At 44.3% G+C, this 273,677-nt stretch overlaps 4 protein-coding genes across 4 annotated transcripts; 3 read left to right on the forward strand and 1 right to left on the reverse strand.

Annotated features, from left to right (window-relative positions):
• Positions 1–6,785: 6,785 nt before the first annotated feature.
• SEC61A1 (SEC61 translocon subunit alpha 1) lies at positions 6,786–15,253 on the forward strand. Its single transcript, XM_010225288.2, has 12 exons — positions 6,786–6,879; positions 7,986–8,053; positions 8,679–8,744; positions 8,841–8,919; positions 9,265–9,396; positions 10,031–10,140; positions 10,327–10,480; positions 10,746–10,906; positions 11,549–11,746; positions 12,137–12,328; positions 13,372–13,448; positions 14,446–15,253. The coding sequence occupies exons 1-12, from the start codon at positions 6,873–6,875 to the stop codon at positions 14,630–14,632; spliced, it is 1,431 nt and encodes a 476-aa protein (XP_010223590.1). The 5' UTR covers positions 6,786–6,872; the 3' UTR covers positions 14,633–15,253.
• A 14,083-nt stretch (positions 15,254–29,336) lies between these two features.
• On the reverse strand, positions 29,337–44,720 carry RUVBL1 (RuvB like AAA ATPase 1). The gene is made up of 11 exons (XM_088534654.1): positions 44,575–44,720; positions 44,273–44,359; positions 43,524–43,656; positions 39,421–39,572; positions 38,012–38,101; positions 37,031–37,180; positions 36,058–36,121; positions 34,731–34,929; positions 33,302–33,404; positions 30,114–30,205; positions 29,337–29,920 (listed from the first exon to the last, which is right to left on the reverse strand). The coding sequence occupies exons 1-11, from the start codon at positions 44,713–44,715 to the stop codon at positions 29,761–29,763; spliced, it is 1,371 nt and encodes a 456-aa protein (XP_088390780.1). The 5' UTR covers positions 44,716–44,720; the 3' UTR covers positions 29,337–29,760.
• A 4,857-nt stretch (positions 44,721–49,577) lies between these two features.
• Positions 49,578–160,504, forward strand: EEFSEC (eukaryotic elongation factor, selenocysteine-tRNA specific). Its single transcript, XM_088534629.1, has 7 exons — positions 49,578–49,857; positions 74,437–74,644; positions 78,076–78,172; positions 80,452–80,616; positions 105,583–106,221; positions 118,460–118,616; positions 159,770–160,504. The coding sequence occupies exons 1-7, from the start codon at positions 49,578–49,580 to the stop codon at positions 159,952–159,954; spliced, it is 1,731 nt and encodes a 576-aa protein (XP_088390755.1). The 3' UTR covers positions 159,955–160,504.
• Positions 160,505–173,627: 13,123 nt separating this feature from the next.
• LOC148592484 (uncharacterized) lies at positions 173,628–229,667 on the forward strand. The gene is made up of 5 exons (XM_088534621.1): positions 173,628–173,702; positions 217,331–217,409; positions 227,797–228,185; positions 229,295–229,378; positions 229,611–229,667. Exons 1-5 carry the CDS (start codon positions 173,628–173,630, stop codon positions 229,665–229,667), a joined length of 684 nt encoding a protein of 227 aa, XP_088390747.1.
• Positions 229,668–273,677: the final 44,010 nt, after the last annotated feature.

Raw genomic sequence — 273,677 nt, forward strand, 5'->3', positions numbered from 1 at the left:
AACTTGATGATAATTTGTCATATGTGACCCCCTCATTACACGTCTTAGCAAATAAAAGGTTTATAACAGAGCTTTTTCTGAAGTAATAGCAATGGTATTATTGCAAAACTATATGTTATGCTTTGTGTCTACACAAAATGTTGAGGCTTCACTTGAAGATAAGGGATAAAATGCTCATCCCACTTAAGTTTTGCTATTGTTCTTTGACAAGATCGGGGTTTGGCCATTGGTTCTCCGTGTTACAAGAAGTGCAGATTATAAAGAAGGTCTGACTGATCAGAGACAGAAATCAGAACTGCAGTTATTGAAAAAAGCAATACTGTAATACTGTGAGCTAAGAGCACAGATGATTACAGTTACAGTATTAGAAGTATTAGAGATACCTTATTAAGTATCGCCATAAATGCACAGAATAAAGTGATGTTCCAGGAGCGCCTGGATGAACAAATTGGAGGAGGGTTGTGAGTCATTGCAGGAGTTCAGGATTCAAAACATTTCATACAAAGTTGTACAAAGACATGCAGTTAACCTCTCACATCCCGATAATAACGCTGGAAATTCTTTTGTGTGTTACAGTATTAGACTTGTGCCTGATAGGGAAGCTAGACCTGGTTCTTTTGATGTATCTAGGGCCACTCTATTTAAACAGTGGTTTAGACAGTGGTTTAGATATCTCATGTTAGATACCTAAATTGGACTTTTTTTTTGTAAATACTACAGTTCTGAGACACTCTATGATCCTAGGATAGGATTAAATTTTGCATTCCTTACCCATCTCCACTTAGGAAAGAAGATGGATTTTATCTCCTAAAACATGCAGGTTTCATCTTTTAGAATGTATTTCTTGAACTGAAAATCAGCAGGGCTAGAGGGAATTTGCATTTTTAAACATTCCTTTTACTAAGGAACCGGTGGGGTTGTTTGGCTAGAAAAAGAATAATTCATTTCCCTGCTTCAATTAAAAAGGCTATTAGCTGCTTCACACAGCATCTCTCATCACCATGTAATACTCCATAAAATAGAGCACAAGTTTATGTAAGAAAACATAATTCACTGATTCTTCAACTAGAAATGTGGCTCTCAACATCTGTTCACCAAAGAGAACTCCTGTCTGCCTTTTGGCACATTGCTTCGGGTTTCACAGGCAAGCTGGGGGAGAAACTCCAGAGTAAAGACTCCAAAGGAAGTTCTAGCTCTCTTGAAATCAATGGAGTTTCACTATTAGCCTTAGAAGAGCTGGGAACTAATCGTTTTTTTTTTTAGAATGTCTTTGTTTTAGACATGGTGCTTGGTTAGGGGTGCTGGGAGGTCGCTCTTAAGTCCACTGTCACCTGCTGTGCAGACTATGAGGCTGAACTGCTTTCCACAGCCTGCAGCTCCCCACCCGTGCGAGAACACGCAGCCCATGTGCAGCTGAACTGGCACGACACCTGACAAGCAACTGCCAAGCAGGCTGACAGACAGCCACGGGGGCAGCAGCGAGAGGAAGATAAAGCGTGTCAACCTTGTGGTTACTCTCGGGAACATTTTGTCAGAGCGTTTTAGGTATAGCTGCTGTATCTAAGCCAGATATGCTAATCTTTTTGGGGAACCTCACTGAAGTTAAGGGATCTCTTATGGTATATCTGTACTACATAGAGATAATTGCAGTTATTTCCTAAGGTATGGCAGGCCTGAGCACTGTGTGTGTCACTGAGGTCTGCCAGCAAAAAGGTCCTTGCAGGACTGCAGAGTGTATCTATACTATGCTTAGCATGAGGAGGTCAGATCCCCAGTGGTCCCTCAGAATTGGTGCAATATAACCAGCAAATAATGGCAATCATTAAACTTGGCCAGTGTGTGCATATTTAATTCAAGTTGTGGCATCGTAAGTAAAGCTGTTCTTCCACCTTGTGGCTAAATAAACTACTGCTGGCAGAGTTTGTGCATTTAAAATCAAGCCCTGCATACAAATAACTGATGCTAACAGACACACTGCATAGAGCACTGATACTGTCACTGAACCTGCCTTCAGACCAGTGCCACAAGTGTTGCCTAAATGCACTTGTGCGGTGAACACTCCTGTGCACACGTGTGTGTGAGTGTACAAATGAATAGAGTCACGTTGCCCTCTAGTGGCACAGAGCTTTGGAGACCTGCTGTAACAACTACTAAAGTCTCCTTTAGCTTCCAGCATTCAGGGCAACGCGAGAGCTTGGTCACACTGGAAAAAAAAATGTGGAAATAGAGTTTGAGCATGTCACAGAGCAGGAAAAACTGACTTCTCCAAATGGCAATTGTGGCCCATTTCTGTGAGCAATGTCACTAACTGAAAGGAGCCACTTAGAGACAGCGGGAAATTAATTTATGCTTTATTCTCCCCCATTTCCACTCTCCCCCCTTATTTCCCACTTCTGGCTATCGAAGCAATCACACAGTCTTTGTCATTTGCATTATGGTACTATGCAGCACAACTGGGTTCAGCACCCACAGTCAGTCAACCCACAGTGAGGCCCAGCTTCAAAACCAGAAATTAAATGTCAATTCTGTGCTAATGCAATAGAGGTAATTGACATACATAATTTTGTAGTAAATGCAGATCTGCACTGTGTGAAACCACGGAACATGCTGGCTAACATACTTCAGAGCCAGTAAGTGAATATTAATGTTTTTAATGGTCCTAAATTACACTCCGTTTCCAAAGCAGGATTAGCTTGGTTATATAAGAGGGACCTTCCAAATCATTGGTTCAAGGAAGAATAGGGAGGCATGAAAAGAACAGGCTGTTTAAAATCTGTGTCTGCTTCTCCAGTGTTGCTGTCCTCTAAAAAGTGGTTTATTAACTATGTGCCATCCTCCTCCTCATTATCATTCCATTTCCAGCAGCTGGCACCATTCTAAACTGAGTGTCCTCGCAATAGTAGGTGCTCCCCAAACGGCATAAAACCAGCCCTTATGCACCACATTCTTTTTCTGTCACTCGTTTTGTAATTATGATCAGCAGCCAAAATGTTCCCAGGATAAACTGTCAAAGTCACTAAGGAACATCAGGCAGAAACTTGACCTAGAGTGTCCCACTGCAATCACTCCCCAATAACTTTATCGACTGTTTCTTTTGTTCATCTGTTGAGTAGAATGACAGATGATTATAAAAAGGAGCTGACCCTGACCCCTCTGTCCATATTTTTTGTTTCCAGGTCAGATGACAAAAAGGAAGATTTTCACTTTTCAATGCTAAGAAAACAAGTTTGGACCAGTGTTTTTGATACTTGGAATTGAACTTCAATTCCAGATTTCAGCTCTATGACTCTACTCTTATTTCCCTTAAATACGAAGTTTTTCAGATCCAAAATGTACAACACACAGAGGTATGCAGAAATACTGAGTTCAGATATAAAGATAAATGTGGACTTTTGATGAGTTCTGGGAACAAGTTGGCAGATGTAAAGCCAGCGATTCAGCTTCCAGGTCTAATTAGACGGATTCCACATCTAATTATAAGGTCCATTTTCTTAAAATAGCCAACCAAAGTACCTTATTGTCTACAATTATTCTCAAAACCAAGAAGAAGCCAAGAAATCTGGCAGAGGGCCCATGCAAAGATTAACGGTCTATTTTTTCGCCAATTCTTCAATGACAGATAAGGGCTACTAGCAGGAACGACAGGTGGGTCTTTTACCCAATGAAGCCAATTTTTCTGAGTAGGTACCACTGTGGAGGAGAAATGACTGAGACCCCAGAATACCCAGACTATCTCCTCCTCAAAAGAGCAGTTAAACAGAGGCACTGGATTGACAAGCTTCCCCTCAGAATCTTTCAGAAAAACTCCACACCTTGATTCAAAGGCAACACCTTTGAGAACAGGCTAGACTTCATCTCCTAGCTTCAGCCCTCTAAAAAAAAGTATTGAATCCAAAGTGGTCACCTTAGTTTCCTCTGTAGGCAACAGAGACAGGTATCTCTGGAGGATGATTCACCTAATCCTAAAGCAGATGGGTAGGATGGATGGAGTGTATCTTTCTCCAGAGATGCTCATCTCTACACACACTGTCCACAGAGAGTCTAGAAAGCTGCCCAGACACTTCACTTCTAGTTAGCTAGAAGCAGATGAGATGAATCCTTTCTAGCATCATGGTGATATGCCATAGGGATGTTATCAGTGTCACGTGACAGTTTGATTTATTTTAATAAATGCAGCAAAATTTTGGCACTTTTTTTGCATGCTACCAACAATCTCCTGGATCTCGGCTGTTGCTTCCTAGCCTAGTCTTCCTCTAGACCACTGCTAATTCTTCCTTCTCTACCAGTAGGAAGTTATTAATTCAACTCTGCTTTGCACCACATCTTAAATCATGAAATGTCAGTTAGAAATCTGTTCCCTTCTCACTAATTGGAAACTGACGGGTTAAAACCAAATTACCTAACTTGGATATTTCTAAATAAGCTGCCATGGATGAGAACCAACGAAAGCAATCTCAGAGTCATTGGCAGATGTCTTCAATAACTCTGGAGAAAATGCATGGTTTCAGAAATCTGGAGAAGAGCAAATACAATGTTTGCAAAATAAAAAAAAATAAAGGAGAGAATCAGAGAAAAGAATATAATGACTTGAGCTAGTCATTTTAAAGTTAATCTCAGAAAAGAGGGCAAAAAATAATCAAACAAACCATATATAAATACCTAGAGGATATCAAGGAGATTTGCGGCAGCCACTGTGGATTTTGTGGGTTCATGTGAAAACAACCTAAGTTCTTCGCTGACAGTATTACAAGTTGGGTGAATATGTATGAAATTGTAGCTATCCATTATCTTATATACAAAAAGGCTTTTAATATTATCTCATAAGTAGAAAAAGCTTGCTTTTATCAAGTGATTATAAAAGAAATACAAAAATGATAGGAAACTGTACTTACAGAGTGATGACTTGTGATCCATGGCCAATCTGGAAGGAATATTGAGGTGTCATTTGAATCACTTCTGGATCAAGCACTAATTTCTATTTTTACTAAGAATTTGGGTAATGGAAGCGCAAGTGTGCTTATTCACTTTGTAAATGACAAGCAGCTAGAAGGACCTGCAAATATCAAGGAAAAAAAAATTAACACTCTTATCAGAAAAATCCAAAAAAAATGATTAATTTTGAAAAAAATGCAAAGTTTTTCTACATCTAGGCAGGACTAGGAAAATGCACAAATATTATGAGAAGATGAAGTCATCCGGCAGTCCCACAGAAAAGGACCAGAATTTTACCGAACACTGAAACATTAGTGCACATTGTCATATTGCTGAACAAAAAAATAGAAAAAGTGGTGGTAACATATCCTGACATGTACAACCAGAACACATTTTAAGCAATTTTTATGATCTAGAAGGTTTTCCTGACATATGGTTGGATTATTCTTTCCCATTTTGAACACCATACTGCACGAAAGATTCAAACCAATTTAAATCAAAATGAGAGTGAATAAAACATTGCGTTACTTATAGAGAAGAAAGTCAAGGGAACTTGGAGTGATAGTTTCATGCATGTAAGTGACAGCAAAGAAAAAGAGAATAAATTACTCTCCATGCCCACTATGGCTAGAACAAAAATAACCTAAGTGCAAAAAAAAAAAAAAAAAAGGTTTAGAAATGAGGAATTGTGCTCTAATGAAACGTATAGCAAAGAGTTGGAATAGGTGGCTCAAAGTAGTTGTCAATTCCATCACTTAAAGTTTTTATAAGTTGGTTAGACAAACATCTGCTAGAGACAGATGGAAGGGCTGAATGCTGTCCAGAATGATGTACCCTAAAGCCCTGTTTTTTTAAGGTCCTACTGTAGGGTGAGTTTTACATCAAAATGCCATCACACAGTCTCCTGTTGGAACAACCGTTTCTACAGAATTAGATGATTTTTAACAGATAATGGTATTGTAACAAGTCACAGAAGAAAACCTCTTATGCTGGCGTCTGAGCTGTTTTAACACCTCTATTTGTCTTTCTCCCTCCCGTTTACCCTAGTTTCCAGAGCAGTGATAAGACCCTCCGTAAATGCCAGGAAAGGAACACAGGACATTATATTACTACCAGAAAGGGACACCTTGAGCGACAGTGACACTGGGCCACACACCTGTTGGTGTTGTTGTGTAATACGGTGATACGTTGACCCATCAAGACTGGACACATAGCCCAACGCTTCATTTTTTTATCATTGTTTCGTATTTTTGGAGAATCCCAGCCAGATTTGCTGTGTTCGGACCCAGCACCGGGCACGAAGTCTCAAGTTTTAGCCACACGGGAGAACCGGCGGTCATTTTGTGCATGTGCGCATACTACCCCTCCATGGGGAGCCTCTCAATGCTGAGAAAGGCCTATAAATTATACCATAAAGCGATAAAAAGCAGATAATGAAGGATAAGCGTGTTCATGTGTCGGACTCTCCCGGCCCTGCCTCACGACTCCTGCTCGTGCCAGCCCACGCGCCTCAACGCGGCCGCCACCTCCGCGCGCACAGCCCTGCCCGCCCCACGCCCCCCTGAAATGGCGGCCACGGCACCGCACACTACAACTCCCAGCAGGCCCCGCGGCGCCGCTGCCCGCAGCCCTCTCATTGGCTGCATCCCCACTGGGGGAGCCAATAAGAACAGGGAGCCCGCCGCGCGCCGCGATGCTCCCTGGGGAGCGTAGTTCGCCCGGGCGGCAGCGCGGGGCACGACGGGAGTCGTAGGCGCCTCGGCGGCGCAGCGCGGCGGTTGCCGGGGGACGGCGGCGGCTGCGCGTGCGCAGTGGCGGCGGCGGCGCGGGCGGCGCGTGGCAGGAAGCGGAAGGGCAGGGGGCCGGCCGGGCTCTATCCCTGACGTGTCTCTCGGAGGCCGCCGCCGCCTCTCGCTCTTTGCACCCGCCGGGCGGCCGCCATGGGCAGTGAGTGTCGGCACGGGACGGGATGGCACGGGACGGGTGGGATGAGGGATCCTCGCTCCTCTGTCCCGCCGCCCGGGCGCTTCCTGCTGCTCTGAGGGGCGAAAGGCCGTTCCTGCGGCCGGGACGAACCCCGCGGTGTGAGCCGAGCAGCCGGGTCCGGAGCAGCGCCGTTAGCGGGGCGCGCTGCCCCAGCTCGAGCGCCGAGAGCCCGCTTGGAAAGCGCCTTAATCCCCGTATATGTTATAGAGGAGCAGGGGAGACGCGCGGCTTGGGTAGAGTTAAAACCCCAGCTTCGTGTGACTCTTCAGCTCGCTGACTGTTTGAAATCAAATGAGCAGTTTCGTTGATGATGTTTAAAAGTGCAACAAAACTGACTCTTAAGTTTATCCCCCAACTCGAAGAAGAAGAAAGCAACCACTGCTTTCGGTTCCCTTGCGCTGCTCTGGGCTTTTTCATTCAAATCAGTCTAAAGTGCCTGTCCGCAGTGTGAGATCTGTGGTGAGAGGTTTGGCATTAACCCTGCTCCAAATCAGGCCTTCCTGTGCCTGTTCACAGGAAAATATGTTAGTCTGTAAAGAGAACTTTCCCCCTTTTTTTTGATTTTTTTTTTTAATAAGTCTGAGGCAACCTTGGTCCTTCTAACATAAGAGTAAATCCTTTTCACTGGGAGATTGTTGTATGAGAAGTTCTGTACAGTGACTTGAATTATTGCTCGTGAAGAGTACGTGGGGGTTCCCCAGCTGTGCAGCCCTAATGTCAGCTTGGGATAAAATACCAGCAGTGTTGGGAATTGTATTTCTCAAATTTCAGACTAGAGAGGAAACTACTCTGAAGTAAGAGTTCATAGATGTTGATAAACTCCTGCAAATCAGTGGCAGGATTCTTGTGCTGTTAACTGAATCAGAGAAAGGAGAGAGGTATTAAGTTTTTAGCTGCACTTAGTCCATATCACACATACTAAGGGTGTGATAGGAATTTTTAAAAATGCTTTGTTCATAATGGAGACTTTTAGCACTTTAAGTGTCCAGATCCTATTTTCTTTGACATTTGCCATATGTGCTTTGTATCTGTATATTCACTGTGTGTTTTAACCAATTTTCTTTCAGTTAAATTTCTTGAAGTAATCAAGCCCTTCTGTGTTATTTTGCCTGAGATCCAAAAGCCAGAACGAAAGGTATGTTAATGATATTTTCTTCATAGGTCTGGATTTATGTAATATAAAGTCTTTACAGCTTAGCTTGCTTTTTGTGGGGAGCAGTAGGAGGATACTTGTCAGTATAGATATGTTTTTTTATGGAGTGTTTGTGTGTATGCCTTGTAACATTAATATGTTTGTAAAAGGGTATCTTTGCTAATAAAGATGCTCTTGTGTGGGAATAGTTATGCCTAAGCAGGGAGTTATTGAAAGCAGTAAATATTGGAGTGTGAACTTCAGTAGTTTAAAATAGCAACTTGAACATCTCTGCATCATAAGTTCCAATCCAACATTATGTGTTCAGATAAACTTTGCCTCTTTCTTCCTACCAGAACTGTTTCCTGTAAAAATACAAGGTTTATTTCTGTGAAGTGCTAGAATTACTTTTCACTTGCATCAACTTGTTTATTTGGGTTAAAGATTCAGTAAAACTTGCAACTTTCCCTCAGCTTTATGTAGTGTGAAAGGCATGAAAAGTTAGTTATTTTCTTCAGTATGTCTTACACTCCATTCAAGAGAGAAACAAATGAGCTTAACCTACTCTAAAAGTTGGCCACCTATTTTTATCTTAACAGTTTTATTTATTTTTTTGTTTTCCTCTTAGATTCAGTTTAAAGAAAAAGTATTATGGACAGCTATCACACTCTTCATCTTTTTAGTATGCTGCCAGGTATGTTACTTCCCCTTGTTCTTAAACTAAAACGTTGAAAGGATGTTACAAAGTCTATGCTTTAATTTAATCCCATTTCTCTGTTTGAAAATTCAGATCCCCCTGTTTGGCATAATGTCATCAGACTCAGCAGATCCTTTCTACTGGATGAGAGTGATTCTGGCTTCAAATAGAGGTATGGTTGATAGTGTGAAACGAAATGTTTTGGGCTTGCTTTCACATTGCGTTCTATTTTGAAGAATCTGAAATGGGGAGCAAAGAGAAGAAGTCATTTTATGTATTACATAATTATATTAAAAAAAGTGTGCATTTAAAAAAGCATGACTTACATGGACAAACTGAGTTTGTGTCTGGATGTGTATCATTATTGTCAAGGGTAAGCAAAATACAATTCCTTATTAACTGTATAGTTGTTGTCATTGTGGTGTGTGTGATATATATAACTTTATATGTATGTAATTAGCCTTTCTGTTTTATACACTCCATTTCTTTCTTTCGTGGTGCTTGCTGTATCTGACAGGTACATTGATGGAACTGGGTATTTCTCCTATTGTCACTTCTGGGCTCATCATGCAGCTCCTGGCAGGCGCCAAGATAATTGAAGTTGGTGACACTCCAAAGGACAGAGCTCTGTTTAATGGAGCACAGAAATGTAAGTAACAGCTGATGTTGGAGACTGAGATGATGTTTTAGAGTATCTAACCCTAACCCCAGCAATCATAAACTTACGCTACAATAAGTCTTTAATAGGATGTACAGGTTTCTGTCATGCTGCCGTCACATGTTCATGGTGTGTTAGAAAGTTCTTTGTTTAAGCAGTCTTTTACTGACTGCTTTTAGCTCATTAGCTGTTAAGACTTAGATTGGTTTATAAAGGAAATATCCATGCAACTGATATTGCTGTTGTAATCTTACCAGATAAGCTAAGTAATATACAGACTATGGAGACTCAACCTTTGTTGGTCAGTCTTAACCCAAAAGGGTTAATCTTAATTTTAAGTTTGTTGTTGTTGTTCTTGCCTTGCAGTTACCTAGAAAGGTTCTTTTTCAATAATAAGAGATGTGTGAGCTCACTTGATAAATGGCTTTTAGATAAACTTGAGTCTCCTCCAGATATTTTTTTGCTGCACTGCAGCACTTACTGATTTGTTTACCGAGGGGGAAAAGGAGCCAAAGCACTTGCTTCTGAGTCTATTTCTAAATGCATAACTGCTTATATATTTCTTGATTTGCCCGCTAGCATAAACCTGCAGAAGAGATGCATAGTTTTTCTTTTTTCCCTACAGTATTTGGAATGATCATCACCATTGGTCAATCTATAGTCTATGTAATGACTGGAATGTATGGAGACCCATCCGAGATGGGTGCTGGTATCTGCTTACTTATCACAATTCAGGTAATTTCTAGTGCCATGTTCTTAGCCTTGCTCTGAGGGGGTCAAAAAAGCAGCAGACTCTTTCCTGCCTCACATATAAAGAAATCAGTGTGTCTACTTCCTCATTTGTAGTCTTTCTTGTCTTCTAATACAAGCTTTGTAACAAATCAAAAAGTGATGCAAGTAATGCTATGTTCCTCTCTGTAGCTTTTTGTTGCTGGATTGATAGTCCTGCTCTTGGATGAGCTCCTGCAGAAAGGATATGGTCTTGGTTCTGGCATCTCTCTCTTTATTGCCACCAACATTTGTGAGACTATTGTATGGAAGGCCTTCAGCCCCACCACTGTGAACACAGGACGAGGTAACGTGGCGCCCTCCGTTCCTTTGATTTCCATTAGGATTTAGTTGTTTTATTGCCTAATGCTTGATAAACCAAGTAGCTGCATATTCATTTAAGAAAATAACTTAGCATGTTTATTTAAATTTACTGGCATCTTACCTGTACAATTGCCATGCAGTGAATGGGATTCCACATGCTGTGTTTCAGCAGTATGCCTAAGGGGACAAAGCCCCGGAGCTCAGAGACATCCTCACACACCTAACCTCATTTTCCTTTTCCTTCCAAGGCATGGAATTTGAGGGAGCCATCATTGCTCTGTTCCACCTTCTGGCTACGCGTACAGACAAAGTCAGAGCTCTTCGTGAGGCCTTTTACCGCCAGAACCTGCCCAACCTCATGAACTTGATTGCCACCATCTTTGTCTTTGCTATCGTAATTTATTTCCAGGTCAGTTGGAATCAACAGAGTTGTAAAATTGTTTGTGATGGAAATAAATACATATTCTGCTTAATTCTACAGGAATTATATTTTTATCTTGTAGTGCTTTCAGAAGACTCAGTTTGGGGCCTGCAATACTAGATGTTCATTTAACATTAGCTCTTCCTAATCAGTTACTACACTTCCTGTAACCATTCAAACTTGAGACCTCATTTGGTCTGAGAAGAGATGAATGTGTTTAATAGTACCTTACCCAAAACGCTATTGCTTTTTACTGGATAAGACTTTAAATTCTTTAAGCCTGAGTCTCTTAAGTGTTTGCTTTAGCAAACTGCTGAAAAATATCAAGTGAGTTTTGGTTGGTTTTAATGTTTCCTTTTTTCGGGACATTGTGCTAAATCTTTTTGCACTTTCAGATTTCTTCTAATGGCCTTTAAAATGTATGAATTCAGACAATCCTGCAGGTTTCCTGGGCCTTAACAGAAATGTTTGCATGGACAGTTCCTCTAGGTAGCATTTATGATACTTGCTGGAAATCATTGCAGACTTTTTCCTGTGGTTAAGGCTTTGCACTTCCACTTGTTGGCCTGTGGTATGTGGTCAGCTCATTAAGATACAATGATGTGGTTTTTCTTTGGAATTTTATTTCAGGGCTTCAGAGTGGATCTTCCTATCAAATCTGCTCGCTACCGTGGCCAGTACAACACCTACCCTATCAAGCTGTTCTACACTTCCAACATTCCCATTATTCTTCAGTCTGCGCTTGTGTCCAATTTGTATGTCATCTCCCAGATGCTTTCTGCTCGCTTCAGTGGCAACCTGCTGGTTAGCCTGCTGGGCACCTGGTCTGTGAGTATTCCCTCATGTCTTGCAAACGGCTTTAATAGTCACATTAAAATGCTTAACGGGTTGTTTCTGTAAACGTTAAAACATTTCTACAGATGATCTTGTACAGCAAAACTCCTAGATTAGTAACTCATTTAAATGGGTGATTGGGAGACTTGTGAAGAGTTTAAATGCCCTGTCTCCATTTTTTCCTGGGCTCTTCTACCTTGTTGACTTGGATATTTTTGCTTTTCTGTGCTGCATTTCATTTCCATGTTGGAAGCTGCTGAAATTTGGATCTGTGGGCTGCTCTAGTGATACACGTAGTCTATACAAAGGATGCATAAACCCAGGCTTAGCTTAATGGCTAGGAAATAGTGAGCCGATTGGTGACCACTTGCTTCCTTCTCCTAGGACATATCATCCGGAGGCCCAGCTCGTGCTTATCCCGTTGGTGGACTTTGTTATTATCTGTCACCTCCAGAGTCCTTTTCTTCAGTGTTGGAAGATCCTGTCCATGCAGTTGTTTATATTGTGTTCATGTTGGGATCCTGTGCTTTCTTCTCCAAGACATGGATTGAAGTCTCTGGCTCCTCTGCCAAGGATGTAAGTTTAAAATTAATAAATAAAGCAGGAGGAGGTGGGAGGGAAATGCATAAGAAACAAAATCGTAAAAAAATACAGGCTTTCTTCTGAAATGTCAACTGTGCTGGTAATCTTGTCAGTTATATTTATAAATTTATCATCTGTATAAAAAGAGACTTAGCTCTTTCTGATCTAGAACCTTTTAAAATAACATTTTTTTGGTGAGGGGAGTGATGAAGGGTATGACTGACTTCCTTATTCTTTTTTCATAAGCAACAAGAACAAGGCCGCACCTCCCCCCCCCCCCCCCCCCCCAAAAAAAAAAAACATACATACATACATATATATATATATATAAAAAATTACTTTTCACTGGCATGAGGAAGCTTCTGACATTGCTGCATGGTATCTGATCAAAGTGAGAGAAGACAAGATACCATGAAAGGTGGAAATGTTTTTAGTGCCAGGTTATGGTTGCATTGTGTTGAAAAGCAAGTACCATGCAAGATAAGGAGATCCTCAAGAGATGAGGGGAAGGTTAACTAGACCTTAATTCTTTCTTGAGAGAGCAGACCATTAGTATACCTGTGCTTAGCCACTCAGCAACAGTCTGTGTATATATTTTGTTTGTTTGTTTTGTGTTGTGTGGTTTCATGTTTGGCAGCTGCAGGGAATGGTTTTAGTCCACTCTTTAACAAACATGTAATAGTTGTCTCACAGTTACTGTATTCAGCTAGCTGAATAGTTTTGCTAGCAGGTACTAAACTCCAACCGGTGGAGGGTAGGTCACAATCAGGAATTGGCTTCATATGTATAAGTCTACCAATTTCCAGATTTTCCTTTTCGTAGTAGGACAAGAATTCTGCAAAGGCTTTGCACAGTTGATAATGTGGAGAAGTGCCTATGACTGCAATCCATGCAATGTAAATTTTTGGATAAAATCAAATTATTAGTATATAAAACAGAATTCTTTTTACTGAAGTCTCTTGTTTCACATACCACTTGGTTTTATGGCCTTGGCAAATGAACTAAACTTGCTTGCTCTATTTCTTCATTCAACACAGGTTGCCAAACAGCTAAAAGAACAGCAAATGGTAATGAGAGGCCATAGAGAAACCTCCATGGTACATGAACTGAACAGGTGAGCTCATTTCACAGGCTGTACAAAATGTTAGGGGAAAAAGAGCAAAATGTGCCCTGATCTTCCACTTTGTAGATGCTGAGCAGAGGTATTGTCTCAGTTGCTGTATTATGTGGATGAGATTTAGTGTACTGTCTCTTGCTAATAGCTGGATTTACCCAGCACAGCCTGTTATTGCCTTACAATTGTGCATTGAGCTATAGGGCTTTTATCCCTCTTGTTTTTGTACTTTTTATTTTCTGTAGATATTTTTGCAGTTAACTTCTTCAAACTGATGCACAAGGACTTTAATTTTTTTATACGTTGATATGTCTTAGGTCTTACACATTGGACTTCTGCATTTTTTTGTTTGCTTGTTTTAGGGAAAAAAAGACTTGTTAAATCTACTAGATGTAGAGATAGCCAGGGGCTCGTTTCAAGTTTTATGATTGCAGGGTAGGACTCATGTGCTCTTTGTATTACCAAAGAATCATCACAACTTTAGTTTTTAGCTATCTGTGAATGACTTGGAGCTAGTAACCATGCCGTTTATCTTTGTGCTCAGATGCATGGGAAACTTAAACATCTTTTCTATAGCTTAGCAATTTTTCTCTCCAGTCAGGCTGACTTTTTCTTTCCTTACCTGGTATATCAGCATTATTACTTGTGCCTTATCTTGGATTGCTGGACCTGGAAGAAAAGAGGATATTCTGCCCCTGACTGTCTTTAGTTCAGCTAAAAATTTCAGTCTTTTTTTCAGCCAGCTGGTTACCTTATCTCTATGGTTCTCTTCCTGTTTTCAAGAGGGTAGGCTTCCTATGAAGAACCTTCTCTAAATTAAGTACTTCCTTTCACCTAGTTGTAAAATGTACTGCTATTATGTCGTAGAACCATGTGCTACTTTACGTGGTTCCTGTATACTGTAACCACCACAAGTGTACTAATGTTACCAATATGCTTCCAATATCCTGAGCAAGGTCTAAAGGTGCCTTTTTTATCCTCACTATGTGTTTTACAGGTATATCCCTACAGCTGCTGCATTTGGTGGTCTCTGTATCGGCGCCCTCTCTGTCTTGGCCGATTTCCTCGGCGCGATTGGGTCTGGAACTGGAATCTTGCTTGCCGTCACTATCATTTATCAGTACTTTGAAATTTTTGTAAAGGAACAGAGTGAAGTTGGAAGTATGGGAGCCCTTCTTTTCTAAACGTGGCTTCTCATGGACCCAGGAAGAGGGGAGGAACATTCTTGAAATAAGTCAGGTGAAAAGCAGTAAACTTGAGTATGTCATTCTATAGGAACATGTATTTTAATAATGTTTTCAAAGCGCATTCCCTTATGTTCAAACTTTTCTAGCATACTCTTTGCATTTTATAAATTGCTGGGGAAAAATGTGCAAAAAAATTTTTTTAAGAAAATTGTTTTTTAATTATGTGTTAGGAAAATCAGCTTTCTGAATTGGATTTAGTTCAGTCAGTCTTCAATTTTTGTTTCATCCCCTTTCAAAACAAGTATACCCAAAGCCTTCACAGGTTTTACAAACAGTTATGGGGGGACTGTGTGTTTGGAAGGGATTTTTGGAATTTAACTTGTGTTTGCAACTCCTTTGCAGTAGTGGTGAGAAAAAAAACTCTCCCTCTAATGCTCGTGTTCATAGTTATGGTTGTAAGCACAATGTTCAGTACATTCGGTTTTGCTTTGTTCCAGTATGGCAGATTTGGGAGGCAGTTGTTTCTTTTTACTAAATTATATCTCTAATTCCAAATGTCTTGTCTTTTACTAAGCTAGGCCTTGTCAGATGTTGAATATGGGCTTGAGACTGTTGTCAGTTGTCTTTAAAAGTCAGAATATGTTCTTTCCACCACCTCTCCTCCAGAAGCAGAAAACTCAGGTCAATCTGGACTCTGCTGGAGTCTGTGCCTAGGAGTTGCAACTCTGAACCTTGGTAATACAGGCAGCTTTGTAAAAAGAAATAAACTTCTAACTACAATTTTTATTGCCATTAGCCATAGCACTTCTAGTTCTGATGTTAGCTGACAGGAACGGATGTTAGAGCTGTTTAGAGGCAAATCTTGTGCCCTTTGCTGAAGTTAGGTTTCTCTCATCAGTCCTAAATTCTGGACATTATCAGCAAGTCATATCTGGTGATAACGTCCAGAATTTAGTACTGATGGTCTAGTGATATGACTAGTCAGATATGATAGTGGTATCTAGTCATATCTAGTCATATCAATTGATCTTGGAAACAGCTGCCACAGAGGAGTGTATTTACTTGTCTTTTTCCTCTAGAATTCTAGCTATGAGACCCTTTTCAGGTAACTCCTGTTAATGCTCGTGTAGACGGCTTTACTGTCCTATAGTCTCATTGACTCGAACAGTAGGTATAAAAACACTTTGCCAAAAGTCAGTGGGGCTCCTTTTTGCAGGGTCATGGCATCAGATTGTACAAGTTAAAGTAAAAGGCTTTAATGGACCAGAAAAATCCTTAATTTTCCATTTTAATTTAGATTGTCAATATTGATCAGGTGCCTAGGACCAAACGCAAATATTTGTGTATGAGTTTTGTAAATACACTTTTCCTCAATCAGTATTGGACAACGTGGAAACCAGAATGAGAAGTGATAACAGGGGAATGTTTCTCTATGCTGCATCTACGCGACTTCCTGAGCATTTTTGCATGCTGTGCTGACTCTGTTATAAATTATTATTTCTGCTTGGAGTGATGGGACTTTCTGGTACGTTCCCCAAGAAGCACAGACGACATCCAGAAGACCTTGTTAATGCACTGAGCTCAAATACCAAATGCATGAGAAGTTAACAAATCCTGTATAACATACACCTATCAAAAGGAGACTCCTGGGGGATTATCGGAATTGGGGAAGGAGCACAAGTGCCAGGAGAAGATATTAATGAAATGCTCGCTAAAAAGTACCCACTCTTACTTCACACTACTTTCTGTAATCTTCCTTTTGTCTTTTATAAAGTAGCATGTCACAGCACAATTTTTGATGTGAAATTGGGGCAGTTCAAAAGTGACTTCAAAGGGAAGGAGAAGGAGCGTGGTCTGTTTTGTTCATTTGTTTTTGGGTGGGAAGGGAGGATTTTTTTTTTTTTTCCAGGAAGACCAATACAAATCTCTTCAAAATGAAGAGGACTTCACTTCTGGGCATGCAGTTCTGGCGGGGCTGGAGCTGTCCTTGTGTTTTTGGTCATATCAGTTTGAACGAGTTGCAGCTTAGACTGTGGGTGCTTGAGTGTCTGCGCTCTGAGCAGCACTTGTTTTTTGCATCTGTATTTTTGCTGTCTAGTGCTGGGATCTTTGTCTATTATCGAGCAGCTCCGTCCTCAAAGCAGGACCAGCTGATCAGGAGAGATGTTCACAGGGGATGTTCACAAAAAGAAATAATGCCTAAACAATCTGCTTTATAATGAAATAAAGTACATATTTGGAGCTAATGCTTGGCTTTCAATTCTTTGAATATTTTTACTATTTTTACAACTGTAGAACATCGATACCTGGCTAAAGGACTATGAAGGTTGATCCCTCTTGAAACAGCTCTTTTGAGACAGTCAGTATAAAATACAGAAATGAACTTCATCCAAAGTCTTTTCTTAACAGTTAATTGACACCTTCAACTAGTCTGCACTTACCTAGTGCATTTGTAATCCAGGAGAGCAGCAATTCAAAAGATGCTGAAGAAGTGCAAGTAAATAGTTGGGGAGTAAGGTAATGAAATGTCAGTTTGACAAACTTTTGCTTTTTTTTTTTTTTTTTTGAACATTAATACCTCTTGATAGTAAACAGAGCCATGTAACTTGGCTGATGATATCGCAACCCCTGATGCCTTCTAAGTTTTGAAGCTAAGATGGAGCAAGAAAAAAATCTAGATATTAAAAAAAAAAAAAAAAAAAAACTGAAACTATGGCTACTCCTTATCAGAAATAGAGCCTAGACCTTTGTTAATGAGTAAGAGCAGTGGTCGTTGCTCCAGGGATATTTCCTAATTGTAGCCTGAGCAGTTGTCCACAGGACAGCTACTTCAAAGAGCAGCACCCTGCTCCTACAAGGCCAAGTTTGAGGTCCTCTTGCTGCTAGCGCTATTTAAAGTGAAATTCTCAACAGAGGCAGATTTCTTTTTCTCCTGCACTCTGCCTTTCTTTGAAAGCTGGTTTGCAGGTCACTGCTTTCACTGAATACCTGGGAAAGGTGAAGAGCTTCATTTGAATTTTTTAATTCAGCAGCACATATGGCATTGGCTTTATTTTGCTGCAGCCATCTACAGAAAAGCATCAGTCAGAACTATTCATGTGATTTTTAACCTTAAATTTGCTTTTCTAATGGTGCATGGAGGGGTGCCTCTGTTTTCCTGGGTAGAGTGCACATGCCTTAAGTTTCCTTTTTTCCTTTCCTCTCCAGCTCTGCCTTTTCAGAATTATAATTTGGAATTATTTGGATTCTTTTGCAGTGGGTGTCTCACTTCTCACTGCCACTTAAAAATCCTGTATTTTCTTGAGGTCCTAGGAAGAAGCGAAGTGCTATCTCTGTGTCCCTACCCTTTGAGAGGAAAGCCTCAGTCAGGCTGTTAGCCCAGCTCCTCAACACCTGGGTGCTGCTGGTTCTTGTTTTCTTTCAGCATTTTCCTTTGGGCTGCAGCGGTACCGCCCGCTGCTTTACTCAGAGCCATCGCTAACCAGGGCTAACCAAGGCTTTACTCGGAGCGATCTCCCCTGTGCCTTCCCTTGAACAGGGCTGGGCTAACCCCAGCCCTGGCCCGAGACGATGACCTGTGCAGCAGACTTGCCCCTGGCCTGCAAGAAGGGAGGCAGCAGGGTACCCTGTCGGTGTTTTTCCACGGGGTTCCCTCCTGCAGCCAGCACTCGAGGTGCTGCTCTTGTGTCCCGGCTTCAGGAGCTGCCTCCGCTTTGCCTCTGCCCTCCGCTGCCTCCCGCGGGCTCTTGGCTCAGCCCCGGCACCGCTGCCGCTGTTCCCTGCTCCAGCCGCAGGCTCCCGTGGAGCTGTCGGCTTCTCTGCGGCCGCCGTGTGTCCCTGCAAGCACAGGCGGGTACCTTGTCCCAGATGGAGAAGGGGGTCCCGTAAAGAGCAGACGAGGGCGGGTGGCCTTTCTGACGCGCTCTCTCTTGGCACGCGGCTCTGCTGGGCCGCCAGCCCCGCTGCCCCATCGGCCGCCCGCAAAGGTGGCGTCCGGCCCGCGGCGCCATTGGCAGCCGCCCCGCGCCCGTGTGTCCAGCGAGGCCGGCCCGCGCGGGGCCCAGGCGTCCTGCGGCCCCCGAGCGGCCGCCCGCGCGGTGGCGGTGTGACCCTGCCTGGCTCCCGGCTGCCGCCGCGGCCTCCGCCGGCGTCAGGACGGAAAGTTGGAGTCGGGCCTCGCGGCTGCGGCAGCCTGGGGACGCGCAGGGCGACGGCCGTTCGAGCTGCTCGCGGGGCCGCCAGGGCTTCGAGGGGGCCGCGCTGCCGTGTGGTTGTAGCCCGGGTTGACACGGCCTAGGGGACACCAAAAAAAGCACAGAAAGAGGCATTTAGAAACAATCAATATCCTAAGCTAGGGGCCTAGGTGGGCAGCAAGGCTTTAAGCCGCTCTATTGTAACATGAGACTGGATGGAGCTGCTAAAATAGAAACTATTTGTGGGCCAGGGCCTCACCATCCTCTGGATATTGCTAACATGGTGGTAGCCAAACTGGCAGCACTCGGCAGAAAGCGAATGTCCTGGTGCCTGGCACCCCCTTTGGCAGCGGCACAAGAGGCGCCGGAGCCCGACGTGGTGTTTGTCGTCACGGAGCGGCTGCCGCGGTCGGTGGGGGATGCCTCCTCACTGATGCTTCTTGCTGAGGATGGAGACCGTGAATCTTCCAGCAATACCCGTTCTCAAGAGCTTAAAATGAAAGAGATAGATAAAAACAGAAGCAATACAATTATTTTTTTAAAGAAGTTGTTTTGAGCATTTTTGTATTGCTTTGGGTGAACCCGTGGCATGTGTATTACCTCAGGTTCCCCATACCTCGCTCTGGTGTGAAACTTTACAGGAGAAAAAAGGCAATTCCACACACTCAGCAGCAGGAAGAACGAGCAGAGCATTTGGTGTGATTAAAATCATGATGCTGCCATGAACTTTGTTATCACTTAAATGACTTTATTTTTGGCAACAGGAGCACAAGGAATTGTTGCTGTTGCTGAATTCCAGCAGGCTGCAGAGCTCTGTTTAACGTGCCTAGAGCAAAGCTCTCCCTAGCTGCACCTACAGTCATTGAGACCGTCATTTGGGATATCAAGCTCAGCTGTGGGCAGTGAGCTGAGGGACTGGGTTGGAAGAAGCAGTTTCAAGGTGGGGATTGTGGGAAGGAGCAAGAGAGGAGCTGGGGGCAGAAGGGAGATGTGTCCTTGTGAGGCTGTGGTGTCTTGGTGTCATGGATCTGTGCCTAAATTTGGGCACATCCAAGTACTGAGCACCAGGAGTTTGCTGAGTGTGGACAACAAACCGTGAGTGCCTTGTGCTAAGGTGGGATTTGATGAAGGTGGTGGGGGGACAGCTGTGTTCCAGGCTGAGAACAAGCACCTCTGCTGTAGGAGCTGTTATCCTGCATTGACCTTGTGCTCCTTTCCCCTGTACAAAGTTTCCTTCATTCCCTGTGGATGATAGGGAATGTTGTCTGTTAAAGATGCTCAGAAAATGAGTTTATTTCTTTGAAGGTTTTGAGGATGGTGCTTGGACTGGTGATCTTTGATTAAGAGGGGCATTTTTCACCTTATCCTCTCTTGCTGTGTGTAACCCTTGATGGGAGGGGATTTACAGAGGGGACTAGAGGCAAAGCACCCGAGGAAGGTCCTCCCTTCCTGCCTATGGCGCTCACCCGGGAGACTGATCTGTTCCTGTGTTCATGGGATCTCCAAATTGGTGTCCTCCATAAACCCCTTCCCAAAAAATGTACCACTCTTATCCAGAAGAACGCTGCGCTGTCGCGTTACCCCACGGAGCTGTTGTTGTGGCAATGAAGCGCGGTCTGACAGGGCAGCTTCCTCTCTCTTGTAACTCCTCTGTGAATCCTGCCAAGTGCCTCCCTGAGCAGGAGGAAGACCCGGAGGGCTCAGGAGCAGGATGAACGCCCGGGAGGTGGGCACGGAGATTGGAGATGGGCTGTCCCCATGGGGATGGGAGCTCTGTGCTCGTGTAGGCATCTGCGGAAGCATCAGGACCCGACCCTCCTGGCAGGGAGCGGAGCTTTGCAGGCCCATCTATGACCCAGGAGATGAGCTTCGTGCAGCTCCTACTCATTCTTTCAGCACCACCAAGAGGAGGTGACCTCATGTAAAACTGTTTCCCTCTGTTTCTGTCGTGCGTGGGTCTGAAACATGCTTGGAGCCTCCTGGGTGCACATTTCTTCTTTCGCTCTCTTGCATGGAGAAGAACGTTCCGCTCATTTTTGTTTTTAGCCTGTGTAGGATGTTCTGCTCTGATTCTGGGTGAGGGAGCGTGGCTGATACTTCTAAAGGGAGATGGTAACATTTCTGAATACTCCTGGCAAGATCCTGCCTTCTGGATTGAGCAAAGTAAATTCATCCTCTGAAAAATCTATCCAGAAGGACAGGACCCTTTAGGAAAATATAGTTATCAGTCTCTCTAATCTTAGGTGCCTATCACCTGTATCCAAGTTAGTACAATACAGATGTCCAGGCGTGCTGGAGTCATTCAATAAAGCTGCTGCTATAGTTCTTTACATTAATACTGAGCTTGGGCACATCACTCCTGCAGTCTGGAAAACTACATGTGGCTCTTGGCCTTGGAGAGCTTTGGGGGTGGTAAGAGAAGGGATGAAGTGACCTGGGTCCCGATGGTGCCAGCGCCAGCGAAACGCTCAGGATGTGCAGGGGCCTTTGCTCAGGTGTGGGGGATCCTCGACGGCCTCTGTGGCAGTGCTCGTCTTCGTGGGTCCCGTCGCTACCTACAGGCATGTGAGGCGGTTGCAGCCGCTGTTGCTGTAATAAAGATCCCTTGACCAGGAGGGTCTTGACCTGCCTCCGTCTGCCCCTCGAGAGGGGGAGTTGGTGGCTCCAGCGATGCCGCAAAGTCGTTTCGATGCCTCAGGGCGGCGCCACAAACTGCCTTCCTGGGGGCCAACGCAGCACGAGGGTGGCGCGTGAGGACTTGGAAAGCGGGGGCTGCAGGGGGCTCATGTCAGTTGGACTTGCAAAGTAAATCCTAACTAGAAATAAAACCTCTCTCTGCAGTTTTGGTAGGTTTGCTCCAGTACTCTTTACTATGGTGTTTTTATTTTTATTTACTTATTTATTCTTTTGGTTTTGTTTTGCCTTGTTACTGGCACCTAATTCCTCGGGAACAGCTTGTCAGGGAAGGCTGTTGCACCCTCTCAGCGGGTGCTTTTCTCGCTTCCCCGTCCCCTTCCCTCCTCTGCTCTCCCATGTGATGCGCTCCTCTTCCGTACACTCCTGCAGGCTCCCCGCGTTTTCCCCGGAGCATGTCCAGGACACAGGGGTTATTCCCCTTCCCTGGCTATGCTTTCCATTGCCTTTGGTCAGCCTGTTCCCATTTTCCCTTTATCTCCCCCGTTCTCTACATGTCTCCTCCTTCCACACGCTCCCTCTTTTCCCTCTGTGCAACCACGGAAAACTCTCCCATAGAGCCGCGAGGGCTCTGCACTGCTGGAAGCACCGTGGATTGCTTGGGGTCAGAGCTGCTCGAGGCTTGGAGCTGTCCAAGCCCTGGCGTCCCTCATCCTGGGAGGGAACCTGATGATCCCCCTTCCTCCTCATGCTGTTGAAGCCCAACCTTGCTGCCCCGGGAAGATTCTCTGCTCTTTCTTCCTCTCAGCCCTGCCGTGATGCTCCGCTCTGCTCGCCAGCTGCATCCCGCCCCGGGGACGACAGCGGAAGAGGAGCAGCTGAGGCACTACTAGGCTGGACCACTGCAAACTATTCTTTATCAAAAACAAGCCTGCAAGGAGCGCCGTAACTCTTTTGACCCTCCCTTCTTCCCCCTCCCTCTTTTTTTTTTTTTTTAACCTGTAGCAATATTTCCAGTATTTAATTGATTTTTTTTTCTTTTTAATATCTCTCTCTTTCCAGACTTCGTACTCCAGCCCCGCCGCCCGCACTGGCTGCGGGGCGAGGGGAGCGGGTCTGAGTGACAGGTTAATAACCTGCTCCGAGCCCGGTGGCAGGTGTCCCAGCGCCCCTATTGAATGCCACCAGCCAAAAAAAAAAAAAAGAGGAAAAAAAATAGAGAATTTATCAACCATCTTCCTTCAACAATGATTTATTATTGCCATAATTTGCCTTGGTACAATTTGCTGCCGAGCGTGTCTCTGCGCCCGGCTGACCGCAGCGTGATGGCTCCAGGTTCCTGTTTTATTTAGTTTGAGCCCGAGATGCTTTGGCTACCCCGGCCCCCTCGCCGCCTCCCTCCCGCCCGCGTCTCGCCCCGTTCGGTTTTGTTTGCGGCGGGCGCGCGTCGCGCGCAACCCCGGGCCCGCTGACAGTGCTTGTAAAAACCGGGAGTCGATCTCGCCGTGGCTTTTCACCATTAATCAAGCTGCCTGGAATTGGAAAGTAGCACTGACAGGCTTTTATCTTGGCCGGGAGGAGGCTGGCAGATGTATTTTATGGTGGATGAGCCTTCACGGCTCCTCTCCGGCGGGGGCTCGCGGTGCAAGGTGGCGCCGGGGGGAGGCGAAGCCGGGAGCGGCCTCCAGATAAATAGATCCGTCAGTCAGGCGCTGCGGAGGTCTCCCGGCGGCCAGCCGTTGTAGGTGACAGAGAAGGCAATCAAAGACAAAACAAATCAAAAGGTACATCTTATCAGCAGCAGGCCAGCTGGACGCGCGCGGCACGCGGGGGCCCCGCCGAGGGCAGGAGAAATTAATCGTGCTGTCGAGGCCGGAGAAATTGTCGCCGCGCGAGGTCCAAGTTCAGGCGAGCGGCGGTGGCCGGTGCTGGAGGAGCGCGCGGGAGGGGACGCGCGCGGAAGCGAGCGCCGCGGCCCGGCTCCCGCTCCCCCCGGCCGCCGCGGGCTCCTGACAAGTGCATTCATCGTGCGATGATAGCTCGGCACCTATGATTGGTACCTTTAATAATATAGCCCTCGCTCAGCTGTCACGCTGAAAGCACAATTTTTCCTCCCGCTCTCCGCGATGCAAAGATACATCCGTAATGAGAAGGGTGACAGAAAGTGGGCGCAGGAGGAGCTGGGCAAAGTTTGCCAGAACATTAATCAAAAAGTGAAGCTGGAGGTGACGCTGCCGCCGGCCGCGCGCCCGGCCGTGTGGAGCAGGTGGAGGCTGCTCCCGCCTCGGGAGGTCGCCATGGAAGCGGCCTCGGGCCCACGCGGATGGCGCAGGGAAGCAGCCCCGTGCGGGCAGGAGGGTTTCTCTCAGCCCTGCTGCGTGTGGAGCGGCTGCACCGGGGGAAGAGACCTCGTCTGGCCTCCACATAAGAGACCTTGTTTCACTGTGTGGAGAAAGTACGAGCTGCCCTGAGGCCCCCGAGTTTCCTCTCGCTTATGTCCTGCTCGGGGTGATGGAATTGCCACCTTCAGAGTCACCTGGACGTGTCTCCTTCCCTCTCCCTCAGTGCTGGGCAGGATCCACCCTCCTTCCCAAGGAAGGGGCTGTGCTTTCCAGTGCTGGATCCCCAGCATGAGCCCACCGCGCTCTTTGGCCCCTCCAGCCTGGGAGCTGTTAGTGCATTAGCGTTAATGCCCCTCGCTCCCAGGCCGCGGCCCTTGGTGCCCCTTGGTGGCCGGCTGCCCTCGGAGCGGCCGTGTGGCCCCGTGTCCCCTGGGCTGGCGCTCGGGAAGCCCAGGTGCAGCTTGCTGCACATGAGGAGACGCCGACAGCCCCGCGCTGGGGCCGGGGAGCCGCGGGAGGCACAGGGAGCTCGTGTCTATGGTATTTAAGGGACAAGCCTACTTTAATTTAAGGGATCAGCAACCATGTCCTCGAGCGCAGCGCTCTCCTGTGGTTTTCAGCCGCGTTCCCAGCTCAGCCGAAGCCCTTGGGCTCAAATTCTTCGGCATTAGCGTTTGGCAGCCTGCTGCCTTATTCTGCGGATTCCTTCTCTAGTACCTACAACTGTTTTGCTAATGTGCATCTGTTTTTATTTTTACCCTAATAAAAATGGGGATTACGAGTAGATGTGGATCAGGCAGGCTTGCCTGTGGAAGCCGGGGAGTCGCTCCGCGGCTCAGCGTCCAAGTCCCGCGGGCCCTCGAGGAAGCAGGGAGGGCCAGACCGTATCTCTGTGAGCAGTATTGTGTTCTCCTTGCTTTCCAAAAATTGACTGGTGATTCCTTCATGCCTCCTTCGTGAAAGCAGATATCGTTTGCGGGCAGGATTCGGTGGGCGTGCACGAGCCATGGGCCTGGGATAGATGTTGGCAAGAACAACATCTCCCAACGTTTCCCTTGCAAGTACCGAAAAGGTGAACCCTGAGCAGGCGAACTGTAAATCCAAGTGACCCCAAAGCCTGGAGCTGTAAGAACAAATGCCCAGGCCTGTTCTGAAAGTGAAACAACCAGCGCCTAATTTTTACTGAGATTTTCGCTCCTTTAAGACGTTTAGTTGCTCAGGAAAATGTTAACCTAACACCTACATTCCTAAGTTCTCTCTAGTCTTATTAACTTCAGCATGGGAGAACCGATCTTCACACACCCAAGGCTTGTTTTGTTTGTTTGTTTAATAGAGGCAAGGAATGTTTCTAACTCTAAAATGCCTGTGATCATAAGGGCCTGGAGCAATTGGTGCTTGAAAGTTGTCGTCTAAGGAAGCAGCCTCTGTCTTTGCTACCCAGACTTTCAAGGGACTGAACTCGTGCATCTGGGCTCAGCAAGGCCGGCTCTGAGTGCCGTGGTGAGGTTGTAACACTCGGTTTTGCCCAACAGCTTCACTCAGAAATGGACAAAGTCCATCCTCGCGTCTGCCCAGATCCATGGTAACCTCCTCGCAATCGGGACAGGTTTTGTAACAGTGTGGCTGAACCGAGGCCCAGGTCATACCATAAATCTCTCAAGTCGTAAAACAAAGCGGATTTCCAAGTGCTTTCTTGCACTGTGGTTAATCTCCTGCAAACTTAAAGTATTGCACAGACTGCGTGTAGTCTGACCAGAGAGGTGCAGAGAGGTTGTCACCCAGGCAAGACGTATGTAAGCATGACATGAGGGTGTGTTTGCATCGTATTTATGGCTATGGCAGAGCACAGATATGTTGCAGGGTTTTGATTGCTTTTGCAGATGGGATCAAATTGTCTCTTAATCACATTAAAGAAATCAGATTATGAACTGGCTGCTGTAGCACCATTCCACTAAGATGATTATGAGCGATTTGGTCCTGTCTGCAAACACCTTAATGAAATGGGGAAACTACTCAACACAGCTGAATTTGCACTGTGGAAATGGCTCAGTCTGTCGCCTCCTGCTGTAGTCGCTTCCCAACATTAACCCCGTGGCTCTGGTGACTTCTCAAAGCGCTGAAGACCATCGCACAGCCCCGGCGCTGCTGCGGGCTGCGCTGGGCTCATCCTCCTCACGCCGCGGCAACAAGCAGAGCCCTTGAGCCCTCCCGTGTGTCCTGGATGTGGCTGGGGCTGTGGGACAAGTAAATGCCACCACCCTCCTCTCCTGGCTCTGGGGGCAGGAGCTGAAGGGCACGCGGGGTGTTCGCTGCCCTGGCTGCATTTGCAGCCTCCTCACTGGGCATCCCTGATCCTCCCGCTTTGGCTCCATCCATTGGAGAGGGGCAGCGAGACGGGAGTCTCATAAAGGCTGAGTGCCTTCTAGATCCCTCTAAGCGGGTAAAGGCACCGTAGTTTTGGACTTTAATATGCAAAAGAAGTCAACTTTCGGGCTGCTTTCCCAGTGGCGAACACGCAGTGCCGCTGGCACAGGGGGCACGTCCTCTGGATTGATGTGTCCCCTCGGAGCGGGATCCGAGCCTGGCACCGCTCACTCCCTGAAAGGGACGCGCAGCTTCTCCAGCTTAGAATATTCAACTGGTTCCTCTAACCCCCACCCACCCCAGGTTTAATATGAGAACTATTTTTCACGTTGAAACCGAAATAGTACAAAATATGGGCTTGCTGTAATTGTTGTTAGATTATGTGTCACCCTGATAAGATGTAACAAATATTTTCCTACACAGCTGGGCCCGTTTGCCTGGGTGTAATGGATGGAGAAACTTCTCATAGTGTGCAGGCAATCGGTCGTAAAAACTTCGCTTAGAAGATTAATGCAATAAGTGCAACCTTTGTGGAAAATAGGAAGAAAAGAATTAAAATAATGGCTTGTTTTTCCACATTTAATATTAATACCCAACCTCCTCTGGTGGGACTGCTCTTTGCTGCACCTGCCTTCCCACCTCCAAGAACAGTTTTGTGTCAATTAAGTCTTGCTATTTTTTAAAGATCCTTCATCAATGTGTACGGTGCAGTTATTCTTTCAGGAGAACTATTTCTATCAGTAATATGAAAGACTATTTTCATGGGCAAAGCTTTGACACCAATAAGTCTGTTGGATGTCACTTAATAGGCCAGATAAACATTGGCTCGCCACTTAGCGTAGAAGGATTCTCCTTTTATATCACAGCTTTATGTCTTTTGGGGACACTTTATGGCTCTTGCGGAGATGTCACCCTAGGGAGAGCGTTGTGGTGCGCGTCGTGGAAGCGGTGCCGTCTCTTTGGTGCTGCTGCAGTGTTAAAAGTTCTCAGGTGCTGAACCGAAGGTGAGGCCCGTGCTCCGAGGAGCTGATTTGCACCAGGTCCTTGTGTAACAGAACTGAGGGTCATTCAGGAGCCCGTTAAAGGGTGTTAATAACCCTGCGCAGGAGTGTTTTGCAGACCCAAGTCTACAGTTGCCCATCCAAAGGATTGTTGCCCCTTTCAGGGGGTGGCTTGGTACCAGCTGCTTCTCTGCCACAGGGCTGCAGGCCATGGGCCTCTCTGATTAATTTTCCCAGCTTTGGGAAGAATACCAAAATAGATTCATTTCTGCTGCTGGTTTTTTTTTCCCCTTTCCTTTCTTTCTCCCTACATGTGTATTTTCAGATCTTGTTTTGTTGCAAAAGAACACTTTTGCACCTGCAGTCAGTGTGCGGTGACAGGTACCATCAGTCATGCCGTGAGAGCAGGCTCAGGCTGACGCTGCTCCTTTCCTCCCTAGGTCCTTCCCTGCTATCGGGGGTCTGGCAGGCTGCGCAACTTGAGTTTTACAGAGCAGCCCTAACTTTAGTGCTCGTAGAAAATGATGCTTCTTCCCAATCTTACAGCTTGGTTTTTGTTTGTTTGTTTATACCGAGCATTTTGTAAGGAAATAGGTGTTTTGCCAGAGGAGAAGGGGAGTTTCTGCCCGCTCCTGCCTACCTTAGGCAGTGGGAACGGTGGCCCTGAGACTTCAGGAGGGCAGGAGGCAGCAGCCTTGGGGCATCGCGCTGGTGTCCTGCTCTGCGGGAGCACCAGGCAGATTTATCAGCAAAGGGCCCGTGCCAGCAACTCATGGGGGCTTGGAACAGCTCTGACGTTCAGAGTTATTTAGGGCTTATTCAGACTTCTTTCTAAATTCATCAGTTGGATGTTTCAGAAAACTGAAGGAAAATGGTACTTATATTCTTACATAGCTACATTAATCACTGCCAAGGACTTCCAAGCTGCAACAAGAAAAAATAAAGTTAACTTCTGACCATGCAGGTTAATTTGGTGAGTCTCCTTCCATTGTGCCACAGCACTGAAACAGAACATGCCAAACCTTGCAGAAGGAAAAATATGCTTTAGAAACAGCCTGGAAATTGCTGTGATGATGTAAATACCATCTCTAATAATTGGAGGCAACAGGAGAACTCTTTTTAGGTTTGAAAGCAGGTTTGTGCTTCTGTGGCCAGAAATATTGAAAGGTACCTCACCCCCACCCTCCCTAAATTATTTATTAATTATCTCTGCTGTGACTGTTTCATTGCAGATGTAGGGAAAGGTTTGTTTAAAGCACAGAAGCCAATTAGAGTTGCGTGACAGGTACTGAAATCTCCCTTGGAGAATGGGACAGGGTTTTTACATCACTGAAATGGTGGCAAGTGACCAAAGCCCTGGATTCCCAACCCAAACCATGCTGCTCCCCCCAGCTCTGCGCCTTCCCCGCTGGTCAGGCAACATTTTTTGGAAATGAAAAATCATTAAGGTTTTTACAAACAGCCCAAGGAAAACAAGCCGGGACCACCGGGGGAGAGGACACAGGTCCTGAGGAGCGGGAGTGTTTTCCCAAGGAGCTGATGCCCGAGCCCAGGTGCCTCCAAACACGGTTTAACAAGGGAGTTCTGTTACATTCGATACAGGGCAAGTCACAGAAATGAAACATATATAAACACGCACGGGAGGACTCTGCTTGTTCCTGTGTTCCTCACCACCAGCAACTCCTGAATGAAAAACTGCTAGGAAAGGGCGAGAGGAAAAACAAAGGAATTTCTGTGCTTTAGGAAGGGGACGGGGAACGGCTGGTGCCTGGTCCAGGGCAGGCGCAAGCACCGATGACTGGTTCAGCGAAGGACTTGGAGGGCGCTCAGCAGCCTCGTGGGGATGTGTTAAAAAGTTTCTCATTGATGAATGTGGATTTGAAGTGCTGAAAATACTGTTAATTCTCACCCTTGTTTGGTAACTGCTGAAAAGGCAGGAACAACTGGGCTCCTCGGGTAATTTTTTCCTTACCTCCCTATCCTGCCTTTTGCATTAAGCTCATTTAATTAAGTGTATAAAGGTGGCCCCGATCACTAAAAGGGCCAATACAGAACAGAGGCTTGGTCCTTATTAATTTTTTTTTTATTATTGTACTTTACTCACTTATGTGATTACATAAATCTGTTTTTCAAAGTTAGAAGGAAAAAAACACAGGCAAGCTTTAGGTACTCTTGAAATATTTTATTATAAAGTACTTCAGACAAACTTTTATTCAAAAAAAAAATCTTAACTATATAGGGAAACTATTTCAAAACAAAATTCATAATGAAAATAAACTGTTTTTAAGCATCAACTTCAGTTAGAGCACTTCTGTAATGAAATCTAAAGGCAAACAGCACTCATGGGTCCAGAGCTATCCATTTCGTACATACTCAGAAAAGGGAGAGCAAGGTGTTACAGACATCGTGGAGCATCCTATGGTCAACAAACATACAGGAACACCTGATAGCTAACTCTGTCCTGACAAAGCAGTCCCACATTTAAATATTTTCGGTCCCAAAAGAGACAAACCATGAACATTTCTCACTGAGCTAGTAAGTCTGCCTTGGGGTGCAAGCCCCTTCAAAGCATCTAACCTACGAAAAGCTTTTCACTTCATGTACTTCTGCTGTTGATCGGCCAAGATCTTTGCTGAGGATTTGGCATCGTAGAAAAGTTCATTTATTTCTTCGATGTGCTCCTTCTCGATGCTGTCCTTGCCGTTGATCTTGGCCAGCAGGTTGGCCGGGGTGAGCAGCTGCACGGCGTACCTGGAGGGAGCAAGCCGGGCTCAGCGGGCTTTATCCGGAATTATCGGGAATTTATCGGGAATTATCCCTATTCTTTAATACTGTTCTAACAGATCACTTGTTACTACAGGAGACACTTCCAAGCAGGAATTAACCTCCTGTGCTTCTAGACCCAGTCATACCTGCCATGAAAATCCAACGGGGCTGAACTTACCTCAAGGTTGTTTTTGTACCAATTTCTCCCAGGTGGTTTAGGGCTTCTTCGCTAATATTAATTCCTTCTGTCTGAGCACGAAGCTTAATGATCTGTTGGGATAAATGATTAAATGAATGTGCAGAAACCAGGTAACAGCCCAAATAATGAGGATAGTATACTTGCTTTATTGTCTGGAAACCCCATCAGCTTAGAGATGAGATATGGTATAAAATGAGAAGAGACGGAGTTATCTTCATGTTGTTTACCACCAAACTAAAGTAGATTCATAGAATGGTAAGTCTTTGAATAGATAATACATAATGTTGACAAGCTGATCGTTATACGAGGTGGGTGAAATAGCAGCCTGGACTGCTCTCCCCTCCCGGTGCCTCCGCACGACTGGCTAAGTGCATCTCCTAACGAGGAGCCGAGCGTGGAAACGGGAAGGAGGAACGGGAGGAGGGCGCGGGCGGCGGGAGCCCCGCGGGCAGGGATGCAGCAGGCTCCCCGTCGGGCATCCCCTCTGCAAGCCCTGCAAACAGCTCTCCTCAGCAGCTCCCAACTCGCTTTTTATTCAGCTGACAAATCAGACGGTAAAATAAATCAAAAAGTTACTTTCTAAGATTCACCTACCCCTGCAAGAAGAAAAAAATCACTAGGAAGAATCTAATCTTTCAAGAACAGTCTCAGGCTTGCACCGGTCTGAAGATCTTTACAAAGTTGGAGCAAGATATCACCAAGGAGCTCGAGCACACAGAGCTATAACAAAAGTGGCACAAGTCTCTCGGTGGTGCGTATTACCAGCTGAGTGATAAGGGGCAGACTGGATAATGATGTTGTGTTGTAGTGCTGAGATAACTCTGCAACTGCAAGCCTCATATAATACAGGTATTTTTCACTTTGGCAGCTTTGTAAACAAGATATCAAGAAGCACTCGTTTAAATTAAAGCCATAAAAATGCGCTAACGTAGGCAGGGTAGGGAGCAGAGTAGAAGTGAGGGGTATGAAATGGCAGAAAGTTGTGCTAAGATATTAATACCGAATATGGTAAAAGCGATTTCAAATTGTAATTTAAATTTGAAGATCTTTTTCTATCTTCTGTATCAACCAAACATCACTTTCCCTTCATTTGGATGCTGCTACTTTGTGCTCGCTTCCTGCTATAAATAAGGCACCTTGAACACTCCTTATTTGAAGAGCTTTAAATAATAATATTTTTTTATCTAGCAGCTTCATAGAACCTTGCAGAAGGACCAGAGCCCAAGGCATTAACCCAGCAGATACACATATAAACAAGCTGCATCTATCAGGTGAACACACTGGGAACAGAAGTCCCAGCTATAACCTCTACTATTGAACAGCAGGCACATATGCAAAAAAGTTTAACTATAGCAATATAGTTGATTCCAGTCCATGTGAAAGTGATTTTTCTCCCCATTCTGGCTGCACTAAGTCCACTGTGGGTCCTGCACTCTCAGACCAGTGCTGCACGATGCAATTTCTACATTATCAGCACAGAGAAGTGTTTTGACCGGGTTGCAAACAGGCTTTCAGCAGGTACACGGGCAGTTCCTGTGCTGAAAATCAAACTGGGACATCCAGGGCTAGATCTCACACAGAAACAGCACTGGTGAGAGCTTCCAGCACGAAAAAGAAATCTGTGCCAAAGTGCAAGAATGTCTATACATTTATTTTTCTTCCTTTCCCCCCATAGCTGTATGTAGTTACAATTCAAGTGCAATAGCTCAGCTCTCCTCCCCTCCCCAGGGAAAAAGTCATTTGAAAGCCTTAATTTAAGGGAAGACTATGGAAACATGATTTATGGGACAAAACGTCTGCAATATTTTAGCTTTAAAAAAAGCTACTGCAAACAAATCCTTCCCTCACTGGCGAAGAACGGTGGAGATCACAACATTTACCCAGCTCATTTGAAAATGAACAGTTTGCAAACGAGCTCTTTAACGATCTGGCACAGTAACACAGCACACTAGCTAAGTATTATATGTGTATATATATGCGTGTGTGTACTATATAAACTTAACAAAGTAAATCAGAGTACATATTCTCACTACTCTAACTGCTCAAAATAAAAACACATTTTGGGGAAGTCCAGACAACAACCTTCAAAATCTCCGGTGACACTTTAAAGTTGGTTTTGTACACAGACAAAACATCATCATCTTATTAAATCCCTTGGCTGCTTCCACTGTAATCTCTCCCAAAGTAGTTTTAAAGTGTCCTTTTAGGTACAGAAAATCACCCAGAGCATGGCTCACGGGAGGAGGATGCGAAAAGCTCCTCAAACCCTGTGAAATGAAGCTTTGCCACTCCGTGGATATTCGATAAACGCCTCGGCTTCACCTTGGCACTTATCCAGCAGCAGGAGACTATTATCTTGTGACAAGGCTCTCCTCCATTGACACTATCTCTTAAATAATACAAAGAATTGACATGATAAACCGTGATGGCTCCTGCATTGTGTCACTTCCCAGCATTGAGACGCTAATGAGGGGGATCTTTGACTCGATGCGTAACGGCGCCCGAGCGTTATGATCGATACACGATACGCTGGGATGCCCCACAGGAAAAGTTTCCGGCACTCACAAGTGTATCTCTGCAGCATTCTCTGTGCTTACATTGCCAAACTTGACTAGGAACATGCAAAACGTTTACCTCGTGCTTTCAGCAGACAGACTACCTAGTAAAAGCTACAGTGCAGAACAGGGGCGGCAAAAAATGCAGCACAGACATCAATTTGTATTCTATAGTCCCTCCTGTCTCTTAGGTGGAGAAACAACCCAAGGTCTGCAATCGAAGATCCTGAATTGCAACACTTTCTTGCAGCAACTGGAAGAGCAACCTGCAGACTCCCTGGGAGGGGTATCAGTTTAAGAGAGAAGGTGGGCTAAGAATTCACAGTTGCATGCAAGTGAAAGGCCGTTTTCAGCTCCAGACAAGTTTACCAAACAAATCATGAGGTGGGTGGAAGTCAGACACTAAAACAAACTGCATTTGCAATTTTAAATTGTTCTTTTGAATAGCCACTAAACCACCATACATTTAGGAATTGCTGAGCTTCCGTGCACGCACCATGCTGAGCATGCAGAGTCAAACAGCTCTGCAGTAACGGCTCACCCAGAGAGGCACCAGCTATCCCTGGAGACCCCAGGGGGGTTTAGGAGCTTGTTTCTAAACGTGGTGCCTACCTGCTTCATTTCCTGGGGGGTATACAGCATGGTTCGGATAATCATCACTCTGTCCAGCAAGTCCAGGGGTATTCCGTGAGGAGATATTATATCCTCTGTGCCTCTAAAGGAGAAACCAAACAGAAAGAAATCAGATCCTATTCTGAGTTCAGTGCTTTCATTTGATTAAAATCAATAACTAACACACCTGCTCTTTTACAATTCTTGGGTCTTCTCTGGGAAAAGAATCAATAAATGCCCTGCAATGCTCTCGTGCTCTGCTCTCCAGGAGATGGTGCTCTGTCCCCCAGAGAGATTCCTTCTCTTAACAGGTCACACAACTAACTGTACTGGACACGCAACTAAGCCTTTCCTAAGCCTTTTAAGAGCCATCAGCAGGCAGGTCAGAGCATCTCCAACCACTTGATTTAGTAGTACATAGTTAAGCACTTCTTTGCTTTTGAAGGACTTACTTAACTTACCAACATTAGATAGAACTACTGTACAAATATAATCCTTTCATAAATCACAGGTTTCTCATGACACAATGAGCAGTGAATCCATGCTGACAGTTCTCTTGACTCTCCTTTTATAATAAGGCCATTTCATGAATTGGCCAAGACAGCACCACCATGTCTACTTTAAATGTCTTTAAAGGGCTTATCACCCTGACTTTGAAGCAATGAAAACAGAGAAGGATTACTATCAGGTGAGTCAGTAGGAGAAAAACAAATTGCTGGTTACACAGCTGAGTTAAACCAATTTAAAGAGGAGCAATGGTTGCTAATGACAGCTTGTTTAGATGGAATGAGGTCTAGACCACAAATTAGTAGTAGAAGTTAAGTACAAGCTTGAAAGAGGTGAGAATTTTTACTGAAAATGCATGGTTTGGGTGCAAAACGCCAAGTGGGGGTATGAACTGAAGTAGAGAAGAAACAGTAGAGAAGGAAAGAATGATGAGTGAGAAGAGGCTAAATTTTGATGGGCTTTAACAGTGAGAACAAGAAGTTGAAGCTGATTCTGAGGCAACAAAGATTGGAGATAGTGAGAGGATCCAGAAGCAGCAGAAAACTGATATTAGAAGTCTGTAGCAGTTTTGCATGTTCCCTGTGTTCAGACAGGTGTTGAAGGTATCCAGCGAGAAAGGTAATGGTAACAGAACACCCACGAAATAGATGGTTTGGAGGCCGTTAGAAGAAGAGGGATTTTGCCAGAGCAAACAGGAGACAGCTCCATTCTGCTCTAACTCAGCCCCATGAGCATTATATGCTGCTCTCATTACAAAGCTCAGATGTAGCCTTCAAGTACCAACACTACCCGTGCAGGAGAGTACCACGGATGTCAGCATTGAAGACAAAAAGCTGTCAAAGATCCTAACTTCTTCTGCTGATACACCTAGCTAAGGCTTAGCAACAATGCAAACTGGAAAATTCACTTGCAGACATCTTACCTGATAACACAGTTTCCTCGATTGGAAGCAAAGATGACAATGGGGGAAATGGAAGATTCCAGGGCTCGGTGCAGGTATGTGAAACATTCAATATCCAACATGTGAACTTCATCTACAAAGAGCACACCTGGGACCAGCTCTGCGATGCCTTGATCAATGTATTTATTTACCACCTTATTGATCTCTCCTCGAAGTTTGTCTGTCAGAATCAAAATAAGGTATGTCAGCTGTTGTGCTTGTGAACAATATCTTTAGATGTGCATGAAATATTTAAAGACAAAATGCCCCCTTAAATTTTCTTACGTGTCGTTATCTTACTGCCCTTGAAGGCAAATCTCTGTGACATTAAAATCCAATGGCCATTGGAAGTTGACCTCACCCCTATGGTTTCACTCCTGTATTGGAGCACTTAAGTAGGATCATTTGTTCACTCATGTTACCCATGGAATAATAGTGGTGGTAGGAAAGTCAGTCAAACACCAGTTTAACAAAGTTTCCAAGTATGACTGAAAAGAAGATGACTAAAAAGATAAAGTGCTACTGTATTTCAGCAAAATGGTTGTAGTTATGCAAAAAAAAATATACAGCCTTGTAAAATTTCTGTGAACATAGGGATCTCAAAGCCATGAAAGATGCTGTAAGTCTGACTTTAGAATAGCCCAAGTGACCTCTGGAACAAAAGAAATACTTCACAGCACCATTCAACTTAAGTATTGAAATAGACTTTGATCTGAATTTAATTAGTCACTTATTGAAACACCTTTTCTTTCACAACAAAAGAGAGAATAGATCTTTCTGTAGATCTTTTTTCTTCAATGATCTATAGGAGAGCAGAGCAGCTGTGTACAGCTTTAAGTTGATAGGCAGCTGGCATGGAGAAGTCAATGCAAAACCAAACCAATATTGGAGTCTCTAGGAGCCGTTTTTGTACTCCACAGAGATACTGCCTGGTTGCTTCATGTAAGAATGCAAAGGATGTGTTTTTATTTTGTTGTTGCTCAATTTGGCTCTCTGTAGGAAACGTGAACTGTGCACATTGTGACAGCAGTATTTTGAGAAGAGGGTGGCACTAGCATTCTCACCTCTTTCTCCTTGTGTGCAGTACATGAAGTATCACTACATGCGTAAAAATATTATGGTGTTACTGCCCCTAGCTGCTGCAATTCCAGAAGCTAAATCACTGCTCTATGAAATTTGAAAATTTATTAATAAATGTTATGAAGACATTCATCATTAGAGATGCTGCATGAATGACACCATTTTAATGCCCTTCTAATTGGCAAGCATATAGGTTATTTTGGAAAAGAAATATGATTAGGATTCATACCAGTAATTTCAGTTTTCTTAGGCTTCATCAGTTGTCCCATCATAGAAAGGATGTCTTGTCCTCCCTAGGAAAAGAAAGTTACAGATCAGCTATGAAGTCTCACAGTGAAGACACCATCTGAACAAGCATGTTATAATCTATATATATATATATATATATATATATATATATATATCAAAAAGCTGGTAGTTTGTTTCAGCCAAGGTTGATAACTTATCCAGGGTCCAGTCACTTTACTTACCTCTTCACCCTTCTTTAGGCTTCTTCACTTGCAGGACATAAGAGACCAAAATGAGATATCTTCTTAAAGATCCATCTATTTGTGTGCCAGAGAGGCTCACAAGAACTAACAGGGTCAGGCAAGAGAGGCTTGGGATTGCCTCCTTGTACAGTAACTGTTAATCTGCCAACACAGGCACATTTATCCTTGATTTTATCATGTGATTTTGTTTGAAAAAGGATGTTTATTTTGGAATGTAGTAGGTTAAGGGGTTGGGATATCACTGAATTTTGTTTATAACAGAAGTGGAGTTTCCTCAATACTGGGTTTATGTTAAGGTACTGCAAGCAGTAATTCTATTTTCCATTTCTTCCTGCAGTAAGTGCAGAGCTCTACTGAAAAAAAGGTCACAAGGGAGTTTCATGAGAAATTTTGAAATGCTTATGAAGGATGCAGGGACATGAACAGAACCTACAGCAAAGTCAAAAGTTAACAACCATTTATCAACACTCTTGCAGGGTTGATTTCCCTTCCATGGCCTCTCTAATACGTATGGAAAGGCCACTGCTGTAGTCAACTGCAACAGGTCCTTCACACAAACAGCAAGGGACACAGACTAGCTTTCAAGGCAAGATCTACTGCTTTTCCTACAGTAATCTCTTTGTAATGATTTAGGATCTCCTCATTCTAACTCTCCATTTCATCTCTGTCAAAGAGCTCTTCTGTAAAGACTTAATCTGCGGAGTCAGATACCTGAGGTCGAGCATTGGCCACATCCAAGTCATGCAGGGTGACATCCTGAATAATTTCCTTTTTCTTGTGCACGTCACCTTTTGGCAAGGGAACATATTCTTCAGCTTCAAGGTCAAATTCCGTCGCATACGTGTCACATCTGCCTTGCCTCTGAGGAAGAGCAAGGAAGAAACCCAGGTATAGAATTAGATGCAACGCAAAAACCTCAAAAGATACAAATTTGATAAAGGAACTTGGTTCACAATTCTATTGTCAGTTCAGATTCCCCATTTCTTGCTTAGCAACAGGCATATCCTGTCTACTGATCAAAGCTCAAAAAAACAGCTGTTGAAAAATGTCTGATATTTTCAGTAGTAAGAATATTCCACTCTCTTCTCCCCTTTTAACTGTATGCAATTCTTGCTAAAGGACAAATCCAGCAGATTAACTAGAGATTGGAAGGACTGTTCAAGACTTCTTTGTAGGTGGGTGATTTATTATATGATACAAAATATTATGCTCATCCATTAAACAGCAAGTGTCGCTGTACACTACATTTTAAATCAGATATGAAAAGAATGCTAACTAATGCAGTATTCCTTTCTACATGTATATATCTTGTGGAGAAAATACCAGAAAGATAAAAGAAAGATTAAATATACTGCACATGTCAGCCTGAAAATGACTAAAGTTGCTTGGGCTTTTTTCCCCCTCTTCCCCTAAAGATGTCTTGATCTTACAGTAAGAAAACTCATCCAGGCAGCATCAGTGATAGCTTCCTTGCCAGATGACCTTAATTGTGAACAAGATGACCACGTTCTTTTGGTGCAAGAGATATTTTTCTCTTCAGATAAGGAAAACATTGTGCTTTTAAAAAACTTCCATGCAACGATGCCATGTCAACTAAGGTTAACAAATCAGAGGGCCTTCAGGCAAAAGGAGAGAAAAATCTGCAAGAATACATCAACCTGTGTGGAACTGCAGAATTATTTTTGGTTTTACCTTGACAGCTCCACTGTTTGCTTCGATGTAAATAACATCACCTGTTTCCACTCGCTCCTTCTGCAAGCTTTCAAATATGCTTGGGTCCAGCTGGAAGCAAGTAAAATTAACCATTAATCAGAACTGCTCCATATTATTATGGTAATTGAGGAAAAGAAATTTAGTCTAAAGGTCCCTTCCATCAGACAAAATTAAAATTACCCCCCATAAAAAATCTAGGATTTTATAAAGCTCAAACACTTGGAGTAGCAATAGAGTAAGACTTATTGTAAAACATGAAAGAAGATGCAGAAAACTGTTTTTCTTACAGAAAATATATGCTATATGAAAGAGATGATGGAAGTGCAAAAAAACCAAAAACAACAACAACAAAAAAGACACTAGTCACTATCATAAAGCTTGCCTTCATATAATGTGGCAATGCATTCATACATAAGATGTAGCATTTCTGTTGCTTTCCAGTAAGTTTTAATTAAAAAAGAATATTGGGCTCTTGCTTCTAGAGCAGATCACGCTACTTGAAGAGTGTGAATCCTCAGTGGAGTTGTGCAAGGCAGAGCAACACAACGTGGAATACACAAGATACTTTTGTTTTCTCTTAAGTGTTTGTTCATTTTTACCCTGCATTTTTGAGTGTTCAGAGTGATCATATGCAAGTTGATACTTAACAGACAGCTCTCAGTTCTCTCATGCTCGTTTCAGTGAGAGGGAAATTAAACAACACGGAGAGAGAGTTGTACAAGAAAACAACAGTAAAGCAGGTCTGAGCTGGCAATGCACCAGCTCAGTTTCTAGTTTTCCATCACGTATTCAGTAAAGCGTATCTGCCCACACAGAAAGGGATGTGACAGAAAGAATATTTTATAACAAAGTGGACAAGTTTTACTGAAACTATCCTCAAAAATACAGTGCAGTATCAGAAAAGTACATCTAAATGAGCTTTCTTATACAATTGCTATAATGAGCAGGAAGTTATAGCTGCAGTCAGCACAAACACATCAGAGCCTGGTCACAGCTTGGCTTCTCAACGCAGCCCCTTTGTTCCGTGGTGTTAGCAACGCTGCAAACTGCTCGGGAGCCCTTCCTGCCTGCCGACTGCCCCGACTCGCTGCAGACACACCAGGGTGTGCTTGTGAACAAACAGAGAGAGAAAAGGGACTCCCACCTGAACTACAGGCACCCACAGTGCAACGAGGAGGAGATGAGACCAACATTTAAATATTCTAGACACAGTGAACAACCACACGTGCCCAGAAGCACGATAGTGTCTAGTAAAAGAAAGAAGCTCCCGGCATCCGCTCTCTAAAGAGATTGAGTATCAAGAGCTTAAAATGGAGATACAAGCTGCTAAAACAAACAAAAACAGACATGCAGATCTGCAATGCTGAAGGAACACTTTGCATACTGACCTTCAACTGCTTTGTTCCCTTTGCAGTTTTGAGTCCTATAATTACGTGGCTGATGGTTTTGCCATATCCCCCCATAGGATTTTCAGTCTCACATGGAGTTAGTTCTGTGACTTCTCCTTCATAAACCTCCTTGGTCTCTTTAATCCTCAGTCCTGCAAAGAATTGTTTAGGATAACAGTTTTAATATACAAATCTTTGCCCATAATACATGTAATTATTCTCACTTAGAAGTCCTCTTCATTAATGCCATCAGAATGTAACATATTACTAAGTTTTAATACATTTGGTGGTATTTCTTCATGTTTCTTAAAGCGGAAACATAAATGATGGTTCTATTCTAGGTGAGATTATTCAAATCACGTTATAAGAACAAAAGTTCTCATGTGCTGACCTGCAAAGTAATTTATTTAGCTATAAGAATTTCTTTTTCTGATATTTCTTATTAGTTCTTGAAACAAATGTCAATATCTCTACTTTTCTCCATCCTCAAAAAAGTTTCCCTGATTTGTTTCTCCAAAAGAGGGGATTTGCTTGACTTGTTTAGCTACATTAGAAACAGAAAAGCAGTTCATCCAAATCCTAAAACTAAAGATCAGTAACAGGGAATCTAATGCAGTTTACCTACCCTCAGAAAAGCCTGGAGAAATGATTGGGGGGGGGGCAGAAAGGACAGAAAGAAAAAGTAATTTCACAAAAACTTAAATTTTTGTCAGCTAAGCTAAATATAACATAAATTGATTAGTAAGTACTGTATTAGAACTTCTTTAGAAAAAACTACCATTTATTTAAAATATTTTTTCTAGTTAATAGCAAAAGATGGACTAAATAAAGTTTAAAATCTGCTACAGTCCAAATATAAAACTATTTCAAAATAGCTGACAGTGACCTTCTTACTTTGGAGCTTTTGAGATGGTTGAGAAATCTAAGTATTTAAGTATTTTCTCGTCTAGTTCAAACTCTTATAATAAACTAATTAGGTTATTTTAAATTGATAACTAATACAGAGCTGAAAAGAGTTTTATGGCTAGAGTGTTCCAAAGGAAAGCCACTGTCATCACTACCACTACAGTTATGCAGAGGGTCCAACTACAAGAAAGTTCAAAGAATCCACATCTGAAGAGCCTCTATAAAGTCAGTATTTTATGAGACACACATGCCATACCAAAAATAATGAATGAGCTGTAACAAGATATAAGGAAGTCATCCTGCACAGTCTGAGGTTATTAGGACTTTATAAAACTTTCCTTGTTTCATAACTTGTCATTTTGCTTTGAAATAGATCAGACACTTCACCAGTAATCTTGAGCTGCTGATAGCCAAATGTAAAGGACTGACAAAACCAAGTCTGTCTCCCTCTACTGGACCCAAATTAAGGACAGGATTTGAAATGTGAGAAATAGGTTAATTGTGAATAATGTGACAGTTTCTCGGTAAGGAAGGTTTCCTTTTTCTATCCGGCATTTAATGAAAAACTGTTATATAAATTAGTTATGGTGAATTTTAAAATATTTTCCATGTATGCCAAAATATCCGGAAAAAAAAAAATCTCTGAATTACAAAATTGACCTAGACTAATGCTGCATCACACAGGCAACATCACGCATCTTCAGCAAGTGCTAAGAACTGGACCTTCACAGGTTTGTGTCCCCCCTGCCCCACTGTCCTTGCATTTGGAAGGTATTTTGCAAGACCCTTCTAAAGTGTACCTACCTTCCAGTTTCATTCATCTGAAAAGAATCCAGGTGACATAGCCTGATTCTGCTCCACAATGTAAACCAAAGTTGAGAGGGAGAGCTTAGGAATTGGCTTCAGAAGCCCAACTCTGATCTGAACTGATGCACTCACGTAGATGTGTCCATAAAAGTTAATTACAGATGAACAGGATTTGAACACAGGTAATCAATGCTGATTTTTTTCAGATAAATCTGCAGGTATCAGCTATGAATTTCATTTCCAAAGAGCTCTGTAACTAACAAAAACCTTTCTTCCTTACAAACCAGAAGCATGAGTCTGAGGAGGAGATTGTGGGATATTTCATGGTTTGGCTCAGCAGCACTGTATGGAGTTAAATAGTGCTCGTTTGATTTACTGGCAGATACAGTTTGGAGATACAGGGAACAGATATGGTATTTAAGCGGCTATTCCAGTAGTTATTTTTTACTGCAACTGAGCTCTAACATTAGCTACTGTCAACATCTTGCCAGCTGCTAATAAGCTCTATGCAGTATTAATCACTCTCTATTTTTAACCTGTATGACAACTCCATATTTTCATTTCCTGCTCTTTTTATGTTTCTTACATATCACAAACTCTCTATTACACCCAAACAGTGCCTGGCAGTTATGTCCAGTCTACTATCAAAAGACTCCCAACAATAATAAATCTGATAAAACATTTCTTAAACTGGCAATGAAAATCTATATGAAAGAAGACAAATACCTTGTCTGGAGATTTACTGTTATCAAGGTCAAGAATTTTAGTAAACTCTGAGTAACCCCTGTTTTCTTACACAGCAATGGGTCCAAACCTGCCAAAATTTGTTGCTTTCAAGAAAAAAAGTTTTACACGAGACATTGATGTTATCACCCCAATCATATTTGTAACCCGAGGTGGATATACCACCCGAAAGCAAAATGCATGATATGAGCAATACATGAGGAATGCACAGCTTGCTGAAAAGGAGTAATACAGAAAGATATATAAACTAACTCAGTACATTAGGTACTGATTGATATGTTAATTGGAATTTCTCTTGAACCCAGTCACAGCTGATGTTGCAATGTGCACACAGAATTTTTCAGAAAATTCTGTAAAATTCAGAACCCCTTTCCCCCTTTAAATTATTTATTTGTCAGGCAATGAAACTGAAACATAAATGATAAATTTTAAAAATGACTGGAAGTGTTTCATTACCAAAAAAGTGCTTATTAGTCTTAAAATATTTTGGAGTTTCTGTTTTTTAATAAAGGTTGTGTTATGAAAATGTGACAGAGAATTCAGCAGAAAGGAATGCAAAGTTCCATCTGTCACTAACACCAGTATTTATTTAGAAGTTCCTCTCTACTGACATTCAGGGAATGCAGGGAACTAACAATGTAGCTGGCTGTTAACTAGGAGAGGGTTAAAACACTGCTCTCTCCAGAAATGACAACACAGATGGCATAAGTTTCATCTGTTGGTTCAAGTTTCAAAATCTCTGACAGGGAACTTCATCACATCAAGGAAATATTGCAGACTATTCAGTCTTTAGCTTCCCTCCCCCAGGCCCTGCCAGATTCAGGGTAACTAGAAGACCAGAGACTACTGAAATTTACTTTCTTTACTTTCTTGTACCACTGAGAGATTTCTTTATCATCCTGCCACCAAAAACTTAGGTGAAGTTTAAGGGGGGCAGGGGCATAATACAGAAGCCAAGAAAATTAGCTGTTAATATGTTCAGTACTAAAATCAATTAGGTTATCTTTAGGCAATTCTCGTAAAACAAGGTCCACTTCTAACTGCATTTATCAGCTGTCAGCAGCAATCATAAACAAGATTTTAGATACTCAGTGAGCTTGTGTTGCAAATTTAACCAACTTGCACAAAGTTTGTAAAAGCCTTGCATCTTCCTCCTAGAACTGAGGAAGATATTAAGTTATTTATTTTGCTGGCACCAAACTCTGTCTGCGCTCCTGTGAATAGTAAGTCAGGTTGGACACTGCCATTTGGAAGTCCTTGCTTAGTACTATGATACTACTAAAAACATTTCTGTTAACACACACACAAACTAAATAGCTTTTCTTTTAGCTTTTTTGAGATCCCCAGGCAAAACCAAGAAATGAACCTGGAAGATGAGAGCAGTCTGGAGAAGAACGAACCGAAATAATTGTGGGACACAAGGATGAAATTATGTTTTATATGCAGAAGAAGTTGCAAATTCCACTACGTGTGGAAGAGATTCACCCAATTAGGATGAGCACTGAAAAGAAGAGCAAACAGTGATGTAACCCCTCTTAGACCACTTATAAGCTCTTCTTTTTTAGATTACTGGACAAAACACAAACTCGAACCATACAAATACTTAATTCTCCTTTTTATTTTTTTTCCTCTTCTCTAAAACTTACCAATTGCCCTCCGAAAGTTTTCCATCAGGACTTCTGTTTTCTTGATCTCCGTGGAATACACCTCACTTCCAACCATAGGACAAAAAGGAACTTTACTGCCCAGTTCCTGAGCAATAGCTAAAGCCAAAGCAGTCTTAAAAAGAAAGAGAGAAAAAAAAATGTACGCACTGAATCTCTCCATGAGAAAAAGGAATTCTTTCTCCATGTCAACTTTGTGCATCACACCCTATTTCATTCTAATCATTACTTGAGCACTAAGCCTGTTTTGTCTGACATACCCACTTCTCCGACTTCCCCGCCCCAAGCAAATTCAACACATGCAAAGTACTTTTTACCACAGATTTATAAAACTCTTTAAGAAAACAACACCAGGCATTTGAATTTGGCATCTGGTGCAAAAGACAGTAAGCCTTAAAAAAAAAAAAAAGGATAAAACTTTTAAGGATTTTAATGCTAAAATAATTTCTAAGACTTTTCCACAGATTTGACATTAAACGTGTGCTTGGTAATCTGTGCAAGATTATTTCATACTAAAGATGCCTGGAGACACCACTGGTACTGTTGATGACAGGGCAAAAATCTGAGTATCAGACAAGAAACAATACAATTATCAAAAAGAAAAACCATCTCCAGAGAGTTTTCATCTCAAGAGGAAATCTCATGCAACTATTACCATATTATGATTTTGAGAACAAATTGAATTAAAGCAATTCAGGGATGCTTCACCCCACATCAAAGGAGAACATCACCTTGCCGGTTCCCGGAGGTCCTGCCAGCAGCACAGCTCTGCCAGCCATTTTCTTGCTTTTGATCAGCTCCACTATAATCCCGCATGCCTATAAATGAAGCAAACTTTGTAACTGCGAGGAAACGCAGCGTTAGGAAGAAACGCTACGTTTTACGGCAATGTTATTTAAAGCGCTCGGACACACGAGGCCTTACGACCCGGAATGAAGCGGCCGCCCCCCGCGGCTGCCGCTCGCCGTCCCCACAGCAGCGGCGGCGGGACGGAGGGGCCGCGGCGGCCGGGCCCGCAGGCCGCGCCGCTCACCTCACGCGCGTTCTCCTGGCCCACGAGGCCGGCGCTGGCGGGCTTGGCCGTGCCGCCCTCGTCGAGCCCCAGGCCCTTGACATGGCTGTGCGCGGCGATGCGCTGCGTCTTGGACGTGCTCTTCACCTCCTCGATCTTCATGGCGCCGCCGCGCACGCAGCCCGCGCGTTACCGGGGCTCCCGGCGCGCGCCGCGGCCCGCCCGCCCCGCCGCCCCCATTGGCCCCCGCCCCGCCGCCGCCGCTGCTCATTGGCCGCGCCGCCTGCCTGTCACCTCGGGAGGGCGCTTTTCTTTTAGGGTCCGGCCAGCTGCTTCCGCGTGCGCCGCTTCGCGAGGGCTCGGCCGGGCGCGGCAGCCCGGAGGAGCCGGGCCGGGGGGTGGCGCCTGGCGGGGACATTCGGCGGGGACACTCGGGGACACTCGGGGACACTCGGCTCCTCCTGGCGGGGACACTCCGCTCCTCGCCCCTGGCGGCTCCTCGCTCTCCGCTGCTGCAGCTTGGGCTGGAGCTGGTGCGTGTCTCTGCCCTGGGAGGCTCCGTGGGGTAGCGAGCCCTCCCTCGCACAGCAGCTGCCCGTGCCCCTCCCCGAGCTGTTACCCCAGAAAATGAAAAATAATACTTTTTTTTTTTCGTTTTTTCCTCCCCCAAGGCATTTCTGCGCGCTGCCCTGGTTTTAGCTCGGCTTTGATGCCGCATTTGTGCCGTGTGGGGCAGTATGGGGTGGGAGAGGCTCCTGTGGCCGCGGGTCGTGGCCTCGTGCACCCTTCAGGTACCTCCGTTCTGTCCAGGGGCTTCCTGGAGTTGTCATTCGGCAAAAAAAATCTTTGCTGGTTGCTTTATTTTTCTGGTAATTTGTTTTGTTGGTTTACATCTACATAATCTAGTTTAAACCATAATCAAAATATAATTGCACACCTGTAGTTCAACACATTTGTAAGGGTGTTCTGTATGACTCTTGAGCTAAGAATTCTTGAACCTAACAAATACAAGCTATTCTTTAAATAGTTAGTATTTATATACTATTAAGCTCCTTACATCCTTTTGGGGCATTTTAGTCACAAAATACAAATGCCTGATAGCCTAAACTGCAGATTTTTTTTTTGTATAAGAGAAAAATGAACAGCTTTAATTTCTCTAGTGCATTGAACAGCTGCGAGTATTGAGGATGAGTTTGGTCAGAGTTGAAGTTTTTGCTAGTCCTAGAAAAAATAGCAAGTTCTCCAAGCTTTCTGCTGTATGTAGCACTCCTTTTGAAAAGGAAGGGCCGGCAGTGGGTGAGCTAAGTAGTTACTGGTTAAGTTAGACTGAAATCTGCCCACTGTTATTATCTTGTTTGAAGCTGTAGCTGGGCCTGTTTCTGAGACCAAGATGTTTCACCGTTGATTTGATGATATTGACTTGTTTCTCTGTAATGGAATTCTGAGTATAGAAGTGTAGAGGGCAGGGATAGAGAATTGCTTAATGTTCATTGTGGCTTAGAGGAGAAAAGGAATATTCCATATATGTAAAAGTAAGAATAAGACTCTATTCTGCATAAGAATCTTGAACTTCAGAAATACTAATGCAGTTTGCAGGATATTTGATCAGTCATGTGCCCCTTAACACGAAACAAAACTGGAGAACAGAGTGTTAAGTGTTTGTTTGCTGCAATATGATGTCCCCAAAATAGAACCGGGCTAGAGCCAACACTCAGGCTGCTAGTGACCATCTCTATATTAAAACCTAGTGCCACAATGGAGGCCCAATTTTAGTAGTGCCTGCAGGGACTGCTAGGAAAATACTTGGAGTTTATATTTGCAGTAAAAAGTGATATCTCAGTACAAAAAAAAAACAATAAATAATTGTTTGTTTGGCAGAAGTGAGGCTGGTATCTCGCTTTTATGTGCTCAAATTGGTACTGCTTATAGAAGTTTTTCTGTCATCCATAAACTATGAATGGTTTGACACATCTTATTGTATTGCTTATTTACACATTGCATATGTCCTCTGAGCACCATACAGAAAATGCCACTAAGTGGTGGAAAGGAGCTTAAAAAATCCCTCACTTTTAGGTGAGGGAAAATAAACAAGAATCCTTTAGACCACACAGAATTAATTGTTTATTTCTCAGAAAGAGCAGGGGACAAGTGGAACTACTGGAAAGCTTAGAACTGAACTTAAATAGCTTAAATGATCCATTATAATTGATGTCTGATGTGCAGTTACGATATATCACCTTGAGAAATAGTGAACCTATTGTGCCTTTTTTGATCTTGAATAGCTAACACACTTATTAGAGAGGTGGAGGGTAAGATAATTTTGTTGCAAGACATGAGTCATCTTTCTCCTTTGACCATGCCAGCAAATGGAACATAAGTAGGTTGAGAGACCGTTCTGTCCATCTCATGTTATAGATGCTTTGAGCATAATTTAATATTTCACTAGCCAGTTAACCAGAAAAATAATACCTGTCGCTAACAGTCTGAACTATTATTCCCTGGGTTTAATCAACTCATTTTACCAACGTTTCTCTTGCCCCCCTGTTTGAGGTCTCCTATTTGGCACAGACGTCATGCGATACCCGATGTGGGAGCTGGAGACTTGAGAGCTGTTTTCCTAGACTAAATGTTTGAGGTTACAGGACATGGCCTAGTTTCACATAAGCTTTCAAATTTCAGAGGGACATGCTGAATCCTGAAACTGTCAAATAGTGTATTATTTTTAGAGTGAGAGAGAGTATGTGTGTGTGAGTGTGTGAATGACCTTTACATTTTTACCCTATCCCCAAAGTCTGACTTCCTGCCCTTTCTCCCATGAGTCCTTAAAAACGTTAGCAATTAAAATGAACTCTTTTAAGGAAGAAATTCAGTATAGGAGAGAAGAATTGGAAAGGGGAATGGTATACTGAAGAGAAAATAAGGAAAGCTGTTAACTGCTATGAATTTGTTGATTTGTGGAAGATGTAGAAAAATGTGGAGGAGTTGGGAGTCTTTCATTTTTGCCAGGCTGCCTCTGTACCAGTAATACCAAGATCTGCGTGTGATTTCCTTCCCAGCCCCACAAAAGAAGCTGGAAGCTTTATTTACTTTTCATCAAAACAGTAGCTTTTTTTTTTTTTCTGATGAATCTTAACAAACCAGATTTGTAGAGTAAAACTCTAAGCTTACAGAATGAAACTGTCTAAACATGTTAAGTGCTCGTATCTTCTTGCAGCTGGTGTTATGTGTATTCATTTTTAGATGCCACATAGACCCCCATCTTGCAAAGAGCTCTGCCCTTTGGATGATACTTCTCAATGAGATTGAGAAACTGTAAATTCTTTGAAGTATGTTTAGAGTGGCATCAACAAAACCCTGGTCTCTGTAGCAAACTTACATTTTTCCATTAAAATCTAAGTTGTTTTAAAATGATTTCCTTCCACATAAGGGTAATTTCTTTATGTAGAGACTTACAAGTCTCTTTTGATTCTCAAGGAATTAAAATAAGAAGAAACCCGCATGATGGGCCGGTCACTTTTAAGAGTATAAGGCTGTTAAAGAAACACGCCTGATCTTGTGTGAGCAGTGGAATTGCCTGTAGCGCCCGTGGATCTGTCTTCCTTCCTTTCATATCCTTGACAAATGGGGTCTTGCCTTTACCTGGTTGCCAGTTTTCACAAGGGATGTAGAAACTTGTCGTGAAGACCGCCGTCCTTCGTCAGGGCTTGTTTGAAGATGTCCAGTATTTTGGGTGTGCTGGGAGGACTGGTGCATAAGCCTCTTGCTAAGGAATTGGTCCAAAATATTACCCTTTCGACCTTTGTGTTAGATGAGTCCAAAGCAATCTAATAATAATGTTAAAAAACTAGACAGTATGTTCTTTATATGAATGCAATGTAATATGATATAGTGGTATCCATGTGGATTATAACTGTGTAGGGCCTTTTCTTATGGGAATAAATGTATACTTTCCTTTAACTTTCCAAGTATGTATTGATATAACAGATTGAGACATTCAGGGCTGTGTTCATGAGCTCTGAAGCCTGATGATTTAACAGGAAACTACTCAAAGCCTGGGAACTTGGTTTGAAAAGTGACTTTATGCTTCATTCGGCTCCCAAGACAGGGCTCCCATCGAGCTGAACTGCCCTGCTAAAGCAGCCGACCAACCAGGCTGGCCCAACCCATTGGCAGTAGCCTTGGGAGTTCATTTCTTTCCTTTGGGGAGTTACTTGTCTCATAAAAGTACCACAAAGAGCTTGGAATATCTGCTGCTGTGGGTGATTTTTTCCCCCGCTTCTTATTTCTGCTCCTGAATCCTTGTCCGTGGCACGCTACCTTCTTGGTGCCTGCTGAGGAGGAATCGCTCGTATCCAGTTTTACAACCCTCTGAATTCTTTCACGTTGAAAGTTGTTGTATGAGGCAACTTTTTGTAACAAAGCCTGAGTTCTGGAGTCAAAGCCCAAGTTAAATATGTGGTACTGAGAATAACCTTAGGTGAGTCATTTTACATTCTAGACTCATATATATTTTTGTAATTGTTTATTGAGATGTGAATGATAAATACCATCAGCAATGTATGCTACGGAGCGTAGAAAGAAAACAACAGCGCCCCTCTTAAAGGAAATAAAGTGTAGGCACCATTAGTCTACATGAGACAGGGTTACGGTTGGACTCGGTGATTCTGAAGGTCTTTTCCAACCATACTGATTCCATGCGGATGGTTCTATGATGTACAGGAGGCCGTAACGCGCTCCCAGTGCCATTCGCTCGGCCTGTGCGTGGTCGCTGTGGAATCCCTTCCTCGAGGCGATTCGAGGTGGCTCTGGAGCGGCTGCCGGAGGGGCCAGCACCGGCGCGGGGCTCTGTGCTGTGGCGGGCGGAGGCCCCGTGCGCCCGCCGGGCTCGGGCGACGGCGGCTCCGGCCCCTCAGGGGCCGCCCGGGCTCCGCGCCGCTTTCCGGGCGGTTCGCGGAACGGCGGCGCGGGGCCCGCGTTGCGGCAGGGGCGCTGTTGGGCGCGCACCGGGCGGGAGCCGCGCCGCCATGGCCGCCGCTCCGCCGCGCCGCCTCAACGTGAACGTGGGCGTCCTGGGCCACATCGACAGCGGGAAGACGGCGCTGGCGCGGGCGCTCAGCACCACGGGCTCCACCGCCGCCTTCGACCGCGCGCCGCAGAGCCGCGCGCGGGGCATCACGCTCGACCTGGGCTTCTCGTGCCTGCGCACGGCGCTGCCGCCGCAGCTGGGCCCGGGCCCCGGCGAGCTGCAGTTCACGCTCGTGGACTGCCCCGGGCACGCCTCGCTCATCCGCACCATCATCGGCGGTAAGGGCCGGGCCCCCGCGGGCCGCGCTCGCGCGGGGGGGCCCGTCCCGCCGCCCGGGGCAGCGGCCGCTGTGTCCCCAGGGGTGGCGGGGGGCCCTGGGGGCTGCCCGGGCACCGAGCCCCTGTCCCGGGGACGCGGGCGCCGGGCCGCCCGCGCCAGCGTCGCCTCCCGCCCCGCACGTGGGCGCCCGCGCGGCCTCGTGCTCCCGCCAGGCCGGTGCCCTCTGGGCCCAGCACGGCCACAAACAGCCAAGGGGCTGCTGGCGCCTGGCCGGGCTTCTCCGTGGCACTCCCAAAATCCAATTTATTTCTCAGGGGCGTGAATCCTCAGCTGCCTTTGAACAGCCCTGGTGTGGTAAAGGTGCCTGTAGCGATTACCGTGTGCGCTACCTGCATTTGCTTTTTGTTTGCGTTCTGCATACAATAATGAGCACTTACTGCTAGATTTCTGCTGCAGTAAAGTGCTCTCCGCAGTGTTAATGTGCGCTCGGCTGCTCTACAGCTACAAGGGAGGAGTGGCAGTGTGCTGAGTTTTGGAAAGATGTCATCTCTTTTAGTCTTTCCTTACACCTTTCAGTCACTTCTCATGCTTGAAGTAATTACAAGCACCTGATGATCTTCTAAAGAGCAAAGTTTATTTTGGCAAAGAGTAACTCTTCTCGATGTACTCACAGTGACTTGTCATTAGAGGCTCTCTTCTCTGAGAGGCAATGAATCTGAGCAGGGGAAACTTTCTTGTGAAGGGACTTGGGAAAACTTGGAAAAACTTTTTTTTTTTTTTTGTTAACATTTAGAGGTTACTTGGAAGCTCGTTTAATGCAGAGGCTTATTTGCTTACTGTCTGTTACTTCTGTGAGAAAGTTTAGAGCAGTTGGTCCCAGGTGTCCACACGGAATGAGTAACAGGTAGGCAAATGTCATTATTGAGAGGCCCGAGAGAAGGCAAAGTTGTGCGAAGTGGCATTGATGGCGGGATGGATTTCTTCCCAAAAGGAATGATCCTGTACAGGTAGCAATTCACATATTAGCATTTTGGACTTATTTAATCTCAATTACACCAAGTTATATATTTTAGTAAAAATGTTTGATTAGCCTCATCTAACAGGAGTTCTTCTTATATTAACATTGTGCTGCATTGTCATTACAGTTCTATTTTGTGATATAAAGAAATATCAGCGGTCTGCTTGCCAGTGTATACTTAAATTTCAATAGTGGGGTCTCTTTATTTTTTTACCAGCGGGTTTCAAAAGTGAGATCTTGATGTTCAAATCTGATCTCTGCTGCTGGGGCTGGTCAGAGCTGTTAGGATTTTAATGTGGTTCTGTGGAGTCAAACCGGAGTGCAGCATGTCCTGCGTAACAGGATGCGGCCTGCAGTGTTTAAGGGTCTGTCAACTCGAATTCTAACTTCTAGTCAGTTCAATGCTGTCAACTCTTCTAGTTTTTCAGAAAAGGAAAGCCAGGCCTTCCAGATTACGATGCTTTTAAATATCTGATTGTTTTTATCTTCTTCCTATTCGTGATTTCCTGATGTTTACCATGTCAGGTTTTTTCTTTACTATCAGGAGACTAATACTTTATTTATATGTGTATATACACACACACTTATTTTTTGTTGGAATCTGATTTTTCTGTCATTACACATTTTCCTGTAACTAAGGCTTTTGGGTACGATCTGAGTGTGAAGTACTGTATTTTTGCACGCTTACCCTCTGTTCTTCGGAAATTGAGCCCTGGGAGATCTGCAGAGGCAGGTTAACCTCCAGAAAAGCTCGAGACAGGAGGGCTGCAGGGCAGGGAGCAGGATGTGAAGGAATCCAGGCGGGGTGGGAGTGGAAGGCCTGGGGTAGCCCTCCCCTGTGCTGCCCTCATCCACGTGCCCTCGCTGTGCAAGTCGGAGCTGTGCAAACGGGCATTGCGTGCGCGTGTGTAACGCTCTGTTTTCCCTCTCTTGACGGCTGCCTGAGCTGGGTGGCTGTCCCTCGAGTGTCCCCTCCTTTCAGGACGGGTGTCTGCCATGGCCGGGAAGCACCAACTCCAATCTCGAGGCTCCCACCAGACAACCAGCCTGGGGGCTCCCCCAGGAGCTCCTCGCCAGCTCTGCATGGGGAGCCAGTAGCCTCTTCTCTTCCTGGGCCTTCTCTGCCAGGGGGCCTTTTCTTGGTGGTCTCCAAGTTGTCCCCTAGCAGCAGAACCGCCTTCTCCAACCTGGGCCTCCGGACGGTTGCAGGGGTGAATTCCTTTCCTGTAACAGGGCTGATGCAGCTGTTTCCAGATTAGCTGTAACTATTTACCATTCTTTAACATACTTCTGTGTCTAGGTAATTCTTAAAGGGATTTTTTTTTCATGGTTGAATCTAGTATTCTTGCATTTTTGTTGTATTGCCCAATATAGTGCTTGACCTTGGTAAATGCTTTTCACAGCCCTTTACAAGCTTCTGTGGAGACAACACCTTAGGTCTAAACGAATGCGGAGTTTTTGAGCAGTAACCAAATGGAATGGAAAATGGAAGTCATATTTCATTCTGTGTGGCTGCATTTTTCTTATAAAGCTTGTCCTTGAAAACAAAATATATCATGTGTTAAATCAAGAGACTTTTTTTTTTTTTTTTTTACCTGCATGCTAGGAATTGGAAATGTTGCAGACAGTTCCACCCAAGATGCTTTCCTAAACTCCCATCTGGAAGGTGATAGTCAAGGTTGGAATGGAGCAAGTGACAAGCAATTGACTTACCTTGCGGTTCTTGCTTGAATTTAAACAATAATTTGTTTATTTTCCAGTCACTGATTTTTATTTATTTATTGTGCCTGATACTGCATGAAGGTGTTAAGTTAGGGATAGATGCTGTATGACTTTCTGTGCTATATATTTTACTTGTTTGTACTGTTCTTGTGAACAGCAAGTCCAGAACTTGAATAATATATGTGTATATATATTAGTAATTTCAAGAGTTTTCCCAGGCTGTAGCAGGTTGGTTATCATGTAAAAACACTGTATTAATGGCATTTTGTAGCCTGTTTGCTAAATGGAGAAAACAAAACCTCGAATAACTGAATTTTGATGCTGGATTCTTTACCTTGTCACACACAACAAGAGGCCCCTATATTACGTTGTTTTTCTGCGCATACGAATTGCTTGCAAGATGCAATGTAGCTCTTTGTGATTGCTGCACTGGTTTAGAGTTTTGTCAAAATTCCCCACCAAGCTGAGGTAGCCCTGCCTCGGAGCTGTGGCTTTTCTTAAGCTCCTGGGTTTGGGCAGTCTCGGGTCTATGAAGTTCAGCAAAGCTGCTGCTAGTTACTTTTATCAGAGTAAAACAAGACTTGCCTTTTTTTTCTTGTTTTCCTCACCTTTGTCACAGCCCCGTGCGTCCAGGAGGGTCCTGAACGGCTCTCAAATGAGTTCAGCAGCAGGGGATGCCTGCAGAGAGGTTACGTGAGTTAATCCTCCCGCAGAAATTCAATCCCCGGATTGCGTTTTTAAGACCACTTTGCGTAGCAAAGTAGTTTAAGCGGGAGCAGATTTTCCCCTGGCTGCTGCTTAATTTCATGCCCTGGCAAGGGTCAGCGCGCTAATGCCGCCGAACACGGCGCCCGCGCCAGCGCGCGGGGAGGCCGCCGCTGCGCTCGCTTTACGTGAGCTCCACTCACATGCCCTTTATCTGTTTGAGTTCAAGATGGGCTCTCAAAAACTTCTCAGAGGAAAGAGGAGAGAAAAAAAAAAGAAAAAAAAAAACACTTTTTTTTTTTCGTCTCCTGAAGTTCAAAGGACAGAGTGGCCTTATAAGGCTTTAATTGGAAAGCAACTGTCTGACCCCGGTTGTCTAAACCTATGGAGGGAATTCTGACTAACTTGTAGTTTTGTAATCCTCCTGCCTGTCTGAACCCTTGACCTTTTTGCTTTATGACTAGAGCTTCATTGTCACTGTTTGTCCCTGCAGTTCCTTTCAAAGAAAACTGCCTTGCAAGTGTCTGTTTCCACTTTGCTGCTGTGTTCTGTTAAGGAAGGGCATTAATTCATACCTGATACATCGAAGAGGCCAAGACTTTTGAACTTGCACAAGAGCTTGGGGAGGGGGAAATAAGCATAGCAAAAGCATGTCTTGCTGATGCAAATGAGTACAATGAAAACAATCCTGGGAGATCAAGGCAAGCGTGGGCTTGCTACCAGCATTCAAATTCACTCAGATACAGATTATTTGTAAGATTAACTTAAAAGTACCTAGTTTTGCTGAGTTTCTTGTAAGCTGCTAAGAAGATTTGTTAACTCAGGGTTAGTCTTGCACTGTCTTCTGAAAAAATATACTTGCATCAGTATGAAGTTTGCTCGATGACAACTTCGTGAAGGTATGACTGCCCCCCTGTTCCATCCCAGGACAATTAGAGTTTTTCTAGGCCTTTCTTCATAAAAGGCTTCATTTTTTTATCCCGTTATTGATTCCTACCACTTTGTAGGACAGGAGAGAGAGTCTCTAGGGGTTTGGGTCCTATTCATAGGCTCTTGTCAGTGAGAGGGCCAGACTGGAGGAATTTCACTGAAGTCTATTAGAGGAAAAAGGAACACTGGTTCAGCTTGGGAATCAGTTGTGCTTCTGCAGGATGAAAGTTCTTGGAGCAAGTGGCCGTTAGTGGGTGGGTTTTAGAAGGGGAGTAGGGAAATGAATGGGTGATAGCAGTTTTAGCAGGTATCTTCTTCCTACTTGAAGAAGTGGATAATGTTTCTTTTAATGTATGTAGTAAAACAAACTAAAGTCACATTGAATTAGTCAGAATATATAGAGGTGGTGCGAGTTCATCTATGTGCCTCCTTCAGCACTTTTAATCCTTTATTGCTGAGTGAGGTGTCACCGTTAATGCGGTTGTGCACGAGTGGGCTGGCGGTGTGGTGCTGTGTCCGTGTCCAGCGGCTGAAGAGGAGTATCTGTTTTGCAGAACCGCTTCCAAATGCCCCTTTCCAAAGGGCGGCTGCCTTGGAGCTGCCCAGCCGTGCTGGAGCGTGCTCGGCTGGTCAGTGGCCGCGTTCGCGGGGCAGCGGCTGCGGTGTGAACGCGTAGGTGAAGCGTGCGGACACCTCCTGCTGCCCACTGAGCCTGTCCGAGGGAAGCCCCATCCTCGGTAGATGCCATCCTGGTCACAGCGTAGTGACTGCAGAGCTCTGAGGGCTCCAGCTGCCAGCTTGAAGGGAGAATAACTTAGCAATGAACCTGCTTTTGATGGGAATGTATTAAACCGCAACTCCCGTGTCGGGTACTCTGTATCCTTGAGCCGTTATTTAGCGCCTGATATTATGGAAATAGTCTTGGGCCAGGAGTTCGGGATTCCCAACTAGCATTAGTATGTGTGCTTGCTTAAACCCTATTAAATTTGTGTTTATTGTTCCTGTAAACTGCTGACGTTGCCATGTATTAAAAATGCAAATAAATAAAGCTTATTTCTGTAAATCACCTTTCTCTTGGAAACAAAACAGCGTCTTTTTCTTAAATCACCTTAAGGAGTCTGACAACTGAAAGGAGTGTTTTTATTGATGTTTTATTTTATTTTATTTTTTTTGACAAAAGGACTGTATATAAAGAAGAGGCAGATGAGGAAAAAAAATATTGCAGCTTAAAAACTCCTTCCCCCTGGCCCGGGGCGGCCAGCGGAGCTCGGTGTCCGGGCTGCGCGGGGCACAAGAGGGCAGTGTTTGCTTACGGTGCCGGGCCTTAGCGGTAAGTCTGCGGGGTGGCAGGTCAGCCTGGATGGAGGGACCTTCCTGTGCACCCTAACACAGCTCGGTAGCAGGTTTGGAGCTGAACTGGGCCTGCCTTTCCCCTTCCTCAAGAAAACTCACTTTGTGCTTTCAAGAAGTTTCATTTTGTCTTCAGTCTTCTGTATTTTAAGCAATGAAAAAGTACAGTCTGTTTGTATGTGCATTGCATGACAGGGGGGCAAGTAATGCAGATGAGACCAAACAACTGATTTTCACCCAGGTCACCTGTGAGGGGGAAGATTCTGCATCCCCATAGTCAGGGTCTTTTTTTTTTTTTTTTTTTTTTTTTTTTTTTTGTCTTACATTTATGGAAGGATCATCTAGTTTGACCTGTAAAGCACTTGGAGAAGCAAGAACGATGATATTCTGTGTGCACGTCGTTATTTCCCTTTCCTCCCATCATGTAACAACTAATTAACTAAGTAACCCCAAGGTCCTTGTCCCGAGTCCTTCCTGAGCCGGTCCTGTGCTGTATAAGGCTGCTGGAGCAAGACTGGAGTAGAATGAAGCTTCTTTTCAGGTGTGTTTTACAGGTGTGGGATGCTTTAAAATAGCCTTTTTTCATGCAGAGTTTTTTTTTTTTTTTTTTAATCTCTGTATCATAACTTCCATGGTGGAACACTGAGTTTTCCTCTTCAGGCATTACACTTATTACTCTTCCTCTCTGCAGGTATTAACACCTTTGACAGTGGTATCGTAGTGAGACTGGTCTACTTGGCCGTTATGATCTAGTTTGTATCCGCTTCTGGTTCCTTTCACTTGAAGCTGATTTCTTCATTAGAATGTTCAACAGGTTCCTAAGCTAAGCATTGATCTGTAAGTAGTATTGGATGGCAAATCTAGAAGAGTCTGGAGACTAGAGAGTCTAGAGAAGTGGAAAAAATCGAAAGGAGCAAGAAAGCCATTAGCTCTTGATCTCCACATTATACTGAATAATAGGTATGACTGAATAACCAGAAGTAGGAAAGATTCATCCAGAAACATACTGTGATTTGTAATTTACTTCTCCATCTAAAATAGATTGTAAACCAGGGTGGCTTTATTGAACAGCTTCCTTGTTTAAATGTTAAATTGTCCCTTGTAATACATTTCTATAAAAAAAAATCTCCGGTGCTTTTACATGGTTGTATGCATACTTGCGCTTATATACAGCAAGATTGTGCTAATTCACATTTCATTATTTGACACAAACTTGACAGCTTCTCAGGAAAACATAATAACCATAGGCAGGAGCGGTGCTGAGTAAGTCTGTTGTTTGATCATTCTTCCTATTGATTTAAAAACAGAATTTCTTTGTTCCATCCTACTGTGTACTTGCATTCATTAAGTAACTACATGGCCTTTCATTTCAGTTTTGCTTCATGTTTCTTCTTGCTTGAAATTATTTTGCAAGCTGTTTGGGAGAGTGGTCAAGTTCTAGTAATCCATTTTTAGATGTTTAGATGTTAAAATATAGGCTAATGTAGCAAAGTCATCTTATACCTTCATAAAAATGTAGTACAACTAGGAGATGTTAAGGAGATGGAGTGTGTTTTTTAATTAAAATTACCCTGATCAAAATAAATTCAAAGCACATTTTTCAATCTAATATTTTTACTTATAATGGATGTGTTTGCTTGCTAAATAGTTCAGATTAGTGATTCACACCCATCCACTAATCAACGAACTTCTAACGAGGTGTTTGTTCTGCAGCTTGATGTAGAAGCTGCCTTCGATTCGGAGATGCCACATGGAAGCTGGATGGCGCGTTGCTTGGAATAGGAGCCACTTTTGTGGGAACGACTAGTTTAACCCAATGTGGCCATGAACGGTTTCCTGAATAGGTCTGTTTTGTTTGTTCTGGAAGAAATTCTGTGTGTTCTTGGAAGGCTGCTACAAAACACTTGTTTTCTTCCTTAAGATTAAAAAAAAAAAAAAAAAGGCAGATGGAAAAACCAAGGGTAGAATTCCCAAAACGCTGCATGACGCAGATTCCAGCTAAGACAGCGAACCAACCCTCTGAGTTTCCGATGTTAAAACCCGCAGGTTTGATTGTGGCAACTAGTTGTTTTGTGTCCTGGAACTGTAAGGTTGGCTGGCAAGCTGGAGAGCAAGGACAGATGTTCCTTGGTGGTAATTTCCAGCTGGATTCATGCATGCGTTTTATTCTGTGGGTCACAGCTCACAAGGGAGCCAAACCGAGTGAGAATTCCAGCAAAGAAAGACTCGAACAGCTCGTACGATGGCTCTGATTGCAGAGATACCGGCTGTTCTGTGAGAAAATATTCTCAATGCTATCTCTAAAATTCAGATTAAATAGCCATTCTGAAGTGCTTCCTTTAAACTGTTTGCTTCCATAAGCATTGCAAGCTAAGTAAATACCAATAATTCTTATTTCCCATCTCCTTATCAGTTATTCCACTGAAATGTTCTTGCATAGCCTATCTAATCTCTTGAAGTGAACATGAAATGGTTAGTGTTGGCTCCCAATTTGAATTACGATCTCTTTTTCAAGCCTAAGCTGATTAATTCTACATTAGATTGTAATTATCAGCATTACCAGCAGCAGCGGTGGTTGCTACCAGACAAATATGTATGTTGAGTATGACAGCAGAATGCGGATAGTGGAAGAAAAGGAAATAGAATAAAGAGTTTAAATAAAAATGAATTATATTCAGTGGCAGGTTAGAGGGGGTAAAGGATGGCATGGAGACTGGAAGAAAAAAAATCCAAGTTTGGATTTGGGGATTTTAGCAGAAGGTGAAACGGGCGCCTCCAGAGAAGATGCTGTAAAGAGACAGTTTGTTGGGCTTACTGTTTCGTGTGTTTAAAATATGTATAGTTTTTCTTCAGTTTGTTCTTCTGCAGAAGAATCATGAGTGAGGATGGTTTTCTCCAATGCTGATTTTTTTTTTTTTGCAATGCCAAGAAAAGTCGATTTAATCCAATCCCTTGCAGCACTTTCTTGTCTTCTCTGCCAAAGCTTTCCTTTATGTCTTATTTGGGCCCAGTGTATGATTGACGTGTAATAGTTGGTGCTCTCAGATATCAGGCACTATTTTTAAATGCAGAGCTCTGCCTAGGTTTGTTGTGCAAAGTTGCACCTGTCTTTTATTTCCATTAAATGTTTGTAGAGCAGGTGGCCTATTTTAATTGAGATGATTCCTGCATATGTAAAATTTGAAATGTCCTTTGAGAACTTGTTGGATAAGGAAAGCTGTAGAAATGTTTGAGAGCTGTTGATAGAGCTATCCAATTATATTAACCAGAGTAGGCAAAGGGAAATGTCTTTTGTCCCAGTCACTTATTCATGCTTAAATCTACTTTTGTTAAATTAAACACTTTCCTTCCAGCATTATTGCTTTGGAGAAGGAACTTTTCTGAAGTATGTGAAAGCTGCATTTCAGAGAAAGAAACAAAATTATTGTATTTCTCTTTTTTTGGGATCAAGAAGAGGGGGAGGGAAAATGGATTCCTTGTGTTTGAGTGCGCTGTTGGAGAGAAGACAAAGCTCAGTCTTTCTTGCTGACTAATGTCATCATCGAGGCATTTTTTTTCTCCCACAGAGCAATTTTGTCTCCATTGAGACCCCCACAGCCATTGGCAAGACCAGGGCCTGAGATTAGATCTCATGCTTGGGTGAAATTCTAATGGCTGTAATTGTTTCCCCTTCTCAAGTCTGTGGTGCCTTCATCAAAGAGGGGTGCGGAAATGATCCATTTATGTTGTGAGAAGGGAGGTCGTGATTACCTGAACCTGGGGTTGACTTTGGGGGGATTCGCTGTCGTGTTCTGGCAGGGCTTCTCCACGCTGACATTCCACTACGTGAAGGGATTGAAAGCATCCAAGAGTCCAACGTAGTGCAGTTGTGAAACAGTGTCGCGCAGGGGCTCGGATCTCCCTCGGCGTCCGACGGGCCGGGAGCCCGCGGGGAGGGTTGGATTTTGTTAGCTCGGACACTTCAGCGTTCACTGAAACCTCCCGCAGCTCCAGGGATTGCAGTGCAGCAGCACATGTGCAGGCAACGAGTGTGTGAGAGTGCGGGTATGGAAACACCACACGGTTCTGAGGAGGAGCTCGCCTCAGCCCGCAGAGTTAGTAGCAATTGCAGGTTCTCAGCGCTTAAAGTTGGAGGCTTGAATGATGCTGAATTTCTGCCTCTGACCACATAGCACTTAGTGTTACAACTGCTCTGGAAACTGCTTTTCCGGAGTTGTGTGTTTAAGTGATCCTGGTATAGGTTGCATTGAAATACTTAGTCTGTGTCCTAGTGACGTAGGGAAGCAGTTGGGTTATGCATGGCAACATGGAGCTGTTCTGCTGAGCGGTGGGAAAAGTCAGAGAAGTAGTTTGGCTTACTTGGCTTCATCATGCAGCTCCAAGTGGAGGGGACTATGGAAATGTACTGTCCTATTCAAAATTCCTTAATTTATTTACAAACTAATTTTTGGAGTTTAAATCATAATAATTTATGAAATCCTTAAAGGCATCTGAAGACTTGACTGAGAAGCATTTTAGTAGAGGTAAGGGAAAATTTCAAACCTGCTATATAAATTTAAGGGTCTAGATTGCAGTTAAACTAAAAAAAAAGCTCAAAATATCAAGGTGTTTTTAAAAGACCTTAGCATCAGCATTGTTTTTTTTTTATTATTTTTTTATTGACTTGTCCCTTTGTGGCTCAATGAGATAATGAGTATTCAATTAAGAGTATTCAAAAATAAAACAAAATTTTCCAAGTGTTAACACCTACATCACCAGGTTTGGTCATATAAAATGAAAATTTTGGCCTGCGTCTGACAATATTACAATTTTGAATTAGTGATCGAAAATGACTTATCTCCTTTTCTCCTGCCTATGCAAAAAACGTCTTAAAAGTGTGTTAAATGCTCGAGGTTTAATACCTCTTTCTAGTTCTGTTAGTTCCCAGTTACCAAGAGCTGAACTTCAACCACCTTTGCACGATGTGTCACCAGGGCTTTATCCTTGCTTGGCCATTTCAGCATTTCATTAAGAAGTGAGTAATACTCTCTGATTATGCGTTAGAGTTGCTGTTGCTTTCTTCAATTGGCCCGTATAAGTTTTAGACATTCTTGGAGTACTTCTAACCCTGGTTTGTACCAACTCTTGCTTAGAAATTTCTTCTTGGTCACTTGAATTATGTCACGAGGGTTAAATTAGAGTGTGCAGGGACTTTCCCTGAATTTCTTAACACTGCAATTGATGTATAGTCCAAGCTACATTGTGATCCCTGAGGATCCATTGATGCTTTTTCAGTTTTTATTCTAACAAATGGTGTTTTGAGATATTTTGGTTATGTTGGCTGTGTACCCAGTGCAAGTGTAAATTTACAGGTGCGGAATGTTTCGAAATGGAAGCTTTACTGCTTTGTGTTCGGTATTATTTTGTTCCTCTTGGATTCTCATGCTGTTTGCATGTTTTTTCCATTGAATAACTCGAGCAGTGCCAGCATTCCTGAGAGCCAAGCACATGAGCAGAGAAGTGCATCTTCTGAGCGAACTCTGTTTTCTGTAGGCTTTCTTCTCAGTTCCCCGGGATGTTGTCAGCCTTGACTTGAGCTTCCCAGTTTAAATTTGGGAGAGAAGTGCTCCTCGGTCACCAGACGTTTCCTCCTGAGGAGCTTCACGTACACAGTTTGCCACTACTCCTTGGTGAATGCCCTGGGCCAGCCCTTCTCTTGCTCAGCGTTCATTCGTGCTGGAGAAGAGGTGAGGGAACTTGCTCTGAACTATCCGGGACATTTCTGAGGATCAGAACACGCTCTCTTTTGTTTGGACTCTTCTATGAGATTCTCATGTGCTAACTGTAGCATCTTAGGAGATTCTTCAAGACACCTATTGGAAAATCTTCTTTAACTATGAGCTTTGTTTAGAGAGAAAAGGATTTCTTTATTTTGATGGTTTTCATATGTTCGCTTCACACAGTCAATGCATTTCTGGGTGTATAAAACCTTAAACAACAAATAAACTGTCCACCTCTAAGATCCAAATGTTTTAATTATTTTAGCAAGCAGATGATCTAAACTTAGGCTCTATAGTTGGTTGCAAAACTCTATTCATACTAGTAACTTATTTTTTTTTTCCTTCTGATAATGTAGTAAATCATTCAAGGTATTTATTTAAAAAAAAAATCTTAAGTACCTTTTTATGATGTTTATTCTGCTCCTGAACTAAACCTTTAGAAAAAAAACTCATCTTCAGATAAAAAGTTAATGATACTTTAACTTTTTCAGTTACAGAAGGCAATTTCTCCTTTCCCTCCTATTAGTGCTGTTTAAAATTTAAGCACTTTGACTGTCCTTTATCTCTATGTGGTTATACATCATTAAATTTCAGCCCCTCTTAATACAGTATAAATTCCAGTCTTGGCAAGTATTGTATTTAGTTTTATTTAGTAATTAAATTCTGCATTGATTTCCTCGTTTACAATGAGCATCACCTTTTTTACTACAGTGCAGCTTTTATTAATTACATGAGTGCTGCGTTACTGCGGAACACAAATGCCATGCAACCTGCAATGCCTGGGCTGCTTTGTAGCTTAGGCAATTTAGATAGCGCAGCCAGCGTAATATAGTTTGTTTTGTCCTGAAGTCCCGGGATGTGAGATTTACATGACTGTTGACCCCTTGGGACTGCTCTGAAATGAGGTGTATATCTTGGGCGGCAATACTAGTCAGCAAAAATTTAAATAAAAATAAATACCCTGTCAAAAGCTCTTCTGTTGGTCTGGCAGAAAGTATGAAATAGTACCATATGCTTGATAATGGTTTCCTTGGAGAAGATTCTCTGGCACGATGTGATTTAACTTAGTGGAATGACAGGCTATAAAGAATGCTTGTTATTTTCATGATTTGATCCTAAATTGTTAAGTAGGGCCTGATGCCTTCCATGGATGTAAGGCCGGAGAATTGAGTCTGAAATTAATCTCTCTTACAGACCTTGGGTGGTGAATCAAATCTATCCTTTTAAACAAATAGAGTTTTAGCATTTTAAATGTTGAAAACCTTGTTAAATTGGACTGAGAATAAACTGATATGTCTACTTCGAGTTTAGTTTCAAGTGATTGGTTTGCAGTGGTTATAAAATTTTTGAGGTGGTTCAGAATTAATTCTTAAAACAGCAGTTACTTGGCAGCATTAACTCTTCAAATGCTAATTTCTTAGCTGGAAATTTGCAGCTTGTAAGTGAACAAAACACATAATATTTAGGGTTGCAGCAGGGCCACTGACTGCCTGCTGGAATGGCTAGGGAAATTTGGGCTCTCCAGAACATCTCGTGAAGGATACGGGTCATGTTGTATGTGGAGATGGCTGGGGAGCTGCATAGCATCCCAGGTTGCAAACCTGTGTGCCGTTGAACAAAACTTCCAGTTTTCATGTGAATAGAGTTGTATATTGAAGCATAGGGCACAGTAATATACCTGTTCTTTTAATTTTTGTATTTAAATAGTTTTAAAAAGCGGGCGAGCTGCAACAGGATTATCCACCCCTTGGTCTTGTGCATCAGATTTGCTTCAAAATTTGGGTTAATGATACTCCAAAGCATAGAAGAGTTTGGAATATAATTTTAAGAACCTGAAGTAATCTTTTTTTTTTCTTTTTCATTCTATTTTTTTTCTAATCTAATTTCCTGCTAGATATTGGTGATTGCTTAGTCCATCTTCTAGCCCGAATGGCTCAACAGAGAGGCCAAAGCTGGACTAAACGTGAGGGAGTTGATCCTACGCACGAGAAGCAAACTGAGCCAGGCCCATCCCGTTCACTGGTACTTGCGGTGGGTCTCTTGGTGCCTCAGTTCCGCCCTCCGTTTGATCCTTAACCTTGGTGGGACTCGTCCTCCCCAGACTGAGGCCTGCGGGACGCGCTCGTCTCCATGGCGGCCGCGCGGGCTCCGGGCCGGCCTGTTGCGCCGCTCGCTCCACAGCGCCTGCCTCCCGCGGGAGCTGTCCCGGCGCCCGGGCACGGCCGCCCTTCCCTCCCGGAGTTATTCCGGGACCCCTTGTCCTCTGTACAGTATCGGCCTCCCCGCCGGGCTCCGTGGCCGTTGCGGGAATGCGTGTCTAACGCGTTCCACTTGGCCCCTCCGCACCCTTCATAATGTTAGGTTTAATTGGCTGTTTTTAAACTTTCATGTACAATTTGGTTGTACACGGTAAATTACCACCCTCTCTGCATTTTCCTAAAGCAAGAAACAAGAGTCCAGGTTCTGTGCTTTCCCTCGCTGGCCTTGGCTCTTGCCCTGGAGGTCTTTTGGTGCGTAGCATTTCTGTCGGAGGACAGACGTTTCCTAGTAGTATTCTTCTTGACTCCCAAAGATTGTATTGCTTCAGCCTTACGTTGTATTTTTGTGCTTCCTTTTGCATTGGAAATTCTACCTTATTTTTTTTTTCTTCAAAGAAGTGTCTCCAAATTAAGACCTGTTGTCTAACCCTACTTCATGTGCCCAGGTAACCAGTGCATCCTCCAAGTGATTTTGTCCCAGGATAGATAATTCATCATATAACTCAGATTTGTTTTTCCTTGAGCAAGAGTGCTTTTATGTGCACTACCAAAGCGTTAGAACTTCTGGCAGAGAGGGAATGAGAGTTTTGATGATTCCACTGACTTGATTTGCACATAAATACTTGGCGCAACAGAGCAGAAGCTCTTTTTTGACAAAAAGGGGTAGTTGTATGGGGGGATAGGGAGCAAGTTGGCAGTGTTATATACGAAACAAATTTTGGAGTTCAAGGGGTTCAAAACAGTGATGAGTCTCTTGTTCATATTTGGTTTGACCAAAGTAAAACAAAGCCTGCCTTTATCCTCCACCGCAGGCTTATGAGCTCATGTTTCGCCTTTTCCTTTCCCCTCCTTTTCTGACATGGATTCCTGCTTTTTTTTTTCCTTTGCTAAACAGACAGTAAACTCCACACAACATTTTTAATCTCAACAAGACGTCCAGTGGCTGATGATGCAAAAGGCTGCATCAGCCCCGCAGGGAGGATGGTCTTTGGGCACAGCCGGAGCTCTCCAGGTGCGACGTTCTTGGCCAGGGACCCACGTTGTGCAGCGGCTGAGCCTCCACTCTGTGCTAATAACTTATTACACTAATAAAACTGAATTTCTCCTTTTGTTTTTTTAATTTTCACTGTTTTTCTACTGGGTGTTAGTGTTGCTGCTTGCATGCCTGCATGAGCAGAAGTGGGCTCACTGTCTTCGACTTCAGTGAGCTCCCGAGTGTGAGTTTGAGCTAATTCACCAAGGTGTGTTCCTTGCAATAAGCCATCAGAAATAGTTCCCTGTTAGCTATTAAAAGTTGTCCTTATATACAGTGCATGTTAGGGAGTTTTAAAAGAGTTGAAACCTGTATTAATCATGGCTTATGAGTAGCCATCCATAGCTATTCTAAATTTTGAGGTAATGTTTATGAAACATAACACAACCATTTCCAAGCTTTTTAATATTCTACGGCAATATTTAAAGAGAATGCCTGCTTTCTTTGTGTTGTTTGTTTGTTTTGAGTGAGGTGAATGGAATTCAGGAACTCTTCGTTCCCTGGAGGAGCAGGCACTCTTTTCAATTTGGGATTTAAAGGCTTTCATTGGGTCAGCTGAGCCTCTTGAATCCATATAAAAATCTGCTTCAGTCATATAGTTTGGGCTTACAGTGTCTTTTATTGTGCAAATAAACTATCAGAAATTGATTTCTAAGATGCCTGTGTTTATAGACGGGCCCGTTTGTCCCGTTGGACCGTTGCCGCGTAGCCCTTCGGCGCGTGAACCCTGCAGAGCCCCGCGACGGGCTCCCGCCACCAGGTACTGCTGCCAGGCCCCGGTTTAATAACGGGAAGGCGGCTAATTTGTTGATTTCTACCTGAACGCGTCATTAAACATTACAAGAGGGGAAATTAGGGCAAGGGGCTGCTGTCTTTTTTTTTTTTTTTTCGTTCTTTCTTTTTGTAAATCTTATTTTTGATGCAAAGGCAGTTCTGTCGCCAGCCAGTCCAGCGTGCGTAGACTCTCCCCCCGCCATAAAACAATGAGCACATTCAGGCACAACTCGTGTTTTCAGTTATTAAAAAACGGAGCCGTCTGTCTCTGCCTGTGACTTTAATCTTTAAGCCTTTATTCCCCGTGCCCCCACCCCCTCTTTCTTTCCCCAACCTTTTGTTTGTGAAGTGCAGGGCTACAGGATATGTGGGCCTGGAGTTTCTGAATGTGTTGTACATTCCCCTGGCAATTACAGATGTTTATAACCCTGACTGATGTTATTTCAGTAGTGAGGAGGGTGGAAAAAAATTAAAGAATGCTTTTTTTCTTTGCCTCTAGCCATCTTTTTTCTCTTTCTCTCCCCTGCCAATTTAACATTAAAATCTTAATTTTTGTTGTTCTCTCCCCCCCAATATGTTTAATGCAATATTGTAAAAAGTGTCCACTACTGGATTTTGGTACAAAACTTGGTACTTAGCCCCTTGGTGTGGAGGCTAAGAGCTCTGGGGCTCTTTGCTCCAAAGGCAGAGAAGGAAGCTTAGGAGTTTTCAGGCTTTAAGAGTAGAATCAAATTGATTAATTTACAATTGTAAGTGGAAAAGAGCTTTTTGGATGTCAGAAATCGTAAGCTGATGAATTAGTGATTTACTTTTCTGATTAGTGGCTTTGCAGCATTCTTGTTCTGTAGGAGCTGAAATTAGTTTTCCGCTGGGTTTGCCTGAGCTCCCTGCAGCTGCAGGTGGCCTGGGAGGTTCCTGTCCCTGGGCTGTGACGTTCGTGTCCCTGAATCCCCAGAGAGGGGGAGAGAAGGGATCTGGCAGCGCATCTCCGAGCGGGATGTTGGATTTGCAGGTTTTGTTGGGATTTCTGTGCTTCCTGAGCTGCAAAGGGTAGTTGCCCTAAAGCACCGATGGGTTTAAGGAGAGAACAGTTTAAGGAAATCATGGATTTGGGGAATCTTAGAGCAGGACGCCTAAGCTGCAGCCTGCATCCCTCTACTTGTTCTCCCGGTTTCCCTGCCCACAAATTGAGTCGTGTTTCTACCTGCACGCTCAGGGCTCCGTCTCCGCGTCCCGCTGACCGTGGTTCTTGTTTCAGGCCTGCGGCACAAAAGCTACTGCAGGTTGTTCATAAATAAGTAATTCTCAGAAGCACCCAGAGGGAGGCAATAGCTGCTCTGTAGGAACACCTCAAGCCTTCTGGGGAAAGCGCTTGGCCTTCGCACGTAGTAAATTCCCTTTATCCTGAGATAATCAAGAACTTAGTTGTATATTGCTTGTGTAACAATCTCTGAGATGCAATATTTCCTTCTGCTTTAAAACATGGGCTCTGTGATGGAATCCTGTGCATGATAATGTAACTTCAGTGTAGGGTCATCTTGTAAAAAAAAAAAATAGCTTGAAAAGATGGAGAGACTGAAATATTAGTGGAGTGCTTCATGTACAGAAAGCACAGATATTATGCAGATATCTTTTTATCGTTGTTATTATTTTTTCCTTTGGAGTGCAGTACTGAACCTATATATAACAGTGTCTATAAATGCATTTAAAAATAGGAACATTTTGCCTAGGAAAGCCTCCATTATACTTGTGCCAATCTTGAAAAATATATTAAAAAAACTAAGAACATAGTTCATTACCTGAAGCGGTTTGAAGGGAAATAATGTTCACCAGGGATCTCTTTGGTGTTTCTGTGCTGTTCTCTTCTCCCTCTGAAACAAAGTTGGAAACTATATCAAAAGTTTGTTATTTCACCTTGTTTTGGAAACCTTCTTTTATAATCTCGGCAAGTCTAGGCTGAAAGAACAGGACACCGACATTGCAAATCTCCCCACTGGAGACCATGGAATTATAGGGGTTATTTTCTTGTGGTGTTTGGGAGCCCAGATATTTGACCTGACCTTTTCTTGTTGAGATGTGGTGGTATCTGGAAGCAGACTGTGAGACTGAGCTAGGCACGTGTAGCAAGAAGTTACTCCATGGTAAAAAGAAACAACCCACATTTTTTTTCTGTTCTCCTGTGCTTTGTTTTGCTTTCAAGTATATGAAAAAATGAACTTTTTCTTAGGATATGCCATGGATTGCTGCCAAGGGTGATGAGCTATATATAATGACATTCAGTCTAAATGTTAGGTAACTGTTATGCTAGTTTTGTGCAGTATTCTAAATATTTGACTTTCCAGCTTTATTGATATCTGCATTTGCAGATATTCACATATATGTGAGTGACACCGAAAAGTTAATGTTTGCTAACTAATGCACAATTTATGCACTTCTGACTTAAAGCCAAGGAAAAAAATAATGTAACTGAAATACCACGATGTTGAGTAATTCAGCGAAGCTGATTTTTTTTTTCTGTGGCAGTCTTTTATTTATTTATTTTAACCCCTTCTGCAGTTAGTGCGCTTGGCCTTAAACTAAGCCGAGGTCCTCCCTGGGGTGCTGCTCAGTCTGTCTTGCTGCCAGGTCTGCAATTTCGCCCTGTTAACAGGTAGTATTGCAGAACAAGGACTGCCACGTCTGAAAAAAGGACGATGCCTTTTTCCCAGGTGGCTCCTGCTCCCATTTCCCACAGGCTGAATATGGGATAACCCTTCATTTTATGGGGGAATCACTTTGTTTCCTAGTTGCAGTTACAGCATTTCCATTTGTGGCATTTTTTTTGTTTGTTTTCACCAAATGCTTGAAATAATTTGAGCAACAGGAATGGAAATGCTAGCTAAAACTAGTGATTCTTCCATTTTTTGTATTCTCTTTGGAAATGGTCAAAGGAAATACTTCGAGGAGGGTCAAAACAAGAAATCCTTGGCTAGTGAAGCCTTCCTTGCTTTACATTTCCTCCTGATGTCACTTACCTAGGATAAAAGCAGTAATAGTTTATGAGAAATAAGAACTTTATAAGAACTTCAGCCAACAGGACACAGCTTTAGGAATTTTAGCTGTGTAAATACCAAATCCATGTTGTTGTTTGTTGGAAATGAAGGGATATCTGGGAGCACGGAGCTTTGGAGCATTGTGCTACTTCCCTTTAATTGTGTAACTCCGCTCTCGTGAGCACGAGTTCTGTTTAACCTTCTCTTGCCTCAACTTCATGTGCTCCTGCCACTGTATGCCGTTCATGTGGATTTTGTTATTATTATTATTTGTAAGAGTAGTTGTATGTAAAGGACTTACTGTACGTGTCCCTGTTTCCTATTTTTGAAGCTACTTTTGGCTTTCAGAGCCCTTTTTCAGGGCTCTGTGCGGGGCAGCATCCCTGATGGCTCTGGAGGTTGTGTGGAGCTCCTTCAGCAGCAGGAACTTAGCTCACCCCTGTGAAATTCTGTGAACTTATGGAATAAAATTCAGAATAGGGACTAGGTGTTTTTTCCCTGAGTGTAGGTGGAGCAGTTTTTTGAGTTCTTTAGAAGCCATTTCTTACCAAAACTGTATTAAACTGCATAAAACCGCATTAACTACATTAAAACTGGGTTTCTTTGATTTCTCTTAGGTACTTTTGTCAAAACAATATCAATCCCATATGAGACTCGCTCTAATCATTATAGGCTTTTTCCTTTGAAGAACACAGCTCTGTACTTCAACCATGAGCGAGGAAGATCCTTGGATAAGCTGCCATGGAGAAGGACAGAAGCTCCCATGGCCTTCACCCTCCTGGGGACAGCGTAGGGCACTGCTGCGTCTGCAGGACCCTGGCGTGTGTGAAGAGCGTTTGCAGTTGAGGTCTTTTGCAAAAGAATCTTGTTCATTCCTTATTACCAGTTATTTCTTGCCGTGAGTTTCTGCTTGCGGTTGTGTCAAACTCGGAATTAAAAACAGGCAAACAAAAATCCTCTGTAAATGACAGGTTATTTGGAGTATCAGACGGGGACTTTGGAGAAGCTGGCCTTTGTGGATATCCTGCCGGCTCTTTGTAGCCATCAGCTCAGGAGAGACCTTGGTGCCTGGTTTTCATTTAACGGGAATTTGTGCAACCAGCAATTTCTTTATTGTTCAAAGATCAAATATAATGCATATAATTGTCAGTTTTAACATGCATTTGCAGAGAAGTCTTGTGGCTTGCCAGTTTGACCTTTGCTATCGCAAATATCCCCGACTGGAGGGAGTTTGAAGTTGTGCAGTTTCCTATTTGTGCTTCCAGCTGCTGAGCGCCTGGTGGAGCGGCGTGCCTGGAGGCAGTGGTGGGACACTCGAACGCCACGGAGTTCCTGATCCTTTCAAAGTGTTTCCTAGTGAAAGTTACGGTATCAATTTCGAGCCATCATTTGCATTGCTTTACAGAGGGTTTCTTCATGTGAAATTCATGTGCCCCGGTTGTGCGCACGTCTCTCTCCCCATCACACCTCCTTTTTCTGTTTAACTTTTGGAAGGTTTCATATCCTGCAGAACGTCTTCCTTATTCATCACCATGCCACCCCAAGGCACCGAGCAAAACCCTGTGCAGTTTGGAGCATCTCCCGAGGTGTCCCAGGATGTGAAAGCACAGAATAATTTAGTTCTTTTTGAATAAAGATCCCTAACAAGAAAGGGGGTCTGGGAAGGGGCAAGTTTCATACTCGCTGCATGCAATAGACAATATTTCCTGAAACAGGAGATACTAACCTCAAAGAGTTTAAAATAAAACATTGATTTTATTATTCTTTTAAAAAGGGGACTAGCGGAGGCAAAAATAGTAGAATAGTCGGTCTTTTTATCCAAAGTGCAGATGAAATTGATTAAACCTTAAAAACTCGCCTCAGTCCACCCGGTTTATTAATTGAAGAATTTCCTCTTGCCCAGAATGGGAAGTGCACATTAAAACAGAGCCTTGCCCCTGAGTAGCAGTGATACTTGAGAACGGTACATTTTCTACAATCCTATTTTCTCTCCTGAGCTAGAGGAAATCCTAACATGGTAAAAAGCATATATTCTTTTTTTTTTCTTAAAAAAAGAAAAGTATGTTTAAGGAAGTCTTCTTTCATTTCCTTGTGAGGCATGAAATCAAATTATAGCCCATGGCCAACAATTATTTTATTTTTACATTTCAAATTCCATTTTCTGCTTCCTTTCAGTGTCTGTGAACAGGAGTTGTACTGTTTGTGCAAAGTCAGCTAAAAAGATTACCACAAACAGAAGAGGACACAGTAGCTTAAAGAAGCAGCGAGTCAAATTTGAGGCTTATGCTCAGGGCTGGCGGGGCAGGAAAACCTCCCACCGATGCACGCTGAGACTTGACCCCCTTTTCCTCTCCCCTCTGCTAGTGCAGCTCTTACTGTGTTTAGGGCCAAGGCAGCTTGGATTGATAAGGCTGTTGTGTCAGAAATTGTCCCATCCCCAATCCGATGCTTGCAAAAATAATGGTCGTTGTAAATGCTCAAGCCTTTTTCTACAGCTCTTGAAGACAAAACCATACAGGTTCTGCCTGCTGGTTGAAAATGCCTTTTGGTTGTGCTTTTCAGCCACACTGAAACTGCAAGTCAGTTTTGGAACTAACATGAAAGGCTGAAATTATTATTTTTTTCTAATATTGCCTTTGTAAGCTTACGGTTAAATGTGGGCGTTTGGATGTGTAGTTTGCAACAGGTTGCACCAGTGAAGGAGTCTTGAGTCCCTGCGACAGCCTCCACAATGAGAGCTGAAGGAGCTGGGCCTTTTAAGAAGTGATGTTCGGTTCCAAAAATAAACACAGCAAGTATTGTGCTTTATGCACTTTTCAAAGTACAGTCTGTACATTAGGTATTTGCATGGCATTTCTGAGAAAACTCATGAAAAATTGTTTTTTTTTACTACTTCATACTTTTCTCAAGGATGAGAGGATAACAAGTGAATTGTAGAGTTTGGTCTTCAGTTTCTGCCTTTACTTCAATGAACAAAATCAGTTGTGCTTTATTTGTAGGAGCTGCTGGGAAATCAAAGCTGGATGTGTTACGTCCTCACGGATTTATTTCTCGTGCTATGCAGGGAATGGATGTCTGCAGCCTTGCTGGGGATGTCGTCCGGAGCTGCAGCTTGGCCTTGCTGTTTTAGTCAAAGACTGAAGATTACAATACACTGAAGTAACAGAAATGCAGAGAGAATTAATACTCGCTCTTTTTTTCATCAATCGCTGGGCATCTATTTCTTTATTTTTCCCTGAGGTTTCGCTTCTTATCTTGCAGTATAATTCCCCTCTTTTCCTCCTCCCTTGTGTTTTCTGATGACAGCTGCTTGGTTCCATTTGCTTTGACAGGGCCACGTCCTGTGTGGGAAGAAGGGTGCTCCGGGAGTTGGTCTCGTCCTCAGGCTAAGTGAGGAATCCCACTTGAGGAGGACTCTTCATCTCTCTGAACTTTCCTGAACTCTTCCTTTATAGGTGAAACCGTAAATGAAAGGTCACTGCCCTGCGATTTCTGTAGGGGAATCCTTTGGGTACCCGAGTTCCTCACGGGCTCTGCAGTGCCTTTCCTGCCCGCCGTGCTTCCGTGCACGCGGGTCTGCGCCTGTCTCTGCTTCAGTCGGATTCATTTCAAGCCCCTCCTGCCCCTTCGAGGCCATGAGGGGCACTCTCATCGCCGCCCCATCGTGTCCCTTATCCGTGTAGGGCAAAATCCTCTCCTTTTTCTGACGGAAACCATTGTGGTCCCTATTTGTTCTCTCGCCACAAGAGCCCCATGGCAGATATTCTCTGATATTCTATTATCGTCATTTTGTTTTAGCCTTGTCATTGTTTTTGATGCCCCTGCTTAGTAAGGCAATTGTTTTTTATGCCCAAATATGTGAGACCGCATGCCCAATAATATGCATGCCCTTGTATAATTCATCCCTGCTCTTCATTTATTAAATGTTAAACTTACATCTAGAACTGCACTGGCTCCTTGTCTGCATCCTGTTTTCTTCTGGAGTATCCCAGTATGCTTTTTCAAGTGTTTTTGGAGTTTTTCCATGGACTGGATTTTTTTTTTTCTTGTATTGTCAGTAGATTCCTAACAAATGGAGCAGTTGCCAGCACTTGCTTTGTGGCAAATGTATCCAAACTCATAGACTCTGTGACATTGAATCATGCTGTGACATTGTTCTTTCACTGGACATTTGACTTATCATATTGTATTATTAATCATGTTAATTAGTATTAATAATCATATTCATTTTATCATATTAATTAGTATTAATAATCATATTTAACTGCCTGCTTTGGTTTTAGTTATTAATTTCCATTCATTTTAATGGCACCAGTTGTGTAGTAAGTTGCTATGTGACATAGTTTAATACAAAACATGAGCTCTTTACATTGTATTACATTAAAAATGTACTGCATGTACTCACAAAAATGCACATAATGATTGCTTAAAGTGTTTTTTCCCACTTGAGAGACCTTCCAGTTATTTATTCCTCTTGCCTCCAGTTTCTTTGCACTGCACTTTAGTATATAACCAAAGACCAAAGTCTTCTGCGCAGCTCAATGGTGTTTAAGTTAAGCAAGTTCTAAATTCAAACTTTTTTGTCAACAGTAAAAATAAAAGATACATCCGAAGGAGATAATGTCTGTCTGCAGTTTGTCTTGGAGAATTATATTTTTTAAAGGATTGGGGAAAAAGAAGCCGCAGGAACTTCACAAATGTCGTAATTATTCAGCTGGCTCTTTGCAGGCTTTAGCGTTCATTGTTGCCAGATGAAAGCTTTAGTAGGCTGAAAATGGTCGTTTGTAACCATAACTTTTTTCTTGTTGTAGTTTCCACCCACACATTCACCCATGCACCAGCCTCAGAACGATTTCCTATCCTGAGTTCATGGGAATTGGGGACAAGGGTGGCTATTTCCATGTGACAGCTATTGTGAAGGCACAGGAAAAAAAAAAGAAAGTGGGGTTGGAGAGGGCAGAGAACAGTTACATTAATTTCATGTGGTTGTGATCAAAAGCTGTAGGCAAATACTAATAGTACTTAAATTTGGAGATCTGCTAATTTTGCATCATTATTTCAGTATTTTCCTAGCTTTTAAGATGTGTTTTTAGATGCAAAACTTGTCGGTGTTCAGTTTTAGATTTTTGTTTTACTTTTTTATATATAAGATTTTTATATTACAATCTGCAATTTATTTTTTGGTGTGTTACTCAAAACATGTGTTTGGAAATGGCTCTTAGCTGTGTGACAGATTAACATCTGGCTGGTGATCCCGAATGGGCTCATATCTTAGCAGGAACGAGACAGGAAAGGTCTGGACGTGACTGGTGAAATGCCCAGCGTTCCTTGTAAGCTTCTTTGAAAACTAATGTATTTAAAACCCTGAGATTCATACCGCTTCACTGAGGTAGTTAAGGTTTTATGACCTTAAGTACTCTAAAGGAACTTAAAAATCTGTAAGTATAATGAGTAACTTTAGCCTAAAAATTAAGAACTTTTTATGAAGAACAGAGATTGGAATCTGTTGTATTTTTGGTTATGATACAAGGTGTGTGTTCTGATTATGTGGTGAACTTGTTTTTACTCATATCAAATTTTGGATTCTAAAGGAAGAAATGGTAGGAACTCTGTTTTTCCTTAAGCATATTAAGCTTATTCCTTAGGCTTCTTATAAGAAGCCTAGCTTATCTTTTGAGTTCAGACAAATGTCACATATTTGTGTGTTGCTGCAAAGGTCATTTCTCTCTTTTGTTCTTTTTTTACAAAAAAAAGACAGCAATATCATCTCTAATGCTAATATGGTGGAAAGTATAAGCAAACAAGCATATGCTGCTTTTTTTTTGTATGATCTGATAGCCATATAGTATGGCTTAAATTTCTTGAGTCTATGTGTGTGTATGGTTTTCTTGTTGTTCTCATTTTTTGTTGTTTTACAGAAGCTACTTGAAAAAAAGAAGAAAAATGATGCTTCATCTTTTCCTGCTGCTACAGTGCTGACTGTGAATTCTCCTCCAGGTGCCCAGATTATCGATTTGATGATGCTCGTAATAGACGTGACCAAGGGGATGCAGACGCAGTCAGCAGAGTGCCTGGTAATTGGGCAGATTGCCTGCCAGAAGATGGTGGTAGTTCTGAACAAAATAGATCTCCTTCCAGAGGGCAAGAGGCAAAGTGCCATTGAGAAGATGACTAAGAAAATGCAGAAGACACTGGAAAATACCAAGTAAGTGAACAGCAAAGTTCTTTACTTCACCTGCCCTTCTCTTTGAATTGCCTCTAAACACACCTAATCCTGTCTTTGTTAGAGGAAATACATAGAGAATCCTTGTAGAGGTGATGAGGAAAGAGTAGAAACATTACCCAAAACTCAAAACTCAAAATCAGTTCAGTCCTGATAAATATTATGTGTAGAGAAATGTTTTTCTTACAACAAAGCTTTTCAGTTTAAAGAGGTCCTTTTAGTTCAGATTTTATAAAACAAATCCAGAGTATTTGTGTGAAGCAGAACTTGTTCTTTAGTTTATGGGCTTATAACTTCTGTTTGTGATCTGGAAGTCTTTTAACTTCAGAGAAAGGAAAATTTTAGAGGATCCTCTTAACTGAGGATGAGAAGTGGTCCTTCTAATTAGGGAAAGAGCAGAATGATGGAACTTTTATAGAACATAATGTGGAGAATAGAGCTGGGTTCGTGGCCATCGGTACTGCTCAGATAAATTATTGGACGTAAATGACGGAAGTGGACTGTGAAAGTGTCTATTAGAAGGTGGAAAGGTACTTTATCTGCACAGTATGTGTTTAATGGTACAAAAATTGAAGCACAGGTTGCTTTTCCCAAGGTTGTAATGGGGCACTATGACTTACTCCTAGGGATCTAATAGTTCAGTCACATTTTGAAGTGTGAGGAACAGCACTGAGCATCGCAGAGATAATGTCATCTGCTCCAAAATGAAAGCTTGGTTGGATATGGCAATTCCTGCTTAGCTTATTTGTAATGATAGAGCAATGTCCCCTTTCAACTAAATCACTGCTGCAGTCCTGACAGTGGAGATCCTGCTGTTTGATCAGCTGCTGTGTTGTTCTTTGGTCCATTCATTTTCATCAGCACTGTAGTGGTTTTTTTTAGTCTATTTCTAAATTTGCAATCTATACCAAGAAGCCGAGAGCTTTTAATAGTTGAGTGTATTCATATACTACTAAAATTCTGGTTTTATTTTTCTTGAATGGCAGTAATTACTGCTGCAGATGGTTAGTCTTCATTTAGTCCCCAGTCATATTACATAACTGAAAAAAAGACCTTTCTAGTTGCATACATTCATAAAGGTGACACTAATTTTTGGAAGGAATCTGGTATTCAGAAGTACTCCTTATATGCACTGTCTGAATTAAATCTCTTTACACCCTGGGATACAGGTGGGTCTTAAAGAATATCTTGAAAGTTAACAGTTGTGGAAGCTGAAGGCCAAGTGACCTCTTGGACCCTTAGCATCACAGCAGTGATTCCACCTGGAGAGAAATGGTCCGTTGTAATGTTTTAATTAACCTTGGGTCTTCAGATGCCCTTCTGTTGAACGTGTCTACGTGTTGTTCCCACAGCACACGCTCCCTCCTTGCACGTGGCTCTACCTTATGGTGCTTTGGAAGCGCCGTGGCCCTGGGCTGCCTGTAAAGGGCCACCAGCCCCCAGGCATCCCAGGCCTGAGTTGTTTCTGACACCCTCTTTCCCACTCCCCTTTGAGTCTCCAAATGCATGCTTTAAATTTTTTGCATTTCTAAACTATGTTTATTAGCAGGGCTTGTGTTGAGCAATTTGACTGCTGCCTCTGGTCTAGAGCATTTAGCAATGATGTTTTCCCAGGACTTGTTACTTAATGATTATTGGTCCTTCACACACACACACACACACACGCACGCATGTGTGGGCAATTCCATAACAGGAAACAAATCTGAAGTCTACTGCAACTGTGGAATAGGTGTCACCATTTATGGTAGTGAAATTATTGCAGCATTGTCAGGCAATTCTGTGGAAGGTGAAAAAATAGAGGAGACTAACTGTCATATATTTGAATAGCTTGACACTTGCAAATTTGACCTCATCATGGCTTGCTCATTCCATAGATTGATACGGGAGTAAAAGCAAACTGTCCCTGTGAATGGAATTTCTGTTTTGTCATGATTTGTTGCTCATGCCAGCTTTTATCTTCGTCCAGCAGAGTCTAAACTCTGCTGACAATAAATCAGTGTGATGCAGTAAGACAGTTCTAGCAGAGCTGCATCACGTTTGGAAGTGCTTCCCACCTCCAAAGCAGTATGTGATTGCTCCAGTTTGTTCTGCCGTACGGCAACAGGAGGGAGGCTCCTGGGTCGGCATAAGCTTATATTTATTACAATATGTTGGACAAAAGTGTGTTTGAAAATAAATTTCCAAAAGTTTTATGATGCATCACCTGGAATACTTGGTGCAGGCTTTTATGGTCAGTGGCAGGATTGTTGGTGCATAGTTTTATTCCCCTTTGTCCCTAGATGCCTCCGGGCTATGGCAGTTAGAGAGAAAATACCTTATATTTTGCATTCCTGTTTCGTTATTAAATGAGCTTCCTCTACAGAATTTAGCAGCTTTGCTTTATCGAGGCACTATCCTTTTCCTCCAGTCTTTTCCCTTTTTGAGATTAAAATCTGAGTTGGCAAAGACAGTGGGGACTCAAACAGATGACAGCAATCCTGACTTTGGTCTGGTTCTGCTGTGTACAGATCAAGCATCTGTGATGGCCAATTACTTTATTTATTGTAGAATGATTACTATTCCATTGCTTTAAATTATTTATATATGAATATTTATAAATAATACATTAATCCTGGCTTCTGCAAAAATGAAGCCTTGAATTGACTTAAAATCCAACCTCTTTCAAAACTGTTGTCAAAGCAAGTTGTCGCATGAGACAAAAAACAGTTTGCATTTTAGCAAGCAAATGTTATAAGTCAACCGCTTTAAAAATGCTGCTAAATATTTAAGACTTAATAAAATTTATTGCAAGAGAAGAGCTAAACCGAGATCAGCTTTGGAAGAACTGTTCTTCTCTGAAGCTGCATACTGCAAAGATCATCTTTTATCTTGTCAACACTGTAATATTTTTGATCCTTATAACTTAGTTTCATAACTGTGGATTTCCAGAGTTAGATTTGACTGTTGTCTGCACACATGTTACAGACTGTCTTGCAGTCCCAGGTAGATACCTTGTGCCATCCTGCATCTCTATTTTGGAGCTTAGGACTCTACAGCCAGACCGATGATGATGAGTGAAAACAGAAAGCAGTGTTAGGGTCAGGTAAATGCCTTGAATGCAAAGCTGCTGCAATAAGATGGAATAACTGGCTCCTGCTTCTGAAATAAACCAAAATCTTACTTTTAGCTGCCTGTGGAAATGAATTGGAGGCTAATGCAAAGCTAAACAGTGTTGAAGATTTTGTAGTAAAGTCAAGAAGCACAAATGCTTGTCATTGCTGAAGAAAAGGTCAGCTATTCACTCTGGTGCGAAGCGGATAAATAGGAATTAAAGGCAGTTTCTTTATGTTTATTGTCAGATGAGTCTGGAACTACTTTGCATTTGCCCAGGAGGAAATTTGTGGTCTAATGGTGGGAGTCTTTCTCTCTTTCAGGTTCTGTGGGTGTCCTATTGTTGCTGTTGCAGCAAAGCCTGGTGGACCGGAAGCCCCAGAGTCTGAGACTCCAATAGGTGTTTCTGAATTAATTGAGGTACCTGTTGAAGAACGTCATAATGCCATAAAATATGCTCAAACTTGTGAAGTCATCGAGTACACCGTGTTGTTATCTAATGCTGAGGAATTCCTGCATTAATGTTTGAGTCTTAAGGGACCTAAGTCCTTAGGGGGTCCCTTTTAATTGAATGGAAGTTGAGGCTGAGTGCCCCCAAAAGGCACTTTTTCAACTGCTTCGTTTCAGTGTCTTTAAACAGCTGCATCTCAAGAAACAGCTGTCACAGATGTAGTGAAATGTGATTACTGAGTATAGTGAATAAACATAGTCTTAAAATTCTGCTAAATTATGGCAAGTGTTCTTTTTTTAAGTACCCCCAGCACTTAAGAAAACTAAAGTTAGCAAGTCAAGCACTCAAGTTCCGCATCTGAGTTTGTCTCCTTCGTGTGCTCAAGTGCATGAGTCTGCTCTGGGTAAATCTGGCCTCATCCCTTGCATAGGATGGATAGGGCTCAGCTAATGAGCAGGTAGTCACTGTTTTTTTTTCTATTCTCATTATTCACTGTGTGGCCTTATGGCTCCATTCAAATACTGCTCTGCATTCAGAATGATTAATTTCCTCGTGGACTTTTCTTTGGCACTCATCGTGGTCTTGAGCACTTGGCAAACAGTTAACTTATTTCTAAAACACCAGTGCAAAGCGTAGAGGTGACTTTTATCCTGCATTTAGATTGGAAAGCTGAGGCACAAAGGTGTTATGTCCAATGTGTTCACTAATTTTCGATGCCAAATTTAAGGAAACAAAACCCTTCAGGACATGCTAATATACAGTCCTTAATGTGTTCAGATTACAGAACCTGCCAATTCTGATCACAATTGAGAGTGCTTAGCACTTCTGTTCCTCAGGTTCTGCAGTTTCTGTTTGGACAGCCTCAGGAATACAGGCAGTGATGGCCTGTGGCAAGTTTCATTTTTAGGAGAGTAACGTGTCATAGGAGCTCTGGCCCAGGCAAATGCAGAATTCATTGTTCAGGGCAGCACCATGTGCCTTCCCCATGAAACCACCTTCCTCTTGCACTGCTTGGCCTTGCTACGGCCTCCCGTCGGCTGCTTGCAGTCAGTGGAAAGCAGTCCTAAACCAGCAGCATTATTCTTTATCAAGGTCCAATCTGGTTGTTACAAGGTTTAAAATACCTGTAAATTGGCAGAATTAGGGTATAGCGCAAATTATAAAGTCTAGAGATGCCTGGACTGGAGCAGGAGCAGCCTGGCTTTTGCAGAGACACAAATTCTCCATGGCTTCCAAGCACTGAATTTCATACTGGCCTTGCAGGCACTTGTGGCCTGAGCTGGGGCACCCAGATGTGATCTGGTCTCTGCAGCCTCAGAGAGGTGGAGACAAGTGGGGCTTCAGTTTTGCTGTTGTCTAGGTCCGGGTAGATTTACTTTGCCTAAAAGCTTTCAAGGAAATGCCCATATTGCAGCTGTTTGTCAGCTCTGAGACTTAATATTAGAGGAGCTGGCAAGAGCGTCAGCGTTTTATCCTCTCTGTCCTTGGTAAGACACTCTCACTCTCCATCGTTCTACCAGTGCAACTTGGGCTTCACCTGCTGTTCCTGACCTTAAAATCATATACTAAAGGCAGTGCCAGGTATATATGCTGATGTGATAACAGGGATAGGGAATCAAAGATGATCTGAGACCAGAGATGAACCAGTTCCTCTTGATCATTGTTGGGTACGTGACTGAATTTCTGTCTATGATGGTATATTTCAAGAAACAAAAGGTTTGTCAAGAAAATGCAAATCTTAAACGTGGATTTTTTTTTTCTAGAAAATACTTCGTATATAGCTATTTCTCTTAGTGGCTTGATCCTCCAAAAAAGTTAACATAAGTGTGAAGCAAAATTTGGCTGTATGTAAGTTCCTTCTCACAAAATCAGAGAAGCTGAAGTAGCAAAATACACTGTAAAAATCCACTTTTTGGAAGAGGGTAAAAAAAAGAAGCAGAGGGGAGGGGTACAGGAGTTTTTGCTTTGCTGCAGTGTTTATTTGAGTTTGGCAGGAACTTTATCGCCAATGCAGTTTTGCTAATCAAGCTGAATGTGCAGCAGCAAATCTTTCTGCAGCAGAAGATGGAACCGCTCCCGCTGTTAAGCGTGCGGTTAATGTGACATTGGGGTGTTCTGAGCTCCGGGGGGATGTCTGAAATCAGTAAAACAGGGAGCTTGTTGAATCAATCATCCACTTGCCTTCCTCCTGCTTTATGGCTGTCATGACTTTTCACCCAGGCATGGTGCTGCTTTTGTCTTTTTTCAGGTCCTCAAGTCTCAGGCTTACCTGCCATCGAGAGACCCCTCGGGACACTTCCTTATGGCTGTCGACCACTGCTTCTCTATCAAGGGTCAAGGCACGGTGATGACAGGGACTATTCTCTCTGGCTCTGTTAGCCTTGGTGACAATGTGGAGATTCCTGCCCTGAAGGTGAGTCTCTCATTTTTGCTTCCTCCCCCAGTTTTCCTGATAGAAAGAGACACTCAACAAAGAGGAGAGTGTTCTCTACCGCTCTGAATATATTCAGTTATTTTGAATGTCTTCATTTTTCTGTTATCTGCTATAAACCAAGCTTGTAACAGAAACACTGAGATTTTTAGAGGCAGCTGATAAAGTTTTGTGCCCAATTCCAGCTGAAGGAAGCTGGTTTAGGTTAGTATGTTACATCTTCAGCTTCAAGACAGCAACCTGGACGTGTTTCCAAGATGGGACATGCCCGTGGACTGAACAAGGTTTGAGTGAGGTTACTTGCATTTTAGGTGTTGTACTGCAGTGAGGATTGCAAAAGCCCCTGGCTCCGTAGCCTTCCTGGGGTGATTGGAAGCTAAGGCAATGCCAGAGGAGGGCAGGAGGTGCTTGGTGCACGTTCCCTTTGGGTGCTGGGTGTTCAGTTGATGTCTGTGGGTTCCGAGAGCGCTGCTGGGATGCAGCGTGTCGCTTGCTGCGCTCTGCTGCTTTAGAGAGCATGGAGAAAGTCGAGAGGCCTTGCAATGGCCTTTCAACTGCTACTGTTTTATTTCCTTAGAATATATTCTTTCTTGAAAGACATCAAGGTACCTTCTATTTGAAACAAGCACAGTCTATTTCACAGGTGCTGATTTTAGGCTGCTCTGACTTTCCCTTCTGTTATTTAGCGTGAATGAGCCCAGACTTGAGTTTGTGGCTGGATGGGACCTTTCCAGGCTGTTACTATCCTTAAATCTCGTTGTTATAAGGATCTTATTTATTCCACTGAGTGGGCATGCTGCTTCCTTATCTTTGCTTGTACTTCATGGGCAAGTGAAGAACTGAGTGAGGCCCTGATCTTACCTGGAGCATTTTGCTATTAACAGACAATTTTAGGTCAGCCTCACACTTTTCTGGGCTAGTTGGCACTCTGATATTTATCATAATTACCTTTGGCTAAAAATAAATTGCATGGCCCACACCACATGGTGTCTGTTTGCGCCGCCCTGCTCAGCACATGCAGCCTGTTCTGGGAGCCCTGCCTTTCCTTTCTGCAGAGACTGGAATTAGTTGGGGCTGCAGCAGCCTCTCCTGCTTTGCCCTTGCCAGACTCCCATCCCTTTCCCTTTGTTTCCTGCTTGCAGTCTGGGATCTGGCAGCACGAGGGCTCCACGGAAAGAAGTGATTAGGAGTGCAGGGCAGTGAGTGATGCCTGCTGACCAAGGGGCCTTGCACAGCCAAGGCAGCTCCTTTCCCCTTGCTGGTCAAATTTCCTGTTGCTCTGGGCTCCTGGCGTTGGGGGAGAGACAGCAGGGCAGTTATTTCTTTCAGAGGAGGAATGAGTAACCAGGCTGCGTGGAAGTGACTGATTAGCTCTTCATGTAACGTCCAAGAATGTTTTAGAGAAATACAGCTAGGAACTGCAATCCGTTCCTTGAGGATCTGTATGATGGCAGAAAATGACAAGAACGTGAATAACTTGGCTATTGCAAGAGAGCATTCAAGAGCATGGTAGGAAAGACTTAAAGAGCTATATAAAATATATGTTTCCACCTCCCTGACCTCCAGGGAGCAGGGAGGTAAAAGGTGAGCAGCAGATGAGCAGAGCACTGATGAAGAGGAGCCAGATCCCTCGGCATTAATGGCACTAGCCACTTCCCCCAAAGTTTCAGTTTATTTTCAGTAAGTATTAATGGATTAGTGTTTCTGCTGTTTCTGCCGGCACATCTGAGTGGTGCAGGAGTGGGTGAAGATCCTGGCTTTGTTTTACGCCACGAGCAGCTTGTGAGTGTTCCTGTCGCACGGGCAGGGGAGGCAGCAGCCGGTGGAAGGATTCGCACCGCGCGGCGCCGCGGTCACCCCTGCCAGCGTCACCCGGAGCGGGCACCGGGGAAAGGTCAGGCCTTTCTCAGGCCTACACGGTAATGGAGGAAGCACATTTCACAACACGCTGCGGTTTATGACTCCCTCTGACCTTTCTTTGCCCTGACCCTATGGTAACTGAGATTGACAGCTGGTGCCCACTGGGCATTTAGGGACATTACAAACCAGCTGCTTTTTAAATTTGAGGAACTCTCTCGCCAAATGAAGTGGCATCACTTTCCAGTTGTGCTAATGGGCTGCGACGTCTTTGACCGCTTGAACCTGCACAAAGGAGGGACACAGCAATTAAAAATAAACAGTGACATTCTCAAACGCCCGTGCTTGCTCTGATTGAGCCTGAGAGCACCAGCAGAGCGTGGATTCCTTTATGCTGTTGCCTATGTAAATTGCCATCTGGGGTTGATTATCCATACAGCAAAAAGAAAAATTATATATATGTTTGGCAAAAAGCTCTGACACAGCAAACAGTTCACTATCCAATTGAGTTAGTACCATTTGTTCACTAGCACTTGAAATCCACCTTGAAGAGCGTGAACCTAGGATTTCTGCAGCGAAAACACAGCGTTGGCAGAATTCTGATTGTCCCTTGGGATTACTCTACTGGTCTTTCGTCTCCGCAGTGCTACAGTTTACAACTATAACAACATATGTGACATCTTTACTTTTGCTTTATAAAAGTTTCCGGAGCTGAATAGATGGGATTTATTTTATTTTATTTCTTGCATTAGAGATTTGTTTTATTTTCATGATGGATTTGGCTCCCAATTGTTTCAAAATGTTTATCTAAGTATATTTTAGTGTAATTTAAGTGGGCATGATTTTTGAAAATTCTAGTGTCCAGTTATGCCTTTTTATAACATTATTTATTTAAAAATGTATTTTTTTTCTGTAGGGCAAAGTATTTCTACCTTCTGTATACAGATGAGAAGAATGACCGTAGCTTGTAAGCAGCAGCTGTTTAGGAGGCCTAAGCAGAACAGGCAAAAAACAAGGCTTGACTTTTTGTTATTAGCAGTGCTTGCCTCCATACAAACAAAACACAGAGTGAAAGCTAATGCCAGCTGTGGTGGAATGTGCAGTCTTCATCACTTCTGCCCAGTTATTGATTACAGCCTTAAACTGCACCATTGCAGTCACATTAGAAATACTGCCAGATTGTGTAAAATGGATATATTAATGTTCCTGTTCAGTGTGTTTGGAATGGGGCAAAATTTCCCAAGTTAGTTCAGAAGAATCACTTCCTTCAGAGTTGTGCAAGTTCATGGATATAGTAAGGAGGCAGCAGTGAGCAGAGCAAATGGATGTAGAATCGGCGTGACAGGATGAAGCCGATTCCTAGGGAGGTTTACTTGGGAGCAAAGTAATTGTGTCTTGATCTATCACAGGTAAGTGGCCTTATCTGTGCTGCCGTGGGTATATAGTAGCCACAGAGCATGAATGTGGCAGCCAGGTACATCGCCCGCTGTTTTTGTAGTGATTTGCCATTTGCTTTATTGGAGTTTATGTATGTCCTGTTTTATGTAATTATTGAAGAATGTTACAGCAAGCTGAGGCAAACTGAATGGCTGGTGGATGTTAATATCTCCCTTGGAGCCTATGGAAGAGTAGAGCATGATGCCATTTGGTAGTGCGTTTTATCAGACGCCCACGAGTGCTTTGAAGGTTGACTAGCCATGGTAGTGACACACCGTTACGTTGTGTTTGCCTGCGGGGCATCTCTTTTATTCCCCCTCACCGTGTGCTGGATTCGAATAATGTATCTCCTGTAATACAGCACAAACAAAGAACGAGCACCTACATCCTCTCCCGGATAACCAGTGGGAGCAGCCCCTTTGGGTGTATTTTTATCTCCTTGGGGTGGTTGTGGTTGAGCTGTTACCATTGAAGGGGAAGCAGAATGTTAATAGCAAGAGTGTCCTATCCCTGTGGCTTGTAGTGGACGATTGCTGCTATTAATACTGAGTTTTCACTCTCAAAAGTTTGTTTATGAAGTGCTGCTCATAGTCATCAGGGTGTTTCAGTAATTTGATCTACTTTTAAGAGGTCACCAGAGACATCAGGTATGAAAAATATGTGAAACCTGCCTCTGTTCTGTTGAAATCTCCTAGGAGTGTCTGTTTTAACCCCTAGTGGATTCTGACTTATCCAAGACCTATTTCCTTCCAATTATATTGACTTTCTGAACCTGTGAGAAGTACCATTTTGTAAGCATGATACTTTGAGAAGCTTTATGGAATCATGTACCTTGAGCATGTGATAAGAGACCTTTTATAAGCTGCTTTTTTGGTTAGATAACCTTGGTCTGGTTTCTGGCAGATGCTTTGTAGCTTTTCTTGCTTTATACCACAAAATAAACCTCCAGTGACTGATAGAATAAACCAAATAATATTTACAAGAGTATTCCCTTCAAACCACTGTAGCAATCTGAATTGCAAAATGCATTTGCCTCTGCCCACATGACATCCCAAGACCTCTAATTAGTGAGCTTTAGTATATAAATGCAGCAAGAACTAGTTGCAAGGTATTTGAAGGTATTTTTAAGATCATGTATGTAGACTTGTACTGTTTATGTCTTGTCAGTGAAAATATCCCTGTGTGTAAATCTCAGAAAACATGTTGGATCAAAACGCACTGGATTATACCATGAAGACAATACATTTGCATGCAAAATGTAATGGTGAAATCTCTTAAATACATTTTTACTACTTTTGTTTTTAGTTTGCTGGCCCCACTAGTGTACCTCCTCTGAGGTTCAGGGTATCTTGACTGCCTTTTGCACTGCAAGTAGGTAGAGCAGCTGCTAAATTATTTGGAGTGTATTTGAGTGCTGTTTCTGTATGTTTTTTCCACTTTTTTTTCCCCTTATTCAATAGTGGTAGAAATACCCTTTAAATTGCTAGCTATATCTGCTGGGGAGGAAGCCCAGCCCACCTCGAGCGTGACTTGCTTGTGAAATCTGTTGTGCAGCCCTTCCTTGAAGCATGGTAGAAAAAAAAGGTATGGTCACAGAATATAACTTTCTTGCTGTGATAAGTCATGTCAAATAACTTCACTGGAAGTTAAGAATCACTTAAAATAGTTGTTTTGTCACACTAATCTTTTGTGAAGGCTGCTCTCCTATATAATTCCTGTGATGGTTAAAAATGTTGCAATTTTCACTTCCATTTTCCTTGGAATCTTGATAATAACTTATTGTATGAGTATGTACCTGTTCTAATACATATTTCAACCAACTTTTCACTGTAGCACCCTGAAGAAGAGCAGTTCAGAAAATCTGGGGCGGGGGGACTGAATTAAGGAAATGTACCTGATAAAGTTGGTTCCTGGTAAGAATGGAGTTCATAGTACATATTAAAATCTGTGGGTAATGAAATATAAGAATCTTAAGTCCTAAGTCAATAAATTAAGCGTATATAAATAATGTTGTACATGCAGTTTAATTCAGTACCAGTATTGAATTGTTTCTTTAACTGTCTGCCACTTCTAAAGCATGGGTTTGTTTTTTTGGAGATTTTTCTACTTTCCTAGAAAACATCAGTGTGAATCCTACTGGTTTTGCATCAGCTGTGGCGTTTACTTAAAAGTAAAACATAGCGGATTTGGCTCATGCTGGGAAGTTCTGCTTTCAACATTTAGGATACCATCAGTTATTTTGGAAGCATTATACTCCTCAGCAGAGTTCTTTGTGGTTAAGTACAGGATTAAAGACCTGATCCGGGGCCTGTGGAATGAAATTTAGATCTGGCAATAAAAACTTCTCAAATCTTTTTGGCTTGGTCTCATAAGAGAATAGGAGTAGCAGATGCTGAGCTCTTATAAAGATCAGTTCTTTCATTTTTATGTATATTTATGTAGCTTTTTACTGTTGTTTTTAATTTCTTTTTTTGTTCACTCTTTCAAAAATTAAGACACTAAAGGATTGCAATCTATGTTTAAGCTTGTAAGAAATGTTTCAAGTTAATTTTGGACTTAAAGGTTCAGGAAGAGATGTGCATGTTGTAATTCTTTCACTACCAACTGCAGAAGTGCCGTAGTTCTGTTCATATTGGTAGCAGTATTTATTGAGCAGTGTGCAGGTGCAGTAAAAACAGGGAGCGAGATTGGGGCTTTGTGTTAAGGTTTATTTTATTGAGGACCAGGGCTAAGATATAATAGAAAGGAAGCTGAACACATAGCATGAATTTATGAATATTTTTTTTCTACTTGGTCAAAGTAGAAGGGAAGAAAGCTGGGGGAGACCAGCCAGTGTGAGCGGTGCTAATCCAAACCATGCAGGGTATTTTTGGAGCTTGTGTGTCTAATGTGATCTCTGTAGGCAGAGAAGTGTCCTGGTCAGTGCTGGCAAATTAACTCTTCAAATACTAAAATTCAGTTGCAGTTTTTCATAGATGTTTCATAGGTTTTTCACCATAGATGTACACCAGGTGTACAGCTAGCTTCCTGCTAGCTTGGATGGAGCCTTTTAATGGTATAGAAAAATCACCCAAGAAGTATGCAGGCTGCTGTTGTGGATCTGGAAAGGAAAGACTTGTGCATCGGTGCTTCTCTCCACTTAGGGTGTCTTCAAATTACTTTTTTTTGGATCTAGGACACATGTTGCCAGAAACTGTACTGTTCTCCGAGACACAGTTCATTTTGCACAGTTATTCCATGGTACTGTGGTTTGTTCCAGGTTGCCTGAAACTAGCTGGTTGCACGAGACGTTTTTAAAGGACATTTTTTTGTGCTGCTGCCACACAGGTAATTTTGCCATCAGAGTTTGCTGCAGAGAATTGTTACTGCATTTAGCTCTTGAAGAACTGGAACCCTGTTTAGTGGGGTTCAAAATAATCATCTCAACTTCATTATCTGAGGAAATGAAATCACATTGTACAAGATGAACCTGATGTTTCCTTTTGATACAGTGTCGGATTTTTATTTTTCTTAGATAAATCAAATTTATCACTTCCGTCCAGATTTCAGTAGATATTTGTCTCATGAGAACTCTTCAAAAAGCTGAAGAAAAGCTGTACAGGAATACAAGGCAGGAAAGAAATGGAGCAGAAGGGTGGCCGTACGGGCAGGGTTCGGCTTGGGGGCTGCGGTGTCGCTGGTGCCCTCCACGCTGCCATGACCGTCCTGCCCCGCTGGCTCCAGCGCTGTCCGAGATGCTCCGTGTGCCTCTTTGGGCGTTCTCGAGCAGATGGCATTGCTGGATTTGCCAGAGAGGTTCAGTATCCAAATACTAAAAATTGCTGCAGTTGCAGGAATGGAAATATGTCCTTGCAGGTCATGCTGGTGAGCGAGACAGCCTCAGTACTAAAAGATGCTTAAGGGTAAACAGATATGCAGGTTTCGTCCGAGAAAAACAAAAACTAAATCTAAGTATCCCAGTTCAGCAGCTTATCTTTATTGCTTAAGCTTCCCTCACTTGTCCTTTGTTTCGCTCTGCCCATCTCGCTCCATCTCCAGCTCATTTTCCAGTCTTGACACCTGTTTATTTTTTGAGCTGACTGATCTTTCCTACTTTCACTGTAGTTTGAAGGGACTTTTTCTTCCCTCCTATGTCTCAGCACTTGTTGTTGACATCTTAAGTAACAAGTCAGTTGTGCAGCGACACATTCCTGTGCACCTTGGCTTAAAAGCTTGGGTGCCTGAAACTGGAAGCAATCAAGAAGAAACCTTGAAACAGCTTTTTCGAGCTCATTTCCATCAGCCATAGCTAGCAGGTCTGACAAGACAAAGAGTTGAAGAGGAAAAAACATGATAAACATTGATTATTGCTGTCCTCTACAGAACCTTTCCTGACCATGGGTAAGCAGCCTTCAGTGCCACCTCTACAGGATACATAAACTACTGATTTCATGGGGTTAAATCAGCCCTGGGCTTTTTGTTAAACAGAGTCCTGGATCCACCTAATGTGGGTACGTTGATCAGTGTACTGCAACCAGTGCCCAGGGAAAGAAAGATCTGAGGGTGACGTGAGCTGTGGTTACCCCAAAGCGCACGTGATTCTGGGCCTTGTCAGGCAGTGTCTTTTCTGCAATTACTCTCCAGTGGTCAAGTGTTGTTTTCTTGGGTATGGTGACCCTGGCATCCAAGATTAGCTTGAAGCTAAGTTAATGGATATTGCTATAGTAATCACAAACTTCCATCCGAATGCCTTTTGTTTAGATTTTACAGTAACTTTTTGAAGCAAAGGGTGGCTGTTTTGTGTTTGCGAAAGTTGTTTGCTTAAGCATTACTGCTGCCAGGTCTTTAACTTTTTTTATTTCTTTTAATTTATCAGGTAGAATTGTTCTTGATACCATTCAATTGAAAACAGACCCACATGCATGTACACATACAGTCTGAGCAGGAACCTTGTTGGAACGCTTGAATAGTAATTGGAAAGGTAACCTCCTGAATGGTAAACACAGCTTTCCCATTGCATTCCTGCTGGGAATGTAACTTTAGTATGCGTAGACTTAGTTAGGGCAATGAGTAACTATCATGTTTTAAATATTTCAGTTCAAATGCTGGAGGCTTTGGCAAAATTTCAGCAACTAGAATGAAGGAAGGGAATGTCACTCCATTCTTCCTTGGTCATCCATGTGCAGTTCGATTCCTGTTTGATCGGAAGCAGAGCAGTGCTGTGCTGGCCAAGCCGTGCTCTGTGGATCACAAACATCTCGGATTTGGGCACTGGCAAAAAAAAAGGAGAATCTGAATATTGAAAACCCTAATTCACCTTACTCAACCAGGATTGTTGAGGATAAGCTTCTAGATGTGACCAGAGGAAGGAATAGCATGGGCTAGTGAGTGGTGCCAAGCAATCTAAAATTAGTCTGTCACCAGAATGCCATCCCAGGGAATATTGTTTAAAACACCACGGGAAGTCCTCTGGATTTCATGCTTTGTACTGGGTGTTTGATACACTTGCCCACCCGCATTTTCAAACCTCTTAAATTTAATTATACTGTTATTATGAAAACTACAGAGAATTGGCCTTATTATTTAAATATTTTTTGTTCCAGCTCATCACCTGAGTCTGTTGTCAGCTGCCTGTGACAATAACACGTATTGCTAACACATGTTGCCCAAAATATATGTGAGATGCATCCCTTCACCGGGGTGTTACTGAAATGCTCTATTATAATGAGTGCACTTCTATGATTGGGAAAAAATCCTAGAGAGAGGCAATGTTTACAGAATCTGCTGGAATAATCTAATTATGTAAGCTGCCCAGACAGTGTTGTGATGAGCCTGATATAATTGCATAGATGCAGATTTTCATTTGCAGCTGACTGAAAAGAAAACTGCAAACTCTCAGGGTCTTCATGGTTATAAAAATTAGCTTGAAAGCATATGCCATCAAACACAGTTGGCTTTTTTCTTTTTCCTCTAATGAATAAATAATGCAGAATAAATGTTTCACACTTCAAAAACTGTAGTTTAAAGGTCAAATAAGAATTTCTGTAACTAATGCTACTTTAAATATGTGCTTGAATTGACTTAAAACTGAGACCTTCGTGCAAGCTGGTTTGGGAGCTGGCCCATCTTCTGTCTGATGTGCAATACCTAGTGGATAGGACAGGCAGGGAGCCTTTAGCCTAGGGGGTCCATCATCTTTTGCCTTCTCCCCTGCCATGGGAGACTGTTCTCCTGTGTGGTAACACAGGAGCAGGCCCCCAACTTGCTGTGGCTTTTCACAGTGCTAAACATGGGCCTGAGATGCTACGTAGGGCTGTGGTCGAATGGGATTTATTAAATAAATGATCTGAACTATGAATATTTCTTGGGCAATCAGTTCCCTAAAAAGTGGCAAGAAGATGGAAGTGTCAAATTAGTGGAAATTATGGTATGTCTTTTCCCTTCTTGCAGCAAGTGCCAACAGCTTACAAATATATCTTACAACTCTTGATCTCTTGATTAATCATTCTTAACAACAGTGCTTTTTTTTTTTTTTTTAAAAAAGGGCAAATTTCTTTCAAGTTGCTTCTTCTACTTTTGTGGCTGCTTGGTTTTGCTCTTCACCACCATACCATCTGTTTGGATTTTGTAACTCTGATTTCTAAACTGGTGCTTAGGAAGGGCTCCATCGAATGCAGCTCCACCTGCGCTGGTGATTTTGAAGAAGATAGTTATGTGCGTTTATACCTTTGGACCTACCCAGATGCACCAAGAATGTTCTGTCACGGACTTGGTTCTTTTTTCCAAATGCCTGATGTATCTGTGGCCATTTTTGGTGAGATCAGAATGTTTCCCCATTTTAAGAGGTGCTCTGGAAAACTTAAATTCCATAGAAGTGGAAAAAAATCTTTGAAAGCAACTATAAGCTTACAGTTGGGAGTACTAGAAGATGTTTAAAAGTAATACAAGGAATAAAAACATATATTTAGGGAGGATAGTTGTTAATTTAGCTGGTTTCATTCCTATAAAATCTTTAAAACACCCAGAGGATGAAGGCTCTTTATATGATGCGTTATCAGAAAAACTGAGGATATTTCCATCATTGTGGAATTCCATTGCTTCTTGTATAATTTTCTTTTTCAGAGAAATGATATTGTGAGGAAACTAAACAGCATGTAAAAAATTAACTTTGTAGTAAAAACACATAAATAAGAGACACATAAATGAGAAGATGTGGTTCTATTTTGTTTCTTGATTTTTAGCAAGCTTCCTGTTTGAGTGTAGATTTTAAAAAGCAAGAACGGGATCTGTTTTTTCTGCAGTCTTTTTTGATGATGTGAGTTGAAGATGACTTTAACTCTTGTCTGGTCAAGGTGGAATGAAGTTAAACCATTTCGTATTGGTGAGATATCTTGAAAATTCATATATGGGAACAGAGATATTAAAAAATCATTTTCACATCAAACTTAAATGGGAAAATAAAAAGAAAGGTAACATTTAGGCAGAGTTTTGTGATTATGGTGTGATTCACAAGAGAGATTTAGGCAGTTTAGCTTATACATTGCAAACAGTTGTAAAAACATGCCATTAGGCATCACAATGTCTAGTGGGCAGCGTATAATGTTGCTTTTGAATCCATAGTGTTAGGTGTCTGGTACAGTGAGTTCAAATTCACAGATCAAATATTGCATTATTGATTTTTGTTTTATTTGCATTGTTCTCTCTGGACAGGATTTCTTTTCTGCAGTGAAGTTTTAATCCTTTAATTTATTCAGTGTCATTGAGCTGCAGTTTCTTAAACTGGTGCATTTTACTAATGTCAGATTTAGACAGACTTGAACGGAGAGCCCACAGAGATGTGATAAAATTTTTATAACTATGTAGTGACTTAAAATGTGCATGTGTGCTTTCTTGCTATTTTTCTATATACGGAAAATCACATTTAAAGGAGCTTGTATTTATGTTTAAATGTCATTATATTATGTTTAATGTAAAAGTGTCCCTCCATCTCAAATCAGATGGTGATGACTTTTTCTTAAGTGAACCTTTGCATAAACATACTTTTGAATCTCTTGGGTTTATATCTCTATCAGAATGTAAAAATTGATCGTGTATTTTCTTAATGTTCCATGTCACGATAGCATTTCTTGGGAACCTTTGTTCAGAATCTGAATTAATCTGTTTTAGTCTCAATTTTTAAAAAGCAGTGGCAGTTGTAATAGATTCCTTGGCTTCACTGTGAGCTGTGAATGGTGCTGTAAACATTTAATAGTTTTAAAAGCAACTTCTGTGATACTGCAGTATGTGTGGTGTGTTTCTGTACAGCTGCACAGATGAACTTTCTTCACAGCTTTGTGGGAAAGGCTGAGCTTTAGGCTCCGATTCAGGCTCTGTCCAGTCGCTTTGAGGCTTCATTTGGTGCTCGGCCTCTCCTCCAGCCAGTCTGCAGAGGAAGATTCACGAACCTCCCGTGCAGCCCAAGCCCGTGGAGCTGCCCTCTCCTCAGAGCTGCTTCCTTGCTGCTTCAGGATCTCTTTTCCCTGACAAAATTGTTAGGTTCACACTTGAAGTATTTAGTTACTCCTTTTGAGTTACTCCTGCACTTATAAAAGTGTAGAAGGCTTTAGGAAAACAAAATAAAACAAAAAGTGTTTTCCAAAAGCCTTGAATGTGCTCAGCTTCATCAATTATTTTTAATATTAAAAGTCAGCAGATGGAGCCAAAGACTTGTAGAAAAATTACTTGTGCTTGAGTGTATATTAAACCACAAAACCCACACAGTTTAAGTAATAGGCCTTCCACGGAAATTTATAATAGCAGGGCTATGGAAGCCTGGGGCTAGCCCTCATTCTAGCGTCCCTATTTCATTCTCCCTGTGCTCACCCCTTCATGCACTGGCTGTCTAACAAGACTAAAAGAGCAAAGTTGGAGTTGGAACCTGATTTTCTTTGCAGATTTGTATCTTTGTGAGATTTTTCTGAAGCCTTGATCACCACTTTATCAGAAAAATGATATTATGTTCTGTCAATATTTTCATTTCTCCTATAAGTGCAGTAATTGGAGTCCTCTATTGACAGTTAGATTGGAATTCATTACAACCTCAGTTCTGTTACTGCCTGGTTGGTGTAAGGTACTGAGTTTTCTCTTTTTCCTCTGAAACAACTAAAATTGGCCTTTGCCTCACACATGTTGGACTTCGTGCTGTAACAGGCTGTCCTGTACTTTTACTGAATATTACCATCCTTTCAGGCTCTGAAAAATAAAGGGGTGAAATGTTTTCCAAACAGTGCATAATCTATCCTACATTAACAATTAAAAAAAAAAAAGACAATAAATACAAAAGACAATAAATCCTTTTGCAGCAAGGAGGGAAAAATACTTGTCAGAATTATAAAATGTATTATTTAAAGTGAGTGCAAGTATTGATGATTTGGACAGAGCAGAGACTATTCCAGTGCATGCTCTTTTGTCTTTCAGTAAAGATGGAAAATGAAAATTTATGTGCCTAATGGCAGCTGTTTTAATTACAACTGCTAAATTTCATTTTTAAAACTATTGCTCTTAAAAATCTAATTCTGTGAAAATCTGTGATGTACACATTTATCCCTGGAATATATATTGGCTTATAAGTATGTTTAGGTAATGCAGACTGTGGTTTTGTTCAGTTTAATTTTGATGATGCTTGAAGTTAAGTGTCTCGACTTCGGAGCAAGCCTCCCCTTGCAGCGCCTTTGCAAGTGCTGCCTGCTGGCCTAGTTAAACGCTTTCCTTATTTGTTTCTTTATCTGGACTCATCTATGCAGAAATTATCATTTCCGACACTCATCCTGTTCAGAAACAGCGATAAAACTTCAACCAGTTGTACCAGCTTGCTGACTTGCTTTCCTCTAATCAGCATTGACTGGAGTAGCAAGAATTTCTAACTTTACCTTAGTTGTACCATAAAACATAGGACTGCAGTGTGCTCCCCGAACTATATCTTACTCTCGTCTCCTAAAAATGCAAGTAACAGCATCTTGAAATCTCACTGTGATGGGTATCTCCTATATGTGTATGCACTGCAAAAGAATAGTAGTGCATTTGAGAACAGAGACTGTGTAAACTTGTGACATAGGGAGCCACTTTTTTCTCTGAATTTAAAAGCAACTTCTGGATGTGCTGTCCAGTCTAGCATTGATTTCCACAGAGATAAGCACAGATATCCTCTGTGTAATACTGCTCTGAAAGATTAGAGCAAATGCTGTTTTGGTTTTTGAGAGAATGTTTGGGCTAATGAAGAACAGTTGGTAGATATGGTGGCCACTGAAGTAGTGGCTACGCAGAGAAGACACTATGAGAAACTGCAGTAACTAGGGGGTATATTCAAAGTTGCAAACCTCTCCTTGTGAGTTTTTGCTTTTATCACACTTAAAAATGCTCTTCTGATGTTATATATCTATTCTAGCCTTAGCAATGTTGATTTTTTTAATGTTTTTTCTCAGGATGTCTGCCTCCATAGTGTGTGGCTTTTTTGTCCTCGGGCAATTCTTAATCATTTTAAATTGAAAAGGTACATACAATTGCAACATGTTTAATAATATATCAAGAGGGACAGAGGTGAGGCAGTTTTGCACTATTAAAGAAATTTCCAGTCCAATCTAGTATTTTAGAGAATGGTGACTATGAGACTTAATAGTTACAGTGGAAAAACCTGCAAATGAGGAAATCTGATCATGAAGTAACACTGCAAAAGATCTATTTTGAAATTACTTTTTTAAAAAATGAAGAATTTAGTGAATAAAGAAAAGATTTTGCACTGGTGGATAGACTGGATTTGTGTTACTTTTAGACTGGATCCACTCAACTTGGTATTTCTTGTGGTCTGTACATTATGGATTAAGCAAAGAGTTTGGCCCTGCAGACTGAGGAGTGACAACAGCAGCCCTAAAGGTTTGGACTGGGTAGGGCGAAAGTGTCAAATCTCCATTGGCCGTTTCAGTGAAGGCCTTGGCATGGGTGATAGGACAGGGGATAGACATGAAACCTTATAGGATAGGAGATAAAAGATTCTGCAAAGAAAGAAATCTAGATAGGAGCAGAAAAGTTACGCGTAGGTAGAAAAGGGAGAGAAATAGAGGTGGTTTTTGTTATGTCATGGTGCTGTGTAAGCCGCTAGAAGATTGTGCTCTGACATGTGAGATGGCAGTGTGACATCTCTTGTCACACTGTGACAGGGCTCATGTTCACCCTTTCATAGGGTTCACGTTGTTCTCCTTGCCGTTTCCAAGCTTCCGTGCTTGGCAATACGTTGCCAAGTATTTTTGCAAGGTGTCTCCAGTGGCACCTTCTGTGTTACTCATACAATTTGCTACCTTGGGAAACATATTTTTAGCTTGCTTCATGGTCCACTTGTATTTTCCTCTTATAGGAACCATAATCGATTAAAATATTTATAAATTGGTAGCTATTTTCCTCCTCTTCCTCCTGTTTCCTTATTGTAGGTATGTAAATTCGCAGAGCAGATTTTCCCTCGCCTTTCTGGTGAGTATTTCTAACATGTTGTAAATCATCAAACAAAACAATAAATAAATAAAAAGAAAAAAACAAAACAAACAAAAAAGCGAATTTTGCTCATAGTTTATGCTGCATATTCTGGTATTATCAAATTATCTGGGAGGATCCTGTTGTGCATCCACCATGCTTCACTAGAACATCTCTGCAGAATGCGTTTGATCACGGAATTGCACTGTGTTTGGCATGGCCCACATTTCTGTTCCAGGTGTTTGTGATACCTGATACTGGAAAAGGAGGATACCTGTTGTTAACTCAGAAATTAATTTGCATAAGTACTTACAAATCCTGAAATGCATTGATGGAAGTTGGTTTGGATCTTGGTGAAAGTTTGAAAATGACGTTAGTAGGCATGCCACTAAATGTAGGAGCAGGGGAAGGTGGAGAAATATTTATTCATCTGATGACAGCTGAGAATTTTAGGCGAATAAAAATATGTAAAAAGATAAAATAGTTTGGAATTCTTTCATTTGAATACAGCTCCTGGCTGTCACTGGCAGAATACACCTGGTATGCTTTGCAGCCCTTGTCAGGAATTACTTCTTTTACAATCAAACCTTGCTCTTTTTTTTTTCTTTTTCTTTTTTTCTTTTTTTTTCTTTCAAATTGGACAGCTCTTCCATAGCAAGTTAACAAATCCTTGAGAGTCAAAGAAGTCACAACTCTGCTTCTCTTGCAAGCGCCTGTTGTACCAGAGGTGGGAGACCCTTTTCATGAGTTAATCAAAAAGACCTATGCAAACAAGCAGGAGGATTTTCTTCCTCGCTCAGTCACTACAGTTACAGAGCCTGACATTGTTAGGTGAACCCTCGTGCTCTCCCAGGCTACTGCATGTTCCTGTGTGCCAGAGCTCTTAATAAAAGCGTGGGGCACCGCGTGCACAAATTCAGAGCAGCTGTCACAGCTGGCTGTGGTGAGGTTTGGTCAAGACCCTTTGAACTTTTTATTTCACACTAATCCCATTTAGTGTGATCAATATATGGACCTCCAGCTCCTCGGTCTGTTAATTAGGTGTCAAGTGTTGGGTTGGCTGGTGTCAGACTGTAAAATCCAAACACAGAAGAGGCTATCAGTAGGGAAGTGAAGTGTTTATTGTCTGCTGTATAGGAGCCATTGGTTCTGCAAAAACTCCCTTCCTATCCTGAGAGGTCCTTAGGGATCTCTAGTGCCTTTTGTTTCTCAGTAATGTAAACATATAGTTAACTAAGTGTTTTACCAAAAATGTGGTGGCTGGGGACTGCAGAAGCCTGCGTAAGATTGAATTCTGCTAATAATTTGATGCTGGGATACCCCTTCTACCTTTCCAAGCCCCCATTAATAGAAGTGCTTATCAATCGGATACTTACTCGCAATGGGTTAAGATGAGAACGATTTCTTGTTTTTCTTAGATATGTCTAAAATAAAGCTTCTCGTAAGACTTTACCTGTGTTTATTTTAACTTGTGCTTTGTAACACTTTGGGAATAGACAGGATGGCCAAGACCTTCATTTCCTTCATCTTAAAGAATCTGGGGAGATTTTTGAACTCCCCCATCTTCAGTTCATCATCATCCAGGGAAGAGTAAATATGTAGAATAATATTTCAGCTTTCATACATTTTGGGTTCCTTTATTTGAGTCCTCCAGTGACAGAAACTACTGGGGAGTTCTGAGTAGTTTGTTTCATCTCCTTTGAAGAAAAACTTAAATTTATAATCCCAGATCAGACCTTTCCTATAACTCATGCAACTCATCCTGTTAACTGTTTTAATATATGGCACCACTATTTCATTAAACAACATCCAGGAATAATTAGTTCAGCAACGATGCCTCGGAACAAAAGCCCTTGATTTCGTTTAGCTTTATAAGTTGGTCTCTTTTGATCTGCAAGAGCACATCTGGGGCCTTTAAGAAAGCAGAAAGAAAAATATTAAATGTTTAGTAAGGCCGTTGGTGGAGGTTTTCAAAGCACAGTAACCCTTTGGTACCAGGACGTAGCTCAGAGGTAAAAAAAAAAAAAAAAAAAAAAAAAAGTGTGACTTTCTTATTTCAGAAGATATCGTATGGCAGCTCTCTATGGTAACTGCTGTTTTTGCTAGCAGATGACCATTATATTCTAACTTTGTTATTTCCAACTTCATAAGTTGCAGTTTCTTCATTCTTTACCCCTTTTTCCCACTTCTTTTTGCCCCTCACCTTTCTTCACTCAGTTGCACGTGAGTAAATGTATCAAAATCATCATTATTGACCTGACTCTCCTCTATCAAGCATCTGCGCATTGGAATTGTTTTTGCTCTATCGAATTTTGCAGTATGCTGCTTTGGACCTTTAATAGCATAGCATTATTTGCCAAGGTGGTAGGGATAAATCCATTTGTTCTTTCTTTAGACTCAACTGCTGAGATCTTGAAAATATTATACAATGCACAGGATATCAATTCACTTGTCTAATCCTAAAAACTGTTGCTGACTTGGATTAGACATTGATCTCCAGTCCAATTGTGTAAATTTTAACATTTAAATCCTACTTCAAGGAGAAGTTATGAGATTTGGTATAGAAGTTGTTCTTAATTTCATAAAATAAAAAGGATTATTGCAGAAGATACTCAAGTCTGAATAGTTATTTGTGCCTTTTCCTTCTCTCGCGGCGGGGGTGGCCTTTGTTTTGATTATAATTAGAACAAAGAATGCGGTGGGAGTAGTGACCGTGTCATAGGATTTGTACTGATGGACATAGTTGTTTGCTTCTTTGCTGCTGCATTGCACTACAGTGCTGTTGTATTTACAGTCCAAGTATCTTCTAGAATATATAGGTATGCAAATCATCACAATTACTATTAACATTTGCCACAATTAATGAATCCTACCTGATGTCTCAATAGTTATTAGTCACTTTTGTTTCATTGGCTGTGTATCATGGCCTTTATTAATTAGCTTTTTTCAGAGAAAGGACATGAGAATTTTGTTCATGGAAAAGAAGAATTCTTACTTTTTTACCTTGGCCTGTCAAAACAGAAGTGAACAGACCTGCGAATATTATTTTTCATTACAGATTTTATTTTTAGATGCAGCTTTCTGTTCACTTTGTGTTTGTTTTCCTTAGTGAGCCTTTAACTCCAAGGTTATGACCTAAGACTGACCTCCTCTTTCCACTCTCAATTGCTTTTGACCTACTCCATTAAGTAAAAAGAAATAACCTAACAGAAGGGTAACCAGATCACTGCTGCCACACCAAGGAAACAGGCAGGCTTTGGGATGCTCTTCTTTAATCTCTCTATCCACAGAGCCTTCATTTTAATTTGCAAAATTGAACCCAGATCGAGAGCAGTAAAGCCTGAATACGGTAAATATTCATGCCTCAGTGATCTAGAGTGGCTCCATTACATTTCAGAGATTGGGAGAATTACCTTTTGGATTATGTATATTCATGGGCTGATTTTTATTTGAGATATAATATTACTCACGTTGGGCTACATGTCACACGTTCTACCAAAACCAGCCTTCTCACAAAGCTCCAAATGTTCCTTACATGTAAAAGTTTTACTTCTTTAGCCTATAGTTTTCCCCTTTTATGCTTTTCAAAGACTGGTAGTAAACAAAATTCTTTTAAAGAAGAAGGGAAAAATCCCAGTAGAAATTTTTCTATAAAACCTTTCCACCCTCTGTTTACTGTGATATATTTTTTTGCATGTGACTTTGAAGTCTTCAGATAAAAGTATTATTTTTGTTCTAAACCAATCTTTTTTTTTAAAAAAAGGCAATTCATTCTGTTGGAAGAGCAACACTCTAGGGAGCTTTTCTTAACCTATCTTTACATTGATTTTGATTTCCTTTTGTAAATTTTCTTTGAAAAATATTTTTGAAAATCTGCAGTAAGTTCAATTCGTTTGTAAATGGTAAACTTATTCCATATCATAGTTATACTATGGGCCCGAGGCCGTCTGCCAAGTTACTTGCTACTAATGGCCAGTAACATTGGCATTAAACGTGTGTCTTATTTTTTGTAGAAAGGGATGGTACAAACGTTGCCACTTGTAGCTAAGGTCACTTAACACCTTAGGACATCTTGTTGAGTTTTATAAAACTCGGAGCAGAGTCCTTCAGGGATGGAAGGTACCTGCACAGAGGTCTCTGCCTTCCTTCCTTCCCCACTGGCCTTGAGGGTTAACGCCATCCCGGATCTCCAGGGTCGTGTAGATTGCAGAGCTTTAGCAAATAGTGAAATATCCACAGCAGAATACAGTAGAGATTTGATGATATACAATAAATAATTAATGCAGGACAGTTCAATTAGGAAAATAAAAGTAATATATTATTCACTGAAATGTGTTCAGCCTGTGCCTGGAATGGAGCAGGTTCTGTTGAAAATGTTTGTGAAGTTACATATTTAAAGGGCACGGGAGAATAAATATGCAGAAAAAGTCACGTAACATTATGTGCAAAATTTTAGTACCTGCTATTTTTTAATTTGTGAATGTATGTGAATCTGGCATATATATAATTAAAATTATGGCATTAAAGCAGAGCAGTATGAGAGTAAAATCACTGACCTGCTTTTTTATTTACTGAATGCACAGCCATTTTAGTGACTGTGAGAGGAATTAATTAAGGGGATTTTAGTAACTCCTTTTATACTGTTTTATTCCAGTGTAGGCTATTCAGTTTGTGGAATATTTGATCAGGAAGGAAGAGTAACTTAAAAATCTGATAGCATGTGTGTGGGATTAGATCAGCACCACAAGGGCCATATAGTGATGCCCTCACAAACTGTAGTTTAAGAGTGAGCTGAAGAATTATCTGAAAAGAAAAACCTAAAAGATTTGAAATATTTCCTCCAGATGCTATATTGCTTTCCTATCTGGACAGAAAGTGAGGCCATGGTCAAACAATAGATGTTAGAAATATTCCAGAGTGTTTTCTGGCTGTTTGAGGCTTCTCCCCCTTGTAGTTGGTCCAAACTACCATCTTGCCATGGACAATCGAAACAGATGGCTGGACACATTTGAGTACAGAGACAAGCTTTGCCCCAGGTAGTTGCTGTTTAATGACGTACTATTGGCAACTCCTGTTTTGTCTTGGCTTTATGCTTTTCTGAAATCACTGACTGAACATCTGTGGAACTCCCAATTTCATTGCGATATGACGTGAACCCCAAAGGTTCAGAGAATCATCATAGAATCATAGAATGCTTAAGGTTGGAAGGGACAAAAAATAGAAATATATATATTCCATATCTTTTTCAAATAAGGACGTGTTTTGTGGATGGAGTAGGGTAAGGAACTTAGCTCAGGATCTGAATGCTGGCTGCTTCTATATTTGCTTTCACTGCCTGTGTGTCCCTTGGCACTCTGGATCAGGAAGGGTTTGGTGTCTTTGCTAGAAGGCCACGCTTGCTTACAGGACTCAATCTTGCTTGTAAACGACTATTCCTCATTTATAAAAGAGAACTTGGCATGCTTTGGTTTTAGAGGACTTCTGAAACAATTTGATTAAATGTAAGAACTGTTTGATGCTTCAGTTTGAGCTTTACTTAATTTCAGTATATGAACTTACACAAAGGACGACTGAAAAATAAGAATTGCCATATTCTTTTGGGCAAATGGTTATATTTCTGACAATGTAGTTTGATATCCCAAGACCACCAGGAAGTAGTAGAAATTGGAAAATGAGATGTCTTATGCTTTATTTGGAATTGTAACAGCACAGTGGGGAGGAAGCCTATCCTTTTCAAAGGCAACAAATAACGGGTGCCCTTTGAAACAGCTTGAGCCTTGGTTTGCTCCTGCAGTTCAGCTGCAGGCAGGCAGTCGTACGGGTTGGTGTTAAGGTGCTGTTAGATGTATATGGTTAGTCTGTGCCTTGCAGACTTCTTTTCCGATTTGCATGCTGATTCAGCCAAGCTTGTTCTTGCATTTTTAAACCTCAGGAAGCCATCCTTTCTTCATTTAATAATTACTCTTCCTGTTCAGATGCAAGTATAACGATGAAGCACTTGAAACATGAGGTGCTTTTTCTTTTTTTCCCCAGCACATATAATACTTTCATAAATACTGCATTTATAATCCATTTTCCCCAATAGATTATTAATAATTATTTATTCTAACTTGCAGTTTCTCATCAGCATTACAGGAAAAGTATGTGGCTATATCTCTTGTATCAGCAAGATGTACTCGCAGCACTGGGAGGCAGCAGGATGGCTAGGTTCTTATCTGAAGAAGCTATGAGCAATGGCACATGGCTGATAACTTAATGGAAGTTGGATAAATAAAGGAAAAGAAGCTCTGACATATCAGGGGAAAAAGTCATTAGTGGACAATTTCTGTATCCTGTTTTCTATTAGTCTGTACCAAATTGCTTTGAAAATCTTAGTGGGCTTTTCCTTTGGTCTTCAAATAACAGGTTCTCTTCTTATATTGATTTGTTTATCTCAAGGGCTGAACTGTTTGGGTGCTTTTAATTTCTGTTTTGCATTTTTTTTTAATCTGCATTTGAACACATGTGCATCTCCCAGTCATCTTCCTTCTCACCCCTTTTTTACAGACCTTTACATAATGCTTTAGGAACACTAATGTGATTATCCAAATTAAAAATAAAATAAAGCAAATCCCATTGTAAATGATGTAAGATTTCAGCACATGGCTCTGGATTTGTATGATGAGATATAGTCCATTTGCCTGTGCCATAGTTAGAAAGCAAAATGTGAGCGACTCTCTAAACCTAATTTGTAGCGAGCTTTATAATGCGATCCAAGCTTGCTGTTTACCTATGTTGTTTGCATGCAATGAAGTGTTTTTATTATTAGTTTATCCATATTGATTTTTCTGCCCTCGTTGACCTCTCGGAGCAGAGCTTGTGGTGGGTTAGTAATACACTGTGCAGCACATGGATGCTTTTCCAGTTGACTCCAACACTGCAGTGGGCTTGGGCATTAGGACTCCATTTTCTAGGAGGGAATTTGTGAGGATCCTCGACTTTCTGTGGACTTTTGTTAGAGACTAATCGGGGGCTAGCAACAATATGCACTGAGGTGGATACAAAATCCTCCTTTAGGGCAGTGCAGAGCAGAGCCTGTCCCAGGTGCAGGTGCTCGGAGCTGCCCTGGGCTGGTCACAACCGGTTCCAGCTGGTTCTGACCAGTTCCAGCTGCCCCTGCCCAAATTGTAGGTGGTCAGAAGAGCACGTGGCTCCTCTGCTCAGGTACATGGAGAAGGGATCGTGGCTGCTGCAAAGGGGAGGTGTGAGGGTATGTAAGATGCAGGAGGAGCCCTGTGAGAAGGTACAGCTTGGGGCATGAAAATGGGGCACAGGAGACACCTCTAAAGGGCGGTGGCCATGGTGGGACCCGTGCTGGGGCAGGGACACCCTGGAGGACACTGTGGTCCCCAGGGCTCCATGGTGGAGCAGCCCCAGAGCAGGAGGGTGCCGGGTGCCAGCCCTGTCCTGTCCCCATGCAGCCTCCCCTGGGGACGTGGGGACCAGGGCTCTGGGAGCAAAGCCCTGCCTGGGGGCCAGAGGGAGGCGCTTCCCTACCGACTGCTTTGGTTTCCTTTTCTTCGTTCCTTAATATCCAATAACAAAAGTTCATTAATTGACAATAAAATCAAATTCCAGGCACAATTACAGCAAGTGCCTGTCATGGACAGTGACATTTTAGAATTTTACCTTCCTCTCTAAGTAGTTTAACGCTGAGGAATGTGGAAGAAGGCAGTCAATATTTTGATACAAGCCCGCTCTGTATGGCATTTTTCAATGCTGCAAATCTACTTTCAAGTGAATGTGTAAAAGAATGTTAGAAATTGGCAAAGGTTTTCCTGTAATATTTTAATTTAACTACCTAGGTGAGTTTTTTAAAAGGGATTTTACAAATTACAAACCTGAATGTTCATATATTCAAATAAAGGAGGAAAAAACCCCCTGCCTTCTGTCTCTGTTCAGGGTAGAAAACTGTGCAGACTTTCTATGCAGTTTTCAGTTCCATTTTTATGTTGGGGAATGGCAGGGCTGGAAGATTGCTTAGCTCTTGCAAACTCATTCCTTCTGCTCATGGTTGTAGAAAATGGAGATACTGTGCCAATATTATTGCATATGGAATCATAGAGAGCTTCCCAGGATGGTCTGCACCGGTAATTTCAAATGATGCTTCCAAATCCTGTAGTGCTTGTTCTCTGAAACGCGTTTTTATTTTCTAGGAGATTAGATGTTGCATCACCAATTGCAGACTGTGATTGAATCAGAGGTATTGGTTATAGTGAAGGAAAAGGAGGGATTTGATTCAAGTTTTTGTAGTTTGGACCTTCTAGGATACAAGCATGCAGTGAGCAGAAGAATAGTGATGAACTGCTAAATTGTGTTTTTCCAAGTCATTTAGAACAGGTAGTCCTGTTTAGGAGGTCTCACTAAAAGGATAACATAAATATTTGAGTTCAAAACAATTGGAAACTCAAGTCCTAGTAACTGTCTAAAAGCCTCTTATGTCTGTTCTGACATAGTCAAGATCACGTTGAGCGATTTAGGTCAAGTCTTTTTAGTAAGGGATTTTTTCCTACATAAACACAGCTCCTGATCTCCTTTCTCATAATATGCTGAAAATTGTTTGAAAGTACCCAGGCATTGCTGTGGTACTTGATTTGAAAAGGGCTACTACAATAATAATAAAAAAGGGTGTATCTTTTGGGTTTGATTAGCAGCCAGTGACCCAGAGAACACAAATAATGTTCGTAGCAGTGAAGCTCTCGGCCATTGTAATTTGTGTAATTATGATTTCAAGAAAGAATGAATAATTTTTGCTGTTTCCCAGGAGCTGTGTGTCTGCTAATTTTTTTTTTCTTGTTTTCTTTTGGTTGTAAAGGACAAACATTCTGTATATTGAATATACAGTTACAGATGAGTAAGATCCTGGAAGTGTGAATGTGAGAATAGCACAGTAGCAGCTGGCATTAACTTTTTGATAGCTGTGGAACTGGTAGTAAGCCAATGAAGGGAGCAGAAAGGAAAAGAAAATGGTACAGATAGTGAGATTTTTTTAATTTTTTTTTTTCCCTGTCCATCCATGTTCATGGTATAATTCATTGTATAGTCATAAAAACTTACCAAGGAAATGATCTCTGGAACAGAGATTCCCATGGAGAGTTTGGTTTTGGTTCTGAATTTTGAGGTTTCAGTCCTTCTGTAATAAATGCTTGGTGTAACTTTTTTGTAGTAATGAGTCTTTTCCAAGAACTTTAATATGTATTTAGGAGAGGATTATTTTATTCTTGGCAAAAACTATCATTTCCCTATTAAAAGCTTAGCATCTAATGTAGAGAGTTCAGTCAAAGAGTGAACAGCTTATTTGATTTGAAAAGCTTGTTTGATTCTTCTCTTCTGCTTGAGAACTTTTTGAAATATAACAGCATAGCTATTAATACCAACCTTTTTCTGTTTCCATTTTCAAAGCATCTAGGAAGAGTTAAATGTTATGTTTAAAGGGGGGATGCTGCCCTGTGTTTCCTAAAATCATCATAGGATGTGAACTCGTTTTAGTGGCAGTGATACTAGCCTTATATTTAATGAACATGTAAATCCTTGCAGGAAAACTTTGAGGATGTTTTCTTCTTTGTAATATGCAGAATTTTGTAGGTTATTTCCACTTAGATGTTCCTATTACTCTTTCTGCAGTAGTAGTTTACAAGGTTTGCTAGGGTTCAGTGCTATATGGTAGAAATCAATAAACTAAATTTTTCAGTTCTGGACTTTTTACAGTTAAATTGAACCAAATCAAAGAAGTGAATGACAAAGTTGCATAGAAAGGGTAGGAGAATAGTTATGCGTTTCTGTAGATTGATTTTGTACTATTTAATATATGATGGTACCAGTGCTTAAGAAGAATACATCAGATAGGATATTCTTTGGTGCAGGTGTAGCTGTTGGTTTGCAGATTGCAGCACAGGTGATGCACATGTCAAAGTAATTGTGGCCATGGTAATCATGAACAGAGAGATAACTAGGTAAAGGGTTCAAACCTGCGCTAATTTTAAGTGATAGGAGCGTATTCTCAGGCTGTTAGCTTTCAACTCCTCTAGAAAAGGCCAGCTTCCTTGTAAGAGAGCAGGATGTTTAGTGTATCTTGGTGCTTGTAATTCATGTGCAATTAATTTTGTTTCGTTTTCTGTCTTGCTCTTTTGTCCACAGGTAACAAAAAAAGTCAAGTCTATGCAGATGTTCCATACGCCGGTGACTTACGCTATGCAGGGTGACAGAGTAGGTGTCTGTGTGACCCAGTTTGATCCCAAACTGTTAGAGCGAGGTCTGATTTGCACCCCAGAATCACTTCACACTATCCACGCTGCCATCATTTCCCTGAAGAAAATCCAGTATTTTCGAGGACCGCTTCAGACAAAGGCAAAGTTTCACATCACAGTCGGTCATGAAACAGTCATGGGAAGAGTGATGTTTTTCGGTCCAGCCCCTGCTGATTTCAATGAAGAAATTCAGGAAAATGTTTTTAATTTTGAAAAAGATTATCTTTATCAAGAGGAATACTTGTCTAAGGACTCGAAGACTTCGGAGGAGAACAAAGAAAATGACCAGGCCGAAGTCCAGCTGCCCAGGCAACAGTGGGCCCTGCTGGAGTTTGAAAAGCCGGTCACTTGTCCTAAACTCTGCCTCGTGATCGGCTCCAAGCTGGATACGGATATTCACGCAAATACCTGCAGATTGGCATTCCATGGGGTTCTGCTCCAAGGAATGGAAGACAAGAACTATGCGGAGACGTCCCTTCCGAGGCTGAAAGTGTACAAACTGAAGCACAAAGAAGGGCAAGTGGAAAGGGTAAGCTGTATTTTAGTGTTACTCACAGAAATGATTGTCCTGTTATAATGTGTATGTTGTGCTACAGCATTTTCACCATGTTATGTCCTAGAATACTTGTATGTGTTTGCAAAGTCAGGAATCATTATTTAAGAGTCTATTCAGCTCAGTAGTGTTAAGTAATTTGCTGTTGTTCTAATTAGTCCTTTTGGTATCTAGCCACTCTTTGTCACCTGCAGAGTAGTTTGGTTACTTTGGTAAGTGGCTCATGTCTTCCTAGTCCCCAAAACCTCCAGCTTCCTACTGAGTTGTGTAGCACTGTTACTCCGCAGTATGTTGGAAATCGAAAATGTAAAGGCTGTAAAATAAATGGAAGGCAATACCAGGTTAAATAACATAAAGAATGCTGTTGGTTTATATTTACCTTATTAAGTATTTGTTATTTATATCTGTGTTTTCACATTTGATTAAATAAAAGCCTTCATTTTTAAAACTTAAAAGCAGAAAGGAGAATTTCCTACAAGATGCCTTGGAGAGATTAAGTCATGTAACATGGTGAACTTGGGTGCTCGGTTAGCGTATGTTATTTCCATGTTGCACAGGTGATAATCTGGTATAGTGTAAGTGCTTTCCATGTGTCATCGTGGTGGGGAAAATAGAAGAGTTAGTGTCTGAAGTGAAACTTAATTGGGATATCCAGTGGTGGTATATTGTATAATGAATGGTAAAACTGGAATGCTTGGAAATGTGAAGTATTTAAATAAGTTGGTTACCCCTAAATGAAAGGAGATAGTGTAAACTTTTAACTAATGTGTACTTGATGTGTTGGGGTGATATATAAATCCCTTTTAGTTAATTTTTGAGTAAACAGTTACTAATCTCTCTTTTTTTTTTTTCCTTAAAAACCTGCTCGTCTGAACAAGACCTTTAGCTTCTTTCTTCTTATTTGAAATCCGTGGGGCTGTGTTGAATACTGCATAATAGCTGTCCTTCACTATAGAAAACAAAACACTCATCAAAACAGCCTGTCAGGTTTGCAATTTATAATGCAGGCTCATTGAAAGCCTTTCTGTTGGTTTGTTTCACTAATATGGAACAGTAAAAAAACAAATAAACCAAGTTCTCTGCCAGGGCATGATTGTGAATTAGCAAGGTTCTTTTCTAAGCTTCTCGCTGTTATTAATTAATCACACAATTAATGTTTTCCCCTTCTCTCTCAGAGGCTACTCAGAGGTTTTAGTTTTTGCTTTCTTCAAAGCAGTTTCTCCTTTACGTTTCCATTACTGACTTTGGAGGCTGTCCTTTTCAAAGGAAGTAAAATTTTGTGGTGTTTTTGGATGCCAATGCTGGCACTGAAAAGTAAAGTAGTTAGAGGAGAATATTTGTAGTCTTCCAAAAATGTTGCCTTTATTAAGCTGGGTTATATGGGACACACAAAATCAGTAGTCACTTCTCAGAATCTTGGTAGGTGTGTTGGTAGAGGTGGTGTTTCCTCCGAGAGAGCTGCTCGGATGGGGGTGTTGAACTAGAACAAGAGATAGAAGGTGTTCTGTCCTTTCTCCTTCTGTCCTTATTATGACTATATAAATTCTGCTGATTTTTCATCTCGTTAAATTATGTTCTCCATGTTGATATGTTTTCTTCTTCTATGGTGCTGTGTGAACTCTTGAAGCACTTGTGTTCTTTACCAAGACTGTTCCTCATTGATGGTCCATGCTGCTATATCCAGAGGGACCTGTGAGCCAGCTCTCTGTGTGTTTTGTGGTTGTTGAGAAGATGGAGAACAAAACTGTGTGTGAAGCACTGAAACCTATACTGGCTTTTTGTTGTGCTTAACTGATAGGGACTGGTCTTGGATTGTTTCTTTATTTTTGCTCGCAGTGCCTGGTACTTCCCTATAGGACTTGAAAACTTGCAGAATGCTAACTGTATGAATGGGATTTGTTTGACTGGGTTAACTGGCTTTGTAGTTGGCCTTGAGTTTACTTCCACTTATTCTGTTATTGATTTTATTCTGTAAATGATTAATGCTAAACTATTCAAATATTACTTTCCTTTCTGGAAAATAACCAATGAATATGTATTATTTGAGAGATGCAACCTATTTGGCTGATATATTTTGTAAACTGTTTTGATACATTCCCATGCTTTTTCAAATATGGAACTGTGGAAGTTATTTTATCTTCTTTTTTTAGCTTTCATACAGCAGCCACTCAATAAAGGCCTTGATCTCTATAACTGGCTCTGTAAACAAGTGGCTGACACCAAGGCATCACTCTAGCTGCAGGAGTAGGTTAATTCTCACATCCTGCTCCTCGTGGAACTGTAGGTCACACAAGTCACACACAGTGAGGATTTTCCCTGGCATCCAGAAGGGACCTTACAGTGAGTGTTGCTGTAGCAGCAGCTCACAGGGAGTTGGAGGGGCATGTGGGGACTTGGGAGTTGGTGGGAAGAGGATGGTGTCAGTTACAAAACCTCTGCTGGGGAAGTACTTTCAGCACTTACTGAGGTAGCTGCTAAATCCTTGCTTTTGCAGCAGGAACAATGGGTGGTACAATGACTTTTTTTAGTACATAAAGTCACTAGCTAATAGAAAATCTGAATCAGATGGTCCCACCCTGCTGCTGATGGATGGCTGGAGATTAGGAACACTGAATTTAGGGTGTCTATTCTTGGCACTGACACAGGAAAATTTCATTCTGTCTGAGCAAGGAAGCTCCCCCCTCCTCATCTCCCCTGGGAGGCATAAAAAATAATAATTAAAAAATGTGTTACCTTCATAAGAAGTGACCTTTCCCTCCAGAGAGTCCTGCTGGGGAAATGAGCTTCATTCGGAGCTTCCTGCGAGGGCTGGGAGAGAGGGTGGCAGGGGCCGGTACCGCGTCAGCACTGGGTGCCACAGACACTCGTGGCTGGACTGCAGCGCAGTGTAGTCGTAGCCGTTGGTAAACTATTGCCCTTGATCTGCTGTGGGCTCTGCCAACCCCCCTGCCTGTTGCTAAAATTACAATAAATTCCCTGCAGTTTAGCTAGCAGTTTGCCCAGGAGAAGTCAGGCATTTATAGGTTGGCTTTGTGTTGCTATTCAGATTAATTTCAGAGACCTGATGAAATAAAAGGAATCGTAAATTCATTAAGTTTCAGCATCACAGTACTTCGCTTTTGTGCCCCCTCTGGGGTTGTGCCCTCATCCCCCTGCCTGCTGCATTTTAAGGGTTTTTTTTCTTTTTTGTTTTCTTTTTTTTAATAAAAGCGTTTTTTTTCTTGAAAGATTTTTTGGTTCTCTAGGGGCAAGTGTAACATTTTTTGCTTAAAACACGGATTTGATTTCTATATGAAAGAAGTAAAAATAGTATGTAAAATGGCAGATGATCTTGAATTCATATATTTTACTGAAAATTAATGCATTAACTTACAGTCTCTCATCTGTTCATGGCAGGTGTTCTACAAAAATCCATGTACCCCTCAGCATCTTTTCTGCTGCACGCTGTTTCCTTTGCTATCTTGCCTCTTCAGTGCTGTGAGAGGTCAGAGCACTGAAGGAGAATTAAATGGTTCTGTTATTTACGGGGATTTTCAGATTTACCTGTCTGCAATATTTCACTTAGCCTTTTTGCCATCATTGTTTATTTGCTAACTTTCTTTTGTTTTTGTTTGTTTCTTGTTTTAGTTTTTACTACTGTAATATCTGATAGATTTGCTTTAAAAACAGATTTGGAGTCTGCCTTTTGGTTAAGCTGGTCACTTTTCGACTGTGCAGAAAACTTGCTTTGCTGGAGGACGGAGGTTTCTTTTGACCTGCTTGCGTGTTGGAATTGCATCTTGGTTATGAGAAAGTTGCATGATTCAAAGTGGAATTAGAACTTGAGGTGCCTTATTTAATACCTGAATGTGTGGATGCTTCTGCTTTGCTTTAAAGCAGTTTTGTTTGGGTGTTAGGGTAAATCTGTAGGAGTTAGTTTTGATGAAAATCAAATATGCTTCTCTCTGAAGTAAGAGGGCCCCTGCAAATGTTTGTCTGCTTAACATGATGTTAAAATGAAGTAGTATACTAGTCCAGCTTGCTCGTGCAGAGGAGACTTTGGAAATGGGAGAAGTGCAGTGGAAGGAGGTTTCTGTCATCTTTCCTGCATAATTGTATCGAAGGAAGGACTGTGGCCATCTGGATAGCTTTTTCTTTTGCAAATCCTTCTTGGCTACCTAGAAAGTGTGAACAAGAACTGGGCTGGCAACAAGTGGCTTGTAGCAATAAAAAGGTAAAAGCAGTGCTGAAATTGCTCTTGTGGAAGAGAATGATGTGGTAATAGGAACTAGTGGGAACAGAGATGCTGCGGAGCCTGGCGAGCGGAGGATCACGAATGAAGAGCTTTGGTGCTCCTCTCACTAGCGTTCTTGGCCTTGAGAATGCAGGCTTGCTAATTTGCAGCACATCAGCATCCTCCGGAGTCGCATACATGAAAATTGTGAGGGTAAGCAACAACTATTGTCCTGAGTCACCTTGGGCTTCTGAAGATAGCCCCCTCCAAGCCAGTTCTTCTAGTTTTGGTGGGGAAAAAAGACTTGCATTAACCATAGCACCACCTCTGGGATATCTCCCTGTCAGAAGTTCACCTCTGAACAGCACTGCAGCCTAATTTCCATCTGACTTGCAAAGCAGCTAATCAGTTCCTGGGATAAATTTTATTTTTTTTCTGGACCTGCAGCTTGAGTGCAGCGAGTATCAACTGCAGGGTGACCTGCAGCAACCTATTATGCTTTCCTGCATGACTCAGATATTCTGCTGGTTTTGAAAATGTTTGCACAAGCAGGATTTATCTTGGGATAGTTGTCACAGGGCTCTATTGTGGAGGATGCTCATAAATCAGTCACTCGGTGGTAGAAACAAAAGGAGAAGGAAAACTCCTGCCCTGTTTGCACAGCACAGGCTGCACCTTTGGCGCTTTCCAGCTCGTTTGGTGAAAATACGTGCATACCTCAGCTGCAATTGGTTCACATTTGTATGAAGTATGATAGAATATTTTCTATGAGAATGGACTTGTCTTTCCTAAAGATGCTGGATAATCACTACTTTCTCTGTATCCTTCTGACATCAAAATGGGAATTAATTCCCTGGGTATGGCTCCAGATTTTCCATATATTTCTGATTTGCCTTGCTTTTAGGCATTGCCTGTTTGGTGGAAACCAACCTGCACTTGTTTCCTCAGCAGTTTCCATGCGTCATGGCATGTCCCAGTTTTTCTTACATCTACTCCAGGTCTGAGTAGTGGCTTCCCCAGGGGACTGAGCGTGGCGAGCCCTTTTGTACCTACAGCTCAGTCTAGAGAAGAGAAATACCTCTTGCTGCTTGTTTTACTTGCCAGAACGTTGGAGTGATAGAGTGTCTCCAGGGAGAAAAGCATGGTTGCAGAAGTGAACTGTGAAAGTAGAGGGAATTATCAAGACTATCAGAGAAGCAGAGCATTTCTTCTGAAGCCTTGAATGGAAGACAAGAAGTCACTATCATCATCTTGGTTTTCCTTCTGTTCAGTAGGATAACTCTTTCACCATTCTTAACAGATCTTTTTCCTCTTCCTGAAGAGGGAATGAGATGAAGTGGAGATGACTACTAGTAAGTGGCTCTGAGAAGCTTATGAGAAAAAAAATATTTAAATTTGATTACCATCTATTACCTGGACTGTTCTTTAGAGATTTGGCTTTTTTCAGAGGTCATTATATTTCCTCCCATTTTTTATGGCATTTTATGGATGAAAATAGCAACATTTATGAAGTTTTGAGTTTGTGGTAGCTCAGCCTCATGTTTAACAGGACAGGCTGCTAAAGTAAGTTATGAAGGAGGAAAAATGCTCTCTCCCATGAATGACAAGAATATCCAATGTGGTCCACGTAAGGCAGAGACCAGGCTTCAGGGGGAGAGCTCTTTGCTTTAAGAGGCCATTGGTTAATATGAGAGTACCTGAGTATGCCTGTCTGGGAAGACTGCTGAATAGAGAATCATTAATGAATAGTTAGGGCACTGTGACAACATTTACAGACATCTTTTCACTAGCACCCAAATGTGCTTCAAGGAGTTGTGTCCATGTAGTGCATAAGTGTTCGTGGCAGTAACGCTCTTTACATTTTTTTTTGCCTATCTTGGGGTTGAAGGAGCGGTGTTCTGAGGAGTAAGAGAAGCACATTGTATGGACATCTGCTTAGGTTGTTAGAAATCACAATGTTTTGCTGGTTTATGAGGCTGTTGCCTAGTCTGTTGTTTTCCTGCAGCTGCACTGCAGCTCCCGAGCAGGGCACGTGCACGTGGAGCACCGTGCCAGCCAGCAGCGACCCTTTCTGCAGCGAAATGCAGGTGACTGCTCTCATGTGCAGGACAACGTGGGCACGGAGAGAGGGAGTCCGAGCCCAGGCTGTACAGCAAGAGCTGATGGGGTGCTGCTGCCTGCAGGGACCTGGGCTGGCTGCAAAACCTTCCGTGCTCCCGTCGGGAGAACTGGGGGATGTCGCTCCAGCTCCTCTAAACACGCAGACGCCACAATTAATATTTTTCCTGCTTTGAAGTCTGAACATGAGTTTGTTTGGTTCTGCTTGGCTGCTGATGGTATGCTAAATACAGTAATAATGCAAAGATGAAGGCAATCAGGTGAACAGAAGTGCACAGCACATTCACTAGTTAAAATGCATTGTAAAATAGAAGTATAAAAGATGCATTTATTGGCTCTTGTTCTACTCTTGAGTAAAAAGTTTTGTGAAATTTAGTGAGGAAAGGGAGGGCTGTTATGCTCATTAAGAAGAAATTCTATTTCTGTTAAGCAATACTGAGAAGAGGGTGGTGATATTTACTGACTGTCACAGAATAAGGATTAACAGTTTAATAAATTTGTCGTAAAAGCATACTAGCTAAGTCACGGAATCTGCCTGCTTATATGAAAAGATTGGTATTTTGTTCACTCACCAACAAAAGAGCAACTTGTTCCACATGACTGCGTAGCAGAGTTTTGCAAGGTTTGAGTAACACCTATGGTTATTATTTATATTATTAAATTTAAAATGTAGACATGCTTTTGGGTCTTACAAGTGTATGGACAGCTGGTCTTGATTTTTCTGAGGTTGTGTAGGAGTCACCTGTGGGGGAATCGGTTTGTCAGCAAGGCAACCAATACACCATTCTATTTATTGGATACAAAAATAAATTAAGAATGTTACTTAGATTGCAAAATCAAGCACTTGAAAGTTAGGAAATGCCAGATTTACAGTTGCCTATGCAACATTAATTCTTTTCCCCTGTGCCTCTATCCTGGGCAGTTAATAAGGCAGGATTCCTGTGAAATTTTTTTGGATGTGGTCATGTAAAGACTGTATCACGGGGCGTATCAAAGAGGGGCAGAATTAAGGTTGTATGGACATCTGGTATTTCTTAACTTCTTAAGTGCCCAGTTTTGCAACTTAAATAACTTAGGAAATTACATTTATATAAAACTTAGGCATTTTTAAAGTAGAAGGGTAAAGTAAAACTCAAACCACATATATTACTGGACTGTAACCATCCCTTGACTATGCACCTTCACTAGGATTGGAGCTGCACGTACCCAGCAGTGTAGCACAGACCTGAGTTGCTTGCCATTGCCAACTGTTTGAACCAAACGTCAGGAAGAAAAACTTACACTAGGGAGAAGATGGTCCTTGGGGTTTACGATGCAGGCAGGAAACCTTAACTGTTCTTCTTGGCTGCTTTCTTCCAAGTGCAAGATGGGCAGTGGATCCGTGTGCTGGAGTTGGACAGCGTTGAGGCTTGGGATGTACGTGGTGGTTTTGTATATCCATGTGCTGTACTTGGAGGGGAACGTGAGTCTGCTCTCTCCTCTCCCTTTGCATTAGTTCAGCCTGTCCTGGGACTCTCCCCGCTGCCTGGTTAACTTCCAGGGAGAATTTTGCTCTTGATGCCTTTCTGCCCTCCCAAAGTCATTTTGGAGCAGTTTCCTTTAGAAACATAAATCACTATCAGTTGTGGACTTCGTGCTGTATGCTAGCTTTATGCAAGTCCAAAATGAACTTATTGCATCACATTAGTATTTTCTTTTGGATATTTAGGTTCTCAGAACCTGTGATTGCCATAGTTAAAATACTTGAAAATAGTTGATGCGAGTGTCTCGAGTGTTCTTCAGTGACTGAGAGCACCACAATCGATGTGGATTCTCACCGTAACAGACTGCACGTGTTGTCAAGATCACAAACCCAGCTGATGGTGAAAACCTGTCAGTTCCATTCTCCTTCACCCTCGTGGGGCTCTGTTTATGGTCTTTTTTTTCCCAATATATAAGCCCACATTTTTAAAAAGGAAAATAGGAATTTGCCGCATGCAAAATATTCCCACTTCTGACACAGAAATGAAATGTGTTCTGAAACTGTTTTCTTGAAATAAATGATCTGTCATTGACTGTGAGATGAAGATGCCTCAAGTGGACCTTTTGTAAAGTACAAAAAAGCAGTGAAAATATTTTGTATCTTTAGTGCTACCCTTAGGATCCTTTTTTTCCTCCCCCGCTGTTGGACTCTGCATTAGCTCCAATGGGCTATTTTTTATGCTTGTCCAGAATATTGCCAAGAATATTGCCAATGTTTTTATCATTTATTTTAATTCTAATTGTTTTATTTCAATTTTCAACCACCATTATTTTGTTTTAAATTGGAAAAGACTAATGTCTGTTTTCTTCTAATATTTGCAATTCAGTATCTTTACCTTGTGTTGTAACTTTCCCGTGTCTTTTTTTGGTACCGTTCTGCTTCCTGTTTTGTGCTTTTCTGTTTGGTGCTCCTTGTTTGCTCTACAGATGGGTTAAGATGTGGAGGGGTTTGCCCTCAAAATGTTTGATTGTTTGAGAGCCTGTTCAGATGACAATAACTTCTAAGGTGGCTTAAAAATAAGAGTGATTTAACAGGCCAGACAATCAAGTTTGCTATTCCTGCTCAAAATGATTTTTTTTTTTCTTTTCTTGAAATTGAATGCCGGTGCCTGCACTATTAACTGCAGTTTGGCAAACATAATACTGTAGCATAGGTGCTGTTAAATGGGGAGTGTGGTCTGGTACACGAGCGTCTTGGTATTAGCAGCAGTGTTATGTGCCTGAGATGCACATGCATCACCTATGGCAATAAACTGTGTTTGCTTTTTTCCTGCAAGCACAAAAGCCAAGTGGGAAGGGATATTTCATAAACCCAGTGCTATTGTGTCCTCTGGTCTAAGCCATAAAACAAGAGTAGCAGAGAAGTTCCCTTTGAACTTGAAATCCCTTTCTAAGCTGCTGATCTAACCTCAGTGAGAGAGGGGGACGACACCAGCCAGAAAAATTCCTCTTCTGGATATTTCCCTCCCACTCTGCGCGCCCCTTCCCCCCATTAAAAAAAAGGAAAAAAAAATCCTTAAGTGAGTTTGATGCTGCACCTCTGCCCATAAATTTAGAAAAATATTATCGTAATGTAGGTCAGTGAACTGAAACGCCACCGTACACCATGGGGGATTAAAGTCAGGGAGGCAGCCCTCTCCCACTCCCACTAGGTCATATGACAATATAAACAAGAAATGCAAGGAGCCTTCAGCTTTTTCTTGCCTTAATCCTTTGTTTATGCAGCACTTAAACTGACTTTTGGGGTCGTCTCTGTCTGGCATTAAAGCCCTAAAGCTTTTTGAAGTTTCCCTGAAGTTAATAAAATTAGTCTGCCCTCATTGCTAGGCCCCTTGCTGTTGCTTCAGAACAGGCTACATCTCCCTTACTGTCTTAGCGGCATTTGGCTTTTTAAGTTAATAATATTTTATAACAAAAAAGGAGTATATGAGAGAGAAACAGAAAGATCTCCCAAAAGGCCATTCAGTTAAAAGGCAAAGTGATTGCCCTTGTAGATGTTCTGAGAACTCAAAGGGCATTAACTTAAAATCCAGTGATGAGGTAAATTGATGGTGAAGTAATTGGAACTGTTGAATCTCAATTGGAGAGAACAGTCCACATTTCTGTCTCTATGAAGAAAAACCTAAAAGTTAAACTTGTTCATTTATAAAACTCTTCTAGTTGAGAAGATGAGGACTCCTTCATATGAAGTACCTGTGAGTTCTACCCCCTTCACTCATTCATTTTACTGTAAGGAGTCATCAGTTCTCACTGTTCTTGTTGCAGCTGCTCTTCTCTCATTATTTAGGTGCCCGTGGTGTTACGCTGGGGGGTGTTTGTGTGTGTGCAGTATTTACTGGAGGGGCCTGAGACTCCAGGGCATGAAGGTTTGGTTTCCAACGGCCACTCAACTTGCAGATTTCCCATTATCTTAGAGCTGTTAAAGCAATATTTATTTTTCCCCATATAACCCTTTGAAATACAAAAGGAATAATGTTGCTGTGTTGGATTGAACAGAATATTTAGAATCAGCTAGAGGAGGACTTTTCTTACATGTTGACCAGCCCAATGAAAGGATTGATGCAGATGACTTCCTTGTCCCACAATATTTGCAATTGCAGTGTTAGACATAGTGTACAAGTGCAAGGGCCTAAAAAGAGCATTTTATTTTGAGGAGTGTGGATGTTTTGTTTTAAAGCATTAAGTGAATCTGACACACTTACTATCATACACACGTATTTCATTTTTTCCTGGTTGGTGTTCTCAGAAGTACATGGTGTGTGCAACACTTGTTCACAGAAATCATTCTGGATTTCTTTGAACAGTGTTGTCAGGGAGAATAAAGTGAACCCTGCTAATATAAGTGTTCACCCTACAATTCAGGTTTTTAATTAAGTTAAGAGAGAGCTTTGAAGGTCCTCTGTGTGTGTATTGTGGTTTATGGTCTTCCTGTCCCATTTGGGGGGTTAACTAAGGTAAAAGCAGGTATGTGGAGAAGTCCTACTGAAGTGTAAGAGACCATTTGCATTTCAGTTATTTGCAATGAGAAGCAAATAGCAAGCAGTGGAGAAGAGGGATGTTTTAGGAATAATGACTTATAGGTGCAGGTCATTTTTATTAGAGCAGTTGATACAGTTGGAAAAATGACAGTTTTGGGGACCAAGTGCTTTCCCAAGTTGGAGTGAACAGCTTCTGCTGAACTTGTGCAGCATCCCCAAAGAAAGGCTTATGCAACTGAAAGCTTTATTGTCTTCCAACTGTAGCAGTTGCTATGATAAAAATATTAGTTTTACATTTAAGCTGGGGGTTGGCAAGGGTGGTACTGCTGTTAATAGTTCACAAACTGTATTTTAGTTCCTGCATGTGTGTGTGTGGTTGGGGGTGCTGGTGCTGCATGATCCTCTTGAGGATAGTTATAGCTGAGCAAGCGAACCCTGTTTCAGACAAGTGCAAGATGTAACTTACGATACTAGATTTAGCGTTAGGCTATGGACTGAGTCTTTTGGCATTGAAATACAGGCATACCTATAAAACAAAATAAAGAAAAAAAAAGGAATTTGAGTCTGTGTGTAAAACAATTACTGTTTGTGGAAGAGGGTTCAGGAGAGTAGCTGTCAATACACCTGCAACATGTAGAGTCATCCTTTAAATTGAAAAAAAAGGAGTATTCAAAATCTGTTGTAGTTCTTGAGCATTATTCATTTTTTTTTGCTCTTTAAAGCTCTTGAGTTAATTAAAAATTGTTCCTAAGATACGAGGAAGAGAATAGCTCAGCGAAGGGCTCAGACCTGGGTCGTCCCCTCCCGCTGGGGGACAAACCTTGAAATTAAAGTCGGATACAGTGGTCGTAGGCTTTCGGTTTAACAAATCAGTGTGTGCGCAAAGGTGACTGATTTAAAAGGTTGTATTTGGAAAAGGAGGAATTCCATCGCCTCTTTGAAAGTGTAGCTACTGGAACACAGTTCTGGAGTTGAGAGACAAGGAATACTTATATAGATGATAATGCACTTGCTGATGGAATGACTAGTGGAATAAACACCGTGTATGGTGGTATGTAAGTGCTGTTCACAGAAAGATTTCAAAGCAAGTAAGAGATTTTAATTAACCATTCATTACATCACATTTGAGGCGCATTTTTTTTTCTCATGTTGCAAAAAGGAAGGTAAAAGCAGAAATAAATTCCTTTAGCCTACTCCAGCTAAGAATACAAATTTTATTTAAGCCTGAGCTGTTCTAATCTAATCTAATGCTCTTTGTTCAGTAGCAGGTAAATGGTTTTCAAAGATACGGTGGTGAAAGTCACCAAACTATAGTGCATCTACTAGGTGTAATTTTTCATGTCACTTTAAGCTGTAGACTCATGAAGTCGTATTTCTTTTGCAGGTGATGGATGATTACAGTGTGATTGGTCGTTCATTGTTTAAAAAGGAAACAAACATCCAAATTTTTGTGGGTTTAAAGGTCAAACTATCGACAGGAGAAGACGGAGTAATAGAAGGTGGTTTTGGACAAAGCGGCAAATTTAAAATCCGAATTCCAGGTAGGTGCTCATAACTTCACTGAACAGACATGAATCTGTCAAGCACAGAGGATCTTTCCATGCTGCAAGGCTATCTGAATATATCCAGTAGGTTCCTAAAGGCCGTGGCATCAGTGCACACTTGTGTGGACACTGAATATTTGGTGGATCAAGCTGCCTTTAATTAAATGATGGTGGTTGTGGCTTAATGAGATCGAGTGGCCTGAAGCCATGTCTGCCTGCAGGCAAATGTAGATCTGAAAATGATTTCTGCTTAAGTATCGATAGCAGGAACAGTGCTGTGTTCAGGAAAGGCTTGTGGAAATCTGTGTGGTTTTTCAACAGAGCAGTTGAAGTAAAGCAAACCTGTTTTTACCTATAGCTACTTATTAAATACAGCATTCTGTTTGTAAGTTTCTTAGGTTTACTGTTCTGCATGTTACTACCTTAATTGCCTTGCAGAAACTGCAAATGAATGAGCTTTTAGGGATCTCAAGGGGTTTTTATGACTCGTGTCTTCTGGTTTTGTCATTTTATGAAGCACTGTATTTTGATCCTTGTTGAATTGCTGCAAGAATTTCTGCCTTAGCTTAAAGCATGGGGAATGGTGGGTGCCAGAGTTTATAAGAGGTGTCATTGGTGTTGGTTTTTCCTTTACTGTTGAGGCTGACACGTTATTCTGCACCTCTGAACAGTGATAATAAGTGCTGCATTTACTTCAGATTGTCGGGTAGTATTTCAACAATGCTAGTAGCATAGTACTAGTAGGACTTTGCATTTCTCTAGTGTTTTCAGCCCAGTTAGTCGTTAGTCTTCCACTCTATCTGGGCAGCTGAGCAAAACTATACTTCTGTTGTACAAGAGGAGGAAAGGAAACACGATGCTTCGTGACAGCCAGCAAGCACGTGCCATTGATCTGCAGGGAAACCTGGAGTTTCCTGACTGCTGGCCAAAGATGGACAATTTGCTATTTGACTTCAGACTTCTGGATGCAAGTGTATTAAACTTGGCCCCTAGCAGATAGGCTTTTGAGCTGTCAAATGAGAATTTCTGGCTAAGTAAAAAGCTCCTGTTTTCTCTCCTAGCTGTAGTAATTCCAGTTTTGTCATCAAATTGCAGACTTTGCAAGTAGGGCTGAAAGCCTATGACCAAGCACAATAAATACTTAAACTGCACTGGGTGTTTTTCATTTTTTTTCTCATGTGGAAAAGCTTTTTTTATTTCATTTTTGTATTGTGAAAAAGCTTTTAAACGTTTGCTGAGATGCGTAGATTCCAATAGGTGGTGAAATAGTGTGTGAATGGGCTGCACCGCTGGAAAGAGTTCAGGCTGAAAATGAAGATGACGCCTTTAAAAATGTGATGTTTCTGGTAATTTTTGTTCCACGGTGGTGGTAGACCGCTGGGAAGATACTGGATTGAGCAAACTCTTCACTTTGTGGGTGAGAGAGAAGCCTAATGAGGAGGAGTCTTTGTCCTTGTTGTCCATGTAAGAAGGAGCCAGGCCCGTGAACCAGCAGCTGTGTAAGGAAATAGCACACAAATTTAGAAAATGGCTTTTCAGTTTTCAAGCTGAGTTATCGTAGAAAGAAATGGATGCATTTTACCAAGCTGTTCCCTATCTAATCTTATGTTTTCCTAATGTTCCTGATGAAACAGAGGGCCCTTTATAGTGTCTGCTCTTCCAAGGAGAAGAATGTGTGTGCAAAATATTGAAATTTAGTATTTCTATAAAGTCAGCAGAATAATGTAACTTCAGTTTTCTTTAGCCTGGATCAAATTTGGGTGCTTTAGCTCTCTGGAAAGAAGCAGCAGTAAGTTAAATGGTTCATTCAATTTCGAGCAAAATGTGGTTAGGAGGGAAAACTCATGCGATTTGGAAGGGTCTAAATAACTGTTTCTTTAAGAGTTACAAGGATTTGTGTGTAGGGGGAGGGCTGTTGCTGTGATGCTGTTTAAGTCAACTGCAGTTCACATTCCTTTGTTAGGTCAGTGTTGCTTTTTTAATGCGTCTGCATCCTGTTTGTGGGTTTTCCTCTTTTTATATATTGAATTTAACTGATCAGATTCTTTTTTTCCCTTCCCCTCTATTCTTCAGCTTGGTTTCACTCATTTCTGTTTTACAGATTTCTTTTTTGCCAAAATCTTTCCCATATATATATATTTACACTTTATTTTTCAGTGATTCCTTCACAAATATATCAGGGAATGGGAGGGAAGGGAAGGAAATGTCCAAATTGAAACTGCCTTAACTGCCTCAGCCTGGCAGTCAGTCAGTCTTGTCTTATTTAAAACCAGTGTTAACCTCTGGACTTGAGTAGCTGTTGGGGTAGTTAACCTTACGATAGCTGAAGGCTGCTTTTACTGTTTTCAGATGGTCCTTTGTAAAAATCAGGTAGATGTGTTGGAGACACTTACCTTGACCTGTAAGGGTGACACGTCGCGCGGTGCAGCCCGTGCCAGGGTGGTTCTGGTACCAGAACCCTGTGCCCGTGGGACATGCTGGGGTCTCCCTGCGCTCCCTCTGTCGCTGGGAAATGGCCCCTTTGGCTGTAGACCTCCTTTCAAGGACCTTGTGTGTGTTATGTTTTCTGTGGGCTGAAACTTGGCAGACCTTGGAACCCGGAATGATGGAACACAGGATCTGCTGCTTTTTCTGGCACTGCTTGTGTGTAACTAATTAAGATACTCCTCTCTGTTCTGCGAAATGGGGGTAATTATTATCTGTTCTGGAAAAAAAAAAGTCATGAAACCTCTGATTAATCTTATTTTGCAATTGGAACATTGATATGTCTTGAAAAGGTACAATTACCTTCTTTTAAAAGAGTTCAAACAAACAAGAAAAGTGTCTAGAACACAGCATGCAATTAGAAGTTCCTCAGCCTCAGAAAGATGTCAGCACTTTGGAAGAAATTCAAGGAAGAGCAACAAGAATGCTGAAGAGGCTGAAGGGATTGATTTATGAGGGAAAGAAGATGAAAAGAAATGCATGAAACTTGGCTAAATGATGTCTGAGTGGGAGATACAATTATCTGAGAGTACTTGAAGAGCCTAATGGAGCAAAATCCCTTCGGGTGGTCTAAGGAGGTAGAACCAAGGCTAATAGCATGATGCAAAACCCAGGGTAGCTTGATGAGATGTTACCAAGCAGAGATTTGCAGAGGAAGATGCTCAAGTTGTGTTTTGAGAGTACTCGTAGGGAGCTCACTCCATGTGTTTGGTAGTGTCTGTTTGAGGATAAAAGAAAAAAATTCCCAAGGATAATCGTAGTTAGAAAAACAGTGTATGTAACGTTCAGGTAAACCTCTATTTCCTGAGTGATGAGAAGGAATTTTTGATGCTGTTCACAGTGCCATCTATTTTTTTTTTTTTAAGTGTGTGTGGTGGTGTGGTGCACATTAGCTGGCAAATCCCCTATTCTGTAGGGCTGGTTGTGGGGCTATTTGTGCTTTAACAGAGGAAAAAGTTTAAAGATGTATTGCTTTACAAAATGGTTTAGTTTTCCGATTGGTTTTATCAAATACATAAAAAGGAGGCATAAGCAGAGCCCTTGTGAATTTACAGCTTAAACAGAATTTAACAGAAAGTTTAAAAATCGCTGCCTTGCAAGTTTGCGCTGTGTTCTGCAGGTCTGGGGAATGAGTGGAGAGGATCATCCACCGTTCAGTCCCGGACAAGTTGGAGAAGACCGAAACACTGCTGAAGTGTCCTACTCTTTAAAAAGCTAACGATGACTGTGCTGGAAGATGGCTATTTCACTTTGTAGCACTTAGGATTCTCATGCAGGTTGATAAGAAATTCAGGGAAAAGTTCAGTGAATCATTTAAATAAGTTATTGATAATTGCTGATTTTGTAAATTGCTTGTCTGATACTTTACCCTGTCAAACTTGGTTTGGTTTGCAGAATCATAGTCTGATTTGGTGAGTCTCATGACATTGCTTAACCCGTTGGCTCTAGATATTCCAGTTGCACTAGTTCTTGTGTGTTGTTCGTCTTGTGTTTAATTATTGTAAGATACAGCAGCTTTTAAAATCTAATTGGGACATATGTAGTATCTCGGGCACGGTTCACTTTCCTTTCAGACTTTGCTACTAATCTAGGTGTTAGTGAAGTGTTCATCCTTTCTGTTGCACTGTGGTGTGTTTGACTGCAATTTTTTTCTACTCTTTTTGAGTTCAGTACAGTAAAAAGTGCTATACATGAGATGTGCTAAAAAGCTACATTATTTCCTAACGCGAAAGAAGTGGTGCATATCTACCAATTCATAACAGTTCAGCACGTTTCTGAATTGAGCAAATTTGAATGTAATAAAATGCACGCTCGTTGCAGGCAGAGATACAAGTGAGAAAATTGGACTGCGAGCTCTCTTACTTGGGGATTGTTCATAGCCGTTCACGATAATGGTAGTCTTAAGTTTCTTACAACAGGTGAAGACAAACGTGTTGGTGACCATTTCTATTGTGCCAGTTTTGCAGTGCTCCGTGTGTAAGTGTGATTGCTTATGTGAGAGCAGGGCTGTGTTCACCGCTTGCATCTCTTGAAGTGCTGACCGTGCCATGGAAGTCTCCTCTCGACTCCCAGTGTTGTTCCTAGTTCTTTTTAGTGCAGGGGTCCCAGGGCCTGGGAGATGTTGCAGTGCTGCTCTCAGATGATGTAAAGTAGAACTGAATTAACCAATGTGCTTTTGTTCTCGAGACACGCTCAGCTTTACGTGCAATTAAGGATGGAAGTATTAACTATCGTTTTTTTCCTCCGCTTTTTCTTAATGTGTTGTGGAGATGCTGTGTCTTCGGGGTGGTATTTCTGTATCTCAAGATCTGTATCTTGAAGATACCTTCAGATGCAGGTGAACTTTAAATAGTCAAAAGGAAACAGCATGTTTCAAACTGATTTGGGGGGCAGTCTTCACTGCCATCAGCAGCAATAGGACAGTCTCAACTTCTTTGGTTGTACTGAGAATAATTAAACATTTTGTCGCTAAGCAGCATTTTTTTTTCTGTGGGAGATCCTGTCATTTGCAGTTGTTTGTGTTGTGCTAAAATAAGAAGCTTTTTTAGGCTGAATTTAGGCACATTTAAAGTCCATGTTTGCCCTGTCTGTCTTTTCTCTTAATATAAGAAAATAAAATGTTGGCTGAAAGGGTCTGGTAGGTTGCCATCCCTGTCAGTATCAGGTGAGGCTGAGCAGGATTTCAGTCGAGAGAAGAAACAAAAGCCCAAGGGCAAAGAAATTTGTGTAGCTGTTTTATTTAAAAGCTGGAGATTAGCTCTGCTTGTTCTTCCACAGTCTCTCTTCCCCTATCCTCTAAAGCAAACAAAACCTAAAATCCTTAAGGGGTACTTCACGCATAAATCTCCTTCTATCCCTTTTGTGAAAGTTGGCTAGAGCAATATGGACAGAGGCTGGGAGGAGATCGGTGCCAGGGAAGCCTCACTTCCCTGTATGAGCCTCTCTTGAGTGGAATAAGCTGTAATGATGTAAATCTCTTGGTGTGAATTTTTATTCCATTTTTATGTGGAAGTCTGACAGAAGAACTCCAAAGTACCTTTTCAGAGGTAACATCCCGCAAGCCCATGTTGGCTTTTGGGAATGAATATTCAGTTTGCTTGACCTTAGTTTTTTTGGATGTTGTTCTTTCCTGGCCTTCAGCAAACCATGGGCTACCCCGAAGACGCCCTTCCCCGAGCAGCACGGGCTGCCCTGCGGGAGGGACCCTGGGTATCCTGCACTGCTTGACCTGCTCTCGGCGCGTCCTTCCTGCTTGCTGCACACAGCGGGGACTGCGGCTCTCCCCGTGACGCCAGTGTGGTGGGTGCCCTCTGTGACACGTCAGTTGGTGGCAAAGAGCAGTGTTCCCCCAACCTCCTCTTGCCCTGCTTGGAGAGGGACCCTCTCCTTGCACCGCAGGGAACTTGCACTCACAGCAATCTCAGGTCACCACCTCAGACGTAGAACCTTCCTTCTGCGTAGGGTCTCCTGTGCTGTGCATCTTCCTGGGTAATGCAACCCTTAGTACTCCAGGGGATTAATTTGTTGAAAGTTGCGTTCCCTGACAATAAACAAATAAAAATATTACATATTAAAAGCTGCTACTCTGCTGACATTTGAATAACCCCCCCAGCAAATTCAGCTGCGTGGTCCTGGTTGCACAGCTCCTGGTAGCTCATGCAGCTCTGCAAGCTGCTGCGCTCACGGCTCGGATTTGCCATCCCATTGCCGCTACCTGATGCGATGACCTTTGCAAATTATCAAATATCTTGCAGCCTCGTTTCCTTTCGTGTAAACCGCCCCATCAGGCTGCCCTAAGCTTTGCTTAGCATGCGTAAGAAATTCTGTGTTAAAAGGAGTCCTTTAGCTGTAAATTATCCTTGTGTAGGAAAATGAAAACAGGTGAGTGGGTGACAAATGAAGTACTCAGAAATGAGCGAGTATATTCCCTCTATAAAAAACAATCCTATGCTAATTTGCGTGTGCAAATAGTTGCACAGTCAACTGCAGAATAAAAACGTATTCAAGTTTTTAAAATCTTAACACGCTGTTGTTTAGAATGCTGATCACTCTAAGTGGAGAGACCTTGCTGTATCCACTGCAAAATCAAGTATCTTATTCCATATATAGACCAAATTTTGCATTTAATTTTGATTTCCGTGGACTTACGCTACTGAAATGGCAGACCGCTTGGACTGGATCATACTGTGGAGCGATGTGCTCCATCCTCACAGAAGTTTAATGTGACATTGTACCATCCACACCCAGTGGCAGGATGCGTGTGCTACCTTGTGTTTGTTGTCTTTTTAGGTGTTTCATTTTGCAGATTCAACAGTATTTCCCTGTATTTTCAAGTGTGAAAACATTTCTTTTTTCCTGGAAAAAGAATATAGCTAGCAGTGTTTTTTTATTATGTGTCTATACTATTCTGCTTGGCAGCATTAGAACATGCACCAAAAAAAAAAGTTTCCTAAATACCATATGTCCCCTAGAACAAGTGTGAATTTCAATTTTTATTTTAACTCTAATCTAGTTCATTATAAGAAACTGTTGGGATGCTTCAGTGTGTGCCTTGGAAAACTGCTGAAGGGACCAAGTGTGGCTTCTTCAGAAGAGTAAAAAATATATATATGTTTGAGAACAATAAAACGAGGATTTCCTGTTAATTACGGGAAAAGCTCACTGCCACTCATTCGTTTAAGGCTGCTCTTCTGGGAGAGATCCCTTTCTGGCTAAGGGCTAATACAGGAGAGATTCAGAATACCCCTGGGGATCCAGTTATGGGACTTGGCTATATCAGGAGGCTGTCACAAACCAATACTTTACTTGTGAAGTGATCGGGAGACTCCAAAATGTGCTGGGCGAATGCGCATTTTATAGTTATTGCCTTGGTCCTTGCAGTGGTTTCACAAGAGTATTGTTTGAGAAGATTCCTCATTTTAATGGGAAGTGGCTGCTGAGTACCCTGGGCACAGGTAGGAGGTGGGATTTCACTGTGGTGTTTTCGGAGCAGCTCATTCTGCCCCGTTAGTGGGGGGCTCTCTTCAAAAGTCCCCTTCTTCACTTGCTTCCTTAGAGCCTGAAGGTGGGAATTGAGAGCTAGGTGGTATTTCCAGGTCTATAGTTAATTTATACAACATCAAAGGAGGAATTACTTTCCTTCATCTCTATTGCTGTTTCTTTGTGTGCAAAATGAACTACTGTCTTGGAATGTTAGTCCTTGCCTTTGCAGTATTTGAATGGAAAATACTTGTCTCCAAGCATTTATGTAACTTAACTTTGATCTTATGAAGAGTCAGTTTCCATAAAGCATAGGTCATGCATTCAGATTGCCAGTCAGTGACACGTTTCTCCTTTTCCATAAAGTGTTTGTGCTTTTTTTTGCTTGTTTTTTGCTTGTTCATCCCTTGGGCCCTTCCCCTTCCACCAGTGTTTGGTCTGAGATCTTAGTGAAGTGCGAGGACACACGTGCACCGTGAGGGCCTCTTAGGGACACGGTGCCCACACAGTTTGTGGTTTGCAAACTCCAGGCTCTGAAGTACTGACTTGCAGCAGCCGCTGGGTAGTGTTTGGGTCTGACAGTGCTGACATCGAGAGGCCGAATCAAGTTTTCTTCCTGGGACAAGAAGTAGTTTTATTAAATAACGTGCATTGATTTTTACAGGAATCTATGTAAAGCAATCTTTGGTTTGTGTTTTCACACAGTGATCTGAGTGCTTGTAAGGAAGTAACTGGAGTGTCACTGGACTATGGACACGTTTTGGTGGGGGATAGGGGTGTCTGCTGTGAAGTGTTTTTTGTACAAAATGGACAACAAAAACATCCCTGACTGTAACAAGGGTTATTGCATTGTTTAAAAAATGGAGAAAAATTCTTAATACCTGGTATAAAAGTTGTAGGTAAAGAAGAGAAACATCATCCTGACTTAGTGTTAGTGGAAATTTTCTAAGGTTATAAACTCAATCATGTGAATTCCATATTCCATACATGTCGTGTTGTAGATTTTATCAGAACAGATTTTTAAAAGCTTATAGCCCCCGGTTTTTCTTCCTTCTCCTTTTCTTTTTTCTTTCTTGTCTTTTTCCTTCCACCTATTGCAGATTAGGGAATCAAGGCAATTTGGCCACTGAGTAATTCAGAGAACCCGTTCTTCCCTGCTACAACTGAGCAGCTACCCAGGTTCATTTTCCTGATGTCACCATGAGCTGCCTTGTCTCTCGCTGCCCCGCTTCCACCTCCCCTGTTGCTCTCCATTCCTCTCTGTCCTCTGAGCAGCCTCAGCTTATTTTCATAAAGTAAATATATTAAAAAAAAAAAAAAGTAGAACTCTGAAGTAAGAAAGTGGTCCCATGACTTCCCTTCATTTACTTTGCTGTCTTGTCCTTAACTGTCTGTCTTTGCATTTAAGTGCCAAAAACTGTTGTTGTGCACCTGAGGTTTGTAATTTGGTTTCTGGCTTTGCTGCCAGCTGCGTGTTTCTCAATGTGTTTGCTCACCTTCTCAGTTTTCTATTTGTGAAAATAGCATTTGCTCTCTCTACTTCGACCACTTAACTGTATGGGCCTGTGAGAGACTAAGTATTCCTAGAGTCTCTGCACGTATGGATCAGCATTATAATATGAATACAACACAAAATATGCATTTGTTTTCTTTGCAATAGATTTTCTTTGTGAGCTCGTGTAATGGTAACACGGGCTATGCCAAGCAGCGCGCGCCAGCTAACACTGTTAGCAGCAGAGAAAGAAGGCATTTTCAGGGACATTTTCAGGGACTGCAAACGTGTTAAAGAATAAAGTTCCTGCTGACAGAGCAGGCTGTGTGTCATGAATTGGGGATTTTCTTTTCATGGCTCGTTACAATCAGATGTTCTCACAAGTACCTCTTCAGAAGATGCATGGAGATTATAGTCCCTCTGGGGTTCCTGGGGATATTTGATACCTCATCTCCAAGCTGTGACTCTTCGCCCTAGTTCCTCTTATTTTCCTCGTTATGCTCTAAGGATACTCTAACGTACGTTGAGGACATAATTGCTTTTGCTGTTATTTTTCCCCCTTTTTTTTTTTATATATATTGAAATTATGAACATTCAGAAAAGGATTGAAAATTTGGTAAATGGGGGAGGAAAAAAAAAAAAGTAATAACAGTCTGTATCCCGGGACTGTCAAGAGAATGTGAAGGAATTTTCGGGAAGAAAAACTACCATTACACAAAAGGCAGATGCATTTCTTTTCTAGACGTCACCAAAATGACATTTGTTGAATTAGTTTGAAGATGTGTATTAAGGGTAGGCTGTATTTAACACCTGGGAGCAATTTTAACTGGATGTGGCTCTGGCATTGGTTCTCAGCTGTCCTTGAGTTCCATATATTCTGATTTCTGGATCTCGGCTGCTCAGGCCAAGAGATGAGATGTGCAACAACAGCGCACCAGTCCACTAACCTTGTCTCCAGTTTTTGTAAAGGACAAATTTGAACAATATACAGAGACTTTAGCGTGGGTAAGGAGAGAAAGAGAAACCTGTAAACTTCTGTTCAAAGCCTATTTACTGTGTTTCTCTAAATTTGAAGCTTTTAGTTGAACCTCATGCAGATGTAGTTTTGATTTGAGGGTGTGCTACTCATACTATAGGTGGAAGCATGTTATGGATTCCCTGGTAGTTTCTTTTGACCAGGTAGTTAGAATTGATTTGGGAAAGAAAAGGCTAGCTGTAAGCAAATGGAGATAGGGTATTTTGGTCCACCACTGTCCATGATTTCTAATTGAAGCTGTCTGAGCCAGTCTTATACAATTTAGTTATCACCAGCCAGGGGGGTTTTATTTATGGGATGGGCCCGCTGGAACTTCCTCCAAGCCGAGCAGCCGTGGATGGGAGTGGGCTGGTGGCGCGGGCTGCTGGGCGAGCGTGGGCCCTGCTTTAATAAGGCAGGGATTGATGGCTGCTGCAGTTCAGGGGTTAGGTAAACAGCAGTGCCTTGGTTCAAGGCTCTCCGTGTTCAGCTGTTTGTTTATACGGCTCTCCGGAGGTTGCCTTAGCCCTCCCGACGTCCCCGGGGAGCTCTCCTGACCATGGCGTAACCTCATCTGCTCCGGAGTCATTCAGGAGGTGGCGCATCCCTTAGGAAAGGCACCAGGATGGGGGTGTCTGTGACTAGTGCTTGCGTGTAATCAAAGTGCATTGAAGATTAGTTTGGTCTCCAGTAACTCGTGGATCATTTTCACATGTAATATATCTGTTGCATGTTCATGATTCGACTTGATCTTTGCTCACAAAGATGACTTGAGGCCGTTTTTGAGCTGCACTTTTAAAAATCAGTGACTTCATCAATTCCACCAGAACTTGAAGGTTAAGTCTGACTAACTTGTGCTTGTCCTGTTGACTTGGTAGAGGTCGCTTGCTAAATCGAACAGGTTAAAGCCTGGATAAATAAATGGCTGTTACTAATTGTAGAATAAGGTGGTGCTGGTTCCGTGCTGAAGGGTGCTGTGACCAAGTGGCCCCTCAGCCGGCCCGCGGGCCCCGCCGGCCCAGGGGCTGGTGCTGCTCACAGGGCGCCGCGATGCTGCTGTGCGTGGGGCTGTTCTGGGGCTGGCGGTGGCTGCTCCGCGCCAGGGGAAGGGCCCCTTGCTGTGCATGTGCCTGATGCTGTTAGCATGTGACATGTGGGGAAGCTGGCTTGAATCCCAGAATTTGTTGGGATACATTTTGCTGCTATGTCTGGCAACTTGTACTTCATTTTTCCGTAGCACCTCTGATCTGTAGCCACGAAGACCCAAACAAGATATTAATAAATTACCCTCGCAGCCACATCACAGCTTGTGAGATGCCCTTTCCTGCCGATGGGGGAACTGAGGCACAAGCGTGGGCTGTAAATTGCTGTTGCCCTCACCAGATATTTTGCAGAGAGCCAGGATCTGCAGTGACCTTCCCTGTCTCGTAACCCCTAATCCTGCTGCTTGACCTGCAGTGTCGCAGCAGCAGGGTAGTTAGGTTAGGGCTGTCCCAGTCCAGAGGTTTTTCAGGAAATCTGGGCCTTGCCCAGGGATATCAAAATAGGATAGCACTGTTGAAGTAATGTGTTGTGTAAGAATCCATATGGATGGCACCTGTGCTCACAGGTGAGGTGTTTCGAGTGGCAGAAAGGAGTCCATTTCTGTGCTGGTTTCCTTTCTGAAGTGTCGAAATACGAACATCTTGTCGCTCTTAAGGCAGAGCCCACGCACTATTTAAAGGCTGGGTTTAGTATTTAATCAGTGTTAATATGATAACAAGAACGTGACAAGTGAAGCCAACACAAAGATTATCTTCTTAGCCAAATGCATCCATTAGTTGGGAAACAGAGACAGGCAAGGGGGGCCGTTGGAGGTGGCTAAGAACAGGAGGGGGATGGGGGCGAGGAGGTGAAAGTTGAGGTTTAGAAAATCTCTATAAAAATAAAAACAAACCATCCGTCTTGCTGGCTGGCGTTTTACCCTCCCGTTGCACTTTGGGGATGGCGCTCTGATTCCTATCGAGAACATTATGCTGAAACTTAATCTAACGGAGCACTGACTCCTGCCAAACTGGCTCGGCAGCCGCTCTGCTCCCCCAGAAAGAAACGAGCCGCGAGGCTTCGCATGCAGGACATCATCTTGTTGTGCCACCTCCTGAAGAAATATTTCTTAGACAGCCCTGGGGAGGGCAGATTTGATGTGCTCTGGGTAGTCTGTGCTTTTCCTTAGAGGAGTATCTTGGGAAAATAGAAGTGTTGCAGCATTTCAGAGCCGTCATAAACTAAGTTGTGTGTGTGTCTGTGTGTAAGTGTCTGCATGTACGCGAATCCCTGTCTAGTAACCGACGCAGCAATGTTTATAGCCAGTGCTTGAAGCTAAGATAATAGTGCTATAAATAATTTTAGATAATGAAGATAAGAAGAGCATAATTAGAAGAATTTTACAAGATGGGCAGCTCCCTAAGATAGATGGAGTAACACAATACATTAAAAATATCTGCAACTTTGCACAAACATGAGGCTGGTGACAGGAAACATCTGTCTTGCCAAGTGTCCCCTGGAGCAGCCACTGCCCAACGTCCCGGGGGCTGCGGGAGGACCCCGGCGCTCGACGCACGCGAGCGGCAGCGCCGCGGCCGGGGCTCCCCTGCTGCCAGGGCGGTCGGGGACAAGGGGCCGGGCAGCCGTTGCACCGAATACATGTGGAAAGAGCCTTGTAGCAAGATGTTAGGTTGACTGTGAGCACGGTACACCTGGCGTTCACTTTTTCTGGAAGTTTTTCCTGGTAACTGAACTCGCTTTGCTGTGGAAATAATCCTGAACATGTGGCTGATGCCTGGTTGGTTGGAAACAGTCTTCCCTTGGCTGCTGGTGGCTTTTATCTTCCATCCGGTTGTGATTCCGCTGCCTACCAGTGCTCCCCACTGTATTTTACCGAACTTTCCCGTGGGCAGGTTTTGTGTGGGGTTTCAGAATTGATGGGGCAGAGAGGAGAGGGAAATTGCAAAGAAAAAAGTGTGGCAGAAGAAAGAAATAGCTATTTCTATTCCAGAAATAGCTGGAATTTCCAGCTTCACATAATCTTTAGGAAATAAATGTTCTTTTAATCCAATTCACTATACTTGTCTGCATTACATCATTTTTATTTTATTTCTTTCCAGAGCGGTCTTAGATTTTAACAAAAAATGTACTTATGGATGTCCAAAATGGACTGTCCATGCGTGGCCAGTTCCAACTGCGATCCGTTCACTTGAGGAGCACGCGTGGTACTCGCAGCCTCTGGGTCAGAGTGCTTTTAGAAATGGGAACTTCCTAAGAAACAAACTTTGTGCTGAGTATCGTGTATTGGCTTTCTCTCTCATGGTGTCCTTTTATATGTATACTGATTTTATTTATGTATTTATGGTAACTCCATCTCCTGCAACAGGTAATAGCTTAAGGAAAGGAGAAAAAAGAAGCAGCCCCAAAATAAAGTGTGAGGCAGGTGATAGCATGGAGAGATTCCTCCATCCTGTTTTAACTGTGGAGATGAAAACAGGAGCCTCTCCCCTCCATATGCTGCATGGAAGGAGAGGGAAGGAGGGTGAAATTCACTGGTGAAATTCCTGGCCGCTCCGGAATGTGCCCCATGGACCCGCTTTCTCACGCGTGTTGTTTCCTTGAAGGGAGGGAGCTGGGTGAGCGGCTAGCCCCTCGACAGGGCAGTTTTAAAACATTCATAAAACTTTTATTGGACTGCCACCCTTCCAGATAAATATTTTTAGGGTTTATGGTCTTATCTTAGGGAATGAAGCTTAATAGCAGCTTTGTAGCCCTCTCTGTCCCCAAAATAGTCTTTTGGCAAGTCTGCCTCATGAGGCTACCCTGCTTTCCTAGGTCCGTAGAGTTGGCTTCATCACTAAGTCATTACCCTCTTGTCTCCTTCCAGCTTTGTGTGACTAAATGGGATCGATATTAAGTAACTTTTGCCTTTCCCCATCCCTGTTCAGATTTGAAAGCTGATCCAATGTACCGTATTTGGTCATCATGAAAGGAGAGAGGTTGCAGTAGTTGTAATTTTATTTCCTATATTAAATTGAGTTTGTTAGGCCTGTTTTATTAGTGTCTTGATTATGAAAGGCGAGACTGTAGAAGTGACTAACGTAAAATAGGAATTTCAGGGCAACATAGGAAACTAGAATAAACCCTTAATAGGGTCATTTGGTCCTAGCAGTTTTTCAAAACATCCAACCACATTTTTATTTTGGGTGAGGTTGATGAATCTTACAGGCTAGGAACTCCCTTTTCCAGACCACTCACTCTTCAACACTTGCTTTTATTTCTTCTTTTCTCTTTCTCTTAACTATAGAAATATCTATTTTTGAATAAAACAATCCCCCGAGACTTTTGTTTCTCTAGTTCCATGACTTCTGTCTTTTATGTCAGCATGTCTTGGGGTTTGCTCTAAAAGAGGAGCTGACATAATAGCCGTGACTTCTAGACATGTAGGTTTGCTTATTTTTAGCCCTGCGAAGGGAGATAGCAGCCCCTGTACAGACACAGAGCAGAAAGGGGAGTTTAGCGGCAGGCCGAGGGGCCCGGCAGTGTTGGGGAGTTCGGTGGGGAGGCTCTTGAATTCTGGCTGGCTGCTGGTTTACGACCATCCAAAAGAAGCAGTGAGGCACAGTGATGTGGTGTTGATCCCTTGCCCGCCTTCTACGTTGTGGGTTTAACTTCAGAACAAACTGGTAGTTGCCCAATTAATGTGACTGAAAATACACTTGCACCTTAAGGAAATGCCCTGTATTGGACTGAAACGTCTGGATGATTGAATGATTCTCTCCTATTTCTATCTCCTCACAAGTGCAGTGACACAAGATCCAGTTTTTAGCAAACGCATCTTGCAGTGTTTCTCCTCTTCCCTCTGCACTGCTTGTGGTGCCTCATAAGCATCGTGCTGTGACAGGGCTGTCCCCTTTGGAAGGGCTGCTGCCAGCAGTGTCCCTGCTGCAGCGGGGGACACAACCCGCGCAGGTCCCCATTGCCACTAGTGTCCCTTAGTCCTGGGATGCTCAGGGCTTGTGCAGCGTTCCCCTAAGGAAGGCGATGTCCCTGTTTTGGTGTCTGTCAGCGCACACCGTCACCGTATTCCACCTCGCTGCCCCCAGAAGTGTGGAGCTCCCTTCGGACACCAGTGGGGCTGGCTCGAGGCTCTATGGGGACAAGGTGGAGGGTTCAGAGGGCCTTTCTGGATCTAGCCAGCTCTGCTACGAAGTTCTCGCTGCACTGGAAGATAGTTTTCAACTTCTGGTGTAGTGGTAGTGGAACTTGTTGGCTAATGTAACACAGCATTTTGTGTTGACACGTTTTTCAGTTAAATGCCTCTCTGTGCCCTAAGAAAGAGAGCTAATGGAGGGATCTTAACCTCCTTTTAAACCTCCTGTTTCCCAAAATTGCAGGCTGGCAGTAGAGAACTTTGTTCTGTGTGTAAATTACAGAAGAAATGAGTAGATAGATACTAAATCTATTGCCCATGATGCTATGGGCTAAAGCCTGACATAATGAGGATGAAGGGGCAGAACTCCATAGTAAGTACTTTTGTTTTTTCTTGTAAAGATAAATTATTTAGTGTTTATTTCAGTATTGTAATTTCAATTCATTTCATATAAGCAAACTTTGCAGGCCAACAGCTTAGGAGAGTTTAAGAGATATGTCTGATACCTACTTGAATTTTGAACTCTGTCAGTTTTGTTGTGTTTTAATTTTGGTGCCTACTAAAAGGTAATTCATGTGGAGGATGTAACCCACCTCCTGTGTGCTTCTCCTGCTGATGGATAGATACATGGCTCAAGCACCATGGTTCTGATGGGAAAATACGAACCACAGGCATGAATTCATGCTTTGGAAGCAAAATAGATGTGAAACAATGAACAAACGTGGCTCTAGGGGAGGAAATGCACTTCTCACGTTTTGTTGTCAAATAATTAGCCTTCTGTGGTAGACATGGAGACCAGAGAAGGGGGACAGGAGCTGCTCAGTTGCCTGTGATTTGACCTTGAGTAATGCACCAGGCAGCATTTAACAAAAGCATGTTTGATGAAACATTGAACTAATGAATTACAACTCCAAGGAAAGTCTTTTTTGTTAACTTGTAGAATCAGAAATAAATGAAGATCCTCAGACCTCAGTGGAGTAATGCTTAAATATGAAATTAAAAGAAACAGGCTATTTTATTGGCAATGACGCTTTGTAAACTTTAAAATGAATGTCTGGCTTTTCTGCAGATAAAGCTATATATTTCAAAGTTTTGTATAAAGAATTGCAGCATTATTAATCTTATTTTATCATTGGGGAAACTGAAGCAGAGATGCAATTATAGAGTGAATTGATAAAAGTCAAACCACCAACCAAGCCTAGGATTAGGCTTCTGGCTTTCCAATGCGGTGTCTGTTGCTGGGTGCGTTACCTTGGGAGCGACTCATGCTGTGGGTTGGGGGTCTCTCCCCGGCCGTGGTGGTTCCTCAGCTCTGTTTGGTGTGAGCAGCAGTTAACGGTTCTCTTGGGCTCTTGCTATAACCATTACGTGTCTCGAGTTGCTCCAGGTCTCTACGTACAAAACCCATAGAACTCAATTTTCTTATAAAGATAATAATAGCAAAGGGAGAAACCGCTTACATTAAACTCAGCCCAGTGACTTCCATCACACTGGAGAGGCTGTCCTTTTCTCTGTCCTTTTACTGTGCAAAGTAATAATACATCAGAATTATTTTTATTCATTATCTTGTAAAAGCTGGTTAGTAGGGGGATACTACTATGCTGAACTTAAACCAGTCAGGCGTTTTAACTGTTGCACTGGACTTTGACTACCGTATTGCAATGAAAGTGCATTGTTTTTGTTTTCTTAGAGGGTTTTTACCCTTATTTTTAACCTTTTTGGGAATCAGATCTGAAGTTAATGCATAATAGGAAACATTTCCTGTATTATACCGGTTTTTAGGTCATAAGAAAGTTTGAAATGTGTAGTGACTCTGATCATTAACTTTTCACTTTGTGTCCTTGGGACTTCTGAAGAGGGAGACTCACATTTTTGTCTTCGGTCGAGCAGTCGAGGCTTCATACACTTGCCATAGACTTGCCTTGTGTAGTGTCTTTGTGCTGTGCCTTTCCCCTGGGGCACCGTCTTCTGTTTTAATTTGCAGTTTCGGTTGCTGATGTATGGGCAGTTCTGTTAAATAACTTTTATTCCCTATGCCATTATGTCTGTGTATTTTGTTTGATTTGTGTTGCATACTAAGTGTTTTCCCCTTGTGTTTGAAACTGGTTTGTAAGAGAGAATTACTGTTGTATAATTCTGAGTGAATTTATCAACAAACAAAGTGCTGTTTCATTTGGGAAAAATTGTGTTCTCCACTCATCACACTACTTATCCCGGATGTGTGCTGGCTTTTGTCATTGAATAAAACAAACTACTATTCCGTATGTTCTGCAAACTACAAATTATTAAAGATTGCCTGGTACGTAGAGCACTTAGTTCTGCGAACACAAGTGAAGAGCTTCTGTAAACAATTGTTTCTAATTTCAAACTAGCACAAGTGCTGTGAGAAGCATGGCCTCAGCCGGGCTGCCCCGTTCTGGGGATTGATGACTTGCTGGTGGCTCAGTGCTGGTGACCGTCTGCCTGAGCGCTCACATCCCATCCCAAAGGGCCATGAAATAATTTCAGCTGCCTGTTTAAATTCCCCGTGAGGATTCCCTGTCTTGCAGGCGATGTAGCTAGACACACATTTGCAGTTAACAAAGCTCGGCTCATACTTGCTAACTTGTTTGCTTCTGTGGCTGTCAAAAATGATAATGTCTGGAGAAATAATTTCTTAGTACTAGTATCAGGGGTTTCTGTCTGCAACTGTAGAGCTATTTAAAGCAATTCAAGACAACATGCAGATGTCAGCTAGAGAATACATCAATATATCTAATACCTGTGTCTCCACCAGGAAGACTGTGACTATTTTTTGTCCCTGATCCCAATAAATGTGCTATTCTCAGAGGTTCCCAGACTCCTCCTGCTTTCCAATCTTTTTACCCCTCTTAGTGCAGTCCAGCGTCACTTCCATCTTTAGCGCTGTACATCTGTGAGGAAAAAGGCTATAAATGCAAAGATAATTCCCAGGGCGTTGTATCCACTGCTTCAGTGCCTGGAGGTGACATTCATCTGGCCCAGCTTGCAAGTTCAGTTGTTGTGTTTCCTGTAAAGCGTGGTGCATCTAAATATGTAGGATTGCAATTTGCAATGTCCTGTGTCCTTTTGAAATTATGCCAAGAAATTCCCCAAACTGAATTTTAAAATGCCGTGTTTGGCCCAGGAAGGCTGAATGCTTGTACTGTGCATGTCAATGTGGTGGATATGCGATGCTCTTACGGTATTTTAAAACATGCAGTACATTCTGTATGCAAAACCAGGCACACAGACAGTGGTGCACTGTGTGTGTTGTGGCTGCACATCTTCAGCCTGTGTGGTATGATGCACACTCATGTGCACGCCCACACGCTAAACCTTAGCAGGTCAAAAAGTGAGGATAAACTTTTGAACCCAGCTGCTTCCAAATTAAGTACATGTGCAGAGACCACCAGAGCTGGGGTTACCCTGCTCCAGAAAAGCGCCGGACACCCACACCCACATACTGGGCTGCAGGGGCTTCTTGCGCGTCCCCGGCAGCCTGGGGGATGATGCATTGAAAACGCTCCGTCCTGTCTGCCCTTTCCTTGTCACCACAAAGGACAGGCAGCAGTTTGGTGACTTCTCCCTTCGTTATGGAAATGGGGCTGATACAGTAATCAGGATGCTACATATGGAGCTTTTTAAATTACTGCTCTTCAGTCTTTTGTTAGCCTTCATTATTCTTGAAGATTTTTTTTTCCAAGTCATAAAAATGACATTTTTAATATGCAGAATTAAAAGCAGTATGAAGAATACATTTTTGTCAATAAGCTTTTACCTTTTAAACCAGTTATCTTAGTTTCTGCTCTAGGTATTTTAATTGAAGATTAACCACTGTTAAAGAGTATACAAATTTAGGTAGTATATATTTGGAGCATTAAAATAGGGCTCAATAAAGGGGGAAAAAAAGCAGGCTGTCCGGTATAATTTGAGATTGCAGAGCACAAACTAACCTCCATTGGCAGTCAGCAGAGCTGCCTGAGGGGCTCTAATGCTGAGGGTGTTTTGTTTGCAGGGAATTAACTGGAAGTGTAACTTTGGAGTCACAGGTTCAGTAGGTCTCATCTCGTATTTGAGCTTCTGCTGTCTTTTTTAATACTGCACCTTTACTGGGTCAAAGATTATGTATTGAAATGTAAAACAACTGCTGCAAAGACGATGTCGCTATATATTTCTTGCTTCTAAATTACTGAAAAATGATCTAAATGTGCTTACTGCTCCCTGTCTTTTTGCCCAGTGCAGGAGCTAACCAGTTTTCAGACATCAATGAATTTCATGCGCTTTTGAGGAATTGCTACACTGCTTAAAGTCTGTTTATTTAAAACATGGAGGCTGGTTTTGTTGTTGTTTGTGTCTGAGAGATGGAGCTGAAGACACTGCCTTGGTTCTAAGCACTTGCATCTGTCTCCAACTACTCGGTTCCCTTCTGACACGTTGGGCCACGCTGTTTCTTCTTACTCTCCCGTAGTCCCTCTTGCAAGGAAGAGAGCGAGCTGCGCTGAGGAAAATCCTGTACCTCACTGTCTAACCCTGTTTGGAAGGGACTGCCTCTGTTTGGTGTATGTTATAAAGGTTCAGATTCTCCTTTCTTCTCAGTTTTTACTAAAACTCTACTAAAACTTTAATTTTAGCAGTGTAAACATTAACTTAAAATTATTGCGAGTCTGTAGCCTTTTTTATCTGCATTTAAGCAAGCACATTCATGATGAAAGATGATGCAAGCTCTCTTAGCGTGCAGGATGAGGCGATGCCGCTGCTCCTTCCCTTGAGCTCTCTGAGCACTGAACTAGCTGGACCGAACGCGGCGGCCGGGCTCGGTACCCGCTCGGGCTGTGCGGGCGGCCTCCCCCTGCGGCACCGGCGCTGCCTCCGCGGCGCTTCGAGAGGAGAGTGCGGGGATCCCGGGGAGGGCTGCAGGATCTGCTGCGGTTGAGAAAGGATCCTGGCTAATGCAGAACAGCAGGCCCAGTTAACCGGGGAGACGCTGTGTTGATTTGCCAGGACAAAATGCTTATCGCTTAGGACTGCGCCTTATCCACGTGTGCTTTCCTAGTCTGTTTCTTTTCTTGGATTTTGCTTTTTGTTGTTGTTTCTTAAGGAGAGAGTTTTGAACCACGGAATTGTAATGATTCTGCTGCAAAATCAGGACCAGCTGTTGGGGCTGCAAGTGGCTACTTGGTTACAGTCACAGAACCTGCAGTTGATCAGGTCACCCTGAACAGTAAGTAGAGACATCAGGACCACTGAGTCTGAGTGGAGAGTAAGGGAGGATGAAATTAAAACCTTAAGGCAGGGGTCTAAATAAGGAACAGTCACAGATGGTGTTTGAGGGGACACTGTTCCCTTGTGTTGGATGTCTCTTAGGTGATGTGAAGTCCAAAGCTGCCTGGAGCTCTGTCATAATGTGAGTAATGGGTGCTAAAAGCAGGAAAATGTAGGAAAAGACATTTCTATGAAAATGTAATTTGAATATGAATGCTGTCAAGGTCAGGATACCTCATAGGACCTGTATCCTTAGTTTCTGATTGTTTCATTGTTTTATCTTACCAAAAAAAATACAGTGTTTTAGAAAAACTCAACTAGTGGCACAAGAAAGCTGTACTTTGGTATAGTCCCTTTTGAGTCACTGAAGTTGATAGACTGAACAAGATCCTGCTTCACTCGAGGAGATTAGAACATGGCAAGCATTGATCTGATGGCATAAGCAAATGTTTAACAATTACTTCTCAAGAAAAATAAAGTTTGATGCAAGAACCTCTGCTCATGAAATGGACTTAGTAGAACCCAAACTTAATGAAATAAATAGTCATCATGCACCATATTGGCCTTGTGGTTTTGGTAATGGAACTAATTTGTTTTTAACTTGTTTATATGTTTTGGCTGGTCTCATATTCTGTCATATAATTTTCCTGTCCCTTAGTGCTGCCTTTTACTGAACTCCCTGAATCCTCCTTTACCTGTGGGAGGTTCTTTAGTGACATGAAGTCAAAACGAGTTGATGTTTGAAAGCGTGCAGTGACTTTCAATGCTGCCTAGAAGGTCGTCAGTCCGCAGAGCTATTTGAAGGTCGCGACATCCTGAAATGCTCATTCTGAACCTTTTCCTCTCACTGGCTGCAGGTTTGGCTTCAGACACTGAGACACACTGGAACTGGTAGTGGGTATCTTGCAAATTAGGTTCCTGCTAACTAATTATTTTCTGGGCAGTCACCTGGCATTAGGCACTTGTTATGCTGCTTCTGAGCCATATGAGTGTGCTTCTTGCTGCTGAGCCGTATAGAATCATAGAATCACAGAATGCTGAAGGTTGGAAGGGACCTCTAGGGATCATCTAGTCCAACCCACTTGCACACACAGGGTCACCCAGAGCACGTGGCACAGGGCTACGTCCAAGCGGGTTTGGAAGATCTCCAGAGAAGGAGACTCCACAGCCTCTCTGGGCAGCCTGTTCCAACGTGTCCTGTATCCGTGCCTAACAATTCCAGAGATGAGGAGGGTCGGTTTGGGGGATGGCTCAGGCGAGCTGCTGTCTGAGAACCGGGCTGCAATGGAGGGGGTCAGAGCTGTGTTCTGTTTTACTTGAGCCCGGTTTAGAACAGCCTGTGCCCTGGGAAGGCTGTAATGAGGAAGGAAACCCAGCCTTTGGGAGCGTGCCTAGAAAAAGGGACGTATTGCTGTGGCGGGGAGAGGTGTGCCAGTCACCTAATCCGTGCTACATGTGGGTCGCTGTCACCCTGGGATTGCAGCCCGTGCTACTCGGATGAACGGCCGAGTGTTCGGAAGCGTGTCTGCCCCTGCAGGGCTGTGCTGTCCTTGGGCTCTGTTAGGCCTTAGCACTGTTGGGCTTTGGAGCCCACTAACTGTGAAATAACTGTCCATGGGAGAATATTAAATTTGGATGTATTTCTGGGTTTTATGATTAGAAGGGCAGGGAGGAGAAAAAAAAAAAGGAAAGAGAAAGTTGACTTGAACGTCATAATGTTGAAGAGGCCAATTTAAATAACACTTGTGCCTTTAAAATAATGCCAATATGCATTTTAAATGTCTTGATTTGGAGGGCAAGCTCATGACTTCCTGCGTTTTTGAGGTTAGTGATGTAGCATCTTAGGAAGTGGAGCTTTAGGAGCAACTCCCGGGGGAGTTTCCTCCTGCAAGTCTCTGCCCCCTTTCCACGGTTACAAAAGCATTGGCTGATTCGTTTCTATAAGAACGTTATAACACAGGAGTAGGTAAATACCACACAAAGAGAATCAATTAAAACCAAACGTTGCTTACCCAGTGTGTGTCAACTGGTAAAAGCCACAGTGTCTTAATTTAGAACAAATACAAGAAATTTAGTTACTGCATTTTTTTTTCGCTGCTAGAGGATTTGTGGGCGGCTAAGACATGTATAGAACTTTTATTTCTTTCTAATAGAAAACATACAAGTCTTCATTCTTTACTGGCTGGTTGACTGAATTTCCTTGGTTCGAATTTTTCAACATTGAAAACAAACTAAAATTCATGAATCACTTCTGCTGAAAGGCACAAATCTTCATGGACACAACAGTTACAAACAACTTTGGTTCCGGACACGAATAGTGTTTTGCGTGTGGCAGTTCTGTGCATGCCCGGCCGTGGCGACGCCGCTCAGTGTCGGAGCAGGTGGCAGTGGCTCCAGGCCGTTGGGTTTTGCGTTCCCTGGGCTCTCGGTGGCCGCTTCATTTGCAGGACACACGTGAAGAAAGCACGATGCTGTGGTGGGGTGGGGGCTTGCATCTCTCCCATTTGCAGGCCTGTTTTGTCTCTCCTTTGGCACCAGGAGCAATTTCTAATAACTGCTGGGAAGAGGGTTTTTGGTTCTGTGGTAGTGATCCTTGCTCAGCCCCAAGGCACGAGGTTTTGAGGGGTTTTGCACTGATTCCGTTCATGAGGGTTCATGGGGTGTTGTCTTACCCACACTGCATTTGCATTGGGTTAAGATCAGCACTGGTTTAATATACGTTAAATACAGTTTAATTGGTCTGGATAGTGTGGCTAGTTGGTTGCTGATGCAGTTAAGGAAGCTTCTTCACAAGCACTTTGGGAATCTGGCAGGCTTTATTGGGAAGTTGCAGTGGGAGCCATCCTGGAAGGTTCCGCATAGTGAGACTCAGGGAGGGGAGCACTCAGGTGGTTGACAGTAAATAATAGAAATAACAGAAGAATAAGAGAACATACAGAAAATACCAATAATACCAGATGAAAATACATTTTTCAAGCCTGTTTCACTCTGTGGATTTTTTTTGAATGATCTGTTTTAGTTCAGGAAGCTCCTTTCTCCACTGCTACAGTACCAGTGAACCCATCCCGTTGGGTGCACAAATCTAAGTGCAGATGATCCAAGCATAGAGCCAGTCTTGGTGTGTGTTGAAGGACAGCACCAAGCATTGCACCCTTGTCTCTTCTTTGGGGTTTCTTTATCAAGAAAAAGGAGGCGTGTGGGGGGGAGGTTTGTGGCTACGTGTGTGTGTATAAATGTACAATAGCGCATTGGAATGTAAAATTGTTTAATTAAAAAATTAAATGTAAAATGGTAGACAAAGTGGGAAGGAAAGCAAGAATAGTCCCCTTCCAGATGTTCCTTGCTAAGGTTGATTTATACGAGAATGGACTTTCACTGAAAGCTGTGTGTTCTTCTGTTGCTGAAGGGATTTTTAGGATGCCTGGAGTCCCTGACAGTAAGTCCTGTAACATGAGCCAGCTGACTCGTGTTTAGAGCCTAACCAGGCTGCGCATCCTGCGGCTGTAGCTGGGAAACATGCAGTGCGTGCCGAGTAACCGCAGCCAGGACGGGCCTGGCTGGCCTCTCCTGGGCCTTCTGCCCCGTGGCCCGTGCTCTTCCCGTGGCTCCTGCCCCTGTTTGCCGGGATCCACCTGCCGCTGGCGTTTCCACCCGGAGCGAGCGCGCGGGGAAGGTGCTGTCCATCTGCCCAGGGCAGCTTCGCCACTCTGGATGTGCCCTGGTGCTTCTAGGGATCTGCATGGAAACACACCAGGGAAGCCAGAACCCAAAGAGCCGTTTTAGTTTATTCGCACAACACTGCGGATAACAAAGGAAGAGAAACTGGCAACGGTTTCAGTTTTGTCTCGGTAAAGCAGATTCCCAGAGCATGGCCTTGTGGAAAGTCCTAGAGGAAGAACTTACAGGCTAAAGACTGAAAACTTTGTAGTAACACAGCGTTCTCATCCTGTTTCTTCTATCCCACCTCCCCACAGCATCTTATTTCCCTTGTAATAATTAGTTTGAACTTTCATCTATTTCTGTGGATCAAGTAATTTTCATACAACTACAGGATTTTTTTCTATGCTTTAAATCTTTCTTCTAAATAATGTTTTTTTCACAACAAAAAAAGCTATGAATACATTATAATTTCAATTTTCATGGTGTGTGAAAGATTTTGCACTAGGTCTTTATTGTTTTTGAAAATTCATCACCCTAGTTAAGAAGCTTAATATAAATTAAAGAAGGTATTAAGGAACATTAAGACATCAAAATGTGGAGCGTTCTTTTCCTTTCGATTGCTCCAAATGCAAACAAGTTGAATAAAATGCAATCAAAGGGCCTGTTTGGAGAACATTGAGTGGCTTTACAGCTGTGCTGTAGAGAACCTCTGGTAAGAGCATAATTCAAATAAAAAGGCCTTTCTTTCCTCCTCCTAATTCTCTTTGTTGTGGTGACAACAGAGTACAAGCCCGATAAAAATTTAATCACCTTATCTTTTTAAAGCAAATTGCATATTTGTTTACACACAATATACATAACATGAAAAAGAAAAAGCTGCTATCCAGCCCCCCTCCCCTTTCTAATCGCATTAAAGGCCCTTGCCTAGAAGTTTAACAAAATGCAATGTTTTATGCTTTATTCTGAAGTCCCGTTCTTCGGGCGCGCTTCGGAAAGGAGCCCCGGGAAGATGAGTATCCAGCTCCGGAGCCGGGAGAGGCCTGGGAGAAGGGAGCGGCGTTGGGCACATCCAGAGATGCAGCATGATGGGAGGATTGCAGGCCACTGGATCTAACGCTTTGGTTCGAAGCTGCTTTGTAATGAACTGCCTTTGATTCTGTGGTAGATCTGCGCTTTCATAAATGCTCCGTGTGTTTCTGAAAGGCCCCTCGCGGAGAGGTTGTGCTCTGGTACTGATTTGGTGGTGGGTTTCCATTAGGCTGATGGTTTAGTGCAGCAAGCGTGTCTCCTTGGTAGAGATAATTATCATTTCTAAAAACAAGCAGCTATTTTCATCTCTTAGACCAAGTAATTGTGACACTGTGCCGTCTTTGACTGAGTAGTCTTGGATACTCCATGCTGACTTGCCCGTGATTTTCCTGTTGGTGAATTTAGCAAGAGTCTGCCTACCTTCCCCGGCTTTCACCTGCGTATATTGGTATTAATAATTTGATGTTCTTATTCTGCTGTTTTCATAGTTGCTCCTGTCACGTGCTGGTCGTGGAAGCATAGCTTTTGTTTCAGGGAGTTTGAAGAATGCGCAGACTAAAAGCGCAGGAATGGCGGGTTAGGCAAAAGCAGCTCGCGGGTTTGCGCGTTCCTCGTGGCAGCAGAGCTGTGTCTTGGTGTGCTGAGGGAGCGAATAGATCATTTAAGCACAGCCTTGATGACTGCATGAACTTTGAGCGGCCATCAAGTGAAAACAGATTTTTCAAATAATTGCTGTATATTTCATATAATACTCCAGCTGGCATAATTTCAGTCTTGTTAATGTTCAGCAACCACATATATGACTAGTGTAAAAATGACTTTGAAAATCCTTTTGCTTCCTTATGCTAAAAGGATGGAACTGGATTTGAGGACAAGATTACCCTAGTGGTTGAATTTGTAATTGTGCTGGAATCTCCTGTTTACCCTGTATTAAAGGTAGGCTGTGCCCTATAGAAGAGCATAGAGGACACGTCTGTTTGCCAGGCGTGCAAGGGCTGAAGAGCTCTGCTTTAGGGGACCTGGGCAGGAGGGCTCTGCATGGCTGTGCAGTGTGTGTTGGCGGCTACCGCAAGCTCGCGCTTCGTGCTCTCCACCGTGAACACTGCAGCGTGGCCAGCTAGCTAAGGAATAAAGATCTCACGTTTCGAGCCGTCATTTGGCACTGAGGATACGTTGGGCTAGGGTCTGTTTTGGAACAGCACAGTGGGAACGAGAGGCATCGCTGTAAAGTGTGTGTAGGGGGGAGGCTCGGATAGATTACCCGTAACGGGGTGGTTGCAGACGGCTCGTGTGGGGTGTAACGGAGACCTGTCAGGTGCAAAGATCCCTCCTACCACATGACTTGAGGCAAAAGATCCACTCCTATTTACTGTTGCATTATGACATTGTATTTCTGCCAGAGAAAAACACCTTAAATGTTGGCATTATGTAGAGTTGGGAAGTTGGGTAATACCTGCTGCTCAGTTGCTGGAAATGGAGAGGAAGGAAACTGGCTGGACTGTCCACTCAGTGCGGGATGCGCTCGCCCTCCTTGCTCCAGGTGGTAAATTGAGGCCAACGGAGAGCTCGGCCTGTGGAGGAGCATCACAGGTGAGAACTGTTCAGCTGCTGCTGCTGGGTGATGCGAGAGCCTGAGACTCTTTAGCAATATGAAAAATATCAGACTGAAAATCAAGACGCTGACTTCATGCGGAGGGTATGGCAGACTAATTAAAGGGAAAAAAAAAAAAAAAAGTGTACCAATTGAACCTATAAAACTCTTCCTGACCTTGAGAAAGCTCCCAGGGAGCTGTGGGAAACTCCAAATTATCCCCTCTGAACTCTTTTGTGTTGTTGTTTAAATATAGTAACTGCTTTTTTAATTAAAAAGAAAAATTAGATGGCATTTCAAATTGTGTCCGTGGTGCCTTGGGGACCTATTACAGTACAAATTGCCCTATACTATTTAGTGAGGCCTTGTTTACTATTGTGTGAAGCAAGGGTTACCGATGTAAGGATGTAGGACAAGAAGGGCCCTTCTTTGAAAGTCTGGCTCTGCACATGAAAGTGACGCCAGCAATTGGAAGCAATTTGTGGAATTGTTTGATTATATTAATTATGGCACCAGCAAACAGTGCTTGGGAAACAGTTTTGTTTTCTTGCATTCTTTCTTGATTGCTTGCAGCAAAAGCCAAGATACAGAATGTGCCTTTAAGGGCTGCCGGAGAGCGCAGCTCAAGCCATTGTGTAGAATTGGCACCGAGCATGAAAGGGTTGTGTCCAGCTTGATGTAAGAGTTCTCCAAATACTGCTGGGGCCTGAACTTCACCTAGGTCAGCGTTTAGAATTAAAACAGCTTCTGTCTTCCTCATCAAGGAGGATTAGCTCTTTCCCTATTAAGCAGCAGACATAATGAAAGCCATATTATTTCCAGTTGCACTAGTGCCACCTCTTGTAACAATCTCTTTCAGTCCAAAAGCCTGTACAGACTTAACAAATTGATGCACAAGACTCCGTTGAGTTCACCACCGTGCTGCAGCCTTCTCTGATGTGGTCCGGAGCAGCTGTTCCTCCATTCACGGGGAAACGTTTCAGTAGCCAAAAACGGCGCAGCGGAGGGATCAGGCTGCCGCTGCCTGCTGCTCAGGACATGGGGCAGCCAACTGGCGCCCAAAGTGCCTGGGAGACTTTGCTTTCCCCCCACAGGCCCTGAGGGGACATTAGGGACATTTTGCGCAGACCCCAAGTACCAGGCTGGGGCGTTAATGTAATTCTTGTTTAGAAGGAAGGTGCCCACTTTTCACACTGGTGCCTTTTGGAGCCAGTTGCTGTCCGTATGCAGCTTCGCGCTGTCGGATACCTTAATTCACATCCCCAAGCCAGGCAAGGTGGTAACAGCAGATCTTGTACCAGCTGTGAGGGGAAAAATGAATCTACTCTGGAGTTGGAAACTCTAGTGAAATACTTGAGAGCTGACGAGGTTGTAGGGAAAAGGTGGTGTGAATTCAAATAGAATTACAGCCAAAATGCCAAGGGATTTGCATAAGTAAAATTCATTGCTTGATCTGTGAAAGTAATTGAAGCTCAAATCCTGAGCTCCCAAGACTGGCAGAGAAAGGAGCATCCCTTGTTTCTTAAGTGAATCTCTGGTCAACTCTTAGATTGCAATCGTCTAAGTAATCATATTATGCCCGTTAGCGTGCGGGTGACTGTCCGCAGCCGGGTGGGTTGGCTCCTGTAGAAGCACTGGGCTTAAATCTTTTGGCTAAAAAGTCTGGTGTGTGGATATCGACCCAGATGTCTGGTGGAGAATTCCTATCTGATCCCGAATTCTTGTTAGGCAGGGCACAGTCTTCATCATTTGCTCTTTCTGGGGCTCCAGACGTTAGCTGCAGGCAGAGGGGGTCTAGTCTGTAGATGTCTAGTCTTGTAGGCTGTGAAATGTAGCATGGATATCGATGTTCTTATTACGATATTTATGAGTAAAGAGCGGTGCGATACTTCAGTTCTGCAAAGGCTTGGCAAGGTTCCTTTCTGTGGTCAGCCCAAGCTTTTTTGGAGGGATAATGAAGGAGAAAAATGGCCAGTTTAACAAGTAGATTTTATAATTGGATAATATTACTGAATAAAATCAAAAGAAAGGATATTTGATACATTAAGCAGACAAGAAACAGTGATGCTCTGCAGTGGTGTAGTATTTTTTGTTAGCCTTGTCCTTTCTGTCTTTCTAAAATGAGTAACAGGAGAGACTGGGCAGATTGATCCTTTGGTTTTTGTGGTGCTTCTGCTTTTTCTCCAAGTCGCACTACGGAACATTGTTTTAGGAATAATTGTATGAGTGTTCGTGTGTTTTAGGGTGCAGACACGTCAATGTCTTTTTGCAGAACGACTGACGTGCTCTGGAACCAGATGAACTAGTGTGTGCTTGCTAATGCATTGGGGGATTCTGAGCCCAGCCTTTTGTACTGCTACCGTTTCACTTCATTTTGCCAGAGTTATTGATAGCTTTTTTCTTCTTGTTGTAAAATAAATCAGATACTGAAGCTGGGCAGGTTCTGTGTACAGGCTTGTACACCTGTCTGAGCAAGTGTAAATGTAACTTGTAAAATCTTGAGTGGAGATACATAGCTCTATACACAGCAAGATAAAATACCTAATCTGTTTATAATTGTATTGTGCTGAAGAACTACATGCTTGAGTTCTATGGTAATAGCAAAAGGTTTCTGTTCCTTTCTGGAGGTCAGTCATTGAAATAAGTATGGGGAGAGTGGGGCCTTCTCCAGACAGCAAACATTCTGCAGCCTGTGCACTGATATCCCCACCTGGGGTCTAGATATTTTGTATTTTCAACTCAACAGACTTCAGTAGTTGTTGTTGCATGGGGATTGATGCAGACACACAGCCCTTAGCTGTGTAATGAGGGATCAGGCTCTGAGGGTTCAAGTTAGAGAAATCCTGAAATTGTGAAAAACTGCTGTTACCAATAACCTATTATGAATAAGGGTTGTCCCCAACCTGTTGAGCGGAATGCTCAAGTTTCTGTATTCATCAATAAGGGGGTTTCTCCACAGTTTGGCTGAAGAGCAGGACAAAGGGAGGGGAGACTGAGTGGAGCCATGAGCCCAGAAGGACAAAAAGAGCCATCTGCAAGGAGATGGGGCCTTTACAAAGGAGGGAAATAGGGCAATTCCCCCACATTCTTCAGCAAGGGGGACAAAGGAGTTGCTGAGCTCAGGTGAGAACAGATGGCGGGAGGCCGGAGTTCGGTGTAGGCGGCCGGGAAGGCTGTAACTTCTGAGTACCTTGGCCAAGGGGGAAAAGGAGAGGGCGTCCCTCGGTCGGGAAATTAGGATAAAAGCGGGGCTGCGTCCCCCAGCATTTGGAGAGACCCCACAGGGATATGCCCGGTGGACTCTCCCTTTATTCGAATAAAGTTTTAGGACTCCTCTGTCTCCTTTTTGGACATTCAGTTCTTGACAGCGAGATTTTCCGCACAATTGGGGGCTCGTCCGGGATCCTTCCACCTTCCGGGAACGGCAGACGGCGATTGGAGTCGACGGCGCGCCTCACCATAGCTTTTGGTGATCGACTCCCTTCGACGGCAGCCTGCACCGGACGACTGATTGGGTTCCCGAGACTGTCCGGAGACAGACGAGAAGCAGATCAGGGGGATCCGCAGGTAGGACCAGGAGGGGGTCCTCAAGGGGTGTGACGTAACGGACTAGGTCTGACAGAAAGGGCTAGGTCTGACGGAAAGGACCTCCCGGTAGCGCTAAGCCCGACGGAAAGGGCTAGGTCTGACGGAAAGGACCTCCCGGTAGCGCTAAGCCCGACGGAAAGGGCTAGGTCTGACGGAAAGGACCTCCGGGTAGCGCTATAGTCTGACGGAAAGGACTAGGTCTGAAGGAAAGGACCTCCGGGTAGCGCTAAAGTCCGACGGAAAGGACCAGGTTTGACGGAAAGGACCATTGAAATCTCACTGGTGAGTACTATGGGACAGTGGGGAACAAAAGGGGTGGCGACCCCGACATGGGAGTCCAGGGAGAGCAGCGAAGGGAAGGCAAAAGAGGGTGCTGGGGAAAGGAATGATGACCTTAACTTATCCCCATATAGTCCCTTGGGGAGACTTTTGAGGGTTTGGGATAACTTACGCATTCCCCTAGAAATAATTATGGAATTAATGATAAAATATTGTTGTTTTGTTTGGCCAGAATATAAGTTACCAGGGGGATTTAGGTGGCCCCCTGTAGGGTCGGACGACGCATCAGGAGCCACAGCTCCTGTCCCCTCTGCACCTCCTGCTTCTAGTGACAGTGAAGAGGAGGAGGAACAGGACATTTTATCCCCTTCAAAAACAAGAAAAGGAACCCAGTACGAGGTGCCAAAAACTTCTAAAGTTCCGACAAAAATTCGGCAAATGCCCCTACGACAGGTTCCATTGGGAGGTCAGGATGGGGGATTTGGATTTGTAATCGTGCCACTGACCACCCAAGATATAAGGGGATTAAAGAAAGAACTACCTCCTTATTTAGATGATCCCATAGGAGTAGGGGAAAAGATAGATGAATATCTAGGAAATGCAGATTACACTTGGAAGGATTGGGATTTTCTTTTAGGAATCTTATTTGGATTCCAGGAAAAGAAAATGATCTTGCAAAAAGCTCGTCAATTATGGGAGGACGAACACCCGCAGGCAGGCCAAAATGTGATAGATGCACCCACTGTGGATGATATGATCCCAGTGGGAGACCCCCATTGGGATCCAAATGATCGAGTCAGTTTGACCCGTCTTCGAGATTATCGAGCATACATAATCAGAGCCATTAAAATGGCAGTCCCCAGAACTAATAATATGTCAAAGGCTATGACCTTGGAACAGGGAAAAGATGAGAGCCCCTCTCATTGGCTAGAAAGAATTAGAGATGCTTTGAGGAAACAGGGAGGACTGGACCCTGAGGGACCAGCCTTTGACACATTACTAAAAGTACAGTTTGTCACTAAATCTTGGCCTGATATAAGAAGGAGGATGCAGAAGGATGAAGAGTGGCAGGATAAACCATTAGAGGAATTGGTAAAGAGAGCACAACAGGTGTATGTGAGAAGGGATGAGGAAAAGGCAAAGACAAAGGCAATGATTATGGCTCAGTATATAAGACAATCACAAGGATCTGTGAGGCCCCCTGAGGGACTCCCAAGGGCCAGAGGAAGGGGTCGATCTCAAGGGCGTAATCAAAGGCAGAGCAGGGGAATGGTCTCTTCAACAGAAGATATCCAACTAAAACAAAAATTGGGAAGAAATCAGTGTGCATTGTGTAATGAGGAAGGACATTGGAGAAGGGAACGCCCACAGAGGCTAAGAGATCCTCAGGAAGAGGAAATTCACCGACTAATGGAAATGGATTGCTAGGGGTGTCAGGGGCTCCCATTATACCAAGGATCCACCACACGGGAGCCCTTGATAACATGTAGGGTGGGTCCAGACCGAGAGGAAGTGTGTTTCTGGATAGACACAGGAGCCTCTCGATCCACCTTGAATTTTATGCCAAAAGGAGGGCGATTGTCAAAAGGCTCCTTGGTTATCCAAGGGGTAAGTGGGAAAGACGAACGAGTGCGTATTATCCAGCCACTGGTAGTGGATGTGGGAAATAAATTTGAGATGCATGATTTTCTCTTTGTCCCAAATTGTGATTGCAATCTGCTGGGGAGGGATTTGATGGCTAAATTGGGAATGCAAATCAGTATTGTAAGAGATGATAAAGAAGCTTGCACTACTGTAACTTTGTGCAAAATGTCTGACAAAGCTTATGCTGAAGTGAACCCAGAAGTGTGGGCAGTTCCAGGAAAATATGGAAAACTAGACATGGAACCTCTCCAAATTACTTTAAAGCAACCAGGGCAGATAGTCTCTAAAAAGCAGTATCCTATTTCACGAGAGGGAAGGAAAGGCTTACAACCTACTATTGAGTCTTTGCTGGAAGCAGGACTTTTGGAGCCGTGTATGTCTCCATACAATACTCCCATTCTGCCAGTCAAGAAGCCAGATGGAACCTATAGAATGGTACAGGACTTAAGAGCAATAAATGAAATTATCAAACCAAGACATCCCACAGTTCCAGATCCATACACTATTCTAAACCAGATCCCCTCTTCACATCAGTACTATTCACTACTTGATTTGAAAGATGCATTTTGGGGATGTCCTCTCACAGAGGATAGTAAGCAATATTTTGCCTTTGAATGGGAACAAGAGGAGGGAGGAAAAAACAATAAAACAACAATTGACATGGACAGTTCTCCTGCAAGGATACACCAAGGCACCGGTCCTATTTGGACAAGCCTTGCAGAAAATACCCAAGGAATTTATCCCACACCCAGGAACCAGGTTATTGCAGTATGACTTGCCCCTATCAGGTGAACAAGAGAGGGTGGGGAAGGAAACTGCTGTGAAGTTACTCAATTTCTTGGCCCAAAAAGGGTTTAGGGTGTCGGGGAAATGTATATTATATATATTTGGGGCGTATTTTGGCTGGAGGTTTAACCCAAAACAGCCCCAATGTTGTGGTATGGACACAAGAAGGAGAACAGAGTTTAGAAAATTAAAAGATAAATTGAGCAAGGCTCCGGCCTTAGCTCTTCCGGATGCAGAAAAAGAATTTGAATTATATGTGGATGTCAAACAGGGCCATGCCAAGGGAATTTTAGTGCAAGAATATGGAGGCATGCCAAGACCAGTAGCTTATTTTTCTAAAATATTAGACCCAGTAGCTAAGGGGTGGCCTTATTGTCTGCAGAATTGTGCAGCTACGGCCCTAATGGTAACTGAGGCCCGAAAGCTGACTACAGGAGGATCCCTTGTTGTCAAGGTCCCACACCAGGTCAAGGCATTACTAACTGAAAGGGCTTCCAAATGGATGACCAGTGCCCGGTTATTGCAGTATGAAACCTGTTTAATGGAGCAGGAAGATTTAAAATTAAGAAGTGGGGGAGGGTTTAACCCAGCTTCTTGTCTAACTGGTCCTGAGGGAGAAGAATCAAAGGAAATCCATGACTGTATTCAAGTACTAGATCTCCAAACTCGACCTAGGGAAGATTTGAGAGATATTCCTTGGCCAGATGGGGACAATGTGTTTATTGATGGATCTTCAAGAGTAATAGAAGGGAAACGGGCTACAGGATATGCTATCATTAAGGGAAGGGAGCTGCTGGAGGGAGGAAAGCTGCCATCTACCTGGTCAGCCCAAACCGCAGAATTGTACTCTCTAATAAGAGCCTGTGAATTATATCAAGGCAAGCTAGTGAATATCTTTACAGATTCTAAATATGCATATGGGGTGGCACATATGTTTGGAAAACTGTGGGAAGAAAGAGGTTTATTAACTTGCCGAGGAAAGGCATTGGTGCATAAGGATCTGATTGCTCGCCTGCTGGAGGTGGTGAACCTCCCCAAAAAGGTCTCAATAATTCATATCAGGGGACATCAGACAGGACACTCAGAGCAGGAGGTAGGCAATCGATTGGCTGATGAGGAAGCTCAAAAAGCAGCACTCCTACCAGAAGTATCTAAGATCCTCCCTCTCCTACCGGTAGTCCAGCCATTACCAGAAAAGATGTCTTTTCCACCAGAAGAATTAGAAATAATTAAAAATAGTGGAGCAAAAGAAAAAGGACATGACTGGTTTACAAAGGAGGGCAAACAATGGGTGCCCAAAGCCCTAGCCCTACAAATACTGAAAGAGCTTCACGAAGGAAGCCATTGGGGCTCTAGAGGGCTGGCGGAAGCCTTCCTTAAAACCTATGCTGCCCTTGGTCTTTTTGTTCTGGCAAAACAGGCCATTGAGGGCTGTCTGATTTGTGCTAAGGCCAACGGCCGAGCCGCAAGAGAAGTTGCAAGGGGAGGACGACCCTGGGCTGTACGCCCATTCCAACGATGCCAAGCAGACTTTACTGAGATGCCCCGTGTAGGGAGACTTAAGTATCTTCTGGTAATAGTATGTCAGTTGACAGGATGGCCCGAGGCATTTCCAACTGCCTCAGCAACAACTGGATCTGTAATTAAGGTGTTCTTAGAACAAATAATTCCAAGATATGGGTTGGTAGAGGCAATAGATTCAGACAGAGGCACTCATTTTACAGGAAAGGTCCTTCAAGATGTCATGACTGCCCTAGGGATTCGATGGGACTTGCATACCCCTTGGCATCCTCAGAGTTCTGGTAGAGTGGAAAGGATGAATGGGAACATTAAAAAGCATCTTTTAAAATTGGTGTTAGAAACTAAGATGCCGTGGACACGACTTCTCCCATTAGCTTTAGCAAGAATAAGAGCAAAACCAAGGGGAGACATTCAGCTGTCCCCCTTTGAAATAATGTTTGGGATTCCCTATCCTGCTAACTCCCAACCTGGCAAGGAGGTGGAGATAAGTGATATATATGTAAAGCAATATGTGGCCAGAATACATTCTCTTGTGAAGTCTCTCCGACAGGAAGCCCAGCTTGCACAGACCCTCCCCTTGGATTTTGCAGTCCATGATATCCAACCAGGGGATTGGGTCTTGGTCAAAGAATGGAAAGAAGCACCACTGCTAGCAAAGTGGCGAGGACCTTATCAGGTATTACTAACCACAGAAACATCAATCAAGACAGCTGAGCATGGATGGACTCATCATACTAGAGTTAAGATTTCCAAGACTCCAGAAGTTTGGACTTCTCAGTTGAAGGAAGAGGATGGAAAGCCCCGGCTAACTCTCCGTAGATCTGTACCGCTGACGGGGAGTAGGTCTGGAAAATAAACTCTGGGTTGCTGGGTCTGTGAGAATCCAGGAGGATATGAAGACTACCCATGGGTACTAGACATACTGAATGCAGGTTGCAGGTTGTTAGTTAATAACCTAGTTTGTAAAAACAAATATTGTTCAAAAAAAAAAAAAAGAGGAGGGATTGAGCGGAATGCTCAAGTTTCTGTATTCATCAATAAGGGGGTTTCTCCACAGTTTGGCTGAAGAGCAGGACAAAGGGAGGGGAGACTGAGTGGAGCCATGAGCCCAGAAGGACAAAAAGAGCCATCTGCAAGGAGATGGGGCCTTTACAAAGAAGGGAAATAGGGCAATTGCCCCACATTCTTCAGCAAGGGGGACAAAGGAGTTGGTGAGCTCAGGTGAGAACAGATGGCGGGAGGCCGGAGTTCGGTGTAGGCGGCCGGGAAGGCTGTAACTTCTGAGTACCTTGGCCAATGGGGAAAAGGAGAGGGCGTCCCTCGGTCGGGAAATTAGGATAAAAGCGGGGCTGCGTCCCCCAGCATTTGGAGAGACCCCACAGGGATATGCCCGGTGGACTCTCCCTTTATTCGAATAAAGTTTTAGGACTCCTCTGTCTCCTTTTTGGACATTCAGTTCTTGACAGCGAGATTTTCCGCACACTGTTACCTTTTAAAAGTTTTTCTGTTTTTCTTTCCTTGTCTGGAAAGCAGAATGTCTGCCTGTCATAGGAAAAAGTTATACCTGCCTTGGATAAAAATCATTTCCATCATCAAAGGTGCTATGTTAACTTGTTCTCTGATCTTCACTCAGTTAAATATTTGTCAGGAAACAAGAATCTGCAGGTAGCCGAGCCTGCTACCTGCAAAGTTCAAAGGAAATGAATAGCATATTTTGCATACAAAAGGGAATTCAGTTTTGCACTGCATCTCTGATTACATATTCCTGAGAGGAATGGGATGGGTGCTTTGTAGCTATTACCAGCAGGTCAAGAATAATCTAAGAAGGTCAAGAATAATCTAGGAAATTTTTAATAGTGTGCAAAAAGGAGTCTTTCCTATTCCAGTGGTAGCTAGTAGCATAGCCCCACTGTTGAGTCACTAAAAAACCTCATTTCAAGCTGTTTCCATAACATGGTGGTGAAACCTCAGAGCTTTATCTATGCCAGCACTTTCCTAGCAAACGCGTGCAGGTCCCACGGCTGGTGTTGGCGGGGCTGTTCTGTGCCATTGATAGGATGTGTGCTTAATCTTGATCGAAAGGCAAAGTTCTCATGAATCAGCAGGCTTGAAATCTTCAAATATTATATATATATATATATATATATATATATATTCCCCCCCCCCCCACTACGCTACCTTGCTTTGGACGTCTCCATGCCCTGGGTGTTCTCTGTGATGGGGGCGCGAAGTCTCTCCAGAGTCTGACATGAGGACGCAGACGTTGGGCAGAGGATGTTTAGCACCAATTTGTGCTCAGCCCCGTTGTACGGGAGACTGGTCATAACAGAAACCTTAACACTTGCATAAATGTGAGGCCTCAGGTACCTTAATTAAAAAAAAAAAGGGGGAGAGGAGGGGGACAGAATTGATATAAGCAGGTATTGCTTCCTGTATTTATGCATAAGATGAGGCTACAAAATCTAGAATATGAAATTTCTATTCTCAAGTTATTTTAGTCTGCATGCAAAGTTAAAAATTGCTTCATGCTTCTTGCATGAGTAATCTTAAAACTGTAGGCTGCAATACATTTAAATATAAGATATTGCAAATTAGTAGAAAGATAGCTTTTGTAGTTGCAAATCACATGTAAAATATTGCCTTGAAGCTTCATTTTGTGTGTGAAACCATTCTTAGACTTGGAAATATTTTTCCTGATGAGAGAGAGCACTTTTCACTTGAATTGAAAAGTTCACTTTATTTTGCATTTATGAATTACTCTGCTTGGATTAATTTGTTTAGACTGTGCTGAGACAAAGGATATTATATTAAGGCTCCATATATTTATTTGACTGAAAGTAGGAGGAGGGGGTTAAGATATTCTTAAGAATGAAGATAAATTATTGTGCAAGTTGATTTTCATATCTAATCTGCGTTAGTTGATGCTACAAGTGTATTTTACATGTGAACTGTCTGGGTTCTTGTAATACACATGCTTATGGTGGGTGGGAAATAATTCTGCTATGCTTTCAGATATCCTCTATGCCTCTGAGGACAGTCCATTAATATTACTAATATATAGGTATTTCTCAGTGTTGTAGGCAAGGCGTTTCGTAGAACTTTGAAGCTGAAGTCTCTTTTAGCACACGGACCGTTTCAATTTAATACCTTAGCAACTTGGCAAAATAAAGTAATTGTCCAACAGAGGAAGAAAAAAAAATCTATTAACATTTGCTACGAATCCAAGTGTTACAGGCAGCACTTAATTAATGGAACAGATTTCTCACTATGTATTCAAGCGAACATAGCTATTGTTCAGCAGAGATTAGACTCTTAATGTAAGTAAGTTAAACTAGACCTCCATCTAAAAATATCCGTCATTTCAGCTATTAACGGTCTGATGTCTTCTTTGGTGACAGATATATTTCCCCTCATTTCCTTGGTTTTGTGCGATGTGAAGTATGCATTGTGTGCACGGGGAGCAGCGCGGAGGGAGATGAGGCCCCGATTACGCCTCCCGCCTGGCTCCCTGCGTGTTCCTTTGAGCTCTTCATATCACAGAGCCTCTTCAGCCTTTAGACCTCCTGGCACCAGAGAGGGGGAGGAAAAAAAGGCAGAAACTGCCGTTCATTCGGGTCCGATGCCAGCTACCTAATCTGTTTGCAGAATGTGAGCTGTGGGATCTGATTAGGTAATTTAGATACCTGTGAATTTAGTAATACCTGAGCTGCCTTTGGCCGTCAGCCCATAATTTCCCTCGTAGGAACTGCCTCATTCTTCCATTTCTCCTGTGCACTCCTTGCCCGGGATACCCTATCTGAACCCAGGTAGGTGTTAATGGCTGCGGCCATTAGATTTGGAAATTAGATCGGATTTGGAAATTAATGTGCTTGGTAATACTTTTAAGTACATTTTTTCCTTGATACAGTTCCATGTACAGCATATGCATTATTTTTCCTTGAAAATGTATGTTTTTCGGTCATGGGTTTGCCTGTTTAGACACCCGAATGAAGCGGCCTGCCTTTCAGTGCGTTGAGCAGTCCAGGCGCTCCCTGACTTGACTGGAAGCTTCTGGAACCCCGTCCATCTGAAGCGGTTGCTCCGTGGTCGCTGCTGGACGAGCAGCCACGTGGTGCCGCGGTTCAGGGTTTGTTTAGAGGCAGGAGTTTGTGACCAGGTTTGGGGACGTCGTCGCTGCCGAGCGGCGCAGGCCGCACGCGGGATGTCGGGGTGGCAGCTTGAGTGGGCGCAAGTGCCAATTCAGCCGCCGCTGTCGTGGCAGACCCCTCCTTTCCTCTCGCCTTTCCGCCAATTAGGGCTTTGTGAAATTAATCTCACGAAGCCTATTAACATAAATAGAAGTGTTTTAGAATGTGTTTGTTTTAATTAATTTAAATTGCGTCTTTCTGCGCAGGTTTGGAGTTAAACGTCTTTCTCCAGCAGAAATGTGCCAGTAACAGCAACATAGGAATCGTGATAAGACCCAGAAAGGGAAACCAACTAGAAAGCAAAATGAAATGTTTCTTTGTCCAAAAAGTAAATGGTCTTCCCAGGAAAGTAGAGGAAACTGTTCAGGGACGCTTGCAATTAAGTTGGTCAAAACAGTAGAAAATGTACAATAGGAAATAAATCCTGCAGAGGTAGAGAGCTGGGCTGCGCGAGGTTACAGATTTTGCCGTTTTTAATTTGTTTTTCTTATTTTAGTTATTTTCTTTCTAGCAGGATCCAGGATGTGCTCAGAGCTTCCCAAATAGGAAATAAGGTGCTTTTCATGTAATGATAAGTTATTTTTCATAAAATGCAATGATTTTAAAGCTAATGATTTGTATGAAAGCATCCAATCATAAAATGGAAACAGCCGCATCAAACACGACTATACAGTGTAATAAAGCCGTATAGTAAATATATGGTCAGGCTCACTATACAATCTAGTTTGATTAATTGAACCATACACGTGCAAAGATAGTTTTTGCTTGATGGTTGAGAAGTCTGATAATGACTATCTCAATTATTTTCACAATGAAATAATTGTTGTTTTTTTTGAGCTCTGCTATCTGTGAAGAGAAAACTAGTAGCGCCTTAACTGTGAAATACAAGATCTTGCAGAACGATGCAGAGTCAATTCTGCCTGATGCTGGATTTCTACAGCCTTCGTGTAAATTTTAATTTAGTTACATAGATAATATGTTGCTTTTGTCGTGTTCCCTTGTGCTCTTGCATTTTGGGGTTGGGGAAACAAGCCTCATTTTTCTCCAGAGAGCATGGAGACTTCTCCATGCAGGGCAGTGCATGGGGTTGTTTCCAGAAGCGCTGGTTATGAGATGGCAGGCAGGGAATTTTCTGGGTTTCCCTCAACGCTTCCCTGTTTCCTGCCTTGCCCAGGGCTGGGTGCTGCGGGGCCGCTTGGAGCAACCTGCTCCTGCCGGGAAGGAGGAGGAGGGGGCCCCGGTGCCGAGTCCCCGCGAGCGGCTCCCGCTGCCCTCTCCGTGTGTCCGTAACGGAGCAGATCGCCTGCCTTGTAGACCTCCTGTCTCCAGGAAATCATAAGCATCTCGATCTTTTTGTCAGGCTGTGATATGAGAATCCGCATCTGAATTTCAATATGAGGGGAGAGAAGCTGATTAAGTGTTTGAGATAAGGTTATGTGACACCGCAGGTTAAAAATACCTGAGCTGAATTTGGCCACATGCCTGAGAACCACATTTCAGTGGATTCGGGCAGCACTGAATAAGCTTCTTCCAAGGAGCTTGCTGTCCTCACCTGTAAGAAAGCAAATTTTCCAGAGTGGGCTTTTGAGCAGCTGCATCTCCCTTGTTTTACAGCCTTGACTCTCTTGTGTTTCTTATCCAAAGTGCAACCAGTGTGACGAGCTAAAATAGAATATAAAAGTGTAAGTAACCCCAGCCATTTAGGCAAAAAGGACAGGTATTTGTGTTAGGACACATGTCTACTTAAGGTGGGTATTTACATCCCCAGAATCCCACACAGGTTAACTGTGGTTTATTTAAGAAGTGGCAGTTGTTAGGCGGTTGCTGCTCTTAACAAATCCTGTATTTTAGCAAGAAATACAACTGCATCATTGTGCAAAACTGAGCGCTGTGATTCAGGCCAGTCTGGGAAACAGACTAAAGACATTCGAGAGCCTCTGAGCCGTAGGGCTTTACAAAGTCTCAGTATTTTAAAAGTGGTTGTTTTTTCATTCAGGACCCATGTGTTTATGAATATTCTCAATTATGAGATTTTAACACCCAAATACCAGAAGAAACTGTGGGAAGTTTATGTATAAGAATAGAAGAGACCTGCTGAGTAAAAGGTCTAGCTGAGGCAAGTTGGCCCGGCGTGTTTAAAGGTTTGTCTGTGTTTAGTAGTTTAAAAGTCATAGAAAGCCACTGATTATGCAGGATTATGCAGGCAACGGCACTGTGTTGGAGGCTTTGCATTTGTGAACTATGTTTGGAGACTTCTCTAATTTTTCCTGTAAGTTACAATATTCCAAAAGCACGATATGGGTGTAATTTTCCTGATATACCTGATTCATTTTCTCATTTTCTTCAGCAGTTTTCAGGAGTAATATTGCATGCTTCTTTTTTGCTGGGTATACAGAAATGTGGTGTTGAGAGGCTTTTTATGGATGTCCTTTCTCCTTTGTCCGTTTGTTTTTCAGACGGACTGAAGCCGGATACCAAGGTGCTTCTTTCGGCTGCCTCCAAGAAGAAGTCCAAGGCCAGCAAGGGTGACCCAGCCAAAGAGGAAGAAAGCAGCAGGGGCGAATCAGCCCAGCCTGTTGGCATCAGCCTTCTCTTTAAAAGATATGTGTTTGACACGCAGAAGAAAATGATACAGTCTTGAGAAAGCAAATCCTCCCTCACACCTGAAAGAGCAGACCCTGAGATGGATTCAGGTGGAATGTATTGCTGGTCTGAATGCGTTAGACTTGTTCCTTCCTTACAGCTGGAGCCTGGAAGCTCCTGCTTCCAGAATCCCTGTGATCTGTTTTTGTTCTGCCTGTCTTTGCAATTTGAATCTTTATGGCCTCTTGGAGAACATCACCTGCTGAATGAGTACATCTGCTTATGTTTTCAAATAGCAGCATTTTCCTGAAGAATTGTTTTGAAGTTGCTTTAAATTTAAATGTTTGCCACCAGTGTTAATCTAAATACAGTCAAGATGTGAATTTCATGCCACCCACAAAACAAAACTGATTAGTCTAGGTTTACTTCCCCAAGCAAAGTGAGGGACAGAGAGCAGACAGCATAATAGGTGAAACCTAAAATGGATGTTTCACATTCCTTCAACTGCAACTATGTAAGATGCTATCTGAGAGATGGTATGGATTTTTTTTATAAGTATGATTTATATCTTGAAATGTTTTTCATATTAAACATAATGATGCGTGTAACTGAGAGTCTTAATTGTTCTGTTTGCTATTCCAAAGTTCAGAACCTCTCTTCAGTGACATTTTATGTATTTTTTTTCTGAAATTGTTTGACCATGTTTGATTCTTCAAGAAACTGGAAGACTTAGGCCAATCTGAACCCTGATGAATCCTGTTTTGGATTTCTCTCTCTCTCTTTTTTTTTTTTTTGGTAACCAAAATGTCTCTTTTGTATAAAAGAAGGTTGCCTCTGGAAATGGCCAAGGTCTTTATTTCATTAGAATAATGATAGAAGATTGTAGCATAAGCCTTGTAAAATGAATATCTCCAAGATGCGTTGGCAGTTAAAGGAATTTCATGGCTGCTTTTGTTCTTCTTCTCAATTCATGTTCTAGGCTCATGGGAAGAAGGGTGGTGGTATTCCTTTATAATTGTCTTACATGCTTTTTTAAATTTAAAAAGCACAGGGAATGTAATAGGAAATCAAACAATAATGATGCAGGTACGAAAGCTGCAGTCTAGAACAGGAATGAGATTTAGGATTTGCAGCATGGAAACTGTTCGTTCCTGCCTTTGAACAAGTTTTCTGCCTTTGAACAAAATAAGGACTTCTGCTTGCTGCTGCTAGTTAACAGACTTGAACCTATGTGATGAAGCCAGCCATGAGATGACACTTGTATAACAAGTTTGTTGCTTGTACATAGAAATAAATAGCTATATTTGATTATTATTGTATTTGTTTATCAAAGTGTTGCTGACGATATGTCCATTTTTTGTTGTTACGATGTTCCTGTTTTTTTCCTAGTCTTTTTTATTTTCTTTTTAATTTCCAGGTGACATAAATGGACAAGGATGGCAAAAATGTGAGATAATAAGAGGATCTTTACAGCTGACCGGTCAGGAGGCAGGGCAGGTCTGGTTTCTAAGCTAGTTTGGTGGTGTTCCTTTAAATCAAAACCCGAAAGAGGGTGTTGTGGAGTAATCCTGACCAGTTTCTGCTGAGTGAGTCCCAGCAGAGCTTCAGCACATCCCTGACGATTATGGGGTGTGCGTTCAGTGTGATCCCAGGGGAATTAGGCAGGCAGCTTCAGCTGTGGCTTAATGTGCCTCGTGCTGCCGGCCTTGCTGAAAAATGTATCCTTCTGTAAGGAAAAACGGCATTTCACAGCCCTGTCACTGCTTCCTCCCTGTTTCTGTCCACTTTCTAGACCCACCCAACCCCCCAAAGCAGTCCTTGAAAATAATATTTATTTTATTATCTTTCTCTTAAGTCTTTATCAAATCTTGTTTTGAACCTTATACTGTTGCCTCTGCTTAAGATACTGCAGCAATGGAAGCTAGAGAAGCAGATGACAAAAAGGGGATGCCTTTACCATACCAGGTTAGTCTAAAATTTGTAAAATAATTCTTAGAAAACGAAAAGTGAGCTATTAAGAACTTATTTTTTTTTAAAAAATGTATAGTCATAATAGTGTTCTTTTTCAAATATTAGATGAGTAATTAAATACTACTTACTCTGCCCAGAATTTCAAAAAGAAAGGGTAATCAACTTGAAATTTGTTCTGCTGTGGGGTGTTGTAGGCTGCTCCAGAGTTGTTAGCTCTACGCTTACAGACTTTTGCCTTTCTCGTTTGTGAAGCATTTTGGAATAATTCTGGAGAGAAGGCATCATGTCAGTGTAAATACTGATAGGTATTTTTACAAAGCATCATCAGATTACTGTTTTCGCTCCCCACTGCTGTCCGTAGCGGCCGCAGTGAGTCAGACGCTGGTTACGGAGCCTGGTTGGTTTGAAAACACGTTAGCTTGGAAGCTCGCAGAGCCGTAAAGCCCTTGACTTGGCTGAATAGCCTCCTAGTGATGAGGGTCCCCTAACGCGTTCCCTTGGGGAACTCCAGCGGAGGGAGCCACAGCAGCTTCCAGGGTTTAACCTCCATCCCCTTCTGCCCTGCTCTCCTGTGATGTGTCTTTAATCCTTCCCCTCACCTGCACGTCTCCTCTGCAGTCTTACCCACTGACTAATGCATGTTTTCTCCATGGTGGCAGTTCGATATGTTCCTTCTTGCCAGCGCTGCTGTTTGGCACCTTTGCTTCCTGCTGCTCCCTGTTTCGGCTCTTGTCTCGCATGTGGAGAAGGAAATGCAGGTGCTGGCAGGGCTCCCGCGGGCAGCAGCGTTGGGAATGCACACAGAGGCTCAAGTCAGCTCCAGCGCGTGGTGAGTGACCTGTGCTCCGGCGCTTTGCTGCACGCACGGGGCACTGTTGACAACTATGAACCCAGGAATGACAGCGGTCAGGGTAGAGGTGGGCACCCACGGGCCTTATGTGAGCGCTCTGACCCACCGCTCTGTTCCGGCCTTGTGCTTTGTAAACGTTAAAACCCCTGTTACAAAATCCCCTTTCATTTGTTCCCCTGAGGACATCTGTGTAGGACGGACGGCTGGAGGCATCTTCTGAAGGCTGGGGTTTGGTTTGGGGCTTCTCTCTCCCCCCACCTGTCCCCCCAGCTTTTTAATTCCAAAAGGAGAGCTTAAGTGTGCCCTAGAACTTTGATTATAATGTGCTATTACTGTAGATCTCTGGTTGCTGTCCTGAGGCTGTTGGATACACATTCGAAAAAGGGTGAAATGGTGGAACAAAATGATTATGGGAAAATCAAAGCTTTTAAAGACATTTGTTGGATGAACAGATGTTCAAACATTCTTTTATTTGGTTTCCAGACAGACGTAGAGACTTTCCTTTCATCCTTATAATCAGTGCATTATGCTGTAATTTGTAAAAATGGCATTAAAAAAATATTAACAGGGTCATACTGTGATCTACTGACTCTGTGTCGTTAAGCCGTGAAGCTAAGAATGGCAGCGGGGAACAGGGGTTAAATGTGGCAGAATGTACCGTACTAGCATTCATTGTTAGACAGCATTACAATGAATGCAAAATGGAATAAAAATATGAGGGGTTTTAAAAATATTGCTAAGGTCACTATTGCAAAACTAGATCCTTTTGCAGTAGTATAGATGTTCAGCGAATGATGCATCTTGGAGCTGTGGGAAGAACAGCAGTGAGGAAAATCTTGGGTTTTTTTCCAAGCCTGTTTTGTACTTCTCTGTGCATTTTATTTTGGTTGCAGCCCAGCTTTGATCCTGCTAGAGGTCTTGAACTGTGCAAGTCAAAGCATACAATCATGGTAGGAAGGATTCAGTAGGTGGCATCCTTCACTTGGGATCAGAATCAAATCTCCCTGCCTAAAGAGGGGTAAGTTGTGGTGTTGATAATGAAGATTTGGGATGAGGTTTGAAACCTGTCTCCCAAAGAAAAAAAAAATATATATATATATATTGTGCATATGATGACCACAGCAGAGTCATTAACTCTGGTGTGCTGACCAAATCCCAAGGTAGCAAAGTCCTCTCTAGGTTTGGTTCCTGGTGAGTCTCCGTTGACATTAGGTTTTTGTCCTTGCTTCCTGCCAACCGTGTTAATCTGCTGCAAGCACTGGACTACAGGTAAGTCACCTGCACTAACAAAGAGTCCTCGCAGTGTGTGAGGACTCCCCCGTTCCTGGGCACGGAGCATTTCACGGGCTCGCGGGAGCCGTGCGGTGGAACAGCCACAGGGTGGCAGAGCAAAAGGGAGAGCCCGGAATGCGGCGGGTCCGTGTCCTGGCGGATCCGTGTCCTGGCGCAGCCATGTCCTGCCCCTGTGTGCGTTTCGCTGCGCGGAGGGCTCGCTGCGTATTTACATCTGTAAAGTGCTCAGGGATCTTGTGAAATGCAGGATGAAAGGCAAGAGAGGAATGAGAGTTATTAACAGCTTTCAAAACTCCTTGTGTTTCCATTTTAGTTTAATATCTACAGTAAGCTGAAGAGCTCTTTATTTACAAACACATGAGTTTTAAGCCAAATTAAACTGCATGTATAAATAGAATAATTTTTAAAGCCTAGCATAGGGAGGTAAACTGCTGATTGTGGGAGAGGAGGAAGAACTGTACAATCTAGTCTGCGGTGGTGCAAAGCTTGCTAGATGGTAGCCATCAGGGAAGAATTCAAGGGTTTGAGGCTTTCCATGTCTAGGCAAAATATTGGAGGAGAGGGTATCCTCTTTAGGGATTCCCCACAATTTTTCTCTGGTCTGTACAAAACTAGGCTGATAGCATAAGGTTGTGTGTGTGTCTTGGACACTATGTGAGAAGGGGAAGAGCACAGTGGGTCTGCGTGCTGTGTGTTGCCTGTGCCAGAATAGGCAGTCTCTCTCTGACTATGACTATACATGCAGTGCTCTTTTTAATTCTAATTAAACAAGGGGACTTCAGGCCAGTTTGGGTTTTCCATTTCTCAGCAGGTTACAGTTTTTATTTTGCTCGGTGTCACGGACAGGAGTGCTTTCTCAGGATGGCATCACCAGCCTGCAGCACTTCAGTGTTCTTCCCCCTGCCCCATGATGAATATTGCTCTCCAGAGATGGTCTGAGGCATCTCTTCATCTCGTGTGTTTCTGATACGTGTTCATTGTTCTTTCTCTAATAAAAGACAGAAGTGAGGAAAGCTGTTTAAATCTTTTTGGTCAGAATCAGCTGTAGAAGTATCTAATCAAACAGAACCAGGTAAACTCAATGAGAGCTTTGGTAATTCTTAACCCTAACCTGAACTCCAAGGGCCGTTCTTAAAACATCACCCTCTTTTGGCTACTGAGCCCTCTGTTCTAGTCTGTGTTTCTAAACCAAGGGACAGTTTGAGGTGTGGATCAAGAGTTAGTAAGCAGCCTTGGTGCTGCCTGAGGACCCGGCTGGTGCCGCTGTGTTGGCCTTTTGGCTGAAGTGATCTGATTTCTTATGATCTTTTAAGAGCTCTGGGCCACTCATTAGCTCTGGAGATTCTGTTTAGATCAAGTCCTTTTCCTATTCTTTGACTGAAAATCATGCAGTTGGTGCTTTAGTTACTCATTCTTAGATCTCTCAAGAGCCTCATTCATGTCAATCAAGAGAGATTCCATCCTCCTTGGACCACAAAATTGCTTTTCTTAGACGGTATATGGCCCCCTTTTAGACATGCAGAAACTGGTTACAGTACTTGTCTGTGAAAACTGATATTATACTGCCTATAACTTCAGTCTGACAATTAGAGTAATCTATGCCCTTTTGGTGAATTCATTCCCAAAACAGCATTCCATAAAGACAAGCTAACACTTAGACCCCACACAGTGTTTTTTGCCTAATTTCTTCCATTAGCTAAATCAAGCGAGCCACCTTCCAGTTTTCTTTCTTAAACCTCCCTTTAACCAAGGCTAAGTTGAACTTTGCACCTTGTATATCAGAATGCTGTTTTACTACCTGGAGAGGACAAACCCTCAGAAACTCCTCCAGAAAATGTCAGGTTACTCAAGAATTTTCAGTGTTAATGACCATCTGCATTAAAATGTATGTGAGTTCTCTGCAGAATATGGACCATTCTTTCTGTGGAAACATTAGAAATAGAAGGGGAGTATCTGGAGATAATGATTTGAAGAAGGAAAAGTGGTTTACCGTGCTGGAAGCAGAAGTACAAAGAGTAACTGTGGGCCTGATGTGTTTTTCTTGTCTGTTTGTATTCCATAACTTTTCATCCTTAGTGGGGGAGAATATGGGAAATGCCCAGTTTTATGCAGTGGCAAAAGAATGCGTTCAGTCTTGCCTGCAGAAAATGGCAGTTTGGGGATGAGACTGGAGCGGGCAGGGGAAGCCAACTGAAAAGGCAGAGGGATGGTTTTAGGCTGCCTAGAAACTGCAGTAATGACAATATTGGAATGTTCTACTAATAGATAGCTAATAATTCTATTGGTGTGAACAAGATATGTAAATATATGTGTCATTTTTTTAACGTATTTTCTTTGAACGTTGCAGTTGTTGCAAGATCAGTGTTGAGAAAAACTGCAACTTGACTTGATGCACCTTAAAAGCATCATTAGACCAGCGTTCGCCTGTGCCCTTGTGCGGCAGTAAACGTGTTCTTACCGTGTGGGTACAGAACTGGAGGAATTCGTTGTAGGGAGCTCTTCACTGTCCGTGTGGCGCGTTGCAGAGGAGAAGCTGAGCCCTCAGGCTGCAGCTCTGCTGCTTGGTTTCCCCTGGTTTTTACCTCCCACATGAAGGCTCCAGCTGAGGTTGCTGCTACTAGACTTGAGCCAGCAGGTCCAGTCCGTGCTCCTCAGAACACTTCTTTTCTTTCCTGAGACAAAAGCAAAAGAAAATCTGAGATAACTTCATCTTTCACTGAGACAATGGAGACAAAATTTGTCTGTTTGTGCCCTGGTCCTTTTTGATTTGCTCTGTCTTTCCAAGACGAATGATAAGGTGGATTGTGTGTTACATGCTGTGCACCTTAACAATGGAGGCTTTTTAGCAAACGTTACTTGTCTCGGGTTACTGAACTGGGCACAAGGGGAGTCGTGGTAGCTGTGTCCAGCATCGCTTGCCTAATATATTAACATTAATATGATCTTTGAAAGAGCTACAGAGACTACCTTCAGCACTTACATATGGTTTGCTCATTTATTATATTAGTTTTGCTGGTTAGCTCCCCCCGCCTTTCCCCCCAATTAGAAATTTTAATTACTGCATGCTGTGTATTAAGATGTTAAAGCTTTGACTGGCAGTTTGGAATTGCAGAAGGATCAGCTGTCTCTGTAGGGCTGTAGCACAACAGGGATTAGCTCGCACCCTTCTGCCTTGAGGTGTGTTTTGCTTATTGAGGCAGATCACCAGAAAATGTTCCTTGAGGCAGCTTCCATCCTTCCCATCAGACCTGGTCCCTTCCAAGCAACCTGAGCCTAGAGGAAAGCTGCAGATTCCCTGATCGTGTGCAAGGTGGAAAGACCTGGTCTCTAAACACAGTGGCAGATGGGTGGATTGAGGACTGCTGCCACCTATTCCTGCGATGTCTTGGGAGCGTTCCCTGTGACTGCAGGTCAGCGGTTAACGTTACCATGTGTGTTCCTGCAGCTCCCGTTTCCAGTCGTGCCTGCTGGTCCAGGAGGGAGGTGCCGGGCGCCGTGCACAGCTCCCCGGTGCGCGCAGGGGCCCTGCAGGCAGCCTTGCTTCGTGGTCCTGAAGCCGCTTGCCTCCTTCCTGCTCTCCTGCTTTCAGGTAGATTCATGGGAAGACAGGGACTTCTAGATTAGAATCTGATGTTTCTGGAACTCCGCACTCTCTTGAATAGTACAGGAAGCTCTGTCCTGGGTAATTATGGAACAACCTCGTTGGAAAGGAACTGTTTCCCAAACTCCTCCCAGTTGCTGAATATCTTATGCTTGTTGTGCCTCAATTTTTTTCTATTTTGTTGTTTTGTGAAATAGACAATTACAATAAACACATACCCACTCACTAAATACTTTTTTTGCAGTTTCATAACTGCTGTTTTAACTGACAGTTTTTCAGTTAATTGTATGTTCTTTTAGAACAAAAGTTTGGGGATTTTTCTTCCTTATTACTATTTTTTTTTATTTGGTTTACCTTTATCAGATTGGATCTTACTCCTTTTTTAAAAACTGCAAATATTTCCAACGTTCTCTCCTGTAGAAACCATTCATGCTTTTAACAATATCAGATCAATGTGCTATTCCAAATGAAGAGCTATATACCATTGATCCAGTGGCATTTTAATAATTCAAATAATATCTCTCACTTTTCTTAAGCATCAAAATTCCTGTCCCCCGCAGACCTGCCGTGCAGGGTCCGTGTTGTATTGAGCTGTTCATAGCAATGCCCACAGCATTTATCTTGGATGTGTCTGTTAATGTATCTGTGTGGGTCAATTTATTCTTCCTTTGTGGTTGCCTTTCATTTGTCAATACTCAATTTCATTTGTCATTTGTGCCATCGCCCAGCTTTGGTGCTACTTAAATTCCTCTCCTCTTCCTCTTCTCATCTAAATTAACTTTGGGTTATTTGCAGATCTCGCCTTTCCCAAAGGCCATTAAAGTTAAGCAGCACTAGGGCCAGCATGGAGATTTTTCAGTCCTCTGATGACATTTCTATAGGTTAAAGCCTGCCTCTTACTTTACTTCTGGAGGTTTTTTTTACAGCAGTTCTGGTCCATGACAGGATAACCTTCATTTCCTGAGCTACAGGGTTTTCTCCTTAACATTTTATGAAGGTCTTCAATAGCTTCAGGTCAGTTGGTTCTTGGTAAGCCAGTGGTTTATGAATGTGTGTGGATAATTTCAGTAGGCTGGAGATGCCTGATTTTTCCTTTACTTATTTGGTGTTTGTCATATTTTTATCAGGATGGTGTTGCCACCCTGGCTTAGATTGTTGCTTCACCAGCTTACCTGGCACTGCAGTAAACTCACTGGTCTGTAATTCCTAGGAAAAAAATTAAAGAAAGTCACTTTAGTCAACTATCCAATACGAGGACATGTATTTGTCAGAATGGCTGTCATTTCATACAGTCAGCAGTACAGCCAAACATTGCAACAGTCCCTTTCTGATGACTTATTTAGTGGACTCTGTCATTTTTATGCCATCATTAGAGGATACCTTGGCTATTCAAAAGCTGAAGGGGAGAAATAACTAAAATGTTAATGCACTGCAGAAGCACATTCTTGGTTGGTGGGTGGTTTTTTTTTTTCTTTTTTTTCCCTCCTCTATACAGTAGCAGAATAACGTGAATCAATAGTTACTAATTTGCTGGAAGTTACCAGGGTTGTGCGTTTTGAGTGGTGCAGGGCTCGTGCACGGTCACAAAGCCGACATAGGCGTCTTGAGTGCTTCACCTAGTCCAGAACTTCTGCTGCAAAGTGGGAAAACTGAAGGTTTCCTCCAAACTCGCAACCAGCCCTGTCAGAAAGCACGGGGAATGAGTGTAGGAATGAGGGGACTCCTGCAGGGATCATGTGTCCTGGACCAGGCAGCCCCTGAAGAGCGACTGGGCAAACCCAGGGTCCCGCTGAGCACCAGGCTCCTCCTGGCTTCTGCCCACAGCAGTAACATCTGACTCCTGCACTGCAGTGCCCTCCAAAAGCAGCATCAGGAGATACTCTGCAACAAGTACAAAATGAGCAGTGATGTAGAAAATATGCCATGACTGAAAAGAGACTGATTTAATTAAATGTTTATGGCTGGGATGCTCTGATGTAAACAGCCTGTGGCTCCTGGCTTGCAAATTAGGTGTCTTTCTCTTTGTGGCTAATCTAGCTGTTTATGCTTGTGGGACCAGAGTTTCTAATGCTCTAAGCACAAAATACCAAATCCAGGTAAGTGACAGCATAGCACAAGGTTGGAGAATCACTTAACCACCAGTATGCAGCTTTTCTTAGCATCATGTCCCGCAAAAGTAGAGCAAACTGCAGCAGGGTAGTGTCTCATTCATTCTAGGTTGTGGCCTTTGTGTTATAAGAGGAAGAGCTCGATTATATATGGTGTTTGGAAGACAGTGTGGTAGTGCCTCATGCTCAGATTGCACCAAATCAGATGAAAACTACTATCTTTTGAGTTTCCAGTCCGTTTGTGACAGTGCTAGTTTTCCCTTGCTGCAGTTTGCAAACCAAACATGCCAGTTTGGTTTGGCGTGTGATTTTAATGTTCAAAAGAGAAATAGTTCGGTGTTTTTTTTAAGCTCCAGAATGAATTTTGGAGCTATCTTCTTCAGTTTAGGAACAATATAAAGATAGGAAAGTATATCCTCATTTGTCTTGCAAACTTACCTCCATTTGGATGGAGAAATAATGAACAAATTCCCGTAGCTACTACTGAGTTTACTGCTAAATCTGTTAGATCTCCTTCAAACCTGTTGTTGGTAAGTATCTCTTTGTGCCTTTGCATTCAGGAGTTGTCATTTTAGATTTATAAGGAATGACACGGCTCTTTTCTCTTGAAAGGAATGCCAAGAGGTCTTGTCCCTCTCCCTGCCCGGCAGAAGGATCAGCTCTGTGTGTTACTCTTTTCAGATATCCAGCTAACTTGTGGGTTTGTTGGGTTTTTTTTTTAAATCCACTGTGGCAGATGATTTTTTTCAGACTGTTCTTTTCTTTTTGCATTGCTTTTCGTATATGCCTCGAGACAGACCACATCCATGTGCAGTGTTCTCTGCCCTGCTCACGGACTGTCTGGTCTCCCCGATTGAGCTGTGTTTCTAGTTCTGGAATCGCTTCCTTTTTTCCCCGAGTGTCTCCAGGTGGTCAGTGCCTTAAGTGCATTTCTCCAAACCGGGCAGCTCTCTAGCTGGGCCTCATGAGTACTGCATACAGCCGAGTATCAGCTCAGGGTGTTATCAGCCTGTCTGCCTATTTATGTTTCCCAGTCTTTTGGTGTTGCAGAATCATGAGGGAATTGGCTTTTGTTTAATGTGTGAGCAAAGTAACTCCATGATGCCTCTCTGCAGGTTTGTTATATGGCCTTTTAGTTTCTGTTCTGTACTTACATATACTTGATAATATATTTCTATATATTACTTCTTCGTGTGTTAAATAGCTCCTTGTTTTTTCAGACTGTTTCCATAATTTGTCATCACCACTTAAATTCCTGCCCTTCTCTCCCACATACTCAGTCCCACCTGATCTTTTCTCATCAGTCAATACTGTTAAGAAAGATATTGAATAGTATTAGCTTGAGGACAGACCTTTATGTACAATGCTTCATATATCCTCTGAGAAAGTGTCCTATTAATAACTTCCTTAATATTTTCAAAACAGTTTCATGCCCAGCCTATAATGTGTATTTCTGGATGGCTTGTGAGAAGGTCTTGTGAAAAAGGCCAAAATATTCCTAAGTCAGCCTACATGCAGCTGTATTCTAGGTGGCTTTTGAAGTTTTTCACTCTGGTTTTGTTTACCTTCAGCTGCAAAACCACACCTGTGTGCAATCTGCTGTGTATGCGGTTATTTTTGCTTTTTATCAGAGCTACTTTTTTCAGAGAAAAGTCAAAGTTTTTTAGTGCAGGAAAATGCTAAGGAATGTTGACTATTTTGCTGCAAAGTGTGCTGCAAGCAGGCAATAGGCAAGTTTCCGGGCTCTGTAGGTGTGTTGCGTTCTTGACCTGCAGGACTGCTCGTCTTTGCAGCATTGATTTTCAACTTGTTCTGCAGCGACATCTCTAAATCAGAGCTGTTGCCAAACACTGAAGCGCCCAGCACCCAAAGCCAGATTGGATCCAGTTTAACACTACAACCTTCCCCTCTTGTGGCTCGCATCTAAATCAAAGCAAACTATTAGCTATGTCTTCTTGGGCTGAAAAGAATTAAATTTTGTCACTGAGCTGGACAATAGTTTGGTGGCAAGGTTGAATCTCAGTAAGTACCTGAGGAAATGTCCAGGCTCTTTTTCATGGAAGATAGAAGGACGTGGGGGGTTGAATTGCAGGTGAGTGTGCTGGTCCATCTCAGTAATATGGTGCTTTCAGGGGTGATTAAGTGTTTTTGTTAATATTTAATAATCGAATAAGATGTTTGCCAACAAGCCCTTCTCCTTTCGTGGCCTTTTAATAAGCATATAGTAAATTCAACAGCTTATGTCATGAGAAGCTATTGGATTTAAGCCCATCTGAACATGCAGATATTAGGATGCCTTCTGCTCCTTTGTGTGTAACGAATGGGTCTTGGTTGTTACAAAGTGCTGCACAAGTTCACCTCTGTACAGAGTGCTAGGCAAACAATTTGCAGCAGAAAATGTTTGCAATTGCCTGAGCCTTGGGAAAAATGCTCTTTTGCTCCATTAGTCTTGCTGCACTTGCTCTTTTTTTTTTTTTTTTTTGTCCCCGCTCACTCCACAGAGCAGAGAAATGAATCTTTGCAACCACACTAGCAGGAATTAGCCCAACTGTATTTTACACATAAACTAACAAATAAGAGGAGAATCTGAGCAGCCCCCGGGGATGTGAATTTGTTTGCTGCTGGGCTGCTCTATCTGCAGCTGGCATCGGCGGAAACCTGAGTGCTCCATTAACAGCCGACAACCCCTGTTCACTGGGGCACGGGGCAAACAGAGGCAGCCTGTTCTGCAGACAGACTGACGGCCTCTGTCTCCCCCCAGCCGGCTCGTGGTGGGAAATGATGAGACTCCCAAACAAAAGGCTGGAAACTGGGGCTCCGCGCTCTTACCCGGCAGCTGTTGCACCCGTGAGCAGCAGAGACATAAGGTGGCTTTTCAGGGGCCGTGTGGTGGGGAATTCACTGAGAGCAACACGTTGCATGAGGACTCGGGCTCATCTGTGGGTACTAACTGCAATAAGGGATACCTGGGGCTAGTGCTGGCTAATGACCAGCTGTGTATGTCTGAAAATCATTCTGAGACCTGGGATTGCCTGGGTGAACGACTAGTCTTGAAGGTGATGAGGGCAATAGTCTTTATAATCCTCCCCTCTGAGCTGTTGGTGCCTTAGGAACTGCCAGTGCCCTCGCAGCTGCCCCAGAGAGGCTCAGCCTGCCTGTGTAATACACTAACTTGCACTGAAGGGAGCTGCTAAAATGGGCAGTACTGTGGTGCAGGCAAGATTCCTCCATGCAGTGACTGCTCATGAGGTGACCTAGGGTTATATGTGTTTGGCTCATTTATAGGGTTAAATACCAACTGCAGCATGTTGGGGTTAGGGATAATTTGTATGAAAATACACAGAATTGGGTGCTTTTGCCTTGTGAAAAGAACATTTCAGCAAAGGGGCATGATGTGCCACACAGGAAGTATACTAAGTTTTGATGGCCTAGACATAATCCACTGCAAGACCAGGAGAGAAATGCCTCCATAAAAGTGCTCCTGGCTTATAGCCTGTGGCCGTGTTTTATGTCATTTTACCACAGGGTTGTACTGTATCAGAGAATAATCAAAGAATAATCCAGAGCAGTCTTGTGTTGAACAGAGCAGTGCAGGATCTTGTTAGAAGGGATTTATGGATGAACTTTCCTGTTACGTATCATGCCCTGCTTGGGCTCTGGGTAGCCTGAAACAGGAGTGGATGCTTAAGAAATATTTTTGAGGACTTATCTTTTCCTTAGATGTTTCTAGAATCTGTGTGACAAATCTAAGTGAAGGATTGTGGCAGAGGTGAGTGGCAGTAAAACTGTACAGGTGCCTTCAGTTGTTACCCCCAGCTCTAAGCCCCTGTCCCTGCATTGTGTGGAGGTCCAAGCCCTCCTCTTGACTTTCTGGCCTCTTGAGAGCTCGGAAGTGCTGGAGCAGCCCGATGGTGGGAATGTTGTGTGAGGACACGGAGGCCCTTAGCAAGGCCCTGGCCTGCGTGCTCCGTGCTGCCTGCCAGGTGAGTGGATCTTCTGGCCCTTTTCAGTCTTGGTAACTCCAGGTTCTTTATGTGCACTCTCATTTTCAGCCTTAATTGCCCTCGCTCACAGTCTCAAGAGTTGTTCAGCATACTGGGGTCGCCTTTGGTTTGTGCTGTTCTCTGACTCCGTGTTTGTGGTGGATTTTCTCTCTCCTGTCCTTGTTTTGTCTCACATTTTTCTGGTCAAGAGATTTTGTCTCTCAGAGGACCCGGAGCAGAGTTAGAAGCGGCGGAAGCAACGCAGAGCTCAGATATGGCCCCATCTCTCTCCAATCTGTTGATCTTCCGCAGAGGGCCTGATAGTGAATGACATTCATATAAACAGAGGGTAAGAGACCTGATGTGCACAGTTCAAACATCCTGTCATGATCTGGGCACGTGTACTTGATTGAAAAACAAACATGCTATATGGATAAACACTTAATAAGTTTTCTTGGTAAGATTTTATGTCCCTGCACTGTATTTTTTTTTTTTAAGGCCAACAATTTTTTCTCCTGTTTTCCCACCATTCATTCATAAATTTTAGCATGTTTTTAAATGTGCTTCAAGCTCTGCTGGCTTGATTTGGTGCCTCAGCATTTCCTTCTGCACACACTTGAGGGACAGGGAAGTGTTCAATCTAGAAAGCCATACAGGTGGGACCAATACTATCAATTCACATTTGGGAACCTTCATTCTTGGAAAATTTAAAGACCCAGGGACCGAAGGCCTGAGGAACCTGCTCTGGATTTGGTGTTGACCCAGTTTTCAGCTGGAGCTGGGCGAGGTGCTCTCCCAGGGTGCTTTCCAACCTCATTGATACTATGAATCCACCTCAAAGCCATGCCAGGACTGGGCTGGCGGAACGTCTTGGCGGATGGTCTGGCTGTGCTGAGGTGGATTCTCTGTGCTAGGGCAGTGAAGGTGACGCTGATCCAACACGCTTGGTTGGGAAGTCAGCAGCCGCGTGCGATGGCCTCGCTGAGCCCCCCTTATCTCAGGGGAGCAACGTTACACGGGACGGCAGGTTCCTGACACGGCAATATCCGCTGGCCCACACTGCCCAGAGGGCACCGTCCTCCCGGGAAGGGCCCTCAGCCCGTGGGGAGTTTCCTGCAGCTCGGAAAACACGACAGGAGCAGATCAGGAGGGGCTCGTGTTCACAACCAGGCCTTGGGCCTGCGGGTCCTTAGTGACAACCATTTTGATGTATGTTGGTAGAAGGGCCTGGCAGAGCCTCGGGTAGGGAGCGTGTGCGTAGTCAGCTCTGTGCACGAGCAGTTTGTTTCCACTCTGAGCTGTGCTGTGCGTGTTGTTCAGCCCTGGCGCTGTCTCCCTGCCCTCCCGCTATCCTCAGCTCTTTGCAGAAACCTTAGATTTATCGCTCTTGGATCGTCTGCCTTGTTCTGGCTTTTAAAAATAAAAGCTTTTCAAAGGGACTTTGGAACAGGCTGTGTTATTTTTGGCTTGGACTCATAGTGACACTCACTGCAGAATTAAAACTTCTAATTAGGAAGCCAAAAAAAGCGAGAGAAAGAAAACACGCTGCGGCAAAGTTAAGGTGGTTATTTTATTTACCTCAAAGTCATGGAGTTCAGGGCAGTTTGCTCTGCCCGGAATATCAGTGTATGAAATGGTTGGTACTTCCCATATGGAATCTAGGACCTTACAGCTTTTAAAAGCTGAAGCAAATATCGCTACCAGGATACTTGTGTGCCATCTCACTTGATGCAAACCTCCTAATAAGAGCTAATTAAAATTTACAGAGATGGTATGGAGGGAATTGGATGCCAGGAGAAGAACGTAGCAAAGGATGGCAAGGGAGGGGTGATAATAAAACAATTAAATAAAGATGCAATAGAAATAGGAATGCTGATGACCTTGTGACCTTGAATGAGACATTGATGCTTCTTTCACCTCTTTTTTTTTTTTCCCTGCATACAAACCTTTTGAGAAGTATTCTGAGCCTGTCTGCCAAAAGGCTCTATGCTTTAAGAGGAAGGGGTTAAGTATATGTAGAAATTTGTATGAGTTTCTTGTTGCTTTGGGTCACTGCTTCTTGACAGTCCTCTCTTTCCCTTTATGGGGATACATGCTTGGCACTGGCCAAACTTTTGGAATTGGCATAGATATTTCTAAGATGTTTGTAGCAGGTACTTTCTGTGATACTTGGGGTGGAAGGTGTCATTTCTGTGTGTCTGTTTGTGTGCATTTGCTTCTGGCTGACCCCTCCGAGGTCCCCGACGGGCTCCCTGCAAAGCTGCTCTGTGAAGTGGAGGGAAAAAAAGCAGAGAGAAAAGCAGATGATTGACAGTAGCCCTTTAGATTCCTGTTGTTAATGCATCAGTAATAAGATAAGGCTTATCTTTAAATGTTCATGGAATCGAGACTTTGATGGAAACAGGCTTTTGGGTTAATATATTTTTGATAGATAAAGCAGAATAAAATGGAGAGACCAGGAGAACTTACAGTATCTGGAGGAAGACATGCTTTTCCTGTAAACCTTTCTTCTCCTGTGCTATGTTTGCATGAGTATCGACACATTCCTGTGGAAGTTGTGTGTTTGTAAACACGTAACGCGTGTGTGGGGGGAGCAGAAAGGGCTGTTACTTGTCTTAAGAGGCAGCTGATTGAGATGGAATCTGCTGCCTGCCAGTGGAGATGACAAATGTCACCCTCTCTCCCTCCACTTCCGTTCCAGCCCAGCTCTTGTCAGGTGGGTAAGTGTGAGCAGATAAGAGGTTGCAGGGCAGCATAGGTTTTTGCCACCCTCTGTCATGCAAAAGGAGCTGCGTGCTGGCCCTGGAGGACTTAGGGCAGCAAAATTCTGCTCTCGGTTGACCTGTTGAAGGGGAGTTTGGGGTGTCATATGCATTAGTGCATTTCAGCTCCAGCCCGTGGTGTGATCTGTTTTGCATCTTTGCACATTGGACAGAATTATCTTGCAACTGTGTGTAGTCTGGTGTGTGAGAGGCCATGCCAAAGGGATACAGTCCCTGTGCTGCAAAGAGCTGCAGTGTCTGTGAATCGTGTTGCAGATAGCCTGGTTGTCAGTTAAGCGTTTAAGTCCATGTTAAGTCCATGGGGATTTTATCTCCCCAGCCCCTCTCCCCCCCAGACCCCGTTCAGATGAGAATCTTCTCCCTGCCCGTGAGCGCTGACGTGGCAGCCCCAGCCGCGTGAGCTGCGGAAGGGGATCCTGACAGGGAGGCGGGCAAGGAGAACCAGGTCCTGTCATCCTGCAGTGCTGATTTAGGGAACAAGGCAGAGGGAAACCTCCCCTAGTGCTGCACTGCAGCTCTTCGATGCTCTACGAAGTTCACCTTTTACCTTCCAGGTACAGAGGCAAACGTGCTGTGTAGTTGTAGGGGAAGCCAGGTGGTTCTGTGGTGATGTGCAGAGCAGGAGGAAAGGCTGTAGCATGGAAATGCATCCGTGTCTGGCCTGATGAATACAGTGCTGGGAGGTGTTCGAAGAGCTGTGCCACCATGCTGGAGGAAATAGTTTCAGTCTCCATAATAAAGGTGTTGGATGCAAGGATCGGTAATTTCCTTCACAGAGAAGGAAGAAAAGCAGATAGAAAGTTAAGTGTTAATGAGACCCGAATCCAGTCTGGAAGATGGACGGAACGTGCCACCTCTTTACAGTGTCCCAGCTGCTTACATTTATTCTGTAACCTGCTTGGACCCAATATGATGCCCTCCCCAGCAATTTACTGGATCAAATGACAATAAGTTACTGCTAGAGCATCGTGTTTGACTGCTGGTGAGTGTTGCCTGCAAGTGAGTGGCAGAGCTAGAAGGATGTTTCCAGAGTCTTGCAGAAGGATTTTTGGTTCTAAAAACTCCCATTCAAATCAGCCTGGGAGAGCAAGAGGCACCATTTCATCTGAAATCACCAAATCTTTAATGTGGCAGTGCCAAATTAGAGCTTTGGCTTCTCTTTTTATTAAATCTCTTGAGCTTGGTTTGAGGTTTGGTTTTTGTTTTCAAGACATTCTAAAGTCAGCTCTGAAAATGAAACTCATGAGAAAAAGCCTTGGCTCTTTTTGAAGTCATTGGCAGAAGTTTGACTTAATGCAGCAAGGACTGTAATCAGAGTTAAGCAAATAACTTTCCAAGGAGTAATTGAGTAATTTAGTTCTCAGAGCAGACTACAAATGTAATAGAACACAATTTCCTCTCATATTTATCACTTGCATTTATTTCAGTCTATTGTAGAGTGTTATGGTCTCAGTTTTGACTTCCTGCGCTTGCCTGTCCCTGGTTGGGATCACATGAGTGTTGTTTCTGTGCATAGCAGGATAACTATATCCATGCTTTTGAGCACCTGTCATAAACACCAGTATTTGTACAACACCCTGAAATTAGCTTCTTTTGAACAGTTTTCACTGGTAAAACACTGCTGTTAGGAACCAAATACATTTTAGAAAGCTGTGTTTATGTTGGTTTGAATGTATTTATGTTACTCATGGAACTCCATATTTAATTAACATAAAACAACTGTCTTGAATCTAAAAAGCTATCTGGTTGCAATTAGTTCTTGTTTGCTAATTAATTACCAATGAATGATTAAAGACTTGTTTACTGAGGTTTAGCGGCTATCAAGGACACACATCTAGTACTCAGGGGATCTGCTCTGCAGTAACTGAATTGCTGAATTAAATTCTTATTGGGGACCTTTACACTGTGACTCAGGTAAGGTGCTCTGCAGCCGGGGTGCCGTGAAGCACCCGCCTGCGTCCTCCTGGGTGCCCCTGCTGCTGTTGGTAAATGGATTGTGCACGTTCTTTAGAGCCATTGGCTCCGTCTGCAAGTCAAGGTAAGGCAAAACAGCATCTTGGGTGTTAGCCGTGGTAGTAGATCAGGTCTGGCAACCCATTAAGACGCTCCTCAATACGGTCTGGCAGGCGGACGACAGTCTTGTTTCATCCATGTTTCTTCACTGATGCTCATCACGCTTCTTACTCCAAATAGACTGCTGCAAATGGAGATGCCGCCTTTCTTTTTCTACTGAGATTTGTTCACCAACTGGTCCTTGCATCCGCATGTAGGTTTCTTTTTTCTTAAGAATTTGCTAGTTTGCATTGTTGAATTGCTTTAAGTTTATGGGCTTGTTTGGAGATTGCTTAGACTTTTTGATGACCAAGGAGACCATGAACACAGCCCCAGTTTCTGCTTGCTGTATGAGGAATGAAGACAGCGTTTATGGTGATAATTAGTGCGTGTTGTTGCTGTTGCTTTGTTCTTTTGATTCTCCAGGTAACAAGTTTAGAGCCTTGAGGCCGTGTTGAGTTGGCCCCCTCTCAGAACCGGGCTGTGTGGCTGTGTGGAGATGTGCGGTGAGCCCTGCCTGCTGCTCCCCACGGTCCTGCCCTGCGCGCACCAACGCGCTGCCCGCAGCAGGGTTGAGCTGCTCCCAGCCTGCTGAATCCGTTCAGGTAAACGGTAGTGAACAGTGAGGGCAGAAACACGGTTTACGAGAGCAGCAGCTCCAACTTTGAAGGGATGTTTTCAAAAACTGCCTTGCAGGGCCTGTGGGCCATCTGCTTTCTCTATAAGAGCTGCTCTGCATTTTTGTTTTTAGCCCATCAGTTAGGAAGAAAGATGGGAGAGCAGAGAAGGTGTGGGGAGCTGCTAAACGGAGAGAAAAATCCTGGTGAGAATTCATGGAACGATTTCACCCATTCTTCCATTTTCTCTTGCGCTTTCCTTATTTGTGTGCCTGAGGTTTGGATTGCTTTTCTGCTGGCCTCTCACACTGAGCAGAGCTGGCAGGAAGAGAAAAAAAAAAAAAAGCAACTGTGGCGGAAAAGTGATTAAAAAGAATAATTAGCATTTGCCCCCGATAAATGAGCAAAGCCATTAATTAGACTGATTTACTCCTGGCTTTTTTTTTTTTTTCCTCCTTCTCCCTTCGTCTCTCTGTATTTTTTTTCTCTTTATCAAATGGCAGCGCCGTGACTGCCCCTTTGGTACGTTTTCATCAGCTTTTCACCAGTTGTCAGAGCTAACAGCCGCCGTTCCTGGAGCCCGAGCAGCCTCTTGGAGCTAATGGATATGGAATGCAGCCAGAGCTGATAGCTGCTAGATCTCCGCTGGCTTACAGGTGTTTCCATCATTACTGGCGTATTATCTGCCACTGGGTGCCCTTCCTCCTCCTCCTCCTCTTCTCTTTTCTCTCTGTTTCCCCCCTTCTTTGCACTGCTGTAGCAGTAATTACAGTTTAAAAAAAAAACCTTGGCAGATTTTTAAGAATTTTATTTAATGCAACACGATGTCCCGGTGATCAAATCAATTTCTTTTTTTGGCACGGTGACAAGCAGCGGTGCTGCTGCTGTCGTCTGTTTGAATGTAATTACCAGGATGAAAGGGAGAATTTTAATTAAGACAATTTCCCCCACACACCTTCTTCCCTCCCCCTTATTCAAATCATGAGCTTGGGGCTGTGTTTTTTTTTCTTTTTTTTTTTTTTTTTAAAAAGGATTTTTTTTAATATGGGGGTTTTTACTGAGAAACATTAGTAATCATCAGACTGTTGCATATTATATGACAAGTATGTCTCCCTGCTCTGCTCCCACCCTGCTGAGAACTGGCTAAAGGCAAGAGTCTGTGCAAAATGGAAGAATTTTTATATTTGCATATACTTGTGGGTATAGATATATTTATATATTTGTAGTCTCAAATGTGGACTTGGCAGTTTACAAGTAAATATGAGCTTTAAAGTCCTGTTTCAAATCTGAATGACACAAATTTGATCAGTGGCGTGTACGCTTTTGTGATTAATTATATACATTCCTGTAATGCCCAGTGGCCAAATTCTTCATGCAATCTGGGGCATTTGAAACAGAGGCCCAAATTACTGCCTGGAAGCCAGACACCACAGAAACATTGCAAAATGTGCATTTAACCTTCACTCTTCAGGCCTGCCTCTAAGTTGAGGAGGTTTTTGAATTGTGACCTGGAAGACAGGTAAGAGAAGGTACTTGTGAAGTTGTAGGAGGATGAAGGAGTTGTTGGCAAAGGGGAAATGTGAAGTCAAGTTGGAGAAGAACTTTCTGGGGTTACTGGGAAGGAGCTGGTGAGAAGGAAATGGAGTGGGATGTCATGGAGATTGGAGGTATCTTTAAAAAGTAAGAGGAAGGGTTGATCTGAAGTGAGGCTTTTTGTATGTGAGAAAATACAAATGGATGTTTACTATGAACCTCTGACATGGGAAATGAATTGGCAAAAGAGAGTGAAGACTGCAGGTTAAAGTTTGGCAGGGAAAATTTGAGATGCTGAGCTGAAGATTTTGGGGAGTAGTTTGCTAAATTCTCCAGTCATGCAGTACAGCAGTTCTTCCAGTTTTTCTCTCAAGAGGTTTGCATCTTGGGATTATTTTAACTGGCTCTTGTTTGGAAGGGTTTCCTGTAGTGCAGTTGTGGCATCCCTCTGCCCCTGAATCCCACCACCACCTACAAGACCTACACTGGGGCCAGGCTCCTTGCTGCTGTGGATACAGTGCAAAGGGAGGAACGAGGGAAGGAGCAGGGAGGAATTTTCTCGGTTTTCTGTAGGGAGGGAACACGCTCCAGGGCCCGCTGAAATGAGCCCATGTCTGTGGGCACCTCCGAGGCCCTGCTCTGAGGCCTGGGCAGGGCGTCCTCAGCCGCTCGGGGCTGGTGACAACCCGGAGGGGTCAGTGCGGGGCGGCTCGGGGAGACCTGACCTCTGCACTGCGATTCCCAACCTGCAGCCTTGGCACCGACACAGCGCCGTCCCTGCGACTGCAGTTAGGTCCTCAGAGGGTGGGCGATGGAGGGAAGAGCCCAGGCGCTTTTCTTTCAAGAGTGTCCCATGTTGACAGAAGACAGATGCCTGTTGGTACTGGGTTTCCCCAAAGAAATGCAAGTGAATGTACAAGTACCTCAGTTCTGAAACCGGGCAGGTTTCCTGAGGCTGCCTGCACTTCACCCTGCCTTGCTGGGAATGCTGCAGGCAGGACTTAAAAGTTTCGTGGACAAATGGGAAAAACAGCAGAGCAAGGTAGACAGCTGCCAAAAATGCGGGAAGCAAGAACTGTGCTGCAGTTAGTTCACCTGCAAAGAGGCTGCTCCGCGATGCTCACGGGGGCTGCAGCTGCCTCTGCCCTGCTCGTCCTGCGGCGGGGCCAGGGCAGCTGGGCAGGACCGGCTGAAACAGCCAGAACGGGGCAGCTGGTAGAACTAGAACTTCAGCTGGACGGTGCCTGTGTCCTTTACAAAGAAAACATTGCTGCTCATAAAACCTGTTGCGTACGCCTGTGTTTTCAAGTCCCAAAAAGAAAAATTTGGTTCTGGTGTTTGTAACCGCTCCAGTGCATGTTGTTAGGCCCCACAGCCTGGGAGGTTGTGAGGTTCGTGGTACTCGGAGAGCTCTGAGTGAACGTTGTTCCCTGGCAGGCAGCAAGGCCAGCTGCCCGGGCTCAGCTCATGGGTGGCAGCTGGCACAGTGTCGTCCTGGTGTGTGTGAGCTTGTGGAGCTGCTCCTGAAGAGCTTGGCTGGGCTGGGCACGCCTCAAGTTCAGCCTGTAAAAGGCTAAGTCAAGAAGGGGGCTTGGATTCAGGTGCCCACTGATTTCGCAAAAAGACAGACAGAGTGTTGGTGATGGCAGAAGTGAGCTTTAGAATTGGTTTGGTTACAGTGAGAGGATGGTTTATAAAACAGGGACTGGAAAGCGTGCTCCAAACTAGTGATTGGCATGAGAGGAGATGCAGAGCAAAAGGCAGTGATGTTGGTAGTGGGAGTGTGGACAAAGCAGTACAAAACAGAGCAAGGCAGGAGCTGACTGGAGAATGATGTGGAGACACGGCAAAGATGCTTGAGGGCTGCTTAGGGGGGACACAGAGATGAGCTGTGGGAGGATGCAACAGGCTTACTAGGTGGAGGAGATCACAGGGTTCTACGTGATGAACCAGATGAGGGATAAGCTGCTAGGACAGGGAGAAGAGGCTCCAGTGTGCTGCCAAAGGCCTTGGGCTCTGCTGGGTCTGTCCTAAACACGGGCTGGCACTGACCACCACCACGTCCAAGTGTGTTAGGACAGGCCGTTTCTTCTGGATGCAAGCCCACAAGGTCTGGCAGAGTCTGCATGCACTGGGCTAGCGAGCAAGGATTGGTATGCACGCCTCAACCACACGCAGATGCAGTAATCTGAATTATTCGCGTGTAGCCCGGGTCCCTGGCTTGCTCAGTCCCAGAGTGGAAATTGTGCCTGAGGTTAATGCACTGCAAAGAATGTACGGGAAATGTTTCGCATTTTAAACAAATAAAAATCAGTGCATATTTTTTTAACGCTTGCTGACCAGTCCTTCACATCCTGTTAAGCTAAATATTTGCACGGTAGTAGTGCAAAGGAGGCTGAGCGAGGAACCTGTGTGTTTCATTTGGGTGGCTGTATATTGTGATCAGCTGCTCTTTCCTCTTCTGTCTGTTTTTCTTAGCAGGGTCAGGACGAGTTTCACAGTCCGAATGGTTCACTGCAATTCTCTACAGGATATCCTCATTTTACTTTAATGGGGAGGAAATTAATGAAACATACAGGCCCTGGGGCTTCGAATACTATACATTAATATTATCCCAACGCATTGTGGTATGTGCACTCTCTCAGACTAAACTTTACACTGCACAGAGGAAGTTGTGATCAGATTCAGGTGCCTGTGAAATTTAAGTGGTGGGGGGAGAGGGAAAAAAAATAAAGGAGAAGAGAAGCTTGAAGCAGTTTCCTTCCGTTTCAGCCTCTGATCAGTGTGAGAACAGGGATGTTCAAATGGGATCAGGTCAATACAAACCAAACAAACTACCCAAGCTTCCAGGACAGGACTGTTAACTGTATTTGTGTATTTAGGAGCTACATTCTTCTGACTTGCTGATTACCTTCTGTGGAGAGTGAAGTCTTCCCGTCTTCTGTGGATAGATTGTTAGCAGTGCACAAGACAGGGGTTGCCTCTGCAGAAGGTAGGCTGTGAAAGGATTACAAATCTCCCTATCTTGCTTGTCACCCCCCTCCCCACCCCCCCAAAAAAATATATAAATATATATGCAGTAAGTGCTTTTGAATGTGTGCAAACAGTCTAAAGACAAAATGTGAGAATATCAAAGTAGTAAAGTTAAATTCAGCCTCAGGGTTTTTTTTGATGGTGACCAACCCAAAAGTGTAGTTATAAGTGAATGTGCAGCCCACGTGTCTTGTGCAACCCCTCTTAAAGGGTAACTCTTTCATGTACCTTTGTGCCAGCTGCATCACAACCTGTGACCTGCCTCACATCACCCCATCCAGTCTATGAAACCTCTCGAGGAAATGAAAAAACTTTGGTCTTCAACTGGAACAGCTTAGACCCAGGGCACTTGGTTGTCATCCCAGCTGCTCCTAGTTGCTTCAGCTTAGCCCCTGTCGTGGTAGCTGCACCACTTTCTGGAGGGGTCATTAGCACTGGGCTGTGTCAGCCCCACTACTCAGAAAACTGCTGACAGCAAATTCTGTTTTTCCTTCTTCCCTTTTTTTTCCCCCCCTCATAGTGCATTTTTTACAGTGACTGGCACCCTTTGCATCACAAGGAACCAAGCCCTTCATATTTTTGGTGGAAGATTGTGGAGGAGGAGACCTTGTTTGGAGAAATCAGCTGCATCAAGGAAAAAAAAATTAGAAGGTCACCATGGTTTTCTTTTTTTGAGGGCTACTGGGACACTTTCTTTTCTTCTTTTCCTTAGAAATATGCTAAAATACCAGAAATTTTCTATGGGCTGAAGAAGGAAGTGACCCCCTCCCATTCCCAAGCTCCACATCACTGGCTCTGTCCATTTGAGTTTAAATGTTGCTGAACTGCTTGCCTGGTGGAGAAAACCACAACTTGAATATTACCACATTTTACAAACTGAAGGCTCTGCCTTGGGATACAGGGACAATTTATTAGTGGAAATATCTTTAATTAATTTGTGCACAAGTTCGTGTTTTTCTTTAATTCTTCTCCCCAGGCACTTGACCCATAGTAATGAAATCCGAGAGCCCTTTTCAGAAAATGACTTTCTCAGCATTTTTGTTCCTTTTAAAGTTAAGTGTATCGCATAATGACCATGAAATGTTATCCTTTATTAGGAACACACTTTTCACTGAGAGTCTTCAAATAGACTTTATTACGAAGAGCTCTGTGGTAAGCTGCTACGCGCTGCCTTCCAGTCAGACGGGCCTGGCTTTGAACTCTGCATGTGAGTGTCTTTGAGGACAAGTGCTCTGCTCGGGTGGCTCAGGCGGCACTGGCCATCTCAGGAAGGAGGTGGGTCCCTGTTGGGTTGGTTCCTTCTGACCCCAAAGGCTGAGCTGAGGGGAAAATATAACTTTGACCATGAGTGACCAAAGCTGTCTGGGCATTTGCAGCTCTGGAAGAATGGCCATCATCAACTGACAATTGTCTTGAGAGTCTATGTGTGACCTGCTCTTATAGGGAGGCTAAGATGCCTTCAAATATTCCACTTGGAAACAGCACTTTTTGCTAAGGCTGAGTGGGACCTATGGCCAGGATGGTTCTATCTGACCCAAAACCTTTCCAGTGTAACGTTGAGGTGGGCTCAACGGTTTCCTCCTCTCCAGGTTGGCTCTAGGGAAGGTTATCAAGCTCAGGAAATCAGGGTATGTTTCTAGAGTTACTTTGATGGAGGTAATGCTGTCAGAACAGAACGGGATTTTTGCAGTTTTCGTGTTGCAGTTTTGCAACTTAGAAAGATGGAGTTGGGAGGGCTGCCTCACAGCAACAGGTGAGGAACACTCGTGATGTATAAGTGATGCAGGAATTCTGAAATGCGTTATCTCTGCCACGCCGCTTCCTACCCCATCGCCGTGCCTGTCAAAGCCCAGTGTCCCCAGGGGAAATGTTTAGGGTGCCCATTCAGTATCGTCTCATGGGGACAGGGTCATTAACGACTAACTCGGAGTGATCCCGCTTGGGAAATTCCTTACTCAGGTACTGTTTGGGCTTTGATCCTGCAGAGCGTATGAAAGCCTAGAAGGCGACGTGCTGGGAATTCACCATGCGATAGCAGTGCCATGTTGTCCTTGATGGGCAAAGTGCTGGCCTGAGTCCCCGCTGTATCTCCACCTCCAGGTCTGAATTCCCAGTTTGGGACAGGAGCACAGGGCTTTTGCTGTTCCCTTCTGTTGCTGTTCTGTTTCTTGCTTGGTCCAAATAGATCTGACCTCCAGGGATTGGGGTTGGCTCTCTAGAACCAGTTCATGTCTCGCCTAGGTGATTCTTCCTATCGCAAACATATTAATGGCATTTAGAGCGCCCCACCATTGCCACCAGAAAGGACCGTTTCACAAAGGTTCATCCCTCTTGTTTCGAGGTCGTCCATCTCCCTGGCCCAGGCCCGTTTCCACTCTAATTTGTTTAGACCGCAGAATGGGCGCGTGAACAACTCGTTTTGTTTTTGTTTTTGACGAGCGACCACAAGAACATTGGCTGCATGTGCTTTTCGTTTGGTTGCAGTTTAACAGCTGTTCCCTTTGAAATAACCCTGTTTCTGCTGGCTTCATTTCTCAGTTGCTCTTACCCAACTTTTCCGACCGGTAAGTGTTCTCCCTCCTCCCCACCCAGCCGGCCCTGTTCCCTGCCCTCCCCACCACTACCCGAGGAGCCCTTTTGGTTATTTCAACCTCCGTGATTAAACTGGCCCCCAATTGTTATCAAGAAGATTCAGGAAGGAGGATGAAAAAAGGAAACATAATCTTATCTGAGAATAGAAAATATGATAAGGGCCCCCTATCTGGAGGCTGCAGTGTCCCTCGTGGTGGGGCTGCAGCAGTTCCTTTGAAAATAATCACCGACACCATCTCTGCTAAATCACCTTTCACACAGCTCAGGCCTTTGATACAAAGGCCCCTGGCAAAATTAGAGCAGGATTGTGTAGACCCCAGAGCAAACGCATTAATTGCTCAAGAGATGAGAATTAGGGGGCACCCAGTGGTAATTGCCTGGGAGGAACTTCTGTTATTTTGCGGGAGGGGAAGGAGGGAGAGGTGCTGGGCCTGTGTATCTGTGTGTGTGCGTTTTTGAGTGTGTCTGGCTACCCCAGCTGATGACTACACGTTACAAAGCACAACACGAGCTGCTAACTAAACAGCCTTTGTAGCTTTTAATGATCCACATAGTAATGCTGGACCAAATGCAATATATTGATGACCCTAAGTGCTCAGTTCTTTTAGATGCTCATGGATAAAGCAGAGCAATCCTGTGCTGCTTATATGTAAACAGCAAGACCACATGAGTCTGTCTTCCAGAATCTTTCTTTGGCCTGTTTTTCTCTCTGAAGTTGGGGTTCAACTTTTCTTAACTTCAGCTGGAGTGAACTTGGTAGTGTCGTGTGCTAATAGACCCAATAGGGCACATGGCAGAAGAAGCTGCTGGGGCCTTGGCAGGCTGCTGCCGTGAATATACCTGGCCTGCAAGAGGTGCAAGCAGAGCAATAGTGAAGTGTAGAATCGTAGGAACAAGAAATATGCTCATAAGCACTGCTATTTATATGTATATTTTATATATATTATATATATAATCTCTCTATAGGCTGAGTTTCTGAGCAGTGCCTAGCAATTTCAGGTACTCAGTTTTTGGAGTTTGGGCATGCAGTGCCTTTCAGAGTGGTGTAAAACAGCCCTTTAAACAACTAAATTCTTTAAAAATGTCTGAAATGGAACACTTGAAAGTTGAGGATTCCCAAATCCCAGATCTCTTATGAAACTCTTGCTTGCTTGTTGACTTTCTACATTTGTGATAATCCTGGCTTTTGTATCCTTTTGCAGCTGACTTAAGCTGGAAAAACCTTAAAAGAATAACATGATCTTACAGGTGTTTTAGCCATTAGCCAGATCACCTGTTTCCAGGATATTTCCAGACAAAACAAAAACTAGTATGCTAAAAAGTCAAAAACATCACCAACCAACCAAATTCAAACTTTTTGTGAAGATCAGGTTAGGAAGTTTGGCTTGGGGCTTAGGAAGTGCTGAAAATTGTCACATCTTGTGAGATAATTTAAATAATCTAAGCTGAATTTGGCAAAGCTTGAAGCGCACGTCGCTCCTTTGAAGCCTGCTCGTGTGTAATGAGATCCACCTCGGCTGCTCTTCTGCAAAGCTTCCTGGTGTGACACTGCAATGCGAGGGAAGGGTGTTGCAGCAGCCTCTGCTGTCTCAAGGCAAAGAGGTTGAAACCAGGACTTCATTGCTATTCTAAGGTGTGTGAAGTTTGCAAAGCAACAACATTCTAAGTACTCTTTGAAGCAGAATACAGATTGCCCCAAGAAGCAGTAAGAAATAACCCTTGTCTTTCTGTTGATCCAGTTGTGAGAAGCTGGCATTTAGGAATGCAGCCCATTGGAAATGAGTGCTGTAATGCATCAGTCTGCAAGAGAGCGTGGTCCAGGTGGGATAAGGTTGTGGATGACTGGCAGAACTTTTCCAAAAGGAAGAGATTTCTTTTTTTTTTTTTCTTTTCTTTTTTCTCTAGGTATACAAAATATGCCCTTTGGGTCTTTTCCTTCAATTCTTCAACTTGACCCTGTGAATTATAGATGGAGGTGCCAGCCTCAACTTTAAATTTCCTGTTGCGTGTTGATTTGTGGGATATTTATGCAAAGGAAAAATACATTGCTTTGTGGAGCATTCATAGAAGGCTTTAGAGTGAACCGGAACATAAATCCATGTTACCATTTCTTCATGGATGGTATCCTTTTCTTCTATAGCTGGCTGTGAAATGCATCCGAACCGGCTTCTCAGATTTCCTGGATCCTTCCTGGATGCTCAAATCTGAGGCATTCCACAAGGGGCTAAGCTAAAAAGCCTAGGTTCAGCAGAATGGGCTGTGTTTTGTGAGCTTTGCATGGTTGGGCATAGTCCCTACCCCAGAGACATTTCACTTAGAGCAGAACAGATCAAGGCAGGGCCCCAGGCAGCCGTCCCCACAGCTCTGGAGCTGCCCGTCGGCATCGCTCTGCGCGGGTATTTCCCCCTGCTCCGGGTCTTCCGAGCCAGAGCTGCGGAGTGATCCGGCTTCAGGAGGAAAGGAACCCCTGCCTTTAAACACGCCACACGTGTTCCTTGTGGAAGTGGGTCCGTTCTCCCGTCAGGCTGGTGTCACACACAGCTGCGCGGCGGGGAAAGGGGCCGGTGCTGCAGGGTAGGCACAGCCAAGGGGGAATCCCCTCCTGAGGCTGCTTTGGCTGCTGAACTTGTAACACAAAACCCTAACCTCAGCCAAGGGGGAGAAAACGAGGGTGAGAGCAGTTTAGAAACAACAAAAACAAGGGGAATATTGCGGTGGTGAAGAGAGTACTTCAAATAGCCAAGTCCTTGTTTTTAAACAACAGCAACAAACAACAGCTCAGAGGAGTGTTGTTCTTCCTGACCCCAGATCGTGAGGGGAGCTCCTTCAGGACGCCTGCTATGTAGAGAGGGGCAGAGAGAACGGATAAAGCAAAACAGCATCAACAAGTGCACAGGAAGATTGAAAAATCCTTGTCTGAGTTTGAACAGCAGAAGGGGATGATAGTGGCCCTAAGGAAAGAACTTTTCCATGTGATGCTCTTTTGTGCCCGGAGAGGCTGCATGCAGGGCTGGGCCGTTGCTCCTGTTTGCAGGCCCTTTTTATGGTTGCGCCTTTTAAAGAGGGGTTCCCAGGCATTGCTCAATCTGTAACCTTCATGCGCTTCCTGCAGAGCGTGCTCTTAAATTATTTTTTATCAAAAAGGCCCAGAAATTTGATAGGGGAGATGAGGAGATGGGCACGACCGGGGAGGATAATAAAGAAGAACTGTCACTTCCCTGGCTGTAGCTTTGTTGGCCCTCCTGCTTTCTGAGATAAAGACACAGTGGCTGGCTTGGGCTCTATATCAAAAGACTGATTTGACTGCTTGATTATATATGAAATATAGATTTAAAGCTTAACTTACGTTCCTAAAAGCAAATCAATTGCAGGGTAAAGCCTGACACATTTGTTATGATCACTAAAGAGCTTTGCTGGGTTTGTTGGTTCTCATCGTGGCTGGAGGGGCTTTAAAAAACTGTTTGGATCCGGTTTCCTGAGATCTTACCTGTTCAGAATACATTATTTATTAATAACAGCTCTGGATTGGGATTATTTTTCTTTCTCTGCCCTTCTGCCCCTGTGTTTCTGTGTCCACCTCCAAAGAAGGATTTAAACCTCTTTTCACCAGGCATAAAGAGCCACGAAAACTTTCCGAGCCGCTGTCCAGAAAGGCTGTGATCTTGCTAAGTGCTTAAGTCCTTGGGCAGATGACCTTCCTCAAACCCCTTGGTAATGCTTTGCTGGATCCACCACTCCAGGCTTTGTTCCTGGAGAGCAGCGCGGATCAGCCCCAAAGGAAAAGCTGCCCTAACACGACTGAACTGCTCCTGGTACCCGGGCGAGCGCTCGGAACCGCAGGGGCATCTCCGTGGGCCCGGAGCCGCTCGGGGCGGCGGGTCTTGGCCCGTCCCCTCCCGTGCAGCGCTGACACGGCGCCAGCGGGGCCAGCGCGCCAGGAAGCCGTGGTTAGAGCCGTCCTGCGTGGCTGACAGGCCTCTGGGGCTCGTCTGTTCACAAATGACACGCGCGCGCGCAAATAAAACCCTGGCAATCTCTCTCTGCAAGAGCCTCGCAGCTTCCAGGGGGAAGGAGTGCAAAGTAATTTGATGCCTTCATTATCTTCATAACATGAACCAATTTGTCAGCAAACTACTGTGCGGCCTGATTCCTGATTGCAGAGAAAACCAGGCTGGGAGAGAAGACTATTATTTGCAACTAGTTTAAGCATTATTCTTTTCAGAAGCATGTAAATATACTGCACAGAGCTGGCTCATTAGACCCTTAGCCATTTGTATTTATGGTTTAATTAAATAACCACACAGGAGGACCTTGGTTTCTAATCAGAACAACAATAACAGTTTTGCCCTCCTTGTGGCAGTTTCTTTTAGGGGAAGACTTTGTAGACACGTGTGCATTTAATTTGTCAGCTTCCATCCTTTGAGGGAAAGAAGGAAGTAAAATAATTTAACCCCCATTTTACAAGTGCGGAGACCAAAGGATAAAGAGTTTCAGTGACCAGCTCCAGGCTACCTCGGTTTCCTACCCTTATGAGAGCGCTTAGTTTTCTTTCTGAAATGCAGGTCGGTTACTTTGGTTTAATTACCTCATTACTTTTTGCTTCCAAAGTGATAGTGTCCCATGCAAATCTCTGTGGAGCCTCAAGAGAAGCCTGCCTTTACCTTTCTCCTTGTTTTGTTAAAAATTCCAGGCTGAGTCCAGCTTTTCAGTTGTCCTGAATCTCACTTTTGGATGAATTCTGGCTGAGTTGGAGATATTGGGAAGAGATCTGTAGTTGCCCCTGTTGTTTTAGCCTAGAGCAGGAAGGGTGGACGTGATCCCTGTGAAGCAGCCCCGTCTCCGCAGGGCCTGGGCTGCTCCCTGTGCTCTGGGAGGTCCCTGGGTGTGTGAAATGGGGGCAGGAGGTGCCTGCAGGGCTGCTGCAGTGCAGACACGAGCGGGACTGGGGAGCACCCATAAAACTGCCCTCAGGAGGGTCATCCTCTGCCTCCCTCCAAAGATGACCCCAGCCTAGTATCACTTTCCGTTCTCATACGTGTGTGTGTTGTTGCCTTTAGACCCACCAGACCCAGCAGGTTTCCTCATCCTATGTTTCCTATAAAAACTACAGTATAGTACCCTCACTTTGAGTTTTTGGTGTAGGACAGTCTGTTTTGCGGGTTTGGAATGATTGCCTGCATTTTGTCATGAATGGAAAGCTTGATGCTTTTAGATAGTAAGTCAGAATAGGCTTTCCATATCTCCCCGTTTCTTCTCCTGTTGCATTAGCTCATCTGCTTGAGCTGGAGTTGGGGCAGAGGACACAGTGGGCAAGAGATTTTCTGCTGGGGATGTGTCTTCAAGCAGGACTTGAACTTTTTTGAGTTCTCTCTGAAAAGCCGGCTGAGATCTGAAGGAGCTGCCTGTGGCTCAGAGAAGGCAGAGGCAGAGTGCCTTGACAATAATTTTTGTTATTTCTAATCCCCGTGGTAGCTGATATTTTGATTATTTTTCTCTCTTCCGTGTTTAACGTGGTCCCTTAGATTGCTCATGCTTTTATTTATTTATTTTTATTTTTTCTCTTTTAACTCAGTTAAATCAGATTCCCCAGTTCCCTGCAATATAAAATACATGGAGGTTTCTGCTGAAGTATAGCTCACGCAGATAATTCCCTCTCTGCATTCCGGTGCTGGAGTTGAGCACTGCGTATCTGATTGGGCTGTTAATGACTTTTGGGAATCACTTACGGATCTCGCTGCCTGGCGCAGCTGGTGATCAGGGCGGCAGCGCCTGGAAGCGGGAGCGACCCGCGGAACCGGCGGGAGCTGCTGGTGCCGCTGCCCCTTGGAGCTCTGGGCTGCTCCCGAGCCCCGCTGGGGTGCTGCAAACGGCCAGCTCGGCTTCTCGGCCTCCCTGTCCTCTCCATCCCCTCGCAGGGAGGTCACTGGCACTTGCAGATTAAGCAGTTCAGGGGCAGATTTGGTGTTTGAATGGCAGGGCTTGTTGCAGGGGGAGGGATAACCTGGGCTCGTGCTTTGGAGACCCTGTCTTTTACTCCTGTGTGCTGAAGGGTGCCCTGACACTGCTAGTGCTGTCCTCCAATGAATTGGAAAGGAGTAAACCTTGGCACTATGCTTGGAATTACTACTATTTCAAGGTGTGTTTTTTCCCAAATGAGTGTTACTTGTTCTTGTGCTTGTCCCAGTTTGGGGGTATTTTGAGACCATCTCCTCAAATGTCTCCTGAAGTTTCATGCAGTTTTTACAATGATTTCTCTCCGTTTTCTGCTCTGGAGTGTCAGGGGTTGTTGTCGCGTGCTGTTACCGCTGGCTGTACCACACGCAGCCCAAACGAGGCTTCCGTAATAGAGAAATGATGACTGTTGTACGTCCCCAGGGTTCCTGTCCCAAGCGCCGCTGTGGCGCTGCGGGACCCACGGCCCCTCTGTGCGTGTCCTGGGCGGCCGCGCACACCCGGATACGCTGCCGCTCCGATTTGTGAATCCAGATACATCGTACCAGAGAGAATGAGTGCCTGGGGGAGGAGGAGAGGGCTTTGATCTCACTGTGCTTTTGAAATGTGACTGCAGAGTCTGAATTAGATGGTAATCTCTGAGGGGCAGGGACATCTCTTTGCACTGTAGGGTGGCTGGCAGCTTTGGGTGCCGTGTTATCAACGGCAGAGGTTGAGTAATGAGCACTGCTCATGAGCTGTATCCCCTGCCCCCTTCCTTCCCCATCCTTCCTGTGACTAAATACACATTTTGACTTCTTTCCCCTGCTCCCCATCTCCTTGGTAGATGGATCCCCTGTGCTCCCTGATCCTAGGGGTTTCTGCCAACATTTGGTGCTCTGCCCTATAACTCTGGGCAAACATCTCCCAAGCCCCTGAGCTTGTGCTCTCTGCAGCAAAGCTCCAGTTTCTAAAAACTATTTGGAACTTTGCTCATGAAGTACGTGAGCAATTCAGGCTGAAAGAGGTCAGCTACCCTGCTGAGAAACAGGACCAGATGAGAGTCCAGGGAGAGCCTTGCAATGGGACAGCCACATGCAGGAAGCTTCTAGAGGCAGCCACAAATTTCTCCCTGCTGCACTGGGATTGCAGAGCAGCAATTCATCCTGGGCTGGTAGAATTTGCTTTCTCTTAATTTGGTTTGAAGCGTTGAAGTGGGTACAGGGAACCTGGGGGTTGAGTTGCTGGGTTGAGTTGTTGTCCTGAATGCAGAAAATAGTCCTTTGGAAATTCCTATCCCTTTTCCTCTCCCCTCTGCCCCATTTCTAAAATGTGGATTTTTTTTTCTTTCTTGCTTGTAAACAAGCTAATGCCTCAAGTCCAAGACTTTCCGTGAGTGGTGTGTGCTGACACTGTCCTCTCTGTTTCTCTCCAAGGCTGCTCTTTACTTGACTTCAACAGTAATCTCATGTATAATGGTTTCACCAAGCTTTTGTTGTTACCACTATTAAAACACTCCATTTAATTCACTTTCATTGCATGTAAATGGAAAACTTGCCATATCATTCTAGGGCAAGTAGAAAGCAGGGATACTTGAGATCCAACTCATTTTTGTTCTTCTAAGGGGGACATGTTTAGAGCTATTGATAGAGCTGTCCATGTGCTCCCAAACTCTTTGTGTGTATCTCAGTCTTCTTTTAGAGTAAATGGTCGTCTTTGGCAAATGTGGTGCGGCTCCCAGAAAATCTGTTTCCTTTGGCTGTGCTTTTAATGTGAGATACGGGATTTCTTTTTTTTCCTGCTCCTGGTAGTTGAGGTGGGTTTGAGGACAGTAGCTTCCTTAGTCTTCTCAACTTGAAATTGTGCAAATTTGTTCTTTTTGGTTGTGATCCTGGCAACTGCTGCTCAAAACTCTGGGGCAGAGGGTCTCTCCGCCCCATCACACCCTGCTGTGATGTGGAGGCTCTTTATCTGAAGGCAGCCTCTGCAGAGGGAGGGCAGGATGTGCCCTCTGATTATTTGAACAGAGCTGGCTGCGAAATGTTGTCCTTGTGGAAACCGTTTGGAAGAGGGTAATTTTCGCCCTGAGTCACGATAAGCAGGAAAAAGTCTCTTGGAGCACTTTGAAAATGATCACTTATTTTGGGAAAGAAGAACGTCGTTCGGAGAGAGCAGCAGAGAAGCTGCCTTTTTAGTGACCCACCAAACTCCTGGGTTAAAGCTCAGGCCCCCTGGGTGAGATCCTAGCTCCCTGTCCGTAGTTATTCCCCTCTAAAGTGGCTTGTGCTGTCTCCTTCCACACGGGCTGCCAGCAGCATCCTAAACGCTCATCTAGTTATCTTGGTTCCTCACCTGTGAAGATGGATTAATGGGGACAAATTTCTTGTTTCCCCGGCCAGGATAGAAAAAGCCAAAGCATTTGTGAAAGGGAAGGGGAGAGCTGAAAATAAGACTTTGCTGGCAGGTGACTAGAGTGAATCTTTTAGTCCAGTTGAACGTGTCAGTCTCACAGAGTGGCTGATGGCATATGTGAGTGCGGCAAGTCCTTGAGCTATTGTGTAACGTGGTGGGTGCATGCGGCCGCTGTTCATAATTAATCATTTAAGCAACAGTAAAAACAAGCGACTTCACTGACAGTATCCAAACTGCTGACCTCAATGCATTTTAAAAGTTCGCTGGATACTGAACCTCGAATGACCCATGGATGGATCTGGAATAATAATTTTCATAATCCTCAAGTCATTATCTTAAGAGGGAACGTATTGTTCTCCTAATTAAGTCTGTCCACATGCTGTGCATCTTCCCATGCAAATGCACTGTGCATAAACTAATTAAAAGAAATATACAGCCACAAGGACTTAAACTGCCTTTTATGCAATCTCTTTAAATTACAAGGAGTCTCTCTCCTCCCCCGCACACTCTAACAAGGGATTCAGCACCATATTCAGCAGGGAAAACCACTGTGCAATTTTGGATCAGAATGTGGATTTCCCCCAAATTTATTAGAAAGTCTTTGTTTTATGACATTTTTGTGAGTGCCCTGGCTGTGTGGAAGACCTTAATTAAGAAAGAGTTATGATCATTTAATAGAAGACAGTCCCTGCCCTGAAGAGCTTACAGTCTAAACAGACAAGACAGCCAAAAGCTGGAAGAGGCTGTTTTGCTGTTAAACAGCTTGGGCATGGAAGAGCTGAATGATTTTTTTCAAGGTCATCCAGGCAGTGCTGGAAATGGGAGTCCGTCCTACTTCATCGCTTAAGTACAGGACTCCCCCACCTTGAGCATTGTGCCCAAGAGACCTAATGTGTAGAGACCTATTAGATGCAACAGCTCAAGATTGCAATTTCCCAGTGAAAACCACTGGTCCTTGGTTAAGTGAGAAGAAGCTGTGAGACTGCTTGATTGTTTTTGGTAGATGTTTCGTGTTTTCTCACTTCTAAGTAGAAGCAGCATGCAACTATGCTATCTTTTAAAACACACAGGGCATATCAAGTGGTACAGCCACCAAAGGAAAGGTTTGTGAGTAGAATGACCAGAGCAAAATATATACTTAAACAAGTTTATATTTGCACTGAGGTGAACTGTAACAGTTTGGCTATGGCCCACCTTGAGAGAATACACAAAAGCATGCACAAAAGAACACACACACAGTCTTTTGTAACTCAGCTCTTCTGAGGTAGACTACCAGCTAGTAGATGAGATGAGCCTTGTAGCCCTGTTGGAGACACAATTCTAGATAGATTTTTTTTGACTAGTTTAGGATGAAAATTTGAACATTAATTTTGAGAGGAACGGGGGCTTCCTTCCTTTCTTTTCTAACAGACAACTGGAAATGCAAAGTGAAAGAGGAGTTTGCTTAGGGCGGTGTTGATTGTTGTAAGTGGCAGGTTTTCTGACAGCATCCATCCCAGCACAGTAGTCATTTCAGTGTGCGAAAGGCAGATAGCAAAGGAGGGTGAAGAGGAGCCTGGCTCTAGTGCTGGGAGGCCCCGGCAACGCAGTATCAGCCCCAGAGCCAACAGGCAGTTCTCCTCTTATCTGATGTAGTCTGCAGAGCAGACAGATAGGGCTGTAGTATTCAGTATGATGGGAATGTGGGGGGTGGACTCTACCATGAGAAGAGAAACCCTCCCTCTATGGATGAGCCTTCATCTCTGAGATGGTTCTCCCTCTGCAGCCCTCATTCCAGTAAGAGGGAGGATCTTTTCCCCATCTAGCGATGAGATGAAAGAGTGCCCCCCATTTGACACTGCATGAGTTGGCTGAACCCTACAAAATGATCTTCATAAAATTCTGATTCCAGAGCATCAAAGCCTTTTCCTGACTGGTAAAAACCCTAAAAATTCCTGGAAGAACTGCCAAAGGGCAATGGGGCTGATTCTGTCAAGTGCCTTTGGTTAGAGCTTGGTTTGGTTATTTATGGGGGCCGGGGGAGGCAAGAACTTTCCAGATGAGCAGCTGAACCAAATATAACAATGATAAACATCAATGCAGTTATGTGAAGGGGAAAGAATGCCGAAGGCCTGCGCGGGCCTGGGCTTCTCTGTGCCGAACCCCCTGAGCACGCGCTGCTGTGGCACCCCGCGCCGTCCCCCGCGCGTTTCACACACCTCTTCTGTGTCCGCCGACGTGTGGCCTTCGCTGGAGGGGTTCTGGCTGGGTTTAATGGCGTGTGACAAGAGTAGGCACGGGTTGAGGGGACAGTGAGGAGTAAATGCCATCTGCTGCTGAAACCGTGGCTGGGGAGCGGCCACCTGAATGCCGTGAGGTGGGATCTCGCCCCAGCGAGCCTGCAGCAGGACTCTTCCCTCAGCCCCAGCAGCAGCAGTATTTTGGTATCCAGGTCTTGCAAAAATTCCAAGGAAGAAGTGCCTCTTGCTGGAACACTAATAATGTTCCCTGAAGCAGATGCATCTCTTTTCAAATATTAGCTCAGATACAGTTGGTGCATGAGGGGTAGAGGCAGAAAGAAAAGGTATCGAATGGGTTGTGTGGAAGCTCTTGAATGAAACACAAGGTGTAGAGATGAAAGTTTCCTGGTGGAAAAGCCTGAGGAGACCTACTCTGTCATGTGATGGTATGAAGGGATTGAGTGGGCAGAGGGGCAGATTTCACAGTCCCACGGGTTCTTAGGTAGTCCTGAAGTACCTGATCTCTTATAGAGAGCTCTTGATGTACTCTGCATTGCACAGTGATGTGAGAAGGGGCAAAAAATCTCTGTTTTCCAAAGGATTTGTAGTCTAAGAGCACAAGGGAAGACAGAGTGTAAGAGAAGGCAGAATATACGAGGTCAGAACTGATTATTAGATCTTTGCATGCAGGCTAGATGAAGATTTAGTAATTCCTTTAAGAAGGAAGCTTGCTTGCCATCTACCTTGGGTGGAGGCATGTTGAGTATCTGGGGTAAGTGAGAAGGTGTCTAGAAATCAGGAGTGGGAGAGATGAAACACCTAGTGAGAAGGGTTGGACAGGTTTGGAGATGGTGACTACAGACGCTTGGGTTTCCCGTAATAATGCGGTTTTGGATCCCTGCACAGGTTAATAGCCACGCAGTTAACTAACCCAATATCATTATCTTCCTATTGTTGGTTTATTGGTTTATTTTTCAGGTAGTCGGTGGTAGGAAGCCTTCGGTACAGTCACAAAAGAGTATGAGAAGTACAAATTCTCACTTGGACAACTGAGTCATCCTGTCCTTCTTTCAGACAGCGTTTGTTTGTTCATGCTTAGCCTTGCCTGCGGAGGAGCGTGTGTCTCAGCCTCCAGAAGGGGTGAGGTTCAGCCTGCTGAGGCTGCTGTTCACCACTGTGCAGCAAATTCCAGCTCTCCACAAGTGTAACGAGCCTGGAGGAATGTCTCCCCCAGCAGAGAGGGGGACTCTCTTACCAGCTGGGCAGCTTTGTTCTTGCCAGATTCTCTCTCTGCATTCGTGGTCCTGCCACCAGGTTGCCCTTCACCACCCAGCTGTTCTGTGGAAGTTCAGCCCTGGCCCTGGCCTTCGGATGTGGACCCTGCTCGCTCCCCTCTCTGCTCCTAACTCCCATGTGGACCCTGCTTGCAGCGCTTAACAATTAGGCAAATAGAGATCCAGGCTGAGGTGAGTGATTTGTTCACTCAGGAGTTGGCAGGACCCTTGTTTCTTGTTAGAGGCGCCATGAGATAAGAGCTGTTATTGATATTTTAAGGTGTTTTTACCATGGACCTTTCTCTGAAATGACAGTGTTTACCCATACTTTCTCTCTTAGCTTATTGATGAAACTGGAGAATTTTCTCCCACTGTCTCAGGAAAGCCCCCAGACAAAAGATTTTTTCAGACGCATCATTTCCTTTTGTGAATCAAACTCTAACCCCTTAATGTTCAGCAAATAATTTGTTCCAAAGGGACCATGTTGTATGTGATCGTAATTACATTTGGTTTTTAATAATCATAAACACACTTGTTTTCTAAGAACCAGCAAAACTGATTTCCAAATCATTTAATTTGAATGGCATGTTTTGTGTTTGTGTAGCATCTTTTCCCCCCATACGCACTTCTAAAGAAAAACAAACAATGTATTAAAATTTAAAAAAAAAAAGGCAAGTGAGGGGGAAAAACCTTGGAGAACTTTAAAAGAATCTAAACCTGAAAAGGGAGGGTGGGATCAGCTAATTTGTCCCTCTTTTGTGTGGTTTATTAAGCCTTTTGTTCTGGAACGCATGGGTTCAGTGGGAAAGCGGTTTTTGATATATAATGTATTTACTTTTGCTAATTAATTAAAGCAGTATTCATATGAAAATGCCGCCTGATAATGGCTTTCACAGCAACAACTGTGTTTTTTAAAGTAGCAACTTTTAATTACAAATTGACTGGCAGAAATATATAAACCCAAATATTGTTCCACTGATTTCCTTTTAACTGTGTTACTCTTGCTTGATTTATCGGATTAGAGCTTTTCACACATAGTGCGTAGAAGATATTGTTTTTAATGAGAAATTAAAAGATTACCAACAATACCCATAAACCATTAAAAACACAAACTCTAGATGAATGGTAATTAGACAGAGTGATTGGAGGCTGATAAATTGAAAGCAATTAATGTATTTGTTTGGGATTGTGCAGATAGCTGTGTGTGTTTCAGAACGCGTTGAAGGGTGCAGATTTGCTGCTGGATTCTGCACGGAGGCGCCTGCTCCGCAGCGGGAGAAGGGGCTGCCAGGATCCTCTGGGCTTGGGAGAGAGGGAGAGATGGAGAGCTCTAGGAAGGGGGATTTGTTAGGGGGGCTGCCTGGTTGCATCAGAGCAGGGCTTTCTTGGGTCGACCCTTTGGTTCGTTTCGTTATTTTGGACTTTACAAGGGGAGGTGTAAAGGAAAACTAGGGAGGATATTGACTAGAGAGTCAATAACCCTGCACAAGATGCTCTCTTGGAGAAAGAAATATCAGTAGGAGATGGTATTTGATAGTACTGGACTGCAACCTCAGCAAGAGCCTCCTGGTTCTGAGCTTTCTCTTGGCAATGCAAATGTTTCGGGCTGCCCTTGCAGCAAAAGGGAGCACTGCCTTGTGGGGGTGCCTTTTGATGCTGTGTTCCTTGTACTTGGGTCTAGAACAGAGCTTACCATGATTTCCCATCTCAGGAGAATATTGTAAGAAAAGAAAAACAGCAAAAAAAAATCAAATAATCTTCTAAATCAGGGTAGAAATGGCTCTTCTCAAAAATCTAAAAGAAAAACACCCTGAAAACCTAAAGCCCCATGCAACTGATCTGGATCTCATTTCAAGTTTCACCATTTTTGTTCTGAAGTCTTTTCCAAGTGTAAATTAAACAGAATGTTGAAATGAAGAGTCATTGCAAACAAAAATCTGAAACGTTTTTCCAATTTTCCCCCAAGTCAAGATATTCATCAGAATCAGCCCTTTCTTGTACAATGTTTTGCTTGTGATAACTTGGCATTTCTGTTGGGGGTTGTGTTTTTTTCATGAAAGAAATTCTTGACATGGAATACTGCAAGTGGAACTCCCTTCTTCTCCACCATCAGCTTATCTCTCTATTCCAATCCCTTTAGATGTATTTTTTCCATGAGGCTTTTGAGTGCTTATCCGCTGTAGAAAGAAATGCATTATTTAACAAGGCAAGAGCAGGAGCAGTGTATGCCCTTCACGTTTAGCCATCAGCTGCTGGTATCTCGTTGAGGAAACTGGTTTTCCTAGGAGCTCCAGCTTAGCAAAGTTGATGCTGAGTTCTTTTGAAAATCTGACCATCAAATTCCTGGTGGAAACTGCCAGGCTGACCCACAGTTCTTTGAAGCTTTGCCCTGAAAAATGGTGTTCTGTATGGAAACTCTGCGGCTTGTCAATTTAGCGCCCAATTCTTTCTACTGTGACTTCCCAGCACACTTGGATCTAGCAGGTGCACCAAGGTTGTATTTGCTGGATGAGGAGTGGTGTTTTCCTTCGCGCTGGCTTCATCCCTGTGCAGTGCAGGGGTCACTGCAGCTCTCCCGGGTCAGTTTGTTCCGGCTCTTCTCCGTCCCGTTGGAGTCACGATGGATTGCGGAGCAATGCAGTCGTGGCAGTGAAGAACATCTTGCTTCCAGGGATGAGCTCTCCAGCGGGCTCGCTCTGGGGAACCCTTGCTGTTTTGTTGAGGCTGCTTTAAACTCGTGTCTTTGGCATTTCATAAGGTATTTTTCATTCTATATACACCAATTCAACCATCAAATTAACAAATAAGGTTCCTGGAGGAGCCACCTGGGACCTATTGGCAAAGTCTGGATGCCAATAAAATCCAGTTGCATGTTGCAAAAGGGAAAAGACCAATAAGGAAACAATAACAGAAAAGCTCTATTAAAAGGCATATGGATACAATGCTGCTGGCCCAGTTAATGAACCTGTTATATTCAGTAGTGCAATAAAATCTGAAGTAATTGCAAATGAAACTTAATGCCTTGTAAAAGAGTTCAGCTCCTTTCTTCCATTGCTAAAGCTTTTTGAAATAAAGGCCTGATCCAGCAGGAGGTGTGTGTGTGCTGCACAGCTTAAGTACTCCTTTGGGAAACGTTTGATTAACTGTGGACAAAGTTGAGACTGTTTCAAACATCTCAGCTGTTTCGGCCAGCGTTGCCTTCTGCAGGGACAGGGCAGCGCATGCAGAATGTGGCCTAGACTCTTTGCATGTGGGATCCTGCAGGTTCTGGTATTTCCTGCAGGCTCACGAATCCGACAAGTGCAGGCAGGAATCTTTTTTGGGTGCTGACTAATTTTCCACTTGTTCTCAACGTCCTGCCTCCCTCCATCATGCTGACTAGACTGGTGGGCTCAAAAGCTCTGGGAGAAGCGTGGGAGATGAGTCTCTCATGTGTTTGAATGCATGGCTTGGCCTAGAAATTATGGACATGAAATTACTGCCTGCTGCAGGCAAATTCCATTTGATCGAGGAAAACAAGGAAAGAACATCATGGTTTGGCTTTCTGTTGCAGGACTTTGGATAGTAGTGATTCTTTAAGACCTAGGAATAAATCCTGAAGCCTCTTTGCACTTTGTTCTTGTCAAGCTTCCTTTATGTGGGTGAGAAATGCATAGAAAGATGGGATTTGCAGCACCACTGTTTTCTGGTGAAGTTTGTGATATCTGATGGTTGTTTAATGTCCAGGCTCCAAGAGTTTAAAAAACAAAACAAATGAACAAAAAAGAGAGCTGCTTGAGAACTCCAGCTTCGTCCTAAAGGCATTTCGTTGGCCCTTATGTTTTTGTGAACTCCCTCCCTGACATAGTTTGAAAATGTGGCTTGGTTATGCCTGAAAGACTCAGAATACTGCAGGCAGAAACATATTCCCAAAGCAGAAGTCATAGGGTGCTCCCTGAGCAATAGCCTGTGCTTTCTTTATTGTTGTTCCCTCCTTCCTATGGGCCTCCTGGTAGTCTTTGAACTGACAGTATCTCCATTTTGGCAGTTAGTATCAGTTTGGGGGAAAAAAAAAAGGGCAAATTTCTGAAATTCAAGGGTGATTTCTAGGGAAAGCTCCTTCCTCTCTCCCTGCCTTGAAGAAAAGCAACCTCCTGCAAACTCTCCAGCCCAGTTCCTTCCTTGCAAGGTTTGGGCTGGACTCCTGGCCCTTATTAGTTTCCATAGTGTTGACTTGCCTTCTGTCAAGGTTCTTGCTGAAATTGGTCCAAATCTTTATGCTCAGAGCCACCCACATAAATGAATTCCTCAGTGTTATAAGTTGTTAAGATCCATGTAGGTCATGGCATCTGTGTCTTCTTCTTGCTTCCCCCAAATAAAGTGCAGTGTTGCAAATAGAGACAAGCAGAAAATATATACGAGGCGGGGAGCCTCAGTGCTGAGATGAGCAAAGACACTGCCTCGTGTAAGGGTATTAGGTGTTTTCAGTAATTGAATCCAGACTGTCACTTAAAGCTGGATGCTAAATTCACTGCAGTCAGCGGAGAGAGTTTAGGATTCCTTGCTCCTTCAAAAGGATTCTAATCAATCGATGTAGTTGTGGCTAATTACTAATATATTGGCAACTGGGTATTCTAGGGTTAAAGCAGGGCTTAGCATCTGTGCAGGGCCCTAAATAAGAGTTCAGGTTCTTCAAAACTCTTCATTATGAAGGGGATGAACAGTATTGTGGTATAGGTCAGTGGGCCTTATGTGCTTTGGAAGTTTGGACCTTTTATGTGGGTAAATGAGAAGACCATCTGATTTCAAACCTGGTTCCAGCTCTAAGTGTTGAATGTTTGCAAGTCTAGCTGAGAGCAGATTTTAGACTGCCTCCTCTTCCATTTCAAAGATGAATTTTGCAGGCTGATGTCTTCCTTAAGCTGCTTTTGATAGTGCTAAAATTGCACAACACTTTTTGGGACCATACATATAGATAGTCAAAGACTTTGCAGAGATTTTTGTTAAGAAGCTAAACAAAAATTAAAGATCTGGATGTTTAGATCTGTTATAGAATGCTTGAGTTCCATTTGGAAAGCACAGGCCAGAGAGAAATTTCAGATTTTCAGAATTTTCTAGATCTTGATTTGAAGCCCTGGCAAAGCTGGAGTAAATGATCCCAAGCTCGAGGTTGTCTAAACATGGAAATCACTCAGAACTCAAGTCAGCAAAAATGAATGTAAAGGCCCTGAATAAATGCACTGGTCATGGGTAGCTAATCTACCACTCAGGAGCTCTGCTGTTCTCAAGGCACAACCTTTATCCTCTAAAATACTCCCTGTCCCATTGCAGCTTGGATTTGGTTTCCTTACCTGTGGATTAGACGGAAGGAATATAAAACAAAATACATGCACAAAACCCATGTGTTTCCTTTGCAAAATCAGACTGTGCACATAGCTAATTCTTTTCATGTTAATCTACACTTACAACCTGATAACAAGCTAGAGCTTTCTTCTAACCAGACTTGATTAAATTTGGAAGATTTCTTCCCAACAGGAGAACCCTTTCTGCTTTCATGCAGGAAACATGATTTTGTGCTTTCTGTTATTTCCCTTTCTATTTTTATTTTAGGAATGCTTTATTATTATTATTATTATTTATATTATTATTATGAATAAGCTAGTTTTAAATCAATTTCAACAGCTGGAATTAATTTTCCTGTTACCGACTCTTCGCTTGGGCCTGTCACAGAGCGGGAGGCTTTCTATTAGCATAAACATAACTGAAAGCTCTGGAATTTGCATTAATGTACTTTTAACAAGTTGACAGTCTTTTGGCACACGTTCCTGAGATCTGAGAAGCAAGGGGAAAAAAAGACTGTATTATACCTTACACTGGCTGGATTGTAAGAAGCTGTCAGGTAAAACCTCAGGTTTCTTTTCCTAGTACAAAAATACGGGATAAAATATCCACTCATAAGCAGGTGCATATATCTGACAATTTTGCAAAGTCCTTCCTGCTTGCCTCCTAGCTCCTGAAAGGACACGCTCGCAACTTAAGAGTTGTTTTATTGTTATTGAATGGAGGAGGAACTCGCACAAGGGCAGGAGGTGCTGAGGTGTGAAGTATCTTACCAAGTTTTGAGAGTGTCTCAGGAAGGCTACAGGCTTCCAAAAAACAATTCAAACCCTGCTAAATGAGTTGGAAGGTGCATGTAGAGTAAGGGAGTGGTCCTGCAAGGCTTGAGGTAAGAATTCAAGAGTTTCAACAGTTTGCCAGCAGATTCCAAAATAATGAAGACACAAAGACAGAGACCATGGTTTTGTAAACCTGTGTTGAAACCTGATAATTAAAACAAGGGTCTTTCCATCTGCTTTAAGCAAAGGGAAAGTGAATTGTGTTTTGAACCTTCTTCCATAGCCACAAGGACCAGAATTAAGCAGAAGCTGAACTTCCCACCAAAAGACATGACTTAAAGCAGCAAAGCCTTAACGGAAGGCAAACATTAGGAGAGCTGGTGACAATGACATTTGATCAAATTCTGCTTGTTTTGCAGTTAGTCAATCCAAATAGATGGACTACGGTTGCATCATCGTAGCGACCAGTGTGCCTGTGTGTGTGCCTGTACTTCCGTGCAGAGGTGACTGTACACGGGCTCTGTTGAGGCTAGAAGCTAAGTTAACGGAGCCCCTGCCCTGACGACATCAGCTGTGCACAGAACAAGCTTTGTGCACGTCGAGATCCCTCAGTTAGGTAGATATTTTGCCTGGGTATTGGTGGGCTTGATGTACATATTTAAAGGATGAAATAGTTTTTCAACAATTGCTTAGAAGCGTTCAATATTTGTAAAAAATGTAGAAGTCAACATCAAATTTATATTTTATATCTATATATAAAAAGATGTGTATATAAGTGTATGTCACATTATTCCCAGTTATAATAGAAAAGTAGGGAGGAAAATATGCTTGGATTGCAGATCTGACTCATATCAGTTGCCATGGGAATAAAAAGAATACAGAGAATTGAGGGAATCCTTTAAACTGCGGGATTTTTTTAATTGAGTTCTTATTTGACTGTTTATTTAGGCCCCACATTAATACCAAAATGTGTGTTTAGGCATCTCCTCCTGCTGGATTCAGAGCAACTATTAAGGCTCATTTCCGTAGAGATATTGCTAATACTGGCTGCAGAACAGAGAAGGGAGGCCTGGAAGAGCCTCTCTGCTTACTGGGCTAAGCTTGTGCTGCACGCGGGGCTTAGGGAAAGCTGAGCAGCTCTATAGTTTGGCATATAGGCACTCTCTATATGAGTAACATATATGTTACTCTCTTGGTCTGGAAGCTAACACGACCTCCTGGCCAGGCTGGACTGATCTGACACTGCTTAGAGGCAGTAACAGAGAGCCTCAGTGCTTGCACCAGGCCCTGAAAGGTGTATCAGTTGATAGCTGGAGCCTGACTGATTTATCTCCATCAGCCCAGGACAGGATGGATCCATGTGCCACTCCTCTTTCTTCCTCTTTGCTCCTGAATCGCATTGCCAGTTATTCTGGAGAGAATAACTCTCAAGACTGCTGTTCCAGTGTCCCTGGGACTGTTTGGTGTTTATATAAAGAAAGACCTTGAAACTGTGGAAAAGCAGTATCCTCTCTGTCGCCTTCACATCTTCATCCCCTTTGTAGTTTTTCCCTTTTGCAGGTGATACAAGATCTTGCCTGTCCCCTGAGGATCCTAGCTGAGGATAGAGGCAGCCTGTGCAGAGCTCCTTGGCTTGCTGCCTGCTGTGTCCTGCTGTTTGGATTGATGGCATTTGAGGTACGTCTGCACAGCTGTGACCAAACCACACAAGCTTTCCTGGGTTAGCTTTAAATCTAGCCCCAGTACGTCTGCCAGTGTGGGCCTGGCTGTGCGGAGCTCCAAGCAGGTTCCTCATGGAACCAACAACCATGCCCGTGTGTACAGCACATGTCCCACTGGATAGCTCAGAGCTACCTCAGGGATGTTTTGGTCGGTCGGAGTCACCGACCTGCCGACTGGTGTATGGGGCCTGATCCATGGAGTGGGGAACAGGACCTTTCCTCACTCCAGCCTCTAAACATGATGTTCATTAAGCCAAGAAGCCTTTCAGGAGGCTTATTCCCTCCTCATTGCCACACTGCAGTAAGTTCACAAGAAGCCAGCTCTGTTGGGATAGGCAGTACATTGGGCAGAGAATGGGCTGCAAAGGCAGAGCGCTTTGCTCCTCCGACAACTACATATCCTTTTTGATAAAAAGAAGACATTTCTTCCCTTGCACAAAGGAGGAAAATAACAGCAAAAAAAACAAAACTCTGCCTGTCAGTCCAGTCTCTTTGAATCACATTGAGCCCAGGAGCTGTCCCAGATCCAGGATGGAGAAAGGGGATAGCTAGTGTAAAAAGCAGAGCTCAGCAGCTTGTGGAGGGCGAGGTGAGGCCTAGCTGCCCGTATGAGCGTCGCCTCTGCCAGCATCAGTGGTACTGTGTGAGGAGACACTGGTGGTGTTGGGCCCCTAGTCACTTGTGGGCATCTCTGAGCAGTGGGCAAAGGTTGTGGCCTGGGAGAACTTAGAGTGATGGGAAGTGTGGGAGGGGAAAAGGCAGGGCTGGTTTGGTTTAGAGATACTGTCCGCAGCGCTGATTCACAGCGCTAATCGGATCTTGGTGGCGTTTTTCCTCTGGTATCTGTCTTGGGCGTCTGTCACTGTTTTTGAGAATTTATCTGTCTCATCAGAGCTTGAGTTTTGTTTCTTTTCTTCTTCTCTTTATTCAGTGTGTGAAAGAGGAAAACACCTAAAAACAAAATGTCCTTTTCTCAGAGCTGTTCAGTGGCCCTGGCCCATGGTGAAGTTTGTCCTCATGGATTTCCAAGGAAGCTGAGTGCCCTGAGGGCAGTGGCCAGCCAGCATTACTTACAGCCTTTGCTTTTCCTTAATTTTTCTATTTTAGGTGTTCTTATTTACAGCTTCCCTCCCCAGTTTTTTTCTCTGCAGCTAAGGTTGCTGTATGGTCATTTTTTGTTGAAAAACTCTGCATCAGAGATCCCAGGGGTAGGAGCCGGGGCCTTAATGGCAAATCATGATTTAAATTGGCAGTCTTATTGCACAGCATTTGAGAGAATCTTCATCTCGTCTAGTGGCTCTGTGGCCATATCCTCTCACAAGAGAAACCTGATGAAAAATAGTTTTGAGAAGCTTTTATTAGAACTCACTTTCTGGCCGATGAGACCCAACCCATTTCTTGCAGACAAAGTCCAAACTAAACACTCATGTCCTTATTTCCTGACACCCAGAATGCAGGAGCGCTGGTTGGCAGGTGGAGGTTGTCTGGGTCCTGGTATCATAGAGTGACTTGGTAGCTCTGTTCTTGTTGAGTAACATCTCAACCCAGAAAGGCTCATACTCTTTTTTTAAGACCTTTAGTAGAGTAAAACATAGTTTGGGCTGTCTTTTTCTTGAGTTTCTGTCCTGTGTAAGCTATTGTTGCCATTAAACATTATCCTTCCAATGCTCCTCTAATGTAGTACTTCCAGCAGCATTCAGATTTGGCAAATTCTGCTTCTACTGAAATCAAAAGGTTCTTTGCTTGTGACTTCCATGGGAGTTATTAGACCCAGGCTTGGTGCTGTTGGAAATCCCATGCCTTGTGATTGTGCAGGTGCAGCACGCAGGGAAGGGGATCAACAAATCTCCCGTGTTTCATGTCAGGAACAGTATTGTGCAGTGCTATGGAGAAAACTGTGTCCTGAAAGGCAATTTTCCCATGATGTGTCAAGCATTGTGGTGACTGTAGGACATGCAGAGCAATGTAATTGGAAGGAGTCAGTGAGAATATATGAGGGCATTTGTTCCATAGAGGAGTTTACGCATTACTTGCTGCCTGGTCTGTGATATATGTCATTTTTCTGATTTAAAAAAATATATTATTCAGGTTATATTGATTTTTTTACCCCGTAATGCTGCAGTATCCTTTCTCTTCAATATGTTGTATCCAACTCCTACAACTCTCAAAAGCAGTACCATGCAGGGGCAGGAATAGCAGTGTGCAATGCACAGGGGCATGTGCCAAGTCCATGTTCTGTGGACCCAACGGCAGGCCACAACCAAGAGCCTCTTTCCCATCTCAGTGTGCCCAGCTCTTGCTGACAGAACCAGCGCATGGGGACAGGAGCCCAAGGTGAGTTTTGACTGTGTGGGAGAGCCTATGAAGGGGAACTCTATGGGGAAGCCCAGATTAATCTGCCTGTCTCGACACCTGTCCATACCACGTGTTTCACTGTAACCATCCCAAACTTGAGACCCTTCCTGTGATGTTCATGATGGTTGTCGCAACGGTAAAACAGTCCTTGGTAAAAACATCCCCGTGTCCAGAAAGGCAAGACAATGACATGGGCAAAGAGGGCCCTTCCCCTCGTGACCCTTCCGTGCTCAGGAAGTGGCAAGGCTGAGCAGGGCGGCCAAAAACAAGGCAGCAAAGCCCTGGTGCAGAAGGGAGTTAGGGCTGCTCGGTGGGGCGGGCATGGGCGCTGGGCGTCTCTGAAGAGATAACACTTGGTTCTTTTCAGTCCTTTTGGAGACCGTGATAAGGAGGCGGCAGTTGTTTTGCCAGAGTTGCTTACGCTTTTTTGTGCAGTGTGTTCAGTCCCTGAACTTGTTCAGATAAGACAAACATCTAAACTCCATTTCCGGAGACACATAGCAGTCTTTGTACTCAGGCAATGGTTACACCAAGGATGGGCTACTGGAAACAAAACTGACGTTGAAAGACTGTGAGAAGGGCTTTCCATTGTAGCTGGTGGTTCTGCATCTCCCTTTATTCCTCCTGAGCTCCAAAGCTGGGGTCCTGACTTCCCAAGTGGTCCAGGGTGGGGGGATGTTTGGTAGAGGTGCCCAGAAGTGTCCTGCTGGGAGCAGCAGGAGATGAAGCACTTCTGAAAAGCTGACCCAACTCCTGAGTGCTGCAAGCTTCCCAAAACCGGACCCTGCCAAAGCCCGGCTGCATCCGGACTGGTGCGGATCCAGCTCATAGGATTTGCAAGTCCTCAGTTGTCAGAAGAAAACTTCTTAGTGAGTGCTTCACTCACCGCTGAAAGGTAGCCCCAGGAGAAGAGAAACGTGATTGATTAACGCGAGCAATGTCTGGACACAATTGTTTAGGGTAGACAGTGAAGGAAAATAATGTAGCCGACTGGAAATCCACGGAGAATTTAGTAAGGTGTCAGGATGTGATAAATGCCTGAGTTAGAAATCAGTCAGACTGTTACTTAGTACCTCTGTTGCAAAAAGTACTAGGACAGCTTGTGGAGCTGCAATTAGTCAGACTTCCCTTTTAAAACCTCATGCAAAGGGAGTGTATCCCAAAACAGCTTGTGCGGGCGGGCAGTACTGCCTGGAAGGAGGGAATACTCTCCATCAGTTGCCTTATTTTTTTCAGCTTCAGAGAGCTCCCAAATAGCTACTCATCTTGCTTTAAGCCGTGACCTCTGAGAAACGTTTTCCTGAGCTGCTGTGGGCAGATACACATCAAATAGCCAGAGCTGCCCCTGCTTGGGTATAGAAGCAGCCTTGGAGCAGTCAGGTGTTTGGAGAGCGGGGCTGGAGAGGCTGTGTCTGCGGCTGTTGCACTCTGCCTTTGGGGCTCGGTGTGCAAGGGCTGGAACACCGTTTGTGTGGACACCTGTGAATTCAGGGGTGTTGTAACATACCTGAGCACCTTTCTTCTGATTTCTGGCACCTCCCATTAGGCCAGAAGCACTCAAGCTTTTTCTGCCTTTTTGACAGGCAGGGAGGTAAATACATCCAACAGCCTGCAGACCTCAGAGGAGGCTCCGTTCCTCAGCAAGGGGATAACTGCAGTTTCTTGAGGCCGAGGCTTGGTGGAGCTGAGAGTACATGACAGCGCTCCAGGATCAGAGAGGAGTTCCCTGGAGCTGCACACTGCTCCTCAGGAGATCCTCCATGAAACTGGCACCTTGCAACAGGTCAGTTTATGCACCAAGATGCCGGTGGTTGGACAGGAACAGAGTGGTGATGGTTTGCCCTGGGCTCAGCACTTCATTTTGTTGATGGTCTGCATGAAAAATGCAGAGATGCTTCATGTGTTTTCTAGAAACCCTAGAGAGACAGGGACTGTCAAAACATTGAAAACTAGTGTTGCCGCACTGTCCTGCACCACCTCTGAGATCCCTGGGTAAGAGGATTAAAAAGAAGTCTCCTTTTCACACTAAAAACTGCTAAGGAGAGCTGAGCGTCTGCAGCACTCCAAGGATTTGGTGCCCGGGATGCGCTGGAAGCACCACGCGCTCTGTGGGCCGTTCCTCCCCGTGACCCTGCACACTCGTCAGCTTAACCCTCAAGTGAGCAGCAGTTGTGTCGCTGGGGCATCTAATCCCATTTGTACCCCGAGATACCAATTATAAGATACAAATAAATTTAAAAAGCCTTGCACTGGAAAGACCTATTATTAGGTCATCTAGCACACAGCTCTGTCAGCGTAGGGTTATTCAATTAACTGGAATTTAAGTCATTAGTATGGCAGGTTTTTTTGTTAATTGCTTACTACCAGAGCAATGATTTAAGATACTTATAAATTTCACTGACATTTCCTCTTGCCAGTTGACCAGGGTCAAATATTGAGCCTAAGGCACATGATGTTGTCTCTCTGCTATCTAGAGCATTAGAAAATCTTGTCTTAAGAGGATCTTTTTCTGGACGGGGGGGATGCACACAAACCTCCTCTCCTTTCTCACCGCACTGCCTTCTTTTTGTAGCTTGTTCAGAATTGCTGTGTAACGGTGTCAATGTGGGTCTGGAAACAACCCAGCTTTTCCTGGCTCGTTTTCTCCCTGGGCCGCGAGCTGTTGTGGAAAGCTGTGACCTGTTCCAGTGGCAGCCCGCAGTGGATCCTGACCTTGTGCTTCCCAGTTTTTTCTGTGCCCTGCTGACGTGCTATGGAAATGAGACTAGCACGTTTTGCCTGCAGGCAGAACCTCCGGATCCTGCTGTCCTACATCAGCGTTCCCCGGGCAGGAATGCTCTCCTGCTTTATCTCTGTATCCCTGTACATCCCCTAGGTAGGTGCACGGGCTCTGTGACGAGTCACCCCAACATTCACCCTCCGTTCTGGTGCCCTCTGCTTCCTCTAAGTTGGAATTTTCAGTCTTGCCCTTCCCATTTTCCGGATCTGCTGCCTACCCTGTGGAAGGGCCGTTCTTGTGGAAGCAGCTCACTGCGCCAGGGCAACTCGGAGCTGCCCAAGTCTTGATTAGTGAAACTTTCTGTTGTTTCAAAGTCACATTGACCTGAGTGCTGCAGCAAATGTGTGTAGCGTCTAGTGCCGTTGTTTCGCATGAGGGAGCTGCAGTCAAATATTAAAAAGGCAGCAAGAGCATTAAATTATTCGGCAACAGAACATTGTCATTCCTCCATAAAACTATTTTGACCTGTAGTTTTCTATGGAGTCCATTGCTCTTAAATGTGCAATGAGAAAGGAAATTAAAAATTAATCTTTATTTCCATCTCAGAAGAAAACCTTAATTCTCTGCATTGAAATTATACTCGTAATCCAGGGTAATAAATTATAGTTTTTAATTGCAGCTAGTCACAGCCAATCAAACGGAGACGTCTCTCTCGCCTGCTTTAACTTTGCTATGCAGAAGAACTCGTGGAGCGCTGGAAAAAAATCACATACATTGACCTAGGCTAAATCATGTAGAATTAAAATCATGTAGAATAAGGCCAGGACACACCGTGACAAGACTCTGCTTCTCTGGCACCTTGGAGTTAGTGATTTGGAAGCACCTTGTGAACAAAAATTGCCCCTATATGCACAGGTACAAGGAACTGGGTAAATTCTGCCATTTCCCCATGCTGAGAGTGAGATGCAGCATCTTGTCCAAGGTCATGAAGCGAGTCGGTGCTGGGGCGGGGATAAAATCTTGCTCCTGGTTCAGCTGCTCTGATCTCAGGCCGTGCCCTGTCCCTGGGGAGGGAGCGGGAGCCAAATGCCCTGCTCTGCCCCACTGACCAACTTGGCTGAGCTTCAAACCCTCGAGCTCCCGTGTCCTCGCGCCCCTTTCCGACAACAAGGACCATCTGTGCAAAGCAAATCTTGTTCATGCTTGTGTTTGCTGCAGGTTTCCATGTGTTCGTTCACATTAAAGTGTGTGATCTCTTCAGCATACCTTGTGTATGCTTACGTGCAGCAAGCACACCTCGGATTTGTTTTGCCCCTTTTTTTTTTTTTTAATATTCTTCTTATCTCTTTCTGTGGCAGAGTTTGCTATGGCATAAATTGCTTGAAGGCTTTTTCTGGTGGTCTAGTTGAATTTTGCAGTTAACTTCCTTTTCTTCTGGTTCTAGTAATTGGATTAGTCCTAAGTAATTGTCCTGCTTTATTGTAGCATTCAAATATGAGTCAAAGATGTATTAGGCTCCCCCCTAAATAGGTTTTCCTTCTTAAATCACTTCTCCCAAATTCTTGGTCATTTTTATTTTATCTTTATTCCCCACTTCATCATTTCTTAGTTTTCTGCAAAAATAACACAATGATAAAACAAGTGCTGGATCTCTTCTAGCTGTTAGAACTGCAGAATAGCAGCTTCCTGCTGAGGTCGGTAACAGATGAAGCTTCTTACGGATCTTTCAGAGATTCTTAAAATTTGAATGACACAAGTTGGGGATGCCAAAAGCAGGGATAGACTCTCCCAAACTCTGCTTCCCAGCAGACAGCAGTGAGGATAAGAAAGCACCCGGAGGGCTACAACCTGTGTGTACGAGAACGACGCTTCCTCTGCAAGGTAGATGGTTTCTCTCAAATTATTGCACTGCTGCATGTTCTTTAAAAGAGGTACTCGGGGCCTGGGGAAAGAGCTGCAGTTGTGATTGACAAAACCAAAAGCAGAATGACCCTGGAATTTATTGTCCTGTATGTGTGATTTTTGCATTCAGCAAAACTGAAACAAGGGTTTATGAACTAAATAAACATGTTTCAGGAAGATGATGCAGCTGTACGCCTTTAGCAGTAGTGGCGACATGGTGAATATATCTCATCAGAAAATCTTTTATTTTATAGGACAATAAAATTAGTGAATGAAAGCAAAAAGGAAGGTATAATGGATCTGGATTTTAACAAGCATGTGAATCAATATCTCATGAGATCTTGCCTGAAACAATGTAGTTGTATTGGCCTGAGTAAGGCTGTGCAGAGAAGAAATAGGGGAGAGAAAATGGGGAGAAAGGGGCAGTAATGGTGTGACAATGACTGGATATTTGCCTGAGAAGACAGGTTGGCCCGTTCTTCAGGACCTCAACCTGTGGGTCTAATTCCAAGCTTTGCCAGGGATGGCACGAGGGCGCCTCGCTGCTTTTCTGCAGATCTCAGCACACCAGCATTAAAATCGAGACGATCCTGCTGACTTGTGAGAACGATGGCGTTTAAAAGCAAGAGCTTCCGTGAGCCCTGGGAGCGGAGACCATGAAACCCTGTCAGGTTTCCTACCCTGCACAGGAGCCATCATAAGGAATTGTCCATTTCTTATCATTTCAAGCTTCATGCACAGGGAGTGGAGATGCTGGCTCCTACAGCAGAATTTCATAAATGTTTTCAGCCGGTGCTGTTCTTGATGCAAGCTGCAGAAACAAGAAAAACCAAGTAAAAGGGCTTTGTGACTGCAGAGTAAACACTTTCTGGCATGTAATTATTATACATCTGCTGTTGGTCCCTGATTTCCCTTTTTCTCGGTTCGACTGGGATTGTGTGGAAAGGGGAGCAAGATTTGTTTGGCTTCTGGAAATTTCCAGTAATGGTAGCAGGAGGGAAGAAAGACCTTTGCTTTTTCCATGTCCTGGCTCTCCTGTGGCTTAAACCAAGCTGGAAATGTGTAAGAGCGGCTCTTTGGGGCTATGCAGTGACCATTCCACCTTGCAGCCGTGTCAGTTAGCGTTTGCTTTGGTTTCCAGCCCTTGGGAAGGGAGGGCATTGCCTGCTCTATGGCTCTATTCCCATGCTGTTCCCACACCCGGGAGCGTTGGTGTTCGCTGCTCCCCCGAGCGCTCGTGCCCTGCGCATCGCTCGTCCCCGCCGCGCTGAGCGCGCTTCCTCACGCGCTCCTCTGTATCAAACACTTCCCACCTGGAAAACTGCCTTGGTTAGCTGCTCATTTCCAAATCATTATTAACGTATTTGCACAGGGATTTTGGAATTTAATTAGCCTCTTTTGAACTGCTCTTAGTGTGTTTGTCGAGAGAAACTGGAAATCCCTCCATGACTTGTTTGCTTTCTTCCTTCGTTGCCTTTCACTGGGAGGGGAAGATACGGCCGGGTTCCGCGGCGCTCCTGACGCAGCCGGCGCTGCTCATGGGGATAAGCACGGGGCTTGGGGAAGGCGCCGCGGGTCCCCGACGCGGGAGCACCAGCCTCGCCGGCCGCAGGGATTTGTGCCCGAGCACCAACTCGCTCGTGCTGCTGGGGTGGACGCGTTGGCGCTGCCTGGACGTGCTCCCGTTTCCCTCTTCACTCATGTCCCTTGGGGACTGTGGTTTGGATGTGTCCTGCTTCCAGAGGCAGCAGGCCCACGGGCACTAGGTTATTTTAGCTTTGCTTCAAGCGCGTGTCCAGAGCAGCAGGTCGGCTGCGCCGAATCGGGGCCGTGTTTGCGTGAGCCATGCCACAACACACGCGTGCAGATCTGCAGGCACCGTTCTCCCCTTGAAGGGCTGCTCTGGGTTTTTCACATTTGCCCCATGCTGCAGATGGAGCACAGCAGGATGGTGGTTCTGGCCGTCCCTGCCTCGGTGCGCGCGCAAACCGCAGCGGTTATGACCACTGCCTCTGGTACTGTTGTATTGGTCCCAAATTGAGGAAGGATGACTAACTTAATCACTCAATAGTTTTGATTTCTAAAATTAAACAGCCTGCCATATGTGCAACGCTGTTACTATATTTATGCCAGCAGTTATAGTAGACAGCATCCACTGGGCTGGGGGGCTTCACAGCTGCAGCTCGTGCCTGTGCTGTTGCTCTGTGCACACAGATGTTTCTTCCCCATTTTCCTAAGTGCAGCCTTTTAGTCATTTTTCTTATAAAAACAAAAGTGCTCATAGAGCTTTCTGGTCTGACTGTGAGTCATCACTTTGTGCATGTGTCTTAAGGCTTCTTGGTGTGTCTCAGCTCCAGCTGATGGGTGGAAGGGCTGAGGGACTGCATCAAGGCCAGCAGAAAGAGCACAGCAGCCCCCTCCCTGGACACTAACACAGCTGCTCTCCCACACGTCAGGGAGGACCGTGGAGTTGCAGAAATCCCTTTCTGGGAAACGGTGGGCGCCCTCCTGGCTGCGTCACTGCAAGAGGACTGAGCACGGCCCGAGGGACACGTGGCAACACAGCGCCCTGCCCGCCGGAGCCGGGGGGTGAATGACTGTGCAGGACTCCCTGCTGCCACCTTCCCTTTTTTCAGGTCTCCTTTCTGTCACCTTCCCTTTTTCAGGACTCCTTTCTGTCACCTTCCCTTTTTCAGGACTCCTTTCTGCCACCTTTCGCTTTGCAGGAGCTCAGTTAGCACTGCCCAGATTTATGTGAATTTTGTGAGAGGAAGTAGGAGGAATAAGCAATGGATAAAAGCCGTGTGCTGAAGTGGAAGGAGTGGAGCCTCATGCTCTGGCGGAAGACACGCTGAGGGATAGGGATGAGATGTTAGTTGTTATTTTGGTTCAGGCAACATTCCTCTATAATCTTAGGCAAGTTACTTGGTTTTCTAGCAGGAAATCTGGTTTACTCTACAGGAACGTTAAGAGATGGAACAAATAGCGCTAAGTATTTTAAAGCATATGAGTGACAGTGAAGTGTTTTGAAATATGAGATGTGCTTTTGCCAAAGGACTTATGTGTGCTTTTGCTTGAGCAAAAGTGTTACTGCAAAGCATAAACAGCAGTGTGTTTTGGTCGGGTTGCATGTGCTTGTTGAGTAGCTAGTATCTAGCTAGCTAGTATCTCTGCCCCTTAGGTTGAGCAATGCCAAATTAAGAACCGCATATGTCTTCTATCAGGAGCACGAGCTGTAGAAAAGGCTTGTGGCACCTTCTGCACCCTCTCCTCTGGGAAAGGGGGAAGGATCCTGGGTGCAGGGACACGCTAGGGCACCCCGAGGTAGCCCCTGCACCCTAACCCTTTACTCGTGCCTGCAAGCAGGGGTCATGAGCATCACTCCAGTGTCTGGAATTTCCCCAGAATACACAAATTCCCTCAAATGTAATTAGCACATGCAGACAAAATTAAACACTGATAGGTAGCGATACCTTAAAAACTTCCCTTGCCTTCATTTGTTCCTTGGATCAGCATTTGTGTGTGCAAGCAGAAGGTGCTTTTATGATTGTACCAGCTCCTGTTTTGGCTGTGGTAGTTCCAGGTAAAACAGCAGCACTTCCCAGTTGCCTGGAGACCCCGGAGCCCTGGGAGGGACAGACGGAGGCCGCGCGGGCAGGAGCTGCTTCGCTCTGACCCCGGCTCTGTGCTCCCGCGGCCGCCTCGGCTTAGTCACTGCCTCTACCCAGCACTATCTACCAGTATTGTTAGTAATGATACATGATGAATTATTAACATTTGGTAAAAGCTTGAATTTATTTGCAGAGGGATGTTCTAGGAATGCAAATGTGACTAGTAATTGTTTTTATACTTATTTAGCTAACTTTGAGTGCATATTTGGACTTGTACTTTAAATGGTAAAGCTGCAGTGTCAAGGAACTTGCTCTTTATGCCTCTATGGCATTTGGCCATCTCCTTTTTACTGTGCTCTCTTTGCCTGGCATCTGAAAGGGAATACAAGACATATTGATCCTAGCTTTTAGCAGTCATGCTATTTATGCACCCAAATCACAATATGAAGGTACAAACAGCATCTGAAAAGGGAAGATCTATATTAGAATGACAAGGAGAATAAATTAAAGCAGCTTCCCTCCCTAATGGCCCGCTGGGCTGCCTTACCAAGGAGTGCCCTGCTGCTGTCTACCTGAAGGAGGCTGCCAAGTCTCCAGCATCAAGGGACTTTCTGAGCACACTATTGATTTTTGTTGCTACATTAAGCTTTTAGCTTTGCAAGTGGTTTTCTCTGAAATCGTTGATATTGCGAGGCATAGCACAAGGGGTGCAATAGCTCTTGCTGCTGTTGTGCAGGTGCCGTCTGCCATCACTTCCTCCTGCCCTTCCTTGGTTGAAGTCCCATTCAGCTGATGTGCTGCAAGGAGAGCAAAGAGAAAAGGAGGTAAAATTGCAAGCCCGGATGGCCTCTGAACTGGGTGAGGAAAACCAAATTTTCAGCAAATTGAATGCAGTGATTAAGGCTTTCGCAGGGGTCGTGTGTCTGGGGCAAGGGAGCTGGAGCACAGCCCAGGACTGGAGGTTGGGATGCTCTAGATTACGTGGTTGTCTCGCATTGATGTGGGGAGGCTGCAACAGTTCCGCGGGGGCTGAGCTGTAATCAGCAGGTTTGTGCTTATTTGAACAAGGAATCTTAAACAAATGGAGTTATTGGGTAAGCTAGGACCTTCCCTCCCTGTTCCCACCACGAGGCAGGAGATCAGCACAAGTAAGTGATGCTAGTGCAGGAATGGAGGCTGTTACTGTCACTGGACTGAGGTTTAGACCAGGTGCCAGATTTGTGCCCTTTGGAGATGAGATTGACACAGCTAATGGTCTCGTCTCGCAGATGCCTTGTGGTGGGCAGATGTCAGTACCAGCTCTTTTGCTCTGGAAGGACGGAGAGGAGTTGACTTTCCCCTTGGCTGGTTCTGTTGCTGCTGGCTGTTTGTCAGCCCCTGTGCAGTGTCACTGCTGTGTCCTGCAATCGTGGAGGGGCTTTAGGGGCTCCTGTGCGGCAGGGTCCCGTGCTGTTAGCCCACCCTGCCCACCCGTGGTCCCAGGAAGCCCAACGGCTGCTAGAGGCCCTTCCCTTCCACATTGCACTGCCCGTTTCCACATTGCTGCACAGTTGAAGTCACTCAAAGCTGACTTGCATCCTCTCTATGCTTTATTACAAGGAATGAAGCAATGTTATGGAACAGAAATCCTCTTCTAGCTCCAGAAATAAACTTTTCCAGGCAGTGACTAAGTCATTCCTTGGTCAGTCTGACTCCCTGGTCCTCAGGGTCTTGCGTGTGAGCCAAATGACCCGGATTCTTTAGACCTGACAATACTATTTCATTTCAGGACAGAGCAAGGATCTCTATTCCCTTAACACTGCTGCCTTCAGCTCCTGGGAGGCATTGAGGTCTTAGAGGCAAGAATAGCGTGTTACAGAAAGGGAGGAGATCGTAATGCGGTAACAGAAATGACACGTGCAAAAGTCATAGTGACTTCATGTCATCTGGCCCACACAGCTATTTTATTGTCAGCCCTTCAGCTTCAGGGGAGGGCGAGCTGGAAGGTAATTGATTATTCAGTCCCTTCTGCTGCCCTAAGATGGAGTCAACTGGCTTGAAGGTCTGTTCTGGTGCAGCGTGTGTCTAGCACTGCCTGTCCCTGTCTCGCCAGGGCCCTGGGGACATCCCGCAGCCATGCAGGTGGATGCTGCAGAGCTGGGAAGCTGCAGGGCCCTCTTCTCTCTGCGCTTCATCCTCTTTTCCAAGATCACTGCCCACCTGCAAAGGCAGCGCCCAGTTTTCCTTTAGAAGCAATAAAAAGAAACTCATCTTGTTGCCCTGGATCCTTGATGTTTATTCTCCTGTGTTGATATCCTCCTAAAACCATAATTCCTACACACAATTATATATGCAATGCTACAACGTTAGTACCAGCTCTACTTGCAGTTTACTTCTTAGTGCGTATTCTCTCTCACGTCCCTATCCAGGTGGCTCAAATAAGAGCCCATCTGCTGGCTGGAAGGCGCCGCTCCGCTCGTGCCACTCGCACCGAGGTGACTCTCCTGTTGGCCTCTCCCTTCCCCCAGTCCACTCGTGTGTCAAAACCTCGAGTTTAGTGTAAAGTTGTTGAACAAGCTTCTAGGCAAAACGGAAGATCAAAAGGGGTCTAATTAGTTGCAGACTGCTTAGGAATTGTGGATGTTCACCTAGTTTTATAAATTGACACTTTAACATTAAAACTCAAAGCAAAAAATGATGTAATTATTCCTTTTTTTTTTTTTTTTTTGAAGCTTAGATTTAATGTCTTTATTGAAAATTGGGTACTTCTGTGGCATCTCAAGATGCTTTATCAAATCTAGAGCAAGTAATTCTTCATTTTGGATTGTAATGTGGTATAAACGATAAGGGCCTGATTCAGAAAGCTTTTCTTTTCCTCCTCACTGGCAGCCTGATGAGGAAGTCTCATAGTCACATCACAACAACCCTGAAGATAATCTATGGGTTGAGTTCTTGTGAAGCTGCTCCCTTTAATGCAAGGGAAGAGAGTGAGATTTTGAGCTCTTAAGGTTCTCAAACCTAGCTTGTCGTCACAAGATTTTTAGTTCTTTTTTATTATTATTATTTTTTATGAGGTATGATATGCCTAGACAAAAGCAGATTTCTGGTAGGACATTTCCGTGCTCCGTTCACTGCTCTGGGAGTACTTTATTTTAAACTTAAATCTTAGAGAAGGCAACAGGTAATTGAATGGAGAACTTTTGATGCTTAAGGGAAGAGAGAGAGATATATGGATCAGTTTTTGCTATGTTTTTTCAGTTTTGTTTTTGATCAGTTTTGACTTGATTATTTGTCTTGTTTCGTAGTTTCTGATCATTTGGGTGTACCATGTACAATTATTTTTCACATGTTAAATCTTGCTGAATTTGACCTTAATGACGTAGTGTGGATGGGTGAGGGGAGAGTCGTCATGAAGCTATGTCAGGACTAGCTGGATTATAATATTATTTTCCTGTGGCAGGAGACGCGGGCTCCATTTAGATTCAGGGATTGATGCTGCTGGCATTTTCCTAGTACGTAGGAAGTGCTGGTGCCTGCGCTATAGACCTTACCACCCATGGAGACAACTGGCAAATGCAGGTTTGCTTGAGGGTGACTGCTGAAAAGCCTTGAGCTTTTCTGGATGTTTATCCAAAAGTACCTGCAAGTGGAGGTGGGTTTCTCTGATCTGGGGTTCCTACACGCACCTTTTAATGCAACTTCAGCTGCTCCCTGGCTTGTGTCAGGGATACTGTGAGCGGGGTCTCCCCTGGGATTTGGCACTGCCCAGGTTCCGGCTGCACTGGAAGAGAAGCAGGACAAGATTTATACAGCAGGAGGACTTGAAAGGAATTTCTATTGGCATCTTTTATATTGTCCTAATTCAAAAGTTTAAATTCTTGGTGTTCATGCTGGGCATAGGTTCAAGCTTTCGTCTGCACTTGGCTCAGCTCAAATGCTGGAGGAAACTTCCGTGGTGGGAGATGGATCTTTTTCCTTCAAAACTATAATTTCTCATTAGATAGTAGGATTTGGATTAGAGCTGCCTTTAAGAATCCAGTGGGAATTGATTGAATTTTTGTGACTCTGCTTCTCTGATCCAGTATAATGATTAGAGGAGAGCTTTTCAGGTGTCCCTGGCTACTTGCTTCTGTGGGTTTTTCAGTAATTAAAGCTGACTAAATTAAATGCCTGGTACATCCATATATTATTGATTCATTATGAAGGTTTTATTTGGAGAATGGGTGTTCATTCTTTATTACTCCTGAGTTGTTTTATTGCCTTGCTAGTAAACAGACCTTGTTTTCCTCCTCAGTGGCAGCAGCTTTGTGGGAAGGTTCAGTTGTTCTTTTCTTGTGCAGGCTCTGTGTGGACTTTGCTCCTAAACAGAGCATGTTAGTCCAAGCCTTTTCCCATTTGCCATGTAGCAAGATGCCTCCTGGCTTCAGTGGGAAGAGATGGAGCCCAAAGGCACCTCTGGAAGCTGCTGCACTTTGATGCAGTGAGTGGCTCAGGCGACTTAGTGGTTGATGCAACATAAAGCTGCTTTTGTTAAGCATTTAATGAAGGAGAGTTTTGGTCCCTCTGTCCCCCCCAGAGCAAGAGGAGACTGTGTTCTCTTTGGTGGGATGCCGGGCTGGGGACTTGACCTCTGGCGAACAGGCTGACGTTGTGGAGCTGCTCTGTGATGTTGACCGTGCTCTGGAGAGGGCTTATGTCATATGGAGCATCATTCCCGGGCAGCCGAGCTTGGACAGCACAGAGCGGCTTCCATCTGGCTCTCATTGCTATAATGGTCATTAAATAACACTTTAATGTTTTACAGCTCAATGTTTTCATCTAAATATTAAACAAAGATTTTCCTTTAAGGGAATTTAGCTTAATCATTTGGCTGCATGGCTGGCTTCAGTAGGAGAACAAAAGTCTGCAGAGTTCCCAAAATGCAGCAGAGAATGAAGTCCTTATAGTAAAACTGCACAAGATGAAGTAACCGGAGTAATGAGTTTGTGATCTGTAATTGAGGGACACAAATGTGTGCACATATAGAGGAAAAGACCTGACACTGCCATCAGATACACAGCTGATGCCTAAAGTGAAATGGATACGCTCCTTGATTTTTGCTTAGTCTTTCCTAGGTTTTGCTTGTGTCAACCTGCATGTTTGAAGTATTTCATTTAGAGACATGTGAATTTTGCCTTTGTTCTTGCTCCTGAGGAACATGCAAATCTTGTAATTTCAAACTATATTTTAACCCTTAGGAAGTCTCCTGTGAGCCGGCAGATGCAGCAGGCAGCTGGCCATCAGCTCCAGTAAATGGCCTGGAGCTGATGCCTGCTGCTTCAGTCCCCAAATTCCCCGTGTTCCTCCCCAGTTAGGTAATAAAGAGAAAAGTTCTTATCTGAACACAGCATCCGAATCCCACACTGAGGAGTTGGATAAAAGGGGTTATTATATGCATTATTATTAGATCTTTACTACCTAAAAATAGTGGATTAATTATGTAATTATATAATTTATGATTGCCTAAAAATGTTCCCTCTTAAATTACTACCTGCAGATTTGATTCTTCCTCAGCACAAGAGAGTTCTTGGCTGCTTGGTGTGATTTGTTACATTTGATGCAACTAAGCTGTAAACATCACTAATTTTACATCCCCTGAAACAGCGATGATGCTTCTCTTCCACTGGAGCAGGTGGTCAAGTGTGTTTGTGTCTCCTTTTCCTGGAGAAGTCTGTGGGGGCCTAGTCCCAAAAACTCACTTTCAGCATTTTTAGTTCTTGGAAGTTTCTCTGGAGTTTTCGAAGATAGGAAATCCTCTTGCAAACCACCCATCAGCATATAGAGAACTGAAATTTGTGAAGTAATTAACTGCTGTAATGTTTTGGCATTTGTCAACCTCATCCAAATGACTCTGTTTTGACCATTTTGTTTTTAGAAGTGTGTATCAGAGTAGTGGCTTTTTGTTTCCTTTTGACTGACAGCTAATTGGAATCAGGGAAGATGCATTGCTCGTACGAGGCTTTTCGGTAGAGCTGGTATCTTTTATTAGAGAAACTGGAATAGCGGGAAAACTGAGGCAAACTCTGAGGCAGCCTGAGTCCTTCAGTCTGAAACAAGCAGCAGCTTTCAGCACAAATCACTAAGTGAACAGTCGCCCAGGGTGTAGTTAGGGATGTACCAATTAGCCCATCTCTGGAAAAGCACTAGTGGGTACCTTTATCTCTAGGTTGTAACAACTGCAACGAAACATTTATAGATTATTTTTAAGCATCACTTGAGACATGGATGAAGGGTGACATTATTGTGAGGAAGAGTCTTTGCGTCATAGGAGCGGGAAAGCTTTGTTTCCTCTGAATTGAGCTAGTCCCAACGTATGGACGTGAAAGCTCCTACTTTATGCCCAGGAATGTGTTTCCTCCAGAAATGACTCAAGTGTGCTTCAACTTTTCTTCCCTTTCGATCTCTGCAGGTTCTTGCGGGAAATTCAGAAAGTGTCCTTCACATTTGACAGCCTTTCCTGCTCTGACACGGGCAGAGCAATCCTCAGTGTGAAAGCCAAAACGCTGTCCCTGAGGTAGCGAGTCCATGGAGAAGGTCACATGTGGCTGACAGTGCTGAGCTAGTGCGATCTGCTGTTCTGGTTTTGTCAATGATTACCCTGGCCTGACAAAGGTTCCACCATAAGCATTGTGGTAACTTCTTAAAGTTGATTGGGAGCTATTAAAGAGTGATAAAAATCAGATATTTCTGACCATGGTGATCAAAGGAGGAATTCAGTGATTCTACAATAGGTGCTCAGAGTTCTCCGGGCATTGCCATCGGTATTGTTTTATGACCCAAGTGCTATAGCTATGCTGGGTAAATAGCTTTGGCAGGTATATAGAAAAGAAGTTCTTGGGAGACAGGGATTTTGGAGCCACCACATAACTCACTTGACTACAGTCTGCTTTCCTTGAACACTAGCAGTTGTCATATTGTGCCTGTCAGCCAACAGGCTGACCCTACTTCCAGAATCCCGAGTTGTTTAGAAACCTGCATATTTCCTCTCTGGGATTTCAAGCATGTTACTTGTGGTCTAAAGGCAACAGTTCTGCCAGCTGAGCTGCTGAAGGGTTTTTTCTGGCTGAGGTTACAGGGCACGTGTTAAAAGTCGGTGTCAAGTGAACGCTGCCTGATAGGGTTCTGAAATTTTCCTCCTCCTTTAAGAATAAAGGTAATTGACTGCTCTTGCCCAGCTTATATGAAGATGCTGTTTTGGAAGGTAAATCCTCTACTGAAAGACTTAGCCTGTGCTAAGAAGGCAGGAGGCTCGGGGCATGGCAGGGGTTATGACAAGAGCTCAGTGAGCATGGAGGACACCAAGTCCCCTGGCACCACGGCGTTTTTCTTCCTCTCATCTTCCCCCCAGACATGTGGATATCCCCTCCCTGCACCTGGCTTGGAGTGTGCAGCACCAGTGGGGGAAGTTGGCTCGCTGAATTTTAGGTCTTTCAAGCATAAATCCCCAAATTGCCCAAACCCACCTCACTTTGGAACTGTGTGAATCTCCTTCTTGTTCCCGCTGACCGGCAGCCAGCAGTTTCCCAGGCATTGACTACATATGTGTGTAGTAATGAGTCATTTCTTTGGGGCTATTGTTTAAGTCTTCAAACCATGGAAGGAAACTGAGAGCTCGTTAAGATGTCACTAAAGGTCACTGGCTATTTTTATAGATTATATTAAAGAAAACCAAACTATACAAAAAGAATATTCAGATTGTGAAGCCAGGACTTTGAAAAATATTTTAGTGGCCAAACTATCACAAATCTCTACAGAAGATATGTAAACTGGGTTTTTTCAGGGGATCAAAGCTTAGCCAAATATGTACCACTCTCCAAAATATTGTAAAATATATATATTCTGTGGCACTATTGTGACCTTCCTGCCAAATTTCAAATCAGTGTTCTAGTGTACAGCACTGAGGCTTTTCAAGTGAACACTTGCAAGAAATGTTTGTATATATTTTTAAAAGTTGGAAAAAAGAAATTTTCTTGTAGTGAATTAACTACTTTAGCTGAGATTTCACCCCAAATTCCAACCGTGGCAGATAATCAGCATGAAAAGCTTTAATTCAAAAGATTAAAGTCTGACAAAATTCGAAGCAACCAGAGTCTTATAACAGCAAGTTCTGTGCAACATAGCCTATCAAAAGGAAATAATTTTTTCTGTCTGTTTTGGTTTTGATGTCATTCCATCAAACATTTAATTGGGAGACGCAGCATTAGGTTCAAACTCATTTTGAAGCAATGAGCATTAGTCAGACATAAACAAATGGTCTGGGGGCAAACTACAACAACTGCCAAGTGGTGGGAGAGATTTTAACAAGGGGCCTCGCAAATAATTTCCCTAAGTGAATGAAATTGCTGCAGAGTAGAAAGCAGACGGGACAGAGGGAGTCTCTACGAGTGGGAGGCGTGAAGATTGCACAGTTTTGAGCAAGGAACAGGACTGCTCACAAGAGGTAGGTGAGGCTGCAAATGCTCTTGGTGTTCAGACCTGGAGCATTCAGTGCTCTGGGTGGGAAGGCAGTGGATTTGGGACCTTCAGTGCAGCTGAGTGATGGTTGTTTCAACCAAGAGTCTGCCCGCTTGCTCTCTTGGGGAGAGCGGGGTAATACCCTGGTGCTTCAGGGGCAATTTATGAGGTTGAATTGAAGGTTATGAGATCAAGTTGGTCCCCATGTAAATGTGGTTGAAAATGCTAATGTGTACATACTGCATGAGCTGCAGATATCAAGCTCTTGAAAAAAAAAAAAAAAAAGAAATTTACAGTGACCAAGCCTCAGACAGTATAAAATGAGCAGTAACTTTTGCTATTTCCCAGTCACTGCACTGCGGAGTGTTATAGATGAGGGACACCAAGCTGAGAGAGGTGCGTCTTACACAAGGCCATAGTTCAAGTCAGGGTACAGCAGAAGTTTTGTTCCCAGGTTTGTGGTCTTAACACTGGAACAACACGAATTATTATATATGTGTTCACTTTTAATCTTTCCCATTGCTGTAGTTGCTGGGATGCCTGAAATTTATCTCCAGAATATTGTGGGAGTGAAATGTGATGATAAAGCTAGAGCTTTGGATTGAGTGTCCTTTGGTTCAGGCTTCTAACATCTTTGAAGGAGCTGAGTTTTACTAACCTCCCTTCTCCTTTGATTTTGGACAAGGAGAGTAATTTTAAAAGGCCATTTTAATATCTTACACGGAGTTCACATCAGCTTTAGCTTAACTCAAGACACATTTTGAAGGTTTTCATGGGTTCTTTGGTGGAAATAGATTTGGGTTTTTTTATTGCTTTTATGAGAATACTGCTAATTGGGACCAGAGCCTTACCACGCTTGGCCCATACAGTGGGGAGACAAGTCCTGTCCTTGGTGGCATAAATTAAGCCAAGACATTCACAGCTCAGGCGAGGTTTGCAAAGCACACAGTGTGCCCAGGCTTGTGCAGAGTCTTCAGTTCCTTAAACAAAAACCTGCGCTTCCTCTCCTGTATCTCTGGAGCCTCGTAAGACCCCTCCTCTTCCCAGCAGGTCCAGCTGCGGCGAGCGGCCTAGCCGCGAGCTGCAGCCCTTCTGGCCTTGTCTTTCTTGAGCAGAAGGAAGAGGCCGGAGGCTCCCGCTGTCCGTGGTGCGAGGCCGGCCCTGCTGGCGAGCTCGTATCGGCCCTGTTGAGGGACGTCTGCCCGCACCTCGGCCGGCCGGGGGCTGAGGAGCGCTGGTGTCGGCCGGCATCGCGCCCTCCTTACCTGCCTCATGGGAACAGACAGGGACAAAGGTAAAGCCTGTGGCATGAAAAGGCTGCTTGTTGCAGCGTTTCATGGCCAGTGAGCGTGACCAGCCTTCAGGGCTAATTACCAAAGGAGAGAGAAGTATGTTGTTGTCAGCAGACCCACGGGGTTACTATTTAATGAAGCAGATATGCAGGTAGCTTGTTCAGCGGCATAAGCGAGTGAATGACTTGTGTCCACAGGATGTAGGTGTGCGGGCCAGGGTGCTTCAGGTGCCTCTGGGCCCTGTGGGTCTCCTCCTTGAGTGCTGCTGTTGAGCACAGTTGTCCTTCCCTTAGCAATGAAGGTCTGCGCCCCTCTTTCCTCTCCTCCAGGTTTTCTTCCCTCTTTTTTCTCAGTTCTCCTTTTCCCTTTGCTCTCTTCCATCCTTTTCCCCTTCTCCTGCCCTGGCACCTCTTGTTTATTCCAGCTTGTCCTTTTACAGCTTTTTGCTTGTTTTTTTTTCTCTTGTCTCCACTTAGTTCTTCAGTCACGGATGATAATGGCACTGAAGTGCGGTGTCATCGCTGTTTCATAGGCCTGCCCCGAGGTCCCTGGTGCTGGGTTGTGGTGCACGTGTGAGCTGGGAGCAGCTCGCGCTGTCCCACCGAGCCTGCATTGGGCTCCCCCGGATCACAGTTCCTTAGCACATCTGACAAGTGTTTCTTTCTTGAGACGGCCTGAGGGGCTGAACCCACGATCTGAGAGCTGGGCCAAGCCCTGGTGCTGTGTTGCCTGGATTGCTCTGAGTGCGAGGATGCCTCCCATGCCACAGCAACCCCTTTATATCAGCATAATCACATGCCCAAAAGTTAACTGTTGGCTGATCAGCCGCGTGTGCTGGTCTGCATGGGAAAGAAGAAACAAAACAGAGGGTGATGAATCACATGGTGATTCTTTACCTGGAGCGGTGGGTATGAACAGACCCGATGGTTGTATCTGACTTCTGAACTCTGAATTCGTACAGCTTATTCCATCAAGAATCACCTCGCTGGCTTCTGCTGACTTCTGAGGCTGAGGAGCATCTCTGTTGTGACTTCTCTCAAAGTTTCTTTCACTGCAGTCTGACCTGACAGTAAAAATACGTTTGGTAGAGGATCTTTGTAATGAAAAATTAATATATATGACAATGTTACAAATGTAGTATAACAGTGTCTTGATGTATTTACCAGAAATGATCATTTGATCATCAAAGTTTCACTTCCCTGGGCTGATGGAGTTTTCACTGTATTGGGAGGAACATCCCAATTTAAGACTTAATTAATGTGACAGCAAGGATTTTGAAACAGAACAGCCTTGCTGTGTATGGGGATCATAGGACTGCAGCAACCTTTGCAGGTCAGAAGAAGAAAAAACAACAGATAGTTAAAAAGCAATCTGTGCTGGCTGCCTCATTTCCAGGTCCTCACACCAAACCACCTGTAATGGTGCTAGGAAATGTGCTTGTTCTCTCTATCCTGCTTGTTTTTTGTGTCTTCTACCAGCAGGATCCAGACCAGCTCTCGGGCTCTGCAGACCTACGCTGTCCACTGAGAAGAGTCATCCCGTTAAACTGGGCATCGGTGACCTTGCGGGGAGAATGGAAGCCCTGGCTGTCACAGCACCAGGTGGAGCAGCTCAGGATGCCGCAGCATCGCAAGCCGAGGTGGAAGCAGCAGGGAAGATGGAAAATGCCAAAGGAGCAGATCCCTGTGGAGAGGCGATCAGCCCCGAAAGAGCAGCAGCAGGGCAGGTGGAGCCTGGAGAGGCAGCAGCGATAGTGGTGGAAGCATCAGAAGACCTGCAAGAAGAGAGAGATGATGAAGCAGTTGCCAGAGCAGCAGAAAGGATAGCAAACACAGAAGTTCCTAAGGTGTTGCAATCAGCATTAGCTGAGGTAGAGACCCTCACAGCCTTGGCTTGCTGCTGCGGGGAACCAGGCCGTGGATGCATGCTCCCCTTTGCTCACTTTCACAGATCATCACAAGAAATCTGGCCTTTCAACCTTGCCCTCTGAATGCCTCAGGTGGATGGGATTATATTCCTGCTTTGCCTCCAGCTCTAGGCGAGATCTTTATTTTGGAAAATTTGAAAGCAATCAAGAAAAAAAAAAAAAAACTGAGATTCCTGCTGAGAGTTTGTGTTCTTTCCCCATCTGGTTTCCCTCTGTCTTTCAGATGGGTTTTTTTTTTCATGATAGCGGGCACTTTATCACGCCTGGTAGAGTTAAGGATACAAAGCACTCTCCATTACAGCCCCGCTGGCCACATGCTCATCCTGTTCTAAAGCGTTCATATTTGGGGATCAAAAAAGGTCTACACTTGGTGTTTACTCGGACGAGAATTTTTATTTGACATTTGAGCAATTATGCCTTGTGCTGTTCGTGAGTTTGCTGAGGGTGATAAATGCACTTTTCCCATTTGAAAAACCTGTCTTTTAACATTGACGATGTGGTGACAGATTTTCAGCAGGGCTGGGAGTCAGATTTGCCAGGGCTCAGTGCCCACTCTGAGAGCCAGATTTTCATATGTGTTCAGCACCCAGCAGCTCCCCATGGGGTATGAGGCCTTTGGACATATTTGTTCCCATGTGTGGAGCTCATTTGAAAAGCTGGCTGCCTGCAGCACCACTGAGCATCCACCTTCTGCGTTCAGGACTGCACACTGGAAAATCTGGATCTCATCTCCCTAGTCTCTGATTTCATTTGGGGTTTGCAGGGTCAGCTTGCTGCTCTCCCTGTTTCCTGGGCCCCTCTGCTGTCCTGAGTGCATGCTGTTTCTGTAGGCTGTCTCCTTGTAATATATCCCCCAATTTGGGCAAATAGATTCCATTCAGAAAGGGCCCTTCAATCTGTGTTTAAACGTGTGTTTAAGCCTGCTAGAGATAGCTGGATTTAGGCACACACCAAAACAGAGTGTGAATAGGGGCCTTTATTTTCAAATATCAGCAGCTTATTTCCAGTGATTTCATAAAATTGCTCATGTATTTATTCTGTTGATTTTTCAGCTAAAAGAGAAGAGGAGGAGCTCACGGTTAAAGCCAAGGAACAGCTCTCAACAGGAGGAGAAGGAATGGGTAAAAGAGGGTGAGGTAAAATGAAATGGAGCTGGCACGTCTAACGGGGTGTTTTGTACCCTGCCAGTGCTATTGACTGGTCCTGGAGTGCAATTGGGCTGCCAAGTGCATCCCTTTTTTGAGTGCCTATACTGTTAAAAATAAAGATATGCCATATTCCACACACAATAGCGTCACAAGTCTTTGGAAAGCTATTGTCTCGTGTCTTTATGAAATTACAGCTCCCTACACCCTCTTGTAAGCTCAGGGAACAGAAAAAGTTGATGAGCAAGAGCTGAAGTTGGAAAATGTGTTGCTGGCCTGAAGTGATATCAGAAGAAGTACTCCAAACATGGATTCACGCCTTCATGGATGGTCGATGGGAGCACTGCTAATGTAAGTTACATCCAAATGGGGCAGATGTATTTGGCGTTCCACCCAGGTAGCTTCAGTTCTGAAATAAGTTTCTCACGTAGATGGAGAGGTAGGTATTTTCTCTAATTCTGGGTACTCATTTGGAAAAGGGAATAAGAAAGGTTTCTCCTTCCAGATAATCGTGATGCAGAAAAAGAAAATTTCAAGGAAGTAGAAAAATGGGAAAAACATCTTCAAAATGTTGACAGACTTGTGAAAGTAAACGTGTCCTCAAGCAGTGCAGCCTGATCCTGAAATCAGGCCTCTGTTGTCTGAGAGGAAGAAAAAAAATGTAGTTTGTTGGAAGATGATTCTTTCAGCCTACAGGAATAGGTGAACGTGTGGGTAGTAAGAGCTGGATGATGGAGGAGTCACCACAAGAAGCAAATGGTTATGAAGTGTCAGAGAGGGTGTGGGATTAGAACAAAGCCAGTCTCCATGTGCTTCTCCCAGATTTTCCTGTAAAGGATGATCATGACTTAGAAGCACCTGATGCCTGCAATAAATGACTGCTTCATGAATTCCTCCCAAATATTCTTGGTTTGCAGCTTCAGATTTGCACTTAACAGCTGAAAAGGTGGAAGGGAAGTCAAAACAGTAGTTGGATAGAAAACTTGTGAGCCAAATTTAGGTGATACGATGATGCCTTCCTGATTTCTTGCTATCCAGGTGAGATAGCCAGTCAATGTCATCAAGTACTCCAGGGGAAAAATCAGCTTCCTAACCATAGACGATCATGAAATAGCACTTAGCACTACAGCACTTTTGCTAAGAGACTGCAGCCCTGGATTCTGCCGGAGATCCATGTGAGTAATGAGTTTCCTAACGTCCAGCACTGCTGCAGCTGGATATGATATTCTCCATATCCATCACCTCCTGCTCGCTGCTTCTCCTGGTGTTCCTGTGAGAAACGGAGCAGCTGTTGGTGCACCCAGCAGCGGCTCCGCCGTGGTGGCGGATGCAGCGCTCCACGGCGCCGCTCTGCACGACGGGGCTGTTGGACACGAGCCGCTGAGGTAAGCGTGAGGCGGGAGGGCTCGGCGCTGCCCCGCGCTGAGGTGGCGCCCGGGGGACACCTCCCTCCGTGTCTCTGTTGGGACCGAGGCCACGGGAGGCTCCCAGCGCCAGGCTCTGCGTCGCGGCACCGGGGCGAGCGCCGTGGGCTCCTCCGTGCAGCGACAGGCTGGGACGCAGAGAGGAGGGCAGAACAGCAGCGTCTGATTAAAACTCAGCCCCCCTGGCTCTAGATCTGAGGAGACAGAGCCCGCCCTCCCCTCCCTTACAATAATTTTATTTTATTACAAAAAGAGCCCATATTAAAAAAGCTCATGATTATGTTTTCTGTTCACCAAGACTTTTCCTGTATTCGACCTTTGGATAACCTCCAAGGCTTGCAAACATTTGAAAGGAGTAAAGGAGCTCGTTTTATTGCAGGGCCTCAGCATACATTCTTTCCAGCCTATCTTTAACATCAGTTGACAAGAATTATATAATTGCAGTCTGTGATCCCTTTAAGGCTAAAACGTATTCGTTTTCCCTCAAAGAACACTTCAGGTTTCAGAGTTAAATGTATACATTTTTTTCCATCTGGGTTGTTCTGTAAAAAAGCCGTTTTCTCTTAAACTGGCAAATCTCATTCTATAAAGTTGTATGGATTTATTTTTTACTGCGGTTTTAAGCTCACATGTTAACAAGTAGAAGAAATAGCCTCCAAATCCCAACCTGTGTTTCCCATTCCATTGGAAAATTAGTGGGTTACAGAGAACACGCAGGGGGAATTACAGTCCTTAGGTGGAATCAAATAAAATTTCAACATACTGATTTAATCAAATTAGTGTCTAATGCTAATTGATAGGCAGTTTTGAGATGGACAGGTAGCTGGATTGGGTTTGATACTGCATTTCAGAGGCATGACGTAATATGCTGGGTCAGGAAGGAATTTCTGCTTTCCTATCAGAATGGTATCTGCCACCATGGAGATCAGATATTTGGGTAAGAGTTGGGGAAGTATGCCAAAAAAGAGGTCTAAAGGTATTACCTGGAATTTAAAGAATGAATTAGCTGGAGCCACAGTGACTTTTTTTTTAATATGTTCCCCACAGTTTACATTTTCTCTAGCATTTTTCTCCCGGGGAGCACAGAGGCATGGAGTGTTTCTGGGAGCTCTTCGTGACGGTTGTGTCTGTGTGTCTGGACCAGCAGTGCTTGTCTCCACACGGCAGAGGAATGGAAGCGATGCCACGGCAGTGCTCTGAGGAGACCTTCCAAGTATTTGTGTAGAATTGAACCTGGAAGTTTGAAGGCGTTACCAAAAACCCATCCTGCTCAACACTTCTGAGCAGCTCAAAGCGGAGGGAGCGGCGCTCTGGTCATGGGTATTCGCATGCAGGAAGGGAAGGGAAGTTTGTCTGGTAGATCAGCTAATAGGAATGTTTTAGGTGAGTGAAGCTGGACACAAGACTGGCCTTAATGGGCCGGTTATCTGCCCTGGCCCAGTAAAGGGGGCTGTGTGGGATCAAATGTATGTTGAGCGGGATCAAAATCAAGAGGTTTCAATCCCTTACCTGTCAGAGATGGACAGTGGCAGCAAAGGTGTCTGTCTTCATGTTCTATTATCTGAGCACTTTAGGAAGTATGAGCTTTTATTCCAAATAGTGTTTGCCAGTAAAAATGGTTCCCTTCTTCAAATATTTAGTTAATCTAACACTGATTGCCCCCATTCCCTAAGGGGAGGAGGGGGCAGGGGCAGCATTCCTGGTTTTATAGAGGGGCAGGTTTGAAAGGGCTGTAAATGTATGTCATGGGGGTTGGTTCCAATAAGCTACGAGAGAGGAGTTAGTAACAGAATCCTTTTAATGAACTACAAGCCCACAGTTTATAAACTTGGACGCAGATTACGGTCCTGCCTACTGTATAAAAATAACCACATTTGGATGTCTTTGTGTCCAAAGGATCTTATAACCTGTTAAGTTTTCCCTGCCTGTTTTTCTAACATAGACAGGACCGTAGTGTAATACCCTGTGTTGCACTGAAACGAAAATCTCAGGTCTGTTAAGCTGTTCCCTGCTTTGGTAGCCTCTCAGTATCAGGATTCACATTCTTGTTTCCGTTTCAAACAGCAGACTAGTTTACAAGGCAGGTTCCTCCTTGGAGATCACAAGAGGCTTTCTTTCCCCTTTCTTTTTCTGAGAGGAAGGATTAGGTCACCAGTAATACCGTTTGCTTTTTATTTTTTCTCCTTTGGCTAATCTGCTCTCCAAGATGTCCATGTTACAAGAGAAATAAAAGGCTTTAAGCGAGCGCAGGATTTTTTCCTTCACCTCAGCACTCCATGGAGGAAGGGTGATTTGCAGAAATCACCACATGGAAAAAGCCTTAGAACAGAATTTGAGATGCTTATAAGACAAAGCAGGAAGATAGCAGAGTGCTCAGGTGCCATCTCCTTACCTCACAGGGTTGTATTCTGTCTGCTCTTAAGGAATTTGGTGGCTGGTGATTACAAATATGTTTGCAGTATATCCGGGTGTACTGTGCTTGAAGTTACAGCTTTGTATAGATAGCTTGTGTAGTCACTCAGCTGCAATCAGGAGCCTTATCGTTATTTGAAGACGTTTATCCTCTATTATCTTTGTGCATTTTACATGGTGCAAACATTAATGGTACCACAGCGTTTTTTTTAGGATGTGCTCCCTGGTGCTGGCACCCTGCCCGGGGTGGCATGCAGCGTGAGGAGGATGCATTTGAATGCCGAGTCTCAGATGCAAAAGTTCTGGGACTCTCTGCACACGATGATTCTGGCACGCTGAACGTGAGCAAATTATTGCTTTAGTGAAATCTGTATTATTCTTGTTTAAATAGTGACTATTGGTGCCAGTTTGTGGTAAGGCATAAACACTTTGCAGCCTTAATAAATAGGAGCCTGCATTGAGTGGCCTGTTCCGAGCGCAGGTACAGCTTGTTCGTCCTCGTCACGTTACATTTGGCAAGCTACGTTTAAAGGGCCAGGTCCTGCCTGATCTCAATCAGCGCTGCTCTGTGCCAGTCCCCACCAACTGAAGTTTTGTCTCTCAAGTTTTCAGCTATTTTTTCAATCCTTTCTTTCAAAAGTGTTTTAAAAATACAATTAAGTGGACAGTAATACTCAGCAGTTATGTATAAAAAGCCTTTTATCAAAGGATATCAAAGCACTTTACAAAGCTGGGTAATTGTCACGGTGCCCTTTTTGCAGGTTGGGATGCTGGCATGCAGAGACAGTAAGTGGTTTATCTGAGTAACAGAGTCGGTAGCAGAGGTAGTAATTAAAACTCTGGTCTCATGACACCCAACTCTGTACTGTAACCACTAGACAAACTGCCTCCCGGAACTATATCTCATCTCTATCTCCCTCCATATGCACAATAAAGCCATTGTCGTATATGCTGTACACTTGCTATTGATAGTTGTATCAGCTGAAAGATAATGCTTGCTGCTCTAACTGCCTGCAAGTGTGCTCCATGCAACCTCAATTATCTAAACATAATGGGGCAGCAGTGGAGAATTTTGGATAATCGAGGTTTCAAATAACTGGGAGAGTTTGCAGTGTAATTAACAGGCAGAGGGGGGCATGGCATGTTTTGGAGAACAGGAACATTTGGATAATTAATGTTGTGCTGTGCAGTCAGTAAATAACCAACGTGCTGGAGTTTGGGATATGTGTTTCTGTTTTTTCTTGGAAGTGGCGTATTTCTTCTCCGCTTTGTTTCAGAGGAAAAAAATTGGACAAGTCCAGTTCAACAATATTTCATGTTGCTGGTTTCTCTTTAAAATTGGGGCAGACCACTAGCAATATCTCGCTTACTGGAAAACCTCTTGCGTATACGTGGGCAGTTTAAAAATACGGCTCAGAGCGCATTACGCAGCCTGGCCCGTGGCTGGGTGTAGGCTATGTGGGTGGTTCCGAATATCTACAGAGAAGTAGGGCCAGAGATCATCTGAAAAATAATTTCCCCTGTATATGCTGTAAACTCTAGGACTTGAAGTATGACCCAGCTGTTAATGGACTCCATACAGGAAACAAATGTACAGTTATTGGGGAGATGCATTAATTTGGAAAGATAAAACACAATCCGTAGGACCTGGGAACTGCTCACAGTCCTATTTCTTTACACTGAATGCTGGCCTGTTTTGACTGAGATCTTTACTAGCATGACTTAAAATTCATTTTTTCCCTGTGCCATTTAGGCACTTCTCTGCCTGATACCTGTACAAGCTGATCTGTTTGTGAAAGCAATGGAGGAAAAAGATGGGATGAAGTTTGCAAAGTACGGCACCAAGTTACTGATTTTGTTCAGCTTGTGTCACATAGGGTGCTCTGCCCACTACTTGCTTTTTAAAATGCATGCTGTTTTCTGCCTTGCACTAGACACTAGGCTAGAGATTAAGAGCAGCCCTTGCTTTTGAAACTCTTATAAACCCGTAGCAGGATGCAGGTAAGTCCAAAGGACCTCAAGGAAGGGATTAACTTGGCTTGTTTTTATTAAATGTAGTTTTTGCAGTGAGGATGGCCACTCGGCACTGACCAGCCTGGGAGTTCATCCTGAGGCATTAACTCGTTCTGAGACCATGGCAGCTACACGGCCCCCCTGACAGAAACGCACACACGCATCCTGGTTAGTACCAAAACCTTAGTTTGATTTGTTTTTCTTGTTATTACCCGCAAGGCAGGATTCACTCGCATCTGGGAGACAATATCTTCTTTTTTTTGTACAGATCAGTTCAATACTAGTTGCTTTAGATTGTAATCTTTCGTTTTCCCTGTAAGTTTACAGTGCCCAGTAGTTATGTTCTCATCAGCTACTTCAAATGTCTGAAAAAATTTTAAAAAAAAATTTCCTTGGGTGCTTACCCCGGTATGTATGTATGTGCAGAGAGAATGTGTGTATTATCTTTAATGCAATCTGGATATACACACACATGTATATAATTCTTTCTCTGTTTAGACTCCAATCTGTATATGTGCGTTTACGAGGGCTTGACATAGCCTTCGGTGGAAACAGGACTGACCCCAACATTTATACACTATTAGGAGGAACAACAGTTCACCCTTTAAAATGACTATATTTGGAAGTCTGAGTCCAAACTCACGCTGGATTAACTTAATTTTGTGGCATTTCTCCAGATTTTCATAACCAGGGAAGTGAAGGCAGGATCGGGAAGAGCTTTGGCGCTCCTGGAAGATGAGCGTTCGTGGCCAGGTTAGCGCCGCGAGGGGACGGCTGCCTTGCGGGGAAGCGGCTGTGACGGGCCGCTTCCAGCGAGCAGTTTGTGCCTTCCCTCCTAGGAACCCTTATTTTCACTGTTTAGGTTACAGCAAGTCCCCACTTTATTTATTTTAATATATATCTCATCAGCTGCCCTTGAAGGAATCTTGTGCTGCCCCCTTTCCCTGGGTAGCCTCGGTCACTTCTCGGGATCATTTTGTAGCGTATGAAGGAGTGTGAGAAAGCACCAAAGGCCCTTGCTAAAGTCCAAGTTCTGCCGCACGGCTCTGACGGTGGAAGTTTGAGCGCGGTGCGGGGAGCGCGGGCCCGCGCGCGGCTCCCGCGGCTCCATCGCGCCGTGTGTCCGCCTCGTCCCCCCGCGGGCCGCGCCCGCCGTTCCGGGGGGAATTGGGCGGCCGAGAAGCCCCTCGTACCTCAGGAGGGGAGAGGAGGCCGCGGGCGGACGGGGCTTTCCCGCCGCCGGGGCCGATAGAGGGCAGCAGCGGCCCGCGCAGCCCGGCCCGCGCGGGGCTCCGCGCCTCGGGCCGCGGCTTCGCTCCGCTCCTCTCCGCTCCTCTCCGCTCCTCTCCTCCGCTCCCGCGGTGGCCGCGGCCCCGTGTCCGGCCGTGGCCGCGGGGAGGCCCCGGCGGGACCTGCCCCAGCATCGCCAACAAACTGCGAGTGGCACCGCGTTCCTCACGCGAAAATCCCGCGCGCGGCCAGAGATGGGCTGTGTAAAACGTACCGTGTGCGTGGACGTTTACGTGTGAATACATATACACACACCGCTGTGAAAATGGTTGTTTATTTGCGTGTAGGTGTGTATGAAACCTAAGGTGATACCTCACGTTCTGCTCAGATCTTTATTTCAAAATATGGGTAGATTACATGATAGCTTGCTATTTAGTTATTATTTCAGCACTGCCTCTATTTTCAGTGGGTGCATGTTCGCTATCAAAAGCCAACGATGGCTACTTTTTCTACTCGCTTTTTTGCCTGTTAATGAAATCCTTTAATGGGACTAGCGTGGGGCTGTTACCGCGTTCCTGCAGCCTCCGTGCCCCGCTCGGAACTTTGCAGCGAGCGTGAAGGAGTTTGGAGCCTGAACAGAGGCTGCACGAACGGAGCGCAGGGAACGGCGGAGAGCGCCGAGCAAATGGTTACAAACGAGCGCTGCCTCCCAGCTCCATGATTTTCTGTTTGTCTTAAATGCACTTTATTACACCTTTTTTTGCAGTCTGTTCTGAGGACAGTGGTACTGATAATTCCTATCTGACCTCCAGGAATCCTCTCTTGGCTCTCAGCTTGAAGCTGGTGTTCTGCTAATTTGTTAAATTTGATTTATTATTATTATTATTATCCTATTGTTTAAGTCTCTTCTGCAGCTTACCTCTTACTACAGGCTGCGTACCAGTTGTTGCCATTGGATTTCAGTGTTCTCTGTCACGGTGTTTTTGGGGCTCGTGATTTCGGCAGAATGCATCGCTGGCCGTTTCAGCCGGGCTCTCAAACTGTACGAGAGCAGTGAATTCACCCTGGGGAACCTGAGAGACAGCCTGGGTGTGTCGGTGTCGTGTTAGATAGGAGCATTTTCTTCATTGCACTGAAAACATTATTTTTGATCATTTGCGCCAGAGGCTTTTTATGTTAATTTTTTAAATGATGACTTAAAGTATTCCCCAAACTGAAAGTAGCCACTCTTCCTGTATTTTGACAGCAGCTTCTAAAACATGCAAGCACCTTCTGTATTTAGAAAATCAGTGTTGAATATATTCTGAGCAACAAATGTGGTTCTTTTTTAGTTTTCTTCTGTATTGTGAATTATCAAAGTTTTGTATGTTAAAAACAAGGCACAAGATTCCTCGTGACTAGTGCGTTTACCTTAAACAATGAAGTCTTCACTCGAGAGCGGTCCCGCGTTCGTTAGAGTAAGTGCGACACCGGCCCCTATCAATAAACGAAGTTTGTTTGTGACAGGGCTGATGAAGCCATTTTAGGAGAGGAGAGTCCATGCAAGTGTTTGATACTTGTTCTGCTTTTTTTTTACTTGATTTCAGGCAAAATAGTGTCAAACAGAGCAAGTAATTAATCTTAAAGAAAGAAAAAAAAAGGAAATTTAAAAGAATAAGTAAAAGATTAAAAAAAAAAACTATTTTAATGGTACTGAAGGTTTAGCACTGAGTGTTGAACTTACAGTAATTCCCATCAAATTCACCAACCGTTCACAAGAGTAAGGCCACAGGAGAAGTTCCACACAGGAAAACATATTCCTTACCCTGGAAATGTCATTATTTTATACAGTCCAGGTTGAAATAGTTGGTTCATTCCTAACGCACAGGGGTGAAATTCTGCCTTTCTTACAGCAGCGCAACATAGCAAGGACAAATTTTCTTTTGCCTTCTGACTTATGCCGTGCTCAGTGTGAGCAAAATTTAGCCCTTTAACTCTTCTGGGAGTCTGTTTGATCTATTCATTTACCGTAAAGTGCTATCAGTGAGGGAGCTGATCACAGAAACATGACTACCACTGAGCTGCTATTTGTTGCACTGCATTATCTGTAGTATCCTTGTTATTCTAGAAACTTTCCTGCCTGGAACACTTTGCTGCAGCAAAATGAAGAAGGGAAAAAAATTGAAGAGACCTTCATTTGGTGGCATAGAAAATTTGCATAAAATATCGCTCTAAGCATTGAAGGATCTTATTACATAGGGTTTTGATGATAATCTTTGTTGAAATAATATTTAACACATGCTGCACTTTTAATTAAGTATCTGAATAATCTCAAATTAATACCAGAGGTTTAAAAATAAGTTTTCATTTTAGTGAACTGTAACATAATAGCAAGCAGCATGGCAACCCCCTCCTTTACCCTTTGATTTAATTAAATGCCCTTCTGTGTGCTTCTTCTCACTTCAGAAATGCACATAAAGAAATCAGACCCAGACATTTTATTTAGGATTTTGCTGCTTTTATTTTCGCTATGTCTTCACTTATTTATTTGTTCTGCTTCCCGTAGGGCTTTGATGAAGGTGTTTCTTTGGGGATGGAGCAGTCTGGGGCTTCGCAGCTGGCCCGCGTGTCTGCGAAGGGCAGTTACAACGTGTCACGTTGGTGTTGGTGTCTCGGTGTCTTGGTGCTGACACAGAAGCCCCTGTTTGGAAGCAGCAGTCGGTGGCGGCGGGCGCCGGGTCCGGCACCGTGCGTGCGTCGGAGGGAGGACGCAGCCGGGAGCGCCGGGGCAGCCTGCGCACACAGGTACACTCTGGAGAGTGCTGTGCTCCCGGAGGTTGATTATAAGGTAAAAGGGGCTTAACAGCGTCATGCTTTCCGAGAGCCATCAAACCATTGCAAATAAATTCACGTTTATTCTATTTATTTTTTCAAATTAAAAAGGCCTGATCCAGCCAATTTGTTTGCCTTCCAGTTAGGCGTGTTTGACAATCACTGCTTCATTATTCCGTCTTAAGAAATTCCATTAAGCAAAGAAGAAAAAAGAAGCTCGCTTAGATCCATGTCAGTGAAATTGTTTTGCGGAGGCTCCGCGCGCGCTGAGCCGGAGCGCGTGGGAGCCGCGAGGGGGCTGGTTACGGTGTTTATGAAAAGATACTCACAATTTGGGAGCGAGAGGATGTGAAGCAGGCTGCCTTTGAAGGTCTCCGCTTCGCTTTCCCCTTTATCCCTGGCCATCTATCATTGTAAAGGAGACGTATATAACTGCTGCACTTTGTATATTAAGGGGAGCTACCTGCTTTTTCCCTTTGCTGAGATAATGACGCTGAGGGTTGTTGACTGCTCTTATCTCTGATGACAGCCTTATCTGCATGGCTCTGATTCTCGCGCCCGCAGTCTGAGATATCCAGTACTTGGGAAACTGACCACTGCTCCGTTCGTGGCTCAAAACTCCTCTCCAGCAGCCCGAAAAGCAAGAATTCCTGTGCAATATGGCTTTCTAATGGATTGTACTGTTCGCTGCTGCTTTTACCCCAAAAGCTAAGTGTTGAGGGGAGATGCTGGGGTAAGGAGAAACAAACAAGTAGCTCAGAGGAGGTCAGATAACAGGCAAGTGCCCCCCCAGCCCTCCCAAACAGCCTCTGATGGAGAGAAGAAGGCAATAACCAATTGTTGAACGGTGTTGGTGCATGTCTTGACTCCTCCGTGGCATGACTACCACTCATTAATGGACCCAGGAATGATATTTACACAACGGAGGGACATTACACCCTCCTGCCTGCACAAAGTAAGAATGCAGGAGTTTATTTTAATTCCTTTAAGCATAATAATCTGCAGTTAATTGGCTAACATTTCCCTGTGCCTTGGAGGTGTGGAGCACTACAGTTGTTTGGCATTCTGAATTCCTGCCCCTCAGAGATCTCAAAGTGAATTTCAAATATTTATGAATTTAGCCTCTTTAACACTTCTGTGAAATAGTCTTGTTCTACAGAAAGCAGGATACAGAGCTAGTGTGTTCACCCGGCTTGGATCACACAGAGAGCCTGGAGCAAAGTCAGCCAAGAAGCCGAAGCCTCCCAGTCCCGAGCCCTGTGCCCTGATCATCGTGTTACCATCCCTAATAGTGGGTCACCGATCACATTTTTCAGCACGGCTTTCTGCAAACTGCACTGTATTAAAAGTGCCTCTCAGCGTGGAAAAGCTTCTAGATGGTTCTACCTTAGAGCTCCGTGGAGGGCTCGCAGAGTTAGTTGTTGGAAAGGCAGGAGATGCAGAAATGCAGGTTGCACGTGGACCCTTTGTTAGGTTCTCTGTGCACCCAGCAGGCACTTGCCGTGTGAGATCATCTGCTCTGTCTCACATATAGGTGCTATTAGGAGCTTTTCTTCTTCCTGTCATATCTTGTAATATATGTTTCAATCCAAACGCTTAGCCCAATTTTGCTGATGGATGATCCAGCCTATCTGTACTGAGTTACACGTCCTGTGTAAGTTCTCTTCAGTCTGAGCTTGTCCTCACTGCAGTTCAAGGCTTGCAGGGTTAACTGCAAAGAAAGCATTGCTGGAAGGAGGCACCACTGAAGTATGCTGATTTTTGTGCCTCCCCTCCCCTTTTTTAAATATGTTTTACTGGAAAATATGAGGAAGAGACAGTGAGTTTTCACGAAAAACTTTAAGGGATATTATTTTTAAAGTGTTTCAGAAGAAGGCATTAATATGTTGAAGAGTAGTTTTGGATTAAATGTTTTTGAAACCTGAATTTGTACTGAAAAGTCACTCTAAATTTCTTTTTTTCTTCTTTTTTGTTAAAAAGGCAGCATTCTGCAAATGAAATGTTTCTTTAAAGAAAAAAAAACAGCATTTTTATTTGAAAAGGCATGTTTTGTTATATAAAAAGTTTATGCTCAGTCCCATTAGGGTGTTATGCAGTGTAACATGTAGGCACTGAGACACTAAGGGCTTGTTCTGCACTTTTCTTGCAGCTAACTTGTGAAACTCTTTGCCCGATGCACATAAAACAGTGCTGATCTATATAAGAGTGTTCAATTAAGATAGCAGAAAATCTGTTTAGGATATTACCGACTTGTTTGCAAATTCAGTTAAAGTCCAGAATACAGAATATTACACACATGATTTGAAGAGGTTGGCTATTAATAAATTGTCTGTTTTTTCCTTCAAGATCTCACAAAAGTGCATTATACCTCATCTTGTAGGTGCTCTCACTCTTATATATGAAGACAGAGTATGTCATGTGCATAATTCTCACTTTGGAAAGTTAGGAGTGACTGGGAAAGCTTCAGCTGGGAAGTGTCACCCGGTCTTGCTGGGGCTGTAGCACTTGGGTGACATCCTCCGTGCCGAGTGTCAGCGCGGAGCTCGCTGTGCCAGTGCCTCGCGCTGTCCCCTTGGGCACCGTTGTTCCCCAGGCTGGCAGGCGGCGAAGCTTTGACGTGACAGAAGTAGCCAGGCTAGTAGCAAGTCAGTGGTAAAGCTGGGATTACAAATCTGCAACGTTTATTTTCATCGGGGTCTTTCTAGGACGGTGGCTCAAACCCGCCACGGGGGCTACGGAGACTGGCCCGAGCGGAGGGTCTGGCCGCCGCTCTCTTGGCCTTGGCTCCTTGCTCGTGTCACTCGAGGCGTTTCCTTCCCTTAGCGAGGCCTCAGCAGCAGCAAAGGCGTTGGGAGCGTTGCTGCGCGGCGGCACCTGCCCGGGCCGAGCGGCTCCGGAGCCTGAAGCTGGATAACCCGGCAGTTTGGGTTGTTGCGCGGTGCTGCCGTTGGGAAGGACCATTCAATTCCTGCAGTCGCGGGTGGATGCGATCCTTGCTGTCCCTCCATAGCCACAACCGTGGTTGTTTCCTGTGTCCATCTGAACACCCCTCGCGGCTCCGCCGTGGCGGGAGGACGTCCCTCCTGCGCAGCGGGACTTATCTGGGGCTGCGGGCGCACGTGGTGCCAGAAGGCAGCGTCACCGAGCGTTAATTGCCCGTGTGCTCCTGCGTTCCCAGCTGTCAAATGGAGATACACTTCTTAACCCCCAGCACCGCTTTACCTCCCTGCAGCTCACACGCTGCTCTGGATCGCAGATGGGAGGCAATGGAGGGCTGGCAAAGATGGTTCATAAGAAGGTTATTAATAAATACCACAGGTCAAATTGGGCACTCCTTCCCAAGTTGGTGCTTGACATGGAGGTCAGTGGCATGAGTGACTCCGGATTTGCTGTCATGTGCCTTGGAGCTGGGCTTGGCACTCGGATGTAAAGCTAGGACAGGCAAAAATTTGATTAAATAGATTTGACCTGCACCTGCTAGGAGCCTTTCTGAAGGAGAAAGGTGTTTTCTGTAGGACTGCAGAAGGATAAAATCACCTCCCAGGTGGGTTGTGAATGATCCCCCAAACCGAGGTCGTCGTTTTGCCAGCCTGTTTGCTCAGACGTTCTGTTCTGTTACTTGAGGTGCTGGTGCCGCAGCTGGTCCAAATCCCCACAGCTGTCAATGGTCTTGGGCAGGCAGCAAAACGCAGAGTTGCTCTGGAAAAGGCAGCCCGGTCCTGAAACACGGTTTCCATTTAAACTTCGGAGGGCTCCCAGCTCTGGCCTGCCTGTGTTTATCTGTGCTCAGTGTGAATGGGAATTGGAAAAGGGGAAGGAGAGAATGGCTGCTTTTTAAAAAGCTAATTTAAAAGCAGGCGCAGTCTTCTGTAAAGATGATTCTGATTGTCCAGGGCTCTTTTAAAGGGACAAGGTTAAATGCATTTGTATTGAGAATGTGGGATTAGGCACACACACAAAATGAACAACATCTTCTTTATTTTTTTCATACTTAAATGGCCAAGAGTGTAAGTCAGTCAATTCCTTATGGTTCGGGAATGCAAGGGGATTTTCTGCATTGTTTTTTTATTTCGTAAAGCTCTTTATCTCTGGCTTCGTATATTAGCTATTTGTATGTTCCCACCTACCTTCTTTTGGCCGGTATCCTTGTGTAACTGAAAAGGGAAAATATGCATTATCTGTAAATGGCACAATCAGTTAGAAGCTACAGGTAAAATACTTGTGATTCTATTCCCATGTGCTCTGATTTAATAGTATAAAACTGCCTCACAAGGGAAACGCTGATACTCATACCATTATTCTATACCAGATCTGAAATAGCCAAGAGTTTAAAACAATTCTGTGAAGCAGGCAATCGCAGGATTATTTACAAAGTGCTGACGCTTTGGCAAAAAAAACCTGGATAGACCCAGGCCAAACTGATTACAGTTTATGTCTGTCTGCAGCAGGACTGCTTTTTCTTGTATGTTTTTTCAGGGTGAGTTTGGTCTTGGCTGGGTCTGTTCATTGCCATTATAAAAGGAAGAAATGGTTATAATTTGGGGGGGCGGCAGGGGGAGCAGAGGGGGATTCGTGTCAGCCCCGTGGCCAGGGAAACTGAGGCACGGGGAGGGCCTGGAGGCTGCAGGGGAGGCCAGCAAAGCGGTGCAAGGGGGAGGGAGGCCCGAGCCTCCCCGCGGCGCTGGGAAGGGGCCGCGTCGCGGCAGCTTGGTCCCCAGCGGAGCGGCGCGCGCGGAGGCTCCGCGGGTTTGTTCTCCAAAAAGCTGCCTGGAAGAGGCTGGGCTTACAGCTCGCTCGGGATGATGCAGCCAAAAGATTTCCAGGGCATCCCACGTGTGAAAGGCAAACTGCACACCCGTGTCTACAAAATTTTCCCATTGATGGGAAATATCTTGCTTTAAAAACTACTAATCCCTGCTTGTCATGCTCCGTCTGCCTTTTCTCAGCCATCTGGCTCTACCCTCCCAGCCTTCCTTTGGTAGCGTCCTCTCTTCAGATCCCATCTTCCCTCTCTGGAGCCAAAGGCGCCTCCCGCTTGTGCGCGTTGGGCCAGGCTCTCTGCTGCAGGAGAGCAGTGTGGCACTGTGTGTGTTGAAACGAGCTCTGCTGAGGGGAGCTATTGCTGAGCAAAGACCCAAGAGCGAGCACCCAGCACGACAGGGTCTGCTGTATGCACCCGTGGGCTCAATTAGCATGTAGATTTTGTTCACTGCTGTTTCTTAAACCCTGAATTGCTAACAAACAGCGTCAAGGAGAAAGGAAGAAGTGTTATGCTCATGTTTTTTCACTTGTTGTGTGGCACCAAAGTGGGGTAAGGCATTTTAAAGGCAGTTGACAGGAATTTGGGCATGAAATCTTGACCCCTATAAAGTCAGATGGATTTTGGTGTTGATTTCAGTGAAGTCCAGAGTTTCATCTTCAGAAAGTTCTTGTGAGATCGGCTGGAGCAGGATTTGGCCTGGAGGAACCCTGAACACGGAGGGTGCTGAGGCCTAAACACCACCTCTGTTCAGTCAAGGGATATCCCAATGGGCCCCTGATTCTTTAGGCTTGCTGGCTAAATACTTATTATTGACACTGTTGGAAATATCATTAAAAAAATACTGCTGCAAGGATCTAAATTTTCTGGATATTCCCACACATCTCTCTCTTCTAGGTTTGTACTTGTCAACGAGTATTCACAGGTTCCTGTACAGAGGAGAGTGCTTTCCCCAGATCTCTAGATCGTATCACGAGAAAAGAGTTATTTTCTTGCCGTGGTGTGGTCCAAGTTTTCAAGCTCATGATCCAACACATCAGACAACACCATGAGTGCGGCTTGAAAAGGAGGAGGTTTTTGAAAGGTTTTCTGAATTGTTGGAGGTTGTTTGTTTGTTTCCTTGCTTTCTGTGTTTGAAACAATTAGGATACTTAAAAAATATGTTTTCAAGCTTTCTGTCCTGGCTGTGAAGGCCAGAGGGTCACTTTTCCAGCTGAAGAGCTCAGAATACTCATGCTGCCCACTTTAAGACACTACTCTTAGGTGCCTAAATGGTGAAACTTCTCTTCCAAATTTGTTTATACAGCTCCTGGAGAGAAAAGGACACCTTCGAGTAGAATCCAAACATCTTGATTAGGTAGGACCCTGCATTACTAAAGCTCTGGAAGGAGCATTTAGGGACCAGAGCATAGGTGTGAGCATCCCTCACTGCCGTTTTCATCTCATCACTTGCCTTAGAGCTAAAATTAAGCAGCAGGAAAACCCCTGCATATGAGAAGTTTCATGATAACGTGAGACCTGGCAACACTGCAGCCTTGTGCTCTCAAGCTAGTCATTAAAACCTAGGTGTGAGAGTGAGGGCCTAGCAGGGCTGTTTCCTGGAACATGGAAAATATGGCAGCAAATGTTCTAGGACTGGAAATTTGATTTTTACATCAGCCCCTTTGGCTACGTTCTTGTCCTTATCTGGTTCCCATGTGTGTTTGTGCCAATACATTTCCCTGGCATTTACTGTTAGTGCCAAGTAGATTTGACATGGGTGAGTATTCACTCCTTCTCCCAAAGCTGAGAGTGAGTTTTTATTATCCAAGCGAGAAGCTACTTTGTGTGCTGTGGTGCCCCCAGTCATAAATAAGCAGCACAGCAGTAGCCATAGTAAGAGTGAGAATAGCAAATAGCTTTAAAGAAATCTGAAGGAATCACCATTTGCTCACAGATGCTCCATAGCCGTAAAAGGTGGTGAGAACTGTTGGATCATTTTTTTCTTCTAAGCTATTTAATCGTGTTTTTCCTGTCATGACCAAAGTGAACATACCCACTAGTTTTTGAGATTGCAGATCTATTACTGCAGGTTCCTGCATTAGGTACTCCTGGTGAGAGCTACAGACTGGACTAACTCTTGAAGTGGGATCCAGATTATTTTTTTCCCAAATTCAGCCTGGAACACTGGGACACAATAAGAACATTGCCAAAAAGAGCAGCAAGTTGGAAGAGATTTTTTTTTCTTTTTCAGAGCTGTTTGCATAGAGACTCTGGTGTGTGCCCCTTACATAGTTCCTTCAAGTTATTTTGTTGTGTCATCTTCTGCACCTATTCTGTCTGTGTATTTGCTGGAGCCCCATCTCATAGGCAATGAGACCTATCGGATGGGGTTGGGAGAAGGCCTAATGGATGCGTTTTGTGGTGCCCAAATCCCATCTTAGTGTTTTAACAAATGTGTAACATTTCTGTCTCCTCTTTTTCCTTTCTAGAACTGAGACCCCCTCTCACGGAGTGCAGTGACCTGCCCTGGAAGTCCCTCCCTGGCCTGTGGTTTCGTGCTCTACAATCTCATCCAAGACCCATTTTGGGTTTCCCTTCCAGCCTTTCTCCCATGTTGTGCTTTGGAGTGGGGGTGTTTCTGTGATGTGGACAGAGCCTGGGGAGCACTGCGGAGCGTGTTGGAAGGTGTCCTGTGTAGACTGCTCCTGTGAGCAGCTCGCCTGCCCATTCAAACAGTTAGTGATGTGTCACGTTTGCCTCTCAGACATAAATCGAAGCTGGTCTTGAGCAATGATGTTTGCATTGCTGTGCCTTTTTCCCCAGGCAAGCAGTGCAGGCACCATGGATCCTGTTGCACAGTGTGTCAGCATTAGAATATGCTCCTGCCAGCATCCTCCGTTGCTCCTTATCCAGCCTTCAGCAGCACCCTCTGGAGATTCAGTCCTGGAATTCCATTTCATTTTTTGGTTAACTGGAATGGTCATTACGTGCTCTCAGGTACAGCTGACGTACTAAGGTGGGCCGTGTTTTGGAGCCTCTCTGCTCTGAGGACTTCCCTTGATTCTTTATGAATAACACTTGCTTTTATAGGGATCTTGTGGCAGATGGAGCGACACGTTGGCTCTCGCTGTGCAGCTCGTGGGAAGCCTGGGCTGAGATGGTGGGATGTGCAGTGCTCTCTGTTGTGAGGGTGCTTAAGTGGGTGCTAAGATTGGCCTTGGCAGAGACCACTGATGTCTTTAGTACCAGCTTCCCCAGCCCAGCTCGGTGGGATATTTTTCATCCATGCAGTGTGAGCCTTTCAAGAAAGAGGTAGTAGTCTAGCTTGCTGAATGCCATGGGACATTTTAGCTCTTTAATTGTACAATTTGAAGAGGTGATGTTCCCACAAGGAGGAGTTGTGTGAGAGGTAAGGTTGCCAAGTGGAAAGGGCACTGGTGAACCTCCGTTCTGCATCCAGGGCTTCCAAATTTCATTAGGAGAACTTGCCTTTTTGAGCATGAGGGTTTGTAGTTAGTTATACAGCTAAGTTCGTTTGGTTGAGAACCTTCCTCACACCATCTTACCCTTGCTTGTATTGACTTTCTTGAGTTACTAAGATACCCGCTTAGCATGGAGAGGGTGGAAGCTACATTTTGGCTATACTCAGAGCGTCTGTGCAGGGCTTAGAACACATCTAACCAAGTCCATTCCCAAAGTATCTTTAAAGAAACCATCACAGCACTGAGTACGTACTAATCTGGGTTACAGGATGAGATGCATGGCATGGAGAAACCCTGGTTGGGTTGAGTCTTCCCCGCGTGCAGTCGTATTCAAGGTTTTGTAAGTGCCGTCTTGATGTGCCTTGGTGTGAGAGCAGCCCTCGTTCCTGGCTGAGCCACATGGAAGACGACACCAGCTCAATGCATGAGCTTCAATATAACCTTCTGCAAGAGCGTCACTATGAACCAAACCTTCTGCAAGAGCATCACTTGCCTTGCGTGAGTAACGGGGATCCTGCACAGAAAGAGCAGACACAGTTCAAATAGGGCACTTGGAGTTTGCAGGCAGGATTTATCCCATAGCAAATGCTCCATCTCTACGGGATTTCTCTTCCCAGCAGGGAGAGGGCAGCTGGGCATTCGCGGAGGAGGTTTAGGAGACCGGGGAGGACCTGGGTGAGGAAGGTGGTGTTCAGTGCTCGCACACTTCCCATTGTACCGGGACAATAAAGCAAGGAGACAGCAGGGACTCGTGGCTGGGGCTGCGGGCAGCGCCGGGGCCGCGGCCGCCGCGCACACGCGCTGCCCTCCGCGCTTTGAAGCGCTGCGGCTGCGGGAGGGCTGCTCGCTTGGCTCTTGTTTGCTGATGATCCCAAAATTAAGAAATGCAAATCTATTCAGGGGACTATTCCTTTTCCAAAGGCAACTTGCCTCAGTTGCTAATTCCCTGCATGGCTTCTATACAGACCCCTCACAAACACCTGCAGCTTTTTTTTTCTCTCTGCTTTTTCCAGGGAGGGGTGGCATTGGGGAGTTTATTGAAAATCTTTGTTTTCTCTGGTGCGATGAAACTTGCTTTGCTCTTTTGCCTGCTTTTCTTTTTCCTTTCAACAGAATAAATACAGCTGATCCATCTCCAGCCCCTCTGCACGTGCCACAAGAATAAATCGTACGTCTCGCCCCCAGCCCCCTCCTTTAATTCTTCCCCCTGCTGCTGTGTTTGCTTATTCTCACTGCAGCTGTAGAGCTGGTCGCGAGCGTGAGCTGACCTATTGCTGGTTTGTTTGGCATTGGCTCCATGGAGCCATCCCCCAGACTGCCCCTCTTTTACACCCCCCCAAAAAAGACTTTGAAATCAACTGCTAGAGCCCTCGCTGGGCTCCCCCCTCCTTATCGCAGCACTCGCCTTTTGTTGCCAGTGCAAACACAAACACACACACAAACACGTGCAAGCGCTCAAAGCAAAGCGGAGGGGAGCATCGCCCCTGAAATATTGCACTGTCCAAAGTCCACGGGTTAAAACAAACATCAACACTGCGTCAAATAGTTTGCCTGTAAGAGTCTTTTGTTATGAAGATAAGCTTGTTATCTCTTTCATTCAGATTTTAATCTGACAGGTCATTTGCATACTGCCAGCCGACTTCAGGGTGTGCATTAGATCCACTTTGCATTTAAATCCTCTGTCACTCAGGAAAATAAAAAAGGGAGGGGAGGTGGCGGGGAGGCAGTAAAGAACCACTTTCAGATCCTCCCAGTTATTGCTATCATATTTTTGTTGATTGTTGGTACAACCGATGACACAAAAGTTGTCCTGGCTCTCGGGTATCTGCTCGTTTTCAGGGCACTCCAGAGACTCCTGAGCAATGACCTGCACATCCAGGGTCTTCCCGGAGAGCCATGGTGACTCCTGGGCCCCTTTTGCATTCAAATCCCTCTTCAAACCCCACTTGTGCTGACTCTTGTCCCAAACTGAGCTTGTCCCAGGCTGAAACCTAGACTGGCTCAGTGCTTGCTCTTGCCCTTGTTCTAGTTAAGTTTGCTGTGAACTTGCATGAAATGGAGCTGTCTGCTCCTGCAATAGAACCAAACCTTTGATATCAGTGGGAAGCAAGGAATAACATTCTGGCCTCAATGCAGCTAAAAAGTCATCTGTGTAGCAACTTCCACCTAAGCATGTCTTAGTCCTTAGTATCCGCATTTGTCTGATGTGTCTGTGTGTCTGTTCTTCTCTTCTCTCCCTGAAGACTCATCGAGGCCTCCGCACTCCTTGGGCTCCGCTGGACGTGCCGGAGGGATCACGGGACAAGGCTGCTCCTGCAGGTAATGCAGATGTTCTGCATGACTGTGAAAGACACGAGTTGTGGGCTAAAAGTTACATGCGGTGCAAATGCACATTGGTTGTGTCCTACTAAAGTTTAAAAGCATTAAGAAATGGTGCAAGCATTATCTAAATGAGCTGAAGCTGCTGCATTTCTCAAGACCCTGCAGTCTTCATCTGCCCTTTCTGACCCTTGCTGTATGGCAGGGAGAGGCAGCAGCCTCTGGCTGGTAATAGCCTGGAACTGGTTGATGGCATCTGCTGGGGTCCCAGCTGCCTGCAGGGTGGTTGTGTTGGTCTGGAGAGAGCAAAATCAGGGATTTGGGGGTGTGGGTTTACTCCCATGTTTGGACATATAGCCCATGCCCACCTCTTCCTTCCGAGACTGGTGTAAAGAGCGTCGAAACTCTCCTGGTTCTGGGGAGCGAGGAGGTGCCCCCCAGCTTGCTTGGCCTCCAGAAGAGCTGGTATCCAGCTGTCCCCCGCGTTGGCCAGGGAGTGCTGAGACTTCCTTCTCCTGCCAGGGCCTGCCCTGAGGAGCAGTATTTCCTGCACCTCCACTGAGGTGCTGGAACAATGAAGCAGGGACAAGATTAAACCTGGTGCAATTCTTCTGCTGTGCACGCAGGTGTAAAAACAGCCCCGCTGAAGACCACAGGAATTACACAGGGCTAAATGAAAGGTGAAACCATGAGTCTCCTTTATGAAATACAATGGAGAGCCCATGAGATAAGGCTGTAGTCCCCCTACAGAGAAGGGAATCGAGTCCCTGGGGACTCCTATATCCCCGACACGTAGCAGAGCCGCAGAGAGAACGTTTCCTTCAGCCCCATTGGGGTTAAAGATTGGATCTGGTGCAATTAGTGTATCCAAAAGCAGGGCAGTGAATAGTTGCAGGGCATTTATTCAGCTCTAATGTGACAAGTTTAATTCTTCTGTTCAGAGCCAGTAATTTTCTTACATATATTAATTATTTGGAATAATTCTCTGAATAACATCTAGAAATAATTCAAGCAATATATCTTGATAATGAACCCTTTGCTACTGAATGTTTGAAATCTCAGCTGTGCTGGTGACTTTGGCTTGGGTGCATGTTCACACGGCATTGTTTCTTCTCTTAAATACTAGTACGTGACTTTCAGAACCAGATTCTCCTCTGAATCACTGTGTTTATGAGGCCTCTATTATTTGCCATTTCTGTAAATGTTCTTAACAGTAAATGCCTTTGTTACAATATTATTGGTAAAGCAAACATAAAAAGCGTGTGAATAAGGACAGAACAAATTTGAACCATTTATTTGAATGGAGAGTTGGGAAAAAAAAAAGTTTCTGAGGTATGTACCCACCTCTTCCCAGTCTGGAATGAGGCTGCTGGGGAGGAGAAGGGTCTCTTTCAAGCTGACATTGGATTCGCTCTTTTCCAATTCCATTGAGCATTACTTTGGGCGTTGGAAATTATTAATTTTTGCCTGCAGTCCACAGCAGCAAATCGCCATAGGCCAAATCCCACGCGGGGGCAGAGCGTGGTGCGTGCGGCCGCGCTGCCGGCCGCCCCCTCAGCCGGCGGCTCCCACTGCAGCGTCCCCGCACGCCGAGCGTGGCATGGGCAGCGTCCCCGCGTGCAGCGCAGCGTGTGGCACAGGTAACGTCCCCGCGCGCAGCATGTGGCACGGGCAGCGTCCCCGCGCGCAGTGTCCCCACGCGCAGCACAGCGTGTGGCACGGCCAGCGTGGCTCTTCCACGGCTCGGCGGCTTCGGACACCTCTGGGAAGGGCTGATTGAGACGTCCCCTGCGCGCCGGGGTCCTGGGGCTCCCGCCAGCGAGCTGCACTTTCACTTATCCATAATCCCGCGGTGCTGCCGGGGTTAGCGAAAGCCCCGAACAACGCGGCGCAGAGCGGAGTCCAGCTCTGCTTGGCAGCAGCAGCAGAATTTGCCGTCGTGATGCTCTTTGGAAAAGAGGAGCTGCAGAGAGGCAGCTGCCAGCCAGGAGCTGTAGGAGCTGCCCAGTTGCTGCAGGTACAACTGGGCTCCCCGAGCACGGCCAGACCAGCCAGCCAGGCCCGCGAAAGCTCCAGAGTGTGGGGGCACTGCAGGTTTGGAGGGATTCCCTAGCCAAATTCCGGATCATTTGGCCAAGGATGAAGTAGAAGGGAAATGCAGAGAGGTTTGTATGCAAATAGGGAAGATCTCATTTTGCAATCCAGTTTCTCGCTCATGCCCTGAGACTGACAACACTTAAGACCCCTGGACGAAGGGCAATGAATGCAAAATGAGAGCTATGCAAAATCCCTTGGTTCCAGGCCAGCTCTCTTGCTCTGCTCTGCTGTTCCTTGGCATCAGTCTTGCAGCCAAGTGAGCAAGTCAATGGCTAGCTTTATTGCCAAAAAATCTTCCTAGCAGTTTCCCATGCAGCTAATGAGAATTGCGAATGTGTTAGTTTTCCAGGTTTGTTTGTAACCTCTGCTGCTTCCTCTCTGTGCACAGTACCTACGTGCCCTATGTCTAACCATGAGGTCAGTGGTGTGCTCACTTGCACGGTTGTCCTCACATTGCCGATAAGAAAATGTGTTCCCAGACACAGGTAGGATGACTGTAGCAAAGCAAAGAGCCGGAGTCTCTCAAACACCTGCTCGGTACTGTATTTCCATGTGATCTCCCTGGAGCGTTAAAGAGGGGGAAGAAAAAAAAAAAAAAGGTTTAGAATAAGAAAACCAGGCACGAAGCAGATCTGTCTGTGCTGGTACCACTCAGAGCCGACGTTGCCCATCGCCCCCTCCGCGTCCTGCCCGCGAAGCAGCGCGCGGGGATGCTGCTGGGCCGGGCAGCGCAGGGCTCCGGCCCTGAGAGCTTCCCTGCAGCTCAGCGGGGCGCTTGGCTCCTCTGCCCCAGACCTGCAGCAATCGTGATGCCTTCCTAAACCCCAGGAAGCTTCCTCACGGGGTCTGCAAGAAGGTATCGATTCCAATTGTGAACCCTTCTAGTGAAATACAGCAGTAACTCAATTTGCACCTTCCACTGCGCTTGAGGAGCGGAGCCTCTATTGCTCGAGACGCGGTGCCGCAGCCCTGCCTGCGTTGGTCCTTGGGGACGGTGTCACACACCGTTCCAAACCAGTCCTGGGGGCTCTGCAGAAGCCAGGCCTGGACAGAGTCCAGCCAGCGGCCCCAGCCCTGGCTCTCCAGGCCGCGTTTCTTGTCTGGCTCCATTTCTGGGATCCGAGATGAGAGCTGAGCAGCTTATGGGCATTGTTGCCTTGTCTGGCCTGATGGGCACTCTGGGCTCTTTGGGGACCATGGGACAATTCAATAAAGGGATGCAGTGTCTGCATAGGAATTTTTTCCGCGCAGACACGCACTTCACCCATAGACAATGCACGAGTGTCCCAGAGCGAGCGAGGCAGAGCGGCCTCCTGAGCGTGGCCCTTCTCTGCTGTGTGTCTCTGGACTTGCCTGGGTCTTTAAGGGAGTCCAGGTTCCTCTTGCCGAGTCCTCTGGCAATGAAAGGGCTTCCTCTGCTCGGAGAACTCGTCCCTTTCACAAGCAGCCTGACATCTTTCCTTTGTTCCTGGCTTTCCACTAGGATTTTCCATGATGCAATCCCGTATGGGGTTCCTGGCAAAGAGCTGTTAAAAGTCAGTAGCGGTGCCTGGAGCAAGCCCATTGTTCTGCCAGCAGAGCCCTTCAATGCTGCGGACTCCTCCACGGCCTCCTTGCTGCTCCCCAGACACCGCCTGCTCTCGCCTGCAAAAGGGAAGTTCTAATCCACACTGAGGGCTACGGTCATAAATGCTATTCACAGAACAAAGAGGAATTCGTAATTAGACGCAGACACAGCCCCCAAACTGTCACACCTACCGGTAGCACCAGACTCTGCCGTGGTTGTGGACGGGCTGTGACTCACCAAACTGGGCTCCCTTTTTCTTGTGGGCAGAAGCGTGTTCCTGAGGAAGCTTGCAGGCTGCGCTCCAGCAGAGAGGGGTTGGTTTAGAGTGGAAAGTGAGAAGCTGTAGCTTTCATCCTTTTGGAGGAGCAATTTACAAGGAAAACAATGCAAGATTCTCTGGAATAAGGAGCATTAGCTGCATCATCTTTCAAAAATAATTTAATCAAGTGAATGTTGTCCAGGGATTAGCACCCTTGCAGGCACTGGGGTTGCAGTGAGGGCGTGTTTAGTGAGATATATTGATGTTGGAGATTGTTTCAAATGCATAGGTAACTGCTCTCCAGCTCGCTAATGGGATAAGTCAAAGGCTCTGCAAAGTTTTCAGCAGCATAGCCATTAACCCTGACATTCTGATATCCTTTGTGTTTTTCCAGCATGTTCTGCCAAGTTTTGGCCTTAATCAGAGGAAGGATGAAAAATGGAGATTTTCATCTCCATAAGGGAATCCAAGAGATTCCCTTATGGCTGAAAACCGCTGTCTGGCGTGTTGTTCCCAGGGGCGCAGAGCAGTTCTTGTGCACTCAGCGTTGAGCAGAAATACAGCTCTACCATCTGGCTCAGTAAGTTGTGTCTTCAGCGTGGGACTAGCAGAAAAAGGTGGAGGGGAGTCGTGGAGAATGGCCTGACCTGGGGAGATCCAGTCTTACGCCTCCTGCCCTCCTCTGCTTCTGGTGCTTGGACATATGAGACTGCTAAAATTTGGAAGGACTTTGTAGGAAGTTACCTTAGATATATATATTTCATCGGGGTAGTATATGGGAATTATTTTTTGTGGTGGTAATGAGGGGTTCTCATCTATGCTGTAAGCATCTGATTGTAGGATAGAAAGTCTTCAGTCTTTAGTTTTGCCTCTGGTTTTGTACGACAGCAGTGTGATCGGGTGGTGATTTCAAGATTGGCTAAATGTCGCTGTGTGTTCTCCCTGTCTGTCCACTGAAGAACGCACGCTGAGCAAGGACGGGCTGCAGGTGAAGTCCAGCAATATCTCCCTGGGCCTGGAGATGCTGAAAGCTCCTCAGCTAAACACTTGGAGCAAATCCACAAGTGCAGTTTTAAAGACATTGAAATGTTTTGTGACATTATCTTAATACAGCATTGAAAGCACCTTGCCTTAAATTTCCAGTCCTTCTCCCACAAAACATGAAAGCTTTTTTTTCTAGATATTTCCTGTAGTTTTATTTAAATCAGAAAAAAAAGAAATAGTTGTAAGTTAAGGAAAACAGTTCTGCCCCAAATTATTGAAAAATACTAACAACCTCAAAATGAATAACAGCATGTTTTGGATTTGTCTAAAGCAAAATTATATTCCTATTCAGAGTAGTTCCTGGATGAAAAATCACTTCCATTTGGGACTCTCAGACTGTAATTTGCAAATTAAGAAAGAAAAGGAAAAAGAAAAACTGAAGGCCATAGAGGTTACAGTGCCACAGCTAGGTGCAGTGGGACTGCTCTCTAAATTTTACTTGGAGAGTCAAGAGAAGCAAGACATTGAATCAGTTATGGGCTAATGAATTACTTCCAACCTTCAAGGAACAAAACAAAATAACTGTGATAGCAAGATAACAGCCACTGTGCTATTGCTAGAAGCATGCTTCAGTCTCATCTATATGCTGAATAAACAGCTTTGGCCTCTTTACAATGATACAAATATTTTGTGTCATCTGCTCTCCTAAGGAAAAGATTCCATGGACCATTTGTAAGATTTTCTTGGGGAAATTACTGCAATATGGGCCTCGCACTGACTCAATGGTAAGTGATGCCTGGTTTTGCTGTGTGCAGTTGTTTGCTTCCCTTTGCAGTGGCAGAGACAGGAGCAGCTGCCCTGGCCTCCCCGAGCCCTGGAAGGAGGCAAAATGGGCAGCAAGACCACGACCATTACAGTGTTCCCAGTACTTCGCCCTTTCAGACCACAGCCAGCTTTGTGCCCAGGACAAGCTCTGGGTTTTCCAGGATAGCTGCTGTCAAAACGCATGTGCACCGGTGGCCCACAGTGAATCACGGGGATGCTCTTAGTGGTGTGCTGGGTGGTACAAGTTAGTCCTTGCTTGTGGGAGTCCATGAGCAGTTAAACGAGGAAAATTGCAATTAATGCCAATCAGCATGAGTTCATGGAAAACAGAATGTGATGTCTCTGGCTTAGCTGATAAAAGTGATAGTAGTGTAGAAGACTAGAAGACTTCTTTAAGACATTTGACTTGGTGCCACATGACATTTTGATTAAGGATCTAGAGCAGTATAAAATCAAGAGGGTGTGCATTAAATGGATTAAAACCTGGCTCCCTGACAGGTCTCCAAATGTAACTGTAAATCATCCGCCAGCTGCGTTTGTAGCAAAGTCCCTCCAGTATTCTTGCATTTAATATCTTTATCAATGACATGGAAGGAAAATGTAAAATCGCCCCTGATGTAGTGGGCTGATGGTGTAACAAGCTGGGAAGAGGTAAATAGTGGAGAGGAGAGGTCATTGATAGAGAGGAATACAGATCACCTGGGGAGCCACTCGAGCAAACAACAAATACGATGATGCAGTTGACTGCAAGGGACAAAGAATACAGGGCACATTTAGAGGAGAGGGCTCTAAGGAGCAGGACTCTTAAGTTCTTGAGGTTGTGGGCATAGGAATGGATGATTCCCTCACTGTGCTGTGACTAAGGGGGATTTTGGTGGGTAGAAAGGGCAGAAGAGGGGCTGCAATGCTGCCCAGTGCTGCCACAGTGATTTGAAAACAGTGATACTTTGGAAGGTTCTGAAAAGAGCCAGGAAAGTTCTGTTAGGGTGACAAAGTTCCAAGTTACCCAGTGTGTTAAGCCATTGGAACCAAGTTGATGGTGGTGTTGGTCATGGTTTGCAAGCTTGTAGTGAGCAGATGATGGGCCTTTTTGTCTAGCAGACTACAGCGTGGCCAGCATGCCAGTGGGATGAAAATAGCATCGCTAAGTGGCATAGCTGCCTTGGAGACTGCCGTGCACGTGTAAGGAAAAGCTGAAGTCTTGCTCACCTGAAATCAGTATCAAAAATCCCAATAGTCTGGGGGACCTCTAAGGGAGTCTACAGTGGACAAAATGTACATATCAGAGCCACAAAACAATGGACACGTAACCAAAAGAGACCTATTTTAACTTGCATTTTCTTACAGGGTCCTTGGGGGCAATTCCATGCTTTAAGCCATCTAGCTGCACATTGCATCCGAGAAGGACAGCACTGTCCTTGCCTCCCCATTGTGTTGGTCACAGTGGCCGCGCAACCCGCTGGGGAGCCAGATTAGCTGGTGCTGGGACAGGGCCTGTTTGGGGGAGCTGCACCCTTCTTTGACCAGTGAAACGATGTGACTTGCAGGGGGCTGCCCAGTAACTGCAGCCTAGGAGTGAGCGGGACTTCTGTGGCAGCCTTTGGAGAAAACAGGGCCTTCCGTGACACGGCAGTCTCAGTTGCTTTCCCTGCCTGGCCTCTCTACAGCCATTATCTTAAATCCCTCTACACATCAGCAAAGCAGGTTAAACACAGTTGTTTATGATGTCCTAATGAGGCAAATTATGCAACAAAACTGTGTGAGAGTATAATGGCCAGGTTACACATGAGCAGAGATAGCAGGTCAAGTGAAGAAGGCAAGTCTAAGCTGAAATAACATTTTATAGCGCTGCGTAGGGTGGCAAGTCACCGTAAGAGACACAGCTGCAGTTCACCTATCAGTGTGGCCTGCAGTGACATTGGAAGAGCCATCATTTGCCTCTTCAATAATCGGACACCCATCACTGCTGTCTGGAGCATGGGAAGTTTAATTTCCTGTGAATCATGTTGTCATTTGCAGGGTTTAATCCTGCATGTTTCTGAGCCTCTGTTGACAAAATAGTTGAGCATAATTCAGTCGTGGTGTTTCTGCTTGCTTTGCCGTCGTTGGAAGTTGCCCTCCAGCCAGCAGTGTCTCCACTGGCTTCCAGGGTCACCTGCTGGCTGGCGCCTTCTGCGGCGTCCCAGGTTGGAGGACTGAAGATGTTGCAAAAAGAATTGCTTGAGTTAAACACAAGCGCCTAATGTCAGGGAATTCCTGCCAGTCATTGTTCTGCTGCCTGTGTGGAAATAAGCTGAACTCTGCGGTTTTGCTATGTAACATTCTTATGTAGCCGGCCGAGTCGCCAACATGATAAATGCAATTATTTTTTCCAATTGTTATTTTTGCCCAAAGCATGCAGTTGACACTAGGGTTTGCTGGGTGGAATGGGAATGTGGCGGCTGCTTGCATCCCCTCTGCGGTGTGGTGATGTGAAGGCATGAGCTGCTAAGCTGGGAGGCAAACGCTGCCCTGTGGCCTGTGCTGGGGGCGAGCACCAGCCTGTGCTTCATGCCGTGCCATGCCCGGACATCAGGAGTCTGGGGGGGGCATGTTACTTATTTTTGTGGTGTCATTGAAGTGGGAAGAGGGGGAAGAATGGTGGTTTCTGGGGCAATTGCAGCCCTGATCTTCTGTGGCAGAATGGGAGGGAGCTGCGTTGGCCATGCCTCATGCCCGGGCACCCGTGTTGCAGTGCATGGGAGGGAGCAATGAAGAGCAAAATGAAGAGGCTTTTTACAGCCCCATCCTCTGGCCGATCCTGGAATGGTGCCTCGCGCCTCACAGCCTGTCCCTCCAAATCCACGGAGCCTTCAGGATCAGTGTTGGGAGCAGAGATCCCCAGCTTGTTGGCCTTCACGAGCACAAGTTAACGTCTTCTCAAGCAGTGATGGTGGCACTGCAGCAGCCTGGCGCCGCAGCAGAGCCAGCAAACCCCTGGGCATCCCTTCCTCACCCTCCTGGGCATTCCCAGGCCAGGAGCCTCCCGGGCTCCCGAGCAGGAGCAGCTCTGAAGGGAAAAGGGCTGGGGCTCTTCCCCAGGGAAGGCCAGTTCCAGCTGGACCGCGGGCTCAGGAGGACCCGTGTTGTCCCACGAGGACGGGGGCAGGATTGCTTTCACCCTGGGGAAGCTGAGCCAGGGCAATTTGGGCCCTGCGGGGTCTGGGCCCAACAAGCTGTGAGCACAGGGGACCAGCACAAGAGCGGCAGTCCCTGGGGTGCAGGTTCCCTCGAATGCCACGGCTTATTTAACTGAGTAAAAGGACAGGCCAGCCGAGCTCCCACCATGGTGCTTAAAGTTTGTTTTAGCCGCCTTATCTAATCTCTCTCCTAACTTTTGCTGGGGGAAAGCGTTTATTGCTTATATCATGTTACTCCATGAGCACTTGTTGGCTATGGCTGTTTGCGTGTGTGTATGTAGATGTGAAGTCAGATAACTTCAGGCCTTGCAGTTTTATGGATCAGTCAATCCAAACTGCTTCCACTGGCAGATGTGGTGATGTGCTGTGTTCGTTACCTGTGGGCCATGTGCTATCAGGGTGTAAATCAGCAAAACAGGACTCTGTTTATATACATAAATTGCCCTGATCTGACAGCTTAATACCCTTTTGACTTTTTACCCTCTGCAGGGGAGAGCCTGAAATGTCTTGTGGTGCTAGTCACCCCAGCGATGACGGCAGCGCAGGGAAACCAACCCTCCTATAAAAGGAGGGAGCGTGCTTCCCTCCGGTGCTTCCCGGGAGATCGGCCTCCTCTTCAGGGTTGGCTGCCTCGCCACTAGCACCCTGGAGGGGAAAGGCCCTTCAAATAGACCAGTCAAACAGGAAATTATCTGCTCTCCCTTCGCTAAATTACTACCTGGACAGCCAGTCACAGGGTACTGAAACCGAGCGCTCCATCTGTTCCCCTACGGACATGACTCCCAGGCACGCAAGACCCTGCCCCAGCGGCTTGGTCACCAGGAGGCCAAACCCACTGGCCCATTCCTTTCCTTCAGGCTTTTGCGCAATTCCCCATTTCATCTTTTCGTGGGGTGCGTCATCTTGCCTGGCCGAAGGTCACGCAGATGAACTTTTCCTGAGCAATCACAGGGTAAGACCTGACAGCCTGCTGTCAGCCCTAGCTGAGGTGTTTTGTTGCTCTGGGAGATGCTTGATTTTATTTTATTTTTTTTAAAGAGATGAGAGGGTGTTTCCCAGGAGATAGCTGGAGGAGTTGACAAGAAGGGAAAGGGAAGAGGCAGGACCTCTCAGCTGCATGGATCCTTGTGATGTTTTGAGGGGCTCCACAAACTTAAATGTCATGGGGATGGGAGCAGTATTGCTGCGCCTGAGGACCTCTTTTTGAAATGTCCCAAGTGCTTCTTTCTTCTCTGTCCTCCTCTTTCACTAGCTCAGAAAACAGGAGCTCATTGTTGTATCCAAAACCCTTGGGTTTTTTTTTTCTACACCTAGTGCATCTGTACAGAGCTCCTCATTCTCCTCCACAGCTTGGAGAAGGAGACGTTCCCTTGACTGGACGCTGTCCCTGTGCTTTGCACCAAGGGGCCCTGGCAGTGCTGTTAGTTCACCCGCTTGTGCTGTCCCAACCTCCCTTCCTGCTGGGCCACTGCGCCCAAGCTTGGCAGGAATACGGCAGCTCCCAAGCCAAGGTCAGCGCCGAGCTTTGACCCCAGCCCGGAGCGTCTCTGCAAACTTGTAGCAAAAAGACCCGTCTGCAGCAGACCTTTTCCAATATGTTTTTAAAGTGCAAGTCTGGGCTGAAAATTGATGCTGTAGGAGACTGACCTTGTGGGAGAGTTCTTCCCTCTGGCTGATCCCGGGTCAAACGCTCTCAATTTACAAGTTGTGACTCCCACGGTAGCTGGGCTCTCTCTGCCTCCCGTTCTCCTTGCCCAAGTGGCAATAAAGGCTCTGCAGCAGCTGGACCTGGAGCATTCTCTGCTAATGCACAAAGCAGACCGCAACCCAGCCCGTGCTCCCCGTCTTGCAGCCATTTATTGCTTCGAAGGGCTTGAGAACGAACTTGGGTGGCAGGAGAGCAGCATTCTGGTGCCACTGCCCTGTGACAGCAGACAACTCATTCTACCTGTGTGGGGCTAATTCCCTTCCTGACCCTCCTCTGCATTGCATCTTTATTGCCATTTCTCAGCAACACTCACTGCGCATGTGTTAAGTATCACAGCACAGAGCAGCTTTGAAACTGCTGTTTCCACACTGTGCTTCATTGGGGTAATTCAGTGAGGTTTGGCCTCCTGCAGAGAGCCGTAGGAGCCAGCTCAAGGTCAGGTGCTCTGGTGTTTGGTGTCCAGAGCTGCAGCCGCCTTCCCAGCGCCGGGCGGACTCGAAAGCGGACGGGTTCTTTGAGGACTCTGCCCTTCTGGCAAAATTGGCTGAAATTGGCCAGCGAGTTCAGAAGTTTTATTAGGGACAGAAAGACTGACACACCCACAGCGTGATCACAAAAGATTTGTTTCTCTAGGAAAATGAACCAAAAAATGGTTGTTTCGGTAAGTAAATACATTTCTTGGAGGCACTAGGGGAGTGGAAAATGGTAGGGAAGTGCTACCTGTATATGTGTCTGTTGCTCCAATGACCTCTTCGACATTGAAGTCTCATACTTAAAATCTCTCTTTATCCTTACTTATGCCAATTTTAATCATTTTGGTTATTAGTTCTAGCAATTTGCTTTCCCCTGTGCTGTGGGTTCTCTCTCAGCAGCCTTCCATTTTGCTCCAAAGCACTTTCACAAGATCAATCCATCAGCCTAAGTTTACCTTTTTAATAATAATAATAAAAAAATAACCTGGCTACAGAGAATGAGAGGGCTTGGGCCCACTGGAGGCAGGACATAGAGCAAAATGAGTTGGTGGCTGAAGATCTCCCATAAAGCTCCCATTTTAGGATTTGCAAACTGGCTTCTCATGCAGGATCCAAAGCATCAGAGCTGCTACTAATCACAGGGCAGCCAAGGCCCTTTTGGTCCGAGATGTCAGCCAAAAATTGAAGCGCTTGTGAGTTGTTCTAGTTTTGCTGAAAATGGGTGCAGCAGTCAGGTGTTCCTTTGATGCCCTCCTGTTTATTTACAAAGAGCCTGAAAGGTCCCGTTCCCCCCGAACACGGCAGGAAACAGGCAGTGACAGAATTTGGTACCTTGTTCTTCCTGTTAGGGCTGATTTCACATGTGAGTAAACAGTAGATGCGTGGTCAGCTGCGGCGAAGGCCTTTCCATCCGAACAGGCCCCATCCCGCCTGTTTTCCACCACTGGATGCCTGTGCGGCATGTGGGGCTCCATTTCACTTTCCTCCTGGCTGGTTCAGTGCAGGAAATCAGGCTGATTAAAAAAAAAGAGAGAGAGAAAAAGAGGAGAAAAAAAAAGATGAAAAATGTTTTTATTTAAAAACAGAAAAAAATTAAAGATCATTTTAATTAGGTTTGAAAAATCTGCGGCCGAGTTGACAGGCTGGTTGACAGGGCTCCCTTTCACTGGAGCGCCCGGCTCAGGGCTTTTCATCTCGCGGGCAGAATATTTTGACATTCGTGCTTTCTTGGCTCCGTTTTCAGAGCCCAGTGGAACCTGCAGCCTAATTAAATGTAACAATTCCTGAAAATGAGGGTTGTTATTTTTTTCCTAAGGATAATAATAGAGGTTTTATTTAAAAAAGAGCTAATCTATTTACTCTAGGCTGCCTGCTTCCTGACCTGGCCTCAGCACCTGAGGGGACAGGAACAGAACAAATTAGGCAGGGCCTTAGTCACTGGAAAAGCTGAGGGCTGTGTGTGCTCGTGTGTCCCTCGTGCTCCCCTTGAAGAGCGAAGAGGTGCAAGGGCAGCAGGCCGTGATTTTCCCGGGCAGCTTGCTATGTTTTCTCCCGTTTTTGTGCTGCGACACCATTTTCTAGGCAAGATACCGGTGGCTTTACAAGGAACTGCTTCAGGGCAGCGTTGTCCTTTCCTTGGTCCTTCCACCTCTGTTGCCCATGCGGCTGGGGGAGAGTGAGCCCAGGGTGCAAGCTCATCAGCAGTTACATTAAACAAGGAGGCAGAGTAGAAAGAAAATGCGGGATGTAGTTGTCAAGGAGTGGATGTGCCCAGGTGTCCACCAGGAACCTGCAGCGCTCAGAGCCTGGAGAGATGAGCTCTGGGCCCCTCTTCATTCTCCCTGCGTAGGTGGTGGCCCACGAAGCAAGGCTGAAGCACAGCTCGTGGTGGGGAGGCTGAGGAATGCTCCGTAGCTGCCCTATGGCTTTCCAAAGCGGCTCAGTTTGGGGTCACTCATCCCAAAGCTTCCAGTCAGCTGATGTCCCCATTCCAAAGACGATGTGAGCTGCAACCGCTTGCAGACTTCCCCTGCGCCCGTTTCCTCGTGCAGCTCCGGAGCCCTCTCGGAGGTCGGCGGGACTCCCCCGCTCCCCAGCTTGCTCCCCGGTGGCCATGGCCACCCGGGGGTACCCGAAGCACTAGCCTGGCTGGCCCTGAACCGGCCACGCCGCGGCCGCTAGCGGTGCCCGGTGCCTCTTGCAGGCGGCAGCCTGATGGCAGCAATGAATCAGCAGCCGTGGACTTGTCAAAGGCATTCCTGCACTTTAATCCTATTGACAGGGACTACTGCCTGGAACAGGAACTGCGGGGTGAGCCATGTCAACAGCAGATTCTTATTACAGATAATATTGATGGGGCCTTTACTTGAATAATGAAGGGAAGAGCCCTCTGCTTTGACGTTTGTCTCCAAAACCTAGAATTACTAAGAGTTTAACCATCGGAGGGGAGCTTAAGATAGTTGCATCTTAAAGGATCTGCCTTCTTGTTGCATTCAAGGCTGGGAGAAGGAGTTTAGCACATAGGCTGGGAGCTCCATGCTGACCTTTTCACTGCTCTTAATAAATGTTAAATAAAGTCAGATGGATTTTTCTATCTACTGTAGTGTGTTATCCACTTGCTGGAAAAAAGAAAGGGGGGGCATAAAAAACTCAAATCACTTTTTAATATCACTGTTAATCATTATCTTTGCTAGCTGCAGGGCGAAAGGCAAGTAGGAAGGGCAGGGACAGGACAATTCAGGCTGTATTATCAGGGTAATTCCTACCATCCCACATGATTACGTGTGTCTCTGCACATGGGTGAATCAGGACTGCATAAATTGGTTGTGATCTTACGGCCAAAGCTCCAACCAGAATCAAAAGCTCTGGAAATGTTCAGGGAAACTTTTTTTTTTTTTTTTCCCCCTCCATTCTTTAAAAAAAAAAAAAGTCTGCTGAGTCTATGTTGCTTGGTTCTCCACAGGAACAGAAATGCCAGATTCCAGGGGAGAGGCTGCTTGGGAAGTCAAAACAGGACAAAAGGGATCAGCTATTCCAAGAAAGAACCTGTCCTGGCGAATTCCTGGATGTCGTAATTACAAGTGCTGCGACAACAGAGGATAAGGAAGGTGGGACTAAAGAGTGGGCATCCCCATTCTTAGATTCTAAACGCAGCCAGGATTTTAAAGGTATCCTCCTCATGTTTTGGTCATTTCTAGAGACATCTCTTAAATTTGGGTTGGACCTTCAACTCATAATCAGCCCAGCTGAGGAAGAGAACAGGCAAAACTGGCTTCCAGCCACATTTATACCTCCCAGATCCTAGGGCTGGCCAAGGACTGAACCAGCAGGTGGTTTAAGTTAGAGCAGCCACAGGGCTGCTCTAACTTAAGCCAGCTGGAATCTTTTCTGGGGCCAGTTCTACCAGCCAAGGTTTGCTGGATTAAAGTAGGGCCCCTGAAAGGCCCCCAGCCCACCCCTGCATGGCCTGCACAGGAGGACCAGGGAGCAGATGATATGAAAATGTTAGGGCCGTTTCCAGCTGGTGCTTTAGGACAGCTTTAATTCTTTGACGCTGCTGTAGAAAATTAGTATCTGGTCCAAGTGAGCCTGGTCTCATGGTATTTTTAGTCTGATTTTGAAGACCCTAGGAGTTTTGGATTGCCCTGAAGTTTCTGAATTTTGGGTTTTCTGACTTGAACTGTTAAATATTTTCCATACATAAACAGCAGCCACAAAATTTCAGGTTGGATGACTTGTGTTTTATATTAAAGTAAACGCCAAAACAAGACAGAAGTAAAGTCTACAACTGGTCAGAAGTTAATCTCCTAGTCTGAGTGCATCTCCCTCTGTAACAGGTTCCTGAGGCAGGGAACAAAATGGTCTTTCTCAGCGTGTTACTTAACAGAGAAAAGGAGAGACCCTGGGCGCAGAGAGGCCGTATCCTGGGGTCAGCAGCAGATCTCCACCACGCGACTCGGATGCATAAGAAGGCAGCGGATGTTCTGTCCTCGGCAGGTCCAGCACCTCTAATCCTCAAGGTATGACTTGTGGTCACTGTTTACACGCTGTGATTTAACCTCCCCAAATCTCCCTGTGTTTAATACAGCAAGCCACGTGGCTTGTGTGGGCACTCGTTTTCCTGTACGTTAGCACCAGGGCGCTAGGAAAAACCCTTCAGGACTGTGTCTTGGAGAAGTTTGGAAAACCCACTGAACTGCAAGTGCCTTCCCCTGCAGCCCAGATTTATGCCCCTCGCTTCCTGATGGCCGAGGTGTGGCGAATAAACTCAGCCCTGCTCATAATAACTGGGGACAATTGAAGCGGCTGGCCTTGACGTCAGGCACTCCAGTTACACAAGGAGCCTTTCCCGGGAGGAATAGCTAGTGAGGGAATTCCTGAAAACACCCGGCTGCCCATGGCACCCCAGGCCAGGCAGGAAGCAAGCCAGATACGGGCTTTGCCACACGGTCCCTTCAGGAGGCAGGGAGAAAGGGGACTGGACAGGACAGCTTGGAGAAGGCACGTGGCGAAGGCCTGTGCCTGAAAAGGGCTGTAAAAAGTGCCCAAAGGCATGTGGCATGCTCCCAGCCAGCCCCAGGGCTCCCTGCCACTGTGGAATACGTGCCAACCATGGGTAAAAGAGGTAGGTGGAGCGTTTAGGGCAGGAAGGTGCCCCAATGGAAAGTCCTTATGGAGACTTGTGCCATGTTGGTGCTCCCAAGAAGGCTCAGAAATCGTCTTCTTGGGCCTGATCTTTTATCTGTTAGGCTTTAAAGGCTGGTAGAGGCTTGCAGCGAGGAGAGGACCTCGGTGTTCCCTTGAGGCTCTGATTCAGCAAGTAGGTCTGTCAGGCATCTCCTAGCTCTGATTTTAAGCTGTGGCTCCAAAGTGCAGTTGTGAAATGAGGGTCTCTGAGGGCCTGAAGGCCTTCAACCGTGTATGTCTAGGCTGAGGAAAAGAATCAAATACGGGGCCACTGGGTTGGGTTCAGTCTAACGCAGCCATAGTGAGGGTGAAGCTCTGGAGACGGAAAGACCAAGCAGCTTTACACTGTCCTCGAGCTTCTATAACTGCCCCTGCTGTGGGCACTGGCCTCATCATTTGTGGTCCTGCACTGGGGTGGATGAGCTGAGCAATATGTGGCATTGAGCTTCTCCTTGCCTGGGGAAACGTCATCTTTCTGTAGTCCTGTAATGTGTGAGAACTGAAATGTGGTCAACAGCGCAAAGGTGGCACCTTTAGAATTAGCTGGCCCTTCACTTAACCCACCCCAGGGCTCAAAAAATCAATTGGGTCCTTCAGGTCATGAGAATGGATTAAAACGACAAGAGATTTTTTTAATCATTTCCTTAAAAAATGTTGTGATGAGTATTTTTCCCCTGTGTTTGCTTTTTATGTTTGCAGGGAACTGTAGGGTGCCCTGGGTTTATGGTCCTCAGCTTTCCTGTAGAACCTGCAGGACTGTAAATTGGTTGTTCTTTTCTTCTTTAATTCTTAAAATGAAATCTGAGATTTTTGCATAATACATCGGAGCAAGAGCTGGGGAGGGGGGGAAGAAAAACATCAAGTACTGTGGGACTAAAATTGCAAGAGTTGGCAACACTATTTTTTTTTGTTTTTCTTTCCTTTTTCCAGAGAAAAAGAAAACACCCCCCATTTTGCTGAGCCCCAGCAGGGTGAACAGAGGGACAAGGTGCTCCAGGGCAGGATGAAATTGTGAAGAATTGTTCGTGTTGGGTTGTTGGAAAATTGTCCTGAGAGCTGTCTTGTTCAGACAGCTGTCCTGCTATGAAGGGAGGAGCGAGCAGAGAGGCATGAGGAGGGGACAGTTCGGACTGGGACGAGGACTCAGGTCGCCATGAGGCCTAGGCAGCCGCCTCAGCAGCCTCTCGGGAGGCCGAAGAGGCTCCCGGGGAAGCGGGAGGAAAGACTCCACAAAGCCATTCCCTTCCATGGCAGCAACTTCCCCATCCGCCACGGGAGAGACGCTAGTTGGCCGGAATCGATCCTGGCAGGCCGATAGGAGAAAAAGGACTGGCGAAGCGCGCCGTTACCTCAGGGCCCCCTCCCTGCCGGCTGTCTGGAAGTTCTGGCAAGGCTGCAATACCCTCTCGCTCGGAGGAAAAATGCAGCAGGGCCTGAGCTGCCCCGGAGGAGGCTCGAGCGGGGCAGCGGTGCCCAGGCCAGGCTCTGGTGGCCGCGAGATGCCTGCGCTGCTGGCGGCCGGTGATAAACGGAGCCCTGGCAGGGACGGCATCGCCCGTAGCGTTGCTCGCTGAGGAACATTGCCCCGGGGTGCAGGTCCTCACTCCTGTGGCCACAGCGAGTGCCGGGTCCAGGCTGCTCAACGGCGGACCCGAACGTGTCTATCCTGCCTTCCTGCACGTGGCATGCACAGGGGGACTGTTCCTTATTAGCTCGAGCAATCATTGGCAAGAGCTGCTGGAACAGAGGTTGGGCTCCAACGGCTGTTCCTGCCTGTCCTCCTCCGCTTGCGTTCGCATCTCTCTCAGACTCATTCCTTCTTGGTTGAAATTTTCCCTGTGCAGTCTTAGCCCATGGCACGTGTTTGCTGAAGGTGCAGCGCGCTGGTTGGAGTCATCTTGGGGCTCGCTGCTGATCTCTGCCCCATGGTGAATGTCCATCCGTCCGCTCTTGTCCAAGGACATGTCAAGCTGTAGAAAAACTTTACACGATGGGTTCTGATTTATTTACTTATTTTGAAAAGCAACTTAAAAGTTTACATTTCAGTCAACTGGAACTTAAAAGGAAATCTTTTATTTAGATCTCCCCCAGTGGAAAACTGAACAGTTCTGGCAAAATTGAAGTTTTTCCATGGAACATTCTGATTTTGTGAAAACTGGACTTTCTACTGGGGGGGTGAAATTTGATCATTAATTTTTGACCTGCCCTACTTTTAAGCATGATTCAAAAATGCAAAAGCAAAAATCTCTATTTTCTATGTGTAATATATCAGCATTTTTTTAGCATGACTTGAACACTGTTTTATTAGTGAAGAGGCTAGGAAAATTATTCAACAGAAGGAAAAGCATTTTATCAATTTTAAAACTCTGGAAATTTAAAATGGATAAGTATTGAATTTGCAGCTTGTCTTTATTACTATTTAGGTTGAGGATGTTAGACTTAAAAACCTGGTGTTAATATAGCCAAGATTTTTTTTAAAAAAAATATTTTTAAACTGTTAAAATACAAAAAAAAATCTGTTAGGACTGAAAGAGCTGAGAGACCTCCATTCATAATATCTTTTCTCCGGTGACTCCGTGGTAGAAGTTATCGTTTGCAAGAGTGTTGTGGTTTAATACGTGTTTGTCATTTTTAAACTTAAAGATTGCTTTCTTTTAACAGCCTCCTTTTTCTTAGAAAGTTAGCATAATCAGACGCTAGGTTTAAGTAATTCAATCTTCAAAAAATAAGAAGTTGCAATGTAAGATTTGTGGCATTATAGGGTTAATACGAGGTTATTGTACAAATGTGGCATTTTCCCTACTTCTGCACACACTCCAGTGTGATCGGGCAGCTCCTCAAAAGTTCACAGTGGTTTCAGGAAGCCCTGTCCCCACAAATGTATGAATGTAAGTGCTAACTTGATACTTTCAGTCATGCACATACATGTGCAGAATCGGTGTAGTCCATTCACTGAACACATGTGAAAAATTTCCTTGAATGTACAATGCATACAAATTGCTGATTTGCAAAAATGCCCAGAATGTAGCGTGGTAGATGACTTGATTTGAAGCGTTCAAGCAGGTGATAAGAAAGACATGCTATAGAACCATTTATGTTTATATTTCAACTCTAAAGAGAGAGAGAGAGAAGAAAAAAAAAAAGCTTCATAATGAACATGGTAGATAAGAGCAACTGTGACACTTTCCACAAATAAGATGTATTTGATTTTGAAGTAGGATTTAAGATTCTGGGAACGTGTTTAAAAGAAGCAGTGTGTGCTCAGAGTTGAAAATGAAGAGATCATCTTTAGATCATCGTAAAAATCTAGCAACCCTACAGAAGTCCCCTACTCCCAACTGCCTTCGCCGCACAGCCGCCCGGGGAGTGGGAACTGGGCTAATGGGAAGGCTGCTGACGAACGGGAGGCCCTGCAAGGGAAGTCTGAGCTGGGGCTTCTTTTCCATGCCAATAAGCTTCTTTTCCATGCCAATAACTATGCAAGGAGAAGACATCCAAAGATCTAGCTGCTGTGGAAGTAATGCTAGACGCATGCTACGTGCTTGCAGATTTCAGATAAAATGCAGGTCCAGTGAAGGCATAGATGTTAGCTCTCATGACATGATGCCCATCATTGGACAGAGACCTGGTAGCCAGTGAAGTGAGTAGTTTTGCTTAGTTTCAGAATGTGTAATCCAAGGTGCTGTGTTGGGCCAGGTTCCTAAGGCTCTTCTGAAGCTGTGCAGGTAGGAACTAGAGGTGGAAAAGCACTTTTGTAGACAGCACTTCTATCTGCAGAACCCATCACTGGGATGAATTAAAAAATACCCTGATTTCTGTGGCGCTCTTCTCACTTCTTAGCTGTTGCTCAGGCAAAGCTGTTATTAATTCAGGAGGAGTCTGCCCAAGCAAGAAGTCTCGAGAGTCCAAAATATTTTGCAGAGAGTAAATACAAGAATTATTCACCTACCACAGAACAGCATCAGCCTCTGGGTGGAATGTAGGAGCTGCTTAACAGTGTACGGAAACATTTCCCCACAGGTTTGGACAGGAGTTGAAGAATTGTATGCCCAATTGAAACTGCAACTGAAAGCAGTGGGAGAAGCCCCCTCCGCTGCCTGGTGCAGGGCGAGCACCACCTACCATCGTCCCACACCGCTGGCTCGAGGACGCCGGGAGTTTTTCTGGAGTTCGCCCATCTGACCCAGTCCTCCACATGAGATCTGGCAAGATAATCGCTCCGAGCGTCTGGGTAAGTACTGTAAAATGCTTCAAATAAATGAATAGAAATCATCTGCTTCATAAATGCCAAGGGCTTTCAACATGTCGTTTCTTGGTAAACAAAGAATTTCAGCACGACAATATCTTAGGATGTTATTGGCCATATTTGTTCCCTCGTGCATGATGCGAGCAGAGCTGCACGCCTGTCCCCTGTGTCCCCTGTCACCGGGGGGATCCCTGCCTGCCGTGGTGGAGGTGAGGGGGGCTGCCCTGGCTGCCCTGCACAGGTTGGTCTGTCCCCAGCCCAAAAACTCACATTTCTGCCATGCCAAAGGGCAGGTGGAAGTTCTGCTCGTGCTCAGTTTTGCACAAAGTGCCATATACTATGATTAGAAAAAACCCAAAACACTTCTTTTTTTTTTGGAGGACATTAGAATGCAATAAAAAAATGCGTGTGCTTCCCCCCCAACTAAATTGATTACATCTGGTGGCATGAAAAAAATAGCCAAAATGTCAGACTGAGTCACACAGCCCCCTTGGGTGGTTATATTTATTTCAGGGTTGGAGCACTCATCAAAACAATTTATCCTTGGCTCTCGCTCTCTGCCTTCCCATCTCCATGCTTGCAAACTCTTCTGTTCCCTAAACACTTGTGTTTAGCCCCAAGCTCCCCCTTCCCCAATCCTTCCCTTCTCCCACCTTTGCCGTCAGACCCTCTCTGTCTTTTTAGCTCTTTGTCCCCAGTCCTGTCCCCCTTCCCCCTCCTTCCTCTTTGCCAAATCAACCCCAGCGAACGGTGCAGCTGTAGTTCTCCACTGGGGATAGCAGAGGAAGCTGGAGCATAGACAAAGCTTGATGTTTCTAACACTGTGTCACCTACTTAGTGTCTTGTTTCATGTCGCTTGGGGTTAAGTGACACGGTAAAAATTTGCAAGCCTGGTCCCTGCCATGGTTTCCATCGCTGCAGCCGTCAGCAGCGTGGCCAGGGTGGGAGTTGGACTCCGGAGCGCGCCGCGATAACCGTGGCGCTGCCTCCAGCCCTTCCTGCCTGCGAGCGCTCGTGGCAGCGCCCTGCTCTCCCTCGGTCACTTTGCTTTCCTGACGTGCTGCAGCGGCAGAGATGGCTCTGCCGGGTCTTGTCTGGGTGGATTATTTTGAGGAATCGCCTCACCTGCACTCTGTGGTTTCTGTCCTTCAGGAAGCAGAACTGGATGCACCTCCCTGCAGCTTAGGTGGACAGAAAGGCTGTGCTGCGACGGGCGGTGAAGACCTTATTTCCAGGAATGTGGAACTCCTTTTCATCCTCCTTCTCCTGCTCTGTCCCGCTGCTGAAGTGGCAAGGACAGTGACCGCCTCCTCCCTGTGTCCCTGGGGACACCCTACACATCTTGGTCCATAAATGCTGTTGCAATCCGCTGCCAAGCAAGACCTGCTCTCACACCTTTTACCAGACATGGTTGCTGCAGAATAGATGCTCTAAGATCCTCATGGATAGGAGTAGCTGCAGAAATGCATTTGTGTGGGTTTTTTTGCTTTTTTTTTTTTTTAAATCCAGAGTGATGCAAGGTCCTGATGTGGCAGGAGCGAGGACTGAATCTCTTGGTTCCCTTGCACTGGAGAATTCCCCTGCATGCTGCTCCTTCTCCCACAGAAAGACCCCTTGCTTTCCTGTTGCTCTGACAAGGGACATGGAATTCCCTACCAGTGTCCAAGCTGTAGAGAAGGACCCGGGAATCTCTTGGTCCCAGCACCTCTGAGCTCACCCTCTCTGCCCCTCTCTGTTCTGTGCTGGCTCTGGGCACAGCTTGGCACTCCAGACCTGGCCAGTGGGTGCCTGTTATACAGAACACTCCTTTTTTTTTCTCCTGTGGTAAATCAGAGCCCCCTGGGATTTTTTATTGTGCTTTTTTTTTTCTCCCCAGGTATTTTTGTCTGTGAACCACAGAAAACTGAATAGCAGGAAATGAAGTGCAGATTGAGAACATGGTTGAGTGCACTTGCTAAAATAAAACATTGGGGGGGAGGAATGGATTCTTTTATAAATAGAAAATGAAGTGTGTTTATTTTTTATTGATGAAGTATTTAATTGCACTGAGGGTTGGAGAGATGTTGGTAGCAACATTTCAGAATGTGCATTCACTAGGAATGCCCGTCACTCTGTGGTGTAAACTCCTGACTGGGTCTAACTCACCTGCTTTGCGCCTGGGAAGGGCAAGGGAATGCCAGGATTTTCTGGTGCTCCAGCAGGGAACAACTGACTGGAATCTTTTTAGATTGAGCTGGATGCCAAGAACGTGCTGCGGGGAGCCCGCTGCTCCCAGTCGAGGAAGAGGGGGATTAAATAAGGCTGGTGCTGTCTCTGCTGCCTTTGCCTGCCCGTGTGGGAGCTCGGTGCCAGGCCGACAGCCCCATGGACCCGAGGGCTTGTGGAGACGCTGCATTTGGCAGCGTTCCAGCTTTGGCCAGGCAGTTCCCAAAACTGCTTTGGAAACCAAAGTCTCCTCAGCCTTTGACCTTAGTAGGGGATCTGCCAGCAAGGTGGCCCATGCCGTGGGGCATCCACGTGCAGTGTACAGGGATCCCTGACTTAGCGCCGGGATAGCCCGAGCAGGGAAGGTCTGTTAGCTTGGATGCCGTCACCGTGCTGACATAGCTGTGCTGCTTCTGCTGTGCTTGCTGCAGCTAATTTGCTGAGCTCTGCATGACATTATGTTGTGTCATGGAGCCCTGCCACAGCGTCTGAGAGCCTGCTCGCAGTTGTGCCTCTCATTTTTTTTAAGCCAGGCAAATTACATGAGCAGACTGAGGGTGTGGAGATATGGACGTGACCTTTTAGATTATTCTGCTTGCTCTGCTGCAAATGCTAGGTAGATTCAGCCAAGAAGTTTGGTTCTTTTGTGAAGTTGAATTAATTTTATTAATTTAGATGACTAAAAGTAGCAGCTTCTAGTCATCAGTGACCTGAACTGTCGGGGGGAAATCTGTGGCCCCTCTTCCATTTCTAGGGCCATTCTGCTCTTGTTGCTTCTCTGAATTACTGTCCAAAAGGTTCATTTTTTTATTCTGTTCTAATCAAGTGAAAATTTATGGGACTTTAAGGGTAGAGGAGACCAGAACACTTGGAATCTCCATGACATGTCTGTGCATCATTGCAGGAAGCATAGGGTGTAACCAAGAGGTGTGCCAATAACAAATTAAATGGGACTTCTTTTGTTTGGGATTTGTTTGATCTGAGCTATGTAAAGTGTCCAGGGAAGCTATTAAGCGCTGAAGCTGAAGTCAGTGAGAGTTAATGACCTTTTTCAATGCTTTCTTGAGCCAGATCCTAAATGTACAGAAATCTGAGTCATTGTTTGTATAACAGAGGGACCAGTTATTGACTGAACCAATGTCTGTGGAGCAAAACTGTAATGAAGAAGCAGCAGGTGAGTGTCCCCATCTGAACAGGCTTTCACTGCTTTCCAGCTCAGCCTGTACTGGCAAAACCATCTTCCCCATGGTGCAAGCTGAGATTCCAAGAGACTGTCTGGAAAGACCCTGCACCAGAGCTCTCTGCAAGGTTGGTAGCACAGGCGGTTGTGTGTTTGGTTCAAGCCTGTTCATCTGTCCCTGTGGTTGCAGGACAGAGCACGTTGAGTGGGTCCAGCCTCTTGGTGTGAATAGGTAGGATAAGACAAAATTGTTATTTCCAAAAGTCCTGTCTCTACCTCAGCTGATCAGGGAAAATGCAAAGTTATGCAGTCTTCAAATGAAACAGCCACCAGCCCACTGAGGAGACCTTGTCTGCGAGCAGATTGAGAGCTATTTGCCTGCCCATGGGATCAAAACTGCTCAGCAGCTGGTTGTGAGCTCCCACAAGAAGAGCTGAACCCTGTTGGAT

Source organism: Tinamus guttatus, unplaced genomic scaffold (genome assembly GCF_059628265.1).
Source record: "Tinamus guttatus ecotype Peru unplaced genomic scaffold, ASM5962826v1 Tinamus_guttatus_pri_ptg000580l, whole genome shotgun sequence".
Lineage (NCBI taxonomy): Eukaryota > Metazoa > Chordata > Aves > Tinamiformes > Tinamidae > Tinamus > Tinamus guttatus.

Coding starts and splice junctions, on each gene's coding strand:
- SEC61A1 (XM_010225288.2), top strand. Junction 8,054..8,678: donor TCCAAAAGCCAGAACGAAAG/GTATGTTAATGA, acceptor TTTTCCTCTTAG/ATTCAGTTTAAAGAAAAAGT. Junction 8,920..9,264: donor GATTCTGGCTTCAAATAGAG/GTATGGTTGATA, acceptor TGTATCTGACAG/GTACATTGATGGAACTGGGT.
- RUVBL1 (XM_088534654.1), bottom strand. CDS start 44,715: ATGAAGATCGAGGAGGTGAAGAGCACGTCCAAGACGCAGCGCATCGCC. Junction 39,573..43,523: donor AAACTTTCGGAGGGCAATTG/GTAAGTTTTAGA, acceptor AATTCTTTGCAG/GACTGAGGATTAAAGAGACC. Junction 34,930..36,057: donor TAAGAAAACTGAAATTACTG/GTATGAATCCTA, acceptor TGATTCTGACAG/ACAAACTTCGAGGAGAGATC.
- EEFSEC (XM_088534629.1), top strand. CDS start 49,578: ATGGCCGCCGCTCCGCCGCGCCGCCTCAACGTGAACGTGGGCGTCCTG. Junction 78,173..80,451: donor GTGTTTCTGAATTAATTGAG/GTACCTGTTGAA, acceptor GTCTTTTTTCAG/GTCCTCAAGTCTCAGGCTTA. Junction 80,617..105,582: donor TGGAGATTCCTGCCCTGAAG/GTGAGTCTCTCA, acceptor TTTTGTCCACAG/GTAACAAAAAAAGTCAAGTC.
- LOC148592484 (XM_088534621.1), top strand. CDS start 173,628: ATGGTGGGAATGTTGTGTGAGGACACGGAGGCCCTTAGCAAGGCCCTG. Junction 173,703..217,330: donor TGCTCCGTGCTGCCTGCCAG/GTGAGTGGATCT, acceptor CCTTGGTTGAAG/TCCCATTCAGCTGATGTGCT. Junction 228,186..229,294: donor TGCAATCAGCATTAGCTGAG/GTAGAGACCCTC, acceptor TTGATTTTTCAG/CTAAAAGAGAAGAGGAGGAG.